General features: G+C 43.8%; 1 protein-coding gene and 2 long non-coding RNA genes across 7 annotated transcripts; 1 reads left to right on the top strand and 2 right to left on the bottom strand.

Moving 5' to 3' along the window:
• Nucleotides 1–72,267: 72,267 nt before the first annotated feature.
• On the bottom strand, nt 72,268–75,590 carry LOC119852209. Its single transcript, XR_005291558.2, has 3 exons — nt 75,082–75,590; nt 74,091–74,230; nt 72,268–72,625 (listed from the first exon to the last, which is right to left on the bottom strand). It is a non-coding gene; the product is annotated as an uncharacterized LOC119852209 (long non-coding RNA).
• Nucleotides 75,591–75,641: 51 nt separating this feature from the next.
• Nucleotides 75,642–222,358, top strand: TENT4A (terminal nucleotidyltransferase 4A). Of its 5 annotated transcripts, none has more exons than XM_038393292.2 (13): nt 75,642–76,678; nt 97,383–97,506; nt 100,272–100,318; nt 101,398–101,518; nt 104,468–104,575; nt 127,066–127,194; nt 129,220–129,433; nt 135,644–135,770; nt 143,283–143,383; nt 143,966–144,135; nt 156,773–156,931; nt 166,348–166,512; nt 220,923–222,358. In XM_038393292.2, exons 1-13 carry the CDS (start codon nt 75,912–75,914, stop codon nt 220,926–220,928), a joined length of 2,238 nt encoding a protein of 745 aa, XP_038249220.1. In that variant the 5' UTR covers nt 75,642–75,911; the 3' UTR covers nt 220,929–222,358. The 5 variants fall into 5 exon arrangements, with proteins under 5 accessions (XP_038249220.1, XP_038249216.1, XP_043364416.1 ...); XM_038393288.2 differs by lacking the exon at nt 220,923–222,358 and adding an exon at nt 176,478–178,759; XM_038393287.2 differs by lacking the exon at nt 220,923–222,358 and adding an exon at nt 176,475–178,759 and having other exon boundaries at nt 75,643–76,678.
• LOC122458829 lies at nt 95,332–95,808 on the bottom strand. Its single transcript, XR_006279110.1, has 2 exons — nt 95,763–95,808; nt 95,332–95,481 (listed from the first exon to the last, which is right to left on the bottom strand). It is a non-coding gene; the product is annotated as an uncharacterized LOC122458829 (long non-coding RNA).
• Nucleotides 222,359–288,358: the final 66,000 nt, after the last annotated feature.

Genomic DNA, 288,358 nt, shown 5'->3' with positions numbered 1-288,358 from the left:
GTATTTCCACTCAGAGAACCTCTGGGCCCTTACCGCTGCTGTTACCCCGATCGTGCTTCAGATGGTTATAGTCAGTGGCATCCGTGGCAGGGAAGTCAAAGTAGGCCTTCTGGGCCTCTCCACACAAAAAAGGGAATGCTGGCCCACTGCTCCTGGGGCCAGGCCTCATGCTGAGCAGCCCTTTCAAATGAGAGGAGATATGCCTCTATGTCATCTCCTGACGTCATTTTTGGCAGACAACCAGTGGCCCTCAGGGTTCATGTCCCGTCGGAGCCCCGGGCCTGGGTGGTGAGGATCTTCAGCTGGTCCACCACCTCTCTCAAGAGGGCACAATCTTGGGTCGCCTGGCTCATCAATAATTGATTGGTTTCCTGCTGTAGCCGCATGGACTCCTGTTGTGCCATTGCCTGAACCCCAGTGACCTCCTGCTGGGCTGCCATGGCTTGTACCAGAGCTCTTACCACCTCCTCCATTGTGGTATAAAGCAAACAAACAAAAACCAAACCAAAAAAAAAATCCAAAACGCCAGTGCACTTTTTTAAACCTCTTTCTTCTGCCATGCTGTGAACGAAATCCCACTTCTGACACTAGTTGTGACAAAGCTCTGTCTTTGCCTCCATGGGTCCCGCATTTCCTGGCGGATTTTGCTCACCTCAGAGGCTCACTGTGACCCTCCACGTAACCCTTCTTTCTCTAGAGACAAGGGTCACAGTCTACTGAGCCATTTTCATCATAAGCCAGCGAGGGAGGTGAGAAGTTATCCTTCCTTGCATAGTCTCTGTTGTCTCCCAGTATCAGTGATTAAACAGGGGGCAAAGGTGCGGGGTGGTTAGGGCCCACCCTCTACTCCAGGCTCCAGCCCAGGGACCCTAATAGTATCAGCTATGGTAGCTGATCTTTTAGAAACATGACATGTACAACTCCCTGGGCTACTTCCCCCACAGCAGCCCTCACTTCCTCAAGCTCCACTTCACCCTTACCTCAGGGCCTCCTTCCTTGTGCCTGATATGGTGTGTACTACTCAGCCTCTCCAGCAGCGCAACTTCTTCCCACAGCTCCTGACATGCACACCCACCTGACTGACTGGGAGGCTTTTAACTAGTTTAAGCCAGACCCTGATTGGCTTCAGGTGTCCCAATCAACATAGCATTCTCCCTGCCTTCTGGAAAGTTCTTAATTGGCCCCAGGTGTCTTAATTGACCTGGAGCAGCTGCCATTTCACTTAACCTGGTACCAGGGATTTGTTTAGCCTGGAGCTAATATATCTATCTCCTATTACTTTTCTATAGCCATCTGGCCTTGCCTCGTCACAATAGTTAAGACCAAAGCAGACTGTGAAGAACTTCAAAAAGATCTCACAAAACTAATTGATTGAGCAACAAAATGGCAAATGACATTTAATGTGGATAAATGTAAAGTAATGCACATTGGAAAAAATAACTGCAACTATACATACAATATGATGGGGGCTAATTTAGCTACAACTAATCAGGAAAGAGATCTTGGAATCATTGTGGATAGTTCTCTGAAGACGTCCATGCAGCGTGCGGCGGCAGTCAAAAAAGCAAACAGGATATTAGAAATCATTAAAAAAGGGATAGAGAATGAGATGGAGAATATCTTATTACCCTTATATAAATCCATGGTGTGCCCACATCTTGAATACAGCATACAGATGTGGTCTCCTCATCTCAGAAAAGATATACTGGGATTAGAAAAGGTTCAGAGAAGGGCAACTACAATGATTAGGGGTTTGGAACGGATCCCATATGAAGAGAGATTAAAGAAGCTAGGACTTTTCAGCTTGTAAAAGAGGAGACTAAGGGGGATATGATAGACTTATATAAAATCATGAGTGGTGTGGAGAAAATGAATAAGGAAAAGTTATTTACTTGTTCCCATAAGAACTAGGGGCCACCAAATGAAATTAATGGGCAGCAGGTTTAAAATAAATAAAAGGAAGTTCTTCTTCACACAGCGCACAACCTGTGGAACTCCTTGCCTGAGGAGGTTGTGAAGGCTAAGACTATAACAAGAGTTTAAAAGAGAACTGGATAAATTCATGGAGGTTAAGTCCATTAATGGCTATTAGCCAGGATGGGTAAGGAATTGTGGCCTTAGCCTCTGTTCGTCAGAGGGTGGATATGGATGGCAGGAGAGAGATCATTAGATCATTACCTGTTAGGTTCAGTCCCGCTGGGGCACCTGTCATTGCCCACTGTCGGTAGACAGGATACTGGGCTGTATGGACCTTTGGTGACCTCTGCTGCTGCCACGTCCTTTGCCCCCTCAGATTCTGGGGGAGCCCTCCCAGGCGGCGGGAAGGGCCAGGGCAAGAAGAAAGGGAAGAGCCATGCCAAAAAGACCAGGCCCTCCATGGCAGGGACTGCCCCCACTTCCATGGCCCCGCCACCAGCCGCAGCGTCTTTCCCCACTGCTCCCTCCAGTAGCTCTGCGGGTGCCCCTCCCCCGATGCCCAGGGCAGATGCCCAGGTGGCGGCAGCCCCCCCACCTGCCACTACTTCATCTCCTCCGACCACCGCCTCTGCTACCATCTATAGCGGCCGGGGCCCCTTCCCCACCTGGACCAGGAAACACGGCAGGTGTTGGCGAGGGTGGTGGGGCCCAAGAAAAGTTGTCTTCTTCCTAGCATTGGAGGCTGCCTCCCAGGAGGCGGTGGAGAAGAGCCTGGCCATGGGGGGGCATGTTTGTCCCCCTGGAGCCGCTAGAGGACCTGGGCGTCTGAATAGTCCTGACCTCTGTCCCTCCCTTCCTTCCCAATGCTGCCCTGTTACCCGCCCTCTCTACCCTGGGGAAACCCATCTCCATTATCAGCCCTCTCCCACTGGGCTGCAAAGACCCCACCCTCTGTCACGTCCTCTTGTTCCACCGGCAAGTGCAGCTTCAACTGCTGCTGGCAGCACGTGTGATGGAGAGGCGTTCGAGGGGTCCTTCCTGGTCTTCTACCAGGGGACCTGCTACCGGATGCATTATTCAATGGGGGAAGCCCAGTGCTATCTCTGCTGGGCGATGGGGCATGTCCAGAGGGACTGCCCCTTGGCCCAGCACAGAGGAGCATCCGGGACCCCCGAGCCTTGGCAGGGTGCCAACCATGTCATCGCCAGTGCCCCTGGCTGCCTGGCACCCGGAGCTGCCCCTCCTCCTTCCCAGCCCACCACTGCACCCACTCTGGCCCAAGGGGCACCTCCTCCAGTATGCCCAGATGAGCAGGAGAGCCCCACCTCCACTGCCTGCAATCTGGCGGGGCCTGTGGAGGAGGGTGCAGCAGGGATACTACCAGACATAGGGGAGGGCCCACCCCAGGGGGAATCTTCCCTCCCTCGTGCTGCCCCACCATTACCTCCCCAAGTCCCCGAGCCTGACCCGACCCTTGCTAGCTAGCCCCCAGATGATGCCATGGAGGGCTGGGCCCTAGTACAGGGGAAGCAGGACAAGTAGAAGGCTACCTTCTGCTTATTACCCTTAAGATGGTGTGAAAGGCAACCATTGAAATAAAGGTTTTTCTCCCTCTACTTCTAAAGCTGAGCTTCTAGTTCAACACAGTTTAAAGTAATACAACTGCCTCCATCCTGTTCTGTGCAGCATAGTTTAAGAGAAACTTAGTCTGGTGCATAGACATTGTGCTAGCCCCTTGCAGTTAAATTTCACCCTTCGCGAAACTGGAGCCGGTTTTCTTTTCATCATGGTGATTCTTGGTTTACATATACCAGCAGGCACCTTATGTGCCTGTGCTGCTCTGAAAGCTTATGCATTCTCTCTCTTCTAAAGACTAGAGAAAAAGAAAAGTGCTATGAAAACTAAATGTCATGGGATGTGAATGAATGTGAATGTCAAGACAATGTAGTATGTGTTATACTGTATCAAAATGGGATTAATAAAGACATTAGAAATCTGTATGTTATGTCTAGCGCTTTTCTATTGTAAATCCTCACTGTACAAAACCTCCCAGATCTTCCTTAAATAAGCTGGAGGGCTTGCCTGGTCACTTTGTTCTTTATTCCTTTGTACCTTATCCCGTTTAGAAATAGACCTATTCCCCCAAGGCCCAGAGCAGGGGTGGCCAACCTGAGCCTGAAAAGGAGCCAGAATTTACCAATGTACATTGCCAAAGAGCCACAGTAATACGTCAGCAGCCCCCCCATCAGCTTCCCTTCCCCCGCTCCCAGTGCCTCCCACCCACTGATCAGCATCTCCCCCTCCCTCCCCATCAGCTGTTTCGTGGCATGCAGGAGGCTCTGGGTAGGAAGGGGGAGGAGCAAGGGCACGGCAGGCTGAGGGAAGGGGCGGGAAGGGGTGGAATGGGGGCAGGGCCTGTGGCAGAACCAGAGGTTGAGTAGTGAGCAGCCCCCAGCACATTGGAAAGTTGGCACCTGTCGCTCCAATCCTGGAGTCGGTGCCTATACATGGAGCCACATATTAACTTCTGAAGAGCCGCATATAGCTCCAGAGCCACAGACTGGCCACCCCTGGTCAAGAGGGTATTTTTAATAGACAAAGCAGGAGCAATAATTTTACTGAATCCTGGAGTCTCCTTTCACTTTTCAAAAGTAGTCCTATTTTTTTTTGTTCTCTCCCCACCCATGAGCTTTGACAGCAAATCCAATCTAATTCTCCAATAATGGCATTTTTGTAAGCATTTTATTGTTGAAAACTGCCTCTTGCACAAACTGATTATTATTATTATTTTAAATCCATGTATCCAGATTTTCTGGTATAATGTGATTTCAGTTGATAGGTAGAGGCAGACATGTTGCAACTATTACAACAAGGAGCCATGGTAATGTCCTAGGCTGGGATTTTCAATGAAGCCTAAGTAAGGCAGGTACATAAATCCCTCTGAAAATGCCAGCACTATGCACTTAGTCAATTTATTAGAAAGTGTTCTAATTGTCAGTGATACTTAATTCTAATCTGAAGGCAGGGTTGTTTTGTTTTGTTATATTTGGGGATTCAAAATCAGTCTTATTGGAACAGGATTAGTGGTTTGAACATTAAATAAGGAAAGACTATACTTCCAATACTAAAACAGCACACAGCTGAAGAGCTGGGACTAGCACCTGGCTCTCTAATGCCACACACCACACTTTACCTGCTTGAGCTAAAGTAAGATCTTTGTCAGTTGTAGAAATAGCCTTAATCTCTAAACTACAACCAGCCCTTAACACATATTACCTGAAGTCACTAGGAGTAGGAATTGTGCCCATAACTATACACAACAACAATCATTCATAACTTTGCTCAATTACAATCTATTTTGATCACCTATAGCCAGAGCACAGGTTTTAAAGACAATTTAGCTAGGTGGAAAGTTTGAAGAGGTAATAAGCCCCTTTTGAGCAAGAGGGAGCGGCAATCATTAGGGCAACATTTAAAATCAATGTAATTTTTAATGATATGTATTTCAACAATACTTTGAACTACACTGAAGCTTTCAGAAATACTCTCTTGTCCTTAGCGTAAATTATGCAACTCTTAAACCACTCCAATTTTCCATGCCAAAGTTAGAGGAACGAGAATTGGGCTTTACAATGGAAACAGGTTGCAGCTATCTCCTCTCTGTAATAATCTGAATGCTGGAAAGGTAAATGTGATTGTCATAGGTGAGACTACTCCATAGCACCTCCAGGGGAGCCAAATGTTGTACTGCAGCCATGCCCTGCCTTAGTCCAAAGAGTTACAGCTGCCTGCTTGGAACTGGGTGGCCTGTGCTATAAACTCAGCAGTCTCTAAACAGTTAAATAAAAAGAAGATCAGAATGTGGCTGCCTGCACTTTTAAATAAACAAAAACAAACAAACAAATCCTAAAAGGCAAGGACTTGGTTGCAACACTTGAAGACAAGACCCTGACCTGACATGGGGTTCTGGGCTAGCACTCAGGTGCTCCTTCTCTGTCCCAGTCTCACACAGCACTGTCCTTGAGAAGAAGCAAGCATGCCTTCTTAACTGGCCTGCTAGTGGTCAGGGTCTCCTCCTGGCCCTTCTAGACCTCTGGAGGACTAACATCTTATTGGTAGCTCAACTTGAGTAGGTGGGCATCAGGGTGCCAATGCCTCCAGCAGGTGGCAGAAAAGCCCCAATAGACTCCATCACAGTGGTTTTGTTGAAAGAACAAGCTCGTGAATAGCCACTGGCTGATACTGTGAAACCATAGCTCTGCAGTTTAGATTCAAGAATCCTTAGGAATTGGACAAAGAGTCATTCCAGGGATGCATGTCCACAGTCTTCCTCCCATGAAAATGTTCTATATATTTAACCATTGCCAGGCGTTCCTTTTCGATGATGCAATGATTTCTCTCTGGAGAGCTTACATTTTTTCTGAAATAAGCCACCACTCTCTCAAGTCCTTTGTTCTTCTGTCAATAATGTCCTAAAACAATAAGCACTAGCACATGTGATGTGTCCAATATGACTAGAGTTTTGAAACATGGTGTCATAAATATAAAGGGAAGGGTAACAACCTTTATATATGCAGTAACATCAAATCCCTTCTGGCCAGAAGTACAGACAGAGGTACAGAATCATTTTACCTGTAAGGGGTTAATCAGTTTAATTAACCTAGTTGGCACCAGACCAGAAGGACCAATGGGAAAAGAAAATACTTTCCAATCGGGGGGAGGGGCATTGTTTGTGCTCTTTTTGTTGGTTCCCTCTCGGAACAGAGCGAGAGACCGAGCAGGTAAACCATCTCCTAAAAAGATCCTGAAATGATACATCTAAAATTACAGAAATTGTAAGTAATAACAAGGAAATAAGTTAGATTATCTTTTGGTTTAGCTTGTGAATTTTCCCTATGCTAAAAGGGAGGTTTATTCCTGTTTTTGTAACTTTAAAGTTGAGCCTAGAGAGGAATCCTCTGTGTTTTAAATCTTTTATTACCCTGTATAGTTACCTTCCATCCTGATTTTGCAGGTGTGATTCTTTTACTTTTTTCTTTATAATAAAGTTCTTCTTTTAAGAACCCGATTGGTTTTTAGTGTCCTAAAAATCAAAGGGTTTGGTCTGTGCTCACTTTGTTAGCCTATTGGTTAGTATATTATTCTCAAGCCTCCCCAGGAAAGTGGGTGAAGGGGCTTGGGGGAATATTTTGGGGAAATAGGGACTCCAAGTGGTCTTTTTCCTGAATCTTTGTCTAAATCACTTGGTGGTGGAAGCAATACCGTCCAAGGACAATGAAAGGATTTGTGCCTTGGGGAAGTTTTTAACCTAAGCTGGTAGAAATAAGCTTAGGGGGTCTTTCATGCGGGTCCCCACATCTGAACCCCAGAGTTCAGAGTTGGGAGGGAACCCTGACACATGGATATGCCAAGAAAGTCACAAAAGCCTCTTTGCACTGAAAATTCTAAATCACTCTTTCAGCCGCTGAAATGGTTTCCTTTTCTCACCCAACCTATTCAATGGTTTTGCAATATTGGCAAACCCACAAATGAGCCTTCTGTAATAGGAACAGGGCCCTACCAAACTCTACACATCTGAGTCTGGGAAGTCAGCCAGTTTTGTACAGCCTTTTTCTTTTCTTATTTTGAGTGGAAGTGTCCCCCTCTCTGACTCTGTACCCAAAGTAAATTATCTATTTTTGAAAGAACTCCCATTTCTTTTGGTTCAATTTCAGACTGGCATCCTTAAATTTATCACAAACCATTTGTAAATGTACCCTTCCTGTTAAAAGGTTTAGCATGCACCAAGATATCGTCTAGGTATAACAAATAGGCTGATGGTGGAATGCAATAAAATACTCTCCTTTAGCCTTTCAGACATTGCTTGTGATTTACACAGGCCAAAAATTAAACACGTTAAATTGCCACAGGCTTTTGTCCTGCTCTGAAAGCAGCCTTCTCTCTCATGTGGATCTACTTGCATTTGCCAATACCAACTAAGCTCAAGTATGGAAAACCAGACTGAACCTGCTACAATATCTACGGTATCATCTATTCATGGTGATGGATAAGAATCCCTTAAAGCAGGGATCTCAAACTCAAATCACCACAAGGGCCACATGAGGACTAGTACATTGGCCTGAGGGCCACATCACTGAAACCTTTTCATACGATACAAAAGTATAGTGAAAAATGAAAAAAAAAGGAAAAGTAATATAGCATGCTATTAAAAGTCAATGCATTAACTTTTTAAAAACTATAATGCAAAAAGGAGTTTTAATAAAATATAAACACTCAATAATGCACCTCACTCAAATGAGAAAACACGCATTTACTTTTAGAATTACTTCAGTTAAAGCCCCACATCTGACCCCAGCCCTGCCCCCACTCCATCCCTCCATGAGGCCCAGCCCCTGCCCCACCTCTTCCCACCCCTTCCTCACCCCCATTCCAATCCCTTCCCCAAAGTCCCTGCCCCAACTCCCCAACTCCCCGCCCTGGCCCTGCCTCTTCTCTGCCTCCACCCCTGAGCGCACCACATCCCTGCTGCCTCCTGGAAAGTCCTAAGTGCTGCCAAACAGCTGTTTGGCGGTGGGAAGCACTGGGAGATAGGTGGAGGAGCGGGATGTGGCGCACTTGGGAGGGGGAGGACAGCTTGGCTGTCAGCACCTATGGCAGGCCACATGTTTGAGACCCCTGTTTTAAAGTGACTTCATTTAGTTTTATATGATCCACACAGAATCTGCTGCTGCCATTTTTTTCTTAACAAGAATTATGGGTAAGGCCCCACGACTGGTTAAAGAATTATTTTACTTATTTTACATTAAATTCAGCAAATATATATTATAAACAGCAAATAAAAGCTTATTTCTACCAGCTTAGGTTAAAAACTTCCTGCTTCAGACCTACAAGGTCTCTAGCAACTAAGATTTCCCCCAAACTCTTGTTGGTAAAGTAGGTCTTAACCACTTCCTAGCTTTCTATTACTGGAAAGCTACTACAGCACATAGCTTTTATAATCGTTTCTGCTCGGGCCAGGTCAATTTGTGCACCTAGAACCAATTACCTACAAATCACTTGCTTCACCTGGGCCACATCTTTAAAGGAAATTGCCATAGACTGAATTTGTCAGACAACTTTTCCTGGCATGTATTATACATTTACTAATCCTAATGAAATTCAAATGGACCATTAGCTCATCCACTACCTTGGCTGCCCAGACTTTTTGCTCAAATTCCAGAGATCACTTTCTGTATTTGAGACCAATTAGGTGGTTCAGTTTTGAATCCCTTATTCCCTAGAATTTTGTAACAAGTCGCATATAATGTTGATGTAAGCAGAGTCTGAATAAGCTTTCCCCTAACATCTAGTGGTGAGCTGTGGAAAAATACTTCAGGAGCTGATCTCGTTTGCATGGGCACACCCATCCTGCCTAGATGCTCAGCATGATGGGCTGGGATGATTTAGTTGGGGATTGGTCCTGCTTTGAGCAGGGGGTTGGACTAGATGACCTCCTGAGGTCCCTTCCAACCCTGATATTCTATGATGGGATTGCTTGCCCAAATGATCACTTTTAGCTTGTGTGGGATCCCCAGTCTCCTTGTTATTGGGGCAGGAGTAATAAAGGGTTGTAATCCTTGTTGTATGAATCAAGGGCAGCAGAACTGTACTTGGCATTTCCTGATTGAAGGACTCACCCTCAACTAAATAGCACTCGCTAGGCAGGGGGCATGGATTCCAAATCCCAGTGAGTTGAGAGAGGAAGGGGAAGTGAGTGCCTTTTGCCCCAGATGCTGTTTGAACCTCTCTCTCTCTCTCCACTGTGTAACAGAGCTAATTTAGACTCAGTTGAGAGTCTTGTTACATACTGCAGAGCTGAAATCACTGATACCTAGTTTAAGTATTAGACCTGCTTTGGGATAGTGTCTCTGATGCAAGAGACTTCCCAGTGTACACCAGTAGTGAGGCACCCCCACTAACAGCTGAAATCACTAAGAGCTATGTTAAGTAGGGGGCCCTGAAGACATCTTGGCCTGGGCAGCTGGTGTAGAGTGCCAGAGCAGAGCCCATCAGAGAGTGGTGGTGAATGAGAGCTTGAGCAGCGGAGTGAGTAAGGTGCCTCCTAACCACCCGCCCCATCCAGGGTGGGAGGCGAACTGTGCAGATGCACCTCTAAACTCTGGGTCTGCACTGTCCAAGGACAGCAATTGTGAGTGGGATGCAGAGAAGGGATGGGCACGTTAAAGGGAATTTTGGGTTGCTGGATTTAAGAACGTGAGGGGAAAAGGACACTGCCCAAATTACTTGGAGGTGGGTCTTTTGCTCATGGTTTATGTTTATAAACCCTGTTTGCAGTGTTTCCCCCAAATTAATGCTGCATTATTTCCCTCCTTTTATGAAAAGTTGTGCTACACTCAGACTTTGTTCTTGCAAGAGGGGAAGACGCCCTCTTAGAGGCGCCGAGAGGGTGGTGTGTACCAGGTACCAGGTCACTGGATGTGGGCTCGAGCCAGTTTGTGTTGTATTGTTGAAAAGGAACCCCTAGATGCTGAACCCAGCCCTTGTTGCTGCCAACTCTGACTGGCAGAAGGGTTACATTATGTTTGAGCCAGTACCCACTACTTATTTCCTGTACTCTTTTTTCAAATTGGGTGACAGCCTTTCACTAGACACTTGTGACATTCTGTCCTATTTATGCCAATTTTTTTCCACAGTACCAATATTTAACTGAACTGTTTTCCCTTAGTTTTTGCATTATTGACTTTTAATAAAGTAAATTTCACTTTTTGTAATAAAAAAATGTCATGGATGAGATTAGAATCCCTTCTTGCATTTTACATATTAGACACAGAACTGTACTTGCAGAAAGCTGATCGCCACAAGTCCATCTTCCTCACTAGTGGCTGCTTCCTCTTCTGGTGCACTGCTGCCAGGAACATGCGTCTTTGCAGGTCTTTTGCCAGTGCAGGTGGCGTCTCCTCTTTCCCACTCTTTCTAGCACTGGGCTCTGCCCTGGTCAGCTCACATCAATAGCTGGCTCCAAGCTGCACATCAAGTACTTGTACCAGATCTGAATAACTGAGTCTCTTTTTGAGGATAAGTTTTGCAGCACCATCAGAGCTGGGCCACTCAAGCGAGAAATCCCTCTTTCTGTTCACCTTCTCAACCATTTATTTGGGCTAAGATTTTGAACTGAGCCAAGTAAGTGTCCCAGGGAGTTTCCCCCTGAAAGACAGTGGGGTTTTGCATTATTTGAGCTGGGACAGATTGATGTCTCTCCTCTGGGCCTTGTGGTGGAAGTTTACAAATTACGTAGAAAAGTTTGTAAATGTCTGGTCTTAACCAAGTCCTCTGACTGGCCCAATTCCACATCCAGGCAGCTGACCACTGTGGTTTCTGATTCTGATTTCCTTCGCTAGGTGATTTCTCAGCTCTATAAGTCCCTGCTGCAACTCATCTCTGTTAGCAAGTTCCAGTTTGGCTAAGGCCTTCCCTGACCTCCTCTCTTTCATAGAAAACCTTCTGATCTCCTGGATCCATCTTGCCATTCCAGGCCAAGATCTTTGTAGCTGGGCTTCCCAATCTGTCCACTTTGTAGTTGCTGCTCCAACAGAGATTTTTCTTCAATTAGTGTGCCTGTAAGTGCTCTACTCTAGGTGTATCCACATCCTTGCATCTCAGATTGAGATTTTTAGGTGGCAGTGTCTTTTTGGCCCACACATGCGCTCTTCTCATCTCATGCCTTGCCTCAGGGCTATATAGTGCTGCACAAGCTAGCAGCTTTCAGTTCCTTCTCAACTGCCTTTGGCCTGAGATGGAGCCTCAGCAGGGTCCGATTTGAGAATTCCTCATCTATATCTTGTTTCTGTTCTTGATTAATAATGTTAGCTCATAGAGTTTCCATTAGTTAGTTGTAATACGCCTCCCTCTTTTTCATTTTTCCCCTAAAAAACAAAACAAAACAAAAACACACACACACACACACACACACACACCTTTTCCTTTATTTTGTTAGAATAGCCAACTACCTGTCCTTGGTTAGATTGTTGTCTCTTCCCTCTGGGGAAGTGACTCGTGGAGCGGGTATGCCCAGCTCTCCTGGGTTTAAGTATTGCCTTTCCTACTGAAACAACAAGGAGTCCGGTGGCACCTTAAAGACTAACAGATTTATTTGGGCATAAGATTTCATGGGTAAAAAATCCACTTCTACAAATGCATGATGCAGGAATGTTTTTGTGGATACAGACTAACACGACTACCCCCTGATACTTTCCTACTGAGAAGCAATTCCAGTCAGCGATGGACATTCTTGCTGCATTCACTGCCTCAGAAAGTCACATGTGCCTCAAAAGTGCACTTTCTGGATGAAACTAAAATTGAGAGCTAGGAAGAACCATGTAGTAAACCCTAAGACTTCTAATGATGGAAATCTCACTCTGACCAGCCCAAGGACAAGCCCCCTTCCCCTGTTACAGCAGTCCCCAACAAGGCTGATTCCATCAATGTCCTCAGCTCAACATTCTCCAGCAGGTTCGAGAAAATCTTTGGATTCCTCTAAAAAAAGTTGGGGGGGAGGGCTGCTACAAGTCTCCTGAGTAGAGAATCTACTGTAAAGAGACAATCCCAAGAAGGTTGATCACCTTGGTACCATCCAACCTATGACTGGATACCCATGAAGCTGCAGGCTTCTCAGGTACTGGTACCACTAGTAAACCTAAAGACCTTGAGGGCACAGGCTCACGGAGATTGGTACCATTGGGGGAAAGGAGCAGTAGAGAGCAAACCAGCTCTTCTAAGACAGCACTGATGGAATCCTCTAAGGTTTTGGTACTGAGTACTTTGGGCCTGCAGAAGATCAAAATGGCACCTCCTGGCTATCCATCAGGGCGCAGAAGACTCCTGGTACTGTCAGTTTCCATCTACATCACATGCTCTCACTCAGCTTGCCTCAACGATACCAACTGCTATTCTGGTACTGCAGAAATTTCATTTCTCCAAAGACTTAATAGTCTGAGAGACACCTGACTCGCCCTTACTCGGCACCAACACGATCTCAGTCCCTGCCTCATCTCAGTCCCTTGACATACATACAGTACCAAGAGAATCTCACTCAGCATACATGACGGCTCCACCTCTGTCAAGCAGCTATAAAGGGGATGATGATGACGACAATTTATATTCAGTCTATGTGGAAGATTCTCCATTCCAATACCAAAGAGCGAGTCAATCAGTAACCTCTACAGAAACAATATACCACCACAAGAGAAACCCAGTTGATACAGACACCCTTGGATGCCCCCAAACATGCCGCTCAGTGGCCATAGTGGGACCTCTGGGTGGCCTATAGGCATCAATTCTCAAGGGCCCCCACTGTCACTCATTGGGATAGGGGAAGACAATCTCCTTCAGCTTCTCTATCAGCCCTCATGATCTACAAGAGGAGATGTTTGAGGAACAGGAAGTGAGGCTAGATAAAGATTACTCAAACAACTAACTTCATCCTCTCCTGATGAAGCCATTATATCTTCTTCACCAACCTTGGCAGATGACTTCAAACAGTTTCAAGATCTCATTAAGAGTAGTAGATTTTCTACAAATTCCAGTTGAAGAGGTGAAGGAACACTAGCTGCTCGACATCCTTCATACATCATTGATTCACTTTGCACTCCCTATCAACGAGACCTTACTAGACCCAGCAAAAACTCTATGGCAGACATCAGCCATAATAACTCCTACATTCAAAAGACCAGACAAAAATTATTATGTTCCCTTTAAGGACCTGGATGTTTTATTTTCCCATCCATCCACAAATTCCCTTGTTGTCAATGCTATGTGGCAGAGAGCACCACGCTAAGGGCTAGAAACGACTGTATTTATTTGGACAAAAATCATATTCATTGGCAACCATACAATTTAAGATCACTAATTACCAAGCATTTATGGCAAAACACGATCATATAATTAATTTTTCTAAATGAAACACCTTCATTGAACATCTTCCAGCTGATCAAAAGGAACAGTTTCAGGTGGTCATTTCTGCGGGTCAGCTTCTCACAAAGACATTGTTGCAGGCCTTTCTAGACTCCACTGACACAGATGCTTGCTCCATCTCAACAGCAGTGGTCATGTGCAGAGCTTCCTGGCTTCACCTTTCTGGCTTTCCGAGAGAGATTAAGACTACCATGGAAGAACTTCCATTCAAAGGATCCAAGTTGTTTACAGAAAAAATTGATGAATCCCTCCACACACTAAAACTCTAGAGCCACATTGCATTCCCTGGGAATTTACACACCTACACAAAAAAGGAGATATAGTAAATCTCAGAGCACAGAGATCATAGAAGATTAGGGTTGGAAGAGACCTCAGGAAAACCCCCTGCTCAAAGCAGGACCAGCCCCAACTAAATCATCCCAGACAGGGTTTTGTCCAGCTAGGCCTTAAAACCTTTAAGGATGGAGATTTCACCACCTCCCTAGGTAACCCATTCCAATGCTTCACCACCCTCCTAGTGAAAAAGATTTTCCTAATATTCATCCTAGACCTCCCCCACTACCATTTGAGACCATTGCTCCGTGTTCTGTCATCTGCCACCATTGAGAACAGCCTAGCTCCATCCTCTTTGGAACCCCCCTTCAGGTAGTTGAAGGCTGCCAACAAATCCCCCCTCACTCTTCTCTTCTGCAGACTAAATAACCCCAGTTCCCTCAGCCTCTTCTCATAAGTCATGTGCTCCAGCCCCCTAATCATTTTTCAGAGTAGCAGCCGTGTTAGTCTGTATTCGCAAAAAGAAAAGGAGTACTTGTGGCACCTTAGAGACTAAGTCTCTAAGGTGCCACAAGTACTCCTTTTCTTTTTGCTAATCATTTTTGTTGCTCTCTGCTGAACTCTCTCCAATTTGTCCACATTCTTTCTGTAGCAAGGGGATCAAAACTGGATGCAATACTCCAAGTGTATCCTCAAAAGTGCCAAATAGAGGGGAATAATCACTTCCCTCGATCTGCTGGCAATACTCCTACTAATGCAGACCAATATGCCATTAGCCTTCTTGACAATAAGGGCATGCTGCTGACTCATATCCAGGTTCTTGTCCACTGTAATCCCCAGTTCCTTTTCTGCAGAACTCTCGCTTAGCTTGGTGGTCACCAGCCTGTAGCAGTGCATGGGATTCTTCCTTCCTAAGTGCAGGACTCTGCACTTGTCCCTGTTGAACCTCACCAGATTTCTTTTGGCCCAATCCTCCAATTTGTCTAGGTCCTTTTGTAACCTATCCCTACCCTGCAGCATATCTACCTCTCCCCCCACTTAGTGTCATCTGCAAACTTGTTGAAGGTGCAATCCATCCCATCATCCAGATCATTAATAAAGATGTTGAAGAAAACCAGCCCCAGGAATGACCCCTGGGGAACTCTGCTTGATACCAGCTGCTAACTAGACATCGAGCTGTTGATTACTACCTGTTGAGCCTGATGATCTAGCTAGATTTCTATCCATCTTATAGTCCATTCATTCAAGCCATTTTTTTAACTTGTTGGCAAGAATACTGTGGGAGACCATATCAAAAGCTTTGCTAAAGTCAAGATATATCACATTCACCACTTTACCCATATCCACAGAGCCAGTTATCTCATCAGAGAAGGCAATCAGGTTGGTCAGGCACGACTTGCCCTTGGTGAATCCATGTTGACTGTTCCTGATGCTGGCCTGCTCAAGTTCCTCAATGATTATGACAGCTAAGTGTAGCCTAGAATTCCTCCTTACCTGTAAGAGGTTAAGAAGCTCAAATAACCTGGTTGGCACCTGACCAACAGGACCAATGGGGAAGAAGATACTTTCAAATCTTCAGGGGTGGGGAGGAGAGGCTTTGTTTTGTGTGTTCTCTTGGAAAGCAGAGAAGCATCAGGTCAGAAAACTCCTTCTCCTATAAACCATCCTAAAAGTCACTCTTATTACAAAAATTGTAAGTAAAAGCCAGACAAGGTGTGTTAGATTATCTTTTGTTCTGCTTGTGAATTTTTCCTTTGCTGGAAGGAGGTTTATTCCTGTTTTTTGTAACCTTGAAACTAAGCCTAGAGGAAGTTCTGCTGTGTTTTTGAATCTTTTGTTACCCTGTAAAGTTATTTTCCATCCTGATTTTACAGAGGTGATTTTTACTTTTTTAAAAAAATACAATCCTTCTTTTAAGAACCTGACTAATTTCTCTGTTGTCCTAAGACCCAGGGGTTTGGATCTGTGATCACTTTGTAACCAATTGGTTAGGATATTATTCTCAAGCCTGCCCAGGAAAGGGGGTGTAATGGCTTGGAGGGAAATTTTGGGGAAAACAGGAAATCTAAGTGGTCTAGATTCTTTGTTAAATCACTTGGTGGTGGCAGCATACCCTCCAAGGGCAAAGAATTTGTGCCGTGGGGAAGTTTTAACCTAAGCTGGTAGAAATAAGCTTAGGGGGTCTTTCATGCTGGTCCCCACATCTGTACCCTAGAGTTCAGAGTGGGGAGGGAACCCTGACACCTTCCTTTGAGGTTTTTAACGTCAGGCTTGACAAAGCTCTGGCTGGTATGATTTAGTTGGGGATTGGTCCTGCTTTGAGCGGGGGGTTGGAATAGATGACCTCCTGAGGTCCCTTCCAACCCGATATTCTATGATATACTGAAAGGCTGCCTGGCTCCTTTCTCAAACTAAGGTCAAGCAACCAGTTACGAGGGGAAATGGGGGATGCGGGGAGGCATAAGAAACACTAAAAGCCCAAATAAATGCCTTGCCTACACCAGAACACAATCTCACTCCTTACCCCTCCCATTGGGTACAAAAGAGGTGGGATGAAGACCCTAGACTCACGACCCTCCAAAGCAGAACATAACCATACATTTTAAGGGGTGGGACTGTGGGCGTGCATTGCAGGTATTTATGGGCCTGCTAAGAAGGAGAAAATGGGAATGGGGAAGGGGGGAATGGAGACACAGGCAAGGCTCTGTGGTGTCAGAGCTGGGAAGGGGGACACAGGATAAATGCTCTGCAGTGTCAGAGCTGTGAATGGAACATGGGGAAAGAAAACTTTGTCAGCATGTAGAGCTATAACTATACTTGCTTGGAATTAACTCTAATAAACATTGCATTGCCTGCACTTTGGACTTCTGGTCTTCCACTTTCTGTCTGCATGACAATAACCAGGGAAGAAGGTGAAGGGAAAGTCCTCTAACAAGGAGATTTCTAAGATTCATTCTGGGTCAAGACCACTTTCACTACAAGGTGCTCTCATTCAGTCTATCATCTGCATCCAGAGTGCTCTTGAAGGTCATTTCTATGGTAGCAGCACACCTTTGCAAACAAGGAATTAGGATATTCCCATATCAAGATGATTGCCTGTTCAAAGCACATTCCTTCAACAAGGCCTTGAGAACTACACAAAAGACTATTGATCTATTCCTACATATGGGACTACAACTAAGTGTCCAAAAGGCTACTTTAACTGCAGTACAATATCTGGAATTCATAAGGGCCTAATTAGATGCAGTAGAGACCAAAGCCTTCCTCCCCTCACAGAGTTTTCAACACTTAGCCAACCTAATCTCGACAGTCCAGGCCAGACCTCAGACCTTCACCAACAACTGCTCCCCTATTGGGATAGGAAGCCCATTTTCAGCCACGTTGCTCCTGCAGCTGCTCCTGAGACCCTTCTGTTGGCTGTGCAGAGCGTAGGGGATAGTGATATTAGGGTGTCCTCCTTCCCCCATCCCTGCACCCCATCTTCACAGAGCAGGGAAGAGGGGACAGGGCTCAGGACTTGGAGTAGGAGAGAGCTGCTGCGGTCCAAGGTCTGAACAAGCCTTCCAGGTGGTGAGTGAATGCCTTAAATAGACAGTGCACAGTCTCTCAGAAACTTCCCCAGCAGCCAGTACACACAGTCTGTTCTGGGCCAAGGTGCTCGAAGCACCACAGGCCTGGCAGGAGTACTCTGAGAAAAACAAGGCTTACACACAGCTGTGAATTATTGGCTTTATTGAAGGTTAGTGACCCACCCGCAACGGGGATTCCAAGCGTTGCAGTCACGGAGGCGGGGAACCCGGTACACCAGAGCTTTGCCTGGGACGGAGTCCAACTGAGGGGCAGACAGTCAGCATTAATAAGCATTACACAAAAACAGCTTATGAATATAAAGTTAGGTGCTTCTTAAAGAGGGGCTTTCTACTACCTGGTGAAGGGCCATACAAAGCAGCTGCGTCCTTCAAGAACTATCTCCTACAACAACAAAGCAGCTGTGTCCTTCAGAAACTATCTATGTCCCGTAGTTGCCTCTCGGCTCAAGAAAGCGGAAGTTCCCTGGCTAGGCCATAACAAAGTCTTCTGCAGTCCCTTACACTCCTCCCCTCGCTTTCTCCAGCGACGCTAAGAACCAGGAGGATGCAGTGCGGAGAAAAAACCGCACACAGCACTGGGAGACTAGGCCACGACCGCAAAGGCAGCAAAAATATAAGCCAATAAGGCAAATCAGGCCAATAAGTAGGCCTTGAACAAGATGGGCGGCCCAAACCCGTAACGTGAAGAGCCAGGACCAAAGCCAGGTGTCCCCTTGCTGTTGGCGGATCCCTACCACCAACTGACAGAGTCGTTGTAAATCGGCCTCAATGGAGGGCCCGGCGTCCATCACATTAAAGCAGCACATACCAGCAAACTCCTGGCATGGATGGCCGTGTCGGAGTAACAAATAATCAATAGCTAGCCTATTTTGCAGAATTCCCTGGCATACTCGCCTAACTCATGTGAAAGGAGTGCGAGGACTGTAGAGGTCAGGTTGATGGCTTTTGCGACAGCACATGCAAGGTGTTCCATCGCATGATAATTATGCGCCACCAACCTAGGAATGCTAATCAACGAAAAAGCAAGGGCCGTAGCTTCAGCCTTGGAAAATAATGTCACGTTGGCTTTACAGGTGGAGTCAAGAGGGATGGTGTCTCTCCGGTGGTGGGCAGAGACTTGTGAAGGATGAGGAAAAATGAGGGGGGCCACACGGCCAAGGGTGCAGGGGCCCCCTGAACTATTGGCTGGAATGAAAGAATAAACAGTCCTGCCACATAAGAGAAACGATCCTGTGGGCAATTTCATATGCTCGTATGCAAATGAAACCTCAGTGCTGTCATTACAGATTAATTCCACATTGGTGTGATTTGCCCCAATGTGCCTGGCATTTGCAAAAAACATACAAAAGGAGGCAACAGTTACATTGGCCAGATCAAATGAATACATAGACGCGTCTAGATTATATTGGGTGGGACCCAAAGCATACAAATCCATATATGTAAAAATCTTATCAATTGTCTTCAGTAAGGAATAGTGCTGGACGAGGATCAGGTCGGTGCAGACACCGATGAAACAGGTTTCCATCACAGCACCCATGGCATACATACGCAGTAAACAAAACGATGTTGCATTAACAGCACTTTGGGCTAACACCAACCAGGCATTCACGGAGGAGGTGGCAGCTCCTTCAGCGGTGAGGCTCATAAGGAGCACTGTGACAAGCGGGAGAGCGAGACCATGCAAGGATAGTCTTCCCCCTCCGGGAATATGTATGCCCATCCTTCCCCAGTGGTAAGGACTACACGGCTTGCGATTCCCGCTGCGGTACCATCCACCACACATTAGCCAATATGTGCCACTCGGTCTCGCTCGGGGCGCTGGTTTCTAGGCTTACGAGAGGTAAAGGAAACAGGTTACACAGGGCCTCCCCTTGCTCCCATTGCAGTGGCTCTGTTGCAGCGCTGGTGCAAGAGAGGGCGCCCAACGAGTGGTCCAAACTTAACCAATACAGGGGATAAAATTGTAAGCCTGAAATCAATGGTGTGATAAAAAATAAGCATGGTGGCTCACATTGGAGTACAACTGGGCGGACCAGGGGTTCACCTCCTGTCTGGGCTGCAGGGCATAAGGGTGTGGTGCGTAAAGGGTAATTAAGCCTTGCGTGGGGTCGATCACACCCGGCACCTGTATGAGATTCACCCGTAGGTGGGCACATATGGCAGGAGGAAAGACCAGACGCTGGAAGGGCATCTGGCCACCCAACGAACGATTGTTGAGTAGCCATACAGCCTGCTCCAGCACCCTAGACCACCCACGGAGTGTATGGGTGGGGGTGAGGCGACGGATCTGATCCTTCAAGAGCCCGTTCAGGCGCTCAATAAGGCCGCTCTCTGTAGGTGTATACGGAAGATGGTAGTGCCAGTCCACTGCCACGTCTGCGGCCCAGGTCCGTATGGCCTGGGCTGTAAAGTGGGTTCCCTGGTCACTCTGTACAGTGCGTGGAGTTCCATAGCGGGAGCACAGTTGCTGTAGCGCAGCCAACGTAGTAGCTGCGGCCGCGGTGGCGCTGGGATAGACAAACAGCAGGCCAGTATATGTATCCACAGCCGTAAAGGCATGCTGCCATTGCCGCTCTTGAGGCAAGGGGCCAATATAGTCCACTTGCCAATCCTGACAGGGACCTGCAGCCTGAGCAATTCTGCCGGTTGGTCCCGGGAGGGCAATGGGCGCCAAGCGTGAGCAAACCGGACAACTGGCACGAACCGTCCGACAGGCCGCTAAGGGCAGGGAGGCGCCTTGGCGGAGGGCCGTGATTTGCGTTGCTTGGGCTCCTCCGTGGCCTCCTTTCACATGGTACCATTCCGCCCACTGCAGGACTTCTCCCCATGCCACAGCATCAGCTGCCGCATTCCAGTGGGCCTCGGAGGTTTTAGCCTTTGTGTGGGCATCTACATGCTGCACGGCCAGAGGGGCCTGTCGGGCATAGCGCAGGAGCTTCTGCCAGAGCGCCACTCCCCACAGGGGTTGGCCTGCAAGTTCCCAACCCTTCACCTCCCACGCAGTTATCCAGGTCCGGAGGCCCTTGTATAATACCCAGCTGTCCATATAAAGGTAAACCCGTGGTGGGGCGCCCTTAATTGCTGGGTGGTGGCCTGCAATTCAGCCCACTGGCTGAAGCCGGCCGTTCCCCAAGTCATTGCCACAACATCTGCACAGGGGGCATAGGCTATGGCCCGCCATTGCCTGGCTCCCTGCACTGTATAGGAGGCTGACCCATCTGTGAACCATGCATGTTCTTGCTCCTCAGTGGACAGTTGGTCCACTGAGGGGGCCTCCTCTATTGGGCATGGGGTCTTCCACCGGGGGCAGCTCCTCCGTGAGGGAGGGCACATGCTCAAACGTGACAAACCCTAGTAACAGGGCATGTGGGGTAGAAAGGGAGGGCCGGCCCAGCAGCATGCGTTGTTGCAGATAATGCTTCCACTTAAAGTGTGTTGCGCTCTGTGCAATCCCTGTCTGCGTTTGGGCCGATTCTGCCCGCACCCAGTGCCCCAGGGGAATGGGCGTGCGCACGATGACCGGGTGGGGCCTGTTACGCACTCAGTATCCTGCAACACCCAGACCTCCGCCAGGATCTGCTTTTCCAGGGGGGTGTATCCGGGTTCATCCCCCTTCAACGTATGGGACCAGAACCCGATTGGTTCCTTTTGCTGGGCCTCTACCTGCTGCCATAGCCCCCAAGAGGCCACGTCCACCACCGTGGTGACCTCGAGCTCAAAGGGGACCCCAGGCTGTGGAGCCAAGCATGAGGGAGCAGGGCCTCTTTACACAGGTCAAAGACAGTTTGATGGCTCCCCTGCCATTGCCAGGGTGCCACCTTTCGTACTAAGGCCTGCAAAGGCCGCATAAGGAAGGCTAGATGAGGAATGAAGGCATGCCAGAACCCAAGTAGACCGAGGAAAGCATGCAACTCTTTCTTCGTCTGGAGTGGAGGATAATCCTGCACCATTTGTTGCACCTTCCGAGGAATTTGCCAATCTGGTCCCACCCACATAATACCTAGATAGACTACCATCTGAGAGGGGTCCTGTATTTTCTGCGGGTTCAGAGTCCATCCATGCGCCCCCAAGCCAGTAACGACTGCGTGTAACACATCCGTCACCAGTTCACGGGAGGGGCCGGATACCATCTCGTCGTCAATGTAATGGTAACAACAGGTCATGTCCGGCAGCCGTATTTGGGCAAGGTCAGCACTCACCAACTGGTGGCAAATAGTTGGGGAGTGCTTCCAGCCCTGTGGCAGAACACAGAAAGTATATTGGCAGGCCTGCCACGAAAAGGCAAACTGCTCCTGACTCTCAGGAGCGATGGCGATAGAGAAGAAGGCATTGGTGAGGTCCATTACGGCATGCCAGGGCAAGGCAGCTGCCACGATGTGCTCGATCAGGGTCACCATATCCGGCACGACCGCTGTCAGTGGAGGGGTAACCCTATTCAACTCGTGATAGTCTACCGTCATATGCCAAGTCCCATCCGGTTTCCGCACTGGCCAAAGGGGGCTATTGTACGGGCTTAAGGTGGGCCGAATAATTTTGGCCCGTAACAGTGTGCTGATTGTCTGGGTGATCTCCTCCTCCCCTCCAGGGAGGCGATACTGTCGTTTAGATACTACAGCAGTTGGGAGAGGCAACACCACGGGCTCCTAACGAGGGGAGCCCCATAGGATTGTCAATGCCCGTACCTGAGGCGCACTTACATACCGGGGATGTCCGAACGCAAATTAGGGCCCCAAGGCATGTCTCCTTCTTTTATCTCCCCAAGTATCACATGACTTAGTTTCCAATGCCATATTTGGCTTCACGGTCTTAACCTCAATTTTAGACTTGTCTCTGAAGCTCAACCTCTCCATTGGGGGGTACTACTGCAGAGTCACTTAGAGTGAGGCATCCATGGGATACAAGAAGAAGAAGAGTTACTCACCTTATGCAGTAACTGTGGTTCTTCAAGGTGTATCCCACTATGGGTGCTCCACTACCCATTCTCCTTCCCTCTGCTTTGGAGTTGCCTTGTTATTCACATTCTAAGAGGAAATGATGCTCACTACATGAGGAGAACAGGTATAATCCTTTCTCAAATGGTACCTTCATGGTAGATGGGCATGCATAATCTAAAGTCAGTGTGCTATACTTTTGATATTCGGTTATAACAATACATCTATTTAGGCCAAGAAAATTAACATGCATTACGATCAGAAAGGTGAACTTGTGCGAAGAAAGAAAGCTGGTTGACGCACATGCAAGTCTATCAAGGATGTCCTCCAAGGAAAAAATCAACAAGGCAATACACGCCAACCTCTTCAACTTAGCAGTGCTGCTGGCTATGTTGTATGGCAGCGAAACATGGGCGCTAACAAAGATAGAGGAGTAACAACTGTATGTTGTGGAGAGGCCAATGGAACGAAGAACTCTGAGGATTTCAATACGCAACTGAGTACCCAATGAAGTGATCAGACAGCAGAGTAGAGTGCAGGATGTTGATGAAAGTAGGTACAGTAATATGTGATGGGCTGGGCATATAGCCAGGCTCACTGACAATTGATGGACTATAGCTGTCACCAAGTGGTACCCAGAGGAACTGAAACAACCTCCAAAGAGATGGGAAAATTTGATCATGAACAAAACATGGCCACACATGGAGAAGGAAGGCCAGGATAAGAGAAGAATGAAAGATGTGTTGTGAACAGCGCAATCCATATGAGGACTGAAGGACCGACAAATAAAGGTGATCATGGTTATAACAACACCCCCTTAATTAACATTAAATCCACCTTTTACCATAGCTATATTCTTGTTACCATAATTAAATATTTTGTACTTTCTCATTGGCTATTCAACATTAAATTTGATCCTAATTAAAATCAGTGTAAATTCCATACCAGTATAGATAGCATTTTCCAAAACATTAACATTTTATCTAAGACACTTGTAAAAACCATTTAAGACCAAAACATGTTTAGAACATGAACTGCGGTTATGATATGCCTTAACTTCAACTTGCTTCTTAACTGCCTCACTTCACTTTACTCATATTTTACCAGGCCTCACTTGACTATTGTCAAACCTATTTTTAGGAAATAGATTTTGGGCCTACTTACATTTCAACACATTTCTATATAACATAAGCAAGAACCATCTCTATAGGCTACATAGCTGGTCACTAATTCAATTATCTGGCTTGTTCTTGACTGTTCATCAGTCCTGGATGATCATCATGAATCCAGTAACTGATCCTTCAGTACTTTGGGGATGACAATTTCATTTAAGACCGTATCAGTTTCACCACCCCCAGGATTTTCAGATTTTATCAGCTCCTGATTATGAGTATATTCCGGGAAACTTTAAAGAAAGTTCTTTTCTGTAATCTGTCAAATAGACTTTTACCATCTTATTATGATCATAAGACTCTCTTGGATATGATCCTAATTGCTCTCCTCAGACTCACAAGAATCAGTTACTTTATACAGATTTGTAGCAAAGACTTCAAAATGTCTCCTTGTCCTTTAGCCAATGCAGTTAAAGTCATGCTCTCCCGTTTAGTTCTCTTTGGGACAAAACACACATTATATTTTGGTACAACTTCATCATTATCATCCTCATTCTTTTCTAGTGAAGTGTATTGATATTAAAATATACTTCCCTTCATATTGCAGGAGGTGCAAGAGCCTATCTAAGCAACTCCTGTTTCTTTGTAAATGGATTAAAGCTGACAAATCTTTGTTGCCATCCTAGCCACTCTGAAGGATGAGAAAAAAAAAAATGAAGGATTTTCAAAATTCTCTTTAGTCAGTCACCACAGGCACCAGGCCGGGGTGGCGGGGGGGGGGGGGGGGGAGGAGGGGGAAAAGATACTCTGTTTTTTAGCAACCATAGCTTTCTTGCAGTACAAAAGATTCTTCACACACATGCACGCACGCACGCACGCAGCATATAACCTCTAATTAGCTATACTGTAAACCATCATTTGATGGCAAATCATTAGTACAGCGTATGGTGCTTTTACTGACTAGGTCCTATTTGTCTGATAACAACTCTGAACTGCATGAATCCAAGAGTTAGCTATCTGAACAGAAGTGTGATAACATGACTTTGCCACAGGAGTTTTTTCTGAAGTATTCCATTGCCCCAGTGTTCACTATGGAAACATTTTATCACTCAGGAAATAAAGCTATAATAGATTTTTTTTTCAAATATTGGTTATCACTTCAGCCCTTAAATGATGTTGGATGAGAGGGCTTTCTCTGATGCTCCAACTCAAAAGGTCACTACTGATTTTCATTCAGAGTGCAGGTTGGATGGTGTGCAATGAATGAAGCAAGGTCCACTCCCTGAACAGAAAGGATAAACAAATATTGAACAGCTTCATTTGTTGCAACTTATCAATCTTGTGCCAGGAATGAGGTAGGGGTCTGCAGAAATAATAGTACATGATCATTCCTTAAAGACTGCATCCTAATGCATATGCATAAGGGGGCAGAATTAAAGTCACCTATGTAGTTTCAACTTTGGCATTTTCTGCTTAGCCATGAAACCTTACAGTTCTTTTAACTCAGATATTTTTAAAGTCAATTTTAAACAGTCCCCTACAATGGTTTGTTACTTACGGAGGATATTAAAAGCCTGATATTTATATTTAGATCTATATTTTCTTTGTGCATCTAGTTCACCATCAGCTATGAAGGAAAGGCCTGGGTTGCTTAGTTTTTGTTTTTTTTAAACACAGCAATTAGGTAATGAGTGAACCTCCAAGAGTCTTCACATGATAAAAAAGAAAAGGAGTACTTGTGGCATCTTAGAGACTAACAAATTTATTTGAGCATAAGCTTTCGTGAGCTCCAGCTCACTTCATCGGATGCATTTGGTTGAAAATACAGTGGGGAGATTTATACACACACACACACACACACACACACACACACACACACACACACACACAGAACATGAAACAATGGGTTTTATCATACATACTGTAAGGAGAGTGATCACTTAAGATGAGCTATTACCAGCAGGAAGGAGTGAGGGAAAGGAGGAAAACCTTTTGTGGTGATAGTCAAGGTGGGTCATTTCCAGCAGTTAACAAGAACGTCTGAGGAACAGTAGGGGGAGAAATAACATGGGGAAATAGTTTTACTTTATGTAATGACCCATCCACTCCCAATCTCTATTCAAGCCTAAGTTAATTGTATCCAGTTTGGAAATTAATTCCAATTCAGCAGTCTCTCATTGGAGTCTGTTTTTGAAGTTTTTTTGTTGAAGGATAGCCACTCTCAAGTCTGTAATCGTGTGACCGGAGAGATTGAAGTGTTCTCTGACTGTTTTTTGAATGTTGTAAGTCTTGACGTCTGATTTGTGTCCATTTATTCTTTTACGTAGAGACTGTCCAGTTTGACCAATGTACATGGCAGAGGGGCATTGCTGGCACATGATGGCATATATCACATTGGTAGATGTGCAGGTGAACGAGCCTCTGATAGTGTGGCTGATGTGATTAGGCCCTATGATGGTGTCCCCTGAATAGATATGTGGACAGAGTTGGCAACGGGCTTTGTTGCAAGGATAGGTTCCTGGGTTAGTGGTTCTGTTGTGTGGTGTGTGGTTGCTGGTGAGTATTTGCTTCAGGTTGGGGGGCTGTCTGTAAGCAAGGACTGGCCTGTCTCCCAAGATCTGTGAGAGTGATGGGTCGTCCTTCAGGATAGGTTGTAGATCCTTGATGATGTGTTGGAGAGGTTTTAGTTGGGGGCTGAAGGTGATGGCTAGTGGCATTCTGTTCTTTTCTTTGTTGGGCCTGTCCTGTAGTAGGTGACTTCTGGGTACTCTTCTGGCTCTGTCAATCTGTTTCTTTACTTCAGCAGGTGGGTATTGTAGTTGTAAGAATGCATGATAGAGATCTTGTAGGTGTTTGTCTGTCTGAGGGGTTGGAGCAAATGCGGTTATATCGTACAGCTTGGCTGTAGACAATGGATCGTGTGGTGTGATCTGGATGAAAGCTAGAGGCATGTAGGTAGGACTAGTGGTCAGTAGGTTTCCGATATAGGGTGGTGTTTATGTGACCATCGCTTATTAGCACCGTAGTGTCCAGGAAGTGGATCTCTTGTGTGGACTGGTCCAGGCTGAGGTTGATGGTGGGATGGAAATTGTTGAAATCATGGTGGAATTCCTCAAGGGCTTCTTTTCCATGGGTCCAGATAATGAAGATGTCATCAATGTAGCGCAAGTAGAGTAGGGGCATTAAGGGACGAGAGCTGAGGAAGCGTTGTTCTAAGTCAGCCATAAAAATGTTGGCATACTGTGGGGCCATGCGGGTACCCATCGCAGTGCCGCTGATTTGAAGGTATACATTGTCCCCAAATGTGAAATAGTTATGGGTGAGGACAAAGTCACAAAGTTCAGCCACCAGGTTAGCCGTGACGTTATCGGGGATACTGTTCCTGGTGGCTTGTAGTCCATCTTTGTGTGGAATGTTGGTGTAGAGGGTTTCTACATCCATAGTGGCTAGGATGGTGTTTTTCGGAAGATCACCGATGGATTGTAGTTTCCTCAGGAAGTCAGTGGTGTCTCGAAGATAGCTGGGAGTGCTGGTAGCATAGGGCCTGAGTAGGGTAGCTCACGAAAGCTTATGCTCAAATAAATTTGTTAGTCTCTAAGGTGCCACAAGTACTCCTTTCCTTTTAACAACTAAACTATATAATTACCGCAAGGCTTATCAATACACTCTTGTTTCAAATTCATTGGTTTTCTTAGCTAATCCTACTTTCTAATGAAGCTAGAAACAAACAAACAAACTTAGGATCCAATTAAAAATGGATCTCCACGGTTCCCATCAAGGGCATCATTTGCTATGGGGGAAAAGGGGGCAGTTGCACACCAAAGACTTTGATTTGCTCTCTCCTCCCAGACTTTTCATAGGTCTATACATTGCTCTCCCCTGACTTAGCAGGATATAATATAATCACATAGAATATTATAGGGGCTGACAAGTGCCCCCTCCTTCCCACCAAAAAGATCTGAAATGACAATGCTGGTTCTCATAGATCTCATCTCTTCCAACTCATTTTTCCTCTGCTCATCTAGCTCTGAACTCCTCTCTGTTCCTTCACACAGTCTAACCACTGTTGGTATAAGACCCTCTTCCTCTAACCTCCTTTCCTTTTTGAAATTATCCCCATCTCTCTCTGCTTCATTAATTTGCAAACTATTTTCAGATCTCTTTGGAAAACATTTCTTTTCTCCCCCATCTCAACCTGATTAATCTAGGTTTTTATACTACACTGGTCACCATACAACGTCAGCCCGCCATCAGAGGTCACCTTCAAAGCTGATTGATTTCAACTTTTTTGTTTCTGCGTCAGAAATAGAAAATATTCAAGATAAGTAGCAAAAGTAACCTAGTTATTTAGCAGCTGCATATTATGCTGTATTGGAAATCCAGATTTTGAAATTAACTTGGGATGCCTACATAGGACAGTGGAGGCAGGGCATGGTGCAGACATGAAACAAAGTATATGAAAAAGCAACAACTTCCTACGATGCTGCTAAAAGCAGCACCTTTTAATGCTTGGTGTCAGCACTAGTAGCAGGTCATTCAGGAAGCCAGCAACGGCTATGAAATCTGCAACAGATTTATGGCTCCCAGAAGGAACAACATTTATCGCTTCTATACATCTTGAACTACTCTACATTAAAATTCACATGGATCTGTTCATCCTATTGAGACTCTAGGCACCCCTGTATTCACACTCTACACATTACTCCAATGGTTTTTGAACAAAATATGCCTTGTGAGGTATAATTTGAAAACAACAAACTTGTCAATAATTATATATATTATATAAAAATAATGCTATATGTGAAATTATGAATACTCACTTATGCCCCGAAGTCTATGGCTAAAAGATTTTTAAATCAGGCTGTGATGGGATATCCACCACCCATAGGGCTGGAAGGGGTTAAGATGGCCAGGTGGGCCAATAACTTAACAGGCTGCACCTGGAGGAGGAGCCAGGGAGCAGGGAATTGATTGAAAACCACCTCAGCTGTAATGGCCTATATAAGCCAGGAAGCTGGCAACCCAAGGGGGTACAAAAAGGTGGGTGGCAGTCACCCCCAGGAGGAGTGTTGGTCCCTGGGAGGAGGAAGTTGGGAGGCTAGCAATCCAAAGAGGTGGGGAAGCGAGGAGAAGGCTCTGGGGAATAGCAGCTAGGACTAGCAGTGCAGTCCTTGGCTGCTAACTAGAGGGCCCCTGAGCTGGAATCTGGAGTACAGAGTGGGCCTGGGTTCCTCTATGAGCCACTGAGGATGTGGCAAATACCAGGCAGAGGACTTCCTGGGATGATTAGATTCCCCTGCCTGTGATAAGGGGGAACCATGTTGTGACCTGACCAGAGGACTGAGTCACGAAAAGGAGTTTAGTTTCTGGAGCAAGAGGGGCTGCAGGATGGTGGGAGAGATACTACCCATGGAGGGTACACCAAATGGCCAGAACTAATCCTCGGAGGGATCAGGAGGAGGTCTCACCTGCAGTTAGTAGAACCCATGACATAGGCATGTCCGCAGGAGTCGATAAACAGGTTTTCTCCTAAGGAAAGAGGCTAGCACCTCAGCCAGGTGTGGCCCAAAGTCAATGGGCTATTCCTTTGTATCAAAGGTTACAGCAGGAAGAGATAATTTGCATAGTAGCAATAACTAGCAGGGAAGGAGCCAGCATTGAACTTTATCTTCCAGACCTCTTGGCTCCTTTATTTGAGGATACCCTTCAGAAGAATACATTTCAAAGGTTCACTGTACTATCAAAGAGAGGGTCAAAGAACCCTGTTACTTCTCACCTCAGACGACAAAGGAACTGAGCACCTTGGACTTTGTGAGAGATACTGACCAAGGGGTTGGTCAGTCATCTTGATGAGTGGAGTCATCATTATACTCACCCCATTGAGCATTTGCCCTCACCATTTTTTTATTGCAAAGATTAAACAAGTGATAAACATTCTGTATTTAATGTTGTCATGAAAAAAGGTACCAGGAAAGACTTCTTCTGTTTGGCTTTTTCTGGAGCCCTACTTTTAAAAAACACAGGGTCAATCATGATCACCAACACATTTTCAGGAGTGTTGAATCCTGTCTATACTTGTGTTTTAAAACATTCTTAAAGCCATTACTCATACAGGATCAACTTGCGAATATATGATTCCCACCAATGGCTCTGGCAAGAAGGTAACATCTATATTTTTTTATAAGGCACTTAGGCCTTGATCCTGCAAGTTGTTCAGTGTAGGTAGAACGTTGCACCTGTTGTGACCTCATTAACTTCAGTGTTGCTCAACATGGGCCCAGAGATTCATCTAAGTTCAGGGTCAAAAACTGTAGCCATCTTCATGCCCTGCAGATCTGTCTTTGAATTAGTTTGTGGGAAGTCTGGGGGACGATTTCAAATTAATGTCTAGTTTGCTGGAAAGCAGAAAATGATACCCTTTAAAAAAAAACCAAAACATTAAATCATAACTCAGATAAGGCCACGGTGCCAACATGTTTAAGAAAGATTCATGATGGGCCTACATAAAACCTCACCATCTTCAACATGCACTAATTCTATCATCAAGTTTTAAAAGACACAGGAAGTTATTTGGCATCATCATCACCCTTTCCCATCAATTTTGTCAGTGGGATAGAAAAAAATAATGTTCAGCCAAGTCAGTCCAAAACACATCATATAATATTAAGCAGGATATTTACACTTTCAATAAAAAAAATTGTTCTCTAAGCCCATCTTAAAAAAACCTGAAGAAAAACCTGGTTGATAATAGTAATTTTACACACATCAAGAAGGCCTCAGGGTGTAACTTTATTTCAATGTAGGTACACCTCCTTACATCTGTGCTACCTCTCTGTGCCCAGAGTCAGCTTTGCTGGCCACTTGCCACCCTCGTTTCCTCTGCTGACCACACATTCAGTCTCAAGGATAAGCCCTGGCCCAGCCATCCTCTAGCCTCTCTGCCAGGGTCTTCTGCGGCTCAGCCCCCTGGCCAAGTCACATACAGTTCAGTGCCTTTCAGGTCTGATTAAAAGGTCTAATATAAAGTCCAAAACCAAATACCCCAAACTAATGGTCCTTCTGCCTGTGTAGCTCCACCAAAATCTCCTGTTTCTTCTCCAGTAGGATTCCCCTGCTGCCTCCTTTCCCAAGGGATTCCAACAGCTTTCCTTAGCGTTCTCCCTGCTGCAAAGATTCTCTTATAACTACTAGCTATTCTGCCCCACCTCAGCTGCCCTTCCAGTCTCTTCCCATTTTAGGCCCTAGCTCCAGGCTTCCCCCAGGAGCCTACTCTGCTCCCAAAGAGTCTCTCAACCTGTCTTCCTTAGGCTTTACCAAAGGGTTTCCTCCCTTCTGTTAAGTTCTCAGCTCTATTTAAGGCATAGCTCCATCTCTTATGGGCAGGAGGCAATTAATCAATTGACAGATACAGAGCATGACTAAATAGGGTTAATTTCTAAGTAGGCCCCATTACACTCAGCTGGAGTCAGTAATTAGCTCCAAGGCTGCCAGCTCATGGGAGAGGCTGAGGGATAGCTGCCAATGAATTTGGTGACATGTGGGTCAGAGCAATTCCCGAAGTCTGTTAGGTACTTGGTACCCATCATGGTTATTTGCATGTTATGGGCTGGCTGGCTCTTTGAGGCAACCTGGGCCACAACTTAGTAGCTATCCCTCAGCCTCTCCCATGAGCAGGCAGCCTTAGAGCTAATTAGTGACTCCAGCTGGATGTAATGGGGTGTAAACTCAGCTTCAGTCTCCAGTGTCCCCAGATTTGTGACATTTGGTATTGGGGTCTGAGCATTCTACCTCTCACATGCTGATGTTATGATTTCATATATCTAGAAATATGCATTGGGGATCTGAATTAAAAACCTAATGATGAGTTAATCACTAGCCAGGCCCAGTATTGATTTTGTAAACACATAACTTTGTGGTTTCTAAATCAATTTTCTTCAAGCAAGTCAAGGGTTCCAATCCTCATCAAAATGCTGGATATAGTGCACTGCTAACAATTTTCAATAAACAATGTATATTTCTGTTCACAAATTATCTCTAAACATACTATGGTTTTTTTAAAAAATTGTTTACAAATTGCATGCATTCAGCAAATAACATTTGGAAAATATTTTCCAAAAATTAGTTTATGGATTTCTTGTAAACTGTTCACTACAAGTATTCCTTCAAATATCTGATATTTGCAAGTCACTTTGTGTGCTTGATCAGCTAAAATATTATTTCTGTTTTGTCCCTGGAAAATCTAACCCAGTTTCTTCATTATTGGCAAGCTTTAAGTGAAGAATGGATGTTTTTCTAAGAGATATGCTCTAGTTCAAACAGGAATTAATTAATTACTCATGAGGACATATGATCACAGTGGGCCCGATCCTCTGAGTAAATACTTTTGAGGATCTGGGCCAATGGTCACTTCCGGCCTTATAATCTATGAAAAATATTTTTACCCAACATGAATTTCATTTTGTCAAAATGTGTTTCAGTTAGTGATTATTTGAATCTCAGGAACAAAGTTCACTTCCTGCAACCATTCAGATAAACAAAATTATCTGGTGGTGGCCACTGATAGGAGCTTGTTTGCTTGGATGTGGGCTGAAGGTTGACAAGTGCCCATCATTAGAATTGAGCACTTGTGCTAGCTGCCCTCTTTGTTTGCAGTTCTAGCCAAGGCTACACAAATATTCATGAAAAGGAAATCAAAGGGGGCATGCAAATGATCAAAACAAAATGTAATTTAGAAGTTACCCAAATGTTCTCAAATAATTTTTCAATGTTCTCCTAACTCAATCTATTGCTTAACCCTGAAGAGATGAAGCTTTACTGCTGCTAGAGTTATAATAAGTTGATATCATGCTTTTTAAAATCAAAGTGATGTTTCTGCAGGGATGTCACTGTGGGAGAAGACAGCAATGTTTATAGGAGGCGTTCAAAGGGAGCTGCAGGTACTTAGTTGAAGCAGAATTTGGCCTTACATTTGGTAATAATTTACTTTTAAATATGTTCTGGAGGGCCAGATAATGGCTCAAGATACAGCTTTTTGAGCTGCTTTGTTGCCATAGGGGCCATAAAGGAAACCTAATTGGCCAGCCAAGGAATCTCCAGCCACCTCTTACCTCTACTCCACTTTTCCCCAGCCTCTCGCTCTAGCAGACATGGCCCAAATACTGCTGAATAGTTCTCATTCCTCATATATGGAGATGAGGTGTCATCTGTGGCAGTGTCCCCAGCCTCTTCCAGATTTTTCTGAAGAAATACTTGGGGACTGTTGTTTTATATTCAAATAATCAAACGAAAATTCATTGCTAGCAACTTAACAGCCACCTTTATTAGAGATGTAATTACCATGTATACATAACATCTGAACTTGCTCAATCTAAGCTAAAACCAATAGCATCCGCCAGCTGTCAGCTCCCACGCTCTGGAGATTCTTGTCCAGCTCTTAAGGCCACAGTAACACCACAGGGACTTTTTCCTTGGTCATCTCAAAAGGTCTCCAGTCCAACATCTCCCCACATAGAGAAAGGGGATTTCATCAATGCACAGTTCACCACAGTCACTTTATAGATGTCCGAGTAAACAGAAACCCTGAGTGTTTCTCAGGATAAGTCTCATGCAGGCATCCATGTATAGGTCCAGGCAGCTGTTTCAATGAAATATTTTTTCCCTGCCAGTTGCAGGAAGATTGGGAATGAAAGAAAGAAGGTGGCAAGCGAATCAGCTACTGTGCAGCTTTGATGGTTGATGATTTATTTCCGATAGACATTAATCCATGCTTTGAGTTTACTCCAGACTGTTGGTGACAAAGATTCCCCCTCCCACACACACACATGAGCCAATCCTCTAGAAGAAAGCTCACATTCCCAGGCTGTGATTGGTATTTTCAGCCTACCTGATATGGCCCTCTGCAGCTGGTGGTAACATCAGCTCTTATTATTCACTTGCACAACTCAAATGCATGTTTTGTAGTACTTGGACAAATGTACTGAAGATGATCTTCTTGAGGCAGGGGAACATTCATGATTGCTGGGGGAATTAGGTGAGGGTTTCTGTTGCCTTTTAGACCATATGGACATATACTATGCATCAACATAAAGATTGAAAGAATTAGATATGTTTAGTCTAGAGAAGAGGGACATGATGAGACACTGGTGAGGCCTCATCTGGAGTACTGTGTCCAGTTTTGGGCCCCACACTACAGGAAGGATGTGGATAAATTGGAAAGAGTACAACGAAGGGCAACGAAAATGATTAGGGGTCTAGAGCACATGACTTATGAGGAGAGGCTGAGGGAGCTGGGATTGTTTAGTCTGCAGAAGAGAAGAATGAGGGGGGATTTGATAGCTGCTTTCAACTACCTGAAAGGGGGTTTCAAAGAGGATGGCTCTAGACTGTTCTCAATGGTAGCAGATGACAGAACGAGGAGTAATGGTCTCAAGTTGCAATGGGGGAGGTTTAGATTGGATATTAGGAAAAACTTTTTCACTAAGAGGGTGGTGAAACACTGGAATGCGTTACCTAGGGAGGTGGTAGAATCTCCTTCCTTAGAGGTTTTTAAGGTCAGGCTTGACAAAGCCCTAGCTGGGATGATTTAACTGGGACTTGGTCCTGCTTTGAGCAGGGGGTTGGACTAGATGACCTTCTGGGGTCCCTTCCAACCCTGATATTCTATGATTCTATGATTCTATGATAACAGTCTTCACAGTAAGAAAAGGAGTACTTGTGGCACCTTAGAGACTAACAAATTTATTAGAGCATAAGCTTTCGTGAGCTACAGCTCACTTCATCGGATGCATTTGGTGGAAAAAGCAGAGGAGAGATTTATATACACACACACAGAGAACATGAAACAATGGGTTTATCATACACACTGTAAGGAGATCAGAGTAGCAGCTGTGTTAGTCTGTATTCGCAAAAAGAAAAGGAGTACTTGTGGCACCTTAGAGACTAACAAATTTATTAGAGCATAAGCTTTCGTGAGCTACAGCTCACTTCATGCATCCGATAAGCTCACGAAAGCTTATGCTCTAATAAATTTGTTAGTCTCTAAGGTGCCACAAGTACTCCTTTTCTTTTTACTGTAAGGAGAGTGATCACTTAAGATAAGCCATCACCAACAGCAGGGGGGGGAAGGAGGAAAACCTTTCATGGTGACAAGCAGGTAGGCTAATTCCAGCAGTTAACAAGAATATCAGAGGAACAGTGGGGGATGGGGTGGGAGGGAGAAATACCATGGGGAAATAGTTTTACTTTGTGTAATGACTCATCCATTCCCAGTCTCTATTCAAGCCTAAGTTAATTGTATCCAGTTTGCAAATTAATTCCAATTCAGCAGTCTCTCGTTGGAGTCTGTTTTTGAAGCTTTTTTGTTGAAGTATAGCCACTCTTAGGTCTGTGATCAAGTGACCAGAGAGATTGAAGTGTTCTCCAACTGGTTTTTGAATGTTATAATTCTTGACGTCTGATTTGTGTCCATTCATTCTTTTACGTAGAGACTGTCCAGTTTGGCCAATGTACATGGCAGAGGGGCATTGCTGGCACATGATGGCATATATCACATTGGTAGATGCGCAGGTGAACGAGCCTCTGATAGTGTGGCTGATGTGATTAGGCCCTATGATGGTATCCCCTGAATAGATATGTGGACAGAGTTGGCAACGGGCTTTGTTGCAAGGATAGGTTCCTGGGTTAGTGGTTCTGTTGTGTGGTGTGTGGTTGCTGGTGAGTATTTGCTTCAGATTGGGGGGCTGTCTGTAATGCTCTAATAAATTTGTTAGTCTCTAAGGTGCCACAAGTACTCCTTTTCTTTTTGCGAATACAGACTAACACGGCTGCTACTCTGAAGTCTTCACAGTGAAGCTGGAAGGGCATATTGAATGGGGTCCCATAGGAATCTGTCCTGGGGCTGGTTTTAACCGATATCCTCAAATTATTTGAATAATGGCATAGAGAATACACTTCTAAAGTTTGTGGATGATACCAACCTGGAAGGCGATGCAAATGCTTTGAAGGACAGGATTATAATTCAAAAAGGATCTTGAAAAACTGGAGAAATGGTCTGAAATCAATAAGATGAAGTTCAAGGACAAATGAAAAGTACTATACTTAGGAAGGAATAAGCAATTGAACAAATACAAAATAGTGAATGACTGCCTAGAAAGGAGTACTGCAGAAATGATCTGGAGTTATAATGGATCACAGACTAAATGAATCAATGTAATACTGTTGCAAAAAACAAAACAAAACAAAAAGATCATCATTCTGGGATGTTGTAGTCAGGAGGCAGGGTCTCCTACCTAGTGGTTAGCACAAATGGCAGTGGTCACCGCTAACGGGTGTGGTTCAGGTGGCACAACTCCACCTAGTTGTGTGATAGGGAAACTCAGGCCCTCTCAGTCCATTGGGTTCCAACCCAGGGCGCTGGAAAGCTGGTTTGGCTCCTCATCTGAGTCTGGTGACACCCTCAAGTCAATTTCCTTGAGGCACTTCCTGCAATGGTCTGCACCCCCTATAGACACCGCTCATCCCTGGGAAGCATTGCCTTTGGGTTTCCAGCTCCAGTCCCATATCTGGGTGCTTGGCTCCTCTGCTCCACAGCTCAGTATGGGCTCAACTCATGTTCTACACTGGAGCTCCCAGGGCATGCCCTTCCCCCTGGCTTGCCAGCCCCTGACTGAGCTGCCTGGTTGGCTTTTAAACTCCACCTCCAATTCCAGCATGTTTAGCATGAGCAGAAAGGTAGGGCCTCCTTGGCCCAGAATTGCTCCTTAACACCTTCCTGTCCAGTGAAGTGTTTATACACTCCTTCAAAGATGTATTAGCAGAAGTGGTGTAAACAAGACAAGAAATAATTCTTTCACTATACTCAGCACTGATAAGATCTCAGGTGGAGTACTCTGTTCAGTTTTGGGCACCACACTTCAAGAAAGATGTGGACAAACTGGAGAAAGTCCAGAGAAGAGCAACAAAACTGATTAAAAGTATATAAAATATGAGCTATGGAGAAAGATTGAAAAAACTGGGTTTGTATAGTTTAGAGAAGAGAAGACTGAGGAGGGACATGATAGTAGAGACACAAGTGGGTGAGAGAGACAAGCATTCAAGCTACACAAAGCTCTCTTTCACCAACAGAAGTTGGTCCAACAAAAGATATTACCTCACCCGCCGTCTTTCTAATGTCCTGGGACCCACATGGCTACAACTACACAGGGGACATGATAACAGTCTTAAAGTTGTTATAAAGATGATGGTGATAAATTGTTCTCCTTATCCACTGAGGACAGGACAAAAAATTATATGTTTATATACAGGAAGGGAGATTTAGGTTAGAGATTACAAAAAGCTTCTTAACGGTAAGGGCATTTAAGCACTGGAACAAATTACTTAGGGATGTTGGGCAATGTCCATCAGTGGAGGTTTTTAAGAACAGGTTAGATAAACACTGTCAGGGATGATCTAAGTATACTTAATCGCACCTCAAAACAGGGGAATGTACTAGACAACTGAGTCCCTTCCAGACCTATATTTTTATGAGTCTACATCTCTCATCTCTTCAATCTGCCAATGAAGTCATACAGTAAAGATTATGCTTATATTAATAAATTAAGTCTCACCTTTGTACAGAAGTACTTAATCCCAAAGCAGAGATAGGTTCCTTTCTGCAGCTCTTCCATAAGATTTGTGAGAAAAATTATCTGTAAACATTTCTACACTAGCAACAAATCACATAAAATAATGAAAGGCATCATTAATTTTGTTGTGTCTGTCAAGGATTCAGAAAACAACTGAAAAACCCACACCCACATACAGAGAACCAAAGTGCCAGAAAATTACTCAGGATCATGAAATTCAATGGAATGCAAGCTCTTAAGTCATGTAGGACCAGATCCGTAAATGTGTTTAGGCACCTAACTCTGGAATTAGTATTTTTAAAAAGTTAGTACCTTAAACATCAACATACTACAAGTAGACCTTTTTTAAAAAAAATCATTTAATGGTAAAATTCAACATTTCAAAATTACTTTCCATTTTAAATTAAAACAAAAAGTTTTAAATTTTCACAAGACCAAAAACTGAACTGAAAATGTCAAAATGGAAATTTGACATTTGACTGAAATAGAACATTTCAACATGTTTGAATAAAGTGCTTGTTTGAAATCAACATTTCAAATTTGAGATTGTTTTGATTCACTCAACAGGAAGATTGAAAAAGTTTATTGAAATTGACATTTCCCCCTGGAAAACCACATTTGCTCTCAGGGAAAAAAAAGTCATTTAAAAAAAATTCAACGAGCTCTAATAAGAATCCTAGAGAAACACTACTACTCTACTGTCACAAACCCTTCTGAAAATGCTAGTTTCCCATCTTCTCAGTTTCTGCCCTCACTGTTACTGATATATATATATTTGTGTAAATTTGCAAAACAGATAATCGATTAAAAACACCCATAAACATTCCTAATCAAAACTTCATCTGGAAAACTCTGCACACATCTAGTGGTTTAGGTGTAGAGAACTACCATTTTGAAAATTGTCTGTATGGTATTATGGTGTTACCATTTAATTTAATCTACTCTCTCCACAAGAGCCTGCAACTACTATATCTGCAGTGGTTGATATAAGGACCTTCCAGCCCACTTTTCTGCCCCAAACCTATTGGGACCAAAGGATTTCACTCATGGTGCCTAGCCTTACCCTATTCCCTTAACATAGAGAGGAGCAGCAGAAGAAGACAGGAAGAGCTTTCATAATTTTTATATAAGATTATATTTCAATGACATCAGTTTGTTAGTATCATTTAGTAAATATTAACCCTTTCATCCTGGTTTAGAATCTTTAGGATATTAACAAAGAGCATATTGAATTCTAAGGCCCAGAACATTTATTTATTTAAGGACTTCAATAGCTCAGACATAGGTGAGGTTTTTCATAGGAGTGGGTGGGTGAGATTCTGTGGCCTGCGCTGTGCAGGAGGTCGGACTAGATGATCAGAATGGTCCCTTCTAACCTTAGTATCTATGAATCTATGAAACATGGTCCTTGACCAATAAGTAACCATACTCAAGAATTCGATGTGTTAGAATGTATTTAACTATCTTGGGCATCTCTATGTCCATAGAACTCTAGATACATTGGGAAACCAATCCTTTAATGTATATATTGGTTACATAAGCATATAAACCTGGGAAACTGATAAGGAATAACTGTTACATCAGATAGAAAGAGTAATTATGGGTACAAGAAGACCCACTGAAATATATTATCTTGATAGTACTCTCAACTTTAAATAATTATGCTTTAACAAATAAATCAGGTAAATGGAAAACAAATAGAAACGACATCAAAACATGGGTTCCTTTGGCAACAGATTTCAGAGTAGCAGCCGTGTTAGTCTGTATTCGCAAAAAGAAAAGCAGTACTTGTGGCACCTTAGAGACTAATAAATTTATTTGAGCATAAGCTTTCGTGAGCTACAGCTCACTTCATCGGATGCATTTGGTGGAAAAAACAGAGGAGAGATGTATATACACACACAGAGAACATGAAACAATGGGTTTTATCATACACACTGTAAGGAGAGTGATCACTTAAGATAAGCCATCACCAGCGGGGGGGGGGGGGGGAGGAGGAGGAAAACCTTTCATGGTGACAAGCAAGGTAGGCTAATTCCAGCAGTTAACAAGAATATCAGAGGAACAGTGGGGGGTGGGGTGGGAGGGAGAAATAACATGGGGAAATAGTTTTACTTTGTGTAATGACTCATCCATTCCCAGTCTCTAGTCAAGCCTAAGTTAATTGTATCCAGTTTGCAAATAAATTCCAATTCAGCAGTCTCTCGTTGGAGTCTGTTTTTGAAGCTTTTTTGTTGAAGGATAGCCACTCTTAGGTCTGTAATCGAGTGACCAGAGAGATTGAAGTGTTCTCCAAATAGTTTTTGAATGTTATAATTCTTGATGTCTGATTTGTGTCCATTCATTCTTTTACGTAGAGACTGTCCAGTTTGGCCAATGTACATGGCAGAGGAGCATTGCTGGCACATGATGGCATATATCACATTGGTAGATGCGCAGGTGAACGAGCCTCTGATAGTGTGGCTGATGTGATTAGGCCCTATGATGGTATCCCCTGAATAGATATGTGGACAGAGTTGGCAACGGGCTTTGTTGCAAGGATAGGTTCCTGGGTTAGTGGTTCTATTGTGTGGTGTGTGGTTGCTGGTGAGTATTTGCTTCAGATTGGGAGGCTGTCTGTAAGCAAGGACTGGCCTGTCTCCCAAGATCTGTGAGAGTGATGGGTCGTCCTTCAGGATAGGTTGTAGATCCTTGATGATGCGTTGGAGAGGTTTTAGTTGGGGGCTGAAGGTGACGGCTAGTGGCGTTCTGTTCTTTTCTTTGTTGGGCCTGTCCTGTAGTAGGTGACTTCTGGGTAATCTTCTGGCTCTGTCAGTCTGTTTCTTCACTTCAGCAGGTGGGTATTGTAGTTGTAGGAATGCATGATAGAGATCTTGTAGGTGTTTGTCTCTGTCTGAGGGGTTGGAGCAAATGCAGTTATATCGTACAGCTTGGCTGTAGACAATGGATCGAGTGGTATGATCTGGATGAAAGCTAGAGGCATGTAGGTAGGAATAGCGGTCAGTAGGTTTCCGATATAGGGTGGTGGTTATGTGACCATCGCTTATTAGCATCGTAGTGTCCAGGAAGGGGATCTCTTGTGTGGACTGGTCCAGGCTGAGGTTGATGGTGGGATGGAAATTGTTGAAATCATGGTGGAATTCCTCAAGGGCTTCTTTTCCATGGATCCAGATGATGAAGATGTCATCAATGTAGCGCAAGTAGAGTAGGGTCATTAGGGGACGAGAGCTGAGGAAGCGTTGTTCTAAGTCAGCCATAAAAATGTTGGCATACTGTGGGGCCATGCGGGTACCCATCGCAGTGCCGCTGATTTGAAAGTATACATTGTCCCCAAATGTGAAATAGTTATGGGTGAGGACAAAGTCACAAGGTTCAGCCACCAGGTTAGCCGTGACAGTATCGGGGATACTGTTCCTGATGGCTTGTAGTCCATCTTTGTGTGGAATGTTGGTGTATAGGGCTTCTACATCCATAGTGGACACAGGCCAGTCCTTGCTTACAGACAGCCTCCCAATCTGAAGCAAATACTCACCAGCAACCACACACCACACAACAGAACCACTAACCCAGGAACCTATCCTTGCAACAAAGCCCGTTTCCAACTCTGTCCACATATCTATTCAGGGGATACCATCATAGGGCCTAATCACATCAGCCACACTATTAGAGGCTCGTTCACCTGCGCATCTACCAATGTGATATATGCCATCATGTGCCAGCAATGCCCCTCTGCCACGTACATTGGCCAAACTGGACAGTCTCTACGTAAAAGTATGAATGGACACAAATCAGACGTCAAGAATTATAACATGCAAAAACCAGTTGGAGAACACTTCAATCTCTCTGGTCACAGACCTAAGAGTGGCTATCCTTCAACAAAAAAGCTTCAAAAACAGACTCCAATGAGAGACTGCTGAATTGGAATTAATTTGCAAACTGGATACAATTAACTTAGGCTTGAATAGAGACTGGGAATGGATGAGTCATTACACAAAGTAAAACTATTTCCCCATGTTATTTCTCCCCCCCACCCCACCCCCCACTGTTCCTCTGATATTCTTGTTAACTGCTGGAATTAGCCTATCTTGCTTGTCACCATGAAAGGTTTTCCTCCTTTCCCCCTGCTGCTGGTGATGGCTTATCTTAAGTGATCACTCTCCTTACAGTGTGTATGATAAACCCATTGTTTCATGTTCTCTGTGTGTGTGTATATAAATCTCTCCTCTGCTTTTTCCACCAAATGCATCCGATGAAGTGAGCTGTAGCTCACGAAAGCTTATGCTCTAATAAATTTGTTAGTCTCTAAGGTGCCACAAGTACTGCTTTTCTTTTTGGCAACAGAGTTTTTCTTTGTTTGGAAACCCTATATAATTAGACTGGAATAGCAATTTAGTTGGGAAGTTGATCTGCTGCATCCTTCCAGATTCAGTGAAGGAGAGACACAGACCCAGCTCTTTATCATTATCACATCAAAGGGTGGTAATGTACCTATTATTTCTGTATAATTCTGTACTAATCTCTGAGTATTCAATCCAAGATTATCAATTCCAATTGAGCCTGTTATTTGACAATCTTGAGTTGTAATTAATTCAGACATGCAACAAGTTTTTAAAACTGTATCAATAGAATGCATCTTGCAATCATTTTCTAAACAAATGTCATCTGGTAAAGTAAATGTTGTAAGTAAGCTTGGAAGGACTTGACCTTATCAGTAAGTGTCAGTAAATGTTGATTTCACTGTACAAACAAACCAATGAAAAATATTTCCATAAATAATCAAAATTTAGAGATAGGCAAAGTAAGAAAAATGCCACCTGAGAATTTAGAATTTGATGTACAGTAGAGACCCGTTTACGCGTGAATTCGCTTAACACGCGGTAGCGCCATGCCTCCCAGTGCTACCTATTTAACAAGTGAGACTTGTTAACATGCGGTACAGGAACTTGCTATGTAGCGCTACAAATTTGCTCACTAACTCACTGACATAGAAATTGACAGGAAGTGCAGAGCGGAAGCATGTTGTCCGTCTTTACCAATATTGGTAAAGATGCAACACACACGCTTAGTCATTGTCACGCTAGAAAGATATATAATATACAGTAGTTATATAGTAATATATATATACTACATTAGAAAATTTTAACCATAGGCCTAATATAATGGCAGAGGGCAAGTGTGAGTGTTCCTACATTGCAGAAGAAAAGCTAGCTGCAATAGATTGAGTAAACAGCGGAGAAACCCAGTCCAAAGTTTCAAAAGATATTGGGATTGCTGAATCTACTCTCCAAGGATGGCTAAAAAATGAATCTAAACTGAATGGCTTTGTACGAAATATCAATTCTGCCACAGGGCTTAAGTGAAAACGTGTGCGCTATTCAGCAAAACCCACAATAAACAAAGCCATGCGCATGTAGTTTGCTCAGGAAAAGCTGAAAGGAATGCTGCTAAGTGGGCCAATTCTTCAAGCACAAGCGACAAAATTTGGAAATTTAATGGGGGATAAATCATTCCAAGCCAGCAAAGGGTTTATAAGTCATTTTAAAAAGCGTCATGGCATAGCAGAAGTATCAATTTCTGGAGAAAGCCGATCAGCTGATGAATCGGCCGCAAATGCGTTTCATCTGCGGTGAATGACAGACTTCATAAGAAAGAAAAAAATGCGAGCCAGAAAGAGCAGAAAATAATAAAGTTTTTTTCTAAGTGAATCTTAGACACTTTTTTCAGCATGGACCTCTTAACCCGCAGTCTGTTAACATGCGATCGTGATGGCTTGACTCCCGACATCGGCGCGTAAACGGGTCTGTACTGTAGTGCCCATCTGTGTGGTTCCAAATGCAGTCTGTGTCTCATGACTGGTTTGTTTTTTTTGTTTGTTTTTGTGCCTCCTAAAACACAAGGCAGGCACAGCATAAATCGGAGAAGAGAAACCCATAAACCACAAAAAGCTATAACATTGTTACTGTTCTTTTCCCTCATTATGCTCACCCAGAGACTCTCAGTAGGTCTGTCAGGGTTCCCTCCCCACTCTGAACTCTCGTGTACAGATGTGGGGACCTGCATGAAAGACACCCTAAGCTTATTTCTACCAGCTTAGGTTAAAAACTTCCCCAGGGCAAAAATCCTTTCCTTGTCCTTGGACAGTATTGCTGCCACCATCAAGTGATTTAGACAAAAATTCAGGAAAAGGACCACTTGGAGTCCCTATTTCCCAAAATATTCCTCCAAACCCCTTCACCCCCTTTCCTGGGGAAGCTTGAGAATAACATACCAACGAATTGCCTTTAATATAAGTACAGACCAGACCCTTTATCTTAAGACACTAAAATCTTAGTGGGTTGGACTAGATGACCTTCTGGGGTCCCTTCCAACCCTGATATTCTATGATTCTATGATTCTATGAAAATCAATCAGGTTCTGAAAAGAAAAACTTTATTATAAAGAAAAAAGTAAAAGAAGCAACTCTGTAAAATCAGGATGGAAGGCAACTTTACAGGGTGATAAAAAGATTTAAAAAATAGAGGATTCCCCTCTAGGCTCAGCTTCAAAGTTACCAAAAAAAACAAACAAAAAAAACCAAAAACAAAAAAACCCAGGAACAAAACTCATTCTTAGCATAGGAAAAATTCACAAGCTAAAACAAAGGATAATCTAACACATTTCCTTGCCTTACTTACAATTTTTGTAATCTTAGATGCTCATTTCAGGTATGTTTCTAGGAGATGTTTTTCCTGTCTGGACCCTCTCTCTCCGTCCAGAGAGGGAACAAACAAAGAGAGCACAAACAAAACCTTTCCCCTACCCCAGATTTGAAAGTATCTTCTTTCCCCATTGGTCCTTCTGGTCAGGTGCCAACTAGGTTAATTGAACTGATTAACCCCTTATAAGTAAGGCAATTCAGTACAGCTTCCCTGTGTATATTTATGACAAGGTCCCTCACCAAAGGCTCTTAAACAAAGTAAGCTGTAACAGGATAAGAGGGAAGATCCTCTCATGGATTGGTAACTGGTTAAAAGATAGGAAATGAAGAGTAGGAATAAATGGTCAGTTTTCAGAATGAAGAGAGGTAAATAGTGGTGTCCCTCAGGGATCTGTACTGGAACAATCCTATTCAACATATTCATAAATGATCTGGAAAAAGGGGTAAACAGTGAGGTGGCAAAATTTGCACATGATACAAAAGTACTCAAGAATGTTAAGTCCAAAGCAGACTGTGAAGAACTACAAAAGGATCTCTCAAAACTGGGTGACTGGGCAACAAAATGGCAGATGAAATTCAATGTTAATAAATGCAAAGTAATGCACATTAGAAAACATAATCCCAACTATACATAAAAAATGATGGGGTCTAAATTAGCTGTTACCACTCAAGAAAGAGATCTTGGAGTCATTGTGGACAGTTCTCTGAAAACATCCACTCAATGTGCAGTGGTAGTCAAAAAAGCAAACAGAATGTTGGGAAACATTTAGAAAGGGATAGATAATAATACAGAAAATATCATATTGCCTCTATATAAATCCATGATATGCCAACATCTTGAATACTGCACGCAGATGTGGTCACCCCATCTCAAAAAAGATATATGGGAATTGAAAAGGTTCAGAAAAGGGCAACAAAAATGGAACAGCTGCCATATGAGGAGAGATGAATAAGACTGGGTCTTTTCAGCTTGAAAAAGAGAAGACTAAGGTGGGATATGATGGAGGTCTATACAATCATGACTGGTATGGAGAAAGTAAATAAGGAAGTGTTATTTACTCCTTCTCATAACACAAGAACTATGGGTCATCCAATGAAATTAATAAACAGCAGGTTGAAAACAAACAAAAGGAAGTATGTTTTCACACAACACACAATCAGTCTGTGGAACTTTTTGCCAGAGGATGTTGTGAAGGCCAAGACTATAACAGGGTTCAAAAAAGAACTAAATAAGTTCATGGAAGAAAGGTCCATCAATGCCTATTAGCCAGGATGGGGAGGCATGGTGTCCCTAGCCTCTGTTTCCCAGAAGCTGGGAATGGGCAACAAGGGATAGATCACTTGATTATCCATTCTGTTCATTCCCTCTGGGGCACCTGGCATTGGCCACTGTCAGAAGACAGAATACTGGGCTAGATGGGCCTTTGATCGGACCCAGTATGGCTGCTTTCATATTCTTATATTCTAAGAGATTAAGAGGGAATATAATAACAGTCTTCAGATACTTGACAGGCTGACATAAAAACGATGGAGAAAAGTTGTTCTCTTTTCCCACAGAAGGCAGAGCAAGAGGCAATAGATTCAAACTACAGCATAGCAGATTTAGATTAAATCTCAGGAAAAACTTCCTAATTGTAAGAACAGTAGGACAATGGAACAGACTGCCTAGGGAGGTTGTGGCAGATCCTTCACTGGAGATTTTACAAAGGAGGCTGGATCACCCTCTATCTTGGATGGTTTAAACACAACAAATCCTGCACCTTGGCAGGGATTTAGACCGGATAACCCTTGCAGTCCCTTTTACCGCTATGATTCTATGACTTTGTCAAAGACTTTCTCTAAGTCCAAGTTCTCTACACCACTGGATCATCCTTATCATCATGTTTGTTGACACCCCTGAAGAATTCTAATAGATTGGTAAGGCATGATTTTCCTTTACAAAAGCAGTGTTGACTCTTCCCCAACAAATTATCTTCATCTACGTTTGATAATTCTGTTCTTTACTATAGTTTCAACTAATTGGTCTGGTATTGAATTTAGGCTTACTGGCCTGTAATTGCCAGGATCACCTCTGCAGCCTTTTTAAAAAAAATAAATTGTCATTACATTAGCAGTCATCTGATACAGAAACTGATTTAAGTGACAGGTTACACACTACAATTAATAGTTCTGCAATTTCATTTTTTAGTTCCTTCCTTACTCTTGGGTGAATACCATCTGGTCCTGGTGACTTACTGTTTAATTTCTTGATTTGTTCCAAAACCTTCTCTATGGCCACCTGAATCTGTGACTGTTCCTCAGATTTGTCATCTAAAAAGAATGGCTCAGGTGTGGAAATTTCCCTCACATCCTCTGCAGTAAAGACCAATGCAAAGAATTCATTTAGCTCCTCTGCAATGGATTTGTCTTCCTTGAGTGCTCCTTTAGCACCTCAATCATCCAGTGGCTCCACTGTTTGGCAGGCTTCCTGCTTCTCATGTACTTAAAAGAAGCCAACCACTGGATGTTACATTACCAAGCGATTCAGCTATATTCAGCTCTTGGACCAGATTCTATGCCCCACTTAGGACTAAATAAACAATTGCCTCCCCTTTTGGGTTCCAGGACTAGTTGTTTCAAAATGCAGTCACTAACGGTGTTTAGAAATTTTCTCTCTGCATCCTGTCCTGAGGTGACATGTACCCATTTCAATATGGGGATAGTTTAAATCCCCCATTATTACTGAGTTGTCTATTTTTATAGCCTCTCTTATCTCCCAGAGTATTTCACGGTCATCATCACCATCCTGGTCAGGAGGCCAATGGTATATCCCTACTGCTATATTCTTATTATTCAAGCATGGAATTTCTATCCGTAGAGATTCTATGGTACAGTTTGATTTATTTATGATTTTAGTCTATTTTATTCTATGCTTTCTTTCACATACAGTGCTAGGTCACCCCCAGCATGACCTACTCTGTCATTCCTATATGTTTTATACCCTGGTATTACCATGTCTCATTGATTATCATTGTTCCACCAAGTTTCTGTGATGCCTATTATGTAACTATCCTCATTTAACACCAGGCACTCATGTTCACCCATCTTAGTATTTAGACTTCTAGCATTTCTATATGAGTATTTACAAAATTTGTCACTTTTTAGCTGTCTACTATATGTTATGCAATTGAATGGGACTCGTTTGAATTTTTCTCTTCAGTTCCTACCTGTACTTTATCTCCTCCTTACTAGGATATAGAGAATCCCCATTGTTAGATTCTCCACAACAGATATCTCTCTTTGAACCGAGTGCTCCTCTGCACCTGTCAGCTTTCTCCCAGCCCTTATTTTAAAACTCCTCTACAACCTTTTAGATTACTACAATAGTGTGTAGGGTGTGAATATAGTGTTGCATTCTGTCACATTGGAGCTTGGGTAGGAGGGGAGGTGATAAAAGAAAAGAAAAATAGGAGAATAAAAGTAAGGGACTGGGAAGTGAGAAGGAGGAAAAAAGGAAAACAGGAAAGGTTTCAGAGGACAAGCAGAAAAAAAAATAGACTTGAGCATTTGAGCAGACACTGTTAGAAAAGAGAAGCAGAGAGAAATAAAATCTTCAGACTTACCAGAGAGCCAATACCAATGGCAAAAACCGAAAGGAAATATAATTGGTGACAAGGGAGATTGATCAAAAAGCTCTGGACAGAAGCAGTAAATGAAAAGCCCATCCACAATGGGCCTGAAGTTTATGAACAAAGGGAATGACTGAACATCTATTGACAGAATACAGTTCAAAGGTGCCTAATGGACAAGGGAGGGTCCACGAGATGAAGAAACCCCACTTGTGAATAAAGTTGGTGAAGAGGTACAGCCACAGGAACATCAAATCTAAGGAGCACTTCAAGATGAAGAGAAGCAAAGAACAGGACAGCAAGAGTGGAGCTGGACTTACAGCCAGGTACAGGAAATATTGATTCTTCTGAAATGACAGAATATTGTAGAGCAATGTCTTGTGTTCTTGTTAATCACAACGCGTTTGGTACTAATTGTATAGCGTGCACAAACTCACAAAGGTTAATAAGTTGGTAACGTATAGCTTATTATGAACAGTAAGTCTTTGATAATGTTCTATATCATTTATGCTCCTGGAACAATTTGGGGGTTTTCTCTTATAAAGTACAAAAAAATTAGAATGTTCCCTTTTGTCTTGGTTTGCCTTTCCTCAGAGTTAATATAACCTAGCCTAGCTGGGTTACCACTGTTTCACTAGCATATCATATAGACCTGCTACAAATCACTCTCACAGTCACTGTTTAGACTAGAATGCACTTTAAGAATTAGAGGTTGTGTAATGGCAGACTCATCACTGGAATGCCCCCTTGTGGCTAAGTATAGCATAATAGGCGCTTTCATTTCTAGCAACCCCTTCCAACGGTCACTGTGGTAGTCTCTCTTTGTGTGACTTGGCCCTCCAGCAACGTCAGGTTTTGTCCCTCTCCTTCCAGGATAACAGAAAGTCCAACAAATAATTTCAAAACATTGTGTCAGGTCTCTGGCTCCGGACACAATCCCAAGCAGTCCGACCCCACGCTACGGCCCCAGCAGTCATCATGTCCTTTGGTCCAGATTCTGAATTGTCCTTATCCCTTTAGGGAAAACACAGGCCCACCTGCTACACTGAGTTCCAGTGCAGGGACCCTACAACAAGTAGCCAAGATCTGCTCCATTCAACACCTTGCTGCTGCCTCCCTGGACTCCTTCCTACCATTAACCTTTCTTCAGGCTTTCATCCTTTCCCCCTTCCTGGGCTCTTTAGAGCAAGCAACACTTATGCAGGATTCTCCCCAGAGGTTTAGTTCCTACCCTTGTATCAGGGGCAGCCACAGGATTTTATCCTAATCCAGGGGTTCCAAAACTTGGTTCGCAGCTTGTTCAGGGTAAACCCCTGGCGGGCCGTGAAATGCTTTGTCTACCTGAGCTTCCACAGGTATGGCCGCTCGCAGCTCACAGTGGCCGCAGTTCACCATTCCCAAGTTTGGGAACCCCTGCCCTAATCCTGTGTGTTCTAAGCATCTTCCCTCCCCAAGCTTCCTCCATGAGCCTGTCTATTCCCCACAGATCTCTCCACTTTTTACTACTCTACTTCCCAGAAAGTGACTGCAGAGTTCTTCTTCCTCTCCCTGCAGCCCTTCAAACTTCAATCCCAAATGCAACCTTAAGTTTAATCATCACATCTTGGAGGGCATTACTGCCTGCAGTTTCCTCATGACAGAGGGCCCTCACTAGCTCAGGCTTCTCTCTGCCTTTAATTCAAGCGAGGAAACTCCCAGCTGCCCCTCTCCTGAGTTTTCTCCCTGGTCTCTGTCCCGATGCTCTGTATTCCTCCCTTTATGAAGACCGAGTTCTTGCCACCACTACAGATGCCACCCAGTGGCCTAATTGGGCTCAAGCTCCTGTTAACCCTTTCATTGCATGTGTTGGGTACACATCCTATCACAGATGTTAATAATACATTTCCATTCATACAATAATTCTAGTTCAGCTGTGTACATTTAGGCTCAGCTGTGAAAATGAAACCCCAGTGTCCTTGGGTGAGAGATGCTGTATTACTGTCTTTGAGTGGAAGGAGTACACATGTCAATAAATGAAATTTTTTCCTGTTGTCTTCTCAATTAATGGCTTTCATGTATTTCTGCAAATATTTTATTGGTTGTAACATTTTATTAGGAATAATTTTTAAAAATAGAAGCAAAAATATTGTAGTTAGACTTCTCAGAAGTTTTACCACTGGAGATGGCTGTTTTCTTGGCTTCTTTTAGAAAAAAAGGCAAAATGAGAAATTATATTAAAAGGTTACTTTGACATAATTCTATTTGGAGTTATGCCACAAGAGTCTATTGTGTATTATTGATTCTCCTATCATACATATAAATGAAAATATTTAACTTATAATTTGTGTTCCCTGTAGAAATATTTAATTGACTACTGAAGGGAGCCTCAAAGTATCATCTTGGACTCACAAGGGAACTGGCATAATGACAAACCATGTTGTGAATGTGCTTTTCCTCTCCAATTTGTATTCTTAAAATATGGATTCCTAAGTAAGTGTTGTATAAAGCCCCCTCTAAGGAATCATTATAGTGGCACTGCTGCACTATAAGGTTGCATCACAACTTCTGTTTAAAGTTTGATCTTTGTAAATTTGGGGTCATTTGAGCTTGAGGTTGTGGAGATATAAGTCATGAAAAAAGGCATTTTTCAAAAAGTTTCTAGGTGTTTTTTTTGTTTTTTGCACACAGCTGGAGATCAAACTAAAAATGTGATGTGGGTAAAAATAGTCTCAGTTGGTCAAGTTTTATGTAAGATAGTGCATGTCACTCACTAAATCTTTGGTTTCAGAGTAGCAGCCATGTTAGTCTGTATTCGCAAAAAGAAAAGGAGTACTTGTGGCACTTCAGAGACTAACAAATTTATTTGAGCATAAGCTTTCGTGAGCTACAGCTCACTTCATCGGATGCATTCAGTGGAAAATACAGTGGGGAGATTTCTATACACACACAGAGAATATGAAACAATGGGTTTTATCATACACACTGTAAAGAGAGTGATCACTTAAGATGAGCTATTGCCAGCGGCGGGGTGGGGGGGGGACTTTTTGTGGTGATAATCCAGGTGGGCCATTTCCAACAGTTGACAAGAACGTCTGAGGAACAGTAGAGGGTGAGGTGTGGGGGGGGGGGGAGAAATAACATGGGGAAATAGTTTTACTTTGTGTAATGACTCATCCACTCCCAGTCTCTTGAATAAAGTAAAACTATTTCCCCATGTTATTTCTCCCCCCCCCCCACACCCCATCCCCCACTGTTCCTCAGACTTTCTTGTCAACTGCTGGAAATGGCCCACCTGGATTATCACCACAAAAGGGTTTCTCCCTTCCCCTCCCCCCCTTCCTGCTGGTAATAGCTCATCTTAAGTGATCACTCTCCTTACAGTGTATATGATAAAACCCATTGTTTCATGTTCTCTGTGTGTGTATAGAAATCTTCCCACTGTATTTTCCACTGAATGCATCGGATGAAGTGAGCTGTAGCTCACGAAAGCTTATGCTCAGATAAATTTGTTAGTCTCTAAGATGCCACAAGTACTCCTTTTTCTTTTTACTAAATCTCTGGGGAATCCAAGAGAATGGTATTTATGAAAATGTATATTTTATGGCTTGCATGTGCCATAATTAAACAGCTAAAAGGTTTTCCTTCTCAACATTTTATATGCTTTAAAGCTTTACTTTTGTAAGTGCTCTAAAATTTAAATGGTTACTCAGATTGCTTTGAAATTTGGGGTGCTTCATGGGGGCACATGATAGCATTATCGATAGAACCCTCAGGGGTTCCTGAATTCCATCCCCCCACTCCTCTCCAAAAAACCTGGTTTCCTTCTGCTACTTTCTACTGTTAAACTGAGAGGTACTAATGACTGGATAAATCACAAGACCTCTTGATGCCTTTGAACTCACTCTTCAATCAACATAACTAAGAATAAAGTAATCATAACCACCCACTAACACAAAAGGAATTTTGGACTTAGGGTATGTCTATCCTGCAATTAAACACCCATGGCTGGCCCATGCCAGCTGAAATGGGCTTGTGGGATTCAGGCTAAGGGACTGTTTAATTGCCAGTGGGCTCCAGAGCCTGGGCTCCAGTCTAAGCCTGAACTTCTATACCACAATTAAACAGCCCCTTAGCTCAAGTCCTGAGTCAGCTGGCATGGGCCAGCCCTGGGTGTTTAACTGCAGTGTAAACATACCCTTACTGGCTGGAGATAGTTACAATTTGTGAGTCATGGGGGGCAATTTTAGTTTGGGAGGAATGTAATCCAAGTCTTTGTGGGGAAATTGGGTGGGTGACTGCTTCCTCGGAAGGGATGGGTATTAGGGGGCAAAGGTGTTGGGAAATAGGGGGAGAAGGATTTGGGGCTTCAGCAAGGGAAGGGAGGTTATGGAAGGGGAGAGGGATAAATGGAGATGGGTGGTAGGGGAGGGGAGAGAAGTTGGGGACTTGGGGGGGGAGACTTGGCATCCCAAAGGTCTCCCAGTGCTCGAGATCAGTCCCTGGCCCATGTCCCCACCCTTTGGGGTGCGCCACCCCAGGACAGGTGGAACTCCCTACAGTGACCTGGGCTCCCTGGGCAGCTCTTACCACTGCCCAGCTCCAACTTCTGACCTGGCCGGGGTATGGGGTGAGGGGGTGGAGGAGCGAAGGTGGGGCCATGGAGAGAGGCCAGACCTCATGGTGAGGGGGAGCAAAGGCCCACCTCTTTCCCACCACTGGGAATTAGCTCCTCCACCATGAAGCACAGCCCGTCGGCGCCACTCTGTGCTAGCCCAAGGCTTGCAGTTTGAGGGGGCAATGTGGCCCCCTGCCCCCCAAACTACACCCATGTTAAAAAGTGGATGGCCCCCAGGTCCCTCCAGTTCCAACACCCCTGTCTGCAGCTAATCCTGGAACTGGGGGTTGCTGATTCAATAAGCTGCAACCCAAGGCTGAAGCTCTGCCAATCAGGCTTCAAAGTGAAAGTGGAGAAACATAGCAGGGGCAGGGAGGAGTAGACAGGAGTGGGGAAGGAAGCAGGTCTTCTGGATCTTTTCTCTACAAAGCACTGACCTTTCAGGTGATTAAAGGGAGCTAGGCAGGGAGATGAAGAAGGATAATAAATTGGGAAAGAGGACAGTCAAAGAAAAGTAGAAACATTAATTGTAGGTATAGCTGATATTATTGCCTATACTTACAGTTGCCCAACACTTTTCATTATAAGACCCTATTTTCAGTTACTTATAATTTTGCCAAACTGTAACTATTTTGTGCTGAAATTCTCCATGCTGGGTATTTGCCTCCCATTGAATTTATTATTTGTTTATTGTTGAATTCAGGTAAAATGGTTCACCCATTTCCAAGGAGAAGATTTGGGGAAAATACTGTTTTGCCAAGGTTAAAAAAAATCATGTAATTATTTCACAGAGAAGCTCTAGCACTTCTGTGCTTTGGAGCAGGGACTTGAAATTTAGCAGTACGGTTGCACTGTGTTAGGGATATGCCTTAGTTGCTCATATGAACAACTGCCAAATTTGGTTAAGCTGTAAATTTCAAAGAAAAAAAAAATCTCTGTTCACTCATGCTCAGTAGAGACCTGTTAGAATTTACCTGTTAAATCCCCCGAAGATTCTATGCATATACAGCATGCTCCAGCCCTTCATAGTTCCCATCTGCTGATTGAACTGAGTATGTGCCACCCTCTCAGAGCAACTGAGGAACACCAGCATCTGTGATGCTCTGTACCTCGGGGGAACACCCTACACCCCCATGTTCATCTTTATAGAATGATGGTGTGTAAAAGTTTGTCATGTTGGGTATCTTCAGAAGGCTCATGATGCACTGAGCATGGTTGTTATAGTGATGTTATCGTAATTGTTACAGTAATGTTGTAATAAGGTTATAATTTCATGTATTATGAGGCTAAAAATGTATCCTCATGGCTTAAAGCAAGCCCAGACAAAAACTCTCCAAGAGCAGAGGGGCGGTTCACACCTCAGCAGGGCAGGTATAGGATAAACCCAGCCCAGCCTCACAGGAACAAAAGATGCTGGCCTAGGCAGCAACAAAAGAATCCGTTAGACTCTCGAAGGAGTCACCCCCCTTCCTTTGGTCAGTTTGGAACTGCAATGAGATAATGCTCACCTGACTCTGAAAGGCGGGGGGCAAAGCCAAGAGGGAAGAAAGGACATAATAAAAGGGAGAGACATTTGCCATGCTCTCTCTCTCTCTTCCACCTACCTCTACAGACACCACACCAAGCAACTGAAAGCTGATCAAAGGGGAGATCCTGGCTGAACTGCAACCAGCCAGCCTGTGGTGAGAAGAATCTAATTTTGTAAGGGCACTGAAAGTGTTAAGATCAGCTTAGAATGTGTTTTGCTTTTATTTCATTTGACCAAATCTGACTTGTTGTGCTTTGACTTATAATCACTTAAATCTACCTTTATAGTTAATAAATCTGTTTGTTTATTCTACCTGAAGCAGTGCATTTGGTTTGCAGAGACTCCCCTTTGGAGAACAAGCCAGGTACATATCAATTTCTTTGTTAAATTGATGAACTTATATAAGCTTGCAGCGTCCAGCGGGCATAACTGGACATTGCAAGACAGAGGTTCCTAGGGTTGTGTCTGGGACCAGAGATATTGGCTAGTGTCATTTGCTTGCAAGTAGCTGGGAACAGCTTACATGTCAGAGGCTGTGCGTGAACAGCCCAGGAGTGGGGGTTCTCCCAGCAGAGCAGGGTAAGGCTAGCTCCCAGAGTCAAGGATTGGAGTGGCCTAGCAGATCACTGGTCCAGACAACACCAGAGGGGAATGTCACACCATCCTAGAGCTGCAGGAGCTGAGGAGGACATCCCTTACAATAGCCTCTGCTGGCAGCCATGGCTGCTGTGGCCCAGGTACAGAAACTGAGAGTAGGGAGACCATATTTTCTATGTTCCCAATGTTCTCCCTGCTGGCACCCAGACAGCAAAGAGGAGAAGGAGGAAGAATTAGCTATAATGGAATGTAGCAAGGTGAGAAACTAGTGTTGGTAGGGGCAGAGGCATAGGTGCCAACTCCGTGGGTGCTCCCCCAGGGAAAAATTAGAGAGTGCTCCACACCCACCAGCAGCCAAACTCCCCACTTCTTGCCTCCTTCTCCCTCCCTGAACGTGCCATGTCCCCATTCCTCCCCATCCCTCCCTCCCAGCACTTCCCGCTCCCCCCCCTCCACTGCCTAACAGCTGTTTGGAGGTGCTTAGGACTTTCCGGGAGGGAGGGGGAAAAGCAGGGATGCAGTGCACTTAGGAGAGGAGGCGGAGAAGAGGCGGGGCAGGGGTGGGCACTTGGGGGAAGGAGGAAGGGCTGGGGTGGGAAAAGTCGGGGTGGGTCAGGTATTTTGGGAAAGGAGTGGAATGGGGGTGGAGCAAGGGCAGTTCAGGGGTGGGAAGAGTGGGGCAGGGGCGGGGCCAGGGTGGCGGGGGGATTGAGCACTCACTGGGCAGAGGGGAAGTTGGCACCTATGGGCAGAGGTTTGTAGGAGTCACAAGGTGGGGAAGCAGAGAAGAAGGGGGATAAACAGAGGTTGCTGGACTAGGAGACAGGGTGAGGCTAGGAGGAGAGTGGGCAGAAACAGCCTAGGGGCAAAGAGGCAGAATGTTCTATGACGACTAGAATACATTCCCCTAGAAAATCTGGAATTCAACCCAGGAATCTCAGTCTTGACATTCCTTTACTGTCAGCAAATAGCTGTGAAAATCACTGGCAAAGTGTCTCTCTCTTGCTCTAGTGACTGGTCCACAAGGTGAATAACAGGTACCTACTGTAGTTCTGGGAGACAGCAGGCTTAAACCTGTCCATACCTAAAGTCCCTCCCACAGTGGAGCTGACAGACAACAAATGAAAAAACAGGGAGGTGAGAGAAGATCACAGGACAAAAATCAGGAAAATAGCTGGAGAAACTGAGCAGAGAGGCCCCAACAGCACCCAATGCTCCTCAAAGGCTTCTAGGGAGTCAGTGGACACTGCCCAGAGGAGCTCTACTCGCAGGAGTGATTGCACAAGAAAACAGAAATAGACCCCACAGTCACAGAACCAACTTCCTCCTCCTGGTGTGATGGATGGCCATCTTGGCCAGCACCAGGAGGAAGTTGACAAGAAGGTCCCATGATTTGATGGGCCCATGGATGGGGTATGCCAGGACGAGGAGCTGCAGGGAAAAGTGAAGCCAGAACATCAGTAAGAAATTCTGGAGAAGCTTGGAAGAGGGGCTGCAACCTGATGCACTCTATGTAAATCTGCACCAGGGTCTTCCTCTCGTTGCAAAAGGGACAAGTATCGGGTGAGTTTGTGAACTGTCCCAGTACATCCCCGTGTTCATAGCTCCATGAAGGAGCTGCCAGCTGATATCCTCTGCAGGCCATGAGACCAGAGTGGAGTACAGGCTGTCCCACTGTGGATCCTCTTCCTCCTCAGGTTGCAGCAGGTCCTGCTACTTGGTGTTGGGGTGGGACACAAAGGTGAGGAAATGAATAGAATGAAGCATGAGTTTGTATAGATGTTTCCTGGGTGCAGTTCGGAGGTGGATCATCTGGATGACATTCAGTCAACTTAGGTTGCATGTTAGGGAGGCTGGGGAGGTTCCAGGGGCAGGAACCCGATGACAAGTTCCCAGAAGGCCTCAGGTAAGAAGTGGATAGGGAACACTCTCATGCAGGACCCACTAGAGGAAAACAAGAGAGGAAGGAGGCAAGGTTGCCCTCTCCTCCTGGAGCACACAATGGGTGTGCAAGGTGGGCAGCCCCATGCACTGGCTAAGTGCCATGGGATCCACCCAATCCCTCTGACCATAGTCCAGGAGGTCTCCAACTCTGGTGGTACCAACCCTGACCAAGCTCGAGCACACTGGGGTTATTTTTCCACCTGCACAAGTAGATGGGGGTTGTGTAGCAGGGGTTCTGCAAGGAGGTCTTCCCCTTAGCAGCTGCTCTGGACCTGGTCTCTGAGACTAGCTTCCAGATCCTGAGAAGGTCCTGGTAGAAAACTAGTGGCTTAGGAGAGACCTCTCAGGTAGTGATAAAAGAGCTGCTGGTCATATTGTAACCTGCGGAGGTGGTGGAGGAAGGCATGTACCAGCACACTCAACACCAGACTACCTGCAGGGTGAAGGAGTCACTGAAGGGCCTGAAGGCAGAAGGCTGGGACCTGGCTGCGGATGCGACCAGGCCCTGTTTGCCCTCCCACGCAGGGGGAAGATCAGGAACTCCACAGAGAATCAGTGCATTCCTGGCCAGAAAAACTCCAGGATTTTCTTATGGAGCCTGGCCAGAGTTTCCAGAGATGGGCTCAGGGTGTTAGATAGGTACCAGAGCATGGACAGGACCAGCTGGGAAAGGCACCAGAGCATCCCTGTCCTCCTTCACAATCAGTCAGCCACCCTGACCTCGAGATCACTCCAGTTCTCCAGCCAGGAAGGATTGGTGACAGAAAAGTAGATGCCCAGATAGAGCAATGGACCTGCACCCAACTGGATGGCCTGGTGCAGGTGGGAGGGAGCTAATCTGTCACCCATCCACAACCATCGGGCCAGAGCTTTTGACCAGTTGACCCAGGTGGAGTAGGCCACCAAACAGATAGTTTGGCAAGCCTCCACCCATACCAGGTCTCCTGGGCCATGAGAAGCACGCTGTCAGCATACATCAACAGGACCACCCACAAGCCAGTTCTCAAAGAATCAAACACATCATCCTCTTACAGTAGAGATAGAGAAAGGGCTCCCTTGTTATGGTATAGAGCTGGCCAGACAGCAGGCAGCCCTAATGCACCCCTTGACCAAAAGTGACGAGTTTGCTCAAGGCCTAGCTGAGCTTGACCAGATACCCCACAGAGGCATACAGAACCTGGAGAAAGCCCACGAACAGGGCCTGACACCAAAAGCCCCCAGAGTGCCCATGAGATACCCATGATCCATCCTGTCAAACCACCTTCTTCTGGTCCAGAGAGAGGAGGGTGAGCAACAGACCATCCCTACATGCTAGAAGGAGTACATATTGGACCAGACAGAGGTTATCAAAGATGATCTGACCTGGGATGATGTAGATCTGGATGGAGTAGATGACATCCACCAGCACAGACCCCAGATCCTGTGAGATGGTTTTCACTATGACATTGTAGTCCATGCTGACAAGCAAGACTGGGTGCCAATTCCTTAGTCACAGAGGTCCCCCTTCTTAGGCAGCAGAGCAAGCACAGTTTACCAGCACAACTCCCTATGGACTTGGCCCTGTACATGGCAAGGTACAGGCTGAGGATGTTCCAGAATATGCTGCAGAACTCCATGGTCAGCCCATTGATGCCCAGGGCATCATATGGAAGTCTTCCAAGAACTTGGCAAGAACGAGAGGTTTGTCTAGTTGGTCCTCGTCACCCATGCGGACCACAGCGAGATCATCCCACAGAGCCCTATAGGTGTTGGTTGGATCCAGGGAGAAGAGGATGTCATAGAAGGTCCTGGCCCTTCCCTGTATCTCCACTGGATCCGTGAGAGAGCGGGGCCATCCTCCAGTAGGTGATGTGCTTTTTGGACCCCATCTTTTTTTTCATGGCATAGAAGAAGCAGGACCTGCAATCCATCTTCTTAAGGATTGGGCACCCAGGGCCCAATGGTCATTAAGGGCCCAGAGCTCATCCCACTTCCCCTGATGCTCTCTGCAGAGGGATGGATCACAAGGTGAGTGACCAGCTCCAAAATTTCCCATTGCAACTGCTCTATCACCATGTCCCTCCTTCAGCTAGCCACCCCCCACCCCCAGTGTAGTTGCAGCAGAAGAGCCAGGCACATAGTTGCCCCAAGTCCCACCACCCCAACACTGAAAGAAAAGCATACCTCCACCTCTGCCAGGCCACCCAGAATACCTGGAAGGATGCCACAAAGCCCACATTCTCCAACAGACTGTTACTGAAATGCCAGTAGGCCCACCCCAGCCTCTAGGGTGTTAGCAAGGCCATCATAGTCACAGATAGTGGTCTGAGAAGTTACTCACCTTGTGTAGCACTGATGGTTCTTTGAGATATGTGTCCCTATGGGTGCTCCACTGTAAATGTGCTTGCGTCCCTGTGCTACATCCGAAGAAGTGAGCTGCAGCTCACGAAAACTTATGCTCAAATAAATTTGTTAGTCTCTAAGGTGCCACAAGTACTCCTTTTCTTTTTGCGAATACAGACTAACACGGCTGCTACTCTGAAACTTGTGCTACAGATTGGAGAACTTTGGTACCAATGTGCATTGGGCTCGCACATGCACTGTCTCTCCTTGTGCTCCACCATGAGGCTAACCAGTGCGTGTGAGCTAATCCCCTTTAGTTCCTTCTCTACCACAGAGCCAAAGACAAGAACTTCCAAAGTAGAGGGGCGGAGGATGGGTTTTGGAGTACCCATAAGAACACACATCTCGAAGAACCATCGTTACTGCACAAGGTGACTTCTTTTTCTTTGAGTAGTGTCCCTTTAAGTGCTCCACTGTATGTGACTCCCAAGCAGTATCCCCCACTCTATTTGGAGGTGTCATGTTGTGAAACTGATAACATTGTCTAATGCAGTTTGAGACCCACTTGGAGAGTCTCTGGGCTCATATTGCTTAGGGGACTTCTTAAAAGCCTTTCTCCTGTCTAGATAAAAGGCTAGGGCTCTCCTAATATCTCGCTTGTGTAGTATAGCCTCCCTGCTATCATGGTGAGGCTTGGGATAAAAGGTCAGAAGATGTATCAGCTGGTTCATGTGAAAGAGGAGGGTGAATTTCAAGTGTAGCCTGAGCGTGATTTTGTCCTGTAAGAATACTGTGTAGGGGTTATGTGCCATCATAGCTGCTATTTCCCCTATTCTCCTGGCCGAAGTGATCTCCACCAGGAAGGCTCTTTTCATTGACAAGTATTTAAGAGTCACCATGGGTTCAGAGGGAGGTCTAGTCAGGGTTTTCAGCACCAGGTTAGGTCCCATGTTGGGATGGGAAGTTAGGGTTGTGGAAAAAGGTTTACTATACCCCTTAAGAATCGTTTTGTGATTGGGTGTGATAGCACTGAGTATCCCTCTACTGATTGGTGGAAGGCTGTTATAGCTACTTAGTGGACCCTGAGTGAACTGAGAGACTGTACGGACTCTTAAAAAATCAGTACTTAGTCTAGGATCTTTAGAAGAGTCACAGATATCTGATAAATTTGTTGAGAATTACACCAAACCTGAAACCTGGACCACTTTTGTACGTAAGTATGATGTGTTGAGGACTGTCTACAGGGTAGTAATACCTCTTGTACCTCCTTCATGCTTTCTATGCACTGGAACCAGAAGGAGCCAAGCTTTGAGGCAGAGAATCCCTAGGTTGGGATGTAGAGTGCATCCTTCATTCTGGGAGAGGAGTTATCGAATGGATAGGAGAGAGATCAGTGGGCATCTCACAAATTGTGACAGGTAATGGTACCAAGTCTGTCTTGGCCAACTGGGAGCAATCAGTATGACGTGTACGCATTCTCTTTTTAATAGGACTTTCAACAGTAGGGGAAACAAGAGGAAAGGCATAGAGAAAGCCCCTGACCCAGGGAAGATCATTACCCAGGGAGTGTTGCCCAATCCCAGCTCTGGAGCAATAGCATGGACATTTCTTGTTCAGGTAAGCAGTGAACAGGTCTGTGATTGTTGTCACCCAGTACCTGAATAGGTTGTGAAGTACTGCTGGGTTTATCTCCTATTTGTGATCGTATGGGAACTTGCGACTGAGACTGTCTGCTATCGAGTTTTGTGTGCCCGTGTCATAAATATAAAGGGAAGGGTTACCACCTTTCCCTATACAGTGCTATAAAATCACTCCTGGCCAGAGGCAAAGTCCTTTTACCTGTAAAGGGTTAAGAAGTTCAGGTAACCTGGCTGACACCTGACCCAAAATGACCAATGAGGGGACAAGATACTTTAAAATCTGGAGGGGGGAAAAGGTTTTTGTCTGTCTGTGTGATACCTTTGCCAGGAACAGATCAAGGATGCAAGCCCCCCAACTCCTGTAAAGTTAGTAAGTAATCTAGCTAGAAAATGCATTAGGTGTTCTTTGTTTTGGTTTGTGAAATTTACTGTGCTGGAGGAAATGTATATTCCTGTTTTTGTGTCTTTTTGTAATGTAAGGTTTTGCCTAGAGTTCAGAGTGGGGAGGAAACCCTGACATGGTGGCAGCATTCTGTTCAACGACAAGGCGAAATTTGTGCCTTGGGAAAGTTTTTAACCTAAGATGGTACAAATAAGATTGGGGGTCTTTCATGCAGATCCCCACATCTGTACCCTAGAGTTCAGAGTGGGGAGGGAACCCTGACATGGTGGCAGAGCACTGGGATCATTTTGAACCAGAGATCATTTTGAATCAAAAGCACAGACCTGAAGAGGTTTTATTTTTTTACTGAGAGCAGCTAGAGGGTTTTCTGTCTCTTTGTCTGGAGACAGAGGTGTTAGTTTTTTAACAAAAGAATTTTTCTGTAGGCTGGGAACAGCTATCAGAGGCAAAGGTATCAGGTTACAGCACAGAGAATTAGGAATTCACAAGCAGGTTTTTTTTTTTTCTTTCTAACTCTCGAGTACAGCTAGGTTAAACACAGAGAGGTTAGGATGACAGAAAGCAATGTCCAACAGAAACTGGAATTAGCCAGATTTGAAGCTGTGGAAAGACCAAAGGAACAGGTAGAACTCAGACAGATGGAGATTGATACACAAGTGGCCAAAGAAAAAGCTGCTAGGGAGACAGAAATGGACAAAGAAAAAGCCAGGGCAAAGACAGATGAGGCTGCCCAAGAGGTTGCCCACAGGAGAGCTATAGAGACAAAAGAAAAAGAAATGGAGGAGAGGGAAAAAGAGAGGAAGCAAGCCCTGGAGATAGAGAAGGCAAGGGCTCAACAGAATGTACTGAATAACCCTAACAATCCTTCCCCAACAATCCACAAATGGGAGCGACTATGTCCACAATATGATGAATCCAGTGATATTGCTGAATATTTTTTTACCTTTAAGAGACTGTGCACACCCCATAAAATTCATGACGATCACAAGATGACCACATTGGTCGCAAAATTGACTGGAAAGGCTGTGGACATATTCAACAAGATGCCTATTGATGAGGCTTCTGACTATGATAAATTCAAGGATTTGGTTTTAAAACAATTTCAAGTTACATCTGAAATTTACAGAGTAAAATTTCGAATCCTTAAGAAAAGGCCTGGACTAAGTAATGTGGCTTATGTAAACCAGATGAAGGATCTGTTTGATAAATGGCTCAGAGGACGGGATGTAACTAGCTTTGGAGGAACGCGGGATTTGATGATACAGGAGCAATCCCTGAATATGTCCAAGGATGATATAAAAAAGTATTTATGGGATAAGAAAATGGACTCAGCAAAAACTCTTGCTTCTTCTGCTGATCAATACAAACAGTACCAGACTGCCAGAGAGGCAGGGAAAACCAGAACAAAATGGGTGGAGAGAGGAACAACCCTGATCGCAGTTTGGGCGGATACCAGAAGGGACACCTTCAGACCACACACTACCACCACGGGCAGCCCAAAGCCCCAACTGTACCCCAAGGAAAATATGAGACACTTTATCGTCCCACCACACCATTCTCCAGCAACCCACCTCACCCCAGTGACCAGTCAACTGGACGATGTTTTAAATGTAACAAGCTGGGGCATGTAAAAGCCAGCTGCTCCAAGAACCCCAACAATTACAGTCATTGCACCAGAATCACACCAATGATTGGGACTTAGTGTTGTAGCATTTGTTCTTTGCCTACAGAGCTGTACCACATCCCAGTTTAGGGTTTTCACCATTTGAACTTGTATATGGCCGTGAGGTTAAGGAGCCATTACAGTTGGTGAAGCAGCAATGGGAAGGGTTTACACCTTCTCCAGGAACAAACATTCTGGACTTTGTAACCAACCTACAAAACACCCTCTGAATCTCTTTAACCCTTGCTAAAGAAAACCTACAAGAATGCTCAAAAAGAGCAAAAAGCCTGGTATGATAAACATGCCAGAGAGTGTTCCTTCCAAGTAGGAGACCAGGTCATAGTCTTGAAGGCGTTCCAGGCCCATAAAATGGAAGCGTCGTGGGAAGGGCCATTCACAGTCCAAGAGCACCTGGGAGCTGTTAATTGTCTCATAGCAATCCCCACCTCAAACTGAAAGCCTAAGGTGTACCATATTAATTCTCTAAAGCCCTTCTATTCCAGAGAATTAAAGGTTTGTCAGTTTACAGCAAGGGAGGAGATGATGCTGAGTGGCCTGAAGGTGTCTACTACGAAGGGAAAAGTGATGGTGGCATGGAAGAGGTGAACCGCTCCATGACCCTTGGGCGTATGCAGCGACATCAGATCAAGGAGCTGTGCACTAGCTATGCACCGATGTTCTCAGCCACCCCAGGACTGACTGAACAGGCATACCACTCCATTGACACAGGTAATGCTCACCCAATTAGAGCCCAACCTTATCGGGCGTCTCTCCTCAAGCTAAAACTGCTATAGAACAGGAGATCCAGGATATGCTACAGATGGGTGTAATCTGCCCCTCTGGCAGTGCATGGGCATCTCTAGTGGTTCTAGTTCCCAAACCAGATGGCGAGATATGTTTTTGTGTGTGGACTACCGTAAGCTAAATGCTGTAACTCGCCCAGACAACTATCCAATGCCATGCACAGATGAATTATTGGAAAAACTGGGAAGGGCCCAGTTCATCTCTATCTTGGACTTAACCAAGGGGTCCTGGCAGGTACTGCTAGATGAATCCGCCAAGGAAAGGTCAGCCTTCATCACACGTCGGGCTGTATGAATTTAATGTGCTCCCCTTCAGGCTGCAAAATGCACCCGCCACCTTCCAAAAACATGTAGATGGTCTGCTAGCCACAGGCAGGTGCAGTATAAACTCATGGGGCCTTGCTCTATTAAGATGTTTCCAAAAGTTAAATGATTTATTCCAAGTTTAGTGAATTGCAACAAATAAGGAACCTAAATTACAGAAAATAATCTAGATTTTTCTACAATTGTTTCAATTGTTGTATTCAAAAGTTGGTATAATGAAGAAGAACATACCTTAAAATTTTAAACTGAAGCAGCGTCCCTTAAGTGACCTGCCACAAGATGTCAGAATATGTTAGAATTAGAGTTGAGTGGGTCTAATATTTATTAAGGTTGTTGATTAATTGCAAGTAACTCACACAATTAACCCAAAAAAATTAATCACGATTAATCGCAGTTTTAATCGCACTGTTAAACAATAGAATACCAATTGAAATTTATTAAATATTTTTGGATGTTTTTCTACATTTTCAAATATATTGATTTCAATTACAGCACAGAATACAAAGTGTCTACTGCTCACTTTATATTTTTATTACAAATATTTGCACTGTAAAAAGATAAACAAAAGAAATAGTATTTTTCAATTCATCTCATACAAGTACTGTAGTGCAATCTCTTTATCATGAAAGGGCAACTTGCAAATGTGGGGTTTTTTTTGTTACATAACTGCACTCATAAACAAAACATTTTAAACGTTTAGCGCCTTCAAGTCCACTCAACCCTACTTCTTGTTCAGCCAATCGCTAAGAGAAACAAGTTTGTTTACATTTCCAGGAGATGCTGACTGCTTCTTATTTACAATGTTACCTGAAATGAAAACAGGCATTTGCATGGAACTTTTGTTGCCAGCATTGCAAGATATTTATATGCCAAATATACTAAACATTTGTATGCCTCTTTATGCTTCGGACACCATTCCAGAGGACATGCTTCTGTGCTGATGATGCAAGTTAAAAAAAAATAATGCATTGATTACATTTTGCCTGAACTCGTTGGGGGAGAAGAGTATGTCTCCTGCTCTATTTTACCTGCATTCTACCATGTATTTCACATTATAGATGTCTCAGATGATGACCCAGTGGGTTGTTCGTTTTAAGAACACTTGCACTGCATATCTGGGAAAATGCAAAGAAGGTACTAATGTGAGATTTCTAAAGATAGCTACAGCACTCGACCCAAGGTTTAAGAATCTGAAGTGCCTTCCAAAATCTGAGAGGGATGAGGAGCATGCTTTCAGAAGTCTTAAAAGAGCAACACTCCGATGTGGAAACTACAGAACCTGAACCACCAAAAAAGAAAATCCATCTTCTGCTGGTGGCATCTGACTCAGATGATGAAAATGAACATGCGTCAGTCACACTGCTTTGGATTGTTCTCGAGCAGAACCCGTCATCAGCATGGATGCATATCCTCTGGAATGGTGGTTGAAGCATGAAGGTACATATGAACATTTCGTGCATCTGGCATGTAAATATCTTGTGGCGCTGGCTACAATAGTGCTATGCGAACACCTGTTATCACTTTCAGGTGACATTGTGAACAAGAAGCGAACAGCATTATCTCCTGCAAATGTAAACAAACTTGTTTGTCTCAGCGATTGGCTGAACAAGAAGTACAACTGAGTGGACTTGTAGGCTCTAAAGTTTTAAATTGTTTTATTTTTGAGTGCAGTTTTTTTTTTTTACATAATTCTACACTTGTAAGTTCAACTTTCACGATAAAGAGATTGAACTACCATACTTGTATTAAATGAATTGAAAAATAGAATTTATTTTGTTTTTAACAGCGCAAATATATGTAATAAAAAATAAATATAAAGTGAGCACTGTACATTTTGTGTTCTGTGTTGTAATTGAAATCAATGTATTTTAAAATGTAGAAAACATTCAAAAATATTTAAATAAATGGTATTCTATTATTGTTTAACAGTTTGATTACTAAAGCTGCCTTACAGCATGATTTTACATGTGGTTTAGCCATGTAGAGGCTGGGTTACTCTCTGTTTCCATTTGTGGTTTGGCTAGGGTGAGGTTAGTTTACTCTTACATATCATGTAAGGTTAGCAATGTTTAAACTTGATTTGTATGTTTGTTTTTTTACAGTATTCTCCTTGTAGTTATAGTTCATGTGAATCAGCAATGCTTGGAAACTGATGTAGTCCTAATGAGAAACAAGCTGACTTATCTAGTGCCACAAAATGACCAGCAACAAAAAACATTATAGCCTCAACCTCAAGCTTGTTTCTGTTGCTCAAAATTCTGGTTTAAAGCCTCATATTCCTTAACTTGCAGGTGCAAGCTCTGATACAAACCACTGTGTTCTTTCTGCAGGTGGAACCAGAGGGCATCCATCCCATCCCTGCCAGTCCATTTCTGGGGGAGACTTTTCAAAGGCACAAAAACCAGTTCAGCTCCCAGTCAATGTGAGCTGGGTGCTTCAATTGCCATTTAAGTATCTTTGAAAATTCCCACCCACCCACCGCATTTGCATCGGACCAGATATGTCTGTGTATGATTATATATTATAAAGTATCTGACTACGGTGACTTCAATTTCTTTATGCTTAGAGTATGTTTTCAAGACTGTTTATAGGAAGAGCTGTGGATTAGGACTAGTGATTTATTTTGTTTAATAAAATTAGAGTCACAGAAATTGGTCAGAATTGACCCTTTGCCACCGAAGGGTCCTCTGAGAGGAGTGACTTGTCCTAGTCTCTTCAATGGGGAAACCTGAAGATATCAATTTAAATGTCAACATTGCTAACTATAATTTCTGATGATTGTAACAGGAACATCCAGCTAATGTGTTTATCCCACAATCCCAAACTGTCTACATTACTTCTCAAGAGGTAAAAACCTCTAATTGTTCCTCCAATCCTAACTGCATCTATATAGCAACTGAGTGTTAACCCAAAAATCTGCAGAGTTTTAAAAAAATATGTGGACAGCATAAAATAAATTGAATCTTTTAATACTGTATTATTTATTTTGATAATTGTATTTAATATTTAATTCAATAAGTATAGATTTCTTAATTTAAATGAAACCCCCACAGAACCTTCTGTATGCTGCAGAAACCAAAAGGTGCTTGCAACAAAATGTAGGTCCAGCTCACTATTAAGTATGCAAAGCCTTGAATAAAAGTTATTTTAAAAAGATAACTTGAGTAAATTGACAAGCTGCAGGCAAAGCTCCTCAGGACTGAGGGAGGGAGGACTCTGAATTCCATTTAGTGTTGAAGTAATAAAATTAAATAAATTTTGAGTAGGGAAGTGAATACACAAGTGTAGACCCCAGTTGCTCATTAAACATCGACCATATTTGTCTGCAGCGTAGTTGCAGCCATGTCAGTCATAAGAACGTAAGAGCAGCCATACTGGCTCAGACTAAAAGTCCATCTAGCCCAGTATCCTGTCTTCTCACAGTGGCCAATGACAGGATATTAGAGATACAAAGTGGGTGAGGTAATATCTTTTATTGGACCAACTGCTGTTGGTGAGGAAGACAAGCTTGTCTGATACACAGAGCTCTTCTTCGGGTCTGGGAAAGGTACTCTGAGCCTCATAGCGAAACGCAAGGTGGAACAAACTGTTTATCATAAGTAGGTAGCACATATTCTAAGGGACCTTTCAAGATAAGAGTGGCCTGTTAGCCCCTCTGCAGTCATAATGACAAAAAGAGGTCATTAGTTGATTACAGGTTGTTGTAATAAGCCATAGCCAGTGTCAGTTCATTATTTCAGTGTCCCGAAGAACAGCTCTGTGTGGCTTGAAAGCTTGTCTCTCTCACCAATAAAAGATATTACCTCACTCACCTTATCTCTCTCTAGGAAAGAGAAATGGGATCTAATAAGGAGTTTCCTGAATTATTAACTCTCTATGAGTAAATGGAACAAATTTTAAAGGAAAAATTGACCTACCTTTTTAGTTTTTTGCAAAGTCTGTATGAATCTTTGTATATATTTTTACTTCAGACAAGTAATTCAACACTGTTCCCCTACATTCCCCCCACAAAACAGTATATGTAGCTTAGCACATAAATACACAACAGACCAAACATATTTCATCAAGAAAATCACTGTATCAAGCCTACAACTACAAATTATTCAGAGTAGAAAAAAGGACTATAAACATCTTGAATATTACATTGACTGTAAACTTTTATAGCTGAATTTCTTCACTTACTGAAAAAAATCTGAGTACAGCTGTCTTATTGAAGTCAATGGGGGTTTTGCCTTTGGCTTCAATGAGGCTACAATTTCACCATGACCTTTATAGCTGCTAAAGTTTTGGAAGGGGAAGCAGATGTATTCAGGAAATACATCTTCCTGATGCTTAGTTTCCCTGTCCCTCCAAAATGTAGGTGACCCAGAGTTGCTCAACTCCTTAGAGAGGAAAGCTCATATAAATTATCTCTCCGCTTCCCCATAACCTTCTAGAACTGTAGGTTGCTGTGAACAAAGTAAATGACTATGCAAGATTTCCTCTCTTTTAATGCAGCCCATCAAGCTATTCTCTTCTTCAAACTCCTCCCCCAAATCCACTTTGTTCTCTTCTCAGAGAAGGGAACACCTATACAAAATACTCCCCCCAAAGAAAAAAATTCACATGTGATAGCTCCATATTCTTCATAGAAATATTGTTATGATATGAACATGGGATAATTAAGATATGATCTATGCAAGATGGGTCATGTGAGATATCATTGGAAAGGTTGTGATTGACTGACAGTGATTATACTATTTGTATGCATGCATTATTTATCTGAAGTTAGGAATATGGACTATGTATCATTTACAAAAGTGCTTGCATGCCCACAAGACAGTAAGCAATCAGCCTGGATGGGCCATTACGAAGGGCAATAGGACTTTGAAGATGCTAATCTCCCTCCTTCCTGAGAAGTTTCCTGGGATGCTGCTTTAACAGGGTCAGGTCATCATGTCACCTGGTACTGGACATCATTTAGGACTTCTGGTATTTTTTCACCAGATGGGGGTGAGGGTAAAACTAGGAAACAAAAGATTCCCGCCTCATGTAAATCCTATTTAAGGCTGGGCAGTGAGTTAATCTAGGCTCTTCTTCACTGCCTCCCCGTCAAGATGGAAGACTGCTGAAAACACATGAAGAAACAAAGGAACTAAGCTGGTGGGGGGTGAGGGCAAGGGCTGAGCCAAGGCGAGAAAGGTCAGCCTGTGAAGGTGCCACAAGTACTCCTTTTCTTTTTGCGAATACAGACTAACACGGCTGCTACTCTGAAACCAGCCTGTGAAGGGAATACCTGGAGATTTAAGCTGAAAGCAGTGCAGTTTACCTTCATGAAACTCTGCAACCTGCATAAAACAACATTTTGGGTTAGAAATTAATATTTATAGCCAATTTCTTTAAATTATTAAGGCTAGTTTGCATGTTTGTTTTATTTGCTCAGTAATCTGCTTTAATCTGTTTGCTATCCCTTATAATCACTTAAAAATACCTTTTGTAGTTAATAAACTTGTTTTTTTGTTTATTCTAAAACCCAGTTTGTGCTATTCATAACTGGGGGGGGGGAAGCTGTGCACATCTTCCTCCACGATGAGGGAGGGAGCCAACTTCATGAGGTTACACTGTATAGGTCTCTATACACTGCAAGACACTCTATACACTCTATACACTGCAATATAATTTTGGGTTTACACTCCAAAGGGTGTGTGCACTTGAGTGCTAGGCAATCCCCAAGCTCAGACTTCCCACACAGAGCTGATTGCAGACTCTGTGTGATTCTACAACTGGGTGTGTCCCTACCTGTGTCTGTGTGCCTGGCACAGCAGGACACGGTGAGGGAGCCCAGGCTGGTGGAACGGGCAGGCTGAGTGGGACCCCAGCATATCAAGTGGCATCCTGAAAGGGGGGGTCCAACCCCTCATAGCATGTTGAACTAACAAGCTGGCTGTATTTTAAAGAAGCCTTATTGGGGGTGCAGGAACAAACATCCCGATGTGCAGAAAGAATAGCAAATATGGCAGGCGACCAGCTTGGCTTAACAGTGAAATCTTCAGTGAGCTTAAACACAGAAAGGAATCTTACAAGAAGTGGAAACTTGGACAGATAACTACAGAATATAAAAATATTGCTTGAGCATGCAGGGGTATAATCAGGAAGGCCAAAACACAACTGGAGTTGCAGCTAGAAAGGGATGGGAAGGGTAACAAGAAGGGTTTCTACAGGTATGTTAGCAACAAGAAAAAGGTCAGGGAAAGTATGGGACCCTTACTGAATGGGGGAGGCAATCTACTGACAGATGATGTGGAAAAAGCTGAAGTACTCAATGCTTTTTTTGCCTTGGTCTTCACAGACAAGGTCAGCTCCCACACTGCTGTCCTGGGCAATACAGTATGGGGAGGAGGTGAGCAGCCCTCAGTGGTGAAAGAACAGGTTAAGAGCTATTTAGAAAAGCTGATCATGCACAAGTCCATGGGTCCAGATCTAATGCATCCAAGGGTGCTTTGGGAGTTGACTGATGTGATTGCAGACCCGTTGGCCATTATCTCTGAAAACTCGTGACAACTGGGGAAGGTCCAAGACGATTGGAAAAAGGAAAATATAGTGCCCATCCTTAAAAAAGGGAAGAAGGAGAAACCGGCAAACTACAGATTAGTCAGCCTCAACTCAGTCCCTTGAAAAATCATGAAGCAGGTCCTCAAGGAATCCATTTTGAAGCACTTGAATGAGAGGAAGGTGATCAGGAACAGTCAACATGGATTCACCAAGGGCAAGTCATGCCTTACCAACCTGACTGCCTTCTCTGATGAGAACTGGCTCTGTGGATATGGCGAAAGCAGTGGATGTGATATATCTTGACTTTAGCAAGGCTTTTGATACGGTCTCCCACAGAATTCTTACAAGGAAGTTAAAAAAGTACAGATTGGATGAATGGACGATAAGGTGGATAGAAAGCTGGCTAGATTGTTGGACTCAACAGGTAGTGATCAATGGCTCGATGCCTAGTTGGCAGCCAGTATCAAGCAGAGTGCCCCAAGGGTCAGTCCTGGGGCCGGTTTTGTTCAACATCTTTATTAATGATCTGGATGATGGGATGGATTGCACCCTCAGCAAGTTCACAGATGACACTAAACTGGGGGGATAGGTAGACATGCTGAAGGGTAAGGACAGGGTTCAGAGTGACTTAGACAAATTGGAGGATTGGTCCAAAAGAAATATGATGAGTTTCAACAAGGACAAGTGCAGAGTCCTGCACTTAGGATGGAAGAATCTCATCAGATTCAGGCTGGGGACCGACTGGCTAAGCAGCAGTTCTGCAGAAAAGGACCTGGGGATCACAGTGGATGAGAAGCTGCATATGAGTCAGCAGTGTGCCCTTGTTACCAAGAAGGCAAACAGCACATAGGGCTGCGTTAATAGGAGCATTGCCAGCAGATTGAGGGAAGTGATTATTCCCCTGTATTCGGCACTGGCGAGGCCACATCTGGATTACTGAGTCCAGTTTTGGACCCACCACTACAGAAAGGATGTGATCAAATTGGAGAGTGCCAGCAGAGGGCAACAAAAATGATTAGGGGGCTGGGGCACATGACTTATGAGGAGAGGCTGAGGGAACTGGGCTTGTTTAGTCTGCATAAGAGTGAGGGGGGATTTAATAGCAGCCTTCAACTACCTGAAGTGGGGTTCCAAAGAGGATGGAGTTCAGCTGTTGTCAGTGATGGCAGATGACAGAACCAGAAGCAATAGTTTCAAGTTGCAGTGGGGGAGGTTTAGGTTGGATATTAGGAAACACTATTTCTCTAGGAGGGTGGTGAAGCACTGGAATGGGTTACCTAGGGAGGTGGTGGAATCTCCATTCTTAGAGGTTTTTAAGGCCCGGCTTGACAAAGCCCTGGCTGGGATGATTTAGTTGGCGTTGGTTCTGCTTTGAGCAGGGGGTTGGACTAAATGACCTCCTGAGGTCTCTTCCAATCCTAATCTTCTATGATTCTATTACATTTGCTGAATTCTACTAGTCTCTAACTTGCTTTAGTTGCTTCCTAAACCCTTTGATAAGGTACCCTTTCTTGATCTATTTTTTCTACCTGTTCACAGCTACATTGGTAATCAATTAATAATGATTAGCAAGTTGCTGTGCTGCCCATGGAGTACCTTGGGAGGGAGACTGTAACTGAGCAAGTCTCAGTCTCCTTACCAATCTTCTCCACGCTGCTCTCAGGAGGGAGTATGTTGAGCCAGACATATACCCAGCCCACTATACTCCTGCTATGCTGCTGAGTGTTTTGTACCAGCCTGTACTCCATCCTGGTTCAACAGCCTGCCAGGGTTATCAGTTGGCGGCTCCTTCATGGAGCCCTGAGCACGGATGTGTACCTGGCGTGGTTCACACCCATCTCCACCACCTGTCCATTTTCCCTATTTGGAATGTGCCAGGTTGCAGCCCCTATTCCGGCTCCTCCAGAACCTCCTGTTTAGGTTCTGGCTGCACTTTCCCCCACACCTTTTCATATATGCACACCTTGTCTGTGGTGCCACAAAGTTGTGAGGTCTCCTCATCAAACTCCTCCTAGAGTGGGCCAAAGTGGCCACATATAATATCAGGAGGAGGATGTTGGATGGGGAGGCCTATTTCCACTCCTTCCTTGTCTCTCACGTCCGGGCAGAGTTCCACTGGGCAGCATCCGCTGGCTCCCTAGACCCTCTTGAAACATGTTTTTGTATATTAAATAGAGATTATAAGTTGTTTTGTGCTTTAAAATAAGTTATTCTTTATGCCTTTACATTTGGTTAAGGTGTTTGACCATGTATTCGATATGGAGTCTGAAATTCAAAATGGTGTGCCTGCCAAACAACAGTTCGACTCCATCTTTGTTTAGCTTCTTGTTGAAGTTTTCACCCCCTTTTGAAACTTTGGCAGGAAAAGCAGTTAACAGTCAGCACAAGAACAGGTTCAAACAGGTTCCAGCAGGAGAGCTGCCAGTTTTACCTCAGGACCTTCGCGTGCTTGTGCCTATATAAACTCTGAGCACCCGCGGCCTAGTTGCTGTCCGTCCTAGAGGCAGCCACGGTACCATTGTGTTTGCGTGGTGACATAGACTGGAAGATCATCACCTGCAACGTAAAGGAAGACATCAGCATTAAGAACTGTGACTATGCTTACCAACCTCTGAATTCCACAACATTTTCGGAGAAAGGTACAGAGGTCCTGTTGATTGCTCATCCTCGGGTGATCGCAAAGCCAGGCCTTTCTTCAGTATTAGGAGATCCTGTTGATTTCCAATAAGAAGCGGTTGAGACCCAGGGTCCATCAGTTGTCTGTGACAACGGTGTCATCTACTGCCTATCAACACCTAGAAATGGTGCAGTATCTGGGGTATTTTTATTTTAGGTTTACTTGTTTATTGCCGGGGAACCTATTTGGTTGGGCCTGGGTTTTAAACTCAAACGGTCAAACCACATCTCACTGTTGTTTCTTATTATCTGTTTAAATAAAAGCTGTTATCTGTTTACTTTATTCTTCTCTCTTCTTTATCCATTTGCATCATGGGATAGGGAGGCACACTATCTTTCCCTTCTAACCCCCAGGTGATAAATACCGGATAAAGGTCCAAGATCCTGCTAATTAGCTGCATGGTATAGCTGGCCTATACCATTCTCACCAACATAGTTAACATTGCAGGGTTAACACTTTGCATCCCTAGTTTTGAACCTATGACCCCTCACTCCTGAACCTATTATTCCTTAGTTGTTCCCCATCATCAGTTTAGTCCTAGGTCCAGTGGCTCCTTCCTCAAGGCTGGGGGAGGGGCCTTTAGACACGGATGGGCTTGCTCCTGCCTGCCTCCCAGAATTTCAATAAGGCTGAATGAAGTCAAGGCTTCTCTCACCCACATGTGTGTGTCACCACTCTGCAAAGATTGCTTCCCCATACCCCATGGTATAAGCCATGGTCCAGCTAGCCCCTTTAAAATTAGTAAAAGTTCTGCATTAGTAAGGACAGTGACATTAGGTCCGCAAATTGTTTTAAATATAAATTTAGGCTGATACCATACTACTTCTGATTTAAAGGAAAAGCTCATTTATGCTTACTAAGGTGCAATGCAGGAGAAAGGCATGAGGAACCTGCTCCTGGCTAACGCACCAGTCTCTTCCGGGGCTCTGGCCCTGCCTCTCTCCCACCTTAGCTAGCAAAAGCTGGCGTGGGGCTGTAAGGTGTTTTTGGTACATGGTTATATTCTGTTATGAATGTTGCTGCAATTCAAAATGGAGTTTAGAAATTCAAGATGGCGCATACGATAGGCAGGGTTTGAACTCCATCTTGGTACCCTTCTTCATGGCATTTCCCTGTCAAAGCTCTGTTTCCCGCCAGAACTTGAGGGACTGAGAACTTGCTGGAACTGGTTGGGAGCAGTGCCTGTCAGTGTGCCTCAGGTATGTGTGCCACAGAGAGCATATAACGGACTGTCAGTGGTGACGCAGGCACCGTCTACCATCGAGGCAGCCATGTCCAGGTTCTTTGTGCAGCATCGGATCAAGACTTTGGCTACAAACATTTGTTAAGGACTCTGATCCTTACCTGACTCCAAAGGATGCAGTGAAGACTTTGCTATCAGCCCAGATCTGTTGATCTCCTGCTTTGGCAGTAGAGAGCCAGATCCTCCGATGTTCCAGAGATCCTGAGACGGACCATCCGTTGCCGGTGTCCTCCATCTGCAGCTAGAAGAGAGACAATAATTATTTTTTGGGAATTTATTAGTTCAACCAAGGGACAGTTTAAAGGTCTGGGCTTTATGCCCTCTTGCTGGAATCTATTTGTGGGTATTTGTAGTGTTCCTCACAGTAAATCTTTTCCCAGTTGTATCTATCCCTTAATAAATCTTCTTTCTGTTTAAGGTTATATTCTTTCTATCCTTTATTTCAATGAAACACGGGCGAGAGGCACACAAATTTCTAATTCTCCCAGTTGATAGATGCTGGTAGGAGTTGAACCTGTTGTATATGCCACCTCCTTATTATTCTACACAGAGATTTTGGGGTAACATGGCCATGAATACACTTACATGTTGCCCCTATGAGATTCGTACTGCATCTGAACTCCTTGAGGACTGAGGGAACATTGAGCCTACCTTTCAGAATTGCTGCAGACCTCTGCAAACCAGCCCGTTGCGACTGCGAGAGGCTCAGTGCCTCCAAAAGGTGGTGCTGAAGGGTCATCGCCCCTGACTGCAGGCTGCAGCTTAACAAGCTGTTTGACTTAAAATAGTAACTCTGTATAGCTGCAGGCCATTAGATGCTTAAACAGCTACTATGCCATTGAAAAACTTCAGCCTAAATAAGCACATGGTTTGGTAATTTCGAGACAACGAACTGTTCCAACCAGTTCCAGCCTCCCTCCCTCACCACTTAAACATCTCACCAAATAAAGGGACCCTTCCTGCTTCCTTAAAGCCAAAGGAATGTTTGCAACTGCTTTATCTGGGATGGGGGTGCGTCTTTATTTATCCAAATCTCAGAGCGGGGTTAACCTGGGAGCTCTCTCCAACCTGCCAGCCAAATTGCCAACGCACCTTCCTTTACTCACAGAAGGTGACTAAACAGATCGGACTGAAAAAGTCCTTGCGTGTGGGAAGTGCAATATAACGCCGACAGCCCAGCCTGGCAGCACGGGCTACAATGGGGCTGTTAAGCAGAGCGCTTAATAGAGATGCTGCAGAAAGGCTCTCGTGAGTAGGGCGCACGGACCATCCATGCTGAGGCTGCTGCTAAGGCCTGCCCTTGCTCAACACTGCGGAGGGGCTGGTTACGCAGGGGCGCGCCGCTCAAGGAGTCAGGGGAGCCCGCGGCTAGGACAGAAGAAACCCCGCAGCAGCAGCAGCAGCAGCAGCAGCACGACAGGCCGGGCTCCCTCCGGAGCTACATAAAGTTTCACGCGGCAGTGCGCAAGCGTAGTGGGGCAAAGACCCTCGGATTTTCTGAACAGTTGCAAAATTCCACGCGCTGGGAGCGCGCAGGAAGACGCTGAAGAAACGTTCCGAGCCACCTCCCTCAGCGAGGCTGAGCAGCTCCCAGTGCGCATGGGCGGTTGCCAGGGCGGCCGTATCCAGTGAAGGTTTAAAATCTGCTGCGCATGCGCACTACTGGTTCTGGCTCTGGCGAGGGGACGCCACATTAGGGCAGCGGCCGCCGCGCTTCAGGCAAAGCCGGGCCGGGCCACTCCGCGCGGCCTCCCCTCTCCCGGGCACGGGGCGCCAGAGGTGGGCTCTCCCTGCCGAGCCTCCCTCCCTCCCGTCGCCTGCCAATGCCGCTGCCCGCGGGGCGTGTCTAGCGCCGCTCCGGACCCGGCGCCGGGCGGAGGAGTCGCGGTGAGCGGGGCCGGCCGGGGGCGCGGGCGGGGTGGATGGATCCCCGCGTGGCCTGGATCCAGCCCGAGCAGAAAGGCCCCGCTAATGCGCTGTGGATGCAGATCTGGGAGACCTCGCAGGGCGCGGGTGGCCGTGGCTTCCCGCACTACCTCTGCCTCAACTCTCCGGCGCTGGACCCCGGCGCCTCCCCGCCCACCGCCTGCAGCCACGCCAGGCTTGGGCCGCCCGGGGGCGGCGGCCTGTGCTGCTCCCCGCCGCCCTCGCCCTCTACCCCGGACCTGCTGACCGGGCTGGTCCCCGCCGCCGGCTCTGCGGGGGGCAGCAGCGAGGGAGGGAGGCGGCTGCAGAAATCCCCTTCCGTGTCCTCCTCGTCCTCTTGCTCCTCTGTGGAATCGGGCACCGAGAGCCCCGGCTTCTCCTCCTCGGGCTCCTGCAGCAGCCGCTCCTCGTGCGGCCGGGCCGGGGCTCGCGGTAGCGGGGCTGGACCCGGGGAGTTTTTTAACTTCAACGAGAGCAAAGTGAGTAGCCAGCGCCCCGCGCACCAGCCCCCGCAGCCCGCGGCGAGCAGCCCGCACCAACCTCCGCCAGCCTCCCCGCAGCAGCATCATCAGTATCACCCGGGCCGCAGGAAACGGGAGAATAAAGCTAGCACGTATGGGATGAATTACCTGCTATCCGGCAGTCGGGGGGCTGCGCTGAATAACTGTCCCCGCCAGCAGGCGCTTCGGCAGCCGCCACAGACAGCGCCGCAGAGCCCCGGCACACCCTGGAAAATGAGGCAATACAGCTCGGGGGTACAGGGGTGAGTACCCCATCCGGAGGAGGGGGTCAGCAGCCCCCCTAAGAGGGGAGAGCCTGGAGTGGTGGAGAAACGGGGCTCTGTCTCTTGTAGCCATAAACTGTAGGAAATGGCCTCTTCCCCTGTTGTAACCAATTCGGGAGGAAGAGAGAGGAGTGTTGGCTCCTGCCAGGGGTAGGAGTGGGAGGCACAAACTAGTCTGGAGCGGGCTCCGAGCCGGCTGTAAAAATAGTAAAAGGGCAGGCAGGAGGATTAAATGAACCTCTTATAAAAAGCATTTACATAAATTACTGCTTTGGGCCCTGTATTGCGATTATACGGATTTGGGTAGCTCCATGCTGGAGGACAACCCCTGAGAGGAGGCAGAATTAAATTTGTATGGCCTTCTTTGGCCATAGACATGAATATTGTAGAGTGGGCATTGGCAGCCAATCTGCGTATTGGCAGCCAACCAGAAGAACTGTCACACTAGAAGCTGGGCCCCGTTTTCCAAATGCATGAAGGGAAAGGTTGAGATTGAAATGTCATGTCAAACCCAGTTTTGTATTAAAGGGGCATTGTATGGAAATAACGGCAGTGTACTGAATGATTTGAAAAGCCATTCTGGGTTATGAACAACAATTGTAGATTATATAAAATAATTCATTATATTGCTTGAACAGTTGAATTGATGAATGTTTGATTGGATTTCTTTTTTTCCCCTTCAAAAATAGGAAAACACTTTAATTAGAGAAGTCTCTCTTACTTCATAATGCATATTTCTCTTAATTGGTTGATATTGCCATTGATAGGTTTTAAGGCAAGAAAGGGACCATTCGATCTTCTGGGCTCCTGCATAACTAGCTGTAGAATTTCACCTAGTTACCCTTGCAATGAGCTCAGTTACCTGTTGAATTAAAGTATACAATGCAAATAAATTAATCTTTCACTTCATTTACTCAGCTTTCCTTCTCTCCAATCAGAAAAATGTATGTATTTGTACAAAAAGTTTTGAACACACTTTTTTCATATCAGCTTCGGAGAAAGGGAATGAATAGTCTTTCATAAACTTACTTCTGCAATGTATGAAATCCAGAGCTGTTGAATGTAGATAGAAGTAACAGATGCAATTCATTTTTACAGAAGATTTAGGAAATAGATAAATGTCTCTTATTATGGTTAGTATACAATGAGAGAGAAGGAAGGGGTGGCTGAATGCAATTTCTAGAGGTACAAAAGATTACTCGTTAGTAAAGTTAGCAAGATCAAATTAATCTAGCAGCAAGAATAACATTTCCTTGTTTGTGTTATGACTCAACAAATTATGCATCTTGGCAGGGGGTTGGACTAGACTGCTCAGGATTCCTTCTAACCCTATGATACTATGACTCAAAGTAGGAGGTTCTCATAGTGCTATAGTGCTTGTCAAAAATTGTGAAAGGACATCATTGAGTGTTATTTCTTGTAACTTTAGAAAAGAGCCATATAACTTAATTAAACTGAAATAGTTTCACTTATTTAATTTTCTGGGCCAGTTTCAGATTTCTACTGAATAGTGTTTATCAATGTTACTAAAACATGTTCTTCCTCTGTACCCACACTGACACTTGAAAAATAAAAATTAATTGCATGCACTGAAAACAGATAAGGGTGTTTCAGAAAGTATTCAGTTGTGTTCTGTGTTAGATCTTTCGGTTTAGTTCAGACTTTCTTCATATTGCAAATGCAATTAGCTTCTGTTTTGTTATTTCTTTTTACTCACCATTTCTTAACTGTTTTCTGTCTTTGGGCATGTCTACACTTGCCATTTAAAGCGGAAAAAGTCCTTTTTTTGCAAAAAAAAAAAAACTGTGGGAGCGTCTACACTTGCCAATGACTTTTTGTAGTGAAGCTCCGAAGTTCCACCACAAAAAGAAAACCACCTCCACGAGAGGCGTGCAGCTCTTACCAGTGATGCTTTCGTGGTGGTGTGCAAGTGAAGACACATCCTTCCTGTTTACATAGCTTTTAGCTGCTGGAGGATATCCCACAGTGCCTAGGTGACCATTCTGGCCAGCAGCTCTGGTGCTCTGATGCCAGGTAAACAGACATTCACCCCTTCCCCGGTAAAGCCCCGGGAACTTTGAAACTCCCCTTCCTGTTTTCTTGGCAAGTGCTCAGTTATCTGGCCAGGTGACCATGCCTGCTCCACTGAGCATAGGATCCCCTGCTAGGAGCAATGCTGAGCTACTGGAGCTAATCAGTGTTCCGGAGAGGAGGCTGTGCAAGGACCAGGATGCCCTGTGATTATTTCTTCCCCCCCCCACTTTCCACAAGACCCATCCTCAAAATGGAGAGAGCTGCACTGTGGGATAGCTGCCCTAGAGGGGATGGAAGTGCTGCTAATGTAAACACAGTCTGATGCTTGAGGAATTGAGTACACAAACCAGCGCATTATTTTCACTGGTTCCCTATCACCAGTGAAACTTACACTTGCAGAATTTTCGCACTGTAGACAGACCCTCAGACTTTGGCTACACTTGCATGTTATACTGCATTAAAGCCTCCCAGAGCGCTCTACCTTACTCCCTGTCCACACTGGTAGAGTGCTCTGACTCCCTGGCTGGTGTGCTCCTGGTACTCCACCTCCCCGAGAGGATTAACAGCTGTTGCAGCTGTTGCGCATTGGTGGAGATGTTCCAGCTCCAGTGTAAATGGGGAGTAACGTTATTATGTACTGATTGACCTCCAGAAACTCCCCATAATCCTTTTAACTGAAGCGTCCTGTCTTGTTTTGTGAACTTCGGATGCAGAAGTGCCGTTTCGAAGCTCCCTTGGGGAGGAGGGGGGGCTGCTTAACAAAAAAACAAACACAGCTACTGTTTGCTTTGAATGAGTGAGAGGCAGTCAGGGGGCTCCCTTGGAGTGCCGACAGCTAATGTTTGCTTGAAGAGAGGGGGGGCAGGGGTTGGGGTCTGTTTCCACCAGCGGCTGCTTATCTATGAGAAAAAAAGAAATCTCTGCCGTTTGCTTTCAGTGAGTGAGAGAGAGGCGGGAGGGGGGTCTGTACTTACAAGATAGCGTGCTGACATGCTCAGCATCCCAAAAACCCAGTCTCTCTCCCCCCACGCTCCCTGTCACACTCCACCCCCCATTTGAAATGCACGTTGCAGCCACTTGAATGCTGGGATAGCTGCCCATAATGCGCCGCTCCCAATGCAGCTGCAAATGTGGCCACGACAGTGCGCTGTCAGTTGGACAGACTGCAGTGATTTCCCTATTCAGCTGTGCAAAGGTGGGTTTAACGCATAGCGCTGTACATCTGTAAGTGTAGCTAAGGCCTTAGTGTTAAATGCCTTATACTCTTCTTTCCTTCTCTTCTGGTTAATTCACTTTTATTTCTTGTGGCGGGAGCATGTGGGGTTGTTTTTTTTTTTTGTTTGAAGAACCTTGTTAAGTTGACACTGATTCTTGAAAGGATGGATGAGTTGTATTGTAACATCCTTTGTGCCTGTCTCTTCAGACTTGCCAGTACTGTGAATACTGTGCATGTAAGTAGGCATTCTACAGATTTGAACAGTCATATTCATGTAATATAGGATGTCTGTAAAAACTTGTTAACTTCTGTCAACGTAACTTTTTAACTAGGAATAGTTCTTTGACCAGCGGTCAACTCTCCTTGTAAATGGAGAAACCACTACAGTGTAAGCTTTTTTTTTTTTTTTTTAACTGGCATGCTGGGGCAAGTGGGGGTGCTGGTAAATTAAAAATGCCAGTTAACTTAGAGGGAGGAGTTTGGAGTGCGTGTGGGGGGATATGGGTCACAGGCAGTGGGTCATGGGCTCTGGGAGGGAGTTTGGGTCCAGGAGAGGGCTCGGGGTGCTGGGTGGGTGGTGGGTGTGCTCACCTTCGGTGGTTCCCTGTTCCTGTTGCTCCTGCCTGAGGTGCAGCCAGGCAGCTCTGCAAGCAGGCATGCTGCCTCTGCCTGCCTGCACCGCCGCCCGCAGCTCCCATTGGCCACGGTTCTTAGCCAATGGACTGGGAGCTGCGGAGTCTGTGCTCAGGGAGGTGGGATGGAGGCAGCGTGCCTGCAGAGCCTCCTGGCCGTCCTCTGCCAGCAGCAGCTGGGACGGGAAGCTGCTTGTGGGGAGCTGCCGGAGCGCCCCTCCCCCCCATCCGGCACCCTGAGCCCCTCCCACACCCCAACCCTCTACCCCAACCTCCCTCCCAGAGCGTGATGTGCTGCCTCTCCCACATCCCAACCCCCTGCCGGCCCCGCATCAACCGCACTATAAACCAGACTTTTAGTGCAGATCGGAAATGCCTGTTTATAGAGCTTGCCAGTGGACGTGCCGGATAAAAGAGCTTTTACTGTATTCGTCTTACAGCAAGAGTGGAGTAGGGCTGGTTCTAAAGTCTAGAGCAGGCGGAAATAAAGTATTTTTACCAGTACAATAAAAACACTATCCAAGTAAAAAATACCTGAACCCTTTCTCTGTTGTTGCTTACACGGTTGCCATGATCGGTGCAGCTGCACCATTGGTGACAGAGGCTATAAGACAGTTACTAACATTTGCTGATGCAAATGCATCTGATGAAGTGAGCTGTAGCTCACGAAAGCTTATGCTCTAATAAATTTGTTAGTCTCTAAGGTGCCACAAGTACTCCTTTTCTTTTTGCGAATACAGACTAACATGGCTGCTACTCTGAAACATTTGCTGTGTAGACAAAGCTATTGAATTCAGTATGTGTTGCATTCTAAGTATCTGAAGGTAGAATTTGTCCTTTAATCACTTTAAAGCATTGCGGTGATAGACTGGACCTATTTTGAGAATAATAGCATTTTACTATATAAATATTGAACATCCAATCTGCCTAGTTCATGTTGGTTTTCATAAATGAAGAATGGAATCACTACAAGTGATGCAGCCACAAGTCTGGTGAAAAGCAGTACACAACTGTATTCAATTTATGAAACAATACAGTGAAATGTAAACACTAAAACTAAAAAGAAAAACAGTACTTGTGGCACCTTAGGGACTAACAAATTTATTTGAGCATAAGCTTTTGTGAGCTACAGCTCACTTCATCGGATGCATTTGGTGGAAAAAACAGAGGAGAGATTTATATACACACACAGAGAACATGAAACAATGGGTTTTATCATACACACTGTAAGGAGAGTGATCACTTAAGATAAGCCATCACCAGCGGGGGGGGGGGGGGGGGGAGGAAAACCTTTCATGGTGACAAGCAAGGTAGGCTAATTCCAGCAGTTAACAAGAATATCAGAGGAACAGTGGGGGGTGGGGTGGGGGGGAGAAATACCATGGGGAAATAGTTTTACTTTGTGTAATGACTCATCCATTCCCAGTCTCTATTCAAGCCTAAATTAATTGTATCCAGTTTGCAAATTAATTCCAATTCAGCAGTCTCTCGTTGGAGTCTGTTTTCGAAGCTTTTTTGTTGAAGGATAGCCACTCTTAGGTCTGTAATCGAGTGACCAGAGAGATTGAAGTGTTCTCCAACTGGTTTTTGAATGTTATAATTCTTGACGTCTGATTTGTGTCCATTCATTCTTTTACATAGAGACTGTCCAGTTTGGCCAATGTACATGGCAGAGGGGCATTGCTGGCGCATGATGGCATATATCACATTGGTAGATGCGCAGGTGAACGAGCCTCTGATAGTGTGGCTGATGTGATTAGGCCCTATGATGGTATCCCCTGAATAGATATGTGGACAGAGTTGGCAATGGGCTTTGTTGCAAGGATAGGTTCCTGGGTTAGTGGTTGTGTTGTGTGGTGTGTGGTTGCTGGTGAGTATTTGCTTCAGATTGGGGGGCTGTCTGTAAGCAAGGACTGGCCTGTCTCCACTATGGATGTAGAAGCCCTCTACACCAACATTCCACACAAAGATGGACTACAAGCCGTCAGGAACAGTATCCCCGATACTGTCACGGCTAACCTGGTGGCTGAACTTTGTGACTTTGTCCTCACCCATAACTATTTCACATTTGGGGACAATGTATACCTTCAAATCAGCGGCACTGCGATGGGTACCCACATGGCCCCACAGTATGCCAACATTTTTTATGGCTGACTTAGAACAACGCTTCCTCAGCTCTCGTCCCCTAATGCCCCTACTCTACTTGCGCTACATTGATGACATCTTCATCATCTGGATCCATGGAAAAGAAGCCCTTGAGGAATTCCACCATGATTTCAACAATTTCCATCCCACCATCAACCTCAGCCTGGACCAGTCCACACAAGAGATCCACTTCCTGGACACTACGGTGCTAATAAGCGATGGTCACATAACCACCACCCTATATCGGAAACCTACTGATCGCTATTCCTACCTACATGCCTCTAGCTTTCATCCAGATCATACCACTCGATACATTGTCTACAGCCAAGCTCTACGATATAACCGCATTTGCTCCAACCCCTCAGACAGAGACAAACACCTACAAGATCTCTATCATGCATTCCTACAACTACAATACCCACCTGCTGAAGTGAAGAAACAGACTGACAGAGCCAGAAGAGTACCCAGAAGTCACCTACTACAGGCCAGGCCCAACAAAGAAAAGAACAGAACGCCACTAGCCATCACCTTCAGCCCCCAACTAAAACCTCTCCAACGCATCATCAAGGATCTACAACCTATCCTGAAGGATGACCCATCACTCTCACAGCTTGGGAGACAGGCCAGTCCTTGCTTACAGACAGCCTCCCAATCTGAAGCAAATAATCACCAGCAACCACACACCACACAACCGAACCACTAACTCAGGAACCTATCCTTGCAACAAAGCCCATTGCCAACTCTGTCCACATATCTATTCAGGGAATACCATCATAGGGCCTAATCACATCAGCCACACTATCAGAGGCTCGTTCACCTGCGCATCTACCAATGTGATATATGCCATCATATGCCAGCAATGCCCCTCTGCCATGTACATTGGCCAAACTGGACAGTCTCCACGTAAAAGAATGAATGGACACAAATCAGACGTCAAGAATTATAACATTCAAAAACCAGTTGGAGAACACTTCAATCTCTCTGGTCACTCGATCGCAGACCTAAGAGTGGCTATCCTTCAACAAAAAAGCTTCAAAAACAGACTCCAAGGAGAGACTGCTGAATTAGAATTAATTTGCAAACTGGATACAATTAACTTAGGCTTGAATAGAGACTGGGAATGGATGAGTTATTACACAAAGTAAAACTATTTCCCCATGGTATTTCTCCCCCCCACCCCACCCCCCACTGTTCCTCTGATATTCTTGTTAACTGCTGGAATTAGCCTACCTTGCTTGTCACCATGAAAGGTTTTCCTTCTCCTTCCCCCCCCCCCCCCCGCTGGTGATGGCTTATCTTAAGTGATCACTCTCCTTACAGTGTGTATGATAAACCCATTGTTTCATGTTCTCTGTGTGTGTATATAAATATCCCCTCTGTTTTTTCCACCAAATGCATCCGATGAAGTGAGCTGTAGCTCACGAAAGCTTATGCTCTAATAAATTTGTTAGTCTCTAAGGTGCCACAAGTACTCCTTTTCTTTTTGCGAATACAGACTAACACGGCTGCTACTCTGAAACTAAAACTGAAGCAACTTAAACATGCTCTGAAATTTTGAATTTATGTCCATGTATTGTAATTGGAATAATCTCATTACTAGTAACTGAAAAGTAGCAAATGCCTAGCAACAATTCTTGCAATTTCATAGTCGCTCTTTTAAAATTAACATTTGATCCTTTCATTTATAAGGATAGGCATAATGTTCTCACCAGGCTGAGAAAGATCTAGTAGACCGCCCAAGGAAAAGCCTTTCAGTGTACTCTGCCACTCCTTATTGGAATGAAAGGCTCATTAGGTAGGCTTCTATTAATTCTGATGCCACTACATTATTATTTTTAACTGTTTATAATTAGGACCTTACCAAATTCATGGCCATGAAAAACGTGCCATGGACAGGGAAATCTGGTCTCCCCCCCCCATGAAATCTGTTTTTTGTGTGTGTGTGTGTTTACCCTATAGAATACAGATTTCACAGAGAGACCAGCGTTTCTCAAACTGGGGGCGTTTCCCAAATCTGAAGGTGGTGCCCTGCCAGCAGCAATGCAGAATTAAAGGTGGCAATACCCTGCCATGCCACCCTTACTTCTGTGCTGCTGCTGGTGGTGATGCACAGAGTAAGGATGGCATGGCATGGTATTGCCACATTTTCTTCTGCGCTGCTGCCTGCGGACCTGGGCCCTCAGTCAGCAGCCACCGTGCTCCAGCTTCTCATCTTTGAAGGCAGCAGCACAGAAGTAAGGGAAGCAGTACCGCAAGTCCACCCCTTTATCCCCACCTTCCCCCCCAACAACTTTGCCAGCACCCCACAACTCCTTTGTGTCAGGACACCTACAGTGACAACACTGAAATTTCAGATTTAAATAGCTGAAATCATGAAATTTATCGTTTTAAAAATCCTATGACCATGAAATTGACCAAAGTGGGCTGTGAATTTGGTAGGGCCCTATTTATAATGCTAGTTATTGGTCATTTAAGGATTGCTAGTTAACCAGTAAGATCAGAATTTAAGAATTCCAGCAAACTTACTTGTAACATTATAAGAACTTCTATTGATGACATTGAAGTTCTGGTGATAGAGAAAGTGTCCGGTTTTCTGTTTTGCTATTTTAATCATCTACTCTTACACTTCATTGGTTTGCATTAAATAGGATTTACTTGTGCCATTTATCAAACTTGTGTTTAAAGAGAACTCATATAAAGTTTACAGTAAATTGCCCTAACTGGAGCTTGTAAAAATATTCAATTGCATTTCTCAAATTGCAGTGTTCTAGTCAGACAACTTGGATGTTTCAGCGTTAACTAAAATATTACATGGCAAGGCCTCGAGGCATTTCAGTTAATCAGAAAAGTTAAAAAATTTTAAAAAAGATTGGGCCTAAAGTCTACTTACTTAGCCCTTAAACATACAAGCTCAAAAAGAAAATAGTCAGCATCATGCAGAAGGTGTCCCAATATTTCTTTTCTTGTGAGTACACTCCAGAGTCATGGGGTCCTCAGCTGAAGACTGTGCCTTGGTACCTTTTGTGGGGATGATCAAATTGTCCAAATACTATTGACAGGAGGAAGGTGATTCTTTACATAGGCTAGCCTTCTACTGTTTAAGGCATTATGAGGCCTCTAGTGCAGTGGTTTTCAAGGTTTGGGTCACGGAATGCAAGGCACTGGGTCGCCTTGCCCAGCACCCAGGGACCCTGGCGGCTGGGCAGTAAAAACTAGTAGTTCCTACCCGGAAGCAGCCATTGGCAGGCCCAGCTTGTAGGCAGGGGGGCCACGGGGCTCCACATGCTATCCCAGCACCAGCTCCACACTCTAGGGGAACTGGGGATGTTGGTGCCTGCGGGCAAGAGCTGTGTGGAGCTGCTTGCATGCCTCCACCTAGGATCTGGGTCTGCCAGCCGCTTCCCGTATGCAGCGCAGTTCGCGGTGCTAGGACAGGCAGGAAGCCTGCCTCTGCACCCTGGCTGCACTGCTGACCGGGAGCTGCCATTGGTAACCCCTATGCCCCAATCCCATGGAGCCCCTTCCAGCACCCCAGCCCTCTCATCCCTGGCCCCACCCCAGAGCTTGCACCCCCAGCCCAGAGTCGACCCTTTCCTGCACCCCTTCCCCAGGCCTGAGTACCCCCAAACCTGGAGCCCCCCTCCTGTACCCCAAACCCCTCAGCCCCACCCAGAGCCTTGACCCGCTCTCACACCCTACCTAAGCCCAGAGCTCCTTCCCACATCCCAAACCCCTCATCCTCAGCTCCGTTTGGTCATGGGCATCAATTTTCTTCAACTGGGTCGCCGGAAAAAAAGTTTGAAAACCACTGTCTAATGCATTGAAGGTAACCAATTAAGTTCAGAATCACCGAGTCCTGCCCTTTATAAGCATGTGAGAAACTTAGCTTTGCACAATGCAATGGTAACAATCTACAACTAGTTTTCAAGGCATTTTATTTAACTTTATAAAATGTAGATAATTGAAGCCCCTGGTAGAGGCTGTGGTGGTAGTCTAGCCTAGAAGTCATGAAAACAAGAATCACCATGGTGCCTAGAAACAGAAGCTGCAACTTTGGAGCTGAGAAAAAGCTGCTTTGGACCACTTTTGAAGCCTAAGCCTACATATTTTGGCTTGTAGTTTAAAACAGGCACTAAGTTACTGTCTGCTTTTATAGGCTTTGCTTTAGTTAATGGAAAGCAGCTACTGAATAGACAAGAACCACCAATGCTTTTCCTCAAACCTATTAACAATTTTCTCAACCAGTATTAATCCTGGGAGAATTCTGCACAAGTGTAGAATTAATGTTCCCTGCTTATTTTACTCAATCCTTACAGAACAAATGATTCACATGCCCCTCCTGGGTAGTGGTCTGAAGCATGTGTCTGCTTCTGGTGTCAGGAGCAGTCAGGAGAAATGTAAATCACTGCTTTGGGAGGCAGGGCTGGCTGGGTGTGCATGTGAGAAACTCCCTTTGACTCGCTCTTGCGATGTGCTAGGGGTGCCCCAGTCAGTAGCTCCTAAAGTGTGCCAGGCTCTAGCTGCTAGTCCTGGCTGGGTCAGACACACCCCCAGAAACCTCCCCTGACTGCAGTAAGCTTCCCCACTTCCTGCCCCCATTGATCCCAAGCCGCAGTGAGAGTGGTCACTGTATGGGGAGTTTTTCATTGAGCTCCACCCCCTGCACTCGACCCCACTCCTTCACTCAAACCCACTAAGCCCCAACATTTTGCACCCAGACCCTCCCTCTGAGCCCCAGCCACTTCACCTGGCTGCCCCCCTTCCTTCCCCTCCCCCTGCAGAATCCCATTCCCCTGCACCCAGAACCTTCCAACAAACCCCTGCGTATCCAAACTCCTGCTCCCCCACGGACCCACCCACATCCAGATTGCCCCCCACAGAACTTTCTTACCCCACACCTGGATCCTGTTGGGCTGAGCCTGCTTGTGGCACACCTGGATTGGAGTGTGGGGGGCAGGGGTGGGAGACTCTGTCCTTGCTATTGTGGTGCACCCCGTGTGGAGGGGCAGGGCCCTGGGATGTTTCTGGGGAGGCCCAGCCCTTGTGCTGTGTCAGGGTTGGGTGCAGCCGCACTGCCAAGCCTGTGTCCTGGGGGAGGGGCAGGGGGAAGGGGGCTGCAGGGTGATCCCCCCCGCACCTCTCTGCTGCCCGTGGCTCCCCATTGCCATGCTGGAGCCTCCACTCCCATTGCCCTTCTGATCTATTGTCTGTAACAATTTCAATTCTAGTCCAGTGACTATACAGTGTCATATACTTAGCCATGCCATTCACTAAGGCCCCAATGTGGCAAAGCATTAGTTTCATTGGGGATACTCAGGTGCTGAATGTTTATGCACATATTTAAGTGCTGTCAGATCACGGCCTAACTTCATTCCTAAGGATGTGTTGCTCTTCAGGATATGTCTGCACAACAAAGAAAAACCCAAGGCTGTCCCCTGCCAGTTGACTTGGACTTGCTGGGCTCAGGCTGTGGGGCAGTTTCATTGTTGTGTAGACTTCTGGACTGGGCGGGAGGCCCAAGAGCATCAGTTCTGCACCACCTGACTGGAACCTATACATACTAATTACTCTAAAGCAATCCCATCCAAGCAGTTGGTACAATATGTTCTAATGGGATTAAAAGCAATTGATTTAACAAACCAGTATGGAGTGTTGTCTCCTATCCATTTTAGATCAAGGTTCAACTTTTTTCTTCAGTAGTTCATTTCTACTTAAAAACAGCTTTCTGATTTAAGATACTGGTATCCTTTGCCTGAGGTTGATCAATGTTTGCCTTCTCCCTTTTACAGAGTGGTTCGGTGTCCAGAGTGTGTCAGGATGGGGTGGGGTGAAGAGAAGGATGGAAGCACTTCTTTCTAATTCCAGATCTTCAACTGACTCATATGGCAGTAGCGGAAGAATTCTTTACACAGTTTCCCATGTGCTTTCATATTTGACATTGTTACTTTCAGCCGTTACTACAATTGTGGAGAAACAATGCAATATATGCCACTTAACAGAGACATGCCTAACTGAGAATCACTTTATTAGGATGTGCGCTAGGGCAATTCTGCCTTTTAATACCATTAAGATATGCTCAGGACAGTAGTCGCAAAAACTTCACTTTCATAGGACACACTTGGCCAGTGCCAAAGGGTTATGTAGTGTTTAAACAGCTGTTGAATCTTAAGATCTTGTATTCTAATGCATTAATAGATAAAATATGTTGACAGTTCATAGAATTTAATCTTTAAAGTGTCTGTAGGGATTTAAAATAGTCTTTTCACTTTATCTAGAAGTTAAAGTAGGATGATATGCTCTCCACAAGATGTCCCAGTTAGAACGATTTCTCTTGTAACGTTAACAAATTGGCTCATTGTTTTCTTACTGATAATTTTAATGCAGACTTTGATGGTATCTGCTGCAAGAAAGAGTAAACTTGAATGAATAAATCAATTTGCTTTTCAGAGTCCGTCTTCTGAATGCTGAACTGATTTTAGTAGCTGTGGATTTTAAAGTTTTAATGCTGTTTACACAATCCAATAGTAAATATAGGTGTTCAGTTTAAATTTAAGTGAACAAAGAACTAAGGTTCTTTTAAACTCTAACTCTGACTTTAATTTACTACTTAATTTCTCCAGAAACTAAATTCACATTATGCTCTAGTCATTTGAATTAAATAGAATTCCATGTCTGACCATTCAAATCTATCTTTGCACTTCAATTTTTCTCCTTCCAATTAATCCCACATTTCAGTCTGTCTTTGACAACCTTTTAATGTGGCAAGGTGTGTGAGGTAATCTTTTATTGGGCCAACTTCTATTGGTGTAAGACAAGCTTTTGAGCTACACAGAGCTCTTCAGCTGCTTCTTCAGAGCTCTGTGTAGCTCAAAAGCTTGTATCTGTCATCAGATGAAGTTGGCCAAATAAAAGATTCTCACGCACCTTGTCTCATATGACATATTAAGCTAAAACCTTATGGCTTTTTTTATTCATTATTATTTAATCTTCTTCCCAAAACCTCTTCTCTCTAAACCCAGTTCTGCTAGTGTTGGAACATACCATCTCTGCTGTCACTTAGTTAAGTAACCCAGGAGTTACTAGGTTCCTTCCTCTCCCCACACATTCCCACTTCCAAAATGACTACCGTTCTCTCCATTTTTAAACTGTTGAAATTTGTGTCAGACCTTAATTTCCTATTTTGATTACTCTGACCTCATCTTGGCTTCCCTGACATCTCCCCAGTTTGCTTGAGGCACAATTGCTAAGGGGCCAGATCCATAGAAGGACTTAAATGCTTAAGTGTCCAATCATCAGGTGCTAATGAAATCCCAAAACTCTTTGCTCAGCTGCCACCCAACCCTAGAAGTGCCTAAAATCCCTAGATGCTTGTGTTGTTGCCAGTGCAACCACCTCAGTCTCCACTTCAGCCCCAGGGGCATCCTCACACTAGGGTCTCCCTGCTTATTTTGCCTGCAGGGCCTGATTATGGTAGGTGGTGTTAGAGTGTGCTTAACCCCCCATGATAGCAGGGGTGGATGAGGTATGGAGTTGCTCCCCGGGAAGCTTTAGCCCATTGATTAGAGTATTCAGAATGTGGGATACCTGGGTACTGTTTCCGACTCTGCCTGATGTGGAGAAGGGATTTGAACTTGGGTGTCCTACCTCTCAGGTGAGTTCCCTAACTCATTGGACTATAGTCATTTCTCTCTGGCCCAATGCATGTTTAGTTAATTATACAGTGTAGATGGAACAGTTTCAGCAGTAGAGCAAGAAACCCATACAAGAATATCCAGTAGCCCAGTGGTTTGGGTGCTCCCATGAGATGGAAAACCAAGGTAAAATCCCTTCTCTACGTAATCAATGGGGAAAATGAATCCAGGTTTCCTGTATGCCAGGTGGGCACTGTGCTAAAAATTGAGAGAAGCTATCACCATCTCCTCCCTTCCCCCCGCGTTTATTGCAAAAGATGGCTTGGATGCTGAACTCCAGGAGAGGTTCTATGGTTAAGAATACCAAGCAGAGGTAGGCAACTCCCTTCTGCTTGGATTTAGGTATCTAACTCCCTAAGAGGGGTGGAGCTTAGGCTTTATCCTTCTCCTTGGCTTTTCCTATTGGCTGTCTTAGGTGACTCCCCATTTAGCATGCTGGCTTTTGTGGATCCTATTCTTAGGCACCTATCTCCAGGCACTACATAGGGATCCAGAGTGCCTAAATCAGGATGTAGATTCCATTTTATGGCAAGTGACCTAAAAGTTAGGTGTAGTAACACCTAAGTCCTGTTGTGGATCTGGGTCCAGATCATTTTCCTATGTGGTTACTTTAACCATGTCACTCTGTTTAAAATTCTCTATTACCTTCTTTTCCACCATATCCATTTCTTTGCTTTGTTCTTGCTTTCAAGATCCAGCCAGCTCTATCCTTCCCTACTTATCAACCCACATCTATTACTTTGCTACTCTCCTTTGCAATGCCAATAGTGCCAACTTCTGTGCCACCTAAGTAAGAGATATATCCTCCTTGATCTAATTGTACTGTTTACTAGTTACCTGCAAGTAAGAATATGCAGAGGCTACTTTAAAGAGAAGCTACTTAACAGCAGCCATGGTTCTTGAGGTGTTTCTTTTGCATATTCATATTACCTTAGCTTCCCCTGCCTCAATTTTGCTTTCATAGGACTCTGAGGTTTGGTTGAAGGAATTTCAAGTTTGGGGTCTGCATGATCTGTTTAACATCTGTGCTGAACATTCAGTTCCTTAAGAGGGTACTTCAGCTCCAAAGGGCACTTTTCCTGGAGCTCAACAGCACAGTTGTGTGTATTCCACAAGTGTGAATAATCAGAAATAACTCTATGGACAATGATTCATTAACATGATGGCTTCATTGTTATGAAAATGTTGACACGCCAATGAGGAGTGAGGTCCTGTTGTATTATACAAAGCTCCTATGCTTTTAGGCCCCAGTTTAGGGGCATGTCTATACTTGCAGTGCTGCAGTGGTGAGCTGTACTGATACAGCTGTGCCGCTGCAGCGTATGTGGTGAAGACTCTCTATGCCAATGCGGTAGCTTTTCCGTCCGCAAACCCATCCTTTTGAGTGGTAGAAACTTTCAGTGGGAGAAGCTCTTGCACCTACATAGCTCTGTGCACATTAGCGCTTATGTCGGTGTAACTTAGGTTGCTCGGGGAGGGTGGAATATTCACACCCCTGAGCAAGGTAAGGTTTGCTGACATAAGTGGTAGTGTAGACATAGCAAACGTGGTTGGAAATGGGGATATAGCGTGCGTTGTTGAATATGATGAGTTAGTACAGGCTTGTAATATATTTTGTTGGCTTATGTGTTATTTGGGGGGTAGAAATACAATGAGAATGGGATAATTAGTAAGTGATGAAGTAGGGGAAGGAAGGAAGGCAAAGAAGGGACAGTCACAGCTAGCCACATCCCTTGTCAGGATCAGCAGGTAAGTTTTTTTTGTTTTTGTTTTTTTGTAGGTGCCTTGGCAGAGGTGAATTTTAAAGAGGGACTTGGAGGAGGTGTGCCGAGTTAGTGGCTGAACAGATTTTGTCTGAGTCTTTCCCAGGTGTGTGGGAAAAGGTGGTGGTATGGGAAAAAGCACACGCTGTCTGAAGGGGAAACTGATTAGTAGGTAGGAAAGGCTGGGAACACTGGTAGAGCAAAGCTGGCATTTGATTTGGTGGTAACTCATTAGGTTCTTTACTGTCATTCTTACCTAGCCAAACTTGTATTTGCAGAAGTGAGGGGGCAGCCTATGTAGGGGCCGAGAGGGGACTGAGGCACTCTGAGCTATGAACCAGGAAGAAGATGTTAGCAGCAGCATTTTGAATAGACTTGAGAGAAATAACTTGATGGTCATAGTAAAGACTGTAAAAGAAGATGCAATAGTCAAGAACATGAAATGAGGGGGCCTTGGGTGAGTTGTAGGTGTGTGAACAGGAAAATGCTTGTTTGGAATGAGTGTTTAGGGAGGGCAAAGTCATAGATAATGCCTGGCTTAAGAAATATCTTCCTAGTCACTGAGGCCATGTTCTAGTTGGTTATGGAGAAAGGAGGGTGCGGTGGTAGAGGGTGAAGTAAGATGAAGAGCTCAGTTTTTGGTTATGTTGAATTATTGGTATACACCTCTTCTTGCAGTAGAGTCATGATCTTTTTTTCATAAGCATTGCAATAGAGCTCAACAGCTGCACAATCAGGGACGCATTATATGAGGCATAGTGTACAATACATAGAAAGATCTTAAATGGAAGCATATTATCCATTTTGTGGTGTATTAACCTGATGCTAAATTGTTATCAGGGTGGATTTGATTTAAATCACTAGCCAAGAAGACTCGATTTAATAATGGATTTCTACATAAAAGTACATTCTTGTTGGCTATAACCGTAATACATATTCTTCACAACTTGGAGACAGATGTAGGTTTCATTTTTAGAAGGTACACACTATACATTTTTAAAGTGATTTATTTTGAAAACTTTTCAGATTAGTTTTACAGCTATATTAGAAAATGAACGATTGTTTGGTTATTTCATTTACCAAAGGTAATGGCAGAGAGTTTACCTCCCAATGACTTCATAAATATTTATCTCCAATTCAACAGGTTAATCATTAATATTTGGAGGATTTTTTTTTTTTGCCATGCTGTATTAGGAGGAGAACGTCACCAGACAGGTTTCAGAGTAGCAGCCGTGTTAGTCTGTATTCGCAAAAAGAAAAGGAGTACTTGTGGCACCTTAGAGACTAACAAATTTATTTGAGCATAAGCTTCATCGGATGAAGTGAGCTGTAGCTCACGAAAGCTTATGCTCAAATACATTTGTTAGTCTCTACGGTGCCACAAGTACTCCTTTTCTTTTTGTTACCAGACAGACATTTAAAGTGTTTTATTTAACTAAAACAACGTTGTGTATTCTGGATTTTTTTCTTCAACAGCAAACATATAATATTTTAACAAAACAAGCATATGAATTTTTGAATTTAGTTAAAGATTAAAGTATTTAAAATCGGGTTTGTTTTTGTTAAAATTGTTAACTAAAATAGTTAAACGAAATATTTTAAAAAAAAAACCAAACCCAAAAATTAAATAGACTGTATCAGTCAGGTCAACATGAGGAATTTAAAATACTGGCTTCTGCAGCTAACTCGTTCGGCTTCACCTTCATTTTCCTGTTTGTTCATTATCTGGAAAAGAAAAACAAGCTTTCCTGCTTTTTCAGGTCCCAAATAATTTCTCAATTTGGAATGAATTAGTCCAAAGGAAGAAAATAGTCTTTCTATGCTGACAGAAGAAGCTACTGCTGTTAAAAGTGAGATTATCACTTCAACAGTCTCTGAATCCAAGTGCTTAAGTGACTTCTACCAGTTCATTGGTGTTACTTTCTTTAAAACATCAGCAAACAAACATATTTCTTGAATGGTTCACCCTTAGCTCTGAAGTTTATTATAGTCAGCATTATGGAAGGATGATTGCTGGATGTCCATGTCATAGCCAGCTCCTCTTCTTCAGCCGTTAAGGTTTAATTCTGCTACCGAGTATTGAGAATATTTGCAAGAAAATGAGCTGGGGGTAGTGCTTGTCCTGTTCGTTTTTTTTTAATGTTTGTAATTTAACTCTGTCATGCATATTTCTCTTTAAGATCTCACTCAGTTCCTTCCAAATTTCAACAGCGTCAGCAATAAAACAGCTATTTCCCTGCATTTTGTTCAAGGCCTACAGAAATAGGCGTCAGGGTGTACTCAGTATGTGTTCAACATTTATCTTAAGCCCAGTGTTGAGAAATTTGGCTGTGACAGTGCCATCTATTTTTCAGGATTTTGTTCACAGACTGTCTTCTGATTAGGCCAGTTCTTGATATAGTGCTCAAAACCGTCCACTACTGAGTTCCATTGCACGTCTTGTGGGAGAGTTAGCTTGGTTCCTCCCACTTTTTTCAGAGCAGCTGCTGCAAAGTGGTTATTACTGAAGTATTTTACAATTTCAACAACATTAGCCTTTATTTCTGGAATACTGAAGTCTTTGGCTAGGAGATGCATCAAATGAGCACTGCAACCATATGTTGTTAGCTTAGGACTCTCTTTTCTAAATTTTTTTTCATCTTGAATACATTTGCAGCGTCGTCTGTGACCAAGCTGCGTACTAGACATTTGAATTTTTTGTTCCACAGTTTGTTATAGCTTTTACTGCTACTTCTTGTTACTATTCTGCTGTGTGTGCATTTTCTGGTGTATCAATTGTTTCTGTAAGGAAGACATTCTCTTCTGTTGTCACACAAGCACGTACAACAGGATTGTTGTGGACATTGCTCCACCGATCAAGACTCGGGTTAACAGTTTTATCCTTTAGACCTTTTTCATACTGCTCTATTTCTCTTTCATACACTTTATCCAGCAATTTGCCTGCGACATCTGCTCTGTTGGGTGGTCTGTATCTTGGTCTTAATGACTGAACCATGTTAATGGAGTGTGGGTTCTCAATCATACAAAAAGGAGAGTTTGTTGCATAAACAAACTGGGCAACTTTTTCATCAATTACCTCTTTTTGTAATCTGCTGATTCTTATCACAAATTTACCTATGGTTGTTTCCGAATTATGGAGATTTTTTTTTTCTTTTTGCCACAGGTGATATACTGTGGCTATGTGACAAACATGATGTGACTAAAACACTATCGTTGGCTGATAACTCTGAAACTATAGAAAATGGTGATGATCTTGAAGATGGATAGTCTTCAGACTCCTGTATGTTGAGGATGGATTCTCCTAAATAAAATAAGTCAGTGCAGTTATTTAATTATTATTACCATACCACTCATTTAATATTGCTCATTGCATTCAGTGACACTCAGTACTACTATAAAGGTGAAATTATAAAAGGATGATCTGCCTATTTCAGCTATTTATTTTTATCAGAACTGCATCTAAAATGATAGTACCATAGAGTAACAACTATATTTTTTTGCTCAAACATGAGAATTCAAGAATAGTCCAGAAGGAAGACAGGGAGTCATTAAGAAAGAAGTACGAAATAAAAGTTTACCAACCTAAAGATCCTGCACGTTTAGATATGTTCCTTTCATCATCTTCAACACAGCTTCCTCCTGAGAAGGAACACTTCTCATGATGTTTCGTTTGGGCAACCAGGCCTTGCATTTCTTTGTTGCACTGTTTTCATTTTGCTCGCATGCCTGTCTTACCCACAGATAGAGGAACTTCATTAAAATATTCCCAACTGGGTCTCTTTTATGGCCTCCTGCCATTATAGGTTTTCCGTTCTAGTGAGAGACTCGTATGGTAGATCTCAAATCAATGAAGGCTACACTCAAAGACCTCAAGACTTCTGGAATATGTTGCTCAAACAGTTTCACTTTTGTTACTACTGCCTGTTTTTCCCTTCTCACATTTATCTCCAGACTTCTTCTCCTTGTCCAGATCTATTCCGCCCCCAACAATCATCGATTTATTTAACTTTTTGAAGCTTTGCACTTCTAGAGAGAGGTAAGGGATTGACTGTGTACTCAAATTTGCAGAGGGACAATAGAGTTGAGGTCTGTTATTTCTTTCTTCTATTTATTATTTATTTAAAAAAAAATTTGCTGTTAACAAGCATGTTCTCTGGCGACACAAATCCACAGTTTGAGAACTGCAAAACTAAGCACCCCTGATAGTATCTTCTAGACTGAGCACTGAATCTCATTGGGTAGATAGAAAGTTTAATCTAAATAATCTATAGCAGTAGCCCCTGGAACCTACAAGATTGGATCCCTAATCCATGAACTATTGGAACTCATTTACAAAACTTTTCTTAAACATTACATGAATATATTGTCTCATGGTATAGAATTAGAATTTATAATCCCTATTCCTTGATATATCTTTGAGTTTTAATTAAGATACATTATAGCTATCTTTAGATATGTTTTTTTTATGAAATGCTTTTTGAGAAAAAAAGCCTAATTAAATTTTAAAACTGATTTTTTTTTAATTTTTTTTTTTTAATAATTGATTTTTATCCACCCTGGTGAGAATCCTGCTAGATGCCTTTAGAGAAGCCGAATTTAGAAGGCAAGTACAGGAGAAATTTACATTTCTCATGCACAAATTAGAATCTCTGTAAGACTAAAACTAGCTTAAACTCTGTGGAGCTCACCATTTAAGAACCCTATTGTGTAATACCCAGGATTTTATGCATCTTGCCATTTCACCCTCATTATTTTGAAATAAATAACTAGCCAAAGTTGATCAGGCTTAAATTAGTGAGCTAACAGGGATAGAAATAGGAATGTCTACCAACAAAAGTATTTGTTGTAATTTGCTTCTGTTAAACTTATAGTTTATATAGCCTCCATACATTCAGAATAGAAATATGTATAAGGTACCAATACCTTGTGTCTAGACTGTTAGTGCACATAATTAAGATGATAAAATATACATCAACTTAGATAAATTATTTTTGAAACAAGGAATCTTTTTTTGGAGAGTAGTATCATAAATCTTAATTCCTAAAAATGATTTTTGGTTGAAAGGTAATTGACTTAAAAACAAAAATGCATACATGTATGTGGTGTTAGGGTATAAACCATTTTGTTTATTTATATTGGATAGAGAAGTTCTGTCACCACTGTCATTGCTGATTCTATTTTATTCCCCACCTTCACCTTTAGGCTCCATGAAGAAATAATTGACTTTTATGACTTCATGTCCCCTCGTCCTGAAGAAGCAATGATGAGAAGAGAAGTGGTGAAAAGAATAGAGACGGTCATCAAAGATCTTTGGCCTACAGCTGATGTGAGTATACCTCAAGTTTCAAATCAAATTTACTAGTACACTGTAGAACAGAGTTCATTTAAGTTCCATTTTGTCTTCCTAATGCAAACTTTTTTGAGTTCTCTCTCTATTTAACTTTTTAAAAATGAACTTGTCAGAACTCTTGTATTACAATGTAATAACCATTGCTGGCTCTCACAACAAGCTACTTTTAATTGACACAATCAAAGGGGTAGAAGCTTAATACAAGAATTTCAAACCTAGGCTTCAGGTTGCTGAAGCCTAGTAGTTATCTTGCTCTCTAAATCTTCAACAATAGCCAAAACTGACTAAAGCAAAATTACATCCAAATTAGAAATTCTTGTGTGTATCATTTCTTGAGTAATAGCTTATGATTAAGTTGGTTACCGACATATGAACTTAATTCCTGATAATAGAGTGTAGACTTGCTTTAGCAACACTAACTAAATGTTGGACATTCGTTTTTTTAGAACTTTTTAATTTTTGCGGGATTGGTATTGTGTAAACTATAAAAGAAACATGTAAAACCAAGCACTGGCAGAATAATTTTTATACACTGTCTCGAAGATCCATACAGATCTTCCTACATTATGGGAGCAGTAGGATATCAATATCCTGTGGGGAAAACGTGATACAAAAGTATGACTAAAATATGCTTAAGGATTATTGAGGGAAAAGGAGGTCAGAGGAACTAAATCACAATGTATAACCTCTACCAAGAGGTCTAAAAAAGGGAAATTAGTAACAGCAAGGTGAGATGCTCAATTGCTTGAGGTCATGTTTTGGACAAAATTCTAGGTCCCTTTCCTTTGCTTTTCAATAGCTTAAATAGTAACACTTTTTACAAGCCCTTTCTGGAAGACTGTTCTTACTTTTTGTGGTTCCTTTTGCTGTTACTTTTGCCTACTATTGGTGACTCTTACAGTAAGCAGCCTTTAATCAGATTTATTTGCAGCCATGATCGTCCGCTGAAATGATCAAACGTGAAGCAGAGAGACATTTTTATATAAAGTACATTAGTGTAATGGCAGGGAATGCAGGAAAAGTTAAGTGGCATATGTTTGAGAGAAGTTTATCTCGGAAATGGTATTGCACATCTACTGTTTAAGTTAATTATCCCTCTAAACAGATGGAGAAAATTTAACCACTGTTGACTCTCTTGAATTTGATATGACAAGGTGGGCAAGGTAATATCTTTAATTGGACCAACTTCTGTTGGTGAATGAGACATTACCCCGTGCACCTTGTGTTTCTAATATCCTGGGACTGACACAGATGCAACTATATTGCATACAACAATTGAATTTGATAGGTCAGTCTTACATTATAGGTGATTTATTTTTTTTTTTTCTGTTAAACTGTTGGCTTTCATGTATTGTGTTTCCTACTTAATACTCATGTGTATGCATAAAACTTAGACACAACTACTTATTGGACAAGAACTTGTTTTGAATGTCTCTTAAATTGGTTGTGTTTTCAGCATGTCTGCAGCATCCTGAATTAGCTTTACACAGAAGAAGTAGGATCCTTAGAGTAGTTTCAAAAGAGATCCTGGTGAAAGTTAGGTCTTGGATACCATGGTCTTCATTGGTTTCACTTAAAGCCCATTTGAAGTAACCCCATTTACCAAGAATAACCAATAACATATCCAGTTGATTAGTTCAACCACAGGAATTGCTATAGCAGATCGGTGGTCCACCTAATCTAGTCTTGCCTTGCTCGAGATTCTAGTGGGGTGGCTTGCATATTTCAGCCAATAAATATGGAGCTATAATGTGGATGTTTGAAATCTTTCTACAGTTCACTGGCTATAGAATTAGTGTATTTATTTTGCTCAAGGTATTTTAAGTATCTATTCCAAGATTGGCTTCTTCTCTTGTTTTGTCTTTAAAATTCATTGCTACTGTCTTCAGATTTTAGCATTACTGATTTAAAAGTAAAGCTATCCCTGAGACCTGTTTTCCTCTGACTCTCCAATTATGCTTTTCTAAGAGGAAGGGATTGTTCTTCATTAGCATAAACCTCTCTAGGTGGGGTTGAGAGTTAATGTGATAAATGACTTAGGACAGGTCTACACTACAGACTTCTGCTGGCATGGTGGGCGTGAAGAAGTGACCTCTGTCTGATGTAGCTGTTATAGCAGTAGTTGCTACTGTTTTTACAGTAATACTGGCAAAGCCACACTTTTGCAAGTATAGCTTACTTTGCAGGTAATGGGTGGCTTTACTGTAGTGGTACAAAGTACAACTTTGCCGGTATAGCTGTAAGCACACTAGGAGGGCTTTGCTGGTGTAGTGTACTGGTATACCTATACCATAAAGTGCTTCTAGAGTAGGCATTGCCTTGGATGCACTAGTCTTTGTTCTGCTGCTTATGGTGTTAGGCATGGTTTTCCTGAACAGAAGTGACCACCCTTTCCTGTTAAGTCTCCTTACTTTTAAGTCTAAAGATAATATCAAAATTAACATTTTTAGACTTACTGTATTAAACTCCAAACGTCTCTCAACACTTGAGGGGTTGGGTGGGGGACAGAGTGAGGCTAACTCCACACCACCTCTTCCTTTATGATGTATTAATCTAAACTTGACAGAACTTGAGCTGGGGTGGGTTAACATTTGTTTACATTAGTCAGATGGAGTCTCAAAGAATAGTTTAAGTAAACTCATGTTTTTCTGGACCTATTAACAGTAAGACTTGTTTGGCTGCATTTTGCTTTAATATTAATAATTGCAGGATGTGTTTTAGTATTTAACTTTTCCTTTCAGGTTCAGATATTTGGCAGCTTTAGTACAGGGCTTTACCTTCCAACTAGGTAAGTAACAAGTTACTTTGGTACATAACCTTTTTGGTCTGTCTTATGAAAGTGGTGATAAACTTCTAGAAGAGAATTGGTTTATTTTCAAATATTTGCAGACAAGAATGTGAAAGTGTAACAAACGTTACTCAAAGTTTGTATCTAATGTCCCACCTAATCAGGGAAAGAACCAATGAACATATGAACTTTGGGAAGTACATAAACATTTTAATATTCTTTGTGCCAGTATCCATACCCTCCACTGTTTACTGACTCTTGATTTAAAAAGCTTCTCCTAGATGCACTCTGGGATAACACTTGTTATCCTTTGAGATAATTCATGTCACTTACCCATACAATTTGAGCAGTATTGTGAAATATTTCATACTTGGTGGGATAGCTAATATTTACTGTCTAAGCCATATAATAACTGAGGTAATCATTGAACATTAATCATTAAACAGACAATCATTGAAAATTAATTTCCCTACCTCTTACCAATATATAAATCTTTTTAGAACTGAAATTTAGTTTGTACAAATTATGCCATTTATCTTTTTCAATTCAGTCAACTCAATGTTTGAGTCACTAGCACAATGCACTTGTATCTTTATTTACAATATTCCAGGCTCGTGCATACTTCCAAAGCTGCTGCTTCTAGTGTTTGTTTAAAACCTTTATATTCATTTCATATTATTTTTTATAAAGTCACATTAGTTCTTGAAAACATTTTGGACTCCACAATTCTGTAAACTGCTTACTTGATTAACAGCATAATTAAACCTGAGTCTGCAGCAGTAATGAACCATATCATTTTTATAGAACTGTATTGTTTCTTGTTTTCAAGTAGGCTTCAGTAGGAAAACATTGGAGAAATTGATTTAATTATTTTTATAGACTTAATTGACCATTCTTATATCAGCTTAAGTTACAATATTCTAGCAAGTATTGCAGAACTACCATACTTAAAGATTTGAGCTTTTTGGGAGCTCTTTCAAAATATTATGCAAAAGATTAGTGTTGCCATTTATCTACAGAGGAATATGACTCTCTCATTTCAGTGGACTTTATTCTTATATTTTGTTTCCTGTCTATAGTGATATTGATTTAGTTGTTTTTGGGAAATGGGAACGCCCACCTCTACAACTGCTGGAACAAGCACTAAGGAAACACAATGTGGCTGAGCCATATTCCATTAAAGTACTTGACAAAGCTACGGTGAGTAATGAGAAACAAAATTCCTATTTGGAAAAATAAACTGCTTTGATGATAAGGTGACATAAATACTACGTAAAGAAAAAACTTCTTCAACCTATTTTGGTGCGTCATGCACATTAACTTGCTGTGTTCATTTATCCCATGTTTCCGGATAACACTTTTGTAGAGTATGTGTTTGACAGAATCCAGCTAATAGACATTCATAACCACTGTTCCAGAGATCTAGCTTCTTAGGAATTTTATTTACAGTGCTTGAAAGTTGTTAAAGGACTTATAGATTCATAGATACTAAGGTCAGAAGGGACCATTTGATCATCTAGTCTGACCTCCTGCACAACGCAGGCCACAGAATCTCACCCACCCGCTCCTGCGAAAAACCTCACCTATGTCTGAGCTATTGAAGTCCTCAAGACTTCCTCAATTACTGCTTGGCAGCTTGGCTTGCTATCATTTTGCTCTTGTTAAATTCCCTGTCTCTGAAGGTGGACCAATGCGTACTGATTGCACAGTGCTCTTTTACTTCAGCAACCACCTTGTCTCTGGTCATAACTACTTGGCTAACTAATCTGCAAAGTCTTCTAGAATTCAGAGAACTGTGATCCTCTAGACTGTACAACCGTGACTTTGTGGTTAGAGGGGAAACTGGACCAAGAGAAATGTGATAATGGTTCTAGGTGCTGATTAAACCTTTTTAACACTACTACATTGGTTGTGTAGCACTTGGTGTGGTAAACAACTCAGAGAGTACCTTGGAGATGGATAACCATAGGCTCACTTCTTTTCCAGTGTAGTTTGGTTTTAGTATAGCTGTCTCTTGCAAACCAGAGAGACACAGAAGGTGTGATAATATCTCTTACCGGACTAACTTTTTGGCTCTGCAAATACCTCTAAACACTAGTTCTTCATTGTGGGCAGCTTGCCTAAGTTTTGAAAGCTTTCACAAGAGTGAGTTAAGCTTAAGATTGAATTTTTGGTACAGTTACTCTGGCATGGGATGTGATTTCTTGAACTGATTTGAGAAACTTAACTTGTTGCCTCTCAAATGTTCCCTGTTTGTGGATAGTGGTATGGTCTACAACAGGGGTGGGCAAATTTTGTGGCCCTCGGGCCACATCTGGGTATAGAAAGTGTATGACAGGCCATGAATGCTCATGAAATTGAGGGTTGGGATGCAGGGAGAGGGGGTATGAGGGCTCTGGGGTGGGGCTGGGCATGAGGGGTTTGGGGTGTAGGCGGGTGCTCCGGGCTGGGACCAAGGGGTTTGGAAGGTGGGAGGGGGATGAGAGCAGGGAGTCAGGTGAGGCATGTCCCCCCTCTGGCTCCTATGCAGAGGCGCGGTCAGGTAGCTCTACGTGCTGCCACGTCTGCAGGAGCTGCCCTTGCAGCTCCCATTGGCTGTGGTTCCTGGCCAATGGGAGCTGCTTGGGTGGGGGTAACATGCAGAACCCCCTGGCCGTGCCTCCGCATAAGAGCTGGAAGGGGGACATGCCGTTGCTTCTGGGAGCTGTGCGGAAAGCCCCCAACTCTACTTCCCGGAGGGAGCTCAAGGGCCGGATTAAAAGTTCTGATGGGCTGGACACGGCCCACAGGCCGTAGTTTGCCCATCTCTGGTCTACGGGGCTTGTGTATCTAGTGCCTTTCAGGGGATATAAACTTACTGGAAAAAACCTAAACATCTAATACTATTTGTTTAGATTTTGTGCAGCAGATTTGAGGCCACTCAGTTTTAGAAGCAGTGGTTGTTGAGTCTTTGCTATTTATGCAGGACTGCAGAATGGCCTTAAGCAAGGACACTTAGTAATCTTGTAATTCCAGGTGAAAACACTAAAACCAACAATTTGTTTTTCAGAAGGCTTCCTAATACCTATGGAATAGACAGGTGTTCCATAGTGATGGTTTAACATTTCAGTGCATGATAATTTCTAGCAGCCACTTGTTTACAAGGCATGTGTCTCACACCGTTCTTATAACCCTGATTAATCAGGTGTCATGCATGCAGAGAGACTTTCTGATGGAAATTATGTAATTGCATGTTTGGACTGAGTTTAGGGAAATGCTGTACAAAAGTATAGATTAATTATCCAGGGGATAAAATGAGAACTCCTAAATCCCCTCTGAAAATAAATGAGTTGTCAGTGTCAAAAGCAAATGCCCAGAAAGGTGGTGTTACTGTACTGTGATGGCAGAGCTAGTGTAGCCCACTGAGGTTGTGGCATGTTATCTTAGTACTTTGAAACATTTTTTGGAAACTGTTAGAACTCTTTTTGCTGGTTAGAGGTGCTAAAGCTCCACCACTGCTTGGCATTTATTAGTCTAGAAGCCACTCTAATCTGCATGAGCCCTTCCTTAATTACTTCCTTCCACTATTAGTGTGGATTAATGAGATTATAATTGAAAACTGGAAAATGATAAACCTCTAATTGAAAACGAACATTCAAAAAAAATCCATTTTAGCATAGGAATGTTTTGTTAGTTTGGATTTAGTTGGTCTTCTAATCCAGTCACCTAAAGTGGACAATTAATTTTCTTGAATTTAAGATAATAGTTCTCTATAAATGTCTGCACTGCAGTCAGAGGTAGGACTAGGAGATGGACATACTCAATATAGCTAGTTTGAATCACAATAGCAGTGAAGCTGCCACATCTTGAGTTAGCACTAGGTACCCAGGGAACCAGGTGGAGTTGTACAGCCTGTGCTGCCAGGGCTTCGCTGTTTCTGCTTGAGCTAGCTAGATCAAAACTATCCTGGTAATTTTTACATGTGCTGCATTCATACCCTAAATTAGCCCCTTGAAGACATCCACCTGATCTTCAGTAACATAGTGTCTGTTTAGGCTAGTTGTGTCTGAATGTCTTAAATTAAGGAAATGTGTGACTAATCAAATATAGAAAAGCTTCAACCTAGTATTTGGGATGTATAAAATGTCTCTCTTCTTCAAATATTTGCAGGTACCAATAATAAAACTTACAGACCAGGAGACAGAAGTGAAAGTTGACATAAGTTTTAATGTGGAAACTGGTGTGAAGGCAGCTCGATTTATCAAGGAGTACATGAAGGTACAAACTGCGTAATTGATGCTTTTAATCAATAAACATCAGTATATCGTTTTGTCCTTTACTTTACTCTAGGGCATGTAAATTTGTGTCTTAAGAACTCTAAAATATTTAGACACAGGGAAATGTTATGGGTCTCTACCTGAAAGAGAATAACATTAAATTCCATTAACTTTAGCCAGTCTTGTGTTTTATAGATTAGCTGTGGAAACAGTTAAACTTTTGAAGAGCAATGAGTTTTATGAAGAGGCCCTAATAAAATTGGACTAGAAACTGTTTGCTTTAGTTTTCTGGCAGTGTTTTAAGCATTTGCCAGAGGTGGTTAAGAACATAAGAATATCCATACTGTCAGACCTAAGTTCCCTGTAAACTCTGCAGCTACGCAGCAGCCTATTTAGCTCTGCACAGGCGCTCAGTGAACCCACCCAGCTGGGACCTGCCGCGGCCGGGCGAGAGGTGCCACTCCCCCTGCTGGGACCTATCCCTGCCCCCAACCTGCTGCAGCTGGGGAAAGGGTAGCCCGAACTGAGCCCCAATCTGGACCTGCTATGCCTGGGGCACCTAGTCCATATTCAGTCTTGGACCTGCTGCGGCCGGGGGAGGGGTGGCTCGAACTCAGCCCTGGCCTGTACCTGTTGACGCCGGAGCGCCCCTTCCCCACACCTGCCGGGGTGCTTATCCCGCACCCCAGCCCTGGAGCTGCCCCGGCAGTTAGAGGCACTTCTCCCCCCAGCCCAGGTGCTGCTGCGGGGAGAGAGCTGGGAGAAGTCCTCTCTCCCTGCTGTAGCCCCGGAGCATTCTCCTGCACCCCCAGCTGCAGCCCTCACCCCCTGCACCCCAACCCTCTGCCTCAGCCCCTCATCTCCTCACCCACCCTGGAGCCTGCACCCCAATCCTCTTCCCCAACCCTGAACCCTTTATCTATAGCTCCATCCCAGAGCCTGTACCCCTAGTTGGAGCCCTCACATCCCTGCACTCCAACCTTCTGCCCCAGCTCTGAGCCCCCGCCCACCCTCCGAACCCCTTACACCCCCCCTCCAACCCCACACATGCATTTTGTTATGTGCACCGATATGTAGGTGATGTGTTACACATCACCTCCATATTGGTGCATATAACGAAATTCAGTCCGCACATGGGTGGTAAAAATGAGAGGGAACACTGTGTCAAACCAATGGACCATCTAGCCCAGTATCCCATCTTCCAACAGTGACGAGTGCCAGATGCTTCAGAGAGAATGAACAGAACAGGGCAATTGAGTGATTTATCCCATGTTGTCCAGTCTTAGCTTCTGGCAGTTGGAGGTTTAAGGGACATTCGGAGCATGGGTTTGGATCTCTGACCATCATGGCTAATAGCCATTGATGGACCTCTCCTCCATGAATTTATCTAATTATTTTTTGAACCCAGTTTTACTTTTGGCCTTAACAACGTTACCCTGCAACAAGTTCCACAGGTTGTGTATTATGTGAAGAAGTACTTCCTTGGGTTAGTTTCAACCTGCTGTCTATTAACCTCATTGGGTGACCTTGTGTTACTTACCCCTTCACATAACACTTCCCTATTCACTTTCTCCATACCATTCACGATTTTATAGACCTCTGTCATATCCCCCATCCTTAATCATCTCTTCTCTAAGATGAACAGTCCGTCTTTTTAATCTCTCCTCATATGCACGCTGCTCCATACCCCTAATCCTTTTTGTTGCCCTTCTCTGTACCTTTCCCAATTCTAATGTATCTTTTTTTTTGAGATGGGGTGACCAGAGCTGCCCACAGTATTTAAAATGTGGGCATACCATGGATTTATATCTGGCTTGTCCTCATTCATCCTTCCACGAACGCAAGTCGATGCTACACAATTGCATTTTGTTGTGAGCATGTTCTTGCCATTTTTGGCCAAAGAGTTTTGCCATGTGATCCGCCCAACGCTTTTTTGCTCTGCCCAGCAGGGTTGCTTGTGGTCTCTGGGGATCCAGTCACTGATGCAGGTTGTCCACCTGTTGTCTTGCCTGTGGACTACATGACCCACCCATCTCATTGATCACCTCTGTACGCCTTCTGATCTCCTCATTTGTTGTATGATCACGGAGCGATGTCTTGCACATTTGCCTTTCCATTGCTCTCTGTGTGACAGTGAATTTTTCTTCCTCCCCTTTTGTCGTTGACCACCTTTTTGCTCCATATATCATTGCTGGCAGAACAGTGGAGTAAGAAATGATTGCGGAGCATGTCTGGTTGCATTCACAGAGGCAAACCATCTCCATGTAATGAACATGATGTTTGAAAAAGAACAAAGGAAGTGGACATGGAAAAGCTGGGATGGAGTCTTACTGAATCAGATAGCTTATGTATTGACGGATACTAGAAGAATCTTCAACAATGTACCGATAATAGGCGAATGAATCATTAGCACAGGCTCAGACCATCATATTTATATAGTGGCATTATGATATTTTATGTCTTCGCTTTCCTAATGATGCCTAGCATTAGCTTTTTTGACTATTGCTGCACGTTGAGCAGACATTTCCAGAGAATTATCCATATTGACTCCACTCTTTGAGTGGAAGAGCTAATTAGAACCCATTATTTTTATAGGTAGTTGAGATTGTTTTGCAATGTGCATTATTTTGCACTTATCAACATTGAATTTCATCTGCCATTTTGTTACCCAGTCACCCAATTTTGTGAGACTGCTTTGTAACTCTTCGTAGTCTGCTTTGGACTTAAATATATTAAGTAATTTTGTATTGTGTGCAGACTTTGCCACCTTGCTGTTTACTCCCCTTTCCAGATCAGTTATGAATGTGTTGAACAGCACAGGTCCCAGTACAAAAATGACCATTTATTCCGACCCTTTGTTTCCTATTTTTGAATTACTTACTGATCCATGAAGGGACCTTCTTTTACTGCCAGGGGCTGGGAGGACTGACCACAAACGTTCATCCTTCATATAATATAGAAGCACAAGACCCTGACGTAAGACTATCAAGCCAGCTCCTTTATAGTAGAATCTTGTTGCACAACTATAACTTTAAAATAAGATGTCCTAATTGGCTTGTAAGAGCTACCTTAACCTTATCAGAAAGTTTCAGTATAGTAGAATAAGACTTCTATCACAGTGAAAAAGTAGCCAGCTTGAATATTATACTTATCTGAAAGTTTTGTACCCCCTATGGTTACGTGTAACATGTAAGGCTACTATAAAAAGAAAATGAAATATCTTTTCCATTCTGTTTTGCTGTGCTTTGACAGCACTTCTTGTTAGTCAGTTATTCGCTCATGTGTAGTCAATGTGTCTATTGCAGAAGAACCCTTAAACATAAAGACTTTCTGCTCCACTATTTTTTTTTTAAGAAAAAACTTTTCAAAACGAAAGGTGAACACTTTATACCATCTTATCAGAAATCAGATTTATTTTTTTAACTGATAATTTGAAGGGACTGTGCCAACTTGAATGTTAATGATGGGAGGTATTGGGTTAGCTAGAGGGAAAATACGTACACTGAAGAGATTTGCATGGTCACATTTTGATCTGCAGTCTTTTTTTACTTTGTTTAAAAACATTAGAGAACTTGAATCTTACTAAAATACTTGACTATTATATCTTAGATTCTAAAATCACATATTAGAATATTATTGTAATAGCATTCCCAATGAAGGTTAAGAAAGTACTTCTTGCCAAACTATATTTTCTTCTTCAAGTAGCGTCCCCGTGGGTGCTCCACTGTAGGTGTGCATCTTCGAGTGCTGTTCCTTATGTGGATTCCAAATATGGGTACACTTGAGTGCCGTGCGCCACAGCTGGAACTGTTCGTAGTCATGTCCTCTGACGGTTTGGATCACAGAAACCCCTTTGGGACTGCCACCTGATGTGCCTAGACTACATCTGAGCCCGTTTTCCCTGCCAGCTTGGGACTTCAGTACCTTGCCTTGTTTGAGTCAGATATGCTTGCCTGCTGCAAACGGGTCCAAGTCTGAACCACGTCCCCTACAAGCTGCAGGCTTAACTGAAAACAACTTTAAGAAGAGCTTCTGTCTCCAGCACTTAGATACCCAGCTCCCAATGGGATCCAAACCCTAAATAAATCCGTTTTACCTGTATAAAGCTTATACAGGGTAAACCTGTAAATTGTTTGCCCTCTATAACTCTGATAGAGATATAAACAGCTGTTTGTCCCCCCCAGGTATTCATACTTACTCTGGGTTAATAAGGAAAATGTGATTTTATTAAATGCAAAAAAGTAGGATTTAAGTAGTTCCAAGTAATAGACAGAACAATGTAAATTACCAAACAAAATAAAATAAAACACACAAGTCTAAGCTTAATGCAGTAGAAAACTAAATGCAGGTAAATCTCGCCCTCAGATGTTCCAATAAGCTTCTTTGACAGACTAGCCTCCTTCTAGTCTGGGTCCAGCAATCACTCACGCCCCTGTAGTTACTGTCCTTTGTTCCAGTTTCTTTTAGGCAGCCCCTCCACCCCCAAAGGATATCTCTTGAGCCAGCTGAAGACAAAATGGGGGGGTTTCCCAGGGGCTTATATAGCCTCCCTCTTGTAGGTGGAAACCCCTCTCTCCCCCTCTGTAGAATTACAGCTCCAAGATGGAGTTTTGGAGTCACATGGGCAAGTCACATGCCCATGCATGACTCAGTTCTTTACAGGCTGATGCCATGTTAGCCCGAACGTTCCCAGGAAGGCTCAGATGTGGATTGGCATGTATCAAGGTCCATTGTTGGCGACATACTTCCAATTACTTGAATAACCCCTTCACACTATGTTGAACAAGTCTGCCATAGGTACTTTCTACAACAAACACTTTAAATATGAGTATAGAGCCAGTGCTCATCACTTCAGATATAAAAATGATACATTCATACAAATAGGATGAATACATTCAGTAGAACATAACTTTTGCAAAGATACATTACGTGGCATATGTAGCATAAAACATTCCGGTTAAGTTACATTTACATTCATAAGGATATTTCTGTAAAGCATTTTGAGGTGCAATGTCGCATGTATGTTGACCTGCATGGCTTTAAGAGGCTGTGCAGGTCGGCACCGCTCTAGTTCCTTCTTGCCGCTGAATGGCCAGAGTCGGAACCACTGTCCCTTGGTGCTCTTAGCTCGCTAAGAGAACTACTCTTTTAGTTGTATATAGTTTTCCCCATAGTTCTTAGTTGTCTTAGTTGTACCCCTTGTTTCTTAGGTTTCTGTTGGACTTTTCCCTTCCGGGGATCTTTCCCTAGCTCAGGGACTGTGCCACAGTAAGCCGGTTTTAAATACTGTGTTTCCTGTCCATGCTCCTTCTCTGTGAGTGACTAGCACCAGCACCGAATCTACTGTCTTGGTGAGAATCATATCGCCGCCTGCTGATCATTTGTCGCTCGTTCCCGCCACATACCGGGGAAGTCAGAGAACTTCACCTCTGCAAATTCCTTATTGGAATTGCACCCATGTGCACAATTGGATCTTGCAACCATTGGATCTGTCAGCGACGCCCGGTACTGGCAGTCAGGTGCCTCCCTGGGTGACACTGGCCCATCTAGCCAAAGCCCACTGTGTGCCCGAGAAGCATGCTCATGGGCAAAAAGGCAGCTCCCTGATAGGAACTACCTTTAAGCACAATGTTGCCTCCCTGAGCCATGCCAGGTTGGGTGAGAAATTGTGCATTGATCCAGATGCTCCTGCTCCAAAGAAGCCTTGCATGGAGCACAAGTCCAACCACTATGCCCCACCGGTGCCACCGCTGGCCTTGGTGACTGATCCACCACCAGAACCATTGGGACTTACGGCTCTGCCTACACCAGGCCATCTCTCCCCTCTTAGGCCCACAGCTGAGTTCATGCTGCCATATGCTAGGGCACCTTCGTGTCCCTGTCCTTCTTTTGTCTTTCGTCTGCTGTCTTCCGAGGATGAGACGCTCCTGCTCCAGCTTCGTCCCACCTTTCTCCACAGTTGCCCTCAGACACACCCTGGCTTCTCTTAGACCGTGCGTCCTTCACTGCACCGATGGTACCACTGGGTCAGACAGCCCCACCCTTACCTGATCATTCTTCAGACACCGAGTGGTCCTCTAAACCGGACATTGCCTTCAGGCTGGCATACTCATATAGCCCAAATCCCCGGCACCAACCGTATCCTCCAATATATGCTCTGCCCGCTGATCCATGGTTCCACTACCTGTGAGCACTGTCAATGCCTACTGGGCCGCTTGGGACTCCTACCATGACTGTGTTCCATCGCTCCACCCTTATCATTGCCTTTCTCTAACGCATACCACTTCTTTCCCCCCCTGCCGGAACCTCCGACTGTCCCCGCTCCTTTAGCACCGGTGGTACCAACAGCGCCATCGTCTTCTCCAATCTGTATGGGCACTTCTGTCCCCTGATGATCTTAAAATCATAGAATATTAGGGTTGGAAGAGACCTCAGGAGGTTATCTAGTCCAATCTCCTGTTCAAAGTAGGATGAACACCAACTAAATCATCCCAGCCAGAGCTTTGTCAAGTCGGGCCTTAAAAACCTCCAAGGATGGAGATTCCACCACCTCCCTAGGTAACCCATTCTAGTGCTTCACCACTAGTGAAATAGTGTTTCCTAATATCTAACCTAGACCTCCCCTACTGCAACTTGAGACCATTGCTTCTTATTCTGTCATCTGCCACCACTGAGAAAAGCCTCGCTACATTCTGTTTTGGAACTCCCGTTCAGGTACTTGAAGGCTGCTATTAAATCCCCCCTCTGCAGACTAAATAATCCCAGTTCTCTCAGCCTCTCCTCGTAAGTCATGTGTCCCAGCCCCCTAGTCATTTTCGTTGCCCTTCGTTGGGTTCTCTCCAATTTCTCCACAACCCTTCTGCAGTGGGGGGGACCAAAACTGGACACAGTACTCCAGGTATGGTCTCCCCAGTGCTGAATAGAGGTGAATAATCACTTCCCTTGCTCTGCTGGCAATGCTCTTACTAATACAGCCCAATATGCCATTAGCCTTCTTGGCAACAAGGGCACACTGTTGACTCGTATCCAGCTTCTCGTCTACTGTGATCCCCAGGTCCTTTCCTGCAGAACTACCGCTTAGCCAGTCGGTCCCCAGCCTGTAGCGGTGCATGGGATTCTTCCTTCATAAGTGCAGGACTCTGCACTTGTCCGTGTTGAACCTCATCAGATTTCTTTTGGCCCAATTCTCCAATTTGTCTAGGCCACTCTGGACCCTATTCCTACCCTCCAGTATATCTACCTCTTCCCCCATCTTAGTGTCCTCTGCGAATTTTCTGGGGATGCAATTAATCCCATCATCCAGATCATTTAATAAAGATGTTGAAGAAAACCAGTCCCAGGACCGACCCCGGGGCACTCCACTTTATACTGGCTGCCAACTAGACATCGAGCTGTTGATCACTATCCATTGAGCCTGACAATCTAGCCAGCTTTCTATCTACCTTGTAGTCCATTCATCCAATCCATACTTTTTTAACTTACTGGCAAGAATGCTGTGGGAGACCGTATCAAAAGCTTTGCTAAAGTCAAGATGTATCTTATCCTACCCACTCTCCTCCCAGTGACTACATGCAGTGCCAGGACTTGCTTTAACACATGGCTACAACCCTCAACCTGCCTGTCAAAGATGTCCATGATCCTGGACATCCTGCAATCTCCTGGACTCTCCCGTACCACCTTCCCTATTCATGATGCCCTCATGCAGCCAGCCCAAGCTATTCGTCAGAACCCACCATCTTGTTCCCCTATCCAAAAACTGGTAGAGTGCCATTATTTCATCCTCTCTAAGGGCACAGACTTTCTTTTCAACCCTTTTCCCTCCAACTTGCTGGTGTTGCAAGCTGTGACCGAGTGCACCTGCCAACAACATTTCCGCTCTACTCTGCCTGACCGGGCTGCGAAGAAGCTGGACGTGTAGGCTGCAAGGTCTACTCATCTGCAAAGTCTCTAATTTCGTATTGCCAGCTACTGGGCCATCCTGGCGAAGTATGACTTCCTTTCATACTCTAAGCTGGCAGACTTTCAGGCCTTGCTTTCCCTGGAAAAACAGCAGGACTTCCAATGTCTTGTGGACGAGGGCAAGCTGGAAGCTAAAGTGGCTTTCTAGACCACAGTTTATGCCGCCGACACCACCTCCTGCTCCTTGGCATTTGGGGTCGTCATCAGCTGAGATTCCTGGCTCCAGTTCAGCGACTTTCCGAAGGAGGTTCAAACTACTCTGGAGGACCTTCCCTTCGAGAATAATAATCTGTTCAGTGATGAAATGAATTGAATTGCATTCTTTCAAGGACTCTTGACCCTCTCCAGTCCCTGGGCCTCTACTAAACTCCCCCACCCCCCCAGAGCTTGCCACCAACAACAGTTGTCCTTCAGACTCATGCCACGTGCAGCATTACCCCCAGCGCCTGCCTGACTCTTCCCGCCATTGCCCATATTCACAATGGCCACGCTCCTCGGCCACAGCTACTACTTCCACATCTGTCTTCCCGCATCGTCCTCCCAAGCAACCCTTTTGACTCCTTAAGAGCTGTGAACCTTCCTCCACCCCTCCTACTACAGGTGGTTTTTGGGGTTTTCCTTGCCCCCTTCGCTTGCATTTGGGGCCAGAGTACCACCGACCGCTTGCTGTTGGACGTTGTCCAGCAAGGCTATATTATTGACTACTTCTCCTTTCTGTCCTGCTACCTTACCCCAGCAGTGCCTGGACACTCCCTTGTAGTGCTACCTTTTCAGAGAGTAAGCGGATGCCCTCCTGCGGAAAGACTCCATAGAAATCATACTGCACCACTTTTGGGGACAGGGCTTCTATTTTCTTGTACCAAAGAGAGGGGATGACCTACGCCCTATTCTGGACCTCAAAATCTTGAACAAATTTATCTGCAGATTCCATTTCTGGATGGTCATACTTGCCCTCGTTCTCCCCTCCGTGGAGCCTGGTTTGTGGCTCTCAATATGAAGGATGCCTATCCATATCAACATCCATCCCACTTATTGCAAGTTCCTTCGATTCACAGTGGGTCATTCCCACTCTCCTTCTGGGTCCTCCCCTTCGGGATCACTCCTGCCCCCTGCATGTTCACAAAGGTCTTTGCTGTTGTGGCAGCATACATCTGCTGACTGAGTCACTCGTTTCCTTATCTGGATGATTGGCTCCTTTTAGCACCATCCCGAACCGGCCTTCTGACTACCATTCAAACCCTACGTTCCCTCCTTGATGCCCTAGGAATTCTCATCAATGAGGACAAATCTGTCCTCATCCCTACCCGCCTTCTTACCCTCATAGGAGCTCGTCTGGACTCTGTTGCGGCACCTGTCGTCCTTTGTACTGCTCTCACCACACTCATTGCTCCGCCACTGCCCGCACATGCATCAGTGCCTTTCTTTTCTGGGTCATATTACAGCATGCACCTCAGTTTTGCTGTATACCCACCTCCATATGCTCTGCCTCCAGCTGTGGCTCCGCTCTGTTAACAACCCAGTCAGACCATCTCAGCAAGCTGGGTCTTTACACCTACGACTGTCCTTGCCCCTCTTTCATCTGGTGGTGCAACCTGTCTTACAGCAGCCTCATGAAGGGTGCCTCCCTCATCAGCTGGGGAGCTCATCTGGACGGCCACACAGCTCAAAATCTCTGGTGATGACCATCAAGGCAGACAGCCCGCAGTTCCAGGATGTTATCTGCCAAGGCTTTCTACCCTTTCTCCACTCTTACCACGTCCAGCTGCTGTCCTACAACATGGTGGCAGTCATTTGTATAAACAAACAAAGCAGTGCTCCATCCTTCTCTTTGTACAGAGGCCATCCTCCTTTGGAACTGGTGCCTCCAACGCAACCTTACAGTACATGTCGTTCACCTTCCAGGCACCAGCAAGTCCCTGGTGGACGTGCTCAGTTGCTCCTTCCATGCCAACCACGAATGGGAACTCTACAATCCCATTCTCTGGATTCTCTTCTCTCTCTGGGGCACACTGTGTTGGCAATTCTTTTGCCACTCTGGAGAACCAGAAGCTGGGACTTCCAGGGCTACTCTTGCCTCTTGTCCTGGACCACCGATCTCCGCTATGTATTCCTGCCCATTCCTCTGCTTCCCCAGGTGACCACGTGACTCTTCTCCTCATTGCTATCACCTGGCCTCGCCGGTACTGGTACACAGATACCCTCCCACTTGCTTTCTGCTCCGTCTCCTGAATCTTTTTATGCAAGCTAGCGCCTAGCTATGATACCCCAATCTGGGCCCTCTCCAGCTCGCAGCCTGGTATTTGGATGGGGCTTATACATAGATATTGCGTGCTCCTCCCCTGTCCACGGCATCCTTACCCATAGCTGATGCCCGTCCATTCGTGTTACTGAGCCAAATGGCTCAGCTTTCCCATCTGGGTGCAGCGCCACTGACAACCACCTTCATTCCTGTCATCTTCGACTATCTGCTCTCTCTCTGGAGATCAGGCCTCATCCACTTCCTTCCACATCCACCTGGCCATGCTTAGTGCCTTCCTTCCATCTCTGGATGGGTTTTCCATCTTCACCGACACTACTAGTTCCTGCTTCCTTTCTCAATGCTTTCCCTGCCGTCCAGAAGCCTACTCTTTCCTGGCACCTTAACCTCGCCCTTTCCATCCTCACCAAGCCACTCTTTGAACCACTTGCTCCCTTGCTCATCTTTTCAGGAAGGTGATCTTTTTGGTGACCATCACATCCATGAGACGCATTAACTAACTGACTGCAATGATGGCAGATGCATCTTTCGTTGTCTTCCACGAGGCCAAGGTCTCCTTATGCCTCCATCCCAAATTTTTGCCCAAAGTGGTCTCGTCATTTTACCTTAATTAGTGTGTACACTTCCCAACCTTCTACCCCAAACTGCATGTCCCCCTCAAACACGCGCTCCACACTCCTGATGTTTGGCGGGCACTGGCCTTTTATCTTCAGTGTGCCTGCCATTCTCTTCACAGTGATTCTCTATAAATAGGGGTAGTCAATTATATTTTGTCCAGGTCCAAATTTCTTGGTCAAGGTATAGCCAAGGTCCAGACACCAGAGAAGAAAATAAAAGAAAAGAAAAAGATTCTGGGGTCCATTCAGAAGCATCTGGTGGTCCAGATTTGGCCCAGCATCCACCTATTGACTGCCCTGCTCTATATGGATCACCCAGTGATTTGCCGATTGCTATGCGCTCTCCTCCCCCCTATTCCTGGGGGGGTCACGACCCACCCAGTGTGGGCATATGTTGCTATGTCTGCCTTCCTCACAGATGTCCCATGGCATGAGATTTGTAGGGCAGCCACCTGGACCTCCATCCACATCTCTTCTGCCCATTATGCTATTGTCTCTGACACTGCAACGGATGTGGCAGTTTGTCATGCTGTCCTACAGACTCTCTCTTCTCGTGAGCCCTCGTACCACCTTCTCACTGCTACTCTCCCACCTTTGGAATCCACATGGGGACCAGCACTTGAAGAAGAACAACTGACTATAACTGGAGATTCTTCGAGATGTATGGTCCCTATCTGATTTCAATCCCACCTTCCATCCGTTCTACTCTGGGATCCCCTTGCTTCTGGGTGAGAGGAGAATTGGAGCATTGTCAATTTGCACAGCCTCTTAGATCCTTGGACGTGCCACGCAGTCAACACGTGTGTGGGTCAACAGATGTTACTAGAATAGTTCTGGCTCTGGCACATGGCGCGCATGTGCACTCACGTTTGGAATCCAAATAGGGACCACATATCTTAAAGAACTTCCAGTTACAGTAAGTAACCTCTTGTGTCCCTGCACTGTTGATCGGAGAACTTGGGTAGATGCGTCAATTGGGCCTGCACATGTGCTGTCTCCTCATGCTGTACCAGACTGTCCTCAGTTCCTTCTGAACCACCCTGGCTAGAGACTGAACCATTAGCAGTCCGTTAAGAGTATCGTCTTAATCTATTTACCTGTAGTTAGCCTCCGAGTTATAGTTGTAGTCCACCCTCCTCCCTGCCTTTTTTTGTTGTTGTTGTTTTTAATGATAAAATAAACAACTTTTTTTTCTTCCTGCTTTTTTCTCCCCCCATCAGGGACCCTTTTCCCTAATGCTCGGTTCCTGGGCTTCAAGAAGTGCCTCAATTGTAAAAAGGCAATCCTGATTGCGGATAAGCACTCAGTGCATTTGCTGCTTTGGGGAAGGCCACATACAACAGAAGTGTGGTCTTTGCCCACAGCTCCGGCCAAGATCCCGCAAAGACAGAGAGCTCTGCTAGAAGATTATCTTAATGGAGGCAGCTCTTCAACCCCAGTTGCCTGGTAGATGCGAATCTTCCCCACAGCCTTCAACCCACAATCCTTAGACATAGAAGAAGCAGGCTTCAGATCCCTTTCACAAATCTTCTCAGAAGAGAGCGGGAAGTCCCCACAGTGAGCCCCAAGATAGCTGCAAGCAATCACAATCTCACATGGAATCTTCGGCACTGAGGCCATCTCAGTCCGGCACCCATGGTTTACAGAAACTGACAGTAACCGATACCACTGATGTGCATATGAACCTGATAGGCACCAAGTTCGGCGCCAAAGGACAGGAGTAAGCACTTTTCTAAAAAGACATTCCCGCGAGCCTGCATCATTTCCTCCAGTGGTGGCTCAACTGGTCCAAGAGTGACTGGTACGTATCAGATTCCTGTCCCTCTGGCACCGCCACCAATGCTGGGACGATCGGGAGAGGTGGAACTCTGCTATTCAAGAGACCTCAGCATGCCAGATGCACTGGAGTCACCTCCTCTCGGTATGGAGACCTCTCCACCAAGCCACTACCAAACACAGGAAATATCCCTATTGTCATGCCCTGCCCCTCCACTCTTTAGTGAGAGTTCAGACAGCGAGTTTGAAGGGGTAGTGTTGCTGTACTTCTCCCAAACTCCATATGGTGCACACTACCAACAGAGCCCAAGGATATACCCTCAGATGGCCCAACCACCACCATCCTGGTATGTCCACCCATGAGCGCCACCGCAAGGCGGCACACTCCCTTGGCCACACCATCCAGGGCTTTGGGACTGCCTTGAAACTTAAAGGATCAGGAAGCCAGTACCAATGAGGGAGTGACTTCGAGGACCATATTGTCTTCCTCCAGACAAAGTCTCCATTCTCCATCTTTGGGGGACGACTTTTGTCTCTTTCAGGAACTAGAAAAGAGGGTGGCAGATAAACTCCAGATTCCAGTGGAGGAAGTCGGGGATACCCATCAACTCCTTGATATCCTCCATTCTTCTACCTCCTCAAAGATCACCCTCCTGATTAATGAGGCCATTTTAGACCTGGCAAAGACCGTGTGGCAAACCCCGGCATCAGTGGCCCTGACCTGCAAGTGGGTAGATAAAAAAAATACTATGTCCCTGCTAAAGAATCTGAATTTCTGTTCTCCCACCTGCCACTCAAACACCATCATGGTGGAAGCTGTCAACTCTTGCGGCCCATATCAGTCAAGGATTTCTCCTACAACAGGGATTGGAAGTACCTTGATCTGTTGCGCAGAAAAGCGTACTCAGCCACTCCGCAAGTTTGTATTGCCAACTACTAGGCCCTCATGGCTAAATACTATTCTATAAAACTACTCAAAGCTGAATGACATCGTGAATCATTCAAAGCGAAGACATTGCTGCAATTTGCCCTCAACATGGCTGCTAGGTCCATCTCCACGGCTGTGGTGATGCTACAATATCATGGCTTCATTTGTTGGGATCCCCAAAAAAGGTGCAGTCCACGATTGAGGACTTTCCATTTGAGGGAACGAAGCTCTTCGCCGAGAAGACTGACTCCTCTCTTCACACCCTGAAGGATTCTAGGGCTACCCTCTGTCACTGGGTATTTATACACCAGGACAAAGACTAGTCCCCAACCCCAGAATAGATCACATGGATCTCAGTACCAACCTCAGCAGCACTACAAGCCACAAAGAGAGGGGAAACTCCCTAAATGAAAACCATCTTGCCCACAATCTTTGTCTACGTCTAAACTCCACTTTTGCTGGGCAGGTCAAGGCGTCATTAGACCACTCCCCCGACTGATGCGGCCGACCATCATACCACGTCCATTTGGCCACTGATTTGGCAGTGTTCCGCAGTGTCTGGGAATGCATAACATCGGACCAATGGGTCCTATAGATTGTCCAAACACAGTATTCCATTCAGTTTTACCTCCCTACTCCCTGCACAGCACCCTTCCCAATCCCTTTTGAGGGGTCTTTCTCATGAGACTTCACTATGAGACAAGGTAGATTGCCTTCTCCAGCTGGGAGCCATAAAACCAGTACCTCAATATCTATGAGGCAAGGGGTTCTACTCTCGTTACTTCTTAATACCTAAAAGGAAGGGAGGATGGAGACGCATACTAGACTTCAGAGCTTTCAACAAGTTTGTCAAGGCTCAAAATTCTAGATGGTTGCCTTATCAATGAACATTGCAGCACTGGAACAGGGAGAATTGTTTTCCACCCTTGACCTCCAGGATGCCTATTTTCACATCTTGATGCTACCAGCTCAGACTATTTCTCAGGTTCACTCTGGGACATGACCAATACCAATGAGGAGTGCTTCCCTTCAGGCTGTTATCAGCCTGCAGGGTATTTTCCAAGGTTCTTTCAGTGGTGGCTGCTCATTGACTCTCTCAAGGGATAATGATTTACCCATATCTGGATGATTTTTCTCCTCAGAGCAAGATCTCTCTGGGAGGCTCATCAAGTAACCAATACTATGATGCATTTGTTTACAGAACTGGATCTACAGGTCAATGCCCAGAAGTCAACCCTCACTCCAGTGCAATGCCTGGAATTCATAGGGGCCAACCTCAATGCATTATAAGCCAAAGCCCTCTTACCTCAACACAGGTTGCTATCCTTAGTCACACTCAGACAACATTCAAAGCAGCCCACAAGTACCAGCCAGACTTCGCCTCCAACCATTGGGACGTATGGCAGTGGGTATGTGGTGCTACTTCATGCCAGGTTCCATGTGTGATGCCTTCAGATGTAGTCTGGCTCGGTTTACAGACTGAACAAGGATAGGTTGGACAAATCTGTCACTATCCACCAGGATAAACTCCTTAAACTGGTGGAACGACCCAGCCAATGTTTGTAAAAGGATCCCCTTCTTGCAAACATCAGTCATTGCTCCTCACCACTGACACATCACTCACAAGGTGGGGCGTGCACCTAAACATCCTCGTGACATAAGGCAAATGGTCGCCTGTGGAGATATTCCTCCACATCCGTCTCCTTGAGCTGAGAACAGTCAGGAATGCCTGCGCCTCTTTCCTCCTGCTGACACAGGATCACATACAACGATCCTGACAAACGCATTGCTTGTGTGTACATCAGTCGAAGGGGGGAGCTAGATTGCCTTCCCTTTAAGCAGAAGTGATGAGATTATGGAATTGGCATCATCTCCCACAATGTTACAATGTCTGCGGTACCTCTCCGGTACACACAACTTAAAAGTGGACAGTCTGTCACAAATTCTCTCTCAACTGCAAGTGGGAGATACACCCATCAGTACTCACAACCTATTCAGATGATGGGGGACAGAGTCTGCAGATCTGTTCACTGCTCGCCTGAACAAGAAGTGTCCACGCTACAGCTCTAAAGAGGAGATGGAACAACACTCTAGGTGAGGCTCCCCCAATCCTCTGGCTTGGGGACCTTCTCTATGCCTTCCCTCCCTTTCCCTTACTTTCGAAGGTCTTGCTGAAAATAAAAAGGGACAGAGCTAGTGTAATTTTGATCACTCCTACTTGGCCAAACAGACCTGGTACCCTTACCTGTCACAGCTTGTGCTGATGTCTCTCCCAGCTTTTCTGCACCTCCTCTCACAGAACAAAGGACGTACCTTGCATGCAGAAATGGTCTAGGTTTCAGATTTGGTGCACGTCCCAACAAATCTCCTCAGAATCTGTGACTCTTCTACATATCCTAGACTATGCTTTACCCTAAAATGGTCTGGATTATCTCTAAACTCAGGGTCTACCTAGCAGCTACTGGGGACTTTTACCAGCCTGTAGAGGGGTCCTGAAGGCCAAATAGAGGCTGCTAGGTAAAAGATTGAAATCCAGGACCTCCGTGGTAGTATTCTCTGAAATACTTCCAGTTCCATGCGCAGGGGCATTACAGGCAGAAGAGTAGGGTCTCAATGTGTGGATGAGACGATGGTGTAGGGAGGAGGAGTTGAGATTTATTAGGAAATGGGGAAACTTTTGGCAAAGGGGGAGCCTATACAGGAAGGATGGGCTCCATCTAAACCAAAATGGAACCAGATTGCTGGCACTTAATTTAAAAACTGTTCTATGACCTTCTTAATTTTAAGGGCTGGGGGAAAGCCGACAGGTGCAGAGGAGCACATGGTTTGGACAGAGGCATCCCTTAAGGGAGGATCTATTAATGGAGTTTCCCTATGCCTTAATAAGGAGGAGAGGATGGAAGGTGATAAAATATGGGTAGGATCTGATGAGAAACAGTCAAATTAAAAAAGTCCCATTCAATTACATCATGTAATGGCACGCAGCTAAAAAGTGACAAGTTTTTAAAGTGCTTATATATAAATGCTGGAAGTCTAAATAATATATGTGAACTCTAGAGTGTATTGTATTAAAAGAGGATATTGATATAATAGGGATCACAGAAAGTTGGTGGAATGAGGATAATCAATGGGACACTAATACCAGGGAACAAAATATCTCTGAAGGACAGAACAGATCATGCTGGTTAGGGATTGGCGCTATATGTAAAAGAAAGTGTAGCATCAAATGAAGTAAAAATCTTAACCAAACTGTACCATAGAATCTCTATGGATGGTAATTCCAATGTCTAAGAAGAAGAATATAGCAATCGGGATATACTACCAACCATCTGACCAGGATGGTGATAGTGACTGTGAAATACTCAGGGAGATTAGAGAGGCATAAAAATAAAAAAACTCAGTAGGGGATTTCAACTCTCCCCATGTTGACTGGTTTCAGAGTAGCAGCCGTGTTAGTCTGTATTCGCAAAAAGAAAAGGAGTACTTGTGGCACCTTAGAGACTAACAAATTTATTTGAGCATAAGCTTTCGTGAGCTACAGCTCACTTCAGTGCATCCGATGAAGTGAGCTGTAGCTCACGAAAGCTTATGCTCAAATAAATTTGTTAGTCTCTAAGGTGCCACAAGTACTCCTTTTCTTTTTTCATATTGACTGGGTACATGTCACCTCAGGACGGGATGCAGAGAGTTTCTTTACATCTTAAATGACTGCTTCTTGGAGCAGCTAGTCCTGGAACCCACAAGAGGAGAGGCAATTCTTGATTTAGTCCTTAGTGGAGCACAGGATCTGGTCCAAGAGGTGAATATAGCTGGACTGCTTGGTAATAGTGACTATAATATAATTAAAATTAAAGGCCCTGTGGCGGGGAAAACACCACAGCAACCCAACACTGTGTATCATTTAACTTCAGGAAGGGGAACTACACAAAAATGAGGAAGTTAGTTAATTGGAAATTAAAAGGTACAGTTCCAAAAGTAAAGGAGTACTTGTGGCACCGTAGAGACTAACAAATTTATTAGAGCATAAGCTTTTGTGAGCTACAGCTCAGCTCACGAAAGCTTATGCTCTAATAAATTTGTTAGTCTCTAAGGTGCCACAAGTACTCCTTTTTGCGAATACAGACTAACACAGCTGCTACTCTGAAACCTGTCATTATGCAAGTTCCAAAAGTGAAATCCTTGCAAGCTGCATGGAAACTTTTTAAAGACTCCTTAATGAGGCTCAACTGAAATGTATACCCCAAATTATAAAACATAATAAGAGAACCAAAAAAGTGCCACTGTGGCTAAACAACAAAGTAAAAGAAGCAGTGACAGGCAAAAAGGCAGCCTTTTAAAAAAATGTAAGTTAAATCCTAGTGAGGAAAATAGAAAGAAGCATAAACTCTGGCAAATGAAGTGTAAAAATACAATTAGGAACACCGAAAAAGAATTTGAAGAACAGCTAGCCAAAGACTCAAAGTAATAGCAACAAATTTTTAAGTACTTCAGAAGCAGGAAGCCTGCTAAACAGCGAACGGAACCACTGGACAATCAAAATGCTAAAGGAACCCTCAAGGATGATAAGGCTATTGTGGAGAAACTAAATAAATTCTTTGCATCAGTCTTCACGGCTGAGGATGAGGGAGATTCCCAAATCTGTGCCATTCTTTTTAGGTGACGAATCTGAGGAACTGTCCCAGATTGAGGTATCAGACGAGGTTTTGGAACAAATTGATAGCAGTAATAAGTCACCAGGACCAGATGGTATTTACCCAAGAATTCTGAAGGAATTCAAATGTGAAATTGCAGAAGTACTAACTGTAGTCTGTAACCTATCATTTAGATCAGCTTCTGTACCAAATGACTGGAGGATAGGTAATGTAACGCCAATTTTTAAAAAGGTGACCCAGGCAATTACAGGCCAATAAGCCTGACTTCAGTATCAGGCAAACTGGTTGAAGCTATAGTAAAGAACAAAATTGTGAGACATGTAGATGAACATAATTTGTTGGAAGAGTCAATATAGTTTTTGTAGAGGCAAATCATGCCTCACCAAATCTATTAGAATTCTTTGAGGGGATCAACAAGCATGTGGACAAGGGGGATCCAGTGGATATAGTATACTCTAGATTTTCAGAAAGCCTTTGACAAGGTCCCTCACCAAAAGCTCTTAAAGTAAGCTGTCATGGGATAAGAGGGAAGGTCCTTTCCTGGATTGGTAACTGGTTAAAAGATAGGAAACAAAGGGTAGGAATAAATGGTCAATTTTCAGAATGGAGAGAGGTAAATAGTGGTGTCCCCTGCAGGTCTGTACAGGGCCCAATCTTTTTCAAAATATTCATAAATGGTCTGGAAAAAGACGTAAACAGTGAGGTAGCAAAATTTGCAGATGATACAAAATTGCTCAAGATAGTTAAGTCGCAGGCAGATTGCGAAGAGCTACAAAAGGATCTCTCAGAATTGGGCGACTGGGCAATAAAATGGCAGCTGAATTTCAATTTTGATAAATGCAAAGTAATGCACATTAGAAAAACATAATCCCAACTATACACATACCACTCAAGAAAGTCATTTTGGATAGTTCTCTGAAAACATCCACTCCATGTGCAGCGGTAGTCAAAAAAGCAAACAATATTGGGACTCATTAAGAAAGGGATAGATAATAAGAGAGAATATCATATTGCCTCTATATATGAATCCATGGTATGCCCACATCTTGAATACTGCGTGCAGAAAAGATTCAGAAAAAGGCAACAAAAATTATTAGGAATATCGAACAGTTTCCATATGAGGAGAGAATAAGACTGGGAGTTTTCAGCTTGGAAAAGAGATGACTAAGAGGGGATATGATAGAGGGCTATAAAATCATGACTTATGTGGAGAAAGTAAATAAGGACGTGTTATTTACTCCTTCTCATAACACAAGAACTAGGGGTCACCCAATGAAATTAATAGGCAGCAGGTTGAAAACAAACAAAAGGAAGTATTTTTTCCACACAACACGCAGTCAGTCTGTGGAACTTTTTGCCAGAGGCAGAACTTTTTGTTGTGAAGGCAAAGACTATAACAGGGCTCAAAAAAGAACTAGGTAAGTTAATGGAGGCTCTGTCCATCAATAGCTATTAGCTAGGATAGGCAGGGATGGTATCCCTAGCTTCCGTTAGTCAGACGCTCAGAATGGGTGATGGGACGGATCACTTGATGAGTATCTGTTCTGTTCATTTCCTCTGGAGCACCTGATATTGGCCACTGTTGGTAGACAGGATACTGGGCTAGCTGGACCTTTGGTCTGACCTAGTATGGCCATTCTTATGTTCTTGTACAAAGATAATTGTTTGTTTGAAAAGGTGTACTTTAAAAATGGCATTTAGATGGTTGAGTAACAAGTGTAGAAAGAAGTCTCACTTGTTGAAATTTTGCATATATAGTACTCGTGTGTGCTTAGCCAAGTTCGTTTGGAGGAAACACTGTAATAAACTATTCATTTCCAGTGTTTGAAAAATTTAAACATGGACATTATCTCAATTCTGTACAGAAGTGTAATTTGGAAAGGTGAAGGACAGATTTGTGTCAGTTTATTAAATCTTTGTGACCTTTTCCGCTGATGCCTTAAAATATGGTCTTTGTACTACATATTTGCCAAATTATGCAAATAAAAATTTCTTAATGATATACAGTAACTTCCAGTGCAGTAAATAATATCTTTGAATTTGGCTTGATTAAGTTTTCATTAAAACTTTAAAAATAAATAGTGCCCCCCCCAAAAAAAAACCTCCCCAAGAATCTGAACTTGTAGAAAACCCCAGTAGCTTTTAAGTTGGAAACATTTCTGACCCAGAACTTGTCACAATCCAGTTTGAAGTCGCACTGTCTTTGAAGGTTTCAGAGTAACAGCCGTGTTAGTCTATTTGCAAAAAGAAAAGGAGTACTTGTGGCACCTTAGAGACTAACAAATTTATTTGAGCATAAGCTTTCGTGAGCTACAGCTCACTTCATCGGATGCCTTTGAAGTCTTTGAAGGTGCCTTAATTTTAAGATTTGAAATGTCAACATATCAGACTTTCACTTTTTTTTTTTCTTTATTGAGATCTGAATTGTGATGTTCCCTGACTTAACCTGGGGTGCTGATTTACACCCACCTCTTTAGGCTTCAGAGCCTGAGCTGAACCTTGGAAGAGTTGTCCACACGGATACTTCTAGAGCACTAGAATGACCTTCAGTAGCCTGAGTCTGTTGCCCTAGGGTAGGAGGTTTGCTGCCGTGGGCTATTTAGACGTACCCGTAGCGTTTTGTTTCTAAATCTTCATTGCCCGAGTATTCCAAAATCCTGTAGGTTTTTAGGTTAATATAAAAAAATTGATGGCAAATTTTTGTGATAAAAATTAGTTTGATGACATTTTTGGTTTAATGTTTCAGTCAAAAATTGAGTTTTTTGTCAAAATAAATTTTCATGTGTTCAGTTTCTGATGAATTTGTTTTTTGATAAGCCTTTCAAATTTGTAGAGGAGTTTCTAGAAAACCATTTTTTTATTTCTGTTGAATTTTTCCCAAGAAGGGGAAACATTTCCTAACCAGCTCTAGTTAAAACTACCAAAACCATAATGAGAGCTACCAAATTAGGGTTTTTAATGCATTCAAAACTCAAACAGCTGAGTATAGCTCAAATTGCTATTCAAAACTAGCAATTGCTTGTAGATTGAGAGCAAGCTTGGAAACTGTCAGCCCAAAATGAATTTGATAAAATTCTGAAGAACTTAAAAGGTGTATGCTAGGATGGAAACTAGAGCTCACGATTGTTTGTTTGTTTGTCATTTAAATAAATGGGATGGGTGCTTCACCCAGAATTGAAGTGAGCTGCACTGAAGTTAGTCTTAAGTGAGGCAAGGCTCCACATAATACACAGCTTAAGAAACTATTAGTGTTATAATAAGCATGTTGCACAGCAAAAATTACCATCATTCTGAACATTAATACTTTATTTCCCACCCTTCCATGAATGACATGCAAAAAGCCTAGCTTTTACAGAAGTGAATAGCTTCTGTTTATAAAATATGTAAGGACTGAAAGTCAGTTCTTTCGTGCTGAAAAGCAACTTTTTTGCATGCTAGATACTTTTCCTATGTCTGTTAAAGAATTCAGCAGTGTGCCAACTGTGGTGCACCTTCAGCATGCTAGCATGCTGCTTTAAAGTCTCTTCCTTAATATGGTATCAGAAGGGTAGCCATGTTAGTCTGGATCTGTAAAGGTGGCAAAGAGTCCTGTGGCACCTTATAGACTAACAGACGTATTGGAGCATAAGCTTATGCTCCAATACGTCTGTTAGTCTATAAGGTGCCACAGGATTCTTTGCCGCTCCTACCGTAATGTAGCCCTCCTTTTGTATGGTGTCAACACAAGTCCTTAGTAGCTTTTATACTCCATGAACTGAACTGTTTTTTTGGGGAGCTTAAATACATGTAAAGCTGGTATACTTTAATGCGTTGTTTCTTCACAACTTTGTTATGATGCATAATAACTAACCAACTTTATGAAATGTTTATATTTTTGATCTGGTTTGGATTATTAATTATACTTATACAGCAAAGTGTTAGCTGTCGTCTAACTATTACTAAATCATCTGTTGTAGTAGTTACTGCTGTTTATATCCCTCCTGCAGTATAATTTGATGATCACTTTGGATAATAATGTCTTGACTGATAAAGAAGTTTAAAAAAGTAGCTTTCTGTGTTATGTTAGGAAGATACAATATACCAAATTAAATACCGTACTTGCACAGAAATAAAATGTGAATAGAATAAAATAAAGCGTTAACTGTACCTTTGAGTAAACAGCTAATAAAAAGAATTTCAAATAGCCTGATTAAAAAGTCCTATAGTCATGCTTTTGAGGAGAGAATTTGACATGTTAATGCATCTTAAAATCTTTATAGAATTTGTAATAGATTATAACAGACCTATTTTTCTTATTTACAGAAATATTCATTGCTGCCTTACTTGATTTTAGTATTAAAACAGTTCCTTCTTCAGAGGGATTTGAATGAAGTTTTTACTGGTGGAATTAGCTCTTACAGCCTAATTTTAATGGCAATTAGTTTCCTGCAGGTAAGTTCTCTATTTTGTTTTAGTTACGCTGTTCTTAAATTTTAGTCTCTGCAGTAAATTCCCCGATTTTCAATTGGCTTTTAGTGACACACAGCTCTCCCTTTGTAGTTAAGGCTTTGTGATCTCCATTCCCCTGCAGGCTGCCTCTCGTAGCTCTGAGAGCTCTGCTCAAAGTATGGATGAGAACAGCAGCAGAGGCCTCTGAAAATGTGTTATATGATATGATCAATGGGGAGAATGGCATAATGGCCTTCTCTACATGTCCTTTTTGCCGAACTACTGTCTAGAACTGTCCCTTCTTCTGGCAGAGGCTGCCAGTCGTCTGCCCTACCCCCATCTGGTTGGGCTGCAAGCCAGCAGGCCACTCAACATGGTAGTCATTTCAGTAGAAACACTGGAAACAAACTGGTTTCAGAGTAGCAGCCGTGTTAGTCTGTATTCGCAAAAAAAAGAAAAGGAGTACTTGTGGCACCTTAGAGATTAACAAATTTATATGAGCATAAGCTTTCGTGAGCTACAGCTCACTTCATCAGATGCATCCGATGAAGTGAGCTGTAGCTCACGAAAGCTTATGCTCAAATAAATTTGTTAATCTCTAAGGTGCCACAAGTACTCCTTTTCTTTTTTGGAAACAAACTGTAGTCAAATTATGGTAATGTCAGAGAGCCTCACTGATTTCTCCATGACTACTCCTCCCTGATCTTTTTGTTACTTCTTCCTCCCTGTTACCAGATCGAGGATGGATGGAGGGGTTGCCCTGGAGGTCCTTGCATGCCCCTGAATTCCTTTGGAATCTTTTCTGCATCCTTTGCTTTCTTGCTTCCTTGTCACAGACCTCCTGCTGTGCTAATGGGAGTAGGCTTGGAACCAGGACAGCTGGGCCTGGCTGTTCTCTCACTCAAATGCCTGTTGTGATAAAGGCTACTTCTGACATACAAAGATGTATGTTTATGGAGCACACACAGAATTTTAATACCTTGTTAAATAGATAAATTATGTGTGAAACTTGTGTTCAGTATATTATAGGTGAGTCTGGTTGCCAAACATTTTCCATTATAAGACCTAGTTTTCAGTTGCTTTGATTGGGCTAATAAATTTTAGTCTCTAAGGTGCCACAAGTACTCTTTTTTTCTTTTTGATTGGGCTGAAACTTTTCCATTCTAGGGGTTTCCTTCAGACTGGTTCATTGCAAATTTCAGCTAAAATGGTTTAAGTAGTTTCCTAGAACAAAGCTAAGGAGAAATACAATCATAATTCATTCCCTTTGTGTGGATGCCTTATGATAGTCTTTAATTACGTACTTTTTCCATCTGACCCATTTGTAAATGTTTGCAGAGTTTCTGGATTATCATTGTAAAGACTAACTACAGTGAGTTGGCAGTCAGTTAACTCAGATTAAAAACAGGGCCTCACACTCTGATCTAGGCATACGCTCCAGCGTAGGCGTTCTTTATGGGTAGCTTTGATGTTTAGTTATTGGCTAGTCGTCTGCTGTGTGAGGTGAGTTCAAGTGTGTACATGTGGTAAAACATGGGGATGATGGTGAGAGGCCAACAATGCGTATCTGTTCTAGAACGCATAAGCATTTGTAGGGGAAACACGGAGTTCTATTTTCTGTCCACCTTCTGAAAACTGCCACCGCTGCAGAATCCCTATGAAAACTTAAACCAATATTCCTTCATTAACTACGCATCAAATCTAAGTGGCAATTCTTCTCTGTTGCTTTTGGACTAGAAAACTGGACTAAGAAAGATTCAGTTAAGTACCTATAGGTTGCATATGGTATTCAAGTGCTGCCCCCCTTGGTTATACTAGTGAAGCGAAGGTTAAGGAAAGCTTAGGAGAATTTAGTTGGGAAAGGTAATAGGATTTCAACTTTTAAGTTCATTCTGAGTTTTTTAATGAAGTGGCTGTAATGGACCAGTTTTATGTCTCACCGTTAGCACGTGGCTTGTCAGTTTGCTAGTACATGCCTATCATCTACCCTCACTCTTTTAGTAAGTATCAGACATTTTTTCTTTACAGTTGCATCCAAGAATTGATGCCAGGAGAGCTGATGAAAACCTTGGAATGCTTCTAGTAGAATTTTTTGAACTGTATGGAAGAAATTTTAATTACTTGAAAACTGGTATTAGAATAAAAAATGGAGGTGCCTATATTGCCAAAGAAGAAATCATGAAAGCCATGACCAATGGATATAGACCATCCATGTTGTGCATAGAAGATCCTCTCCTCCCTGGTAAGATTACACAACTTTTTAAATACTTTTTTTTAAAATCAGAAATGTAGAGTATGATGATAAAATCAAAGCTGTTCTTTGTTATGTGAAGGAACTACATTGTGTTGCTTTAAGATGTCTATGGGGGGAGGGGAAAGCTCAGTGGTTTGAGCATTGGCCTGCTAAACCCAGGGTTGTGAGTTCAATCCTTGAGGGGGCCATTTAGGGATCTGGGGCAAAAATTGGGGATTTTGAGCAGGGGGTTGGACTAGATGACCTCCTGAGGTCCCGTCCAACCCTGAGATTGTGCGCTTCTATACCTTGTATTCAGTTAAGTTTACAAAGTGCTAGACTAAAAGCGCACAGAAGCAAAAATTTATAAATGATATGTAACATTCAGAATTATGTTGGTATATGTGAAGAAATGATCTTACAATTTAGAATATTTACCTGCATATGAATTTTACCTGAATCGCAGCTTCATCTGTTTAGTTATTGTATTTAAGTCTCTTCAGTTTACCTGTTTCTGAGTCACTGACAAATCAGAAAATTACTGAATGTTTATGGATCAATGTCCTAAAAAAAGCACAAGATAGTCTTTTTGGGAGTATGCTACATACCACCAGATCACACTAGAGAACAAGATGACTGGTTCCTTAAGCCCCTATCTGTAATATGTAGGAAAAAAAGATTATGGGGGACTTCAACCTGAGGGACACCTGCTAGAGATCTTGTGCTGCCAGTGCTAAACATCCTTGAAACTTCTAAATATTAAAGATGACAGTTTCCTAACTCAGAAAATTTTGCATCCAACTTGGGTGGGGGAATTTTATATTAGACCATGCTTGACAGATAAATAGGAATTAATCACAAAATTAAATAGTGGTAGTTTAGGTACAAATGATCATGACTTCATTACATTACATTACTTAGTCTGCAGAAGAGAAGAATGAGGGGGGATTTGATAGCTGCTTTCAGCTACCTGAAAGGGGGTTCCAAAGAAGATGGATCTAGACTGTTCTCAGTGGTAGCAGATGACGGAACAAGGAGTAATGGTCTCAAGTTGCAGTGGGGGAGGTTTAGGTTGGGTATTAGAAAAATGTTTTCAATAGGAGGGTGGTGAAGCACTGGAATGGGTTACCTAGGGAGGTGGTGGAATCTCCTTCCTTAGAGGTTTTTAAGATCAGGCTTGACAAAGCCCTGGCTGGGATGATTTAGTTGTGGATTGGCCCTGCTTTGAGCAGGGGGTTGGATTAGATGACCTCCTGAGGTCCCTTCCAACCCTGATATTCTATGATTCATTCTTTATGCAAACAGAATAAAGTGCAAACCAGTTATGTATGTACAAAGGGGCCAGTTTCACAAAGCTGTAAATGATTGAGCCAAACCAGGTGAGAGGATTTAAACATACAATTAAGAATGATTATTAGCAACTGTTCAGGAATATTTCACTAAATGCCTAGCAAGTCTGTCAAAAGAAGGCCATGCTAGTTAAAAACCAACATGGGTTGGAGGGGAAGTGAATGCAGCTGTAAAAATTTAAACATATGTAACAAATTGAAGCAAGGGGAAATGGATAGTAATAAATAAATTGGTAGCTATGAGTTGTAGGAAAGTTAGAAGGGAAGCAAAAAGAACACAAATCTCTGGCCAACAGAGCTGAGGATAATATCAGGAACTGAAAAAGAATCTTGACAGTCCTGTTACTCAGTGGAAATGGTAGAATTGTCAATAATGCAGAAAAGGCAAAGTGATTCAATTTGGGGATAAAGCAAGATATATTTGTATGACAATATTGAGGGTACACTTTATCTGAACAGTAACTTAGAAGAATGTTAAACAGTAGCTAAAAAAGTTAGATATCTTAAAACTAAACTGCTCCACATCCAAGAGTTGTATCCAAGAGTTTTAAAAGAGCTGGTGGAGGAGTCTCTTGTTCATTAATGTTGACTTTTAATGAGTCTTGGAACACAAAGTAAAGTTTGTGCCAATATCTAAAAACGGTAAACAGGATGACATGGGTAATTATAGGCCTGTCAGCCTGATATTGGTCCTGAGCAAAATAATGGAATGACTGATATGGGACTCTATTAATAAAGAATTAAAGGAGGTTAATATAATAAATGCTACTCAATATGGGTTTATGGAATATAGGTCCTGTCAAACTAATTTGATCTTTTTTGACGAGATTACAAGTTTTGTTGATAAAGTACAAGTGTTGTCATATACTTAAACATCTGTAAAGTATTGACTTGGTACCTCATGACATTTTTTATTTAAAAACTGGAATGCAAAATCAACATGCACATTAAGTGAGTAAATAAAATATAACTGCAAATGAGGAATAATCAAGTCGGGGATTTCTAGTCAGGGTTTCATAGGGATCAGTTCTTGACCCTACACTATTTAACACTGTTTATCAATGATCTGGAAGACAACATAAAATTATCACTGTTTGCAGATGACCCAAAGATTGGGGCAGAGGTAAATGAAGTGGACAGGTCACTGATACAGAGTGATCTGGGTAATTTGGTAAACTGGGCACAAACAAACAATACACAGTTCATTGCAACCAAATTTGAAATCCTACATCTAGGAACAAAGAATGTAGGTCATATTTACAGGATTGGAGGTGGGGACTCTATCCAGGGAAACTGGGGGGGGGGGGGGGGGACAAAAAAAACTTGGGGTCATGATGGATAATCAGCTGAACATGGGCATGCAATGCAATGCTCTGGCTGAAAGAATGTGATACTAGGATGTATAAAATTAGAATCTCAGGTAGGAGTAGGGAGATTATATTAACTCTGTATTTGACACTTGTGTGACCTCTACTAGAATACAGTGTCCAGTTCTGGTATTCACAATTCAAGAACGGGGTTGATAAATTGGACAGAGTTCAGAGAAGAGTCACAAAAAGGATTAAAGAAATGGAAAACACATCTTATAGTAAGACTCCAACAGCTTAATCTATTTAGTTTTAACAAAGAGAAGGTTAAAGGGTGACTTTATTAGTCTAAGTACCTACCTGGAGAACGAAAATCAGGTAGAAGGGCTATTTGGACTGGCTGCCAAAGGTATAACAAGATCCAATGGCTGGAAGTTGAAGTTAGTCTAATCTGATATCCAGGATAACACAGGTCAGAGGATTTCCCTAATCCCTGACTATCACAATGGTCCCTTTTGGCCTCATCTATAAATCATGGCTTTGGGGCATTCAGTAGAATATCTTTGAACAATTCTGAGTTTCCATTAACACTTCCCATCGTAAGCTTGTTTCCTGTCTCTATGCCAACAATTGGTTCAGGCTTTGGAAAATTGACCCTTCATAATGTACATAATTACTGGTGAGTGCTGTATTTTGCTTGCACAAGGTAAATATATGCTGATCATTTTCACCAGTACTTAGGGAACAGCTAATTTGTAGGTAAACAGTTAAGACTTCATTCAGTCAGAATGAAGCCTCATATTGAGTTACCCTATGTTGGGTGCAGGATTTATGTTAAAACTTCCTTGGAGTTTCTAAAAATAATAGTTAATTTATTACTGACTGCATGGTATGTCCCACAGATACACCCGCACCCCTGCTTGCACATTAGATGTTTAGGGAGAAGTTTGTTCTCAAGTTGAGGTTTGGCAATCTAACCGGTGCCCACCAGTCCCCTGTCTTTAGTTTTACTTGTTTTTAATGCTTATGGATTAAAGTTCAGAATCACAGGACCTCAGAATAGTTTGACTGTGGAACTGTGTCTTTCATATAGAGTGCTACCTTCCTTCCCTTTTTCCCATCCTATCCTTGTGGATCAAGTTGTAGCCATAGATTTTAATGTTCCAGTTGTGACCTATCCCATCAAATTTCAATATCAGCCATATCCTATATCCTCTCATACATGTGCATCTCCAATTCCTCTTATTTATTATCTAGGCTGCTATCACTAGTTTATTTAGACAATTAAAAAGTTCCTTATGCCTCCTAGTGCTTGGATTTGTCATATGCATGATGCATTGGGGTTGGCTTACATATTTGGGCATTTGTACCATTATTGCCTTATCACCCTCCCCATTCATGGTTGGTTTAAAGCTCTCCTGCTTCCCTAGTTAATATATCACTCAGGAGATTGGTAATGTTACTACTAAGAGAGAGGATGTCAGAACTTTACAGCCACCTCTCTCTGTAGTAAGCACCCCAATGTTCCACAAAGCTAAAACCTGCCCCCAAGTCACTTACTGGATGTGAACAGTTGGTTAAGTATCTTCTGCCAGGTAGGCATATCTTACCTATTCAAATCTCTGCATTGCCATTTTGGTATTGGTGGCACCTGTCTTGGTCTTTCCTGTTATTTCCCTGTGGCACAAAGTCTCCTGAGTACTGAAGGTCTGAAGTGTTTGGGCTTAACATATGGGTATCTGTGAAAACTAATGTCCTGTGATATACAGGATAATCCATCTAGATAATCTAATAGCCCCTTCTGGCCTTAAATTTTAAGAAACTAAGAATTAAGTTCACGCCAGCTATAGCTTTGCAAACCTATCAAGGCAATGTGGTTGCACAAGCATAATTAGGGGCTTAATTTGGCCTGCAGAAACTTTATTACTGGTAATAAGTGAAGTGGAAACGGTTGGTTTCTGAGGCTTCAGGCCTCAGAAGATAATTGAGACAGACTAAGTGTACAATACCATAGTCAGTGGTCTAGAAATAAGGTTCTGCTCTGAAAAGTGACTAAACTTCACTTTAAGATTTGTGTTTCATCCAACTGGGATTTGGCATGATTAATGCCACTGTCATCTTAAAGTGACTGGTCTTGGATCTAGGGCAGGGATGGGCAAACTTTTTTGGCCCAAGGGCCACATGGGAGTTGCAACACTGTATGGAGAGCCGGGTAGGGAAGGCTGTGCCTCCCCAAATAGCCTGCCCCCTCCCACTTCCCGTCCCCCTGAGGACCCCCGCCCCTGACTTCCCCACCCCCTATCCAACTGCCCTGACTCCCCCCTCTCCCAAACCTCTGCTCCCTGTCTGCCCCCTGGGACTCCCTGCCCCTTATCCAATCCCCTGCCCCCTTACTATGCCACTCAGAGCAGCAGGAGCTCACAGCCACGCCGCCTGGCCGGAGCCAGCCACACCGCCGCGCTGCCTTGCAGGAGCGGTGGCCCAGAACGCTGGCGGCGTGGCGAACTGAGGTTGCGAGGCGGGGGGGACAGCAGGGGAGGGGCTGGGGACTACCCTCCCCAGCCGGGAGCTCAGGGGCCAGGAAGGACGGTCCCGAGGGCTGGATGTGGCACGCAGGCCGTGGTTTGCCCACCTCTTGTCTAGGGGCAACTGGAGGAACCGTTCTTGGTTTTGATCTTAAATGTTTGGAAAAGAAGTGGTTATCAATCATCCTTTATACCTCTTCAGCTCAACTATCCTTAAAGAAGTATTAGTAAACTCTCCTTTTATTTTTTTTGTTGTGAATTATTTAGTCCATGAATTGCAATTTCTAGTAATAAACTCTGAAGTTGCAATGCTAGTTTACAGGCTTTCCTGCCTTTTTGTAAGGTTCTAATTACAGTGCATATCATTCCTTTCTTGGCTCACAAATAGCTGAGGTTGTATTGGTTTGGAGTTTTCTTGCTACGACAGTTGGCAGGTGATGGCAGTTCCCATCTAACTTATGGACAACTATTCATCTAACCTTGTTTTGCTTTTCAATCTCTGTAGCATCTTGAGTCTTCTGGTTAGTGTAGATGAGGTAAGAACAGGAGAGGCAGTGAACTCCAAAGTAACTAAAACTGTTAATTCAAAAAGAGAAGAGATTAGTCATGGGAGTGTTCTGCTGTGCTTTATTATTCACATTAATATACAACTTATTTTAAGAAATTTCAGATACCTTCCCCATACAAATAATGCAGGGTAGATTGCAGCTACTTTTAACAGGGATTACTTGACATTTATTTTATAGGTTTTATTCTAATCCTCTTTATTGGGATTGAGTTTTTTTATGTCGCCACACTTAAAAACTGGCATTCGTAAAGTGCCAGACGACAGTTACCTGACTGGCTGCCCTAATTCAGTTTGGCAGTTTTGTTACCACACTTTGGTGTGCAAGAACAAATTTTTAGCGTGAGATCCTTTGGATAATCAACTCATACCATCCGTGGTGAAGCTTCCTTGGTATTGAGCTTTCAGGCTGACAGGATTTTCTGGATACTAGTTTAAAAATGTGTTAATCGATAATTGTCACATTGTTACAGGAAATGACGTTGGCAGAAGTTCTTACGGTGCCATGCAAGTGAAACAAGTTTTTGATTATGCCTACATTGTTCTTAGTCATGCAGTATCGCCGCTTGCAAGATCATATCCAAATAGAGATTCTGAGAGGTAATAGTCCACATCTTAAATATGCATATGTTTATGTAATCAAATAGAAATATCTAAAAAATACTTATTAAAATCTCCTCAAATATAAGAAGGGGTATTTATTTGTTGTATACTACCATTCTATTGAAATTTGCACAGATGTATTCATACTAAACTTTGTGTTGTAAGAATGCATGTTTTGGTGCACATGACTTGAAGTGTCTGTTTAGGGAAATGTAGCAGACTGCCTAACAAATCTGGTGGGAGATGGGGGCTTTTATTCCTTTATCTCCCTTTCCTCAGCATGGATGGAATCTAATAGATATGCTGGTCTCTGTTCTGGATACATCCTCTTCTTTTCCTCAAGCAATCTATTTTAAATATTACTCAAAAGCGTGCACTGCTTTCTTAAGTTCAGTGGCATATTTGTGCATGTGTAGCTATAAGATGCAAAGAATGAGGAGTGCTGGCTAAAACAGACTACCTGAACAAAGCCAGGCTAGTGTTTACGCAGTTTTTAAATATTGCTTTAATAAATCACTAAGATGACACTATTCATGATCTCCCTGCTCACTCGCTGCTAGACTGACCCAGCTGGTACTCAGATTAGACTTTCCCCTTATCACTAGGGCAGAGTCTGTCAAGGAGGGGAAGGTAACAAGAGTAGTGCATACACGGCTATACAAAGTTAACCCCTCTGCATTTCGAGATAATTCTGGGAACTGGCTATCAAAGACTCTGCATCCAACAATCTCTCATTCCCTCTGCTTCGGTAGCAAGGGATGGAGCAGTTGAGGGGTCCTTGAAGTTTGTTAGGCCTTTGTGTGGTCATGTAGGGAGTTGCGTTCTGTTCTTGTGCTGCAAGCTCTTGCCGATAATCTCTTACTTTGCCAGTGCACTTAGGCATACATGATAGAGGCTCTCTAGACAAGGAAGCTTTAGATATCATTTTGTATTTCTTGGTCCGTTCAACTCCTAGATGGAGAGAACAAATCACACAACCCAGCCCTCTTAAACAAAGAACTGACAGTTCTGAGGAAGGGGTAACTTCTTTGAATGCAGAAGTCTCAGATTTGGGAAGCACATGGAGGCTCTCCAAACTCAAACAAGACCTATAAAGCTTTGATTATGGGGCCAGTCTCTAAAGCCTCAAGTCCATAAGATCATCTGTTAAAAACAAGGGGGTAGCTCAGTTTCCCTATCCTGGAATCCTAACTTCCATTCCTTAAGGCTTCATCCAGTTTTCTTTCCTAGGATAGAGTATCAGTATGGCTTTTCCTGCATTGTTTTTAATGTGTTCCTCACTGTCCTCTCTCTCCTGCCTTATCTTCCTCCCTGTTTATGGTATGTGCTCTATCTCTTTCCCTCTCCAAATCTATCTCAATAGTTCTCTTAATTCAGGCCACTCTCCTCCCCTATACTCTTGCACATATTATCATCCCAATTTGATTAACACGCAAGCTTGCAAAATTTGCCAGCATTAACAACCAGAGAACTAAACTTACTTACCTGTGTTCGATATTGAAGGACAAGTGGTCAACCATTTATATAGAAGGGAAGCTTTAATGTCTGAGCAGACTTAGGAGTGAGACTCAAAAAGTTGGACCAGATTTTCACCAGATTCTGAAGGTAGGCAGACTACCAGACAACTAGATCTCTTCAGATATTTGGATAAGATAAGTAAGTTCTTTATGGTCAGACATCTTGGTATGCCTTCACCTCCTTCTCTGGGCCATGATGGAGCAAAAAATTTATTGTGCTTTGACATACCAAACAAGGTATGCCTAGCCAACTTGCTGGTTTTACCATAGCTTGTGTATGAAAAGTGGCTCCATATCACCTATGGAGTGTGGAGTTCAGTCTTGTTTTATATCCCAGGATAATTCTTGCATTTAGAACTGAGTGCAGAAGAGTGAATTTAGTATACTTCAGGTAATTTCTTGGTTGATAGACACTCCAATGTTAGTAATTCTGTTACTACATACAAGTAGGTCTGGATAATGTCTGATGCAAGGAGAGTGGATCTCAAAATTGCACACATTAGATAGCCTATCCCTAGTTCTTAAATTCCTGAAAAACCTTAGTGTTCCTACTGCTGGTAACTTTACTCAGGGTGTTGTGACTATCTTTTCAGGAAGCAGGAATCTTCATGTATTCTACTTTTTTAAAAGAAGGCTTCATGAACAGGATCTGTGAACCTGGTTTTTCAAACACTAACTTTACCTTTCAAATGACTAGGTATGGTTTCCTTTGTTACCTATAAGGAAATATCTTTGATGGTCATATCTGCCCTCAGGGTCTCATTTATTAAAACAACATTACATTCCTTTGTGCATGACTGAGACTCAGTTGCTCCCCCTTCAAGGGCAATCCTCATCTGAGGATATACCAGTCTTGGGGGAAATAAGATCTGCTTCAGTACAGAGGCTATGAAGGAGAATAGACTCTTCAAGATGACCATTTGAGGAGAGGAGATTGTAATAGAGGCTTGCAAAAGCATTCCTCTGATGTGAGGACTTGCAGTTTATTCTATGTTAACTTGATGGGTAGTAGAACTAACATCCCCTGTATCTGTATGCCAGTAACACTGGTGTTCCTAGGCTTTCCCCAGTCGATCAAAATTTACACGTAGGCAAAGAAAGAAAATGCTGCTTGAGAACTTACTTGAGTTTGATTTAAGGCTATTTATTTTTTCTGTTTGGACATGACTGTGTTTTAATAGTTGTACAGCGTTTACTTTTTGAATCTGTCTCTATTGTCTGACCCTTTGGACCACCGTGAAAATTTAGATCAATAGAAAATTGGACTTCCTACTCTTGTCATAATTTGTCATGAACTTATATCCATTCTGAGGTTACTTGCTGCTATATGTTTTATTTGCTTAGCTTTACATGTTGAATTCTCTGGAAGCAACATTTGAGATGTATTGAAGGTCTAGTCTAAGTTCTGTTCCCTTTGGAAAAAAATCTTCAGAGCGGCCACAGATTAGTACAAAAGAACAGCTCTTGCTCAATAATGACATCTAATCCATCAATTGTTTCAATGTTTAAAGTGACACACCAGGGTCTAGGCACAAATAGTAGGGTTTTAAAAACTATATTCTATTCCTTCATAAACACTTAAGGAAACAAACAGGGTTCCATTTTTCAATGACTACACAGTGATGTAAATGTTTTTAAAATTTAAAAGTATTTTAGTACTTTAACACTCCATCTAATCACTTTAAAAACACTAATGGGTCACCCGATGTAGGCCTGATCCCTATTTTAATGATGAGGAAACTAAGACCTACTCTACACTATGTGGTTAGGTTGACATAAGATGCCTTGCATTGACCTAGCTGTGGAAATGTCTTCACTTAAATTTGGCTCCCACCATGTAAATGCCTCTGTCATTTTAGTAACACCACCTCCCCAAGCAGTGCAGAGTTACAGTTGATGTAACTTCATCTATGCGGTATCAGTGCATACACTGTTTTTTACATTGACAGTTACTAACTTTCAAGAGCAGTCCCACAATGCCCACACTGACAATACACTTGATACAAGCGCTCTTGGTGAGGACGTGCATCACAGAAACAAGGAGCCAAGTCTGCACACACAGCAATTTTATAACTGCATGGTCTGTATGCTGATGTAAGTTAGGTTAACATTAATTCTGAAGTTTTCAGAATAGCAGCCGTGTTAATCTGTATCCGCAAAATGAAAAGGAGTACTTGTGGCACCTTAGAGACTAACAAGTTTATTTGAGCATAAGCTTTCGTGAGCTACAGCTCACTTCATTGTCACAGCCTTAGGAATAGATTTGCCCAATGCAACACTTGGAGTCAGTGCTAGCGGAAAGATTTGTCTTTGGGTTCTGCTGTAGATCATGCTTTGAGTCTGTTTTTCTAAAATACCATTCAGTCTTCTAATTAGAGGGTTAAGTGACTGTGGGCTGCTGGTAACTGAACCTTCTTAGTAAGATTGTTTACTCAGATGTATTTTTTTTTTCCCCCTTTTCTCTAAACTTAAAGAGAAAAAGCTACCATAAAAAGGCATGAGGATAGAGGGCAGGTGTGAAGTAGGGAGGACAAGCCTATTGTCTAGTACAGTGGTTTTTCAACCTTTTTATTTTCTGACCACTACGAAATTTCAAATGATGGTGCAGACCCTTTTAGAAATTCAACTTGTGGCCCACAGGCCCCTACTATAGAAGTCTTACTATAACAGGGTCAGTGTCCACCTCTTGTGAGCACCCCTCTGGTTGGTTGTGTCTGCGTTTTCAGTTGTGACGACCCCTTTCTGTGGTTCTCAAGTGGCTCCCTCCCCGCAGCATCTCAGCCTTCCAGCCGAGTCTCTCTCACGCTGTCTGCATGAGAACCAGAACAGGCCTCTTCCAGGGTACACAGTCCACCAGGGCCTATCTCAGTACCCCTCTTGTGGTGTCTCTCTAGCCCTCCCTGGGCTCAGTCTTTAAGTAGTCACAGTCCTGGTAAGGGGCCATATCCTCAGGGCTTCCTCCCCATAGACACTATCTTCCTGCGGCCCTCCCCATGCTCTGTCCCTGCTTAGTCCCAGGAGCTTGCCAGGAGCTCCTTCATTGCTCCTCCAACCCTGCTAGCAAATTGTCTTTGGCTCAGTCCTAGCAGCCAAGCAGGAGCCTCTCACTTCCCTAGTCCTTGCCCCAATTTAGCTGTCTGTGGTCCTGCTGCTCTTCCAGCCAGGCACTCAGTCCTTTCTTCTCCAACTCCAAGCAGCAACTAGTAACTGCTGCTCTGTTCAGCTGCTCCTTTTATATGATCCTCCTGGCCCCTGATTGGCTGTTGCAGATGCCCCTCTGATTGGTTGCTTCCTTACAACCACTCTAGGCTGCTTGGAGGACTTCTCCACTGCTCCTTTGCTGGGATGGGTGTGGCAGAACCATGAGGCCTCCAGCAAGGGAGCCTTTGGTCTAGTCCACTCCGTCTCATCCCTCCCCTCCCCAATAGGATTTGGGTGGCAGTTCTATTAGTCTCCTGCCCCGCTTTATCAGGGTCTTCTCTCTTCCTGACCTCTCTATCTAGAGAGTGTTTTTGTGTGGTGTTTTGCCCCCTTTAGTCAGGGTCTACTCTCCCAGTTCTCTCTTATCTGAGAGCATTTAAGAATCCTTTCAGTTCACCTTTGCCTCCTGGACTTTGCGGTCTCTGCACACCACAGCTTGTCCATCCCTGTGTGCCGAGCTGTCTCGAGGTCGTATACTAAGTGGAGCAGGTGCTTTTCCTCCTCCTTAGCGAACTGGAGATCCATGGCCAGCTGCTCCCTCCGGCACGTAAAATCCTCCATTTCACTCCCCGTTGACTCCAGCCATTTGTTTAGCTCGTCAGCCCTTAGGAGGGAATTTGTAGAACTGGCCTGCTCTACCTTTTTCCCTTGGGACGACCCTGTCTGAGACCCTATGCTAACCTGTTCACTCTGAGGTCCAGCTTCGGTTCCTACCGTAACTGGTGACCTTGACAATCTGTTGGGGTCCCAACTGTATCCCGTTGTTCCTGGGAATCTGTCTGGGTCCCTATGTTATCCTGTACTTGAGACTCCATCTGAACCCCTTTTGCCATTCTTCCTCTGATTCTCAGCTCCTCTGCCTCCTTACCTAGTTGGTTCCAAACCCTTCTGGTCCTAGGCTGTCATTTAGGTCTCTCCTGCATGAGGGCTGAGAAACCCACCCAGTCTCTCCTTTGACTGTCTCAGTCTTGCCTCAACCTTGGATATCCTTCTTTTCCCTTGTTGCCCTTCCTTTCTCTAAGAGGGAAATATCTCTTTAAATGCCCTGCCATCCTGCAGGCAAAACATGCTACCTTTTCCCTTGCTTTGGCCATGGGCTGTGTATTTCTTGGGGCCCTTGCAATAGCCCTACTGTCCTGCTGCCCAGAGTCATCCTTGCCTGGTTCTCCTGTCAGTTCTGGAGCACCTACTGCTAACTCGTAGGGATTTGCACCCAGCATCCCCTTTTCATCTGGTCTATCATTGGGGTTCTTGCCTTTCCCCTTGCATTGAGCCCAGCCCTTTAAAGGGCAAAATCTTTTTATGTGGCCCAACTCTCCACAATAAAAGCAGTTAAACCTTGCAGTTCCTGCCAGGGCAAGCCCTTCTTAAATTTCCCAACTGTCCATACCCTAACATCTCCATGGCTGGGCTTCAGGTCTCTCGCCTGCTAAACCCACTAAGTTACCAGATGTGACATGGCTGAAGTGTGTCTCTTTCCACTCCTGCTTCTTGGAGTGGATCTCACACTACTGCTGTTGTGTTGCAAACTTGGCCTCCTATCGTCTCTGCAGGTGCTCGATCAGATGCATCAGCAAGGTCTGGATGCACTGCTGCTGCTCTTGCTGCTGTTGCATCGCAGCTGTCTGTTGTCCTGCCACCAACAAGCAGATCACCTCCTCCATGATCGTGCCCCTTGTTAATCAGGGGTTGGTCCGAAGAATCCCACTGCTAGTACTAAATGTAACAGGGTCGGCACTCGCCTCTCCTGAGCGCCCCCTCTGGTTGAGTGATCTACATTCTTTCAGGTCTGGTGACCCCTTTCAGTAATTTTCAGGTGGTTTTTTTCAGCGACTCAGCCCTCCAAAAGAGTCTCACATTGTCTGCATGTGAACCAGAACAGGCCTCTTCGGGTGGATATACAGTCCACCAGGACCTCAGTACTCCTCTGGTGGTGTTTCTCTAGCCCTCCTTGGGCTCAGTCTTTTTAGGTAGTCCCGGTCCTGGTGTACCCCCATGGTCATCAAAGAAATTTGTGTGTGTTATCTCTGCAGTCTGAATCTCAGAGATTTAGGATTCGTTCTAATAAATGTAAATAGTATAGTTGCCAGAAATATAATTCTGTTCCTTGGAGTTCAGTTGCCAGGCAATCCCACACCACTTGCACTATTTTTTCCTCTATTCCTGGTGTCTCCAAGCAACTGTATGCTGAATGTTAATATTATGCATTATTTGTAAGGATTTAATATCCTTTAATTCCCCCATTTTTTTTTAAATCTAAAGCAAAAGATTGAGGGTCTCTCAGTGTCAAAACCAGTCTGAGACCAAGACCTGTATTAACTTTGAGGTTTCTACTCCATGAATTTCTTATAGTCTAATTGAGAGTCCATGAAGGATGTAAGGAAGCCATGATTATGTAGTTTCCCTAGGGAATGCTTGTAACCTCTGAGGTGCTCTTATTATCCAGTACAATTATTTTACTTATTAAAGGTGTTACTACAGACAAGTTTGGTTGAAATTTGTGCTTCTGACAGAGACCATTTCAATTATAGTGTCACTAACACTAGTAAAGGTAGGAAGTGCAACAAATTTCACTTAATAGCAAGTCTGCATTTCCAGTGGCTTAAACTGAATAGTAAGCAAACTAAGTCATGGAAGCTAAGATAATGCCTTGGTTATTTCTTTATCACCTCTTTAAATCTTAAATCACTTGAGTAGTTGTACCTGTAGAATAGAGTTTTTGAATATCTAACCTCTTTATTTCCCCACTAATTTTTTTTTTTTTGGTCTACAAGTATAACTTTGTTTTTAGCACATTAGGTAGAATCATCAAAGTGACACAGGAAGTGATTGACTACAGAGCATGGATTAAAAAGACATGGGGAGGCAAAAGTAGTCTGTCACCTGATATTGGTAAGTACAGAAGCTGATCTCAGAAGCTTCAAATTACTAAAATACTTTCCAAGAAACACAGAACAAGAACTTTCTTAGACTGATCCAATTGTAAATATGTTCTCTGTACTGAACTATTCACTAAATTCAGGTGCATGAGACCTTACTGCAGAATTTTATTTCAAGATGGAGAGCTTGTGTATGTGGCTCTGCCATTTGGACTATGGGGGTTTGAATAGCCATGCGCACCACAGTGCTGCACTGAAACTCCCCTGTGTGGATGCTGCAGGCATGAACTAAAAGGTTTCTAGTTCTCGTTATTGTAACCTTCGTTAAAGGTGACTGTGGTAATGCGAACTAGGAACCTTTTAGTTCATTCCCTCAGTGTCTTCATATGGGAGTTACCATAGCACTTTAGTGTGCACGGTTATTCACTCCCAGATAGTCCAAACTGCAGGGCATCATACACATAGCCTGAGACTCTTGTTGTTGAAAACTTTTAACATTAGCTAGTTAATGAAACTTTGGGATATACTTCTTTCTAAACTACAAGGTGATGGGGTTTCATGTGCTTCTAAATGATGATCCTGTTTTTATCAACAGACAATAGAATGAAAGTAAGAGAGCACATAACGCCGTGCAGTGCAGAACAACAGAACAGAGGCTCTGAATCACCCTTCAACCAACACTTGGCTTTGTCATTAACTAGTACCCAACAATTGTCCTCTGGTTCGTCTGCCTCTTCTGTATCATCACTCTCTGGCAGTGATATTGTAAGTTGTTTGGGTTTTTTTTCTTCCTTAATAGATTAAATTACCAGAAAGTTCCTCTACAAAGCTACAGTGGTCTATTAGCTAAAATGGCAGCACTTAGTGCACTGCTTTATTTTTTTAAAGTAAAGTTTCAATGCATCATTCTAACCTGCCATAAGAAGTTGATATTCATTTGTGTTCTTGTGTCTTCATCAAACTTACTAAAACATAAACTATAGTCAGTAACAAGCTGTTTTCCCCCCTTTGTAACTAAGAATTAAACAGACTATCTGAAGCTCTAGGCACTCTTTGCAGTTTTCTTTAAAACGTCAGCAGATATAAAACCCAAATTCCAGCAGTAAACTGTAAATCAAAAAAGTGTGGGGAAAGTACCACTTCCTGATTTTGCCCATCAAGCAAAATCTTCTTCATAAAACCCCAAATGAGGAGATGAGCCTCACAGTATGTCATGAAAGTGAATAAACTTACTATTTTTGGACCAAGGAGTGGGGTGTAAATTCCAAAGCAAAGGGGCCCTCATGAATATAGCCATGCTATCTGTACCTTTTCATATTGAGATTTTGTGCAGCTGCTGAATTTAACTGCAACAGTATTACATGAAAAAAGATGGTTTGTCATTAGATAGCCCCTCATCCTCTTATGACTCTTTAGGTCAATAATAGTGCCTATAAACTCCACACCAAAACCCACAGGTGGACAGTATAGCTTATAAAGCACCATTGTAATATGCTCATAGTGAGATACTTAGCTCAAGCCTATTGCAGCATTCTGGGCCAGGTACAGATTTTGAATGGATTAAAGATGTAGTGCTTAAATAGAATACATTGCAGTAATCTAGTCTTGAAGTGTCAAAACCATGAACCATTGTAGATCTGTAGCTAGAGAGATGATTCAACCTCCTGGCCAGAAGCAAATGAAGAGCACCTGTTCTGACTACCCCTAAAGCTGCTAAAACAAATTTGGAATTTAGTGAGACTCCCAAGTTGCAAAAGAGATTAACACCTAGCAGACAAACCCCACTTCTCAGAGGTTCATCTAACTTCACTATACCTTCTTGTCACCATTGCCTAACAGAAATTCTAGAAGGCATTCTGAGATGGTAAGAGCCACAAAGGGCAGTACCATCCTTCTGCCTTGAGGTACATCACCTTGTCACCAGCTGTATAAAAGGCAACTGATCTACATATCAGCAGATACTTGATCTTCCATATGTTGTTAGGAGACTAAAGTTGTTTCTGTATCCTATCCAGATTAACACAGATCAAGGAAAGTAAGGCATCTAAGACTGCTGTCTTGTCACAGTCATCAATCTTAATCACACAGGAAAGATTAAGCATAGAGCAACAGTTAGTCAGGTTGCCATCAAATGGATGGTTCCCTTCAGCAGTAGTGCCAACCACAAGCATTCTGAAACAGATGCCAAAAAATCAAACTTCAAAAAATTAATATGTGTTTTTTTTCATTTTTTTATCTCAAGGGTAAATAGCCCATCCCAGATTTGTGTTCATTTCAGGTTCAAAATTCAACCTTAAATTTATACACAGCGTGTATCTCCCTACTCTGGCCGCTTGGAATATTCCTTTCATTTTGGGTTAGGGGAAGGAGCTATACCTATCTTTCTCTCATTCTCTTGCTTTATGATTGCATAGTCACTTCTTCCCCTCAGTTTTCTACTCCTCACCTCGCCTCTGCAGTTTCATCCCACATTTCCCTGTTCCCTTGCCTTGCCTGAGTGCAGTCTATTACTTTAAATGTGAGACTGAAGTCAGAGCCCATTTTTAAATAAGAACAAAAATTCACAAGGCTTCAGAAGATTGAGACTTAAAAAACCCCAAATAACACGATTCACAAGTGAACAGGTAATTCCGCAGCAGCATAGGATGTACTTAAGAAGTTGGCAGCCTGCCATTATTGAATGCACTGACAGTTTCCATTAGAAATGGGCTAAGCAATTCACCAGCCAGGAAAGTTGTGGATCCAGGTGGTAGCACCAAACTTCCTCAACCCTGTGGAGCACTGCTGGCTGGAACTAAAATCGATGAAGGATTTGTTTCATCTTCTCATGGACAGTCTGGTTGAACACAATCAGTTTTTTTCTCTGTAAAATAATCTGTATTTTCTTCAGAATAGTAGGTAATGTAATCTGCTGATGAGCAGGAGCATCCACAATGAACCAAGCTGTTCACCTGAGATGTATCTTTTTTTAATATCTGACAGAAGTTGTGGTGAAAGGCAAAATCTCTCCTTGTCTTCCAAAAAACCACAGGAATTTTAAAGAACTTTTAAACAATTGATCACTGGATATTTTCAAATCAAAATTGGATGTTTTTCTAAAAGACATGCTCTCTTTTGCACAAGAATTAACTTGGGGGAAGTCCTGTAGCCTCTTGCGTAGTCTGACCTCCTGTATGATCAGTCATCTCTTCTGGTCTTATCTGCAAGTCTGTGATCAGATTCAAACAGTTCTGCCACCCTGGCTCCACCCACCTTCCCTTCAGTTTCCTTGGTTGCAGATTAATTTATCCAAGATGACCTGTGATGACTGAGCCTGAGAAGAGCGCTCCTGGGGATGGAGAACAAAGTTTTTTTTGTAAGCCCACCCAAATAATTGATTGTCAAAAGAACTCTCTCTCCCTGTTGGTGATTAAACCATAGCATTTTTAGAGTGCCCTGAGGGCAGACTCTCCAATAGATTTACTGCCCTGACACAGATGTGACCTAGCTTCAAAATAAAAGGTAGTGACCAGTTCAGGCCATGGAAGAAATCCAAATGCCTCACCTCAATCCCATCCCAATCTCTACAGATCAAGAATGTGGCTGGCCATAGTAGTTGAGCTAATAACCACCCTGAGTACTCAATAATAGTCATGGTTTGGAGAGGGGTTGGGGGAACCACACTTGTCGTATGGGGATGTTAATCAACAAGCAGAATTATCCTGGGCTATTGCAACACCATTGCAGTGAAGAGCTCACTCGTTTATAAGTCTTTGTGTCTTTAAAGTAATCTGAATGCCAAAACTACCTTCATTTCCACCCTGTATCAAGGGTACATGAGAAGGACACCATCCAGTTCAGGGTGGGCAAGTATCTGCACTAAATGTACACCTAAATATATTACATTAAAACAATATTAAGCTTGCATTCAGGAGGTAGAAAATAGAGGTGAATTCTTTGTAAATTGAAGTCTTTAAACCATGATTTGAGAACTTCATTAACTCAGCCAGAAGTTAGGGATCTATTTCAGGAGTGGGTAAGGTTCAGTGGCCTGCAATTTTCAGGAGAGTGATACTAGATGAACACGATGGTCCCTTCTGACCTTAGAGTCTATGAGAAGTTAGGACTTGAACGGAAAAAGGAGAATGTGATACATGCAACACCTGTTGTAAACTTAACAAATTTGAGTTCAGTTGTACAGCTGTGATATTGAAGTATGGCATCTTTATGCATTTTCTGTTGACTTGTTCTGGGCTCTGTCTTCACAATGAAACATAACTTACTTGAATTAAAGCATAATGTTTACAGAATATTGTGTAATGCAACAAATTGCAGAAATCCTTAAATTGAGGTGCACTGTTTTCCATGCCTGCAAATTTTTCCTTTTCCTAATATTAAGGTTCACACATGTTGAATGTCAATAAAACAGCAGATGAGCTTAACAGCCCACATTCAGAACTGGCAGAAGAGTGTGCAGGGAAATTAAGGGGTATTATGCATATTTTTAAAATCTTAGTAGTGGCCAACTTGGTATATTCAGTAAACTTTCAGGTTAGTCTTCTTAATAACCCCCCCCCCCCCAAAAAAAACCCAAAAAAAACCCCAAAAAACAAAATAAAGGCACTAATCCTCAGTGACTGACCAATTTCAGTCCCCATTTCTTGCTCCAGCCCTGCTACTTTTCAAAGTACTTTTTTTCTTACAGTGGTCCTTCCCATAATTTAAAAAATAACCAAAAGCTTGTCCATTTGTCAGAAATTTACCTCCAGGCAGAGAAAATGGCCAGTTGCAGTCCTAAATATGAAGGCTTTATAAAATCGGGGGGGGGATTGTTGTGGGGGTTTTTTTTTTGTTTGTTTAAAGCATTTATAATGAAAACCATACAACATTAATGATAGCACATGTTCATAAAATCCGCACCTAATAACTTACTGTGGATAGAAAAGCTTTCTTGGGTATCTCTCCTTCCCACTTTTGCTCCAGTGGTGATTAGACAGTGTTATGGCTCCACTTACCAAGAAGGAAAGAGACATGATGATCTTGTATATCTCATAGAAATGATTCCTCAAAGCATATCTGAAGGAGAAATCGAATGCAGTGGCTAGTGCACTGAACTCGGAGTGAGGCCACCAAGGTTCTATTCCTGCTTGTCAGTGAACTGTTGTGAAGTAAATTGCCCAAAACTGCACATTGCTGCCTTGTAATACTTAGCTTCCTCTATCAAGCACTCTGAGCTCTTGATATGAAAAATGCTATGTAATAACCAAGTATTAACATATAAACACCAGTGTGCTTGCTTCCTTTCCATTTTTTTTTTCTTTCTGGGCTGGTAGCATGGAGTGCAGCCGTATGCCTCAATTAGCTCCCTCTTGGCCTCTCTGACTACTTATCACTCCTGTAAATAAGGGAAAAGGGAGAGAGGGAAAAATTCCAGTTCACAGGGTAATGTGGGCAATGGGGAAAGAATGGAGAAGAGCAACAAGGAAAAATCCTTTGGTGCAGAGACCTCCTACCTTATTTAGCCATTAAAAAGGGCCTACAGGGAATCAATAGGAAAATTCCATTCTCCCAATATATCTTCTTTTCTGGATCCTGACTTCTCCCTGAAGTGCACACATGAGCTATACCCTTTTCCTGAAAACAGGCAGTCCCATGTAGTCTACAGGACTCAAGGGCTTGACCATACTCCTTTCACCCTCAGACCAGATTATTTTCCTCTGGCAGCACAAGCAGCTTGGCAGTTCAGCACTCCTGGTTTTATACATTGCGATGTTAGCTCTTACAGCTGATTTTTTTTTTTTTTTTTTTTTTTTTTTTTGGAACAGCAACACATGAAATCTCCAATTCCTTTTAAGTGACCAAAATTTACAGGTCTTAGTCCTTTTGGGAAATGAAGCAAGCTAAAGGTCAGTTCACCTGCAAGGTGTCCCTTTCAGGAACTGTGGAAGCGGGGAGTGTTGCTATAACTTCTTGACCACAAAAATCCACAATATTGAGGGGAACAAGTTTGGTCTGCATAGCTTCCTGGGGATTTTGTATTCTTCTACATCATCTGAGACATCACAAGATGGTAATTTATCCTCATCTTTTGGGACTCAACAAACAGAATTTTCTGTGACAATTTGAAGACTTCTCAGGATTGGGTTCAAAACTATTTGTCTAGTCTACCTTTTAAAGATAAGGTCCAGCATCTCATTCCAGGTTTAAGTGGGTATTCTAATCATGTTTCAAGTACTCAAGCATCCTTTCTCTCATTCTCAACCGGAAGACGTCTGAAGCTCTTAACAGGTGTTTTTCTTAACTTCGTCTCCGAATATTAGATGAGGAATGCTGGGATTCAGGACACCTTCACTAGGCTATTGGCTAAAACCCAAAAGCAGATTTTAGATAGTAAGTTAGTCTTCTGCTGAAGACACCCCACCCCCCCGAAAGACAAGGGAATAAAAATCTCCAAAAGCTAAAAATTTCACCAAGTTCTAGCGGCTACTCTGAAAAAATTTAAACCATTCAAATTTGGATCATAATACTGAGACAAGGAAGCAGGAGACATTATTTCTCGGTTTCAAACCATGGAGAGGAAGTGGATGATTGCCATTGAGAGCCTGGCAGAAGATGGGAATGGCTGAACAGACTAACACAAAAAGCAAATATCTATCATCCAAAATTGAAGCGGAAGTTGCCATCCTCCCTTCATTTATCTTTTGAAGAATTTACTCAGAAGGGTGAGACACTCCCACCAAAAAAAGATGGCTTACTCAAGCCCATAAGTCTTGCAGGGTACTAGGTCAAATAACTTTCCTGTCCTACCCAAGGTGGTTGTAGTAGTGGTATCCCTTTCAGAGACATGGTAATTCCTGTTGAGGGCATTCCTTCCCAGAAGGCTGTATGCAAAAAGCACCTGAGAAGGGACTTTAAAGCTGCTTTGGTCTGCCAATGTACTTACGCAGCTGCAAGGTTCCAGTACAAAAAACTAAAATGCCTACACTCCCAAAACCAGGACAAACTTTTTTCCTAATTACTGTGTTGGTTGGGGACAAATCTATGGACTAAATGGCCACATCTCACCAGGCAGAGAAGTGTGCTTTTTTTAAAATCATGTTAGCCTACATCTTAAACATCAAGAACTTAACACAATTGAAAAACTAATATAATTGAAAACCTCTTTTTTTTGCCAGTCAAAGCAGGACTCCTGAGGCTGACTGCAAGACCTGTTAGCTAACTCAGTAGCCAGGCATCAGTTCCAGAAAATCTGATGTGCCTCAGAATTCAGGTGGGATCCTGTCTGGAAGAAGTTTGACACAGTCGTATCGGATAAGACAAGCCAGATTGTCTTCCCTACTCTTTTTTAAGAGAAGATGCTCCTTTTTTGTTCCTGGTTACAGATAAGGGACTCTTTCCATAAAGGCAAGATCTGGAACATGAGCGAAGTCTGTCATGGAAAGGGTTCAACCCTCCATCTAGTCAAAATAGTATGACAATAACAAAGGGTTTGCCTTTGTCCAGACACAAAGACAAGTGATCCCACTTTTTAAGAATAAATACATTCTGGAGCTCCATGATCACTCCTCCAGCTGCAAGAGTAAGAAAAATCAGAGATCACACTTCCTTGAGCCAAGAGCAAAATAGAACTTGTTCCTCCAGATGATAGGTGCTTAGAGCCCTGTGCTTAGTCATAAGTGGCTGAACTGGTTGATGAAAGGTGAAATTCAGGCTGAAACTACTTTAATATTGCAGTAGACCATCTGACGGAAGCTTTATCCATCTATTCTGGTCAGGCCCAGTCCCTGGCAACTTCTGTTCACCAACAAAAAAAACCTCAAACTAAATAGTATTGTGTTATACTTTCTGGACTACCAGTGTTCATAAATGTTATTTTTTTAATAAACTGACTGAGGGTTTAGGGACTCGTATACACCTATTTTTACACTGCGTTCATCACAGCACATAATGTGCAAGAAAAAACTTGCAAGTAGCAACTTAAAAGGCTCCTCTCCATGCTTCAGGAACATAAGTTGTGTTAGACTGAGTTCCTCAACTTTTTTCTCCACTTAAGTTTGAGAGCCCAGAGTCTTCCAGGCATAGGAATGGTTTGACAAGATCTAGGCATTGATTTGAGGTGTCAACACAATATTATCCATATATCTTTACCTGCAGTTCATAGGCTATTTACACTAGTCTAGTGTCAAGTCAGGATGGCACATGAAAGCTTCAGGGATTTTGCTTATGCCTAGAATTGTTCCCAGCTGGAGTTGTAAAACGAAAGGGAATATACCATTCAGAGCTTCAATCCCTCAATTGATGGTGACAGCCCATGCAATAGGATCCTCCCTCTACAATCCAGTTCCCAGTAGTCTGACCACAAATGTCAAGTAGACAATTAAAGTAACACAGTACCCAGGGAATGCAGTCAGTGCTGTAGGATCTAGCACATCAACTTCGTAGTGATGAGTACATAGACAAGGTGGGTGAGGTAATATCTTTCATTGGACCAGCTTCTGTTAGAGATGAGTAGTCAGGTTGGCACTCAGGATCAACTGAGAGGGAATTCAATCACACAATATGTCTTACATAAGTCACCAAGGGGTCACAAGAAGTTGAAGTCTAAACATTGAACCAATAGAGATTTTTTTTTCTCATGGGCTGATAGTCAACACAATCCATATAAGGATGGGGACATTGTTTGGCCAGACTGTTTTTGTATTTAGCTGAAAACTTGAAGCGGCCCTTGAAAGATTAACTGTTTTAACAGAGGAGCTATGCTACCTCAGATTTTCTTGCATCCACAAAAGTGAGATTCTTTTTCCCCAAGGAACAGATGCTTTGGCTCACATGTCTATCTGCTGCTTGGGTTTTCTCATCTTCTGCTTAAAAATAGAAAGCTCATTGATCAGAAACCAGGTGCTCCAGCTCTTCTAGATTCTTAGCATAAATTCTTACTGAATCACCCAATCTTGGATTGCAACACATCACAACTGCTTTTTATGTCCCTTTATTAAACTGAGTCAAAAGTGCAGGCCTATTTAGGTGTCTTGTAGGTCATGTGGTGGTAGCCTCTGGTAGGGTAGTGTGTTGGTTTGGATCTGCCTATAGTGCTACAAGTTTGAGAACTCTTCCCTTCAAATTGGTCAACTAACTCCTTGTACTTCCTTTGCATAAGGATGTGGTTCCACAGTTGTTTTAGCAAGAATTCTCAAAATTTCTGCTTCCAGTCTAGGTTCTTGCCCCTCATCCTAATATCCGAGTGCTTCTGACACTAATGGGTTTATGTTCACAACTATGTGAGCTTTAGTATAGTCCCATTTTACAGATGAGGAGCTTAAGCAAAGTGACTTGCCCAAGCTCACACAGGAAGTCTGACAAAGCTGGGAATTGAACCCAGATCTCAGAATAACACCGGAAGGGAATCTCAAGAGTAACTCTAGCATTTTAAGGCGAAGACAGTCTTTTTAGGTAATAGAAGTCTTAAGCCCTACTACGTCTTTCATGAGCACAGGGTAGTTCATCTTACTTCAGAATCCTTTGTGAAAGGTAGAGTCTCTTGCTTCTATACTTAATGTGGAATATTCTTGTTTTTGTTCAAATTAACATCCACACTGTTGTTTTACTTGCTATATATGAGAAGCAGTGAAAATACATACCTTATGAGAGAGTTATATTTTATTAAAACATCTTTATTTCCGTTCAACATATCTGGGCTTGAAAATATCCAGTCTTCCATAGCTAGCTGAGTCAAGTGCTTTGTCACAAGCCTTTTCAGCTGCAGATAAACTGATTCCAAATGGCACAAGACCTCATTCAATAAACTTAACTGCAGCCTTCTGAGCAGAAAGATTTCCTCTGTGGTGTCCAGACCCTATTAAACTACTACATGGTCATCCACTAATCCCTAATAAAGTGCTACAGACTTTACTTTAATTCCATGCAGAAGCATCCTGAGCAGAAAGGTGCTTTAAGCAATGGTCATGAATAAAGCCTGATGATTTGTTGGTTGGGTACTTTTTTCCTCCTGGTCCCTCTCTGCCTACTAATCTTTCTTTTATTACATCCCAAATATATTGGTTTGGGAGAGAAGTCAGGATCAAAGAAAATGAGATGACAAATTTTCATTCCTGGAACCAATCTCTCCTCCAGTCTGTCTCACCCAGATTAAGTGCTTCAGGAAACTTACAGGTCTCAGCCCATGTATCTAGTTAAGTTGCCAGTGTCTTTTAAAACAATTTCAATACAGCTTTGGAATAACTATTTTCAGCACAGAGGTTGAAAGTGATGTGAGCAAGTCTCAGAATCCCATGGATAATTCTGAATGATCTCTCCTCCAATTTGAAACACTTGGTCTGCCCCTTCCTGCAAATACCAAAGGGGAAATACCTAGGTTACTTATTTTCCCCTCCCCCAACCCCTCTAGGGCTCTAAACTGACTGCTCAGAATCAGTCTTCTTTCAATCATGAAATACTGTTCCAGAGACATGGCCCCATCTTTCTGCGTTGTCTGGTTTCTCTGTCTATGTAACATGCTATGATAGCTTGAGAGCTCTTCATCTGGCTAGACCCCTCTGGAGCCTATAAATTTGAGTCTTGGCCATTATTAGCCACCAGTAAGACCCACTGTAGTGGCTCTGTTTTTGGAAGCTTTGTGTTTCCATATATTCCTTCTCTTCTGTATGTTGTCTACAGTCTCTTTTGCCTCTCCCAGTAGAATGGGGCAATCTTTTTGGATTCCTGTAAGCCAAACAGCTGCCAAAATTTGGGAAACTCCCCTTTTGGCCATGGAACTACATATCCTTTTTAGTAGGCATTCCTGCATTGCTACTGGCTCCTCTCTCTCTCTCTCTCTCTCTCTCTGTCAGAGGTTGTCTGACTTCAAAGGTGTGTTCTAGGCCTGAGACAGGCTGCTATTTCTGTCTACCACTATTCCTACTTGGTGGGTTGACTGCCCTGGAGTTTTGTTTCAGGTCCTCCTTTTGGAATGATCTGGCACTGACTGCAACTAGAACCTGCAATAGCACAGAGTTCAAACTCTGCATATCTTTTAAGGGCTGCAGGTCCAACAGTATCCATCCTGCTGCTTCTGCCTCGCTACCTAAATTAGTGTGATTTATGGTAGCTTCTGGTCCTTGTTTGGATTTATTGTCCATTGAAATTCTCCCACTCCCCAACACACACACCGCCTCTAACCCAACACCAAAGCTATGCATTGTGGGGGAGGAGGGAGTGTGAAATTTCATCTACCCATCCATATAGTCTAGCTGTCTTACCTGTTAGGATTATAGTGCTACATCACATAGGTTGCATGTTCAAAACTGCCTGAGAATTTCAGACTGCATTTGTTGCATGGCAGGTATCCATTGCCACGTCTGTGATCTGGTAGATAAGTCAGTGCACAGATGGCTATCACTAAACTATCTCCCTGTGGAATGCAAAGATCTTTCTTCAGTGAGTGAATTCCTTCTGCCACTTTGCCTGAAGATGCAAACAGACCTGAAGATATAGCGGTTTTCTGTGCCTTCAGAAGTCTGCAATAGTAACTTCTTCCCACTGCTCAGAGGTGCTTGCGGAGTTTCTCTATTCTCTGCTCCATTTTCTGTGGCAGCCCATTCTTGTAGATAAGTGCTTTGTTCAATACATTCTCAAAAGAGATGATTGTACTCTTGTTCTGGATGTTGATAGGCTTCTCATCTTTATTTCCACACCACCCAACATTGGGTTTTGAAGGCCTATTTTTATATCCCAATCCACCCAGCTCATTGGCACTACTTTCTATTGCCCTGGGATACACTTGACTCAGTTCTGTAAACTTTGTTCCATTCTCTGTCAGAAGGGGATCAGCATACTGCTTAATTCTTATGTGGATATCATTGTCATCCAGACCTCTCTACTGCAGAAATCAAAGGAGAGGATTCGTCACTATCTGGATTATGGAATTCTCATCATTTGGAGAAGATACATCTCTGACCCACTTGATAACTTTTCAGTTGGGAATTCTTTTTAAACAGACTACTGGGGAATTTTTGCCTCCTAGCAAATCATCACACTCCAGTCTTCACTTTAGTAAGCATGTCTGTCAGCCAAGAGTCTCTGGCTAATCCTCTCTTCACTCCAAGAAAAATGTGTTGGCATTATACTCCTGGAGCATCTGGTTGATTATAAGACTGATTCTTCAGTCTGGGAACCTTTCAGTTCTTACAACATCCATGTGAGCATACAGCTGGATAGTGACCCTTGTTAAGAGGGAGTCAGCTACCTTGTTCACTTAGTCTGGTGTATCTGTTGCACCTATATTTGTTTTCTCTTTTGAAATGGAGGAAGATTTTTTTTCCCCTTGGATGTCAAGTAAGCCCTGCATTAAACCATCTTGCATTAACAATTTTGGAAACACTACCTGTTCATTCTTTTTGACAGTTGTCAAGACATCAGTGGATTAAAGATAGTCTTATGTCCAAATGACTAAAATCTTCTGTAAGGTTCATGACAGTTTCTTGGACTCAAAGTAGAAGAATCAATCATTAATATTTGAGACCGCTACCTGACTGTCTCCTCACATCTTCATCTGATATTAATAGGTGGAACCGTGCTTGTCTGCTTATTTTGTTGGCAGTTAAGTGCTCCAAGCACCATAGTAGTAAGACCACTGCCTCTGGCTCACCACTTGTCTGTAATGGATGTTGGTCATGATGGGAGAAGAGGGCATATGGAAAGCAAATTACTGACAGGTAATTGTCATAGTATTCCTTTCTATCAACCTTAATGCTTCTCTCTTCCCCTGGTGCAGTGTCATTGTCTTCCAAAGGAAAGTAGTAGATAAGATTAGAGAACTTTAACCAGAAAGGAAGTGGATGATTTGGTTCTTGTATTTTAGTCATGACTGGCAGATCGTCTGTCTCCTTGTTTCTTGGTAGGTGGAGCCCTAACTTTGCTGTTGCTGGGTAGGATGGGAGAAGACTATAACAATTACCAGTGAGTAACTTCTCTGTACAGATAAGTACAAATAACTTGAATTACCAGCAAACTGTTCAAAGTTCTGATCCTATACCAACGATTAAAATTCCAGGCCCTGTGTATCTACCAGTGCTACTCTCCTTGTTTTCTTCTTTCCTACCTTTGTCCCCATGACTTTTAACTTGGGAGAATGGAGAATTTAATTTCACATATGGCTGTAGTCTGAGCTGAGAGGAAATTGATCTGAGACCACCACTGATATTGTTAAACTGTTTTTCTCAGTGCAGGTTTTTAGAGTTAACTCTTAAAACTGCTACATACAGAAAATATAGTGCCAGCGTGTATTTAATTTCACATTGGCTTTAACCCAGATCTTACAGTATTTACACTATCAGTTATTGAATCATTGCATTTACAGATGCATAGTCTGTGTATACTGTACTTTCTGTAAAGTTGCTTTTCTTTTCCCCTTTTTCTTTGCCAAAAGGATTCTGATACGCCACCTTGCACAGCTCCTAATGTTTACCAGTTCAATCTGCAAGCACCGACTCAGCTTATGGCCAGTTTACCACCAGCATTGCCTATGCCAAGTGGTAAACCTCAGTCTGCACCTACGAGAACCTTGATAATGGCCGCCAGTAATCAGGTATGAGCCAACTAATTGGAGTAACTTTTTTAATGAGTTAGTATTCAAACCACAAGTATAGGCCATTTGCACTGTGCTGTACTAGTCTGATTTTAAAGAATTCTGAACACTGTAGAAGCATTTCATAAAAAGACTCGTTGGGCTTGCTGAAGCTGTTATCAAAAAAGTGCATTTCTAACAGCAAAATGAAAAGAAAATTAATTATTTTAAGATGCATCCCAATACATGTGGCCCATCTTACAACATGCTCTTTGACTCTCATAAGAATAAGACTAAAATGGAAAATGTCAAACTTTTTATTGCTTTTTGCAAGATCTGGGATTACCTGTGAGCTCTCCAAATTTTCAAGGCTTATTAACTTCCTGTTTTTAAAAATTGCAATTCTTCCTCCATACCACCTTTCTAAACTAGTATTTGGCTTATCTTAAGAACTGAGTCTTGGAGGCTGGTTCTATCCAGGACTTGAGTGGTGTTCCTGAGAATTTTGGGTCACTACAAAAACTTCTTTTTCTGTACTAAGTTTTGGAAGATGACTGCAAAGTTGTATGCTTGTCAACTGTTCTTTCTTCAGGGGGTTATTTGTAAAACACATTATGGGTAGAACCCTTATCTGTTTCTTTTTTGTATTAAATCTATACTAAAAATATTGTAGGTGTACTCACAGGCAGAGGATCACAGTATGTGAAAACATATCTCCCCTAACATGTCTCCCCTACAGCCCAGTGCCCTCTAGTAAGGAGTAGGAGCTAATAAGCTGAAATGAAGACTGCCATTCTAATGCTTGCAGTTATGGGCTAGTTGACATTTTACAGTTTTATGGGTTGTATTGAAAGCTGATTGAGTGGTTGAGAGAGAGGAATCTGAAACTGTTGCAGAGTGGTGAACTGCAGGGGTAGTATATTTGGCTGTGTAGTTACCTTTTCAAGGAAGAAGGGCTTTTGTTTTTTTCCCCCCTTGGTTTTTGTTAGACTCTGAAGCCTGGTCCCAGTTACAGGGCCACATCAGATAGTGTTTCTTGACTCTCTAGCGGAGATGAGAGGTCTGCTGTGTGTGGGATTTTTATGGTCGGAGGATAACTTTATCAGGGTTGAGGACATTAATTGGGTTCATCTTGACAGTTCAAGTTTGTATTTCATGGCCCTGGTGTGTAATATATATGGTCTGGTATGACTCGGGTGGGAAGATGGCCTATGTGTTATGCTTTCAAGTTTACTTGTGCACCCAGTTATGCCACATGTTATGTGATGTTTATGGCTCTTTAGTGGCAATGTCATGGTGACAGGGCTGACGTCACTGTGGTCGCTTGGAGATTTGGAGGAGCATAACGAGTCTGTAGTAACTTCACTGAAACCATTTCCTTCAAATGGCGGGTGACCTAATGCGTACACCTGCTTGGCAGTGATGTCTATAGAAAGTACTCCTGTAGATTAGACAGCTGTAGATATCTTTGTGAAATTAATCATTGCCCTCATAGCTCAAATGTGAGAATTGTGCATAGTTGCATATTTCCCAAAGTAAATGCAGTGATCCAATTTCTTCCAAACACGTTCCAGATTGAGCTACTGCCAAACTACCATCTTTTCTTGAGCCTGTTTTTGTTAGTTTCTTGAAAGATTCTGCTGGCAGTCCCTAGACTTTAACTCTTGGGCATTCCAGAGTAAAGGTATTCTCAGTTAAATGACTTTTTTGCTTTTTGGTCTCATATGGCAGTAATTAGATCACATTCTTCAAGCGGTGTCCCTGTAGGCGCTCCACTTCAGGTGTGCATTCACCTCTCTAGCCCTTGATCAGAGACTTTCCATTAGCAATGTCAGTTCAACTCGTGCATGTGCTCTATGCAACCTTGTGCTGCACACCGAGTGTATAGAGAGCTGTTAGGGCAAATCGCTCTTGTTCCTTCTCTACCACCTTCGCTTGAAGTGGAGCTCTATCATGTCAGCCTTGTTCATGCCTTAGCTTGTTTTGCAGTTGTTCTGTAATTAGTTCAGTGTTTTTACTTAATGACAGGTTTCAGAGTAGCAGTCGTGTTAGTCTGTATTCGCAAAAAGAAAAGGAGTACCTGTGGCACCTTAGAGACTAACAAATTTACTGGATGCATCCGATGAAGTGAGCTGTAGCTCACGAAAGCTTATGCTCAGATAAATTTGTTAGTCTCCAAGGTGCCACAAGTACTCCTTTTCTTTTTGTTTTTACTTAGTGTTGGTTGTTAGTATAGAATTAGTTAGATAGTAGTGAGAGGTTTGGGATTTTTCCTTCTTCCTTTTTCCTCCCCTTTTTCCTACGGAACTTATTTGGCCTGGCTGGGCATGCCTGGCTTGCCAATTTTCAAATTCTGCCTCTCTTTTCAGAAGGCTAACCTGGTCAGCAGTGGACACACTGTGTATCTGTTGCTTGGGAGGGCCCATATTTCCCAAAAGTGTAACTTTTTTTTTGCCTGGCTCTGAAATCTAGGGCATGGAAGAATCAGGAGACCAAATTGAAGCTTCTGATGATGGAGTGCTCACTTTGACCAGCTAGGTTAGGAGACCCATCAGTACATCTGGCTGTTGGCTGATCCAGTGCCCTTTCGACCTCAGCAAAGGTCTCCCTTAAGATGGGGAGGACTTCAGAAGGCTCCAGAGACGAGGCTGTCTCCTACCACAAGGAACCATCTCCAAAAAGATCCTGATCTCCCTCCAAGTCTATGATGTTGGAGGCCTCGATCTGGCAACTTGCTACCATGGAGATGAGGGACTCTTCTTCCGGTACCAGCAAAGATCTCGGAGTATTTCAGAGAAGCACAGTTCCAGCAGACCCCCAGTGATGTCTGAGAAGGACAGGAAAGCCTAGGACATACACTCCTCTAGAAAGGCAACATCTAAATCAGACTTATCAGTGCCTTTGCTTGCACTTGTCTCCGTCAATACCAGCAAAATTGAAGTGCCAGATACCTTCATACCTGGCACATACACGCTCCAGATCAGTAGTACCATTCACTTCAATTGCTGAGTTAGTATCAACCTGCTCAGTACCGCAGGAATTCCGCAACTCCAGAGACGCTTCCGTGTGAGATGAGTAGGGCCCTACCAAATTCACAGTCCATTTTTGTTAATTTCAGTCATGGGATTTAAAAAATTGTAAATTTCATGTTTTCAGCTATTTAAATCTGAAATTTCACAGTGTTGTAATTGTAAGGGTCCTGACCCAAAAAGGAGTTGTAGTGGGGGTTTGCGATACTGCTAACCTTACTTCTGCATTGCTGCTGCTGACGGCGGCGCTGCCTTCAGAGCTGGGCAGCTGGAGAGCAGTGCCTGCTGCCTGGGATCCCAGCTCTGAAGACACCGCCACCGCCAGCAGCAGCACAGAAGTAAGAATGTCATGGTATGGGATTGTTACCCTTACTTCTGTGCTGCAGCTGGTCGGGCATCTCCTTCTAAGCTGGGCGCCCAGCCAACAGCCACCATTCTCCAGCCACCCAGCTCTTAAGGCAGCGCAGAAGTGAAGGTGGCAATATTGCAACCGCCTAAAATAACATTGCAAACCCCCCCGCCACTCCCCTCCCCCCCCCAGCTCCCTTTTGGGTCATGGCCACTGATGCCGGGGTTTGCCACGCAGTCTTTGCCAGGTCTAAAATGGCCTCATTAATCGGGAGGGTGATCTTTGAGGAGGTAGAAGAATGGAGGATATAAAGGAGTTGATGATGGGTATCCCCGACTTCCTCCACTGGAATCCGGAGTGTATCTGCCACCCTCTTTTCTAGTTCCTGAAAGAGACAAAAGTCATCCCCCCAAGATGGTGGAGAATGACAGCTTCGTCTGGAGGAAGACAATATGGTCGTCGAACTCACTCCCTCATTGGTACTGGCTTCCTGATCCTTTAAGTCTCAAGGCAGTCCCAATTTGAGAAACATTGGTGTCCCCTGTGAAACCTGTATAGTATAGAGTAAAATCACACAAAAGACCACATTTAATGGGGGGGAAGAGCAGATTTCACTGTCCATTACTTGTTTTTTATTGCTGTGAATTTGTTAGGACACTCTAGATGAGTCATAGTCCCCACTGCTTATGGGTACTGAATGATTCTTGGTGCCAAGACCCCTGTTTCCAGATTACCATTGCGTCCCTGTACCCACAGGATTCTCTGCCATTTTCTTGTTCTCCATTGAATGTCTTCTGTATCCTCCTCAATGTCCTCCAGTAAGTCATCTCGTTATCAGAGTGGGGTTCCCCACACATCATTATAGGAACCCATACTTTTACAAGGATCATTAGGAATGGTAGGATCAGTCTTGGGTATCTCCCTCTCCCATTTATGTGCCTCCCTCCCCAATAGCCACACTGGGATCCTTGGATGATATATCAGCAGCAATTTGCCAGATCTCTGGCTCCATTGCACTAGGAGACTAGGGTTTTACTGACTTCTCCACCAATGAGGCCTCTGAAGAATAGGAGGCTAGGGCTAACAGAGACCACCCCTCAAACTTCCTTTGTCCTCCTCTCTGGACTAGGCAATCGTGCGTCCCCCATAATTAATGGCTGATGATTTTTGGCAATTCCAGGACCTGACACTCTCTCCAAATATCTCTTGAGGAGGTTGAAGACATCACAACACAAGCTCTTGGACATTCTGCAGTTGGCAACACCTACCCCCTTTGCATGGCAAACTCCCGCCACCATCCCACCAACTTATTAATGGGTGGCTGAGAAATATTATGTTCACCCCCGGGACACAGAATTTTTGTTTTTGCACCCCTAGCTTAATTCCCTGATGGTGGATGTTGGAAACAAGTGGGGTAAACCGCATTATTCCAGGTCTACCGTTAATAAGGGCCTGAAGAGGTTATGCGTGTTTTTTTTTGTTTTGTTTTGTTTTTGGCCATAAGGTGCACTCTTATGTGACTGTGCAATTTCAGATAGTAGCCTATCAGGCGATCATGGCAGAGTATGATTTAATGGATTACAAGAAGTTTACAACCTTTATTGAATATCTTCCGCAGGAGCACAGAATGCACTTCCAGACCCTCATTTAAGGAGGGTCAGTTTATTACCCAGAATCTCTGTCTAAGCATTCTTATATACTGCAGATGCTGCTGCTGCTAGATGCAGCTCCACAGCCATTGTCATGCACGGGGCATTGTGGCTTTAGCTGTCAGCGTTCCTGAGAGGTGTTCGGAATACTGTTGAGGACCTCATGTTTCATGGTCAAAAGATCTTCTTGTGGGTTACAGTAAGTCCCTGCACATGCCAAAAGACTATAGGGCCATGTTGAGGTCTCTGGGCATATACTCCTATGAACAAGAGGAGATTTAGCAGGTTTCAGACTTCCCAGAAATCGTATCTGACTCAGTTCCCTGGATTTCACAGAATTACTGAAAATGCTAGAAATAGACAAAAATTCCAGAGGAAAAGAGCTTCTCATCTTCCTTCAGTGAGTACCTAGTCATTGAAACAACAATTTTGATAGGCTGGTCGAGGCCTCAACTCCTCCCTCAACTCTAGTTCGCAAGCTGCAGCCTTTCAACCGCCTTTCCTATTTCCAGCAGGCCTGGCAACATGTTACAACAGAGAAGTGGGTCATGGAGGTTGTAACATTTGGCTATACCATCCACTTTTCATCCCTGCCTCTCACTTCCCTGTTGCTTTTCAGGGACCCCGTCACAAGACTATACTACATCAACATACTCTTTGCTTTGTTTAGGAGTAATAGAACTGGTTCCATCCCCTCACAGTGGGAAAGTGTTTTACTCGGAGTATTTTCTCATGCCAAAGGAGGACGGAGAGTGGAGGTGGATCTTAGATCTAAGACAACTGAACAAATTTGTAAAGTCTCAAATGTTCAGGATGGTGATTCTGGGAGCTATAATCCCTCCTCTAGAGGGAGAAGATTGGTTTTGAATCCTTGACATGCAGGATTCCTATTTCCATATAGCGATACATCCTGCTCACTGGAAATACCTATGTTTCACCATGGGCCAGGATCATTTTCCATGATGAATACTTCCCTTCAGCCCCAAGGGTGTTCTCAAAGGTTCTAGCTGTAGTATCTGCTTACCTTCTGAAAGAAGCAGTTTTAGTCTTCCTGTATCTCAAGGGCTGATCTTACAAAGCAGTATTTAATTCCACCCATATAGCCCTTTCTCTCTTCCAGGAACTGGGTCTCCAGATAAACGTAAAAAAGTCCATCTTAGCCCCTGTACAGAGAATACAATTAATAGGGGCATAAATGGATTCATTGGCAGCCAGGACCTTCATTCCTTTCCACAGACAGATTCATAACTTCAGTGAACCTGGTGGGGGACAATTAAAGGGAATCCCTCATACTTCAGTAAGGAAGTGATTGCAGCTCCTGGTTCATATGGCAGCTTATATCTTCATGACCAAGCATGCAACACTATACCTCCACTGGTTCAGAAGGATCTATTTCTCAACCAGAGAAAGTTTGGACAAACAGTTCCCTTTCTGATGAAGAGCTCCTTAGATTGGTGTAAAAATCAACTCTGCATGCAGGTGTTGATTTCATCTATCTAGTTCAAAAAATATCTGTAAGAATGGACGTGTCACTGTTGGGGTGGGGAGCACATCTCAATTCCCTCACAACTCAGGGCAGATGGTCACCTCAGGAAGTCTGTTTTCATGTTACCCTGTTGGAACTCAGGGCAGTCAGGAACACATGCCTTCAGTTCCTATCGCTTAGCAGGGGCAAATCAATCAAGTTCATGACGGACAATGTGACTTGCATGTTTTTATATCATCAAACAGGGAGAAGCGAGATACCCCTTCCTGTGTGGTGAAGCTATGAAGTTGTGGAACTGGTGTATAGCCCATCAGATTCAGATCTCAGCTGTTTACCTTCCTGGAGTCCAGAATGTCTCATCTGATATGCTCAGCAGGTGCTTCTCCCAGGACAACAATAGGATTTGGACTGTCAAATTTTTCACGGGATGTTCCAAAGGTGAGGACTTCCAGAGGTGGACCTATTTGCCACATTCAGCAACAAGAAGTATCCCTTATTCTGATCAACAGAAAGCATAAGTCATCACTCTTTGGGAGATGCTTTCTTCTTTCCTTGGATGAAGAGCCTGTTCTACGTATTCCTTCCAACACCACTAACTGTAAGAGTGATGAACAAGATCAGACAGAGCAAGGCCAGGGTTATCCTTATAGTATCAACCTGGCTGGGGCAAGCTTGGTATCCGTACCTGTTTTCACCTGAGTGTCCAATCAGCATTCAAGCTTCCAACCATCCTTCATCTCCTCTCCCAGGATGCAGGTTGTATGCCTCTCCCCAACCTAGGGATCTTCTGCCTCCAAGCATGGCTCCTTGATGGTTCACTGGATTAGATTCTGCGTGCTTGGCAGGTTTACAACAGGTATTACTAAACAGTAGAAGGGAGTTGGCTCTAATTGCTTACCTTCAGAAATGGAAAAGGTTCAACTACTGTTGTCGTCATTGTCATTGTCTTGTGCCTGAACAGTCTCCATTCTCTGATATCTTGGGTTATCTGCTGAACTTGATGAAATTCAGAGTTATCAGATAGCTCTAAGGTTCATCTGGCAGCAATATCCGCAATTAATTCCCTTTTAGAGGGGTTTTCTATATTTGCTTATCTTGTGTCATCTAGATTTATTAATTAATTTGGGAACCTTTTTCCTCAGGTTGAGGATCTTGCTCCAACTTGGGATTTCAACCTTGTACTTAAATGGGACTTCCATTTGAGCCTGTGGCAACCTGCTCCTTGCTTCACTTATCTGTGAAGATGGCCTTTCTAGTAGCTATTATGTCTGCCCACAGGGATGGAAAGGTTGGGATCTTGATGGCAGACTCCCTGTTTATGGTATTTTTCAAGGACAAGGTCTTCTTACAGCTTCACCCAAAATTCCTAGCTAAGGTGGTGGTAGATTTCTGTCTTAACCAGTCTGTTCATCTACTGGTATTTTTCTCTAAACCACACAAATCTCAGCATGAGACCTCCTTTTATACATTAGATGTGAGACAGGCATTGACCTTTTATCTGGATAGAACTCAACGGTTTCAGAAATAAGCCTGATTGCTTGTCTCCATCACAGAAAGATCCAATGGGTCCACAATTTATTCAGAGATTTTTGAGGGGGATCTCTGGGTGTGTTATTTCCTTGCTACAATGCAGCTAGTGTTTTACCTCCCCAAAGGATAATAGCACACTTCCACATCTTTGTTCAAAAACATTCCAATATCTAAGAGATGCAGAGTTGTGACATGGCCCATAGTGCATACGTTTTCTAAAGCACTATACCTTGGTTCATGCTATCGGATCTTATGCAGCACTTGGTTCTGCTTACTCAGTCTTAGACTTGATTCTGAAGCTCCCTCCTCCCTGTTGGGGTACTGCTTGGGAGCTACTTGCCATAGAGCACCTATCAGAAAGCTACTCGAAGAGGAGGAGATTACTCCTTTTGTGCAGGAACTGTGGTTCTTTAAGATGTGTCCCCCTATGGATGCTCCACTACCTGTCCTCCTTGCCTTCTGCTTTCATCTGCTCTTTGTTGCATATTCAGTTAAAGGATCTGAAGGCAATTTGCCCATGCAACCACCTGTACCTTCGGTGCACAGCATGAGGTTGTATAGAGCGCATGCACAGGCTAAACGGACACTGCTAGTGTAAAATCTCCAATCAAGGGTTTGAGATTCACATGTATCTTGAAGAAAGAAAGTTACTGTGTAAGGTGAGTAACCTCCATTTTCTGAGTGTGATGCAAGGCTTATTTCGGTTTCAGTTTGAGGAGGAATGCTTAAATATTTTGATTTTGTATTTAGCTAAAGGGACAACTCTCTTTTCAGGTTTGTTTCTGTCAATTTGACTGTTATAAAGCTCACTAGTAATGTGTCCAGAAACTCTAATGTCCACACTTCTGCAAATTGAAAAATAGTAACATACAACCCTTTAGACCAGGGGTTGGCAACCTTTCAGAATTGGTGTGCCGAGTCTTCATTTATTCACTCTAATTTAAGGTTTCGCATGCCAGTAATACATCTAAATGTTTTTAGAAGGTCTCTTTCTATAAGTCTTTAATATACAAGTAAACTATTGTTGTATGTAAAGTAAATAAGGTTTTTAAAATGTTTAAGAAGCTTCATTTAAAATTAAATTAAAATGCAGAGCCCCCTGGACCGGTGGCCAGGACCCGGGCAGTGTGAGTGCCACTGAAAATCAACTCGTGTGCTGCCTTTGGCATGCATGCTATAGGTTTCCTGCCCCTGCTTTAGACACTGGAAACCTTAAGGGAGATTGTGAATGAATGCCAAGAAATGTGTGTTTAAATGCAAGATGTAGTTAGTAGTAGTACTGGGTAATTACATATAGTATGCCATACTTTTTTAAATAGAATCTGTGCATTGAGTTCCTGTATAGTGTATTCTGGCCACTTCACTGACATATTTTTCACCCCTCTTTCACTTAGACAAGGTTTACTGTCCCTCCGCCTACCATCGCTGGTCCTCCACTTCCCTGCAGACAGGTTGACAGTGAAGGGGCACCATCTCTGAAAGCTGTTCACCACATGCCCTCTCCTGCTGTTCCCTCTGCATCCCCCAATCCTCTGCCAAGCCCCCACTTGTATCAGAAGGTATGTTTTTGTTTTACTTTAATTTTAATTTGATTCCATGGATTCTTTCCTTAAACTATCCTCCGCTGTATCTGGTGTTGGTCCTAGCCTGTGTAAAGAACTTTCCTGATGGTGAATTCTTCATATCTTAACAAGAATGTAATAAGTATTTTGCTTTTTAATTAGACTATATAATTGATAACCCATACTGCAAAGTAAGACCTGTGATCATATCAAGTAAATTATTTTAAAAAAAAATGAGCTATTTTTAGTAGCCCATTCTGGTTAATACATAAACTGCAATTCAACCAGCCTTTTTCCTAACCATTCTTTTTGATAAAGGTAGTTTAACATCTTAACTTTGCCAGCTGATGATATAAATCTGAATCCAGTTTCCAAAGGAGCAGTGGTATAAATGTGGCTGGGGTACAAGAGTTCATCTTTCAGTTACCAAATACTTGGAGGATTTTGTGCAAGACTGCAAAGAACTATTTATAAAATTTACAATTGTTACCTCAGTGTCTTCCAGTAATTCAGGTATTCATGAGGCTATCCCCTCAAAATCATCATTACTTGGGCCTTAATTATAAGGAAACCATTCAGACAATACAATCCTGAGACTACTTTTTATGCCTTTTTTTTTTTTATTGAGAAGTTTAAGGGCAGTTGTTATCTGGATTCTGTTGAGATCTGAAGGATTTCCTGCAGTAATTTGCATTCACAGTTTTTCACCTGTGACCAAGGACTATTAAAAGCAGATACTAGGAGCTATATAGACTGACTAATTTGGGAATGTCTCTACAGATGTTTGCTCGTGTTCTATGAGTCTTTTTGCAAAGGATACTTCCTGTGGAAAATGGCTTCTTTATTTTTGGGGGTCCCCCCAGCAGTTTTCTCCCACTCAGTATAGCTTAGCCTCCATCTGTAGAGGAGAGGGTCTTCACCGAAGCCCCAGGGTAGATTCCCAGCTCTTGTCGGTAGATAAGCTCCAGCAGCAGCAAAGGTTTACTGTTCCTGTACTCAAAAGAAACTTAGCACTTGGAATGGAAGACAGCTGCCCTTGGGGCAGATTTTCTGGGCACTAAAGCTTTCGTCTCATTTACCCCCTCTTGGAAGAACCTTGGTGCACTTCCTCTTATAAACGGGCATAACCGCTCCTGCTTTGCCGTTTGTAGATTGGGGTCATGCCAAGAATTTAGCAAGGCAGCTTTATCTCCTGACATAGGCCTACCTCACTGTCAGGAACACAGTCATGCCTCTATTGCAAGTAATTCTTCCACTTCGCTGGAAAACAGTTTGGAAGTGCAGTTGGGGACAGCAGCAGATTAGCCTCTGAACCAACATTGCCTTTCTAATCGCTGATTGAATCTGCATCAAAGCAAAAATCCTGCAAGCATGTTCAGATCAGGGGAGGGAAAACTCCCTCAGTTGTCACCACAATGACAACTAGAATTCATATTCCCAGCTCCTGCACATTTCCCTTCTCTCCCCAGGGCAAGATACACTTGCCTTCCATGTGCTCTGTCCTGAATCAACAGCTCATTGACTAGTCCTAATCTAGTCAGGAAAGGCGATGGGAGGAACTTGTCTGACTGTGCTTGGATGTAAGCTAGGATTCCATGGTTTCCTTAAAGCCACAGGTCCCTTCTAAATCTTAGACTCAAAGTACCGTGAAAGGAAGCAGGACTATTTAGAAAACTCTAACTCTTAATTTTTGTCATATTCACATCTGGCCTGCCTCAGTCTTTCCAAACACAATGACGTGAAAAGACAAACTTGGAAGGACTTTGGTAGGATGCTTTTGGTTGAGCCCTCCTCTAAGAAAGGAAAATGGGAGAGGAATTGATACCTTAAGCTTGATTCTGAAGTAATGAATTGAACTGTTTTTATAATTGCAGACCAACTACAGATTGATTTCTTCATGCAATTTATTCTGGTCTTGTCTGGCATCTGCCAGTACTTCATTGTGCTAGTTACTCATACCATCAGCCCAGCAGTGATATTGCTGCTTTTTCCTAGGATAGACTCTGGCAGTAAACATCAGGACTGACCAAATAAAATAAAATGATTCTGGAACAGTTCAATAGATTCCGAAGCGGATGAGAAGAATTACTTTTACCAATCTCTTCCATTCTTAAGGCAGGTTTTAGTGGACATTGCCATCAATCTTTCTTGGGCTTCTCCCAACAAGAGTTCAAAAAAAAAAAATCTTACAAAGATAGGTTTGAATTGGGGCCTAAAATCTGGGTTAGGATTGAATACATGTAAAATCGTTCTCTTCAAATGGTGTAGACATGTTAAATGTTTGTCAAGATTGTTTTGTGGGCTACTGTACAAAACATCACCTTTGAAAAGACCAAGAGAGTTGAGGCCATACCTTTCCTTAAAGATGTTGGAAAAGCATGCAGTACTTCAGAATTCCTATTTATAAATAAAGGAACATCAGTCAAGATGTACTCCTGTTTCTTTCTTCAAAGGTATTAAGTTGTTGGGCAAAGACAGACCTCTCAGAGCCCTCCAAGTTGTATATGATTTCTAACCAAGTTCACTCATCCATCTGGGATGAAATGCCTCTGTACAGTATTTAGAATCTCCTTTACTTTCTATACCTTGTCAGGACAATGTCCTTCTCCACCTTGTTCATGTGATGCAGGGTTTCACGTTGACCGACCTACAAAAGACTCTGAATTGATAGGCAACCTTGTTAAATGCAAGGTGAATCTTCCGATTTGGAATTCACTTTTTAAACTCTAATTCTGAGGTTTTTCTCCCTCTTCATACAAGTGCTTTCCAAATACTCTAATATAGTAGCTTTTTACATTTTGCTGACATGGAGGACAGAAGGGAAGGGGAAAAGATGTAAAAACACATCAATGTTTCAAGGGCATCCAGTGTCTTAAATGTCATCTAATATGGCAGCAGTTCTCAAACTTTAGCAACACGAGGACCCCCATTTTGATTTTAAATTTTTTGCAGATCCCCAAGCCCCCATTCCACCCCTTCCCCTGAGGCCCCACCCCCGCCTCAACTCTTCCCGCCCCTGTTCTTCCCCTCCCCCGAGTGCACCCTGTCCCCAATCCTCCCTCTCCCTCCCAGCACCTCCTGCATGCTAGGGAACCTAGTGTACTCCTGCGGGTCTGCGGACCCCAGTTTGAAAAACACTGCAATGTCATAATCTTAGCGTACATCTACAGTACGAAATTATTTCAAAATTATTCTATTTGAATTTTTGGAAGCCTTTTTGGCACGCAGATGGTGGTGTTGGGCCAGGATCATGCCGTGGATTCCTATTCTGGCCTTGGGAAACAAGCACAGATTGGTGGGACTGCATAGTGTTGCAGGTATGGGATGATTCCCAGTGGCTGAGAATCTTTCATATGTGTAGGGCCACTTTCATGGAACTTTTATGACTTGCTGTCCCCTGCCCTGACGCGCAAAGACACCAAAATGAGAGCAATCCCTCAGTTGAGAAGCGAGTGGCCATAGCCCTGTGGAAGCTTGCAACGCCCCACAACTACCAATCAGTTTGGAGTGGGCAAATCTACTGTTGGTGCTGCTGTACTGCAAGTAGCCAATACAATCATTCACTAGCTGCTATCAAGGGTAGTGACTTTGGGAAAAGTGCAGACCATTGTGGATGGCTTTAATGCGCTGGAGTTCCCTAACTGCGGCGGGGCGATAGACAGAACGCATATCCCTATGTTGGCCCCGGAACACTGGGGCGGCCAGTACGTAAACCGCAAGGGATACTTTTCCATGGTGCTGTAAGCACTGATGAGTCAGAAGGGACGTTTCACTGACATCAACATGGGATGGTCGGGAAAGGTGCATGACGCTGGCATCTTCAGAAACTCTGGTCTGTTTGAACAGCTGCAGAAAGGAACTTACTTCCCAGACCAGAAAATTACCATTGGGGATGCCGAAACGCCTATAGTTAACCTCGGGGACCGAGCCTACCCCTTAATGCCATCGCTCATGAAGCCATACGCAGGCACCCTGGACAGTAGTAAGGAGCAGTTCAACTATAGGCTGAGCAAGTGCAGAATGGCGGTAGAATGCGCTTTTGGACATTTGAAAGCGCGCTGGTGCAGTTTACTGACTTGGTAAATCTCCGCACAACCAATATTCCAATTGTAATTGCTGCTTGTTGTGTGCTCCACAATATCTGTGAGAGTAAGGGGGAGACATTTATGGTGGGGTGGGAGGTTGAGGCAACTCGCCTGGCGGCCAGTTTCACACAGCCAGACAACAGGGCCGTTAGAAGAGTGCAGCAGGGCATGCTGCACGATAGAGAAGCTTTGAAAGCCAATTTCATGACTGGCCAGGGTACGGTGTGACAGTTATGTTTGTTTCTCTTAAAGTTACCTGCCCCCTATATATATATATATATATATATATATATATATATATATATATATATATATATATATATATATATATAAATAATATGAAAGGAAATAAAGTCACAATTGTTTAAAAACCATTCTTTATTATTTGTTGCACAAAACATTGAGAGAAATCAGAAGCTAGATGCGGGAGGGGGGTGGTATTGGGTTAGGGGGGTGGACGATGAGGGAAGGACAAGTCCAGAAACCAAATCAAAATTTAGGATATGCCAGCTTTCTACTGCTTGTGCAATCCTCTGGGGTTGACTGTGTGGGTCCCCGTAGCCCCTCCCTCTTCCTCCCCCCCACGCTCATGTTCTTGGGCATCTGGGTGAGGAGGCTATGGAACTTGGGGAGGAGGGAGGGCAGTTATACAGGGGTTGCAGCGGCAGTCTGTGGTTTTGCTGCTTTTCTCGCATTAGATCCACCATACAGCGGAGCATGTCAGTTTGCTCCCCCATGAGCTTGATCATAGCATTTTGCCTGCTCTCATCACCACATGTCCCTCCTCTCTTCGTATTCATGTAATAGTTTATACGACCCCGCAATTGTTTGCCACCACGCATTCAGCTGGGCCCTATCAGTGTGAGAGGACTACATGAACTCAGCAAACATGTCGTCCCGAGTTCGTTTTTTCTGCCTTCTAATCTGGACCAGCCTCTGGCACGGAGTAGATAGGAACCATGTTGAAACATTTGCACCTGCTGCGGGAGGAGAAAAAGAGAGGGTAGTATTTTAAGATACATTTTAGAGAACAAAGGGGATACTCTTTCTCCGTGAAACAGGCAATTCATAGTACACAGCACATATTTTTTCTGTACAAGGTCTCATTTTGCCCCTTATACTGAAGTGCCTGCCACTTTGGTGTGAATAAGCCATCACATGCGGCCAGGGAACAGAATTCAGCTTGCAGGCAGCTATGGTAAGCCCTAGGGACACGTGGGGTTCTGCTTCTTCTGCATTCATTTCAATGCTTTCAAACTGCCTGGCCCCTTTCCCATAGCAAGCAATGCCTGGTGGGTTTGCCATATAAAAGGAGGGCCTGCTGGCTCTCTGGGATGATCACTTCACACAACACCCCCCCACATCTCCTTCCCCCACACACACACACACACACCACGTGGCTCCGATGAGGCTCTGAGCAGGGGTGAGTGCTTTAAACTAAACGTGTGCAACACGGCTGGGTTTCCCCTCACCACATGGCTCTGATCAAGCTATCACTCACCAGAAGTGCCTTCTCCAGGGTCATGATCCGGGAGCATGCCTTGGGAGTGGGGGGAGGCTATTGGCTATTAGTGTTAAGAATAGTTCCTGGCTAGGGGGGAAAACAGATTCCCCACTTGCCACCTGTGCACTGTCATCCTTGTCGTCGTCCTCCTCCTCCTCCTCCAAAAACTCATCCTCCTCACTCTGTGCTACTCCCCCCCTTGCAGGTGTTCACAGACAGTGGTGGGGTAGTGATGGCGTCACCCCCCATAATTGCATGCAGTTCACAGTAGAAGCGGCCCGTATGAGGCTGTGACCCAGAGCGCCCATTCGCCTCCCTGGCTTTTTGGTACGCTTGCCTGAGCTCCTTGATTTTTGTACATCACTGCTCTGTGTCTCTGGAGTAGCCTCTTTCCGTCATGGCCCTGGAGACTTTAGCGTACGTATTTGCGTTTCTTTTTTGGAATGTAGTTCTGCCATAACAGATTCATCCCTCCCACATGCAATGAAATCCAGTACTTCCTGTTCACACCATGCTGGAGCTCGTCTATGAATCTGGAACTGCGTGGTCGCCTGTGATGGTGCACTCTGCAAGGTCGCCTGTGCTGATGGTGACCAAACAGGAAATTCAGAAGTTCCCGGGGCTTTTACTGCCTACCTGGCTAGTGCATAGTCGGTTGATTGGTTGAGAGTGTTGTCCAGAGTGGTCACAGGGGAATATTCTGGGATAGCTCCCAGAGGCCAATAACGTCTAATTGTGTCCACAGTACCTGTAACCCGGAACTGTGATCTCGATTTTAGCGCTACTCCACTTGCCGAGGTGGAGTACAGAAATCTGAGTAAAGAGCCCTTTAAATCGAAAAAACTGGTTTGGTCATGTGGACGGAATCAGTTTTATTTTGAAGTAACTCGGCTAATTCCGAAATAATCGCGTACTGTAGACCGGGCCTTAGTCCTACCTGATGCATTCATTCATGCCTTATATTCACGTCCTTGATTTGCAGTTTCTCTTTGGTGGAAACTGGATAGCAACTTTCTTGGTCATAAATGCCATTGTTGCGGCAAAGAGTCCTGTAGCACCTTATAGACTAACGGATGTATTGGAGCATAAGCTTTCGTGGGTGAATACCCACTTTGTCAGATGCATGGTGTTTGTTTTGTTTGTAATGACCATATATTCACTGTTACCTTCCCTAAATGATTAGTGTGCTATGGTTACTGTTTACTACTTCCCATGAGCATGAACTTTTGTACAGAGCAGTGAGTTTATAATGGGAGAACAACAAATAGTTTGCCTGTAATTTTGATTATTTCCATATGAATCTACTGTACTAGACAGACATATGTATGCATACAGGATATGGAATACTAAGTTTGGTTTAACATGGGATTTGATTGTCTTCCAGCTGGGGCAAGAGTGGATGGAATCTGAAGTTAAAATGCTGCACTATCATAGTGTCTCAAATTGTGTTCTAGTTTTCTTTTTAGTTTTGGCTGTATTAGTCTGGGGAAGAGAGTGGCCAGTTCATGCATATTGCCAACAGGCTCTTAATTTAAAAGAAGAGGAACTCTGCTTCCACTCAATTAGACTGGATAAGTGAACATGAATTAATATTTCTGTCCAGGGCAGTGAATCTAAAGATGCCAAAATTACAGATAAAATTGATATTTTGTCTTTATCAAGCTACAAAGAAGGGACTTACTTCCTGACTTCTGGTCACAGCCAGTACCTAATCACATGAGTCTTATGTTTTCCATCACTCTTCAGCCCCTCTTTTGACACTAGGAGGCTTGCTTTTTAGGAGTAAGAAGCTACTCTTCAGGTTCACTGAAGACAGCAAGCTGTTTGTGATTAAGAGCCCAATACAATCACTCTTTATGACAGAAAATCTAGATTAACTTTGCATCCATCCATGATAAGATTTCTAGTATTTTATATACATCTTGGGAATGGTGCGAGAAGGACAATTGTGCCTGCCTTAGATCTCTCCAAACACTGCAATTTTTAATCTATTTGCAACTATAGCTCATTATTTAAATTCAGCAAACTTTGTACAGGTGAGGCCAAGAAGTGCAGCTAGAAGTTGTCATCTTAACTTTTTGTAGGATTTTTCCACTCTCCAGCTAACAATTGCTAGGTTTATGGTATATTCTTTGGGTTTTTCCTTCAGCCTCAAGACTTGGTGCTTCGTTACCAGAAGTATTTCCTTTAGAGCCAGGATGAACTATCTGCTGTCGTCTTGAGGTCCTGTTTAGAGGGCAACTTTAGTAACAAAAGAAACTAATTCATTTATTTACAAACATGTTTAGAACAGAAAATTTACTGTGTAGGAGCCAAGAGCCTTGGCTTAATTCCTAATAAACATTACCTTGAGTTTGCTGCTAATGAGAACACCACTGAACAGCATGACTTCTTGCTTTAAAAGCAAACTACTGAAAATTTAGTTTCTCAGAAGTTGTCTGTTTAAAAAAAAATAAATCTAAAACCCACATGGTACGTTAGTAATGTTAAGTGTTTGAGCCAAAATCTTTAGATTGATGAAGTAATACTTTTGGCAAATGCTTGATCTTTTGGTGATTCGTATATTTGGGTAAACATTTGGACACTCCAGTGTTCTCCAGAGTTGGTGCTTCAGGTGTTCCCTCTATCTCCGTGTCTTTCCTGATTTTTTTAAAATAAAGTATAACCATTTCTAGTCTCTGGATTGCCAGGATGTCTTGTGCAAATAATAATGGGTGTATTATCAAGGTCAAGCTTTATTTGGCTAACTTAGGCTGAGACTAATATAGTAATATCAAGCACCAAGTCTCAAATCCAAGAACAAAGCTTTCTAGATGCCTGTTAGGTTGACTCACTTTTTTTATATCCTGAATTTTTCATGACACACAGACTAATTATTTGTATTATCATAGCACCTAGGCCGGTGGACTGAATGACTACTTCTGGATAAAGGCAGGAATATACATGCTGCACCATAGTCCTACACTAGTTCCAAATGAGTTAATTTAGATTAGGTAAAAATGTGTTTTCTATTGGCATTATTAATGAGCCCTATTGTGCACTCATTGAAGGAGTCTTCCCATTTACTATTGACCTCAACAGGAGATGGAGTGAGCTCTGTACTTCCTGCTACAGTTGCTTTCTTGCCACCTTGCAGCTCATTTTAAACCACAGCTCGTTAATTCCCTCAGGTTTCCAAGTTCAGTTTTTTCATCTTTCTCTACTTGATGCAGTCATGTTGGCCTGTTTTAATATGTTGTTTGAATAATAAAATATGGGCTATATAAACTTGATGCAGGCTTAGTTGTACAAATAGACACCGTTTCTAAGATTTACACAATTGCTGTTACTTCGGACTAATGTGAAAATGTGTTGTCAATTAGTTGAAGAAACTTGTTTATTATTCTAAGAAAGTAATGGACTAAGTCTTGTAGATCCTGTACACATATGTATGCAGGTGATTATACTGATAGTTAAAATTCTCTGCAATTATGAAAGCCTGTTGTGAAGATTTTCTTAAACTAAAATAGGTGGTGATAAAAGGTAATGAATAGATTTGATAACTTAGATTGATAATGTCCTCCTTCTGAAGATATTTAAATGCTGTATTTGTCTGTATGAAAAGGAGCCTCTGGTCATGCTTCATAGCATACTTATTTCCAAGGCCTTATGATAAACTGACTAGAGCTGAAGTTATCAAAAGTAATACCTTCCCCCCCCTCCCCCAGGCCTCCTTATTCAAGCAATATCTCACTTGACAGTGACAAGGTGTCCAAGTTAACTTATTATAGGTGAATAGAATATACCCATGTCACACAAGGTGGTACCAGATTTACATTGGCTCACATTAAAACTTTTGCCAGCAGTTATCATGCCATGGTATCTGAGAACATAGTTAACACCTATCCCAAGCACAAGGACTTTGTGTGGTATCTCAGATACCTGTGTGGTAACTGCTAGTAAAAAGTAAACATTTCTCCAGCAGTAACTGATCCTATATTTAACATTTACTTGTATTCGTACCAAGTCCCTACAAAAAATTAACTAAATGTGAAACAAATTAATCACATCTCTAGTCAATATATTTAGATGAACTGTATATTTAATGCAAAACTAAACGGTGCTTAGGACACTTGCCTTTGACCTAGTACCTTTACATTTGAGGAGCATACTTCAGAATACACTCCCTTCCATGATGGTGGTAGTGCAAGCTAGTTTCTCAAATGGGGTATTTCTTGTATATTTTAGTCAAATGTGGAAAGATATTGTTACTTGTTTTGATACATGTTCTGACAATGAGTAGTACATTGAGAAAGTACAGCTGGTTAGAGAATTGATGCACTTTGTTTCAGCTGACTATAGTACTAAACTGAACACTTCTGTATTTTTAGCAGCACAGTGGAATGAAGTTCTCTATGAAAGGAGCTCATAATCCTAACCAAGGGAATGGTTACAGTCCAGTCAGCAGTGGAGGTGTGAGGCAGCCAATTGGCAACAGAGGACACCACCAATATAATCGTAACATCTGGCGAAGAAAAAAACACAGAGACAGTTTGCCTATTAGTCTCAGCAGATAATGGCTAATGCCAGGATGATCTTCCCCCATTTTACAAACTGAAGCTGAGTGAACGATACTAGACGAGGGAATGGAAACCAGCATTCAGCACATCAGTTTGTGGGTGTTGCCAAATATCTGCAACTGACTTTTTGCATGTTTCTTCATGTGGTGGTCAAGTCCATCTTAAAGTAGTTGTGCTTATTTGTGAAGCCTTATTAAATGTGGAAGGGTTTTTTTTGTTTGTTTTTTTTTGTTTTGTTTTTTTGCCTTCCCATTATTACTCATACAGTGCTGAAGCAGCTCTGGCCTTAGAACTGCAAGGACATTATAAATACTGTAGCATTTTTTCTGTAGCTACATCTGTTCCTTTGTGGGGATTTTGTTTTGTTTTGCTCTTTTGTTTGAGGAGCAAAGGAGCTTCAGTCCTTGACATTTTTTTATTGATGATAAAATAGTTTTGCTGCCCCTCCTGTTTTTATTTCAAATTTCAGAACTTTTTTGCTCTGTAAATATTGAAAAAGTATAATTTGTGCAATAACTCAGAATTTTTAATTTAATTTCATTTTGTCACATAAATTGTATCTAAGGGAGGAGGTGGGGTTTTTTTTGTTTTTTGATTTTTTTTAATTTACAGATCCTTTCCCAGGTTGTATTATCTAAGTTGGGTTCATAGTTTGGCAGTTTGTCCAAGCAGTGTTGCAAACATGACATCATTTTTGGTACTATTTGAGGCTTCTTGATTCACAATGAAAGTGCTGATTTGGCATATGGTTTTATGAAGGTATTAAGCTCCAAAGTGTTTTGACCATGCATTTTAGCTCATTGTCTGGCCTCTATCAGTTGTCTTGCTCTGACGAGTGGGTTTTAATTTATTCCTTGTAATAGACAACAAATCCAGCATTTAAAGTGCCAGAAATGTAACCTCTTGAGGTTGAAAAGGGGTTAAGTCCTGACATGAAATTTAAGAATTGTGAACTATATGCTTCTGTCAGATTTAGTAATGTAACCCATTAATGGTTGGGGCTGAACATCATTATTAAACAAAGGTACCCAGCTTGAAGAATGTGGAGAAAGGAAATATGTTGATTCCATTAAGGAATCTGTATAGCAGTATGCATTCGTTCTGTTAAGAGCAAATATATAAAGTACTTCAGCTGCTCTAAGCATTGCAAGAAGTATCTTTTAATGTATTGGAGGAGAGCACAGCCCAGTGTTGGACACAATCTGTGGCTGGCACTTAATTTACAGATGCATACAGGTATACTATGCAAGTGTGTATTGCCATGACAACCACTGTCTTTGTTAACTTTTTTGAACAAGGAAATATGCATCCTGCCTGACCCTGAGTTTTTAGAGCACCACAGTTGTCCTGGGGGTAAGTTGCATCTCATATGCCCTCTGGCTTCCCATTTTTTAAAATGAGGGTTCTTAATCCTGCTGAACACTACAGGTTAGTTATCTGAAGTCCAGTTAGTGGAGAAACCTGAAAAAATTCTATTACCATGACATCTAAATGTACAGAAGTGGAATATTTTAAAACTGGTATCTGAATGTTAAGATAAAAATGAGGCATCTAACATGATGAAGCTTTATAAAGTGCAGTTTGCCTTTGAAGCAGGACTAAACCATATTGTTACTACATCTGTCAGTTGCAAACAGATCTCCTTGAGACGAGAGGGGGCAACATTCCAAAGTAGAGTAGCACATTTGTCTGCAGTACTTAATGATCCAGATTTACCACAAATTATTTTTAAAAAATTGTGAACATATTCATTAACCAATATTTAAGGGCTGATACGTAGGCCTGTACTACTAATCTTTACACACTAGCAATATTGAGCATAAACCTACATTACGGAAACTTCAGAGGCTTTAGTTGGTACCTTAACTAGCGTTCGTTTTAAAGCAAAATTCATTTAAAAAGAAACAGGTATCATGTTCCATGTCAGTCATGGTGTACCAAATAAATTGGCCTGGCTACAGCTGTGGTTACGTGCTACAGGTTTAAAAAAATCATGTTTAGATTTTTTTTGTGTGGACAACAATGTGGAAGCTAAAATTGACATATTTTTATGTAAAATTTTCTATTCTTTGATTTTTAATAAACTTTGGAGACCAGTTGTTGTTGTTGGTGTGTGCGTATAGATAGATAGATAAATAATCACAAGAAATCTAATGGAAGGATTTAATTCACTCTTAACCCCACATTTTAACCTTTATTTCTAACATCTACTTCAAAATGCTCCTATAAAACAATAAATCTATTGTCTTTTAAATGTCTCTTAAAAGTCTTACACCTTCCCAGAACAGTAGGAAGGGAAGATCTGGCTCAAAGGTGCTAAAATGTACTAGCACAGGTGTGTTACAGCATTGAACACTTAGTTGTATTTCAGTGTCTGTAGTGACAATGGTTTCTCATTAAAGCAACCATATATTATAACTTTGGCAAACAGTTAAGTAAATCTTCAGTTAAATTTCAGCTCTGTTTTCTTTGTCCCACTTCATTTGCATAGAATTATTTTAAAGGAAAAATACCTTGCTAACATATAGGGTTTTTTTAGCTTGCCATTTTGCTCTCAGCAACTGGTGCAAAGGTAGGGTTGTCCTGGCAGGCTAAAATAAACGTCAAAGAGAGGTAGTATGTTTAAGGTAAGGATGAAACACCTAGGGAAGGAGTATGGCAGGTATCTTGGTTTCTCATTCAAAGTGTTACTTAAGATTCCATTGATCTAATGGAGATGGTGTTGCTGAGTTTATCACATCACCTGTTCAGATGAAAACACTTTGCGATCAGGAAAACAATGTAATAGTAAATCTCATCAACCCATCTTGTGATGGTAGCAGCAGTGATAGCTGTGATGGCAGTTCTAGTTAATTCTTCCTACCATATGTCAGTTTGTTGCCATGCATTCTTTTCTTAGTAAGTTGTCAGTTCTACTTGGACATTGCTTTTCTGTGAGGTGGCAATCCTGTCCCATCATTTATGGGAGCATCAATATTTGTTTTTTGTCTAGTCAGTTTTGGACACCTCGTCTTATCTTAATATACTGGTCTGTTGCTGAAACAATTGAGAGATCACTTTGAAGTGAAGGAATGGTAATTAGTTTTAGTGTACAAATATCTAGTTCTTAAAGTGCTTGCTCACATCCATTCTATGTTAGGAGTGTGCTCCTCATATGCACTGGTGCTGGAAGTTTTTCCCTCAGTGATATACGTAGGGGACTGGCTCTGGCGCCCTCTGGAATGGCATGCATATGTACTGGTATAAGGTCCCCCCCACCCTTCCCCAGTTCCTTCTTGCGGCCAGAGATGGTGCTAAAGCATCTCCTTACTTCAGCAGGTGCTCTTACCCAGTGGTTCTTCCTATCATTCATTGTGTAAATAGTTCTTAGGTAAGAACCTTACCTGTTCTCTTAATAGTTTCCTAATAGTACTGTAGATAGTCCCCTAAAGGATTTAGCCCAGGGGTGGGGCATGCCCTGATCCTTGGGCTTCAAGCCTTGTGATTGCTGCAAAAAGCCTATGCTGATCAGTGACCCTCATCAAAGCTGCTTGAAGTGTTTGCGGGAAACCCATGTTAGCTATATGTGTCGCATCTGCAAGAGCTTAAAGCCAAGAAATAAAAAAAGGAGCTGGACATAAGACTAAGGGTGATCCTCATGGAGTTGGCCCTCCCACCAGTCTCCGAGCCACTGAGATCAGACTACGCAAGGAGCACAGCAGCATTGGTGCAAAGTGCGCTGCCAGCACTGCCCTCCTGATGCTGGTCCCGGTCCCTGGTACCTGCTAAGAAGCAGAGGAAGCACACCAGGAAAGGGCGTTCCCTGACATCCCATATTGGAAAAGGAAAGTCCGAAGAGGAGGAGCATAGGCCCGTGCTGGACAGCACGTCTCCAGAGCACAGCCAGGCACCTGCATCGCCAGCTAGGCTATCCACCGATGCACCATCAAGATGTAGTCATCTCCAGAGGGAAGCCAGCACTGGGGCCCGTGCAATGGTCTCTGTTTGTGCGGCATTGCTTCCTCGAACTGCGGTGGTCAATGTCGAAGCAGTGATCTCCAGGGATGCGTTTCCAACGTGCCCATACCAACCAGAGTTCCCAGCACCGTTCGCCGGACTCTTAGCACTGGTCCCCTGTGGCATGGCATCACTCACCTAATGGATGGCGGAAAGCCATAGTACGCCACCAGTCCCCGGAATCATAGCACTGGTTGCGATGCAGGCATCATTCCTCGGGGTAATGAGGTTCACTGGGACAGTGCTGACCCTGAGGACTTTGAGACTGGTCCCTGATGCCAAGACATAGATCGCTGGACTCAGGGCACCGATCCCCGGGGTCGAGGCAGTGTTCTCTTCCATCTCATTCGGTTGCCGGAGTTCCAGCACCGTTCCCAGAGCTCTAGGTGTCGATCACAGCTCTAGGTGTACTGTCGCTGATCCGCTGAGCTCCACCCCCAGTCCCTGGACAGGCGGCACCAGTACCCCGAGCCCCGGCATCTGTCCCCAAGCCGCAGACGCTGGGATGTTAGGCGTGGAGGGGATATGGATGTAATGTCGGCACCACAGTGGTCTTCAAGGCAGGAATTTTCCTCCTCGGTCTCTGAGGCTGAGGAGATAGTGGGTCCCTCATGTCAGGCACACCCAACCAGATCTGGAGGGGCTCCTCCAGGGCCACCAGCCAGAAAGCATGACCCCAGGGCCAGTGGCCTACCCCATGGCACTTTTGGAACCCGTGGGGGTTCCCCCAGGTATTGAAGAGCCAGATGCAGTGTTTAGTGTAAGGGCCGTCAGGCAACAGTCTCCCGCTCCACTCCGGACTCAGAGGAGGGGTCTGAGCAAGGTGCCCAAGAGTACCCTCTGGCCTCAGTGGAAGGTCTCCCATATGCGGGGGATGCTGAGCCAGACCCTCCCCCTGCCCTCATTTCCTCGTCGTCCTGACCTAATGAGGCAGTAGTGGGACCATCCCAGACAGTGCCACAGGACAATGCTAAGGTACACCAGGAGCTGCTAAAGCGGGTGGCGGCACACCTGGGATTGGAGTTGGTAGAACCCTCTGACGCTATTTGACATTCTGGCCACAGTGGCCCCGTCTAGAGTGGCGCTCCTGGTACACGAAGGATTAATAAAGCTGGTGAAAGCCTTATGGCAGACACTGTCCTCTCCCCCACCTATTTCCAAGTGGGCAGAGAGGAAGTATTACATCCCGGCGAAGAGGTTTGAATATTTATATTCCCACCCAGCCACAAACTCTTTAGTGGTCTCTGTGGCCAATGAGAGGGATGGGCAGGGGCCACCCAGCCCAACTCCCAAAAACAAAGATGGAAAGAGACTAGATTTATTTAGCAAAAAAGTTGATTTGTCAATTATTCATCTGACAGCCTCCAACTATTGAGTGGCAAACCATCAGACCTTATTCAAGAGGTATGATTTCAACGTGTGGCAATCTGTGGCCAAGTTCGCGGACTCGCTGACGGAGGATTCCAGTCAAGAGTTCCTGGCCTTTTTAGATGAAAGGACAAACATGGCAAGGGCCTCCCTTCAGGCCGCCTCCAACACAGTGGACTCAGCAACCAGATCCATTGCTACGGCCATGTCAATGAGGTGACCATTGTGGCTGCTGTCTTTCTGGCTGTCAGTAGAGGCTCAACAATCAATCCAGGACCTCCCCTTCGATGGCTTAGCCATCTCCCCCCTCTCCCCCCTGCTCCTTAGCCATCTGTTTGCAGAACAAACGTACACAAGGTTACATGGGTTTAAGGACTCACATTCCTTGGGTCTCTATACACCGGCCCCTGCTAGAAGGAGGTTCAAGCTGCAGCAACCTCAAAGACCAAGCAGTCAGGTGTGACCAAAGCCCTACCACAAGAAGGGCAAGGGCTATAAGCACCATAAGGGCCAACAACCAGCCCCTTCTTCCCACTTGGGCTCTTCCCACTACCCTCCTGGGAAGAACTGGGCATTTTGAGGATGCACCAAAGGGTGACCTCCCAATCTGCAGCCAGGATCCTGCACCCTTCTTGTTTTCAAACTGCCTTTTTGCTTTGCTCCTCACTTGGGTCGCTATAACATCGGACCACTGTGTTTTCAGCACTGTGGCAGTGGGGTATATCCTGCAGTTTATTTCTATGCCCCCCCCCAACCCTGCCTTCCCTGTACCTCTATAGCAGGGGTGGGCAAACTTTTTTTTGGCCTGAGGGCCACATCAGGGTTCCTAGACTATATGGAGGGCTGGGTAGGGAAGGCTGTGCCAAAACAGCCTGCCCCCGACTGCCCCCCTCAGAACTTCCAACCTATCAAAAAAAACTCTCCCCCCTGCTCCTTGTCCCCTGACTGCCCCCTCCTGGGACCCCACCCCCTATCCAACCACCCCCTACTCCTTGTCCCCTGACCACCCCCTCCCGGGAAACCCCGCTCCTAACTGCCTCCCCCAGGACCCCACCCCCATCCAAACCCCCCTGTCCGCTGACTGCCCTGACCCCTATCTACACCACCACTCCCCAATAGGCCCCCCGGGAGTCCCACACCTATCCAACACCCCCGTTCCCCATCTCCAGACTGACCCCCGTACCTCTGCTCCCATCCAACCACCCCTGTCGCCTGACTGCCCCCCGGGACTCCCTGCCCCTTATCCAACTCCCCCGCTCCCCTGCCTCTTACTGTTCAGAGCAGCAGGACTGGCAGCCGTCCTACCCAGAGCATTGGTGGCAAGGCAAGCTGCGGCTGCGGGGGAGGAGGGACAGCAGGGGAGGGGCCGGGGGGCTAGTCTCCCCAGTCGGGTGCTTAAGGGCCCGACAGGACGGTCCCACGGGCCAGATGTGACCTACAGACTGTAGTTTGCCTACCTAGATTCATAGATATTAAAGTCAGAAGGGACCATTATCATCTAGTCTGACCTCCTGCACAATGCAGGCCACAGAATCTCACCAATCCACTCCTGCAATAAACCTCTCATCTAGTCTGAGCTATTGAAGTCCTCAAATCATGGTATAAAGACCTCAAGGTGCAGAGAATCCTTCAGCAAGTGACCCGTGCCCCATGCTACAGAGGAAGGTGAAAAACCCCCAGGGCCTCTTCCAATCTGCCCTGGAGGAAAATTCCTTCCTAACCCCAAATATGGCAATCAGCTGAACCCTGAGCATGTGGGCAAGATTCACCAGCCAGACACCCAGGAAAGAATTCTCTGTAGTAACTCAGATCCCACCCCATCTCACATCCTATCACAGGCCATTGGGCCTATTTATGATGAATATTTAAAGATCAATTAATTGCCAAAATCATGTTATCCCATCATACCATCTCCATAAACTTATTGAGTTTAATCTTGAAGCCAGATACGTCTTTTTTGCCCTCACTGCTTCCCTTGGAAGGCTGTTCAGGAACTTCACTCCTCTGATGGTTAGAAACCTTCGTCTAATCTCAAGTCTAAACTTCCCAAGGGCCAGTTTATATCCATTTGTTCTTGTGTCCACATTGGTACTGAGCTAAAATAATTACTCTCTCTCCTGTATTTATCCTTCTGATATATTTATAGAGAGCAATCGTATCTCCCCTCAACCTTCTTTTGGTTAGGCTAAACAAGCGAAGCTCCTTGTGTCTCCTTTCATAAAACAGGTTTTCCACTCCTCAGATCATCCTAGTAGCCCTTCTCTGTACCTGTTCCAGTTTTGAATTCATCCTTCTTAAACATGGGAGACCAGAACTGCAAACAGCATTCGACATGAGGTCTCACCAGTGCCTTGTATAATGGTACTAACACCTCCTTATCTCGACTGGAAATACCTCACCTGATGCATCCCAAAACCACATTAGCTTTTTTCATGGCCATATCACATTGGCGGTTCATAGTCATCCTGCGGTCAACCAATACTCCAAGGTCCTTCTCCTCCTCCGTTACTTCTAATTGATGCGTCCCCAGCTTATAACTAAAATTCTTGTTATTAATCCCTAAATGCATGACCTTGCACTTCTCACTATTAAATTTAATCTTATTCCTATTACTATTACTCCAGTTTACAAGGTCATCCAGATCCTCCTGTATGATATCCCGGTCCTTCTCTAAATTGGCAATACCTCCCAGCTTTGTATCATCTGCAAACTTTATTAGCACACTCCCACTTTTTGTGCCGAGGTCAGTAATAAGATTGGTCCCAAAACCGATCCCTGAGGAACTCCACTGGTAAGCTCCCTCCAGTCTGACAGTTCACCTTTTCATATGACCTGCTGTAGTCTCCCTGTTAACCAATTCCTTATCCACCTTTCAATTTTCATATTGATCCCCATCTTTTCCAATTTAACTAATTCCCCATGTGGCATGGTATCAAACGCCTTACTGAAATCAAGGTAAATTAGATCCACTGCATTTCCTTTGTCTAAAAATATCTGTTATTTTCTCAAAAAAAGGAGATCAGGTTGGTTTGCCACGATCTACCTTTTGTAAAACCATGTTGTATTTTGTCCCATTTACCATTGACCTCAATGTCCTTAACTACTTTCTCCTTCAAAATTTTTTCCAAGACCTTGCATACTACAGATGTCAAACTAACAGGCCTGTAGTTACCTGGATCACTTTTTTTCCTTTCTTAAAAATAGGAACTATATTAGCAATTCTCCAATCATATGATACAACCCCTGAGTTTACAGATTCATTAAAAATTCTTGCTAATGGGCTTGCAATTTCATGTGCTAATTCCTTTAATATTCTTGGATGAAGATTATCTGGGCCCCCTGATTTAGTCCCATTAAGCTGTTCAAGTTTCGCTTCTACCTCATCTATGGTAATATCTACCTCCATATCCTCATTCCCATTTGTCATGCTACCATTATCCCTAAGATCCTCATTAGCCTTATTAAAGAATGAGGTAAAGTATTTTAGATATTGGGCCATGCCTAGATTATCCTTAACCTCCATTCCATCCTCAGTGTTTAGTGGTCCCACTTCTTTCTTTCTTTGTTTTTCTTCTTATTTATATGACTATAGAACCTTTTTCTATTGGTTTTAATTCCCTTTGCAAGGTCCAACTTTACTTGGCTTTTAGCCTTTCTTACTTTATCCCTACGTTTTCTAAATACCTCTGCTCTTCAGGTACCTTTCTCACAAGCAACTTCTCGCCCAATAGGTGCAAGCCCTCCTGCAAGTAGGGGCTGTACAGGAAGTCACCATACATTAGATAATGGCATAGAGAGTACACTTATAAAGTTTGCGGACGATACCAAGCTGGGAGGGGTTTCAAGTGCTTTGGAGGACAGGATAAGAATTCTAAATGATCGGAACAAACTAGAGAAATGGCCTGAAGTAAATAGGATGAAATTCAATAAGGACAAATACAAAGTACTCCACTTAGGAAGGAACAATGAGTTGCACACATACAAAATGGGAAATGGCTGCCTATGAAGGAGTACTGTGGAAAGGGATCTGGGAATCATAGTGGATCACAAGCTAAATATGAGTCAACAGTGTAACACTGTTGCAAAAAAGCAAACATTCTGGGATGTATTAGCAGGAGTATAGTAAGCAAGCATGAGAAGTAATTCTTCTGCTCTACTCCATGCTGATTAGGCCTTAGCTGAAGTATTGTGGCACACAGAACTGGACACATTTCAGGAAAGATGTGGACAAATTGGAGAAAGTCCAAGAAGAGCAACAAAAGTGATTAGCGGTCTAGAAAACATGACCTATGAAGAAAGAGTTTAAAAAAAAAAAAAGGGTTTGTTTAGTCTGAAGAAGAGAAGACTGAGAGGGTACATAACTGTTTTCAAGTACATAAAAGGTTGAGGAAGATAAATTGTTCTTCTTAACCTCTGAGGATAGGACAAGAAGCAATGGGCTTAAATTGGAGCAAGGGCAGTTTAGATTGGTCATTAGGAAAAACTTCCTAAATGTCAGAGTGGTTAAGCACTGGAATAAATTGCTTAGAGAGGTTGTGGAATCTCCATCATTGGGGATTTTTAAGAGCAGGTTTGACAAACGCCTGCAAGGGGTGATCTAGATCATACTTAGTCCTATCTTGAGTACAGGGGACTGAACAAGATGACCTCGCGAGATCCCTTCCAGTTCTATGATTCTATCTAAAGGGGAAAGGATTTTACTCTCAGTACTTTCTGATACCAAAGGGCAAAGGGGGTCTGCGCCCCATATTGGACGCATGGGGTCTGCGCCCCATATTGGACAAATGTCTCAAGAAGTTGAAGTCCCACATGGTCTCCCAGACCTCCATTATCCCCTTCCTGGAGACTGGTATGCCATCTTCAAGTAGAAGGATGCATATTTTAATGTTTCCATTTTCCACAGACACACTCAGTTCCTGCGTTTGTAGTGGGACAAACCCACTTCCAGTTCACAGTGCTTCCATTCGGCTTGGCTACAGCGGCAAGGATATTCATGAAATGCATGGCAGTGGTCGCAGCCTGCCTGAAGTGTCAGGTTGTTCAAATCTAATCAGACCTAGACGTTTGGCTCATCAAGAGTCGTTTGTGGGCACAAGTCCCATGCTGTATCTGGTTGGTGCAAACCACATGTCAAGCACTGGGTTTTTTGATAAACTAACAATAATCCACATTGGTCCCAGTGCAGAGAGCAGAGTTCATCAGGGGCAGTTCTGGACTCTACCTGAGCTAGGGCCTTTTTCCCCAGGACCCAGATTTAAGGCAATGGCATGTCTCATTGCCCAACTCACCTACCATTCTGTCACCACAGCCAGAGTATGCTTCAGGCTGCTAGGGCACATGGTGGTGTGCACTTATGTAGTTCAATATGCATGACTACATCTCAGGCCCCTACTGATGTGGCTGGTGTCAGTCTATACCCTAGCCAGGCACAGAGTCATCACAATTCTGCCGCAAGTACATACCACTCTGGAATGGTGGTCCAACCCAGTAAATATGTTCAAAGGAATACCCTCTGTGATCCCAAAACTCACAATGGTTCTAGTGTCAGACATGTCTGACCTGGGATGGGGAGCCCAGCTCTGATCACTCAAGACCCAGGGGCTGTGGTCCCAGAAAGAACTGGCACTGCACATCAACGTCAGAGAGCACAGGGCCATTCATTTGGCCTGCATAGTGTTCCTTCTGCAATTATCCCATCAGGTGGTACAGGTGTTGGACTGTACAACCTCCATGTTCCATTTGAACAGATGAGGAGCACAGTCCTCGGCCCTCTGTCAAAAAGCCTTCTGACTGTGGGACTTCGGTGTCCGGCACACCATACACATTGAAGCCCTACATCTCCCCAGCATCCGAAACACGCTGGTGGATTGCCTCGAGTAGTCCCTTCACTCGGACGTCGTCAGAATGATCTTCAAGAGGTGGGATACTCCTCAAGTGGACCTGTTTCCACCAGGCGAAACAGAAAATGCCATCGGTTCTGCTCCCTTCAAGGCTCGACAGCAGATTGCGCTCAGACACTTTTTTTCCTGTCTTGGACAGATGACTTGATGTACGTCTTCCTGCCAATCCCGCTTATCATTAGGACCCTCCTGAAAATCAGGATGGACAGGGCCCAGGGCCAAAGTCATTATGATTGCCCTAGCATGGCCTTGCCAGCACTAGTTCAGCATGCTCATGGACTTGTCAACAACATCCCCATGGATGCTTCCCAACTGCCCAAACCTGCTTTCTTAGGAATATGGAAGGTTGCTGCCACCTAAACCTCACTTCTCTTCACCTCACAGCATGGATGCTGCATGGCTGAACCTGGAGGAGCAGGCCTGCTCTACTCAAGTCCAGCACTTTAAGAGATTAGAAAATCCTCCACTAGAGCGACTTACCTGGCAAAGTGGAAGAATTTCTCCTGCTGGGCATTGGAGTGGAGGATCTCTGTGACTCAGTCTTCTTTGCAGTCTATTCTGAACTACCTGCTTCACTTAAAACATCAAGGTCTGGCCTCGATCAAGGTGCACCTGGCAGCCATTTCAGCATTCCATCCCCGTGTCCAGGGCAGATTGGTATTCTCGCATGAAATGACTGACTAGCTCTAGGTTTCAGAGTAGCAGCCGTATTAGTCTGTATTCGCAAAAAGAAAAGGAGTACTTGTGGCACCTTAGAGACTAACAAATTTATTAGAGCATAAGCTTTCGTGAGCTACAGCTCACTTCATCGGATGAAGTGAGCTGTAGCTCACGAAAGCTTATGCTCTAATAAATTTGTTAGTCTCTAAGGTGCCACAAGTACTCCTTTTCTTTTTGACTAGCCTCTAGTTTCTTAAGGACCTTGAAAGGCTTTTTCCGCTGGTCTGGGATCTGGTTCCCCAATGGGACCTCAACCTAGTTTTTTTTCTTTCAGTGCTTGTTCACGTCCATTCCACTTTAAGTGTGTGCATGCCACGTGCACGAATGTTGGAAACTTTTTCCCTTAGCGGCTCCCGGCGGGCCCCTCAAGGGCCGCCACTGCGCCCTGCATATATGCGCCCTGCATATATACCCCCCACCAGCCTGACCCCTTCCAGTTCCTTCTTACCATCTGTGGCGGCGTTGGAACAACCTCTCTCTCTCTCTCTCTCTCTCTCTCTCTCTCATAGAAGAGCAGTCCCTTAGCCTTAGAGTAGCTGTTATCAGTTCGTTTATATATAGATTGTGAACCCTTAAGTGATTAGGTGCTTGGAGACCTCCAGCACCGGCTGTGGGGCATGCTGCAGGCCCACCGATTCAAGGCTTGCGCCACATGCCGCAAACCTATGCCAGTTAGTGACCCCAACGACTCGTGTCTACATTGCCTGGGGGATGGACATCAAACTGAAAGGTGTAGGATTTGCAAGGTGTTCAAGCCAAGGACAACGAGAGAGAGACTTTCGCCTAAAGCAACTGTTGATGGAGGCTGCATTGCAGCCGCCGGGCCCGGAGCATCCGACGTTAGCTCAGGCTACCTCTGTGCGTAGTGCCCCGGAGCAGTCACCGGCGAAGCACCGTAAACTATCGGCCCTGGAGCGCTAGGCGAGGCCCCGGCACTGATCATCCTCCCCGGTGCAGCCTAAAGGAAGGTGTGGCAGTTTCCCGCACAAGAGGCTGGTGCCTCCCAAGGCACCGAGCAACGACGAGAGCGGGAAGGCCCCTGACCTGGTGCTGACCCAGGCAGTCCCGGCGGCACAAGCCCCACCGAGTCCAGACCTAAGTGAGCTCAGTACGGACGATGGGCTCGAGGGCATAACAGATCAGCCCTTTACACTTGGCACCTTTGAGGCCACAAAGGACCTCATCGAGCTGTCGGCAGCAAGCCCCCTCCCGTATGGGGAGAACCCTCCAGCACCCATGCCTCGGGCACCGTCGAGGGGTAAGCCGGCAGTGATGTGCTGCTCAAAGACACCGTCCCGGCACCGCTTCTAGAGTTGGTCCTGGTCGAGCTCCGACTCCTCAGACTTGCACTTGCCAGCAGCCCAGAAGGAGGTTGCGGCACCAGCAGTGGGTCAACGCGAAGAAGCGCCAGGAAGGGCACACCTCTCTCCAACACCGCCCAGAGACCAGCACCAGGAGGAGTTGAGACAGCCTTCAACAGAGGTCTCCCACAGACGGTCCCGGTCCAGGAAATGCCGGTCCCGGTCCCAGTCCTGAGGGTTCTAGTACCGCTCCTGCTCAGCTAGAAGCTGCTCGTTCTCCCGCTGGAGAGGATCGTTGGCACCGCCATGGCCTTTGCGATCGGTGTGGCCACAGTTCGGTGCCGGCTCTGGCCGCTATAGCTACCCACACCAGGACCCGGACAGCAGGGACCCTCAGGGGAGCTGGCAATTTCAATGGGGGCCGCCAGGCCATTGGCCCTCCTGGACCTTCTGGGCTCCAAGGGGCCCCATTCCGGGCAAGTTACTCAGTGCAGCAGTCCCGGTCCCCGCACCGACGCCAGACGGTGCCAGAGGCAACAGTATCCAGGCCTCTAGCATCCCTCCAGCTTAGACCGGAGAGTCCGGCACCGAGCCCGGTGCTGTCCCATGGACTCCCACCCCGGCCTGAGCCAGGGGCCCCTGCCACGGGAGATGGGGAGCAGGAGGACCAACCAGAGGAAGTCAAGCAGCAGCTAACCTCCTCTTCTTCCCCCGATGAGGCGGTGGTGGGTACAGAGGTATCCAGCCCTCTGCCAATAGATCATAGAGCCCACCAGGAACTGCTGTGCAGAGTTGCCCAAAATTTGGGGTTGCAGGCCGAGGAGACTGTTGAGCAGGAGGACCCCATGGTGGACATTTTGAGCCCCGAAGGGCCATCCAGAATAGCGCTCCCGCTCATTAAGACTATTCAGTCTAACTATAAGACTATATGGCAGACCCCGGCCCCCAGCACTCCAATGACTAAAGGAGTGGAGTGTAAATACTTTGCCCCATCTAAGGGCTATGAGTTCCTATTCTGCCACCCGAGTCCATGCTCCCTAGTGGTTTCAGCGGTGAATGAAAGGGAGCTCCATGGACAGCAGGCCCGGCCCCTAAGGCCAAGGAGGCAAAACGTCTAGACTTTTTTGGTAGAAATGTGTACTCATCTGGGGGCCTTCAGTTGAGGATTGCTAACCAGCAGGCCATCCTCAACAGGCACAATTTAAACTCCTGGGCTCCGGTGGGGAAGTTTAAGGACAACCTCCCTAAGGTTCCCAACAGGAGTTCACGGCCCTGGTGGACAAGGGCAAGTCAGTAGCCAAGACCTCCCTCCAGGCCTCCTTGGATTCGGCAGACGCGCGGCTAGAACAATCGTGTCGGGGTGGTCATGAGGCGCTTGGCGTAGCTCCAGGAGTCAGGCCTGCCCCCCGAGGTCCAGAATACGCTCCAGGACCTCCCCTTCGAAGGGTCCAGGCTCTTCTCGGATCAGACAGACACGAGGCTGCATAGCCTCAAGGACTGGCAGGCTACGCTCAAGTCACTGGGTATGCACACCCCAGCGACCCAGAGGAAGCCCTTTAAGCTGCAGCCTCCCCCTCAACACCAGTACCAGCCTCGCCATAGGCATGAGCCTTACCGTAGGCGGGGCAGGGATAACAGGCGACGGCGCAACAATAATAACAATAATGCGCCGGGCCAGAAGCAAGGCCAGCACAAACCCCAGCCGGGCACTAAGCCAGGCTTTTGAAGATGCGCTTGGGGACAGCGTACCAGACCAGTCACTGGATCCGTCCCTTTGTTTCCTGAACCACCTGTCCCGTTTCTCCTGTGCGTGGTCCACCATTACGTCGGACTGTTGGGTCTTACGCAAGGTGCGGAATGGGTACTCGCTGCAGTTCGCCTCCCTCCCCCCTTCCACTCCCCCCCTTTCTTCTTCAAGGACCCCTCTCATGAGCATCTCCTAGAGGAGGAAGTCCGCTCGCTGCTATGGGCGGGGGCAGTAGAGGCGGTGCCTCACGGCCTAAGGGGAAAAGGGTTCTACTCCCGGTACTTCCTCATCCCCAATGCCAAAGGGGGCCTTCGCCCAATCCTCGACCTGCGCATGCTCAACAAATTCCTGGTCAAGGCTCGGTTCCGCATGGTCTCTCTGGGCACCATCATCCCTTCCCTGGATCCGGGGGACTGGTATGCCGCCCTCGACATGAAGGATGCGTACTTTCATATCGCCATTTTCCCAGCACATTGGCGGTTCCTATGCTTCACCATGGGCCGAGAACATTATCAGTTTTCAGTTCTCCCGGTGGGTCTAGCCGTGGCCCCAAGGTTGTTCACGAAGTGGATGGCGGTGGTGGCGGCCTTCTTACGGAGGCAGAGAATCCGGGTGTACCCGTACCTCAATGACTGGCTCCTGGCGGGCCAATCTGAGGCAGAGGTGTGGGGCCATGTGGAGGTGGCCCTGAGATTGTTCCGTGAGCTGAGAATCCTGGTCAACGTTCCCAAGTCCACGCTCGTACCCATGCAGACAGTGGAATTCATAGGGGTGGTCCTGGACATGGTGCAGGCCAGGGCAAGTCTTCCGCTATCCCGATTCTGAGCTATCCAACAAGCAGTGGCCTCCCTGCACCAGTTTCCAACAACAACAGCCAGGTGCTGCCTGCAGCTGCTGGGCCACATGGCAACATGCACGCACGTAGTCAGGCTTGCCAGACTGAGACTCAGGACTCTGCAGGCGTGGCTCACTCGGGTGTACCACCCAGGCAGGGACCCCTTGGACTTGGTAGTGACAGCCCCAAGGGATGTGCTAGACTCCCTGCTGTGGAGGCAGTCCCAGCCTGTGGTTTGAGAAGGCATCCCCTTTGCTGCCCCACTTCCAGACCTGACGCTGGTGACGGACGCATCAGACCACGAACGGAGGGCTCACCTGGGGGACTTCATGACACAGGGGTTGTGGTCTGAGGCAGAGCGGTTGCTCCATATCAACGTGAAGGAGCTCAGGGCACTTTGTCTCGCCTGCCGGACCTTTCATGCCACTCTGAGTGGTCATAGCATGGTAGTTCTGACAGACAACACTACTGCCATGTTTTATATAACAAAACAGGGCAGGGCTCATTCTTTGCCACTCTGTCACGAGGCTCTTCTCCTCTGGAACCTTTGCATAGCCCATGCGATTCACCTCGAGGCGTCCTATCTTCCGGGGGCGCAGAACGAGCTGGTGGACTCCCTCAGCAGGTTGTATCGCATGCACGAGTGGACGCTCAGGGTGGACATCTTGCTTTCGCTCTTCCGCAGGTGGGGTTTCCCCAGGGAGATCTGTTTGCCACCAGGCCAACACCCAGTGCCCATAGTTCTGCTCGTTCCAGGGCCGCAGCCTGGGCTCGCTCACGGACGCGTTTGCGATCCCGTGGAGAGGGGGCTTGATGTATGCCTTCCCCCCGCTCCACTTGGTACACAAGGTCCTGCTCAAGGTGCGCAGGGACAGGGCAGCGGTGACCGTCATCACCCCAGCCTAGGCCCGCCAACAGTAGTACACATCGCTCCTAGAGCTGTCGGTGGATGCCCCAGTAGTCCTGCCCCTACACCAGGATCTCGTTACACAAGACGGCGGGCGGCTTCTCCACCACGACCTGCAGTAACTGCACCTGATGGCGTGGAGGCTCTGTGGCTAAATGCCCTGGAGAGCCAGTGCTCCCTTCCAGTGCAGCAGATTCTGCTTGGTAGTAGAAAGCCCTCTACCAGGGCGGCCTATATGGCCAAGTGGAAAAGGTTCTCGTGTTGGTGTGAACCCCGACAGGTGCAGTCGGGCCAGGCCATTCTGGAGTACCTCTTGCACCTCAAGCAACAAGGGCTAGCCCCATCCTCACTCAGAGTGCACCTGGCGGCCATCTCCACCTTCCATCTGGGGTTCTTGGGGGGCTCAGTGTTTTCCCACCAATGGTGGGGTGGTTCCTTAAAGGGTTGGATAGGGTGTTCCCGTACTCCCGCCCCCCAGTGCCTCCATGGAACCTTAACCTGATCCTCTCTAAACTCATGGGTCCCCCTTTCAAGCCCCTCACTACCTGTTCTCTCCTCCACCTTTCCTGGTAGGTGGCGTTTCTGGTTGCCATTACCTCGGCCAGAAAGGTGTCCGAACTGGTGGCCCTCTCGTCTGAGCCACCATACACAGTATTTCACAAGGACAAGGTGCAGCTCCAGGCGCACCGCAAGTTCCTCCCTAAAGGTGGCCAGGACATTTGTCTGCCGGTGTTCTTCCCGAAACCCCATACGGACCCGAGTCACCACAGCTTGCACACCTTGGATGTGTGTCGAGCGCTGGCGTTTTATTTGGAGCGCACCAAGCCCTTTCGAAAATCCGTGCAGCTGTTTGTGGCTGTGGCCGAGAGGTTAAAAGGCCTCCCAGTGTCTGCACAGTGGATTTCATCTTGGATTACAAGCTGCATCCGGGTGTGCTATGAGCTCGCAGGTGTTCCAGCCCCGGCGGTCACAGCCCAGTCGACTAGGGCACAGGCGACTTCCACAGTGTTCCTGGCACAGGTCCCATTCCAGGAGATCTGCAGAGCAGCCACCTGGTCCTCGGTGCACAGCTTCATGACCCACTATGCGGTCAACCAGCAGGCCAGAGAGGACACGGCAGTTGGCAGAGTGGTCCTCCGAGCAGTTGATCCGTGACTCTTACCCTCCTCCAGAGGTAAGCTTGTAATTCACCTAATGTGGAATGGTTGTGAACAAGCACTCAAAGAAGAAAAAACGGTTACTTACTTTCTCGTTACTTACTGTTGTTCTTCGAGATGTTGTTCACGTCCATTCCACCTCCTACCCCTTTGTCAGAGTTGCCAGCAAGAAGGAACTGGAGGGGGTCGGGCCAGTGGGGGTGTATATGCGGGGTGCAGTGGCACCATTCGGGGGGCCTGCCAACCTGACGGGAGTTGCTAAGGGAAAAAGTTTCTGATGCTCGTGCATGCAGCGCATGCACACCTAATGTGGAATGGACGTGAACAACACATCTCGAAGATCAACAGTTACGAGAGAGTAAGTAACCATTTTTTCTCTAGGCTCACTGGCCCTCCCTTCGAGCCTCTAGCCTCCTGTTCTCTTTCCCATCTGTTGTGGAAAATTGTTTTCCTTGTGGCTATCACTTCAGCAAGGCGAGTCTCCGAGATTAAAGAGCTTATTTTGGAACCCCCATATACGGTGTTCTACAAGGACAAGATTCAGTTGCGTCCATATCCTGCTTTCCTGCCAAAGGTGGTGGTGTCTTTTCATGTTAACTAGGACATTTTCTTCCTGGTATTCTGCCCAAAGCCTCATGTGTCCAACGAGGAGAGGTGCTTTGCACACCTACATGTCAGGCGGGCTCTGGTTTTCTACATAGAGCATACTAAGTCCTTCTGTAGATCAATTCAACTCTTTGTCATGATGGCTGACAGGATGTCTTCTCAAAGGCTTTCATCTTGGATTGCTTCCTGCATCCGTACTTGCTGTGAGTTGACGCAGGTCTTACCTCTACCTATAGTGATGGCCCGTTTAACTAGAGCTCAAGTGTTGTCAGAAGCCTTCCTAGCACAAGTCCCTATCCAGGACATCTACAGGGCCACAACATGGTTGTCAGTACACACCTTCATGACCCACTAAGCCATCACCCAGAAGGCCAGAGCTGACACTAGCTTTGGCAGAGCTGTGTTGGAATTGACAGGTCCATGAACTCCTACCTGGCTCCAGATACTGCTTGGGAATCACCTAACATGGAATCAACACAATCAAGCACTCAAAGAAGAAAAGACGGTTAATAACCTTCCATAACTGTTGTTCAAAATGTTGTTCAAGTCCATTCCATGACCCGCCCTCTGTCGGAGTTCCGGCAAGAAGGAACTGGGGTGGGCAGCGGCACCCCTTATATGAGTATATATACTTACCATTCTAGAGGGCACCAGAGCCGATCCCCTACAAATACCACTGAGGGAAAAGCTTCCGATACCAGTGCATGTGGTGAGCGCACACACCTAACATGGAATGGACATGAGTAAAGAAGAACATATCGAAGAACAGTTATGGAAGGTTATCAAACTTTTTTACCATTACTTCTGTCTTCAACTACGGCTGATTTTTTTATAAACTAACTATTTCATAAGTTTGGTAAAAAGATTTCCTTCAGTTTTAGCAAGGCTCCTGGTCTATAGACTTTTAACACAATAGTACCACTTTATTACAATACATCTACCACAAGCAAGTTCCTCAATTGTCTTGCCTGATTAGTGCACCGTTCTACTGAAATATTGTTAGTCTATTGCTTCTGTGGTCCTCTTGGATACTGACAGTAGTGTGAGAAATCGCACTGACTTTGTCATGTCATTATTTTGACTTTATATTTCATTTAGCAAGTTCCCTAGTTACATTTACAAAACTTCAAAGTGCAAAAATCCAGAAATATTAGGATATATTAAACTGAGAAGTGGAAGGGCTTTTTTTATTCATCTCCTCCTGTCCAGGAAAACAATTTCTACAGCGTCATGCTTTTCACATTTGAGAAGGAATTAGCTGTTACCCATCACAATCTGAAGAAAACTTTTTGCACATTTTGACATGTAAATATCATGGGTTAAGTAGTAGGTCATCATGAACTCTATACATATTACTTGAGAAATGTTAGTTTTTAGTTACTAATTCCCTACCAATTGTTTCAACTGACATTAAGTAAACAACTCTGCAGTAATAATAAAAACTTTCACTAAATAGAGCAAGAATGAAAAACCAGTTAAGACTCAGCTCTATGAAGATTTAGTATGCAGCAATCTGGTATGAGAGATTCAAAGATGACTAGACTAGATCAAAGCACATTAATGCATATCAGCAGAGGCCAGATGGACTGTTCCTTGCAGGCTAGTGCGGGGTATATTAACACTCCAGCTTACCACAAACTAAGTGTTGATGTAGACAAGCCCTTAGTAAATACAACACCATGAAGAATGAAAAAATATGTGTTCAGGTGTCTCACCTTTCAAAAGCTAGAATCTAGCAATCCAAGCTTTGCTAACAGTTCACAGCATTGTCTGCTCCCCTCTCCAGCATCCAATGGCAATTGATTCCAACCAATTGTCATGTCCCATTCCAATCATCAATCATGCCACCCGTTTCCCTTAACAACTAGGCTGCCAGATAGCTCGAAGCTTCTTGTTGCTTAGTAGGCCTAGTAAGAAGCTTTATCTTCTTATCACTTTAAAATGTTGAGAGGCTGTGGTTAGTCAAATATTTGAAAACTTTCAAGTATGGTCATGTAAATAGTTTACTGACTGAAATGCCAAAATCAAAAGCAGTAAAACTGTTGGGGCTGAAAGTTCTTGTTTCCCCTGATGAAATTCAGGTTTTTTGGGGGAGATAATATGTTCTGGGTCTCCCACGTTGCAAGAGAATGCCATAAGCACCAGGCTATAGGGTCTATTGGTGTGGGGATTGTCTCAATTCTATTAAACCTGTTGCACTGGGTATATTCACTGGGCTAAAGATAGAACTAGAATGACTATTGCCCAGTTGTTTTTCAGCTGAAGTGTAAGAGACCCAGGTTCCAGTCCCCCCTGCTCCAATGACGTTATATATACTCAAATAGCTTCAACCAGAGAGACTGAGACGTGTCTTAGAGCAATCCATCGCCCCATGGTTAGGGTACTCACCTAAGAGTAGGAGACCCAAATTCAAATCACTTCTGCAGATCAGGTAGAGGGTCTGAACCTGGGTCTACCCCATCCCAGGAGAGTATGCTAACCACTGGGCTATCAGTTATGAGGGAGGCATCTCCTACTCTTGCCATTTTGTGACCATTCCAATTTAAAAAAAATTAATTTGTGAACTTGTATCAAATTCACAAATAGTTTTAGGTCAATTGAAATGCCATTTTTTAGCACATAAACGATTTGTCCAAAAAAATGTGCCTAGCTCTGCAAAGGAATTCTAAAGGAGGACATGTTTTATGTTCACATATTGATGAACTGGTTTTGTTCTCTAAATATACAATAGAAGATCTTTCTAGGTCTTTCACTATCCTGGCAAAGGGGGAGCAGAATGAATGGCTGCTCATGTTTTCTGCCCGAGGATGCTTCTCAAAATATATTTAGGGCTTGTTCCTGCACAACAGAGGGCTAGAATCCTCAGTCCTTAAGCACGAGTTAACAAGGAAAGAGGTAGATAGGGTGCTGGGGAGAACTCTATCCTGCTTAATTATTATGCTGTTTTATTGCTCATGAGCTGCTACTGCCCATTAGGTTTAGAAGTGAAACGAGAGGAATGTATAGTTGAGGATGGTTCTTATGGTGTGCCCCCTACAAACCTTTTCTTCAACCTAACCCAATCCATGTTTTACTCTCTATTCTTAAGCGCAAGAGAGCCAGCATGCAAGAAACATGACACTTTCTTCTTTTCAGTGTGAGGGATGACACCAAGTGATGTACCACTTGTGCACATGTAGCCTTTACTAAGATTCACACCGGGACACAGTATCCTTAAGCTCCCTATTACCACCCAAGCAAAATATCAAGTATTTCTTTGAGTATTTCTTTAAGTATTAGGGCTTCTAGCTACTGACCCAGATAGCTAGAGCTTATGCACAGAGGATGCCTTGGTTAGAAGCTATTTATTATTTGTTTTCTGATTGCACCCAGGAATATTAGTCATGGATAGGATCCAATTAGTCTAGGCCCTGTACAAATATAGAACAAAACTAGTCCCAGCCCCAAAGGGCTTACAGAAAAGAAAAGAGATGACGGTAGATACACACTGATGCGGGAGTACAAGGAAATAATAAAACTGACGATGCCAGCTTGATAGGCAGTGGACTCAGCACATGGGCAGCCTAATTATTATTGTTTTTTTTTGACCATTTGAAAAAAGGCAATGAAGTGGCTTTGCAGAGGTTTATGGCAAAGCAAGGGAGAAAACACAAAGGCTTATTTGAAATTTTTACAAGTAGAGGAAGAAGTCTGGCATTATTGGCAGAGCAGAAGTGGGAGCTGACAACTTGCTAGTGTATGAGAGATGATAGGGTGAGGACAGGCCACAAAGGGTCTTGAAAGTGACTACATTTGTATTTGAGGCAACTGGGAAGGGGTAGTCAATGGAGGGACACAAAGAGAGGGGGATGGTATTAAAGCCAGCAATCTCCTTGAGCCAGGAACATTTTCAGGGTGGCAGTGTTTTAAATGGATCTAAATGGGGCAAAACTGCATTTGCCAATGCCGGTGAAAATGATGTTGCAGGATTTGAAACAAGGGATGAGAACCTGGGCAAGAGTTTTAGCTGTGTGGATGGAGAGGAAAGGCCACATTTTGGAGATGTTATGCAGCAACATTTAGGGACAGTTTAAATGTGAGGATCTAGACCGAGGACAGAGTTGAAGGTGAAGCCCACTATACAGGTCTGAGAGGTCCCTGGTGACAGAGAGGAGGTGGTGATTAAGAGCTCTGATTTGGTCATGTTGATGTGAAGATGACAGCTGGACATCCGCAAGGAGATATCAGCGAGGCAGGCTGAGATCTTAGTTTGGAAAGAAGGAAGTTGAGAGGCAGGCTGAGATCTTAGTTTGGACAGAAGGAAGTTGATCTGTGAGTCATCAGCCTAGAGACAGAAGTTACATTTGTGTTTGTGGATGAGATTGTCCAGAGATAAGGTGTAGAAGGAGAAAAGAAAGGGAACCACCACAGAAATTGAACCGGGGAGGAGGAGGATTCTCAAAAGGAGACAGTGAGGGAGTGATTAAAGAGGGAGGAGAGTGTCATGGAATCCAAAGGGCAAGGCTTCAAGAGGAGTATGAAAAACTATGTCAAAGCTTGCTGACAGGTCAATGAGGATGGAGCTCTAGTTTTGAGTATTGGCCTGGAATGAATCAATAGAGTTTTTGGCAAGAGATGTTTCAGTGGAATGCAAGGGGTGGAAGCTAGATTGGAGAGGGTCTAGGGATGAAATTGAAGGAGAGGAACTCTGGAAAGTGAGTGTTGACAGCACAGTCAATGAGTTTAGAAATGAAAGAGAGCAGGGCGATAATTAGAGAGGCAAGTGGGATCAAAGGTGATTTTTGTTTTTTTGAAGATGAGGGAGAGTAAAGCGTGTTTGTAATGTGATGGGAACAAAACAGAGGAGAATGAGAAATTGAAGAGAATAGGAAGGGGGTGATAGCTGGTGTTAGGGAGACCAGGAGACTTCCAGTCTGTTTGCCTTGATGACTTCTGATCTGCTCTCAGCCTTCTCCTCCCTGCTCTCTTTTCCCTTTTTTTCAATTGATATGGTAGTTGTTAGGGGGCTTATTCCTTCACCCACTCACTTCCCTGGTCCTTCTTGCATGAACAGAGAGCAACAATACCTAAAGTCCAAAGGTGCAAACAATTTGGTGTTTATGGGGGTGAACTTCCAGCAAGCATGATTCCAGTTTCCTTCCTTAGTGTCCCCCTTCCCAGCTCTGACACCACAGAGCCTTACCTGTGTCCCTGTTCCCATTCCCCCCCTTAGCAAAACATGATTCCAATTCCCCACCCCCACTCCCTGTTCCCATTCCCCCCCCCCCACTTCCTGATTGACTGCAGCCTATATAGTAACACTTGAGTTCTGCTTAGCTATACCTTAACTAATCATTTTACTGAAATTTAACTAACCAATCCCAACATATTGTAACATGATTATTTAACCAATTATATCATAGAATCATAGAATATCAGGGTTGGAAGAGACTTCAGGAGGTCATCTAGTCCAACCCCCTGCTCAAAGCAGGACCAATCCCTGACTAAATCATCCTAGCCAGGGCTTTCTCAAGCCTGACCTTAAAAACCTCTAAGGAAGGAGATTCCACCACCTCTCTAGGTAACGCATTCCAGTATTTCACCACCCTCCTATTGAAAAAGGTTTTCCTAATATCCAACCTAAACCTCCAACGCTGCAACTTGAGACCATTACTTCTTGTTCTGTCATCTGCTACCACTGAGAACAGTCTAGATCCATCCTCTTCGGAACCCCCTTTCAAGTAGTTGAAAGCAGCTATCAAATCCCCCCCTCATTCTTCTCTTCCACACGTTAAACAATACCATGTGCTGTACAAACATAGAACAAATGATTGAAAGTTTTGGGGGCATGGATTAAGTATAAAATGAGAGATAACAGATGAATACAGGCCCCCAGGGCAGTACAAGAAAGCAATGAGACAATATTGGTCACAATGACAGGCAGTGGTCTCAGCACACCAGCAGCTTAAGTGTTAGATTTTTTTTTTGTAGGCATCACAAAAAAGGAAAGTTTCAAATAGGGATTTGAAGAACTATGAAGTGGGTTTGTGAATGTGTATGGGAAGATCCTCCCAAGCATGAGGGGTGTGATAGGAGAAAGCACAAAGGTACTGGTTTGAAAATATAACGAACGTCCCCGCTGGGGCGCCAGCAGCAGCGGGCACTGGGGTGACCTCCGCTGCTGCCACGTCCCTCGCCCCCTCAGATTCTGGGGGAGCCCCCCCCAGCCGGCGGGAAAGGCCAGGGTAAGAAGAAGGGGAAGGCCCCCACTAAAAAGACCAGGCCCTCCATGGCAGGGGCTGCCCCCACTGCCACGGCCCTGCCACCGGCCGCGGCATCCCTCCCCGCTGTTCCCTCCATCAGCTCTGCGGGTGTCCCTCCCCCGGCCACCAGGGTGTACGCCCAGGTTGCAGCAGCCCCCCTGCCTGCCGCTACGTCATCTCTTCCGCCCACCGCCTCCGCTACCATCTATAGTGGCCGGTGCCCCTTTCCCACCATGACCAGGAAGCACGGCGTCTGTTGCCTCCGGGTGCCCACCTCGCCCTACGTGGAGACCTATGTGCAGGCGTTGGCGAGGGTGGTGGGGCCCATGGCCATTGTAGCAGCCTCCAAAATGTATGGAAAGATCATCTTCTTCTTAGCATCGGAGGCCACCGCTCAGGAGGTGCTGGAGAAGAGCCTGGCAGTGGGGGTGTGTGTGAGGGTGGGGGGTGTTTGTCCCCCTGGAGCTGCTAGAGGACCTGGGCATCTGCCTGGTCCTGACCTCTGTCCCTCCCTTTGTTCCCAATGCCGCCCTGTTACCCTCCCTCTCTACCCTGGGGAAACACATCTCTGTCATCAGCCCTCTTCCGTTGGGCTGCAAAGATCCCGCCCTCCGTCATGTCCTCTCGTTCCACTGGCAAGTGCAGCTTCAACTGCCGTCGGTGGCACATGATGAAGAGGCGCTCGAGGGGTCCTTCCTGGTCCCCTACCAGGGGGTCCATTACCAGGTGCACTACTCCACGGGGGAGGCCCGGTGCTAACTCTGCCAGGTGATGGGGCACGTCCAGAGGGACTGCCCCTTGGCTTGGCAAGGAGGGGCATCCGGCTTCCCGGCACCCAAAACCATCCCTCCTCCTTCCCAATCCCCCATTGCTCCCATTTGGGCCCAAGGGGCACCTCCCCCACTATGCCCAGATGAGCGGGAGAGCCCCTCCCCCGCTGCTTGCAATCTGGTGGGGCCTGTGGAGGAGGGTGCAGTAGGGACACCGCCGGCCATGGGAGAGGGCCCGCCCCAAAGGGAATCTTCCCTCCCTTGTGCTGCCCCACCATTATCCCCTCGAGTCCCTGAGCCATCGCCTCTGCTCCCTGACATGACCCCTGCTAGCCAGCCCCCAGATAATGCCATGGAGGGCTGGGCCCTAGTTCAGGGGAAGCGGGGCAAGTGGAAGGCTCAAGCTCCGCTCCTCCCATCTGATGCGGAGGCCCCCCCAGAAGACCAGGAAGGGGGGCACCGATGCCGAGCCTTCCGCTTTACCCACGCATGTGTTCCATCCACCAGTGATGGCTGGGGAAGACGTGGCAGCACTGGAAGGCAGTATCTCCCCTCCACGGGAGTCCCTCCCCTCCAAGGCCCCCGAGGGAGCCCCTCCTGCCCTGGTACCATCTGAAGCCTCTGTGAGCCCCGAAACAACCGTCGTGTCAGGTGCCGGCGGGGAGAATCCCGGGCTGGCGGAAAGAGATCTCCCATCCATATATGAGGAGATCGAGGCCCTGGATCTGACCCTGGTCACCCAGGGGGAGGACGACCCTATGCCAGCAGGCCTCAATCTGGGCAACTTCATTCCAGCCCCCGTTTCCCCATGCTCCCTCCCCCTAACTGTTGCTTCTGCTCCCCCCTCCGAGGAGCCCCTGGACTCCTCCATCAACCCGGCTGCAGATGGCAACCAGCTGAGGGCCAGTGAGGCTGTTGAGACGACGGCCAGTGCCACGCAGCCGGGACTCGAGCCACGAGGGGCACCCCTCGTTAGTGAGGAGCAATCGACCTCCTTCCCGGGAACGGGCCCTACAGAAGATAGTCCACCTCCTGATGCCGTGGCTGCCAAACCCACCATAGAGCCTGTGCCCGGCATCACTGAGAGCCCTCTCCCCGCCCAGAATCTTGCCTCTACCTCTGCCCCTGCCCCTGTCCCTATCTCATCCACCTCCCGTGATGTTATTACTGCCCCAGGGCTGTCTCCTTTCCTTTTCCAATAGATGACCCCCAGGGAGCGGCCTTTGTGTTTACCTGTCTCGACCCACCAGGAGCTGCTATCCTCCCTCCGCTGCCCCCTATTGCCCCAGGGTTCGAGGCGGGCCTAGTTGCACCAGCCCATCAGGTGCCCCGTGGGGGGTCCACACCCTGTCTGCCCGTCTCGGTGGGCCATGGGGCTGTACCAAGGGCCCCGTCAGGGAGTAATGAGGAGACCATAACCCCACCCCCCCATGCGCTGCGAGAGGAGTTGCGGGAGTTTTTAGAAGATGTCCGTGGCTCCTGCAACAAAGTACAGCTTGCTCTCCAGCGATGGGGGGACTTGCATCAAATCCTCCAGGCTGCAAGAGCCCTCATGGGGGAGGGTAACAGGACCGGGAAGCAGGGCGCTGCGGCCTACCAGCAGGTCTGCCTCTTCTGTGACTCCTTACTCACTTACGGGGTAGGTCACAGACTGTTGCGCGGCCCGTCGGGAGCTGTGAGCATCCCTGCCAGCGAGGATCCCCCCCAGGCCTCCTCATGGCACCTCTTACCATCGCAACATTGAACACCCGGGGCTGTAGAATGGGTCTCCGCAGGTCTCAGATGCTCTCCTTCCTTTGGAAGCCGTGGTCGCCTTATTGCCGAAGAAGGGGGACCTCCGTGATTTACGAAATTGGCGTCCCATCTCGCTCCTCAGCACGGACTACAAAGTCGTGGCAAAAGCAATCTCGCTGCGGCTAGGGTCCGTACTGGCGGACGTGGTCCACCCAGACCAGACCTACACCGTCCCGGGCTGCAGCATCTTCGACAACCTATATCTGGTCCAGGACCTTTTGGAACTCAGGTGTAGGGATGGTCTGTCGTTCGCCCTCCTGTCCTTGGATCAGAAGAAGGCGTTCAACAGGGTGGATCACAGGTATCTCCTGAGCACTCTGCAAGCGTTTGGCTTCAGACCCCAGTCTGTGGGTTTTCTCTGGGCGCTGAACGTCTCTGCAGAGTGTCTGGTCAGGCTCAACTGGATCCTGACTGAACCGGTCAGCTTCGGGCGAGGAGTATGGCAGGGGTGCCCCCTCTTGGGCAAGCTGTACGCTCTTGGGCTCTCCTCCGAAGGAGGTTGACAGGGTTGTTGCTGCGGGAGCCAGAGCTGCGGCTGGTTCTGTCGGCGTATGGTGATGACGCGCTCCTCGTGGTCCAGGACCCGGGCGACTTGGGGTGGGTGGAGGCTTGCCAGGACATCTATTTGGCAGCCTCCTCTGCACGGGCCAACTGGTTCAAGAGCTCTGGCTTGGTGGTAGGGGACTGATGGCAGGCGAGCTCCCTCCCACCTGCGCTTCAGGCCATCCGGTGGAGCGTGGGTCTGCTGCTCTATCTCGGTGTTTACCTTTCTGCCACACATCCCTCTCTGCCGAAGAACTGGCAGAATTTAGAAGGCAGAGTGATACAGTGGCTCCAGAAATGGACAGGACTACTCCGGTGCCTCTCCCTTCAAGGGAGAGCGCTGATGCTTAATCAACTAGTCCTGTCCATGCTCTGGTACTGGCTCAACACCCTGGTTCCAGCCCCGGGTTTCCTGGCCAACATCCGGACATCAGTTCTGGAGTTCTTTTGGTCAGGACTGCACTGGGTCCCTGTAGGGGTTCTCCATCTACCCCTGGAGGAGGGAGGGCAGGGCCTGAAATGTCTGCTTACTCAGGTCCATGTCTTCTGCCTCCAAGCCCTGCAGAGGCTCCTTTATGGTGCAGGTAGTCCGGCGTGGAGCATACTGGCACACGCCTTCCTGCGCCGCTTCCAAGGGCTCCGATACGACCGGCAGCTCCTTTATCTCCATCTGAGAGGTCTTCCGCGAGACCTCTGTGGACTGCCGGTCTTCTACCAGGACCTCCTCCGGACCTGGAAACTGTTTTCAACAACCAGGTCCATGGTGGCCACTGAGGGGGCAGATCTCCTCGCAGAGCCCCTGCTACACAACCCCCAGGTCCATATGCAGGTGGCGGAGTCCAGCTCGGTGCACCAGAGTTGGTCCTGGCAGAAGTCACAAAAGTTGGAGACCTCATGGACTATGACCGGAGAGACTGGCTGGATCCCCTGACACTTGCTCAGCGCATGGGGCTCTCCAGAACTCGTACTCCCCGGTGCATACTTCAGGAGGTGAAGGCAGCTTTGCCGCCCGCTGCTCGGGTTTATCTCGACTGGGTCCTGCACGAGGACACGCCCCACCCACCCTCTAACCCAGGCCCGCCGGACCTTTTAATTGGGCCCCTGCCCCGTGGACCCAACAGACCCCCTCAGCCTTTCACCGTGAGCTGGCTGCACGAGATGCAGCTGGTATGCTTCCAAACCCCGCCAAGGAAACATCTATACACGCTCGTGCTCCACACCCTTCACGCTCTCACCCTTGTGTCCTGCCCTGATACAAAATGGCGGGACCTCCTGCCACCTTTGGAGGGTGAGGAGCCCTAGTGGGCCAGCCTATATTCCTCTTTAGTCCCAAAGCACGCTGGGGATATCAGTTGGCGACTCCTTCACGGAGCTGTGAGCACGGGCATGTTCTTGGCGCGTTTCACCTCTATCCCAGACACCTGCCCCTTTTGCGGTGTGAGGGAAACCCTGGTACACACATATCTGGAGTATGCCAGGCTGCAGCCCCTATTCCAGCTCCTCACCAATATTTTATTACATTGTTGCTTGCACTTTCCCCCTCACCTTCTTATTTATGCACTCCCTATCCATGACCCCACAAAATCACGGGATTTCCTGGTCATCCTCCTCCTGGCCCTGGCTAAAGTGGCCATCTATAAAACCAGGGTAAAGAGGTTGGCCGATGGAGTCTCCTGTGACTGTGGGGCCTATTTCCGATCCTCTGTCCATTCACGCCTCCAGGCAGAGTTCCTCTGGCCAGCGTCCACTGAGCCATTAAGCCGTTTAAGCAATTTAAGCCATTGTGGCTACACAGTGGAGTTGTGATGTCAGAAACATTCCTGGCACAAGAGGCCTCATGCAGTGTTTTTCATATTTGCATTGCTGCATGATGCACCAGTAGTTGAAGTAGGTCTAGTTGTTCCTTGCAGATGCTGCCTTTCCGATAGCTACTGTCCACTCAGTGTTAATTTGTCAGATATTATTGTGTCAGGATCCAATGTGGTATACCTGGAACCAGACATTTAGCATGATTGTTTTGAATAAATAACATGTGCCTCGATTTAGGATGTGTTGTCACTGACCACACATTACAAATGGCACCAAAGGGGATCTATTTACATAATTTAACACATTACCAATTTACCATTATTTCTATTATATAAGGAGGACAATACCATTTAGCTAACTGTTTCTCACTTATACAGTGAAGTAATTTTTCCTTTTCCCCAGAAAGCTGGTTATGGTAGTTGACATATAACTCTTATAAGCAGCACAAATAATTTCTTTATCTTCCTGATTTTTGTTTACCTTTTTATTATTTGTTGTGATTAGTTTATTAAGTTTTGCTTGTTTTTGGTTAAACGATTTAGCAATGTTAGGCATATTATACACCGTATACTATTTTTAGTAGCTAGTCCACAATGTGTTACCAGATTTGCCCATTACTTTGGGGTACGCTCATTTATTAAGGTTACACTTCTTGGGGGGGGGGGGTTCTGTACTTCTATCAGTGTACTGATTGTGTCACTTGTGTTCTCATATGGAGCTCTACTTCTCCCTGCTGCAAGTTCCCTCCCAATAGAGCTATTGTGCAGGACCTAGGTTCCCCAGGGCTGGTTCTTCCAGCCCCAGAATCAGAGGAACATGCACACGCACACATTAACAGAGCGAATCTGAGAGGACCGGGTTAATCAGCACTCCCAAGCTGACCCCTTATATGTTCCTTGACTCAGCAGGCTGGGTCAAACAGCACCTCCAAGTTGTCACTATCATATGTCATGGGAACCGCACTGGAATAGATTATGCCTGAGCAGGCTGGGTCGAGCAGCACTTCCAAGCTGTCACCTCATATGCCCCAGGTTCAGTACATCCCTATCCCCACTTTCACATTACAATTGTTCTGGTAGTAACCCACTTGATGAGCAAACCCCACAAGATTTGTGGGAACTGCAGGGATCTTTAGCTTAGGTGTGAGGAGCGTTGCTGCAGAGTGAATGGGGAAGCCAAAAAACACCCATGCCGGGGGTAGGGAGGGGGGTAGGGAGAGGGAGAAGAGAGAGAGAAGTTACCAGTTTAACCAAGAAAGTTATTCATTGCCAGGTAATAACCATACCAGGGGAGCCTAACAAACAAAAGTTATAATATTAAATCTAACTTAAATTTGATTATAAAAGTCAGGTTTAGAAAACTAAAACTGATCACACAAGTCAGGGTCAGAATGCTATACCTAGAAAGAGAGAGCTGGGTTCTCACCACTCTGCGAAGGTTAAATCGATCAGAGGTCCCAGATGGTGGTGGTAGCTGAGGGTCCGTAGTACTGGAGACAGGCAGATCCCCCAACACAATCAGTCAGGAGAAGATGAAGTCCCAATGGAACTGATAGGTTTCAGAGTAGCAGCCGTGTTAGTCTGTATTCACAGAAAGAAAAGGAACAAATTTATTAGTCTCTAAAGTGCCGCAAGTACTCCCTTTCTTAAAAGAACTGATGCAGATTTTTGATCCAGGCATCAGAGCACTTGAGCGCGGGTATGGATTTTTGTAGGGAAAGAACAGTGGATCAAGGGAGAACACTAGATTTGTTTATGGGTAAACTGATGGTTCAAGGGAGTATACCAAAGTTGTTTTGGTTGTTCAGGCTAGACAATAGGAACTGATCATTCCTGGCTATGGGTGGTGTTCCTTCGAGGGAGCTCACAATGCAATTAGGTAGCTTCAGGATTTTGGATACCAATAAAGTATTTATTACTAGAATCGATCTGATAACTACTGAGCTGGGTGAATGTAGGTGTGAGTTCATTAACACCTGGAGCAGAGATTACCCATCATGCATTGCTTTCCTGCTTTTCTGGTCCCAGAGTTCACTGCAGTTCTTGCCTTGGAATCTCTGTTCTCCATTCTGTATGCTAATAGAGATGCCTCCCTGTCCTATCTTTGATGCAAATGAGGCTAGGGGAGTTTCCTTAATCCTGTCACCCTTGTCTGGAGGGGTTTAGGTATGTCTTCCACTGCCTTTTCATTGCTTTTTGTAAGTCTTTCTTCTGATTGAATTTGGTTCAAGCAGAGGCTGTGTGTGTGTGCATGTGTAGGGCAGAGGTCTTTTGTGAGTCACATAGACTGTGTACTGTGCTCTGGTTCCCCAAAAACAGAGCTGATAGGTAACAAATGCCATGAATTCTGTCTTTAGAGATGCTCAAAATAATTGTTTTTTTATTTAAATATATTTTTAATATTACTCCTGTTCTAAATATACTTCCCAGGTTCAAATAATCCTGAAATGTAACCAATAATTCCATCTAGACTTTGGAGTCTCCTATTTTGAAAGATACCAGATTGTGGAATGGTCTTTTGACTAGCCATAGAGTTTTGTGCACATTCCTGATAAGATGCTATTATATTAAAATAACAAAGAAGTATACAGTAATAATACATTTGCTTTACATGATAACCAAATTCAGCCGTATTCCAAAGAGAGATTTAAAACCTCAAGTAAATGAATAAACTCATTTTGCTTAATAATATACAGTTTAAATAACAGTTAGATCTGGCCCAGCTAGTGGTCTTTATACAATAAAACCTCAGATTTATGAACACCAGAGTTACAAACTGACCAGTCAACCACACACCTCATTTGGAACCAGAAATATGCAATCTGGCAGCAGCAGAGACCCTCTCTCTTCCCCCCCTCCCCCGGACACCTGAAAGTAGGGCTGTTGATTTAATCACAGTTAACTCACACGATTAACTCAAAAAAATTAATCTTGATTAAAAGAATTAATCATGATTAATCAGTTTTAATCGCACTGATAAACAATAGAATAACAATTGAAATTTATCAAATATTTTGGATGTTTTTCTATATTTTCATATATATTGTATTCTGTGCTGTAATTGAAATCAGTGTATATTATTTTTATCACAAATATTTGAACTGTAAAAATTATGAAAAATATAATTTCTTTTGTTTAATTCACCTTATACAAGTACTGTAGGGCAATTTCTTTGTTGTGAAAGTGGAACTGGAAAATGTAGATTTTTTTTTATGTAGCTGCACTCAAAAACAAAACAATGTAAAACTTCAGAGCCTACAAGTCCACTCAGTCCTACTTATTGTTCAGCCAATCACCAAGACAAACAAGCTTGTTTACATTTACAGAAGATAATGCTGCCCTCTTCTTATTTACAATGTCACCAGAAAGTGAGAACAGGCATTTGCATGGCACTTTTGTAGCCAGCATTGCAAGGTATTTGCATGCTAGATATGTTAAACATTCATATGCGCCTTCATGCTTCAGCAGCCATTCCACAGGACATGCTTCCATGCTGATGGCATTTGTTAAAAAAAATAATGCATTAATTACATTTGTGACTGAACTCCTTGGGGGAGAATTGTATGTCCCCTGCTCTGTTTTACCCTCATTCTTCCATATATTTCATGTTATAAAAGTTTCAGATGATGACCTAGCACATGCTGTTTATTTCAAGAACACATTCACTGCAGATTTCTCAAATGCAAAGAAGGTACCAATGTGAGGTTTCTAAAGATAGCCACAGCACTCGACCCAAGGTTTAAGAATCTGAAGTGCCTTCCAAAATCTGAGCGGGACGAGGTGTAGAGCATGCTTTCAGAAGTTTTAAAAGAGTAACACTCCAGTGTGGAAACTACAGAACCTGAACCACCATAAAAGAAAATCAACCTTCTGCTGGTGGCATCTGACTCAGAAAATGAAAATGAACATGCATCATCAGCATGGACACATGTCCCCTAGAATGGTGGTTGAAGCATGAAGGGACATATGAATCTTTAGCGCATCTAGCATGTAAATATCTGTTGTAGCTGGCAATGCGAATGCCTGTTCTCACTTTCAGATGACATTGTAAACAAGAAGCGGGCAGCATTATCTCCTGCAAGTGTAAACAAACTTGTTTGTCTGAGCGATTTACTGGACAAGAAGTAGGACTGAGTGGACTTGCAGGCTCTAAAATTTTACATTGTTTTATTTTTGAATGCAGGTTTTTTTTTAAACATAATTCTACATCTGTAAGTTCAACTTTCATGCTAAAGAGAGTGCACTACGGTAATTGTATTAGGTGAATTGAAAAATACCATTTCTTTTTATTTTTCCCACAGGGCAAATACTTCTAATAAAAAATAAATATAAAGTGAGCGCTATAACTTTGTATTCTATTTTGTAAATGAAATCAATATATTTGAAAATGTAGAAACATCCAAAAATATTTAAATATATATTATTCTATTATTGTTTAACAGTGCGATTAATTGTGCTATTACTTTTTTAAAATCACGTTATTACTTTTTTTAATGGCGCAACAGCTCTAAAAAAAAAGCAAATACGGTACAATACTGTGTTAAGCATAAACTACTATAAACTAAAGGGAAAGCAGCATTTTTCTTCTGCATGGTAAAATTTCAAAGCTGTATTAAGTCAATGTTCAATTGTAAACTTTTGAAAGAACAACTGTAACATTTTGTTCAGCATTCTGAACATTTCAGAGTTATGAACAACTTCCGTTCCTGAGGTGTTTGTAACTCTGAGGTTCAACAGTAATAGTTGATTGCATATTCAGTTGTCTATATGTGGTAGACTGAAGTGTAGTTGACCAGTCCATTTTATAATGCACATATATTTTCTTATTTGGACACCTGGTGATTTTGTCACTGTGCACTGATATCTTCTGGTAGCTCCCATCTGTGGAATGCACCAAGGCCTGGTCTACAGTACGCGGTTATTTCGGAATTAGCCAAGTTACCTTGAAAGAAAACTGATTCCGTCCACATGACCAAACCAGTTTTTTCATATTAAAGGGCTCTTTACGCTGATTTCTGTACTGTACCTTGGCAAGTGGAGTAGTGCTAAAATCGAGATTGCAGTTCTGGGTTACAGGTACTGTGGATGTAATTCAACGATATTGGCCTCCAGGAGCTATCCCAGGATGCTCCCTTGTGACCGCTCTGGTCAACCCTCTGAACTCCGATGCACTAGCCAGGTAGGCAGAAAAAGCCCCGGGAACTTTTGAATTTCCTGTTTGGTCACCATCAGCACAGGTGACCATCAGCACAGTCCACCATCACAGGTGACCATGCAGAGTCCACCATTACAGGCAACCATGCAGTCCCAGTTTCGCAGACAAGCTCCAGCATGGTTCAAACGGGAGGTACTGGATCTCATCACATGTTGGGGAGATGAATCTGTTATGGCAGAACTATGTTCCAAAAAAAGAAACACAAATACATACGCTAAAGTCTCCAGGGCCATGATGGAAAGAGGCTACTCCAGGGACACAGAGCAGTGTCATACAAAAATCAGAGAGCTCAGGCAAGCATATTAAAAAGCCAGGGAGGCAAACAGGCACTCTGGGTCACAGCTTCATACAGGCCACTTCTACCATGAGCTGCATGCAATTATGGGGGGTGATGCCACCACTACCCCACCACTGTCCATGGACACCTGCAAGGGGAGAATAGCACGGAGTGAGGATGATGAGTTTTTGGAGGACCAAGAGGAGGAGAAGGAGGCAGACAGTGCACAGGTGGCAAGTGGGGAATCTGTTTTCCCCCCTAGCCAGGAACTATTCTTAACACTGGAGCCAATAGCCTCCCCCCACTCCCAAGGCATGCTCCCAGACCATGACCCTGGAGAAGGCACTTCTGGTGAGTGAGATCTTGATTGGAGCCATGTGGTGGGAAGTGGGGGGAAATCCAGCCGCACTGGACTGTTTGCATTTAGTTTAAAGGGCTCATCCCTGCTCAGAGCCTCATCGGAGCCCTGTGGGGGGTGTGTGTGTGTGTGTAGCGGGGGAGGGTGTTGTGTGAAGCAATCATCCCAGAGAGCCCACAGACTGCCTGCAAGCTGAATTCTGTTGCCTGGCCGCATGTGATGGCTTACTCACACCAAAGTGGCAGGCACTTCAGTATAAGGGGCAAAATGAGACCTTGTACAGAAAGAACATGTGCTGTGTGCTATGAATTGCCTGTTTCACTGAGAAAGAGTGTTCCTTTTGTTCTCTAAAATGTATCTTTTAAAATACTACCCTCCCTTTTTCTCCTCCCGCAGCAGGTGCAAATGTTTCAATGCAGCCCCTATCTACTCCATGCCAGAGGCTGGTCCAGATTAGAAGGCGGAAAAAACGAACTTGGGACGACATGTTTGCTGAGCTCATGCAGTCCTCCTACACTGATAGGGCCCTGTTGAATCAGTGGAGGCAAACAATTGCGGAGTCGTGTAAACCGTTACATGAATATAAAGAGAGGAGGGATGTGCATGATGAGAGCAGGCAGGATGCTATGGTCAAGCTCATGGGGGAGCAAACTGACATGCTCCGCTGTATGGTGGATCTAATGTGGGAAGGCAGCAAGGTCACAGACTGCCGCTGCAGCCCCTGAATAACCGCCCTCCCTCCTCCCCAAGTTCCATAGCCTCCTCACCCAGATGCCCTAGAACACAGAGAAAGAGGCTACGGGGACCCACACAGTCAACCCCAGAGGATTGCACAAACATCAGAAAGCTGATATATCCTAAATTTTGATTTGGTTTCTGGACTTGTCCTTCCCTCCTCCATCCCCCCAACCAATACTTCCCCCTCCCCCCCGTCTAGCTTCTGATTTTTCTCAATGTTTTGTGCAACAAATAATAAAGAACAGTTTTTAAAGAATTGTGACTTTATTTCCTTTCATATATATATATATGGGGCGGGTAACTTTAAGAGAAACAAACACAACTGTCACACCGTACTCTGGTCAGTCATGAAATTGGCTTTCAAAGTTTCTCTGATGTGCAGCATGCCCTCTTGCACTCTTCTAATGGTCCTGTTGTCTTGCTGTGTGAAACTGGCCGCCAGCTGAGTTGCCTCAACCTCCCACCCTCCCATAAATGTCTCCCCCTTACTCTCTCACAGATATTGTGGAGCACACAACAAGCAGCAATTACAATTGGAATATTGGTTGTGCAGAGATCTAACAGAATCAGTAAACTGTGCCAGCGTGCTTTCAAATGTCCAAAAGCACATTCTACCACCCTTCTGCACTTGCTCAGCCTATAGGTGAACTGCTCCTTACTACTGTCCACGGTGATTGTGTACGGCTTCATGAGCCATGGCATTAAGGGGTAGGCTGGTGCCCCTAGGATAACTATAGGCATTTCAACATCCCCAATGATAATTTTCTGGTCTGGGACATAAGTTCCTTCCTGCAGCTGTTCAAACAGACCAGAGTTCCTGAAGATGCCAGCGTCATGCACCTTTCCCAGCCATCCCACGCTGATGTCGGTGAAACGTCCCTTCTGATCCATCAGTGCTTGCAGCACTATGGAAAAGTACACCTTGCGGTTTCTGTACTGGCCGCTCCAGTGTTCCGGGGCCAACATAGGGATATGCATTCTGTCTATCACCTCACCGCAGTTAGGGAACCCCAGCACATTAAAGCCATCCACAATGGCCTGCTTTCCCAAATTTCCCAAAGTCACTGCCCTTGATAGCAGCTGGTGAATGATTGCATTGGCTACTTGCAGCACAGCAACCCCCACAGTAGATTTGCCCACTCCAAACTGATTCCTGACTGACCAGTACCTGTCGGGCATTGCAAGCTTCCACAGGGCTATGGCCACTGGCTTCTCAACTGTGAGGGCTGCTCTCATTTTGGTGTCTTTGTGCTTCAGAGCAGGGGACAGCAAGTCACAAAGTTCCATGAAAGTGGTCCTATGCATACAAAAGTTTCTCAGCCACTAGGAATCATCCTATACCTGCAACACTATGTGGTCCCACCAATCTGTGCTTGTCTCCCGGGGCCAGAATCAGTATTCCACAGTATGAACCTGGCCCAACACCACCATGATCTCCCAATTGCGGCATGCCGTGCTTCTAGGGACGTTTGTGTCCATGTCTCATTACTATTGTAATCGCGCTGTTGTCGCTTCCTTACCCGGTTTTGCAGGTACTGCACATGCTGCTGGATAATGCGCAAGGTATTTACAATGGTCAAAACTGCAGCGGAGATCTGATCAGGCTCCATGGCTATGGCACCTGCATAGGTAATCCTGGAAAAAGGGCGCGAAACGTAGGAGACCAGAGTGGCAGCGAAAGCTGTGCTGTTTGGTTCAAAGTAGCCAAACAAAAGCAGGAAATGGTTGTCTTCTGTAGCTTTCACGGAGGTGGGTGCCCAGGACAGACAACATGGAGAAGCTCGGAAGTGTTTCAATAGCAGGAGAGCAGAGTTGGCGGCGGAAGCTGTGCTGCTCGGTTCACAATGGCCGAGCAGAGTTGGCAGTGTAAGTGTTCGATGAGGGAGAGAGAGAGAGTAGATAGTAGAGATTACATAGGAAGATGAGAGGAAAAGAGAGGTGGATTCATAGTAGCAGGAGAGCAGCGGTGCACCCTCTGCTGAAAGCAGTATGGTGTCTGCACGCCAAAAAGACACGAAACGATTGTCTGACATAGCTTTCTGACGACACACACCCAGAAACACCCGTGAGAATGTTTTTGCCCTATCATGCACTGGGAGCTTAACCCAGAATTCCAATGGGCGGCGGGGACTGCGGGAACTGTGGGATAGCTACTCATAGTGCACCACTCCGACATTCAATGCTAGCCTTGGTACTGTGGTCGCACTCCACTGAATTCATGCTCCTTAGTGGGGACACAGAAGACCGAATGTATAAAATAGCTTCCGAATATTTGAATAGAATAATTTCGAAATAATTTCGTACTGTAGATGTACCCTAAGTTAAAGGTGCATTCCACAGACTGGAAATCCCAGAAGTCATCAGTGTACTTAAGCAGTTGGATAACATGATAATAAAACACTTTTGCTTTTTAAATTTCTCTTGTTTTTAGTAACCTATTTTATACACAGATGAACTTCATTTATTTACAAACTTAATGAAGTTAAAATGTAATAGGGGCCAAATCATCTTTAGCATAAGATATGCTTTTGCTGTTGTTTTTCCCAATTTTAAATGCTTTTCCAGTTTTTGTGTAGCCATTTATTTTTACTTCCTTAACATGTTACTAGTTTTCATAATAAATATAGCACTTGACTGTTAAAACAGTCATTCACAATCTTCTTTCAAAAGATGTATTGCTCCCCCCCCACTAAGTACTCTGTTTTAGCAAGGAAGATAGCAACAGAATTTTTATCCAAGCTTTTTAGAGTTAATTTACTTGAGCTTGGAGACAAAGGTAGGAACCTGTTTAGATCTGTTCAGTTAACTTTAAACTTTTGTAACATAACCAGACATAATATATATTGTTATTTTAAAGATTTTGGTTATAACATACTTATAACTATATTTTAACATTTGATAAAGGCAAAACCAAGTTTATAAATAACTAAAAAAAGTTACTAGCTTATCAATATTACCTTTGCACTAATGTTGAGGGTTTTCCCATAAAGTTTTTTCCTTTGAACAAAAAGCATTTTATTAAATCAAAGGAAAAAAATATTTTCATTTGTGTTATTTATTAAAGCAGAAATATATGTATGTATATTTATAACAGATGTTTTCGAACTGTGCAAGCAAATTAAATTTGGTGTTATGATTGTTATGATCGAACCATAAGAAAATATTGTGATACCATTTATGTTAAGAAAGGATTTTTTTATAATTGAATGTAAAATTAGCTTTTGTTGGAACAAAATTAAACCAAAAATTAGGCGTGTCACATAACATGCGACAACATAGGACAAAACATATAGGAAAAACTTACAATCAAAGATGAATGGTACCAAAATTATATTATATTGTAACAAAAGGCAACAAGAGTTTAAAGTTATTAAGGAAATGCATTTTAGAAAACAAAAGTTAAAAAAAAAAAATATTTAATTAGGCATGTTATTTGTTACTGTTTTATTTAAAATGTTTAATAAGAACTGATAAAATTGCTAAGTTATTGGCCCACTTTATTGTATGTATTTAATTAACTTAAGTCACTTTACATTACTTTTTATTACATTTACCTTAAGAATAGGGCTCTCGATTAATCGCAGTTAACTCATGCGATTAACTCAAAAAAATTAACCGTGATTAATCACAGTTTTAATCGCACTGTTAAACGATAGAATACCAATTGAAATTTATTAAATATTTTGGATTTTTTCTACACTTTCAAATATATTGATTTCAATTAATAATTGAAAATTGATTTCAATTAAAACACAGAATACAAAGTATACGGTGCTCACCTTATATTATTTTTATTACAAATATTTGCACTGTAAAAATGATAAAAGAAATAGTATTTTTCTATTCACCTCATACAAGTACTGTAGTGCAATCTCTTCATTGTGTAAGTGTAACTTACAAATGCAGATTGATGAGGTGTGGACCATGGACAAAAAGCATGGATAAGGTGTGGAGCATGCTTTCAAAAGTTTTAAAAGAGTAACACTCCAATATGGAAACTATAGCACCCGAACCACCAAAAAAGAAAATCAACCTTCTGCTGGTGGTATCTGACTCAGGTGATAAGAATGAGCATGCATCAATTTGCACTGCTTTGGATCATTATTGAGGAGAACCCATCATCAGCATGGAAAAGCATGTGCTCTGGGGTGATTGAAGATGTCTGTGTGCAGTGGGAGACTTAGATTGGTATGTAGCTTTTCCACCACTCTAGCTGTAGACTCTCTGTGATGAATGTGTGGAGGGCCTATGTTGCTTAGAACTGATAGCCATTGAATAGGAGTGGGGTACAGGATGCCTGTGATGATGTGCATGCAGGGCTGGCCTTACTGTGAGAGGAACTGAGGTGGCCGTCTCAGATGCCAGACTGTGGGGGCGCGCCACTAGGACCCAGAGCGTAGAAAATTGTGTCTGCTGCTGGTGCATATGTATTCTCTCTGCTCTAGATGCACAGAGATGGTGGAGTGCTGTGCTCAAGGAAGGAGGGCACAAGAGACATAACAGGCAGGCAAGAGAAAAGGTGAGGGGGAATAACAGGAAGCAGCAGGAGCTGCAGAGAGAGAGGAGAAGGAGCCTCTTATGTATTTCTCTAGCACCCCCAGGAGCCTGGACTGATTAACATCAGCTTCTCAGTGAGCTTCCTGTTTCCAGCTGCTTCTCTGAACTCACTTGAGGAGAACAGGCAGTCAACTGAAGTACTAGGAGCCAGTTAGGCCCTTAAGACACTGATATCTTCCTTCACTCAGGCCCTGCTACCAGCCTGCTGATTTGTCCCCTTCAACTGAGTGTTGAGAGCCGCTATAGCTGGCACAGAACAGCAGTCATGAGTGAAAGAAGAAAACACTCCTCTGGGGCTGCATTCAGAAAAAGAAAGAAAGCAAAGGAAGCTTTTGTAACTAAGCACGAAGGAGCTCTCCTGAGATACAGAGACACAAATGTCCACGGTGAGCCTTCCGGCCTCAGTGAGGATGTGAGTGGTGAGGAGATGCTTGGTCTTCCAGTTAATCATCCATATCTGCAGCATCCATATCTCCATCTCAGATGGATGTAATCATGCACATTCCTGAAGAAAAGTGTAGATCAGAGAAGAGTGTGGTGGAGGCACAAGAAACAGCTGCTGTTGAGTTTAGTTCCTTAAGTCTAGATGCTCCAGGACTGTGGACCCACTTTAGCAATAGCCTGTGGCACTTCCTTCTACTGCATGGGCCACAGCAAGTGAAAAACTTCATGTTCCCCAAAGACAATGAAAATAGAAGTTTCCATCCCACACATTACTGGCGTGAAATCCCCAATGGTGACAAAGTGGAGAGGCCATGGCTTATGTACTCAAAAACCCAGAATGCTGCATACTGTTTCTGTTGCAAACTCTTCCAGTCTAATGTTCCAGCCACATTGGGTTCTACAGAAACAAAGGACTGGAAAAATCTGGCTAGAAATCTGGCATGCCATGAGAAGGCAGCAAATCACCAGAGAGCATTCCATAGGTGGAAAGAGCTTGAGATGAGACTAAGGTTAAAGGCCACCATAGAAGATCAACATCAAGAGAAGATTGCATCAGAGTCTCTTTACTGTCAAAATGTTCAGAAAAGGCTCATTGCCATTGTGAGAATGCTTGCTACACAAAACCTAGCACTGCATGGCACTTCAGATCAGCTGCATGTGCCAAACAATGGAAACTTCCTTAAAATTGTGGAGCTGATGGCTGAGTTCGATGCTGTACTCCAGGAGCACCTAAGAAGCGTCACCACCCAAGAAATGTACACACACCACTTTCTTGGAATAACAATTAAAAATGAGAGCATACAGTTACTGGCAACAAAAGTCAAACAGAAGATTGTGGCAGATCTGAAGTCAGCAACGTATTACTCTGTTATTCTGGACTGCACACCTGACATCAGCAATACGGAACAAATTACTTTAATGGTGTGTTTTGTAACAACAACAGAACCTAGTGAAACTGTCCCTGCAATGATGACTGTCAGAGAACATTTTCTAGAATTTATTGACACTGATGATACTACAGGAGCTGGTATGACAAATGTGCTTCTTAAAAAGCTGGAAGATACGGGAATTGTGATAGCTGACATGAGAGATCAGCACTACGATAATCGTGCCAACGCGAGAGGAAAGAACAGAGAAGTGCAGACATGGATCTGAGAGTTAAACCCTTGAGCTTTTTTTGTCCCATGCAGTTCTCATTCATTGAACTTGGTGGTCAGTGATGCAGTATCAGCTTCTAGTGAGGCTGCTGAATTTTTTAATGTAATTCAAAGCATCTATGTATTTTTCTCTGCATCAACTCATTGATGGCAAATTTTGAAGCAACATCTGTGAACATCCTTTCTAACACTGAAACCACTGAGTGCCACATGATGGGAAAGTCGAGTGGAGGTGATAAAGCCTATCAAACACCGAATTGGGAAGATAGATGATGCCATAGTTGCCATTATGGAGGATAATGCTATGACAGGAATTGTTCATGGGAGAACAGTGGCAGAAGGAAATGGAATCATCAGACACATATCATAACTTCAGATTTCTGTGTGGCTTAGTGTTGTGGCATGACATACTGTTTGAAGTAAATGTTGTAAGCAAGAGACTCCAAGGTGTTGACCTTATACCTGGAGCAATCAACAGGACAAAGCAAAGTCATTCCCACAGTCTTTCTGGTCAGACGAGGGATTTCAAAACGTTCTGAAGAGTGCACAGAAACTGTCACACTGAAGCTATTTTCCCACCCATTCAAGAATACAAGAGTCACTGAAGAAGAAGACATTTTGATTTTGAGGTATGAGATAATCCCATAAGAGACCCCCAAACAATTCAAAGTTGAATTCTTTAACCAGGTGCTAGATTGTGCAATACAGTCAGTTGAAGAATGTTTCATGCAGCTCAAGGAACACAGCAGTATATTTGGGATGTTGTATGATATTCCAAAACTCTTCACTGTACCTGAAGAAGACCTACACCAGCAATGCAGGGCACTAGAGACAGTGTTGACACATGATGACATGGGTGATATTGATGTGAGTGATTTAGGTGATAAACTGAAAGCCCTTTCAAGATACATTTCAGCAGGATCAATTCCAAAGGCTGTTCTGGAATATATGTGCACAAATAAGATGACCACCCTCTTTCCAAATTCTTTTGTTGCTCTGCGCATTCTTCTAACACTTCCTGTAACAGTTGCCAGTGGAGAACGCAGCATCTCCAAGCTGAAGTTAATAAAAACATATGTATGCTCCACAATGGCACAGGAGAGGTTGGTCGGCCTTGCAACTATCTCAGTAGAGCATGAGCTGGCCCAGACTGTGGACTTTCAGGAAGCAGTTCAAATCTTTGCAACCAAGAAGGCACAGAAAGCACCACTTTGATTATTCAAACAGATAAAAATGCCAGTGTTTACTATGCAGACAAGAAAAGTTACATTTGCTGTTCAGGCGTTTGAAAGTTAAGTGTTACTTAAAATATTTGAACAAGGCATTTTAACTTGTTAGTTCTCCTTTATTGGGGTAGGTAGCAGAGCAGTACCATGAGAGGAGCAGAACAGGAAGAAGGCAGAATTGAGACCTTTCAAAGTTTTAGCCCAAGCGAGGGGGTATGGGGGCGTCATTTGAGCTTCCCGCCTCAGGTGCCAAAATGTTGTGGGCCAGCCCTGTGTGCATGCTTGAATTCAATTTGACGTCAACCAATTTAGTGTGAGGTGAATGACACCACATGGGCACATGAGGAATAGAACAGTGCTAGGGCTGATGTGCAGTATGTCTGTGTGCCTGCGCCCTACGTCAAACCAGCTAATTTGCTGATTAGATTATTCCTGGTCCTGACTTTGGCAGCATTTTTAGATGGTTGTGGTAAATCAAAGAGTGGTCCAATGTAATATCAAGGTAAACTGGTTTTGCAGGGAGAGGTGCAGGCACAGGTACAGTCAGGGTCAGTTTACCATTGTTGCTATAATAATGAAATTTCTTTCCACAGGTCTAACAGTGCACAAGCACTAAAACCCTTCAGAGAGGGTAAGAGAGAGAGAGAGCTACAAGTGCGAAAGCCAGAGAGATCAGAGACCATCAGCAAAGCCCAGGAGCCTCTGGAGAAAGTTCACACGCCTTGCAGCCACACCTGCTCCAGCAGCAGAGAGTGAATTTTGTGTGTGTCATGTTTAGGGCTGGACTGTGAACCCCTCACTCCTGTTGGGGAGTAGTTACTCACACAAATAGTCCCATTGACTTCAGTGGAACTAACTCAGTCAGTGCTCAGCTGGGTGAGGGCGGGCTTCACCAACCAGCCCTTTGTCTGTCAGTAATTTGGGGCAGGGACATACCATATCTGTGTGCTCAGTAAAGAGCTGTGTATATTTATGGTGCTACATCAGGGTCAGATTCTGTCAACCTCCCTCAGGCTGAGGAATCCCTTACTCTGCAAGAAGGGCCACTGGAATAAAAGGGGCTGCTTGCAGAGTAAGGTACTAAGAGTGAGGAAAAAGGATGAAACATGGCCCTATTTCATTTCTAATACCTCCCCTCCAACGTCCCAAATCCCTCACTTCCAGTCCTTGAAAAGAAAACAAAGGTCTGATTTGCTGCCTCAACTTAGCGTCCGTATTGTGTGAGATAACAAGAAATCTCATGCTTCAGGCTTTCAGCTGATCATGAGCACAGGAAGGACTTCTTCCTCATCCATTCATAACTGGCCAGGAGTGTAATAGTTGTTGCCAACTTGCTATTATAACATACAAAAAGATATTGAAGCCTTTTTTAAAGAAACAGTAAACACTCTACTTAGCTTCTTGTTGAGAACTGTACAAAAGTATGTTGCAGGCTTGTCTGCCTGGCTCCAAATGCAAGCAACCTGCTTCTGTTGATTAGGCTCACAACATAATGATTCCCTTCATACAACATGATAGGTAACTTTGGTTTCTACTCCAAAGTTCCTACTATCGTTATAAGGGGGATTATGGGATTTTCCCTCCTTCCTTGGAAACATCAGATATTTGCCACAGATGGAGACAGAAGGGCAGACTAGATGCACCAAAGACCTGATGTGGTGCAGCAAATCCTGTGGTCCTAAGTGCTTTGCAATATGACTCTTGCTCATGTGTTCAAGGTTAAACTGATCATCAGATTTGGGGTTGGGAAGAAATTTCCCTCCAGGTCAGATTGGCCTGCAGGTCATGCAGAATCATTGGGGTTTTGTTATTTTTTTTGCCTTCCTCTGAAGCACTGAGCAGGGTTCATTTGCTTGGATCATCTGGGCCTGTCTCACACAGCTATTTCCTGTCATTGCAGGGGCCTCCGACATTGGGGACACATTGGTCCTTCCTGTTTCTATCTGTGCCTGAAAGCAATGTAGTGTCCTGGAGACTCCAGATTTTACAGAATAATAGGCCTGATCTGAATTTTGTATTGATGAGTTTGGATCAATAAAATTCATTTGGAAAAACTACTAAATGAGTTGTATTTAATTTATAGTCATCTCTTTGTGATGTAAACACATTTTCTCAGATACTGTCACCCCAGAGTTTGCAGCCAGAGTTCAAATGTCCTTTGTTCTTTTAGTGACCATCCCTCAAAGGCACTTAGTTCTTATGAACTAAAGGAACAAAATGAATCATTTGATGAAAGTACAGAGAAGTTTCACACTGAGACCATTGGGACAATAAAGAATAACTTCTGAAGTCTTCATGGAGCACCTGGTGAAGTACTTTAAGTGTGAATATAAACTAAATGTTGCCCAGCTGGCCATGTGACACTGAAGTGACATGCTTTTCCTTGATCTGAAAGATTATGGATCTGGGAAGGCATTTCAGGGTAAAAAGTGGGTTTGAAAGGTCACTTCCCTTTTAATGTAGCCTGCTGTTCTGGGGTGAAAAACGAAGCTTGTTTAAATAACACAGTAGAAACAGGTTTCAGAGTAGCAGCTGTGTTAGTCTGTATTCGCAAACAAGAAAAGGAGTACTTGTGGCACCTTAGAGACTAACAAATTTATTAGAGCATAAGCTTTCGTGAGCTACAGCTCACTTTGTAGCTCACGAAAGCTTATGCTCTAATAAATTTGTTAGTCTCTAAGGTGCCACAAGTACTCCTTTTCTTTTTACAGTAGAAACAGGCATCTTTCAAATCCACAGAACAAAGAAAGTCACCTAGGAATAGAGAAAGGAGAATGGATCTGGTTTTCTCCAGACAGAATCATGACATTGCAGATCTCCTTGTTGAGGAGGTGCATATCAAGAATGTTCTGGAACCCCTCATTTGTTTCCAAATCATGAAAAGCTGGGAGTAAAATCTCAGATCTTCCTTCTATGGAGGGACAGCAGCAATGGCTCTTTTGTCGAGGCAGCCTGATGGAAGGCTGGTGACTGGGGGAGAATTGGAATGAAAACTTATAGAGCATCATCACCCATGCTCTGGTATTGTACTTCTCATGCAGACTCATTTTCATCTTTCTGTATGGACAGCCAACAAAACTTCCTTCTTTGACTCAAATGAGTTTTGGCTCAGAATTGGTAGTGCCTGGAAGTATTTCCTGTTGCCTTAACCATACTGTGACCTATTGGCCCCTTTGTACCAACTGGCAGAGGGTAAAGGGTTTTACAGGATCCCCTGGGTCAGATATATCCATAAGTTCCCCGAAGGGTGGCATGTGAGATCTCTACCAAGAGCCAGTAGCCTGCTCATCATCATAGCCATTGGAACATGAGGGTAAAGATAGTAATTGAGGAGTTGTGGATCTAAACTGATAATTATGTTCTTATGAATTTGGGATAAAGAGAGGTTATGAGGAGGTAATGTACCTCAGGATGTGTTCCTTTCAGGTAGGAGATGACTGACACTAGTCTCTCTGTCTGGCAACAGTAGTATTGTGTACTGTCACAAAGAAGGACTATTTGCAGACTGAGCCAGGTACCAGAAAGTCTGCAAAAGACGACAAGAGAAAATCTACAGGGAAAACCAATTAGTTGGATGGTGTCCTGTTTATGGCTAAAATCAAAGTATTAGCCTTGTAGGTCACTGAGGAGACAACTGAAAGCATAGGTTGTCTTTTGAAAAAGGGGTCAAAGCCAGCCTGGCTACAAAGCACTGTTGAGCAAAAGTTTATTAGATATGAGAGTATCTTGTTAATTAAGTCTAGGCTCTGGAATGCACGTTATACTTTTTATGTGTAATTGTTCATTTCCAATGCTTCTTGTTATTAATTGAAACCCTGTGCATTGTTAAATAAACTTACTCTTGATTTCATTATAAACATTTATCTAAGTGCTATATGCAGTGTTGTTGTAGCCATATTGATCTCAGGATATTAGAGATGTTAGGATATTTGTCTCTCTCACCAACAGAAGTTGGTTCAATAAAAGATATTACCTCACCTACTGTGTCTCTGTAATAGCTAATTGCTGTGAGTTAAGTGGAGCAGTGATTTGAGGTGGCATTAGTAAGCTGAGGTGTACTGCTAGTTTGGAAGAAGCAGATCTGTGAATACTGCAAGTGTCCAGCAGATCAGGGCTGGACACTCCATGCAGAAGCTTTCAGAGTAGCAGCCGTGTTAGTCTGTATTCGCAAAAAGAAAAGGAGTACTTGTGGCACCTTAGAGACTAACAAATTTATTAGAGCATAAGCTTTCGTGAGCTACAGTTCACTTCATCGGATGCAGTTGGTGGAAAAAACAGAGGAGAGATTTATATACACACACAGAGAACATGAAACAATCGGTTTATCATACACACTGTAAGGAGAGTGATCACTTAAGATAAGCCATCACCAGCAGCGGGGGGGGGGGGAAAGGAGGAAAACCTTTCATGGTGACAAGCAAGGTAGGCTAATTCCAGCAGTTAACAAGAATATCTGAGGAACAGTGAGGGGTGGGGTGGGGGGGGAGAAATAACATGGGGAAATAGTTTTACTTTGTGTAATGACTCATCCATTCCCAGTCTCTAGTCAAGCCTAAGTTAATTGTATCCAGTTTGCAAATTAATTCCAATTCAGCAGTTTCTCGTTGGAGTCTGTTTTTGAAGCTTTTTTGTTGAAGGATAGCCACTCTTAGGTCTGTAATCGAGTGACCAGAGAGATTGAAGTGTTCTCCAACTGGTTTTTGAATGTTATAATTCTTGATGTCTGATTTGTGTCCATTCATTCTTTTACATAGAGACTGTCCAGTTTGGCCAATGTACATGGCAGAGGGGCATTGCTGGCACATGATGGCATATATCACATTGGTAGATGCATTGGTAGATGAGCCTCTGATCGTGTGGCTGATGTGATTAGGCCCTATGATGGTATCCCCTGAATAGATATGTGGACAGCGTTGGCAACGGGCTTTGTTGCAAGGCTAGGTTCCTGGGTTAGTGGTTCTGTTGTGTGGTGTGTGGTTGCTGGTGAGTATTTGCTTCAGATTGGGAGGCTGTCTGTAAGCAAGGACTGGCCTGTCTCCCAAGATCTGTGAGAGTGATGGGTCGTCCTTCAAGATAGGTTGTAGATCCTTGATGATGCGTTGGAGAGGTTTTAGTTGGGGGCTGAAGGTGATGGCTAGTGGCGTTCTGTTCTTTTCTTTGTTGAGCCTGTCCTGTAGTAGGTGACTTCTGGGTACGTGCAGAAGCTTGTTAGGCTCTGGGGTTGGAGTGCTCCTATTTCTAACCTGCAGAGAGACAGCAGGTCCTGCATAGGCCTAGAGGAGAGTGCTTGAGTTACCTATGGTGGGCGGAGTCAGGGAGCTGACTCCTGATAGGCACAGACAAGGCCTCCTTGCGTTAAGTACAGATTGTAGTGAGGTGCCTCACAGCCAAGAGTACATCTGGGAAGCATCACACACACATTTATTGTGACGAGCCATTAAAATTATGTGTCACTGTTTCCTTTGCTGTAACTCCATTTTTATTTAATTTGTGAAGCATTTACATCTTAAAGAGGCAAACATAAGGCAGGAAGAGGTTATTGTTGATGCACTTTTTTCTTTATCTCAGGCTTATTAAAATGTACCTGCAAATTCTAGGTCATAATACTGTAGTGAGAAGAAACTGACTTCTATTGAGGGTAAAACCAAAAGCTGATGTCCCAAGACATTGATACTAATCAAGATGAAGCCAATAAATCTTCAATTTGGCTGAAAACAAGTCAATATCTGATGTGAGGCATCCACTCTAAATTGTATGATTGTCACCAAATATGTTAATTACACATGATTTTCCCTTCTCGTTTCAATGAAAAGGATGTTTGAAGCAGCCTCACAGAATACAGGTATTTGTGACTGTATAAAGGGGAAAGTGGAGGGGAGTAGTCTGCTTGTGCAGGGATTTTGTCAAAGAAAAAAATTAATAGAAAAGACTAGTACCTTCACTTTGCTGATGAGAACTGCACAGATTCAACATTAAAATTGTTTTGATATAAAAAATCTGCTTCCTTGCATTTATTTCTTGAAAAGACAGTAGTGAGGAGGGGAGGAATGAGGGTGGCACATGCTTGGGGGAGGGGTGGGAAGATGCGGAGCGGGATGGGCATTAAGGGTGGAGGGGGAGTGGGGGTGGGCCCTGGAGCGGAGCAGAGGTCGAGCACTCCTGGGGAAATGAGAAAGCTGGCACTTATGCCTTAGGATAAGAGTTTTTATACTCTGGGCTTCCCTGAGACTTTCTAACAAAGTTGGGGCTAGACTTACCCTTGAACCCTTCATCCCTTTTAAACTGGGGGATGCTTACTAAAAGCCCTGTTTTCCACATATTTATCTGCTATTTCTGCAGCCTGTAAAAGTGGATCAGGTTCCCTATCACACATTGCAGCTTTGATATCTTCTGGAGCTATTTTTAGCAGTTGCTCCAACATAATCAAATCTAGCATCTTATCAAAGTTATCATAAGCTTTTGCCCCCATAAACCACTTTTTACATAACCCAACAATTTATGAACACACTACACAAGTAAAGTCATTAGACATTTTGAGATTTCTAAATTTACATCTATGACTCAGGAGTGGCCCTAAGCCATTTCAATTTCCTTAATTTTTACAAAATCCTTTTCCATCCGCATCTCATTAAATACCTCTCTGGCCTCTCCAGTCAATTTGGTTAATTGGACAGGCATCTGTTGGCTGTCAGAAATCTTGGGAATATCACGCACATGTTCAAAGGGGGACAAAATTCCCCCCATATCTTCAGATTCTTTACAAATATGGCAGATTCTGTCTCAGTCTCTATTGTTGAGAGGAGATGGCATTCCTGGTTGTGGCAGACTCTTTTGCTCTCCCAGGATTGGAGTTGGTGTGTGGCAGTTTCCACCTGCTTTTGATAGGCTTCTTTCTCAGCTTGCAGGGGTTCCATTCACCTCTGATGAGCAGCTTCTTCCTGAGCAGCTTTCCTCAGCTTCTTTTTCTATCTCAGCTAATGCTTTTTCTCTTTTAACTGAATGTGAGCCACCTTTGCTTTATAGTGAAATCTCTTCTCATCTGCCATAATTTGTTACAGGATCCTATCCGCTTCTGTCATAGATATAAAGGGAATGGTAATCACCTTTCTATATACAGTGCTATAAAATCCCTCCTGGCTAGATGCAAAATCCTTTTATCTGTAAAGGGTTAAGAAGCTCAGGTAACCTGACTGGCACCTGACCCAAAATGACCAATGAGGGGACAAGATACTTCCAAATCTCGAGGGGGGGGGGGGGAAAGGCATTTGTCTGTCTGTCTGTGTGACACCTTTGCCAGGAACAGATCAAGGATGCAAACCCTCCAACTCCTGTAAAGTTAGTAAGTAATCTAGCTAGAAAATGTGTTAGGGTTTTCTTTGTTTTGGCTTGTGAGATTCTCTGTGCTGGAGGAAATGTGTATTCCTGGTTTTGTGTCTTTTTGTAACGTAAGATTTTGCCTAGAGGGATTCTTTATGTTTTGAATCTGACTGCCTGTAAGATTATCTTCCATTCTGATCGTACAGAGTTGTTCTCTTATCTTTTTTTGTTATTCTCATAAAGTTCTGTTTTTTTAAGAATCTGATTGGGTTTTTTGGGTGTTAAAAATCCAACTGGTCTGTGTTCATCTTGTTTATTCTCAAGCCTTCCCAGGAAAGGGGGTATAAGGGCTTGGGGGGATATTTTGGGGAAATAGAAACTCCAAGTGGTTCTTTCTCTGTTCTTTGGTGGTGGCAGCATACTGTTCAAAGACAAGGCGAAGTTTGTGCCTTGGGAAAGTTTTTAACCTAAACTGGTAAAAATAAGCTTAGGGGGTCTTTCATGCGGGTCCCCATATCTGTACCCTAGAATTCAGAGTGGGGAAGGAACTCTGACAGCTTCATTGGCTTCTGCTTTTTGATCATAGTCCAGGAGCAAATCTCTCATTTTCTGATCTGAGATATCCCCTTTTTAAGGGTTATTTTTCTTTCTTTACATAATTGTTTGTGACTCAAAGAAGCTTAATCTGCATATAACAGAGCTTCACCCATTGTCAGAATTCTTTAACCCTTACAACTCTGAATATGAAATTTTAAACTTTTTAATAGTATGGAGTCCTGATCCAAAGCCCAATTAGCAAACATTGATAACTTCAGATACAAAGATGACACATACATATAAACAGGATAATCATACTTAGCGGATTACAGCTTGTCCATTGATATCTAAAATGACATATTTTGTTTCAGATTTAGTGCAGCTGTGCAACAGTGATATAAATGGTCATTTTCCTTTTCACACATATACATCCAAGAACAAAGATGTAGGCCATATTACTAATATTTTTCTTGTTGCTAACAGTTATGTTAGTAACAAGAGAAAGGTCAGGGAAAGTGTGGGACCCTTACTGAATGGGGGAGACAGATGATGTGGAAAAAGCTGAAGTACTCAATGCTTTTTTTGCTTCAGTCTTCACAGACAAACTCAGTTCCCACACTGCTGTCCTGGGCAACACAGTATGGGGAGCCCTCAGTGGTGAAAGGACAGGTTAAGGACTATTTAGAAAAACTGGACATGCACAAGTCCATGGAGCCAGATCTAATGCAACTGAGGATACTGAGGGAATTGGCTGGTGTGACTGCAGACCCATTGGCCATTATTTTTGAAAACTTGTGGTGATCGGGGAAGGTCCTAGATGATTGGAAAAAGGCAAATATAGTGCCCATTTTTAAAAAAGGGAAGGAGAACCCAGGGAACTACAGACCGGTCAGCATCACTTCAGTCCCTGGAAAAATCATGGAGCAGGTTCTCAAGGAATCCATTTTGAAGCACTTGGAGGAGATGAAGGTGATCAGGAACAGTCAAAATGGATTCACCAAGGGAAAGTCATGCCTGACCAACCTGATAGTCTTCTATGACAAGATAACGGTCTCTGTGAATATGGGCAAAGTAGTGGATGTGATATATCTTGACTTTAGCAAAACTTTTTATATGGCCTCCCACAGTATTCTTGCCAGCAAATTAAAAAAGTATGGATTGGATGAATGGACAATAAGGTGGATAGAAAGCTGGCTAGATTGTCAGGCTCAACGGGTAGCAATCAACTGCTTGATGTCTAGTTGGCAGCTGGTATCAAGCAGAGTGCCCCAGGGGTCGGTCTTGGGGCTGGTTTTGTTCAACATCTTTATTAATGATCTGGATGATGGGATGGATTGCATGCTCAGCAAGTTTGCAGATGACACTAAGCTGGAGGGAGAGCTAGATAAGTTGGAGAGTAGGGATAGAGTCCAGAGTGAATTCTTTCCTGGGTATCTGGCTGGTGAATCTTGCCCACATGCTGAGGGTTCAGCTGATTCCAATATTTGGGGTCGGGAAGGAATTTTCCTCCAGGGCAGATTGGAAGATGCCCTGGGGGGTTTTTCCTTTCTCGGTAGCATGGGGCACGGGTCACTTGCTGGAGGATTCTCTGCACCTTGAAGTCTTTAAACCATGATTTGAGGACTTCAATAGCTCAGACATAGGTGAGAAGTTTATTGCAGGAATGGGCGGGTGAGATTCTGTGGCTTGCATTATGCAGGAGGTCAGACTAGATGATCATAATGGTCCCTTCTGACCTTAATATCTATGAGTAATGATGGGACGACTGAAATCTACTTTTACAGTTTACAATTACTTTTGCTGCTAGTCTTCATTTAGGCAATTGTTGGATTTGCAAAGGAACTTTCCCTTCCACATACAAAATCAGCATTTAAAAAATGGAACATTGCACATAACAATAATGTTGTTAATTGCAATATTTTTAATTTGCCTGAGTTGGAGTGGTTTGTTACTTGGTTTGTTTTTAGTAATCTCTGCACAGGCTTTACAAGCATTTCTACGTCATTTGCTAAAGGAAATTCTACTCTTGCTGAGCTGTCTTGCTGTAGATAGGGGGCACTCTTGCATCAGAGTTTTATCCCTACCACAAAATAAATACAAAATGCCCATTTCTATTCATGTTGGTGGTGTGAAGCATGTTGAATATTCTTTTCTGAGGCAGGGGGTAGCTTTCAAAGTACTTTCATTTTATAACTTAAATTGATGTTTGAATATATAGAGAACATTTTATTTACAGTAACCACCCTAATGGCTAAGTGACTGAAGCAATTGTTTTCATTTTGAGGGGACATCTGTGAAGCCTTACCTTTGATTCGTAATATGCTGATAATCATAACATTGTATAGTTACAGATACCAAAATATTGCTTCCTTCTTGTGGGTCCCTGAGTCGGTTAACTACATAAACGCAGCTCAGGTGCTCAGATTCCTAATTATGTTAGCATCCAGTGAAGATTATTTTTGTTACCCTTGTGAAAAGTACTGTGTGATACTGACAGCTTTGCTAGCTAATGAGAAATAGCTGTTTTGTCCAAACTTGAGAATGTTGTCAGCAGAAAATATTATAATACACTAACATTGGAATGTAAAGGACTCTCTTGAAAACAGCACTTAATGCCTCTCAGCCATTAGGGTCCACTGCTTTTGCAACCATGTACTAACAATTTTTCATGATCCCGCTCTATTAAATTCACTATTAAAATATTAATGTTCTACAGGATAAATACAAAGGTAAAGTACACAATGGGATCTAACCTCTGTTTTGGGCCTCCAGGCACTACTGTAACATAAATAGTAATAATTAGCATATATCTATCCACTGAGAGTGCTAGAATAAGAATGGGTGGGACTGGTGTTTTAAAGGGGGGAATGGTGGCCTATCATGAATCAGTGGAAAATGTAGGAAGCTGGCATGTCATGTCAGCAGTCAATCCTTTCACTCAGTCCAGGACAGGACACAGGCAGATTTGCTAGGATGTGTTAATCACTTAGGAGTTTAAGGCTATATGTGGAAGTCTCAATTAAGAATAACAAATTTAAGGTGCCACAAGTACTCCTTTTCTTTTTGCGAATACAGACTAACACGGCTGCTACTCTGAAACCTGTCAATTAAGAATGTCCTTTATATTCCCTGTAAGCAAGTCCTATTTCTTCCCTTCCACGAGAGAGAACAGGATTTAGCTGAAATAGTGATGAATGAACCTCAAAAGGTTCCATGCAGATAAACACCCCAAAGGTTAGATGCTTATCCAAATGCATGGTGGTTGTTGAGAAATTTCCAGTTTTGTTTTTGATAACTAGATAATCTTAGAGCAGTGTTCCCAAGTAGGGTTGCCAACTTTCTACTCGCACAAAACCAAACACCCTTGAGCCGCCCCTTGACCTGCCCCTCCTCTGAGGCCCTGCCGCACCCCTTCTCGAAGGCCCCACCCCCACTCATTCCACCCCCCACTCCCTCTGTTACTCACTCTCCCCCTCACTCACTCATTTTTACCTGGCTGGCTCAGGGGATTTGGGTGCCGGAGGGGGTGCGGGCTCCAGTTGGGGCCATGGGCTGGGGTCAGAAATGAGGAGTTCAGGGTGCAGGAGGGGACTCTGGGCTGAGGCAGTGGGTTGGATTGTGAAAGGGTGTGAGGACTCAGTCTGGGGGTGTGGGCTCTGGGGTGGAGCCAGGAATGAGGGGTTTGGGGTGCAAGAAGGGACTCCAGGTTGGGACCAAGGGGTTCAGAGGGTGGGATGGGGATCAGGGATGGGGCACGGGAGGGGGTCGAGGGTGCACGAGAGGGGGTCCAGTGGTGCTTACCTCAGAGTAGCGGCATGTCCCCCCTGTGGCTCCTACGTGGAGATGTGGACAGGCGGCTCTGCATGCTGCCCATCTGCAGGCACTGCCCCCACAGCTCCCATTGGCTATAGTTCCCAAAGGGTGCTCATTTATCCCAAACTTCCTTTCAATAAGTGTTTATCGTTTGGATCCAGCAAATGATCTGTATCATTTTTGTTCCAAGAACGTAAGATGTTTAATATTACTTCTAGGTTTTTTTTAAAAAGTTATTGACCTACATTTCATAGTTACAATCTTTATTTGTAGTTTGGGCTTGTAGTCCAACTTGCCACTCTTGCACTAAACTATAGACGCTGTGGAGAAGATTTTGTGAGACTGGAGGATGTTGGCCAGTTGATAAAAAGTACTGATATAGACATCAGAAGGGCAGAGTTCTAGTCCTACTTCAGGCAATAAATCATGATATGATCATGTACATGTAACTAACACTGTCTGTAAAATGAGGTTAACGATACCTTCCCACCTTTAGTAAAGTGCACTGAACTCCTTGAATCATAGAATATTAGGGTTGGAAGAAACCTCAGGAGGTCATCTAGTCCAATCCCCTGCTCAAAGAAGGACCAATACCAACTAAATCATCCCAGCCAGGACGTTGTCAAGCTGAGCCTTAAAAACCTCTAAGGATGGAGATTCCACCACCTCCCTAGGTAACCCATTCCAGTGCTTCACCACCCTTCTAGTGAAATAGTGTTTCCTAATATCCAACCTAGACCTCCCACACTGCAACTTGAGACCACTGCTTCTTGTTCTGTCATCTGCCACCACTGAGAACAGCTGAGCTCCATCCTCTTTGGAACCCCCCTTCAGGTAGTTGAAGGCTGCTACCAAATCTCCTCTCACTCTTCTCTTCTGCAAACTAAACAAGCCCAGTTCCCTCAGCCTCTCCTTGTCAGTCATGTGCCCCAGCCCCCTAATAATTTTCATTGCCCTCTGCTGGGCTCTCTCCAATTTGTCCACACCCTTTCTGTAATGAGGAGACCAAAACTGGACACAATACTCCAGATATGGCCTCACCAGTGCCGAATAGAGGGGAATAATCACTCCCCTCGATCTGCTGGCAATGCTCCTAGTAATGCAGCCCAATATGTCATTGGCCTTCTTAGCAACAAGGGCACACTATTGATTTATATCCAACTTCTCGTCTACTGTAATCCCCAGGTCTTTTTCTGCAGAACTGCTGCTTAGGCAGTCGGTCCCCAGCCTGTAGGAGTGCATGGGATTCTTCCTTCCTAAGTGCAGGACTCTGCACTTGTCCTTGTTGAACCTCATCAGATTTCTTTTGGCCCAATCCTCCAATTTGTCTAGGTCACTCTGGACCCTATCCCTACCCTCCAGCGTATCTACCTCTCCGCCTAGCTTAGTGTCATCTGCAAACTTGCTGAGGGTGCAATTCATTCCTTCATGCAGATCATTAATAAAGATGTTGAACAAAAACAGCCCCAAGACCGACCCCGGGGCACTCCGCTTCATACCCGCTGCCAACTAGACATCAACCACTACCCGTTGAGCCTGATGATCTAGCCAGCTTTCTATCCACCTTATAGTCCATTCATCCAATCCATACTTCTTTAACTTGCTGGCAAGAATGTCAAGCACTATATAAATGCTGAGTATCATAATGTAATCTGGAGAAATGTGTTACAGGAAGAAGCACAAAATGAAAATACAACTGTAATTTAGTAGGCAATTCATGGAACACTTTGAAATACAACTAGGTTTGTTCCTTTTTGTCCATAAGAGACAGAACTGGGCTTCTCTTTCTTTTTGCCGTCAGAAATCAGAATGCCTTCCAGCTGCTTCTATGTGGAATTTTTTGGAATTAGCCCTTTACCTGCATTGTTCTCTGCTACCCTTCTGTAACTCTTAATTTCTTGATTGAAACAAACTTACCTTTTTACTTCATTACTGTAGCAGAAAAGAGCCAAAAGATAAATATATTGTATCTGATCTCACTTGCACCAGTTTTATGCTGGTGTAACTCCATTGATGTTAGTGAAGTGATATCTGGTTTACACTGATGTAAGTCAGAGGACACTCATTCCCAAAGCATATAGAAACTTTATATTGGGTTGTTTTTGTATTTATTAGCATGAGAGCAGAATGCTGCTTCACTCTTGCATTTCCTGCCTCTCACTTCCAGAGATTGGAGTTTACTATCCTGGAGTAGAGGGGGCATCCATTCTGCTCACCATCTGTTATTCCTTATCCAAAGCAACATCCCAGCTCTTAATGGAAGTTCCCACGTCTGATCCTGCTTTAAACTCTTCTCCAGGCCATATGTCAACTGTTCCTCCCAATAAAACATATGGATTAACACAACATAGCAGCAAGCCTTTTGCTTTATGTCTATAAGGTATGCTATAATTTTTTAGTGTCTGCCTGTTTAAGATACAATATTTTTATAATGAAATCAATACAATAATACAAATTAGACAAAGTAATTTGAGAAAGATATACAAAAGTGAAAAGCTACCCTACCAAACAGCTTCCAGCAGGTCAGTCCAGCTGCCACCTGCACATCCCCTCACTCCCCAGCAGCTGTTTCCTCCACCTCAATGGCTCAATTTAGATAAGACCAGCAATTTGCCATCTATACAAAATATGAGTTATAATCTTCTGAATTTGGCTAATTTCTTTTTGGTAGCAAAATCTGTTTAACTCACTGGAGCTTGACCCATCTCCATTGTTGGGAGATCCATTTTTTTAATCTGAAATTTGTCCTAACTTCAAATTTCTGTAATCTGGTGTACCTATATTTTAACCCCTACTTCTCCCTGGAGATATATTTATATGTACCTACTAATTGAAGATTATTTTAGATTTGGTCTGGCACTTGCCTTCAGATTGCTGCTGTCTGGTTCTGCTATTGCCACAAGTTCAAACAAGTAAGCAGTATTTACATGGGGGCTGCATTGAGAGAAGCTGGTGGTGTTATTTTTTTTCATAATAATTAGTAATATTTTTACAAGGTGGGATTCAGTGAGGAGCAGAGAATGGAGATCACAGCTTGTATCTTAATTTCTTCAACTGTTGTGGTTTTTGGAACTGGAAGGTCAAGGGTAAAGACAGAGGGCAAAATCCTGGCATTATAGAATGGCAAAACTCCTATTGACTTTAATGGGTCCAGGTTTTCACCCAGAGAGTTTTAGGACCTGTCATTAAACAATGCACTTGCTTTTTTTATTCAATTGGGCACACTGCAGGGTCAGCACAAAAGCTCTCTTTGGATGCCTCAGCCTGCTAGACAGAAGATATATTTTTATATTTATTTAAAGTTAACTGAGCTGATTGCAGTTGGGACAGTTTTTTGCATTTGTTCCTGTGCTCTTTAGCATCTGTGCTTGTGGAAAAAGGAGAGCACTTGCTGTATGGTATCTGTGGGAATCACACTCTTTCCAGAACAATCCTGTTTTGCACAGCACCTTTTTAAATGATTCAGTAACTGGAATGACACCCAAGGTCTGTTCTCCAGAATTCGCAGTGCATCTTCTTATACCCCTGGTCACAGGATGACACAGAAGCCAAGTCAGGAATGCAGCATTCTAACAGGGGAAGAGAAATGGAAAGGGACAAACTGGTTTATTCACTCAGGAATTGTTTTGCATCTCTCTCCTTCAGCTTTCCCATCAGCATTAACTACAGCATCTTGTGCTTTTCTCACCTTTACAAAGCTTGAAGATTCAGGCACATACTGAGCAGGTATATGGCCTGGTGGATGGAACATGGGGCTGGGAATTAGTATTCCTGCATTTCTGACTCTGCTACCTGTTGTGTGACTGGGAGCTAGTTGCACCCTCTGTGTCTTTGGATAGTGATCTGTCAATCAGTTAGTTAATACTTTATCACCACAATGTGAGGATCAGTTAAAGTTTTGTAAACACGCAGAGATCTGTGACAGTAGGTGTCATAAATAAGGGCATTAGGGTGTCTGTGTGTTTGCGTCAGGGAAGCCTGGCTGTTTAAAAATAGCCAGAGCCTCGCGAACCCGCTGAGCGGCAGCGAACCAGCGGAGCAGCGGGGACAGCAGAGCAGCTCACAGCAGGAGTTTGCCTGGGACTGGTAAGTATCCGAGTGTGTGTGTTTGCTTGCTGAGGAAGTATCCGAGCGTGTGTTTGCTGGGAGGGCAGGGAGAGAGCCTGAGTGAGTGTCTGATTGGCTGCTAGCCTGCAGGGGGCGGGCATTAGGGTGTCTGTGTGTTTGCGTCAGGGAAGCCTGGCTGTTTAAAATAGCCAGAGCCTCGTGAACCAGCTGAGCAGCGGGGACAGCAGAGCAGCTCACAGCAGGAGTTTGCCTGGGAGTTCGCCTGGAGTGAGCCCAGTGAGGCTTACATCTTGCCAACGTCTCTGAGGAAGCTCATAGTAGGTAGGAGATATGGAAGGGGGGGGTTCAGCTGTTGTGACCTGCACTGGATGTGCCATGTTTGTCTTTCTTCCACAGGACAGAAGCGACTTTGTCTGTACAAAGTGCAAGCTGGTCTCCATATTGGAAGAGAAGATTGAAGGTCTGGAGCAACAGGTAACGACCCTGCGTTGTATACGAGAGACTGAGGATTTTCTGGACCAAACTCAGGATAGCCTTCTAGGGGCACAAAGCTCTAAAGATGTAGAGCAGGTTGCACAGAGGAGCCAAGAGGCCGTGAAGAAGCTTGGCAACATGTGACCTCCAGAAGAGGTAAGCGGAATGTCCGGGTTCCAGTAACACAGACACAGGTAACTAACCGCTTTCATGTTCTCTCCACAGGTACCATTGCGGAGAGTGGACCAGATGATAGGTCTGGGGGGAGAAAGCAGAAGGAGACGCCGCTGGTTGGGAGGCATGAGATGCGATGTCCTGAGGTTGGGGGTTCCGCGACCACCACTCCTAAGAGGAGAAGGCGGGTGGTGGTGGTCGGGGACTCTCTCCTCCGGGGGACTGAGTCATCTATCTGCCGCCCTGACCGGGAAAACCGAGAAGTCTGCTGCTTGCCAGGGGCTAAGATTCGTGATGTGACGGAGAGACTGCCGAGACTCATCAAGCCCTCGGATCGCTACCCCTTCCTGCTTCTCCACGTGGGCACCAATGATACTGCCAAGAATGACCTTGAGCGGATCACTGCGGACTACGTGGCTCTGGGAAGAAGGATAAAGGAGTTGGAGGCGCAAGTGGTGTTCTCGTCCATCCTCCCCGTGGAAGGAAAAGGCCTGGGTAGGGACCGTCGAATCGTGGAGGTCAACGAATGGCTACGCAGGTGGTGTCGGAGAGAAAGCTTTGGATTCTTTGACCATGGGATGGTGTTCCATGAAGGAGGAGTGCTGGGCAGAGACGGGCTCCATCTTACGAAGAGAGGGAAGAACATCTTTGCCAGCAGGCTGGCTAACCTAGTGAGGAGGGCTTTAAACTAGGTTCACCGGGGGAAGGAGACCAAAGCCCTGAGGTAAGTGGGAAAGCGGGATACCGGGAGGAAGCACAGGCAGGAAGGTCTGTGAGGGGAGGGCTCCTGCCTCATACTGGGAATGAGGGGCGATCAACAGGTTATCTCAAGTGCTTATATACAAATGCACAAAGCCTTGGAAACAAGCAGGGAGAACTGGAGGTCCTGGTGATGTCAAGGAATTATGACGTGATTGGAATAACAGAGACTTGGTGGGATAACTCACATGACTGGAGTACAGTCATGGATGGTTATAAACTGTTCAGGAAGGACAGGCAGGGCAGAAAAGGTGGGGGAGTAGCACTGTATGTAAGGGAGCAGTATGACTGCTCAGAGCTCCGGTACGAAACTGTGGAAAAACCTGAGTGTCTCTGGATTAAGTTTAGAAGTGTGTGCAACAAGAGTGATGTCATGGTGGGAGTCTGCTATAGACCACCGGACCAGGGGGATGAGGTGGATGAGGCTTTCTTCCGGCAACTCACGGAAGCTACTAGATCGCATGCCCTGATTCTCATGGGTGACTTTAATTTTCCTGATATCTGCTGGGAGAGCAATACAGCGGTGCATAGACAATCCAGGAAGTTTTTGGAAAGCGTAGGGGACAATTTCCTGGTGCAAGTGCTAGGGGAGCCAACTAGGGGGAGCGCTTTTCTTGACCTGCTGCTCACAAACCGGGTAGAATTAGTGGGGGAAGCAAAAGTGGATGGGAATCTGGGAGGCAGTGACCATGAGTTGGTTGAGTTCAGGATCCTGACGCAGGGAAGAAAGGTAAGCAGCAGGATACGGACCCTGGACTTCAGGAAAGCAGACTTTGACTCCCTCAGGGAACAGATGGCCAGGATCCCCTGGGGGACTAACATGAAAGGGAAGGGAGTCCAGGAGAGCTGGCTGTATTTCAAGGAATCCCTGTTGAGGTTACAGGGACAAACCATCCCGATGAGTCGAAAGAATAGTAAATATGGCAGGCGACCAGCTTGGCTTAATGGTGAAATCCTAGCGGATCTTAAACATAAAAAAGAAGCTTACAAGAAGTGGAAGGTTGGACATATGACCAGGGAAGAGTATAAAAATATTGCTCGGGCATGTAGGAAAGATATCAGGAGGGCCAAATCGCACCTGGAGCTGCAGCTAGCAAGAGATGTCAAGAGTAACAAGAAGGGTTTCTTCAGGTATGTTGGCAACAAGAAGAAAGCCAAGGAAAGTGTGGGCCCCTTACTGAATGAGGGAGGCAAGCTAGTGACAGAGGATGTGGAAAAAGCTAATGTACTCAATGCTTTTTTTGCCTCTGTTTTCACTAACAAGGTCAGCTCCCAGACTGCTGTGCTGGGCATCACAAAATGGGGAAGAGATGGCCAGCCCTCTGTAGAGATAGAGGTGGTTAGGGACTATTTAGAAAAGCTGGACGTGCACAAGTCCATGGGGCCGGACGAATTGCATCCGAGAGTGCTGAGGGAATTGGCGGCTGTGATTGCAGAGCCCTTGGCCATTATCTTTGAAAACTCGTGGCGAACGGGGGAAGTCCCGGATGACTGGAAAAAGGCTAATGTAGTGCCCATCTTTAAAAAGGGAAGAAGGAGGATCCTGGGAACTACAGGCCGGTCAGCCTCACCTCAGTCCCTGGAAAAAATCATGGAGCAGGTCCTCAAAGAATCAATCCTGAAGCACTTAGAGGAGAGGAAAGTGATCAGGAACAGTCAGCATGGATTCACCAAGGGAAGGTCATGCCTGACTAATCTAATCGCCTTTTATGATGAGATTACTGGTTCTGTGGATGAAGGGAAAGCAGTGGATGTATTGTTTCTTGACTTTAGCAAAGCTTTTGACACGGTCTCCCACAGCATTCTTGTCAGCAAGTTAAGGAAGTATGGGCTGGATGAATGCACTATAAGGTGGGTAGAAAGCTGGCTAGATTGTCGGGCTCAACGGGTAGTGATCAATGGCTCCATGTCTAGTTGGCAGCCGGTGTCAAGTGGAGTGCCCCAGGGGTCGGTCCTGGGGCCCGTTTTGTTCAATATCTTCATAAATGATCTGGAGGATGGTGTGGATTGCACTCTCAGCAAATTTGCGGATGATACTAAACTGGGAGGAGTGGTAGATACGCTGGAGGGGAGGGATAGGATACAGAAGGACCTAGACAAATTGGAAGATTGGGCCAAAAGAAATCTAATGAGGTTCAATAAGGATAAGTGCAGGGTCCTGCACTTAGGATGGAAGAATCCAATGCACCGCTACAGACTAGGGACCGAATGGCTCGGCAGCAGTTCTGCGGAAAAGGACCTAGGGGTGACAGTGGACGAGAAGCTGGATATGAGTCAGCAGTGTGCCCTTGTTGCCAAGAAGGCCAATGGCATTTTGGGATGTATAAGTAGGGCATAGCGAGCAGATCGAGGGACGTGATCGTTCCCCTCTATTCGACACTGGTGAGGCCTCATCTGGAGTACTGTGTCCAGTTTTGGGCCCCACACTACAAGAAGGATGTGGATAAATTGGAAAGAGTACAGCGAAGGGCAACAAAAATGATTAGGGGTCTAGAGCACATGACTTATGAGGAGAGGCTGAGGGAGCTGGGATTGTTTAGTCTGCAGAAGAGAAGAATGAGGGGGGGGATTTGATAGCTGCTTTCAACTACCTGAAAGGGGGTTTCAAAGAGGATGGCTCTAGACTGTTCTCAATGGTAGCAGATGACAGAACGAGGAGTAATGGTCTCAAGTTGCATGGGGGAGGTTTAGATTGGATATTAGGAAAAACTTTTTCACTAAGAGGGTGGTGAAACACTGGAATGCGTTACCTAGGGAGGTGGTAGAATCTCCTTCCTTAGAGGTTTTTAAGGTCAGGCTTGACAAAGCCCTGGCTGGGATGATTTAACTGGGACTTGGTCCTGCTTTGAGCAGGGGGTTGGACTAGATGACCTTCTGGGGTCCCTTCCAACCCTGATATTCTATGATTCTATGATTCTATGATTCTATAAATATAAAGGGAAGGGTAACCACCTTTCTGTATACAGGGCTATAAAATCCCTCCTGACCAGAGACAAAATCCTTTCACCTGTAAAGGGTTAAGAAGCTAAAGTAACCTCGCTGGCACCTGACCCAAAATGACCAACGAGGGGACAAGATACTTTCATATCTGGAGGGGGGGGGGAAGGCTTTTGTCTGTCTGCCTGTGTGATACCTTTGCCGGGAACAGATCAAGGATGCAAGCTCTCCAACTCCTGTAAAGTTAGCAAGTAATCTAGCTAGAAAATGCATTAGGTTTTCCTTGTTTTTTGGCTTGTAAATTTGCTGTGCTGGAAGAAATGTGTATTCCTGTTTTTGTGTCTTTTTGTAACTTCTCTATGTTTTGAATCTGACTGCCTGTAAGATTATCTTCCATTCTTATCTTACCGAGTTATTCCTTTATCTTTTTTTTTGTTCTTCTAATAAAGTGCTGATTTTTAAGAATCTGATTGGGTTTTTTGGGTCTTAAAAATCCAAGGGGTTTGTGTTCATCTTGTTTATTCTCAAGCCTCCCCAGGAAAGGGGGTGTAAAGGTTTGGGGGGATATTTTGGGAAAATAGGAAGTGGTCCTTTCCCTGTTCTTTGTCTAAAACACTTGATGGTGGCAGTGTTTTACCTAATCCAAGGGCAAAGACTTTGTGCCTTGGGAAGTTTTAACTAAGCTGGTAGAAATAAGCTTAGGGAGTCTTTCATGCGGGTCCTCACATCTGTACCCTAGAGTTCAGAGTGGGGAAGGAACCTTGAAAATAGGCAATACAAAGTATTACTATTTCTCTGGTCACAATTTAATGTCTTTCCTGGCATACACTGTACTTACTAATAAGGAAAAATCTCTTTTTAAAGAAGTCACCTGCTACAGGACAGGCCCCAGCAAAGAAAGTAACAGAGTGTCACTAGCCGTCACCTACAGCCCCCAACTAAAACCTCTCCAGTGCATCATCAAGGATCTACAACCTATCCTGGAGGACGATCCCTCACTCTCATAGACCTTGGGAGACAGGCCAGTCCTCGCTTACAGACAGCTCCCCAACCTGAAGCAAATACTCACCACCAACTACACACTACACAACAGAAACAGTAACCCAGGAACCAAACCCTGCAACAAACCCCGGTGCCAACTATGTCTGCATATCTATTCAAGGGACACTATCATAGGACCTAACCACATCAGCCACACCATCAGGGGCTTGTTCACCTGCACATTTACCAATGTGATATATGCCATTATGTGCCAGCAATACCCCTTTGCCAAGTACATTGGCCAAACAGGACGGCCTCTACACAAAAGAATAAATGGACACAAATGAGACATCAGGAATTGTAATGTTCAAAAACCAGTAGGAGAGCCCTTCAATCTCCCTGGATACTCAATAACTGACTTAAAAGTGGCCATTCTTCAACAATTTTTTTAAAAAAACAGACTTCAACGAGAAAATGCAGAACGGGAATTAATTTGCAAACTTGACACCATCAAATTAGGCCTGAATAGAGACTGGCAGTGTCTGAGTCACTACAAAAAGTAATTTTCCCTCTGTTGATACTGACACCTTCCTGTCAACTGTTGGGAATGGGCCACATCCACCCTGACTTGAATTGGCTTTGTTAGCACTGATCCCCTACTTGGTAAATCAGCTCCCATCTTTTCATGTGCTATATATTTGTACTTGCCTACTGTATTTTTCACTCCATGCATCTGATGAAGTAGGTTATAGCCCACGAAAGCTTATGCCCAAATAAATCGGTTAGTCTCTAAGGTGCCACAAGGACTCCTCGTTGTTTTCTCTTTTAAAAGTGAATATTTACCATTTTCAGACTATAGTCTCCTGCAAAGCGACCCTAGTTTGAAGTATTTTGTTGGGATTTAAAGGCTATCCCTGTTTTGTGAATATGCGAGTTGTGAAGATTTTATATATTTAATAACAAATACAATAAATATCCTTAGATTTTCCAAATGTTGGCAGGTAACACTGTTTTCACTATTTGACATAGATACCATGTTTTTCCTTTTCAAAGTTTCTGATTATTGTGGTTATTTGCTTTGTCCTATCTCCATACATCTGAAAACAATTTTCAGTTAGTAACATGGGAACAAAACATATAGGCCATAATGACTGTAAAGTTCATCAATGAGATTGAGAATAGGAGGGTAATGTGCTTTATGGGGAGAATTTCAGTCCCTGAAAGTGGAATGTTTACAGTGAAATTAACATTTCTAGATAATCAGGGAGAATGTTCTTCTTTACATTTTACACATTCTTTATCATGTATAGAAAGAAGTATACAAAATACCTGATTTTCAATCTAAAAGGCATGTCCTTGTTTTATTTGACTTTTGTTCATTCAATATCTTTGTCTATGATCTTGACTAGGGAGAATGTTGTTCCTTGTTTACATTATAAAGAAATTAGATTTTTATTTTTAATCACTTTTACAAGAATGTATTGCTCAGAAGAAATGCCTGCATATTGCTACCACATTTGCTGTGGGTAATCTATCCTGTGTTTCCTCCAAGGCTACTTCCCTTTTCGCTGCCAACTCTTGTCCAAACTTCTCTGGGAAAGGCAAACCAGACAGAAACATTGCATTTAAACAGGTTAAATTTTACTGGAACCATATGAGAACACACATGCTGGGAATATATGTGCTATGCAATGCATAGATGCTATTAATTGAGGAAAGCACAATAAAGTCAAGTAAAAGCACTAATAGCAGTAGTAATACACCAACTGTTGGGTAAATGGTGTCAAAGGTTTCCTCAGAGTAGAAAAAATGGTAGCCTGTAGATAGTCTATTAGCTTTTATGGAGAAGTTGGCTGTAAAATAACCTTATCGTTAGAACACTTTAATAAGTTAGAACACTTTAATAACACTTTAATAATCACTTGATTATTTGCACAGAGGCTTGTAATGTTATGAATTCTTTTTATGAAATCCCTATTATATATACTAAAACTAGCATAAAATATGCTCCAGGCATTTTTCTTTTAAGATAAGGAGGACGATAACAGAGGACAACATGAATTTGTCCATCAAGCCAGAGAATTTCATATTATATCGCTTTTTTTTTACTCTTGGGTGTGTGATTTTTCATTGCTATTTTATATTTGAAGGGATAAAGTCTTTCTTTGGCAATTAACCTTTGAAGCATATTTTTATTATCCATATTTGATTTCACTACATTTGTCATTACCATACACTATGTGAGTAGGGCTGAGGACTTTGATTGTACATTTCTGAATACTTCAGCAGTGAACTGTGAACAGCACATTCCATCAATGATCAAATTTTAGAGTAATACAATCTCAGTTCAAGGGCTTCTCAAGACTATTAGGTGTTGCACAGCATACATCTGAATTAGTTTCTAACTGCTTTCTATTGTGCAGCATTTTTAACACGTACTTCCTTAACACAGTTACTTAAAAGGGCTCAGATGGAAGATAAATTTCAGATTAAGGATGACTTTCATCCTCCAGGAAATGTTCAAAGGGTGCTTTATCTGATCAAAAAACAAATCTTGTTATTCATGGCAACTGCTAACTTGGTTGTACAATCTTTCCTCTAGTTATGAAACTGTAAAATATTGTGCCAGAGTCCCTTTTGTCCTTTCTCTGAGTATGGAATGATATTTTTGGAACTGATGCAGGCACAAAGATTTTTCAAATGAAACTGTTGTTAATTTTAATTTTATTTAAAAATCCTTTTTTTCTATACATTATTTTACACAGTACAGTGAAAATAATAGAGTGTAGGCTAAGAGTTACAATAAGCAATAGCTCATAAGTACAGATAGCAAATATCAAATGAAATTGTCCTAGCTTACAGTTCAGTGCCTATGAGGGGTCTGAATTAATATGGGATTTAATATTTTTCTTGTCAGCCACAACAAACTGCATAAATCTGTCATCAATGAGCCAATTTTACATAGCCCTGAAATTATTAGGAAGTGAAAAGTTATCCCACCAGAACAAATATATGAATGTCACTTGTTCCAAATATTGGCAGGAATAATTGAATTAAGTGGAAGAAATGCATAAACATCAGCTTCATGACTGGTCTTAAGAAATAGCTCAACCTTAGGGACAGGACTTAATCCCATTAAAGTCCATGTAACTACTCATGTGCTTAAAGTTATATATGTGTTTAAGTGCTTTGTTGAATCAGGCCAGAGTGTTCAGCACCTTGCAGAATCAAACCCATGGTCTATAAGCTAACATCATGTCAGGTCATAGGCAGAAGCCCAAAAAGATGGGTTAGGTGCTTAACTCCAGGAGTTTTTTTACAGTCGTGAACTCACGGGTACTCCTTTTCTTTTTGCAAACAGAGAGAGTTATTTCCGTCAGATACCCAAAAGAAACCTGACAATGGTATTGGTCCATTAGTAGATGAAAATAGTAGAATTATCAATAATAATTCAGAAAATACAAAAATGTGTTCAATAAATATTTCTGTTCTGTATTCAGGTAAGAAACAGATGATACAGACTTATCATATTGTGATAACACTCTTTCCATTCCACTTGTTGCTCTGGTTAAAGCAGAAGCTACTAAAGATAGACATTTTAAAACCAGCAGGTCTTGATAACTTGCATTCAAGATTTTAAAAGAGCTGGCTGAGAAGCTCACTCGACCATTAATGTTGATTTTTAATAAGTCTCGGTGCACTGGGGAAGTTCCAGAAGACTAAAAGAAAGCTAATGTTGTGCCAATTTTAAAAAAAGGTAAACAAGATGACCCAGGTCATTATAAGGCTAACAGTCTGACATTGATCCCAGGCAAGATAGTGGAGCAGCTGATTACAGATTCGATTAATAGTGAACTAAAGGAAGGTAATGTAATTAGTGCATATCAACATGGGTTTATGGAAAATCAATCCTATCAGACTAACTTGATATCTTTTTTTGATAAAATTACAAATTTGGCTGATAAAAGTAAAAGTCTTCATGCAATATACTTAGACTTCTGTAAGATGTTTGACTTTGTACTACACAATATTTTGATTAAAAAACTAGAATGCTATACAGTAAACATGGCACATTCTAAAGGGATTAAAAACTGATTAACTTATAGGTCTCAAAATGTAATTGTAAATGGGAAATGGGAAATTATCATACAGCAGGTCCATTTCCAGTGGGGTACCACAGGGAATGGTTCTTGTCTCTATGCTATTTAACAGTTTTATCAATGACCCGGAAGAAAACACAAAAACGTCACTGATGAAGTTTGCAGATGACACAAACATTGGAGGAGTGGTAAATAATCAAAAGGACAAGTTACAAATTTAGAAAGATCTGGATTATTTTGAAAGCGAGGCTTAAGCAAACAATATGCATAAATGTATATATCTTGGAACAAAGAATGTAGGGCTTACTTACAGGATGGGGGACTGTATCCTGGGAAGCAGTGACTCTGAAAAAGATTTGGGGGCTGTGGTGGATAACCAGCTGAACATGATCTCGCAGTGTAACTCTGTGCCAAAAGAGCTAATGCAATCCTAGGATTCATTCACAAGGGAATCTCAAATAGGAGTAGATAGGTAATTTTATATCTGTATTTGGCACTGGTACAACTACTAATGGAATACTGTGTCCATTTCTGGTGTCCACAATTCAAGAAGGATATAGATAAATTTGAGAGGGTTCAGAGAAGAGCTACAAGAATGATGAAGGGATTGGAACACATACCTTATAGTGATAGAGTCAAAGAGATGAATTTATTTAGATTAAGGGGTGATTTGATTACAGTCTATAAGTAACTACATGAGGAACAAATATTTAATAGTGGGCTCTTCAATCTAGGAGAGAAAAGGTATAACACGATTCAATGGCTAGAAGTTGAAACTAGGCAAATTAAAACTAGAAATAAGGAAAAACTTCTAACAGTGAAGGTAATTAACCATTGGAACAATTTACCAAGGGCTGTGGTGAATTCTCCATCACTCACCACTTTAAAATCAAGATTGGATGTTTTTCTTAAAGCTACACTCTCGGAATTATTGTGTGGGACTTCTATGGCCTGTGCTATACACGAGGTCAGACTAGGTAATCACAATATTCCCTTCAGGCCTTGGAATCTATTAATCTATCAAACTCCCTTTGTAGGACAGGTGTTAGGCCTCATCCCTCTTCTTGGCATTTTCTACTGGCTACCTTAGGTGACTTCCTGCTCAGGTTTCTGGCTTCTATTCCTATAGGCCTAGCTCTCCCCATACTTAGAGCTGTGCATTCCACTAGGCAGCAAGGCACTAAACATTAGGTACTACAACACTGAGCCTAAGTCTCCATTGTGTATCTAGTCTACAGTGGTTACTACAGGAAAAGTGGGAACATTTTTGTGGGATGCCCCTTGCTGAACTCTTTGTAGCACATGACTGAAAGAAGGCCTATAATTCCCTGGGCACACATAATACCATATACTCATCATTTTGAAAATTAGTGCAATGGTATTTACTAGGTGGCAATCATACAGTTTGAAGTTTACAAAAAATAAAGATTTTTTCAATGAAACCTTGTAGCAGCATTTCAGTTTATTATTATGTGCAGCATGGTAATGTGGGCGTGATTTTTTCCCCACTGAATGGTAGGAAATTAGTAGCTATTCTGAGAGAAAGTGCTATAGCACACTGCTGTGCAGAGTCAAATTATTAACATGGATTTGAATTGTTAAAAGACTTATTAATTCATATGCTTATCAAGGTTATGACTAAAGATTTTTCTTCACAAAATGTCTGATTTCACATGCTTGGAATAGTAATGATCCTATTTCTACATGAACTTTGAGAAATGGAGTCTAGTTGACTATTATAAAAATTATAAAAATATGCAGTATGTTTCCATATGGAAGGAAAAAACAGATCAACTTGAATTTCTGATGCAGTACAATAATTCTGTTGCTCCTAGCTGTAATTAATAATCATTTACTTTTCTATGAAGTGTTCAGAATTGGGGACAGTTCCTCAGCTGATGTAAATCAACATGCATTAATGAAATCAATGTAGCTCCATTGATTTACACCAGCTAAGGATCTGCCCCCCCCAATTTTTAAATACAGTAATTAATATTTAGCATTTTACATTTTCAAGGCCTTTTACAAACATTAATAAGTCTCACAAAAAATCTAAGCGGTAGGTAGCCTGCAGGGGGCGGGCATTAGGGTGTCTGTGTGTTTGCGTCAGGGAAGCCTGGCTGTTTAAAAATAGCCAGAGCCTCGCGAACCAGCTGAGCGGCAGCGAACCAGCGGAGCAGCGGGGACAGCAGAGCAGCTCACAGCAGGAGTTTGCCTGGGACTGGTAAGTATCCGAGTGTGTGTGTTTGCTTGCTGAGGAAGTATCCGAGCGTGTGTTTGCTGGGAGGGAGCCTGAGTGAGTGTCTGATTGGCTGCTAGCCTGCAGGGGGCGGGCATTAGGGTGTCTGTGTGTTTGCGTCAGGGAAGCCTGGCTGTTTAAAAATAGCCAGAGCCTCGCGAACCAGCTGAGCAGCGGGGACAGCAGAGCAGCTCACAGCAGGAGTTTGCCTGGGAGTTCGCCTGGAGTGAGCCCAGTGAGGCTTACATCTTGCCAACGTCTCTGAGGAAGCTCCGTAGTAGGTAGGTGATATGGAAGGGGGGGATTCAGCTGTTGTGACCTGCACTGGATGTGCCATGTTTGTCTTTCTTCCACAGGACAGAAGCGACTTTGTCTGTACAAAGTGCAAGCTGGTCTCCATATTGGAAGAGAAGATTGAAGGTCTGGAGCAACAGGTAACGACCCTGCGTTGTATACGAGAGACTGAGGATTTTCTGGACCAAACTCAGGATAGCCTTCTAGGGGCACAAAGCTCTAAAGATGTAGAGCAGGTTGCACAGAGGAGCCAAGAGGCCAGTGAAGAAGCTTGGCAACATGTGACCTCCAGAAGAGGTAAGCGGAATGTCCGGGTTCCAGTAACACAGACACAGGTAACTAACCGCTTTCATGTTCTCTCCACAGGTACCAATGCGGAGAGTGGACCAGATGATATGTCTGGGGGGAGAAAGCGGAAGGAGACTCCGCTGGTTGGGAGGCATGAGATGCGATGTCCTGAGGTTGGGGGTTCCACGACCACCACTCCGAAGAGGAGAAGGCGGGTGGTGGTGGTCGGGGACTCTCTCCTCCGGGGGACTGAGTCATTTATCTGCCGCCCTGACCGGGAAAACCGAGAAGTCTGCTGCTTGCCAGGGGCTAAGATTCGTGATGTGACGGAGAGACTGCCGAGACTCATCAAGCCCTCGGATCGCTACCCCTTCCTGCTTCTCCACGTGGGCACCAATGATACTGCCAAGAATGACCTTGAGCGGATCACTGCGGACTACGTGGCTCTGGGAAGAAGGATAAAGGAGTTGGAGGCGCAAGTGGTGTTCTCGTCCATCCTCCCCGTGGAAGGAAAAGGCCTGGGTAGGGACCGTCGAATCGTGGAGGTCAACGAATGGCTACGCAGGTGGTGTCGGAGAGAAGGCTTTGGATTCTTTGACCATGGGATGGTGTTCCATGAAGGAGGAGTGCTGGGCAGAGACGGGCTCCATCTTACGAAGAGAGGGAAGAACATCTTTGCCAGCAGGCTGGCTAACCTAGTGAGGAGGGCTTTAAACTAGGTTCCACGGGGGAAGGAGACCAAAGCCCTGAGGTAAGTGGGAAAGCGGGATACCGGGAGGAAGCACAGGCAGGAAGGTCTGTGAGGGGAGGGCTCCTGCCTCATACTGGGAATGAGGGGCGATCAACAGGTTATCTCAAGTGCTTATATACAAATGCACAAAGCCTTGGAAACAAGCAGGGAGAACTGGAGGTCCTGGTGATGTCAAGGAATTATGACGTGATTGGAATAACAGAGACTTGGTGGGATAACTCACATGACTGGAGTACAGTCATGGATGGTTATAAACTGTTCAGGAAGGACAGGCAGGGCAGAAAAGGTGGGGGAGTAGCACTGTATGTAAGGGAGCAGTATGACTGCTCAGAGCTCCGGTACGAAACTGTGGAAAAACCTGAGTGTCTCTGGATTAAGTTTAGAAGTGTGTGCAACAAGAGTGATGTCATGGTGGGAGTCTGCTATAGACCACCGGACCAGGGGGATGAGGTGGATGAGGCTTTCTTCCGGCAACTCACGGAAGCTACTAGATCGCATGCCCTGATTCTCATGGGTGACTTTAATTTTCCTGATATCTGCTGGGAGAGCAATACAGCGGTGCATAGACAATCCAGGAAGTTTTTGGAAAGCGTAGGGGGACAATTTCCTGGTGCAAGTGCTAGGGGAGCCAACTAGGGGGAGCGCTTTTCTTGACCTGCTGCTCACAAACCGGGTAGAATTAGTGGGGGAAGCAAAAGTGGATGGGAATCTGGGAGGCAGTGACCATGAGTTGGTTGAGTTCAGGATCCTGACGCAGGGAAGAAAGGTAAGCAGCAGGATACGGACCCTGGACTTCAGGAAAGCAGACTTTGACTCCCTCAGGGAACAGATGGCCAGGATCCCCTGGGGGACTAACATGAAAGGGAAGGGAGTCCAGGAGAGCTGGCTGTATTTCAAGGAATCCCTGTTGAGGTTACAGGGACAAACCATCCCGATGAGTCGAAAGAATAGTAAATATGGCAGGCGACCAGCTTGGCTTAATGGTGAAATCTTAGCGGATCTTAAACATAAAAAAGAAGCTTACAAGAAGTGGAAGGTTGGACATATGACCAGGGAAGAGTATAAAAATATTGCTCGGGCATGTAGGAAAGATATCAGGAGGGCCAAATCGCACCTGGAGCTGCAGCTAGCAAGAGATGTCAAGAGTAACAAGAAGGGTTTCTTCAGGTATGTTGGCAACAAGAAGAAAGCCAAGGAAAGTGTGGGCCCCTTACTGAATGAGGGAGGCAAGCTAGTGACAGAGGATGTGGAAAAAGCTAATGTACTCAATGCTTTTTTTGCCTCTGTTTTCACTAACAAGGTCAGCTCCCAGACTGCTGTGCTGGGCAACACAAAATGGGGAAGAGATGGCCAGCCCTCTGTAGAGATAGAGGTGGTTAGGGACTATTTAGAAAAGCTGGACGTGCACAAGTCCATGGGGCCGGACGAATTGCATCCGAGAGTGCTGAAGGAATTGGCGGCTGTGATTGCAGAGCCCTTGGCCATTATCTTTGAAAACTCGTGGCGAACGGGGGAAGTCCCGGATGACTGGAAAAAGGCTAATGTAGTGCCCATCTTTAAAAAAGGGAAGAAGGAGGATCCTGGGAACTACAGGCCGGTCAGCCTCACCTCAGTCCCTGGAAAAATCATGGAGCAGGTCCTCAAAGAATCAATCCTGAAGCACTTAGAGGAGAGGAAAGTGATCAGGAACAGTCAGCATGGATTCACCAAGGGAAGGTCATGCCTGACTAATCTAATCGCCTTTTATGATGAGATTACTGGTTCTGTGGATGAAGGGAAAGCAGTGGATGTATTGTTTCTTGACTTTAGCAAAGCTTTTGACACGGTCTCCCACAGCATTCTTGTCAGCAAGTTAAGGAAGTATGGGCTGGATGAATGCACTATAAGGTGGGTAGAAAGCTGGCTAGATTGTCGGGCTCAACGGGTAGTGATCAATGGCTCCATGTCTAGTTGGCAGCCGGTGTCAAGTGGAGTGCCCCAGGGGTCGGTCCTGGGGCCCGTTTTGTTCAATATCTTCATAAATGATCTGGAGGATGGTGTGGATTGCACTCTCAGCAAATTTGCGGATGATACTAAACTGGGAGGAGTGGTAGATACGCTGGAGGGGAGGGATAGGATACAGAAGGACCTAGACAAATTGGAGGATTGGGCCAAAAGAAATCTAATGAGGTTCAATAAGGATAAATGCAGGGTCCTGCACTTAGGATGGAAGAATCCAATGCACCGCTACAGACTAGGGACCGAATGGCTCGGCAGCAGTTCTGCGGAAAAGGACCTAGGGGTGACAGTGGACGAGAAGCTGGATATGAGTCAGCAGTGTGCCCTTGTTGCCAAGAAGGCCAATGGCATTTTGGGTTGTATAAGTAGGGGCATAGCGAGCAGATCGAGGGACGTGATCGTTCCCCTCTATTCGACACTGGTGAGGCCTCATCTGGAGTACTGTGTCCAGTTTTGGGCCCCACACTACAGGAAGGATGTGGATAAATTGGAAAGAGTACAACGAAGGGCAACAAAAATGATTAGGGGTCTAGAGCACATGACTTATGAGGAGAGGCTGAGGGAGCTGGGATTGTTTAGTCTGCAGAAGAGAAGAATGAGGGGGGATTTGATAGCTGCTTTCAACTACCTGAAAGGGGGTTTCAAAGAGGATGGCTCTAGACTGTTCTCAATGGTAGCAGATGACAGAACGAGGAGTAATGGTCTCAAGTTGCAATGGGGGAGGTTTAGATTGGATATTAGGAAAAACTTTTTCACTAAGAGGGTGGTGAAACACTGGAATGCGTTACCTAGGGAGGTGGTAGAATCTCCTTCCTTAGAGGTTTTTAAGGTCAGGCTTGACAAAGCCCTGGCTGGGATGATTTAACTGGGACTTGGTCCTGCTTTGAGCAGGGGGTTGGACTAGATGACCTTCTGGGGTCCCTTCCAACCCTGATATTCTATGATTCTATGATTCTATGATTCTATTCTTAAAGACTGCAAATCTTACCACAGTTAGAAAAACTGCAAAACTCACCTCTTTGACATACATTTCCTACAATAAATAGATAATTAAAATTATTAATATATTTAAAATCTGTATGGGACAGAGAAAATTAAGTTGTTTGTAAAGAAATATTGTATGGTGCTTAGAGACCATAGCAGACTAACACAATATAAAAATTTAGGACTAGATCCCCAATATGAAGAAGATGCAGCCAAACCAATTTACACCAGCTGAGGATCTGGATTTTACAACACTCCTTTCACAACTGGAAACCAAGGTACAAAGAGAGCAAGTGACTCATCTAGTAACTCATTTCTATGATTCTGATGATCATGTGTTTTCCTTTTTCCTTTTGCATATTTTAAATAGGTGATCGTATTTTCAGCCATCATTATTTGTCGTCATTTCCCATTCACCTCCTGATTTGGAGCCATGCAAAAGAGAAGCAGTGGCCCCCATTTGGCCTGACTGCCTCGTATATCAGTTTATGGTCTCCAGTCTTTTTCAATTCTCCATTAAAAGAACCCAAAACTTTTAAAAACTCCCAATCCAAAATTATTTGAAAGTGACTCTTTAGTGTGGGGTTGTATTCCTGGCTGTGCCAATGACTTGATGTAAGATCTTGAGCAAGTCACTTTGCCTCTTTAAGCCTGTGTTTCCCTTGCCACCCTTTGTCTATTTAGACTGTAAACTCTTTGGATGAGGACTGTCTTTCACTAGGTGTGTCATAAATATAAAGGGAAGGGTAACCACCTTTCTGTATACAGAACTATAAAATCCCTCCTGGGTAGAGGCAAAACTCTTTCACCTGTAAAGGGTTAAGAAGCTAAGATAAACTTGCTGGCACCTGACCAAAATGACCAGTGAGGAGACAAGATATTTTCAAAGCTGGGGGGTGGGAACAAAGGGTCTGTCTGTCTGTGTGATGCTTTTGCCAGGAACAGAACAGGAATGGAGTATTAGAACTTGTTAGTAAGTAATCTAGCTAGAAATGCGTTAAATATCCTTTTGTTTAAATGGGTGGTAAATAAGCTGCGCTGAATGGAATGTATATTCCTGTTTTTGTGTCTTTTTGTAACTTAAGGTTTTACCTAAAGGGATTCTTTAACTACACACCAAGGAACACTCCAGACACCTTATCGTCCCGCCACACTGTTCTCCAGCAACCCACCTCACCCCAGTGACCCGTCAGCTGGATGATGTTTTAAATGTAATGAGCCGGGGCATGTGAAGGCCAACTGCCCCAAGAACCTGAACAGATTACAGTTCATTGCACCGGAATCACACCAGAGGTCCTCAGGCTCAGATACCTCCCAGATACCCTCAGAGCAGAGGGAAGCTGTGAGTGTGGGTGGGAAGAAGGTCACCGCATGGAGGGACATCAGAGCACAGGTGTCAGATATCCATGCTTCCTTAGTGGACCCCAACTTAATCAACCCAGAGGCCCAAGTGACGATTGAACCCTTCAAGTCAAACTGTTTTGACTTGCCTACAGTACAAGGGCTGGTCAGGAAAGTAGACTTTTGCAGTCTATGATGATTAGCCCATCCCCATGCTGTTGAGGGAAGATTTGGCCAATCATGTGAAACTAGCCAAGAGGGTGGGAATGGTCACCCGCAGCCAGGCTAAGCAAGCTGTCACACCTAGCTCTGTTTCGGAAACTTCTACCAGGACCCGGTCAGAGGTAATGGAACCGGACCCCATGCCAACATCTGCAACAGCAGTAGTGGATCCAGTCCCAGAGACCCAGACAGAGCCAGTCTCAGAACCAGAAGCGGCGGAACAACCAGCACCAGACCCATTGCCAGCACTGAATCCAGTACTTGCAACCCCAACACCAGCAGGCCCTATGAAACCTGCATTAGCAGCAGCAGATAACCCTACACAAGAGGCTCAGCTAGAACCTGAACCCCAACGTAGTGCACCAGCGGAAAGCAGGTCACAGTCAACGGAAACAGCCCCATCCCCTACATCGCTTCCAGAGTGACCAAGCCCAGATCCACAATCCAATGAGGAACTGATGTCTCCAGCCTCAAGGGAACAGTTCCAGACCAAACAGGAAGCAGATGAAAGCCTCCAAAGAGCTTGGAAGATGGCACGGAGCAACCCACCACCTCTCAGCTCTTCTAATCGATCCAGAGAATTAAAGGTTTGTCAGTTTACAACCCAGGGAACAGATGACGCTGAGTGGCCTGAAGGTGTCTACTACGAAGGCAAAAGTGATGGTGGTGTTGAAGAGGTGAACCTCTCCATGAGACTTGGGCGTATGTAGCGACAGCAGATTAAGGAGCTGTGCACTAGCTATGCGCCAATGTTCTCAGACACCCCAGGACTGACTCCATTGACACAGGTAATGCTCACCCAATTAAAGCCCAACCTTATCGGGTGTCTCCTCAAGCTAAAACTGCTATAGAATGGGATATCCAGGATATGCTACAGATGGCGGTAATCTGCCCCTCTGGCAGTGCATGCGCATCTCCAGTGGTTCTAGTTCCCAAACCAGATGGGGAGATACGTTTTTGCGTGGACTACCATAAGCTAAATGCTGTAACTCGCCCAGACAACTATCCAATGTCATGCACAGATGAACGATTACAGAAACTGGGACGGGCCCAGTTCATCTCTATCTTGGACTTAACCAAAGGGTACTGGCAGGTACCGCTAGATGAATCTGCCAAGGAAAGGTCAGCCTTCACCGCACATGTTGGGCTGTATGAATTTAATGTACTCCCTTTCGGGCTGCGGAATGCACCCGCCACCTTCTAAAGACTGGTAGATGGTCTCCTAGCGGGATTAGGAGACTATGCAGTCGCCTATCTTGACGATGTGATCATATTTTTGGATTCCTGGGCAGAACACCTGGAACATCTACAAAAAGTCTTCGAGTGCATAAGGGAGGCAGGACAAACTGTTAAGGCTAAGAAGTGTCAAATAGGCCTCAACAGAGTGACTTACCTTGGACATCAGGTGGGTCAAGGAACTATCAACCCCCTACAGGCCAAAGTGGATGCTATCCAAAAGTGGCCTGTCCCAAAGTCAAAGAAAGAGGTCCAATTGCCACCCCACTGACACACCCACCAAAAAGAACCAGCCAAATGCCGTTCAGTGGACCGAAGAGTGTCAGAAGGCCTTTAACCAGCTTAAAGCTACACTAATGTCTGACCCTGTGCTAAGGGCCCCAGACTTTGACAATCTGTTCCTAGTAACCACAGATGCGTCTGAGTGTGGGGTGGGAGCAGTTTTAATGCAGGAAGGACAGGATGAAGAATTCCACCCTGTTGTGTTTCTCAGCAAAAAACTGTCTGAGAGGGAAAGCCACTGGTCAATCAGCAAAAAGGAATGTTACGCCATTGTGTACACACTGGAAAAGCTACGCCCATATGTTTGGGGATGGCGTTTCCAACTACAAACCGACTTCACACCATCAAGGACAAAAACAAAAAACTTCTTCAATAGAGTTTAGCTCTCCAAGATTTTGATTTTGAAATACAACACATTTCAGGAGCTTCTAACGAAGTGGCTGATGCACTCTCCCATGCAAGTTTCCCAGAATCAACTGGTTAAAATCATCCTTGAGATGTGGAAAATATTGTTAGTCTTTATACACTGGGTAGTATATTTGGAGGTGCATGTGTCTTATTAACTCTGTTTTCTCCTAGAGCTCCAGGAAGAAATCACAGCCAGTGTATCACCCTATCTGTGATTTGGGGGGGGGCGTGTCATAAATATAAAGGGAAGGGTAACCACCTTTCTGTATACAGAATTATAAACAAGGTGTTTGTGTAATGCCTACTGGAATGGAATCTTAGTTGCAGCTCGAGCCACTAGCCGCTACTGTATTACAAAAAATAAATAACAACAAGAAGCCACAAATCTCTGCTGAAAGGCAGCCAAGCACATTGGGCACAGAAGGAATAAGATACCTGAAGAGAGTCTAGGAAACCTTAAAAAAATGGTGATAAATATTAACATGTATTCAAAAGTGTAGGGAAAGTGTTTTGAACATAACAGCCTTCTCTCACCTTCACCACACTGTTTGTTAAAAGGATTTTTGAAAGAAATGTATTTTAAAGTTGCTATACTCTAACAACAAAAGGGCAACTCAATTTTGGCATTAATAGGTTGCTAGTGAAAGCATCTGAGACATTATCAAGAGGCCATCAAAGTCAATGGAAGTCTTCAGTGGCCCCTTGATTAGCTCCCAAATATACAATATATACAAGAAGTGTGTGATGAATGTGTTACTGCATACTCAGTTGTGGCAAAGTGACACATTTGCCAGTGGTTCTCAAACCTTTGTACCGGTGACCCCTTTCACATAGCAAGCTTCTGAGTGCGACCCCCCTTATAAATTAAAAACACTTCTTTATATCTTTAATACCATTATAAATGCTGGATGCAAAGCAGGGCTTGGCGTTCAGGCTGACAGCTTGCATCCTCCCCCATGTAATAAACTCACGACCCCCTGATGGGTCCCAACCCCTGGTTTGAGAACCCCTGTTCTATACTAACTGATTTTGTCCCACTACGAGAAACATGACCATATCCAAGAGCAAATGGGACAAAGCCAATATTTAAAAACATACTGTGTTAGAAAACACTTGCAGATCTCTTGAGTGTGCTCTCAGTCTTACAACCCACTGAGCCATAGTTCTTCATGTCTGTGCCTCTGACAAATATCAAGATTTGAAAGTAGATAAGATTTTGATCAAATGTGGTTCACTCTCAATTGTCACCACAGGGATGTTCTGTGTAGCTTCCTAATTTAAATCCTGCTGCTGCTGAGGCTGTCAGCTAGTCAGCTCTATGATACTTTAGTCTAAAAATTACAGTTCATCATGGGAAGTCCCAGAACATGAAACGTCCAAGCACAGGATGCTAATTAAGCAGAAATAACTAATGTATATTTTGTCAAATCATCTACTGGAAATAGTTCAAGCTACTTTGGTTTGGATTTTTATTCTGTGCAGCTAGCAAAAGTTATTTTTTATAACTAAAAGCTGAAAACCACTTATTTTCTTTCTGAAAGGGTCACACGGAAATGACTTGGATTGAGTTGGGCAATGTTGAATAAAACTCATCAAGCAGGTCTTTGTGTTTGCTTCTCACTCCAGATGTGGAACAATGGACAGATGTAATCATTGTCATGCAAATGCAGAAGCAATCTTTTAAAAGGAACACTGCAAGATAAAGTTTGCAATTCAAATTTATTCGATTTAATTACATAGCCTACAAACAAAATAATTTTCTTTGGTTCACTCAGAACTAAAAGCATAATCTGTCCCTTATCAACAGGACAAGGCCTTTACAGGATTGTAGGACATGGGGGTATCATTGTTATCAATTCATGCATGCCTTTCTGACTCATACTAGCTGAAGGCAAGGGGATGTGGACTTTTTACATGAGAAATTAAAGCAGAAAGTCACCTCTGTCTTACTATTAGTTCTTCAAAAGTCTGCAAGGGGCTTCTGCACACCTGTGAAGTATTGCGTTCCCTGAACTTCCCCAACTTCAATAGTCACTCACCTGACAAGAGTGTTCAGGAATTACTGGATGAGCTCTGAAGGAGCAGGCTTTTCTCTACAGTATTGATCAGATAAATATATGCCTCCCAAAATACAAAATGAAGGAAATTGAGTACTGACCTGCAGTTGTACATTACCTTGTTTAGGGCTGGGGACTCCATTTTGCTACACTTGAACCTGAAAAAGTCTGAGGTATTAGTCCTGGCTTCCTGTTTTGGGCCATCTCCTTTCTTTGTGATTCTGTCACAGGTGCTTTGAGCACTCTTAGATGGTTTACTGTATTCTGTTCTCCTGCACTACTGTGATTTTTGTACTGTAATAGAAATAGATACATGGTTGCTCTGGGTACAACTTGTCAAAAAAACAGGGCAAAACCTTTGCAAAGGAAGTCTTGATATTTTTTTACGTTGACTAATTTTTTCTAGCCAGTCATACAGAGGCTTAGAAATACTTTTATGCACTATGTACAATTAGCCTGTGAAAATCTTTAAGTTCTTGACCTCAATGATATCTTGAGGCAGTGTTCAAAAAAGGATTAAATATATAGGTATTAAGAAATCTACAGTAACATTATATAAGATTGTGAAAACGCATCTAAACAAAAGCTTGGGCAGGACACACCATCAGGTCTCAGGACATGAGCCAACCTCTAAGAAAAGGGGTTAGGAAGAGATCTCCCCTATGGGCAACTTAGCCCATAATTGCCTAGTTGAGTGTTTCTTGCACCTTCCTCTGAAGTATCTGGATACTTGCTACTGTCAGAGATGGGATATTGGACCAGATGGACCATCGGCCTGTTCCAGTACAAAGATTCAAGTATGTTGTTCCTGGATTATTAGAAAATGGAGAACAAATATTTTGTAACCATTTAATGATTTTTCTCATCCTCCTCTAATTCATTTTTCACTGGGAAAAATAATCTGATGGCAATTTTCTGAGCAGCTCTAATATGGAGTAGATTAAAGCACAAAGCAGCAGGCCCCGAGTCACAAAGTATGGATGATAAGTAAGCTTATTGACATGTTTTCTTTAATGTAATGGGCTTTTCAATTTTTTAATGCAGTTAATGGAGTCCCAGCCTCTGGTTCATAGAATCATAGAATATCATGGTTGGAAGGGACCTCAGGAGGTCATCTAGTCCAACCCCCTGCTCAAAGCAGGACCAATCTCCAACTAAATCATCCCAGTCAGGGCTTTGTCAAGCCTGACCTTAAAAACCTGTAAGGAAGGAGATTCAGCTACCTCCCTAGGTAACCCATTCCAGTGCTTCACCACCCTCCTAGTGAAAATTTTTTTCCTAACATCCAAGCTAAACCTCCCAGATGTTTTGATGTAAAGTCACTTTTCCCTTACTGGGGTTATGCTGGATATTGGTAGAGTCATAGTTTCATAAACTGATTACTAAAATTGGGCTAAAGATGTGTGCATGAAACTCACACTGAATGTAGTAGAAAACCCACGCATATGTCTCAGATTAGAATTTATCCATTAATGCTTATTTTATTATTTTTGTCATATTTCCAGGGCCTGAATCACCACTGTGAATCAGTGTGTTCTGAACAAAAAAGTATACTTTAGAATGTGTAAGATTGCCAATACAGGGGGCAACTACACCCAAAAAATCTTAGTAGGATTGGCACAGGAACTAGACTTTTAAAATGGATATGTTGCTGACACAGAGATACTGTGGGAATATGACCAAGCATTTCAACAGACAATAACAGCAAAAGTACTGCATCCATTGAATGGGAAAAAACCACAGACTCATTAATGAAGCTTTGTTAACTGTATATAATATATATAATGTTGTGATTGCTTTTAAGGAAATATGGAATTAAGTCAATGTATTCTAATAATAACAGCATTTGTAGTATGTGTGGACTACATGTTATGCAAATTAAAAGGAACCTTAAGTGATATGGAGCAAGAAAACGTGCCTTCTTCTATCACCACATAAAAAATTAAACATTTGGTACAAGAGACATGACACCACGACATACTGTTGCACGACAATGCAAGGTCTGGAAGGCCCCAGACTTCTACTGCTGTTTGCACCCGGGGGACACTTACATGTGCAGGTGTAATGTTTTAGAAAAAGAGTAGTCGGCATGTGGGTTTACTTTGGGGGAACAGTCTCCATATTGCAGAGAACCGTTGAGACACTAGGATGTTGGTAAACTAAAAGCTGCCTTTGCTGGTGATAGCAAGTATTGTGCAGTGGCTGAAAAGTACAACCTTTGGTATGGACCCAGGTAATGTTATTGTAATTGGACTATGTTCTGTTTCACATCTAAATTTCCTGTGGTGATAAAAGATGCTTTCTGTGGAAAGATTTTTATATTTTGTACTAGGTTTTTTTATAAGTAATAAAAGCAAAGTTAAAATTACAAAGAATGCTTTAAATACAGAACAAGCTTATAATGTGGAATTAACTCTGATAGGCTATACTATAGGAGGTAATCTTGCACCTCCTTGTTCATAATTTGAGCCTAGTATTAATGGTGGTTCAAATGATTACAACTACCTTGGTTTTGGGAATGTGTTGCTGGGTAGTGAATTTAAAAAGAAAGATCAGAAATATGGAATATGGAAACAGGAATATGATGTAAATGAAACAAATGATAATACAAAAAAGAAAAACAAAAGCAGTGGAATGTAGGGCTGACTTGATATAAGGAATTGGACATATATAAGGCTTCATTTCTTGCAGGACAGGAGTAAGCAGGCTCAAAACAGAATGTCTGTATTAGCTAAGGTCAGAGGGAACACCAAGGAACCATTCACAATGGACAAGATAACAATGCATTGGGATGTGCTCAGGAATTCAAATTTCACTGCTTTTGGAGGGGCACGTTCCATGCCCACACTGTGGCCCGCGCTGGAGGAGCAATCAGCTCCCACTGCAGCCCCCGGTTCAGAGGGGCTTGCTGCCCTTGCTGTGGCTCCATGGCCAGAGGAGCTTGCTGCCCACTCTGCTTCCCTGGGGACGGAGATGCTCTGTGCCCCAGCCAATTGCGGGGGAAAGGGAGGGCTGTGACCATGCTTGCCTCCACTTCTGCACTCTCCTTGATCAGATAAGCCTAGAATGTAAAATAAAGTAACAGGTCAGTCATATGTAGACAGTGTGTGGACAGAACATGCTCTACAGGGACTGGTTCCTCCAGAATGACCAAGCCATTCCCAAGATGTGAGATGCAATGTATAATAAATGCAATGTAATGTGTAAGTGTATATAAAGGGAGAGGTTTGGTGTGTAACTTTGATTGTGTGATATGCCCTATATGAACCTACTAAGCTTGAGTCTAATTAACTCAATGTAGCGTTGCTGTATGACAAATAAAGGAAACTGAATAATGAGACTGGAGTCAAACTGAGCTCTTTGGGAACTGAGTGGAAGAGATTGCAGGAGAACCTCACAAATATGTAAATCAATGGAATTTCACGACAGTAAAAGTTCAATAACACAGCTGTGAATCAAAACCCTTATTTGGACCTTGTCTTTAGGGGGGTCAATTAATCTAATGTAAATTCTATAGGAAGGACAACTATTAGTTTAGACTGTGTTCATGAAATTTGAAAAGAGTTACAGTGACTGTAAAACCAGTGCATTTAAACTCTGAATTCAAAGGAGCTCTAAAAAACTAGACAAAGCTTATCCAGTATCATAGAGAAACAATTCACATTGCCAAATTGAGTGTCAGGAAAGTGAGTTGAAAGAAGATTATTCTTAGCTGTCTAGAATGTATATAATTTGCCAATATATTTAAAATGCATATCAGAGAGTTGCAAAATATGTTTTTCTGAATATATCTTAACCTGTCAGCAAGAAGTTAATGGGGATTAAAACAAATTCTCTCTTGCAACCCTAAGACTGTCAAGAAAGGAGAAAACTGGCTTCATTTTCAGATTTGATTACCATGATTTTAGCTAATACCAGTAAACAGGAATAAGGGATTATTCTGCAATTCACCTACCTGTCTATTTATAATTTATTGTGTCCAAAAGTTTGTATCAATAGAATTTAAATAATTTCTTCTTCATCGTAGCTGTAATTGTTACTATAAATTGATATTAAAAGTCTGTGCTGGTATATTGCATTGCCATTGTGAACTATGCTTAATAGTTCCACTACCCAGTTCTAAATCAATGTGTGTCATCCTGGATCTTTGAACATAAAATCTTAGTAGTGAACTGAAAAGTCCTCTTTTTTTAGGGTTAAAGCTTATGCAATTTGCCAGTATATTTGCCAGCATCAAGTTGCAAAAAAGACAGGGTGATGAGAACTTTTTAAAGGACACCATGAATGTGTTAAGGGAGTTGTATATAAAAAGACACATTTGTATAGAGAGATGGCCTTACAGGTGGGCGATGACGGTGACCAACCAGGGTGCTGTAGTCAGGGGGGCACCATGGTCAGGAGTCAAGGAGCGGGGTGGGCCTAAGGTGCGAGGCCATGGAAGGGAGCTCAGGGCAAGTGGGGGGGAGGCAGCGGGGCCCAGGGACAATGCGGGGTGGAGGGAACCCGGGGAGGCATCAGGGGTGCCAAAATACAAGTTTGTCCAGGGTGCCGCTTTCCCTAATATATATATGTATACAATTGTATGTCGATAATATACAGTGTTGTAGTCGTGTCAGTCCCAGGGTATTAGAGAGACAAGATAGTTGAGATAATGTCTTTTATTAGACCAACTTCTGTTAGCGAGAGAGACAAGCTAATACAAAGAGTTCCATTTACTGACAACACATAAGAATATGCAACATTGTGCATACATTTGTAAAACCATTACAATTCTTGTGCTTGTTTATGGAAAAATGGCTTATGGATTACACGTCTTAACAGGGTGTTCATATAACAAAGGCCTCCTGACTATACAAAGCAGCCTGAAAATGGCAAGAGTATGGGGCATGTATAACAAACTGAGAATCCTTTGTTGCAACCCATTCAAAAACTATATAGTGTTTCTGTTCCTTCAGCGCATTACAAAACCTAAACCTAATTTCCCCAATACTAATTTCCCCCTAGTGTTACCTTCTTGTCAATTGTCTGAAATGGACTCTGCACTTGTCCTTGTTGAACCTCATCAGATTTCTTTTGGCCCAATCCTCCAGTTTGTCTAGGTCACTCTGGATCCTATCTACCTCTCCCCCCCCACCTTAGTGTCATTTGCGAAATTGCTGAGGGTGCAATTAATCCCATCATCCAGATAATTAATAAAGATGTTGAACAAAACCGGCCCCAGGACCAACCCCTGGGGCACTCCACTTGATACCGGCTGCCAACTAGACATCAAGGCATTGATCATTACCCATTTAGCACGACAATCTAGCCAGCTTTCTATCCACCTTATAGTCCATTCATCCAATCCATACTTCTTTAACTTGCTGGCAAGAATACGGTGGGAGGCCGTATCAAAAGCTTTGCTAAAGTCAAGATATATCACATCCCCAGCTTTCCCCATATTCACAGAGCCTGTTATCTTATCATAGAAGGCAATCAGGTTGATCAGGCATTACTTTCCTTTGGTGAATCCATGTTGACTGTTCCTGATCACCTTCCTCTCCTCCAAGTGCTTCAAAATAGATTCCTTGAGGACCTTCTCCATGATTTTGCCAGGGACTGCAGTGAGGCTGACTTGTGTGTTGTTCCCCGAATTCTCTTTTTTTCCTTTTTAAAAGATGGGTACTATATTTGCCTTTTTCCAATCATCCGGGACCTCCCCCAATTGTCATGAATTTTCAAAGTTAATGACCAATGGCTATGCAATCACATCAGCCAACTCCCTCAGCACCTTTGGATGCATTAGATCTGGACCCATGGACTTGTGCACATCCAGCTTTTCTAAATAGTCCTTAACCTGTTCTTTTACCACTGAGGGCTGCTCGGCTACTCCCCATGCTGTGTTACCCAGTGCAGCAGTCTGGGAGCTGCTCTTGTCTGTGAAGACCAAGGCAAAAAAAGCATTGAGCACTTCAGCTTTTTCCATATCATCTGTCACTATGTTGCCTCTCCCATTCAGTAAGGGTCTCACATTTTGACCTTCTTCTTGTTGCTACCATACCTGTAGAAACTCTTTTTGTTACCCTTCCCATCCCTTGCTAGCTGTAAGTCCAATCGTGCCTTGGCCTTCCTGATTACACCCTTGCATGCTCTAGCAATATTTTTATACTCCTCCCTAGTCATCTGTCCAAATTTCCACTTGTAAGACTCCTTTTTGACTTTAAGCTCCCTGAAGATTTCACTGTTAAGCCACACTGGTCGCCTGCCGTATTTGCTATTCTTTCTGCACTTCTGGATGGTTTGTTCCTGTGCCTTTAACAAGGCTTCTTTAAAATAAAACCAGCTCTCCTGAACTCCTTTCCTCCTCATATTAGCCTCCCAGGGGATCCTGCCCATCAGTTCCCTAAGGGAGTCAGTCTGTTTTTCTGAAGTTTGGGGTCTGTATTTTGCTACTTTCCTTTCTTCCTTTTTTCAGGATTCTGAACTCAACCATCTCATGGTCACTGCTGCCTAGGTTGCCACCCACTTCTATTTCCCCTACCAATTCTTCCCTGTTTGTAAGCAGCAGGTCAAGAGGAGCATGGCCCCTAGTTGGTTCCTCCAGCACTTGTACCAGGAAGTTGTCCCCAACACGCTCCAAAAACTTCCTGGATTGTCTGTGCACTGCTGTATTGCTCTCCCAGCAGATGTCAGAGTGATTGAAGTCCCCCATTAGAACCAGGGGCTGATGATAATTGGGAATTAAATCCCAATGATAACTGGAAATTGATTAAGAACATTTACTATATGCCCAGAAAGCCAAAGTCTTGGAGCGTCCAGCCCCTGTTCCACTGGACACTCAACATATTCACAGATTTGCTGCTTCCAAAGAAGCCGTACATGCCAGTTTAGCAGTTCTAGCCTAGATTACTACTCCTCTTAGCATACAGCACTTAGATATGTTTACAGTGTAAACAAAAAAAGCTTATTTAAACAAAGAAAAGAGATTCAAGTAATAGTGAGTATTGGAAACAAATGGTTACACATAGAATAATCATAACATGCATTCTAGAACCTTGACTTACTTAATTAGACTCTTTTTTGTTTTATAGATTAATTCTCACACAAAGTCCATGCAGTGTTTTAGACAGGCATGGCTGTCAGCTTGCCTCCTTGGTGAAAGATTCTGGGTTTCTGTCTGCATCCCCAAATATATCAGAACAATCCATTGTCTTTATTCATAAGCAGGACATCCAGCCGCTTGTTGTTTATTCCTGTATACTCCTTGCTCATAGATGTCACAATTTCCTAATCAGCATCTGGCTCAATATGCAAAGAGGTATACATTGTGAGGCACATAATATATAATATACATGTGACTTACTGGGAAATAAACATCTGCTACATTCTACCCAAAAGCAGCCAGTCAGAGGCAAGTCACCTCCTGGTGACCTGCCTTACTTTCAAGCCTCTAAGAACATAATTTTTTGCATACCTCCTTAAATATTTTCTGTACATATATTATGCAATGGATTATGATATCTAGTGGATATTGGCTCTCAGTAGAGACCTCATGTGCTACCCTTTGGTGAACTAATATATACATCTGTCACAGGCAATCCCTGTAAAACCCTGTACAACCTTGTACCCACTGCCAGCTGGCACCAAGCAGTCCTGGGTCACATTCACAGACTGTCTTTTTGTTTTGTGTTTGAACATCACCCAGCATAGTGGGGTCCAGGTGCATGACTAGGGCTCCTAGACACTATATTAATATAAATAATAACAGCACCGTCGCCACCACCACAGTTGTTTCCATAGTTGTGATATTACCCAGGGTTCAATCTGGACTGTTGAACAGCAGTGTTCCCTCAATTCTCCAGCCTGCCATGTTTTTTACCCCGTTCTGCTGTGAAAGCAACCACTCCTGGTCTGCCCACAGCCCCTAACATATAAATTACTCCCAGCTGAATTATATAGCAGAGCAACACTTAAAAATCTATCTTTCTGTAGTTAATAAACTTCAGTGATTACAAGTAATGAGCATAAAAATCAGAATTTGGTTACAAGAAAACAAAAGGTAAAACACAATTAATATCTAAGGCCATGTCTACACTACAGACCTTACAGCAGCACAGCTGATGCAGCTGCACCGCTTTAAGGTCTCCTGTGTAATTGCTCTATGCCGACTCTAGAGAGCTCTCCCACTGGCATAATTCAACCACTCCCAATGAGCAGTGGTAGCTATGTTGGCAGGAGAGCTTTTCCCACTGGTACTTTTGCAGGGGAACTTATGCTGGCCAGGGGTGTGAAAAAACACACCCCAGACTGACAAAATTTTACCAACATCGGATGCATGAAGTGAGCTGTAGCTCACGAAAGCTTATGTTCAAATACATTTGTTAGTCTTTAAGGTGCCACAAGTCCTCATTTTCTTTTAGCCTGTTAAGTTAGCCTACATCTATACTAGCACTTTTGTTGGTAAAATTCTGTCAGTCTGGGGTGTGTTTTTTCACACCCCATGACCACCATAAGTTCCACTGACAAAAGTACCAGAGGGAAACGCTTTCCTGCCAACGTAGCTACCACTGCTCATCCGATGAAGTGAACTGCATTCGATGCATCAGATGAAGTGAGCTGTAGCTCATGAAAGCTTATACTCAAATAAATTTTCTAGTCTCTAAGGTGCCACAAGTCCTCCTTTTCTTTTTTGCGGATACAGACTAACACGCTGCTACTCTGAAACTTAACAGGCTAAGTGATTTCAAAACAAAATGTTTCTCTCACCACAGGCTTTAGCAGTCTCACTGTCTGGAATCCTTTCAGCCAAGATGCCTCTCCCAGTCCAATGTCCTCCAGGTGTCATTGTTGCCATGAGAAGAGCAAAAGGGAAGAGAGATAATCTGAGGAATTTGCTCCCTTTTCTTATAGCATTTCTCTTCTTTGAGACTCATCTTCGGGTACAGGTGACAAACTCTGTGGGATGGGAACTTCTAGCTGTTCCATTGGCAAGATGTAAATTTCTTGCTCACACCCTTATTCTTGTCAAAGAATGGCCACTTACTAGGTGATAGTTCATTTGATTTTGTTGACACCTGGCTGAGGTGTCAGTGTGCATTTTGTCTTGAGTAACTGGTTTGGCTCTGCTTTTTTAAACTTGGAATATGTTTGAGTAATGTTATACAGTAGAATCATATAACTTTACATAAAATGTTGCCACACATATTTTACCAGAACTATAATGATCATTAAATTATTAGTTTTTAAATGATACCTCACAAGGCACACCCTCTACAAACTACATTATAGTTTTGTAAAAAGGGTGAACATAGGGATACAGACTGTCACAATAGTCATCCTAAAACATAGCACTAACTTGGTCTCCTTTGCCTATATTAATGTCTATTTATTTATTCAGTACTCACAGTGTGCTTGGTGCTGTAGCAAACAAAACATACAGACTGGGATTTTTAAAGTGCCTGAATGATTGATGAGTGCTCCTAATTCACTTAGGCACTTTTGAAAATCCCATCCTCATTCCCTGCCTCACCTTGCTTTTAAATGTTAGCATTCCCATGTGTAGTTTCAATTGTGCTGGGAGTTTCTATCAAGTCCATCAGATTAGATTCCGTCTGGGCACTTGTGAAATGTTAATAGGGGAGAAATGCATTGCTCCTCCTCAAGTGATTAATAGACCTGCTAGCACATTATAAAGCTTCTTTTAATCTTTTAAGATTTTGCTTTTTTCTATACCTTTTGCCCTCATTCAGACAGAGATAAAATCCCTGAAAAGCCCAAAGAGGGCAACTGAGCTTTCAGAGGAAACATTGAATGCAGATGGAGCACTCCAGGAGCTCTCCTGGGAGACTAGGTTAGTGCTTGTCATGGTACATTGCAAATTACTTCTTCTATGAAGACATATACAATATAGGTTAGTTATTGCCTGAGGCATCCTCTGAGTCACATGCTTTAAAGGAATAAATCTTGTAAATAACAGTTACAATTTGCATCTCCACATGGTTTAGGAGTTTATTACAAGAAATAGACTTATACACCAGCTAGAGTTGCACTTCAAGATTGTTTAATCATACACACACAAAAATTCAGTAAGATCTAATTTAAAAATAAGAACATGCAAAGATGAAATTGGTTTGTTTAGTTTATTGGTACCTCCCATTAAAGGCCCAGACCTGCTGCAAAGAAAAAACAGCGGCAAATTGTACAATAAAAATGAAACTGACAAAAGCTTACTTTTGTCATAAAAAGCCTTCCAAAACACCCATTCTCTGTGCCTGTCACCCTGCTGATTGTTCCCTCCTCCCATTTACATTTACTGTTTCCCCACTGCCAGTTTTTCCCTCTCTCATCCATGCACCTGTCCATTCATATGTACATTATAGGAAACATCACCACGTGGCACTGTTACAGTCTTGCAAGTTGCTGTTTTGGTTATGTGGAGTTCTTTGTAGAGGTAGTAGTCCTTGGAGATGGAGTGGTGTAATGGCATGCTAAATTGTAGTCCACTGTTCAGCCACTATGTGGAACCATGTGTAACATAACATACTCACAACAGCTATTCTTGACAGGACATTCCTGATAGTGAATACCCATGGTGTATTCCTCCAGAAAGGAAGCTCTGTAGGCAGTCCACTTCTGGTACAGGTGCCTGACCTGCTAGTAGCAATCCTGCGACCAACCATGTACAAGGGGTACATGACAAAAGAAGTATTCCTCAGAAGAAACTAGTGCCAGAGGAGAACAAAAACTGAAGGAAAACAGCAGCAAAGGTTGCAGGATCAGTCTCATCAACATGCCATTCTTCAATGCTATAGAGAACTTCAGCTGTGATAGGCCTTCAGAATGGACAAACTGGACAAAATATTTTGCAAGTTTTCACATTGCTACAAAAACTCCACCAGGAACTGGACATATTCAAGTATCAACCTTAATTTATACTATAGGGAAGCAAGCAGTGTATATATTTAAATCCTTTGATTTTACTGAAGACAGTCACAAAGATGACTATGAAATGGTTTTGACTATGTTTGAGGCATACTATATACCACCAAGACATGTGGTTTATTAAAGAGCATGTTTTCACCAGAGAATTCAGGAAGCAGGAGAAAATGTTGAGTCTTTTATAAGGACTCTGCATGCATTGGCTGAAAAGTGATTTTGGAACTGTAAAACATGAAGATATCAGAGACCGTCTGGTTATTAGAATAACAGACAAAAACCTCTCACAGCAATTACAATTAAAGGCAGACTTTAATCCATCTACAATTATACAGATAGAAAAGCAGTCTGGACTAGTCAAACAGCAGAACAGAAGGCAGGAGTAACTTGAAAAAGTTGAAACTAGCTTAGAAGTTGTAAACAGACACAGCATGATTGCTGAAAGTCATTACTGTAAAATTCCTGAGGCTATGGGGGAGACCCAGGGTAACTACACAACTTTTCAGACTAAATGCACAAAATGTAGAAAATTTCATGGTTCAAGATGTGTGGCCACATAAAGGCGCAAGATGTATTAAATGAGCAAAACATGGACATTCAGTCAGGGAAGTGAGCACTACAGGCAGTCAGAAGCCATTGTTCCTGAGATCTACCACATGTGATGACACAGCCTGCCTGGAGAATGAAATATTAATGGAAAGACTATTGACTTTAAAATTGACTCAGGAGCAGTGATCATCATCTCAGAGGGGACTTACAATCATCTTCATCCCCTGCCAGAGCTGAAATCACCTGACACAGCCTTGAGTAGCCGTGGAGATATTCTGAACTACATGGGTCAGTTCACCACAGAAACAACTTACAAAGATAAAAGCTTTGGATACAGAGTGCATGTGATCAAAGACCAACAACCTTCTCAGTTGCAGCATGGCAGCCATAATGGGTCTAGTGAGGAAGGTGGAAGAACTAGCAGAAGTTGGTGATATTGGACTTTTGAAGCAAGATTCAGAATAAATAACTTCAAGAAACAATATTGAACTACATAGTGTAAAAACACCTCTCCCACACAGTCCTTGGAAGAGACTAGATGCAGATTTATGCAAATTCAGAGGCCATTATTACCTGGTCATAGTGGACTATTTTTTTTAGGTACATAGAAATAATGTACTTGAAAGAAATAACATGCTATTGAGAAACTGAAGTGCACTTTTGCTCATTTTTGTATTCCTGAACAAGTCGTGGCAGACAACAGACCACAATTCACTATCGCAGAATGTAAATAATTTTGAAAAAAATATAATTTTGATCATATTACTAGCAGCCCACATTATCCATTAGCAAATGGAGAAGCTGACAGAACTGTACAGAAATCTTGAAAATCTTACAGCAGAAAGATGCATTCCTAGCTTTTCTGAGCTACAGAGCAACATCATTAGCAGCTACTGGATATAGTCCCGCACATCTCCTGATGAGAAGACAACTCAGAATGACTGTTCCAACTTTGGAAAAGAACCTTTCTCCAAAGTGGCCAGACTTGGAGAGTAGCCAGATTGAATTAAGAGGCAAAAATAATTTACAGACACTTCTACAATAGTTCAAGATCTTCTATGCCTAGAACCTGATGACTCTGTCTCAAACTGGCAGGAGAAAAAGGATGGACAACTCCAGCTGTTTTAAAGAAAAAGTATTAATTGTCCATATCAAATGTGATTGAGATTGACACTGGAATGTTCAACAGAAACTGTAGACATTTTCAGTTTGTTCCTCAGAATGAACAATTAACAGAGGAAACTCTATAGATGGCAGATGCAGAACAAGAAGACTAAAAGATTCCAAACTGACCAGGGACAGTTGCAACTAATGGACCATGAAGACCAAATTGGTACACTTTGAGGTGTAATTAGAAAACCAATGTGATTCAGAGACACTTAACAGACTGATCCATATTGAACTTTAAAGATAGTGTGATAGTGTAAATTTTGTAAATGGTAGGAATGTAAAACTTCAAAGGGGAGAAGTAATGAAATGCTAAATTATATTATACTGTTCAGCCACTATATGGTGCAATGTGTAACATACTTCACAGTCATTCTCACAGTGCATTAAAGAAATGGGGCCAAAAGAATGGGGGGGGGGAGAATAATCCTTGACGGGGGAATATTCCTTGACTTTAGCAAAGCTTTTGATACAGACTCCCACAGTATTCTTGCCAGCAAGTTAAAGAAGTATGGGCTGGATGAATGGATTATAAGGTGGATAGAAAGCTGGCTAGATCATTGGGCTTAATGGGTGGTGCTCAATGGCTCCAGGTCTAGTTGGCAGCCGGTATCAAGCGGAGTGCCTCAAGGGTCGGTCCTGGGGCCGGTTTGTTCAATATCTTCATTAACGATCTGGAGGATGGTGTGGATTGCACCCTCAGCAAGTTTGCAGATGGCACTAAACTGGAAGGAGTGGTAGATACACTGGAAGGTAGGGATAGGATACAGAGGAACCTAGACAAATTAGAGGATTGGGCCAAAAGAAATCTGATGAGGTTCAACAAGGACAAGTGCAGAGTCCTGTACTTAGGATGGAAGAATCCCATGCACTGCTACAGATTATGGACCGTTTGGCTAGGCAGCAGTTCTGCATAAAAGGACCTAGGGGTTACAGTGGACGAGAAGCTGGCTATGAGTCAACAGTATGTCCTTGTTGTCAAGAAGGCTAATGGCATTTTAGGCTGTATAAGTCGGAGCATTGCCAGCGGATCGAGGGACATGATCATTCCCCTCTATTTGGCATTGGTGAGGCCTCATCTGGAGTATTGTCCAGTTTTGGGCCCCACATTCCAAGCAGGATGTGGAAAAATTGGAAAGAGTCCAGCAGAGGGCAACAAAAATGATTAGGGGGCTAGAGCACATGACTTATGAGAAGAGGCTGAGGGAACTGGGACTATTTAGTCTGCAGAAGAGAAGAATGAGAGGGGATTTGATAGCTGCTTTCAACTATCTGAAAGGGGGTTCCAAAGAGAATGGATCTAGACTGTTCTCAGTGGTAGATGGCAGATGACAGAATGAGGAGTAATGGTCTCAAGTTGCAGGGGGGGAGGTTTATGTTGAATATTAGGAAAAACTTTTTCACTAGGAGGCTGGTGAAGCACTGGAATGCATTACCTAGGGAGGTGGTGGAATCTCCTTCCTTAGAAGTTTTTAAGGTCAGGCTTGACAAAGCCCTGGCTGGGATGATTTATTTGGGGATTGGTCCTGCTTTGAGCAGGGGGTTGGACGAGATGACCTCCTGAGTTCCCTTCCAATCCTGATATTCTATGATTCTATGAATGTATAGAAATACATCAGTGTTCAATCTGGGTAGGAACTTCATCTCTGTCGCCAGTCCATACTGGCACAGAAAGCCTGACCTGTTAGTAAGTCTTGCAACCTACAAGGGGTATGACAAGTTGTGCAATCAGCAAGAGAAGAACCAAGAAATTTCTTTCTTCATTAAGGTCTGATTAGACTCAATTCTTGTGGCAGAGTTGATCTCTGGGAACTGAGCACTGATGTGGGTCTGAGTTTCCAAAAAGAAGGGATTGTCTGCATGTTGTTTGACCATCTCTGTTTCACGACTGGTGTATATGTCTAAATAAAACAAGTTATACTTTGAATGTACTCAGAGTCTGCATCACTGACTGGGAAACCAATCTACAAGCTCTTGAACACCTATCATCACTCAAGAGAAGGGCAACACTGGTGTCAGAATGGGACAAGAATGTTGGAAGAAGGGGAAACAAATATGCACACGCTTACAAACAGGGCTGGATTTCCAATTAGGCACAATAGCGGGTTGCCAATTATGTGATTTTTCTAGCTCAATTGGGCAATTGGGAGTTGTGGTATTTTGGGATATTTTTCTGCCCTGCTGCTGGTGGCCACACTGCTCGGAGTTCTCAGGAGAGAGGGAGCCTCCTGATCTGTTCTGACTCCTGTCAAAATGCCCCACATGCCACTTGTATCATGCCTTGCCCCCTCCCTTTAGGTGATGCTTGCAGTATGAGCAGAAATCTTGTCCAAGGGAGGCAGAATTTTTTTTCTGCAGAAAATGTGCTGCAGTTCTGCCTTTCACCCACCAGAGGCTGCTGTCGTGCCAGAACAGCCAGAGCTGAGTGGACTGGCGGGCATCTGCAAACAGCTAGCAGGCGGGCAGTGGGTGCATTTTTTTCCTCAAGTGAAAAGTCACAGCATCCTTCTTCGAACCAGGAGGCAGAACGGGCCACACAAGGCTGCTGGGGAGCCACAGGGCCACATGGGGATGGGGGGGTGAGGAGGGATCTGGGCAGGGCCACATGGGGAGGCAGGGGTGGGGTGGGGGTGGTGGCTCTGAAGATTCTGTGTGTAGGGTTGCATAAGGTGTAAATCTGGCCCTGCTTACACATCCATATATCCCTTTTACCAATTAATTCTTTCTCCTCATACATGCTGTGTGCTTCCCCATTGCCTTTCTCTATTCACATTGTCCTTCCCTGTTCTCCTAGCACAATTTGTCTCCTTTGTCGCTAATTTTTCTTTTGCTATTTTTTCTCTCATTTCCTTCCTGATTGCTGTTTTCTGATATTTACTCCTTTTTCTGTCACCTTTATTCTCATTTATTTCTTCCATTTTTCCCTCCCTGTCTCTGGCTGCTTCCCCTCCACTTATGTTCCCAACTGTTTTTTCTTTTAATACTGCAATCAGTTTGTTTCTTCTTTTCATCTATTGTTGTTTTCCTTCTCCTTCTTCTGTTGATCATCCTGCCTCTATCTTGCTCCTGCTGAGCCTTTCTCCCTCCCCAGCAGCTGCTCAACCCTAAATTGCTCCACTTTCCAGCTTTTCAGAGTGGAGCAAAGTGAGAAGGGTGGGGTATTATGGTCAAAATTATCAGCTAAATTCTATCTGCAGAATCTTTATAACTGATGATGCAAGAAGAAAAAACACAGGTTGATCTTCAGAACCTATACTGAATTTTCTGGGTTAGCGCTTAGGAAAGCTCTCCTTTGCCATGTAAACTACAGTTATTTTTCAAAGTACAAGTACACTGCAAATATTAGTAATTTTACTGTAAATAAGACAGCCATTTGTGACATCTCTTCCGTTTTGATTTATCCAATGAAGGAGTTTGTGTAGGATTGAAAGTGACCTGTTATTAATCTTTAACATTATCTTCGTTATTATGATTTCAGTTACTTTTATTTTTGTGCATGTACTCTGTCGCTGACAAAAGTACAATGTCTGATTTTTTTAGAGAGTAGAAAAATGATTTTTCAATACCTGATATAGCTTTCACTCTGCTCAAAGAAAGTCCTAAGCATCTGTGCAGTAAAATTGGACACAATTGATCACCATCCCAGGAAGATTGTGGCGTTTACCGATCTGTCAAAGAGAAACAAGCAAACATAGAAAAACTCTCACCACAAAAAGTATAAATTAGCCAGATTATTGGGGCATTTGTGTGGAGTTGGGGTAGGGATTATGTTTCCAAAGAACTCTACATGAAATGTCACATACAAAAACTACATTGAAAGACTTTTAAATTTTCAAAGTTAAGTATTCAAAAGTTAGGATACGGCAGAATTAAGTTTACCTTAACCATTAAATGGTGCTCTTGTGCATACGCATTATGACATACTCTTTAATCACATGCTATTTTTTCTTTAGAACCCCTGCTTCATTCTGTGCACAGAATGGGCAGTATTCAATTAATGAGCAGGCATTCAATATTTTGCTTTCTCCTTATTGTTGAATGTGTGGCCTACTATTGAAACACAATACTGATTCACTCCCAGAGCAGAAAGTTTTGTAACCATCTTGTGCTTTATTGGTTGATTGTGGACTGGCTAAATAGACAGATAATTCTTTTCATCCCCAGAGAAAAAGTCCTGAGTTGACTGGGGATTCGGACAGGGGAATATACATTCATAATGTGCTTGTCCAGACTCTTGTACAACTACCAAATTCTGTACTTATCCAGCTCCTTTATGATAGCAGACTAATGGGACTATGTTAGTTATGTGGGGCAGCCCTACAACTGTAAGGATTCTGATCACTTTGCTGTCTCTTGCCATCTGGCATAAAGTTACTGCTATAGGCAGCAGAGCCACTTAGTAGTTGTGTGTTCACATTACACCAGATGTGGGAATATGTGGGATTTGGGGGCACAGGGAGGAAATATGTGCCAAGGGAGCACACAGGGGTGGGTAGGATTGTATTAGAAAATAGCAGAGTAACGGGGATGGCAGTCTGCCTCTAGAAGCAAGTAGTAGGCAAAATACAATGTCAGAACAAGACAGATGAAAAGGGGAAGGGGAAAAGTGATATTGCAATGATACACTGCCCCCTCCCCAGTTGCAGTTAGAGGAGGTGGAAAGAACTTGCCAAAGATGTTCCTTTTCTAGGGGTGGGTGGTGGCGCATGGGCAAAGGTGGTAGAGGATAGGTGCAAGATGCTACAGGAAGCACCTCTCCAGCAGAAGGAGAGGAAGGTAGAGCAGAAAGGTAATCCTCACGTGGGAGTGGAGAGGCCTCAAGCAATGGCATAGTTTACAAAGGATGAGGAAGGGAAAAGGGTTGTGCTCGAGGCCAAGGTTCCTAAAGTCTTATGTCCTTTGGTAAAGGAGCGGCGGACTGAAAGGGAAGGGATGTTGCTCTCTCAATGTCTACTAGCAAACAGATATGGAGTATGTTTAGATGAACTGGAAATCACACCCCTAACTCCAAGTGTAGACATAGTCTTCCATGTAAGGAAGTGCTACACTGCGTCTAGACACATCCCTTCCCTTTGTTACAGTAGACATTCATCCAGCTAGCTACTTAATTTTGGTACATGTGCTTTATCAGAGAAGAGAAAAATAATGGCTGAAAGGAGAGACAGTAAGAATGAAAACAGAGTACAGCAGAGAGAAATTTGGGGCCTGATTTTTCAGGTGCACATTTCTGAGGCATACGCCTAAGGGTTGGGTCTCTTCAACCACCTGAATTGCCAGTGTCCAGCATACCACACTACGTGAAGTGAGCATTTATAAAATATATTGTGGCAAAATACCTTGTTCGCCTCAGTAGGCTAAGTATTTTTTAGCCTTGGAGACTCAGGTTTACATCAAGGCAAATCCTTATAGGTGGCACAGGGTCCTGCTACTCCTCTCCTCATTCATTCCCTTGTGCTTATTTTCCTTCCCTTCTGGGGAGCAAGTGCAGCCTCCCTAATGGGAAGGTCTGGTGTCTTGCTGCAAGCAGCCTACTGGCAACTTCCCTGCTCCTCACTCTCCCTCTCCTACCACCCAGGGGAGGGTTTAAAAGGTCCCAAGTAGTTGGAGTCAGCTGAAGGGAGTAGTTCCCTACAACCCCTTTTCCAGCTGAACCTTATTGCCCCATGGTTCTCTCTCCTCAGTGGATAGGGAAGGGCCTTTTAAACCCCTGGGACTAATTACTACCCCCCTTTTGTAGCTGTTTGTCCTGGGTTTACCACAATACATTAAACAATTTAAATAAAAACCCTAAATACTTCACACTGCACAGAACTTTGGCACAAGAGTTATAATATACGCATTTAGGATGGTTCCAGAGAACGTCTAAAGGGTCCTTCATACCAGAAGTTTGCACTTCTTTGTCCCCTAGATGTTGATAAATTGGAGAGGGTTCAGAGAAGAGCCATGAGAATTATTAAAGGATTAGAAAATACGTCTTATAGATTAAGTTTTCTGAGTCTATTTAGCTTAACAAAGAGAAGGTTCAGTGGTGATTTGATTATAATCAATAAGTATCTACAGGAGGAACAAATGCTTAATAACTAGTTCTTCAAGCTAGCAGAGAAAGGTATAACACAATCCAATGACAAGAAGTTGAAGATAGACAAAATCAGACCGGAAATAAAGTGTAAATTTTAATAATTAACCTTTGGAACAACTTACCAAGGGTCGTGGTGGCTTCGCCAGCACTGCTAATTTTTAAAATCAAGACTGGATGTTTGTCTAAAAGGTCTGCTCTAGGAATTATTGTGGGGAAGTTCTATGGCTATACAAGCGGTCAGACTAGATGATCACAAAGATTCCAAGGCCAGAAGGAACCAGCAAATCTGGATATGGCCTACCTCTACTCATTCCGTACTTTTTGGAATGCACAGTTATACCAAAGTATGCTTCCACTCCTTATACATACCTTGCCAGTGGCATTGACTGTTGGCTTTATTCACTTTAGAGTTTTTCCTAGATACAACGGTGACTCCATTTCCACCTACAACAGCTTGGCAACGTAGCCTAGGGAATGCATTAGAGGCAAAGACCACATTAGTACTGCCAAAGTTGGAGCCTGCCAGAATGTCCTCTTAGACACGGTGCTAACTGATTACATCCCACTGACCATCTTTCTCTCTCATTATTGAGATATATATGTAATTTGAAGTTTTGAAGATCTGCACACAAAGTTGCACCACATTAACTAAAACTATTTTTACAGTGATATTATTTTAAATTCATGGTGTGTTGTAGCTGTCTTAATCCCAGGATATTAGAGAGATGAGGTAGCTGAAGTAATATCTTTTATTGAAACAACTTCTGCTGGTGAGAGAGACAATATTTCAAGCCAGACAGAGGTCTTTTTCAGGTCTGGGAAACTAATACAAAGTATTAAATTAGTGCAAAATCCTGTGTGAACACCCTTAATTAAATTTAAACCAAAGATTTAGCCTTGCTGATTTGTGCTAAATCTATATAAACCAAGCTCAATTTGATTCAAGAGTGTCCATATAGGAGTTTGTGTAACCCACACACCTTCTGGGTGTAGTGTTCTGTCCCATCTACTGGCACGAAGATCACTTAGCGAGAGAGATAAATGACTTTGCTCTACAGACTTGCTAACAGACAATTAATTGGCTTTTAGCTCATGCAATAGAGGCTCATGCACTGAGGTCCCAGGTTCAATCCCACCCACCGATGACTGGGGTCTGTTGGTGTTACATTTGCACCACTTTAACTAAATCAATTTAAATTAAGCCAGTGCAACCAATGAAGACAAGCACGTAGTCTTCTTTTCTACATACACTTGATGCACAATCACCCCAGAAGTTCTTTATATAAGGAACGGAAGTTCAAACTTTATTTGCATGCATTTCTTTGGGTCTGTCCTGGTGCCATGTTAGTGATCATAGAATCATAGAATCATAGAATATCAGGGTTGGAAAGGAACTCAGGAGGTCATCTAGTTCAACCCTCTGCTCAAAGCAGGACCAATCCACAACTAAATCATCCCAGCCAGGGCTTTGTCAAGTCTGACCTTAAAAACTTCTAAGGAAGGAGATTCCACCACCTCCCTAGGTAATGCATTCCAGTGTTTCACCACCCTCCTAGTGAAAAAGTTTTTCCTAATATATAACCTAAACCTCCTACACTGCAACTTGAGACCATTAGTCCTTGTTCTGTCATCTGCTACCACTGAGAACAGTCTAGATCCATCCTTTTGGGAACCTCCTTTCAGATAGTTGAAAGCAGCTATCAAATCCCCCCTCATTCTTCACTTCCGCAGACTAAACAATCCCAGTTCCCTCAGCTTCTCCTCATAAGTCATGTGTTCCAGTCCCCTGATCATTTTTGTTGCCCTCCGCTGGACGCTTTCCAATTTTTCCACATCCTTCTTGTAATCTGGGGCCCAAAACTGGACACAGTACTCCAGATGAGGCCTCACCAATGTCAAATAGAGGGGAATGATCACGTCCCTCAATCTGCTGGCAGTGCCCCTACTTATACATCCCAAAATGCAATTAGCCTTCTTGACAACAAGGACATACTGTTGACTCATAGCCAGCTTCTCGTCCACTGTAACCCCTAGGTCCTTTTCTGCAGAACTGCTGCCTAGCCAAACGGTCCATAATCTGTAGCAGTGCATGGGATTCTTCCATCCTAAATGCAGGACTCTGCACTTGTCCTTGTTGAACCTCATCAGATTTCTTTTGGCCCAATCCTCTAATTTGTCTAGGGCCCTCTGTATCCTATCTTAACATCTCTTGCTAGCTACAACTCCAGGTGTGATTTGGCCTTCCTGATTTCACTCCTGCATGCGTGAGCAATATTTTTATACTCTTCCCTGGTCATTTGTCCAATCTTCCACTTCTTGTAAGCTTCTTTTTTGTTTTTAAGGTCAGCAAGGATTTCACGCTTATGCCAAGCTGTTCGCCTGCCATATTTGCTATTCTTTCTACACATCGGGATGGTTTGTCCCGGTAACCTCAATCAGTATTCTTTAAAATACAGCCAACTCTCCTGGACTCTTTTCCCCCTCATGTTATTCTCCCAGGGGATCCTGCCCATCACTTCCCTGGAGTTGTCAAAGTCTGCTTTTCTGAAGTCCAGGGTCCGTATTCATAGAATCATAGAATCATAGAATATCAGGGTTGGAAGGGACCCCAGAAGGTCATCTAGTCCAACCCCCTGCTCAAAGCAGGACCAAGTCCCAGTTAAATCATCCTAGCCAGGGCTTTGTCAAGCCTGACCTTAAAAACCTCTAAGGAAGGAGATTCTACCACCTCCCTAGGTAACGCATTCCAGTGTTTCACCACCCTCTTAGTGAAAAAGTTTTTCCTAATATCCAATCTAAACCTCCCCCATTGCAACTTGAGACCATTACTCCTCGTTCTGTCATCCGCTACCATTGAGAACAGTCTAGAGCCATCCTCTTTGAAACCCCCTTTCAGGTAGTTGAAAGCAGCTATCAAATCCCCCCTCATTCTTCTCTTCTGCAGACTAAACAATCCCAGCTCCCTCAGCCTCTCCTCATAAGTCATGTGCTCTAGACCCCTAATCATTTTTGTTGCCCTTCGCTGTACTCTTTCCAATTTATCCACATCCTTCTTGTAGTGTGGGGCCCAAAACTGGACACAGTACTCCAGATGAGGCCTCACCAGTGTCGAATAGAGGGGAACGATCACGTCCCTCGATCTGCTCGCTATGCCCCTACTTATACATCCCAAAATGCCATTGGCCTTCTTGGCAACAAGGGCACACTGCTGACTCATATCCAGCTTCTCGTCCACTGTCACCCCTAGGTCCTTTTCCGCAGAACTGCTGCCGAGCCATTCGGTCCCTAGTCTGTAGCGGTGCATTGGATTCTTCCATCCTAAGTGCAGGACCCTGCATTTATCCTTATTGAACCTCATTAGATTTCTTTTGGCCCAATCTTCCAATTTGTCTAGGTCCTTCTGTATCCTATCCCTCCCCTCCAGCGTATCTACCACTCCTCCCAGTTTAGTATCATCCGCAAATTTGCTGAGAGTGCAATCCACACCATCCTCCAGATCATTTATGAAGATATTGAACAAAACGGGCCCCAGGACCGACCCCTGGGGCACTCCACTTGACACCGGCTGCCAACTAGACATGGAGCCATTGATCACTACCCGTTGAGCCCGACAATCCAGCCAGCTTTCTACCCACCTTATAGTGCATTCATCCAGCCCATACTTCCTTAACTTGCTGACAAGAATGCTGTGGGAGACCGTGTCAAAAGCTTTGCTAAAGTCAAGAAACAACACATCCACTGCTTTCCCTTCATCCACAGAACCAGTAATCTCATCATAAAAGGCGATTAGATTAGTCAGGCATGACCTTCCCTTGGTGAATCCATGCTGACTGTTCCTGATCACTTTCCTCTCCTCTAAGTGCTTCAGGATTGATTCTTTGAGGACCTGCTCCATGATTTTTCCAGGGACTGAGGTGAGGCTGACCGGCCTGTAGTTCCCAGGATCCTCCTTCTTCCCTTTTTTAAAGATGGGCACTACATTAGCCTTTTTCCAGTCATCCGGGACTTCCCCCGTTCGCCAGGAGTTTTCAAAGATAATGGCCAAGGGCTCTGCAATCACAGCCGCCAATTCCCTCAGCACTCTCGGATGCAATTCGTCCGGCCCCATGGACTTGTGCACGTCCAGCTTTTCTAAATAGTCCCTAACCACCTCTATCTCTACAGAGGGCTGGCCATCTCTTCCCCATTTTGTGTTGCCCAGCACAGCAGTCTGGGAGCTGACCTTGTTAGTGAAAACAGAGGCAAAAAAAGCATTGAGTACATTAGCTTTTTCCACATCCTCTGTCACTAGCTTGCCTCCCTCATTCAGTAAGGGGCCCACACTTTCCTTGGCTTTCTTCTTGTTGCCAACATACCTGAAGAAACCCTTCTTGTTACTCTTGACATCTCTTGCTAGCTGCAGCTCCAGGTGCGATTTGGCCCTCCTGATATCTTTCCTACATGCCCGAGCAATATTTTTATACTCTTCCCTGGTCATATGTCCAACCTTCCACTTCTTGTAAGCTTCTTTTTTATGTTTAAGATCCGCTAGGATTTCACCATTAAGCCAAGCTGGTCGCCTGCCATATTTACTATTCTTTCGACTCATCGGGATGGTTTGTCCCTGTAACCTCAACAGGGATTCCTTGAAATACAGCCAGCTCTCCTGGACTCCCTTCCCTTTCATGTTAGTCCCCCAGGGGATCCTGGCCATCTGTTCCCTGAGGGAGTCAAAGTCTGCTTTCCTGAAGTCCAGGGTCCGTATCCTGCTGCTTACCTTTCTTCCCTGTGTCAGGATCCTGAACTCAACCAACTCATGGTCACTGCCTCCCAGATTCCCATCCACTTTTGCTTCCCCCACTAATTCTACCCGGTTTGTGAGCAGCAGGTCAAGAAAAGCACTCCCCCTAGTTGGCTCCCCTAGCACTTGCACCAGGAAATTGTCCCCTACGCTTTCCAAAAACTTCCTGGATTGTCTATGCACCGCTGTATTGCTCTCCCAGCAGATATCAGGAAAATTAAAGTCACCCATGAGAATCAGGGCATGCAATCTAGTAGCTTCCGTGAGTTGCCGGAAGAAAGCCTCATCCACCTCATCCCCCTGGTCCGGTGGTCTATAGCAGACTCCCACCATGACATCACTCTTGTTGCACACACTTCTAAACTTAATCCAGAGACACTCAGGTTTTTCCACAGTTTCGTACCGGAGCTCTGAGCAGTCATACTGCTCCCTTACATACAGTGCTACTCCCCCACCTTTTCTGCCCTGCCTGTCCTTCCTGAACAGTTTATATCCATCCATGACAGTACTCCAGTCATGTGAGTTATCCCACCAAGTCTCTGTTATTCCAATCACATCATAATTCCTTGACTGTGCCAGGACTTCCACTTCTCCCTGTTTGTTTCCCAGGCTCCTTGCATTTTTATATAGGCACTTGAGATAACTCACTGATCGTTCTGCTTTCTCAGTGTGAGGCATGCTTTCTCGCGTGCTTCTGCTCGTGCTTCCTCCCGATATCCCACTTCCCCACTTATCTCAGGGCAACCCGCAATTCTGTATTCTGCTGCTCTCCTTTCTTCCCTGTATCAGGATCCTGAACTTGACCATCTCATTGTCACTGCCTTCCAGGTTCCCATCCACTTTTGCTTTCCCTACTAATTCTTCCCAGTTTGTCAGCAGCTGGTCAAGAAGAGCTCTGCTCCTAGTTGGTTCCTCCAGCACTTGCACCAGGAAATTGTCCCCTACACTTTCCAAAAACTTCCTGGATTGTCTGTGCACTGCTGCATTGCTCTCCCAGCAGATATCAGGGTGATTGAAGTCTCCCATGAGAACCAGGGCCTGCGATCTAGTAACTTCCGTGAGTTGCCGGAAGAAAGCCTCGTCCACCTCATCCCCATGATCCAGTGGTCTATAGCAGACTCCCACCACAACATCACCCTTGTTGCTCACATTTCTAAACTTAATCAAGAGACGCTCATGTTTTTCTGCAGTTTCATACTTGAGCTCTGAGCAGTCATACTGCTCCCTCACATACAATGCAACTCCCCCACCTTTTCTGCCCTGCCTGTCCTTCCTGAACAGTTTATATCCATCCATGACAGTACTCCAGTCATGTGAGTTATCCCACCAAGTCTCTGTTATTCCAATCACATCATAATTCCTTGACTGTGCCAGGACTTCCACTTCTCCCTGTTTGTTTCCCAGGCTCCTTGCATTTTTATATAGGCACTTGAGATAACTCACTGATCGTTCTGCTTTCTCAGTGTGAGGCATGCTTTCTCGCGTGCTTCTGCTCGTGCTTCCTCCCGATATCCCACTTCCCCACTTATCTCAGGGCTTTGGTCTCCTTCCCCTAGTGAACCTAGTTTAAAGCCCTCCTCATTAGGTTAGCCAGCCTGCTTGCGAAGATGCTCTTCCTTCTCTTCGTTAGGTGGAGCCCACCTTTGCCTAGCACTCCTCCTTCTTGGAACACCATCCCATGGTCAAAGAATCCAAAACCTTCTCTCCGACACCACCTGCATAGCCATTCATTGACTTCCACAATTCGACGGTCTCTACCCAGGCCTTTTCCTTCCACAGGGAGGATGGACGAGAAGACCATTCGCGTCTCAAACTCCTTTATCCTTCTTCCCAGAGCCACGTAGTCTGCAGTGATCTGCTCAAGGTCATTCTTGGCAGTATCATTGGTGCCCATGTGGAGAAGCAGGAAGGAGTAGCGATCTGAGGACTTGATGAGTCTCGGCAGTCTCTCCGTCACATCGTGAATCCTAGCTCCTGGCAAGCAGCAGACTTCTCGGTTTTCCCGGTCAGGGTGGCAGATAGATGAGTCAGTACCCCTGAGGAGAGAGTCCCTGACCACCACCACCCACCTCCTTCTCTTGGGAGCGGTGGTCGTGGAACCCCCAACCCTAGGACAGTGCATCTCATGCCTTCCAAGTGGCGGAGTCTCCTTCTGTTTCCTTCCCTCAGATGTGTCATCTAGTCCACTCTCCGCATTAATACCTGTGGAAAGAACATGAAAACGGTTACTTACCTGTATCTGCATTGCTGGTATATGGACCCTCCCCTTTCTTCTTCTGGAGGTCACATGCTGCCAAATTTCCTCACCGTCTTCCTGTCCCCGCAGCGCAGCCTGCTCTGAATCTTCAGAATGTTGTGTCTGTAGAAGCATATCCTGATGTCTGTCCAGGAAATCTTCAGTTTCTCTTATGCAATGCAGGGTTGATAGGTAATGTAGGTGAACAGAATTTATAAAAAAATATTGTGCCTTTATTACCGTTATCATCATTATTAAATTTAACATTTATATTACAATGGCTTCCAAAGGCTACAGACAAGACCATTATGCTAGGTGCTGTACAGAATCCCTGCCCTGACGAGTTTACAATTTAATTAAAGACAAGAAACAAGTGGCTTTTTAAAAAAGAAATCAGAGGAAACAGGAGGGTAGACAACAGTGTTAACGTAAGGAACAAAAGGTTACATAGACTGGGTCTATGAACAATGAGATTCCAAACTGAGTACTCATGGTGCTAAAGTTAAGCAGATATATTTGTCTTTGCAGGATCAGGACCTTAAATAGTACTGAGCCATTTATTTATTAATGTATTTGTTAATGATAAGTTGTAAACATATACATAAAATAAATAGCAGCAAAAAACCCAGAATGACTTGTTCTTAAAATCAAAGGTGATCTGGTCTATTTACAAGCAGTTTAGGTGTAACGACACCTTGTAATTTTATTTTATTTTAAATTAAAGCTCAGGAGATGTTAGGAGCCAAAGGCAGTTTATGTCCAAGCAATACTATGGAAATTGGCACTTTCACTGATGAGTTGGATGCTGATGAGAGTCCAGTGAGAGACAAATAAAAGTACTTACTCACGGGCAAAGACATAAGGAGCTGAGCCTTAATTGGACTATCTATCCCTCTTAATGTTTGGTCTTATTTTTCAAACAGTCGAATTGAAGTTATAGTGCTCTCTCACATGGTAGTTATATCAGACTTTTATTGCTTCCTGCGGCCATGCTCATAGGTGCTAGCTGCTCTTCTATCCTTGTTCTAAGGACAAGAACATTGGATCAGTAAGGTGGGCGGGGGGTGGGAACATAAAACAAAACAAAATCTCCTTCTTGTAAATGATGATTTTAAAAGAAGTTTCACTTATGATACCTCATAATCTCTGATTCAGAAACTGGTTTTATATGCAGAAAGACAATATATACAGTTACACTGTACATTTTTTTATGGTATAGAAACTGCCAGAAGCTGAGATTGGACGACAGGGGGATAAGCTGAAATTGCCCTGTTTTGTTCATTCTCTCTGAAGCATTTGGTACTGTCCACTGTCAGATGACAGAATACTGAGCTAGATGGATGATTGGTCTGACCTAGTATGTCTGTTCTTATGTTCTTATAAGGGATATAAACCTGCGTGCTTCTGGGAATGTGTTAACTGTGACCTTGTGTTATAGATTCATAGATTCATAGATACTAAGGTTAGAAGGACTATTATGATCATCTAGTCTGACATCCTACACAATGCAGGCCCCAGAATCTCACCCACCTACTCCTCTCACCTATGTCTGAGCTATTGAAGTCCTCAAATCGTGGTTTAAAGACTTCCAAGGAGTAGAGAATTCTCCAGCAAGTGACCTGTGCCCCATGCTACAGATGAAGGCGAAAAACCTCCAGGGCCTCTTCCAATTTGCCCTGGAGGAAAATTCCTTCCCAACCCCAGATATGGCGATCAGCTAAACCCTAAGCATATGGGCAAGATTCATCCAGATACTAGAGAAAATTCTTTATGAAGAATCTTCCTTTATGGGTGAGGTTATTTCACAATGACCTATTACTGGTTTTTTTTGCAACTTTCTCTGAAGCATCCATTAGAGGCTAATGTCAGAGTCAGAACACCAAACTAGACAGATCACTGGTCTCATCCTGTAGGGCAATGCCTGTGTTCCTAATACTTGACCTATATTTACACTGAAGGAGAAATGTACAGGCCTCTGACAACCCAACACCTGAAAGTAAAAATTTCCTTTCATTCCTTGCACCTGCTCACTATCTACTGAGCTGGGAACCTGCCAGTTCACACCCAGATTTTAGGAGCCTCTGTGTATGCCTCCAAACTAACTTTAAATCCCTACTTTTTATATACACAGGCTGGGTACTCACATCTCCTCTGAACTTCCCAAACTGTACATCTCAGCCAGATGCTCAAGGACTGCTGACTTAACTACTCTCTTATTTTCTAAGGCAAGATGCTGACCTTGTGACTGAACTACTTGTGGTATGGCTCAATTTTGGGAATCACTGCTACAGACTCTGAGAGAAGCTCTTTGTCTCACTATTTCTAAGACTAAGGATAAGACTTTTTGCTCTAGCATGATGTTCAGATTAGCAATTTGACCAGGGCTGTGGGTTTTTTTTCCCTTCTGATTATAAAATGGCTTAAGATCTTTGTATGTGAAAATGCTCTATTAACTCTTTGTGCTGAATGTAAATTCAGTGTATTTTCATTCCCTTTAAAAACACAGTGCCACTCCTTCAGCTGACCATTCTGGACATCTTAGCCTATGCATGTTTACTCTTTTTGGCTGCAGGAAGACTATTCCCATAGCTATTCTTCAATGGGCTCTGAATATTTCAGTATCACGTCATTCAATTAACTCCCACTAAAGAACTAACCTCCAAAAGAGTCTGCCGGGAAGGTTTGAGGCTGCTTGCTGCAGTTGGTTATGGATCTGAATTAAAATCTGCCAGTTAAGAGCAAGCAGGAGGACGGTTGGAAAGATTAAATTATAGCCAACAGTTACATAAGATGCAGTTACACTGAGAAATTAGGTGCAGCTCTGCCTATAAATACATTGAAAACTTTTGAAAAAAAAGATAATTAAACTTTGTGACTTATTATTTTAATATAATAGAAAATGCTTTTTCTCTAAAAGTTTTCTCTAGTTTAAGCCTTCCACTTCCCAAATTTATCAGAAAGGCTGAAACCTTCAGTTTAAATGAGATGGCTTCTATAAGCATATGAATTTACAGATGAGGAAAAAGATACAGAGGTTAATGAATTTACCCAAGGTCATTCAGAAGGTCAATGAAACAGCCAGAATTAGAACTCAGGAGTCCTGATTTCTTGATCTTGGTGTAACGATGCTGGCTTTGGTGGGACACTTCTTAGAGTGCCAATTCAGGACAAATCATTTAAACCTGGGCAGTTACAGCCCAAGGCTGAGGTTCTTTTGCACACCAAGGCAAATCAAACCAGCCAGACAGAAAATACTTTGCTTTTACCCCACTGGCTAACCATAAGTCACACAAGCAATTCCCTTAGACACTCCAGTTTCCCAGTATCACCACCACTGTCACTTGTTATGTGGATGTTTGCTTATGAAAATCAATACCCCAGTAAAAGAAACAAGGTTCTCCTGATCTCAAAGGACCAAGCCCCAGGTCAATATACAAATGAGATCTTACCCACAAATCACGCTGTTGCCAATCCTTTAGAATCTAAAATCTAAAGGTTTATTCGTAAAAGGAAAAAGATATAGATAAGAGCCAGAATTGGTTAAATGGAATCAATTACATACAGTAATGGCAAAGTTCTTGGTTCAGGCTTGCAGCAGTAATGGAATAAACTGCAGGCACAAATCAAGTCTCTGGAATACATCCACAGCTGGGATGGGTCATTTAGTCCTCTGTTCAGAGCTTCAGTTTGTAGCAAAGTTCCTCCAGAAGCAAGAAACAGAATTGAAGACCAGATGGAGATGAGGCATCAGCCTTTTATAGTCTCTTGCCATGTGGTCTTTGCTTTCTTTGTCCCACAGACATGCTATCCAGCACATGGCATAGAAAAACCTTAGAGTTCTGTCCCTAGGCAGGTCCCTGCATACCTTGCTGAGTCACAAGGTCTGTCTGCTTTCTCTCAATGGGTCAATTGTATAGCTGATGGTCCTTAATGGACCATCAAGAGGGCTAGGCAGAGCTGACACCAACTTGTCTGGGGTGTCACCCAGAAGCATAGTTTAGGTTTGAAATACAGAAAGTATAGAGCCAATATTCATAACTACAACTATAAAAATGATACATATATACAAATAGCATAATTATAACCAGCAAATCATAACCTTCCCATAGACACCTCACATGATAACATTTTTACAATATTTGCTGCAAATATATAACAGTGATTGCAACAATGATATACATAGTCCCAGTTCATATCAGTAACGTCACACATTGTTTCTAGAGTAAGACGGCATAGAAATATGCACAGAATGAAGGACTTTACCCTCTATGGTGAATTATTCATTTTCTCCCTTCCTCTTAAATCAGGCTTCCTGGGTAAGAATCTGCCTCCTGTTGCTGGCACAAAAACCCGAGGCAGGCAACAGCTGGATTTGTTGCCCAGTGTGCGTCGCCCAATAATCACAACGGGGTGGAGAAGAGTAGAAAAGTTTATTTGAAGCTTCAAGCGGTACAGGGAGACAACAATCTCAAATCCTGCACACCAGTGCAAGCAGTTACACATATTTTATACATTCATTCTTTAGCATGCTTATCCAATAGCAAGGTATCCTAAGTATCCATATAGCCAATCCGGTATACCGGCCAATTCCCCTTTTTCTTCTTATCATCTATTCCCCCATATATGGAGTTGTTTGTTCAGCATTGTCTAACATTCCTGTCCTGCTTGACCTAATCTTGCTCCAGCCAGTCTGTGCCTGCAATACACTGTTGCAAATTTCTCAGCGTAAGGTCTGTGAGTATCTCCAGGCAGAAAAGGGAAGGGGGGGCATCTGGGTCTAGAGCGAGGGGGCTTCATCGACATTCGTGGTCTTCCATCCCCTTGAGTTACCTAGTGGCCATGCCCAGTGTCCCCAACACCCACATACACAGGCTTCTCCTCTCTTTTCTTTTATCTGACTCATTGGGTTCCTGAAACAGGAGATGTCTTCCCACTTCTCCTCCCTAGGTGAGTGAGATGTTGGTAGGGCTGGGATTTCCCATCTTTTATTCTCCCCTTCACTTGGAGAGGGGAGATGCTTGGGGGAAGCTTTTCTGCATTATGC

Source organism: Dermochelys coriacea, chromosome 2, assembly GCF_009764565.3.
Source record: "Dermochelys coriacea isolate rDerCor1 chromosome 2, rDerCor1.pri.v4, whole genome shotgun sequence".
NCBI lineage: Eukaryota > Metazoa > Chordata > Testudines > Dermochelyidae > Dermochelys > Dermochelys coriacea.
This window is presented reverse-complemented; position numbering and strand designations above follow the sequence as displayed.

What these genes read in the sequence shown, in the direction of transcription:
- TENT4A (XM_038393287.2), top strand. Translation starts at nt 75,912, where the DNA reads ATGGATCCCCGCGTGGCCTGGATCCAGCCCGAGCAGAAAGGCCCCGCT. An exon ending in TGGCAATTAGTTTCCTGCAG is followed by an intron (nt 127,195 to 129,219) that starts GTAAGTTCTCTA and finishes TTTTCTTTACAG; the next exon opens with TTGCATCCAAGAATTGATGC. An exon ending in CCAAATAGAGATTCTGAGAG is followed by an intron (nt 135,771 to 143,282) that starts GTAATAGTCCAC and finishes CTTTGTTTTTAG; the next exon opens with CACATTAGGTAGAATCATCA.